Source organism: Enoplosus armatus, chromosome 20 (assembly GCF_043641665.1).
Source record: "Enoplosus armatus isolate fEnoArm2 chromosome 20, fEnoArm2.hap1, whole genome shotgun sequence".
NCBI classification, from domain to species: domain Eukaryota; kingdom Metazoa; phylum Chordata; class Actinopteri; order Centrarchiformes; family Enoplosidae; genus Enoplosus; species Enoplosus armatus.
Window position 1 is genome coordinate 7,394,188 of NC_092199.1, and position 286,001 is coordinate 7,680,188.

The window sequence follows — 286,001 nt, forward strand, 5'->3', positions numbered from 1 at the left end:
AAATGTACAATTGACCCTGCCTGCCTTTTCAAAATGGTGCAACATTATGACCTGGGGGAATGTGTTGTCATCCAAATGAGATAAGTTTATTTTCTGCGATGTAGCATTTGTTCCATCAGGCAGGGAGGCTATAAAGCTAGAAGGATCAGTGGGGAGTCGAGCTCGGCACATGTGGCGCGAACGAGGAGCCCGACGAAAAGGCTTGGCCACCGCCCAAATCTCTGCCTCTGCCTTCTGTGCGGGCCCAGCCTGGGAAAGCAGGAGGCCACAATATTGTGGAACAAATTTGCTCTAATCTGAGCGTGCTGGTCCGGGGCTCCGGTGGGAAGGCTGCTCTCCTGTGCCCTCCCCGCCTGTCCCACAGATCAGCCCAGTTTACCCTTCACAGTGCCAACACACTGCAAGACGGATGAGATGTCGGCGGGGGGGGTCAGAGCTGTCGGGATCTCGGCACTTCCGTGGACCACTCATGTGTGCTCTCAGCAGGCCAGCGCTTTGCCCTGGAGAAAGGAGCTGAGTGGAGAAGAGCTGGCACGGGATTGGTCAGCTCCCACCTGCATCCTCACAGCCAACACTGATACGACTTCCACAACTTAAAAGCATGTCACTATTAGTCTGACAGTAGTTGCTGTTGTTTTGTTGTTCAAATAAAGTCAATCATTAATTGATGTCCTGTTTTCTTCCTCTCTGGATGCTCAAATTAAACCATTTTAACCAAGATGACAGAAAATTCATGGTGTAAACAGTCCATTTCTGGATTAAAAAAACACAAGATAGAACATATATATAATACATTTCCTGCAAAGATCCCACACAGCCAGGCGAGGATCCTCCCGTTGTCAAGGACTACATTTAGATTAAATGTGGTGCCATAAGCGCCGATGGAGACAGGTCACGTGCTCTGCTGGGGACTGTATCCATCAGCTTCCAGTCATTTTACAGCAGCATGCAAGGCTCCTCGGCTCAGGATTGATCGAGACAGGAAAGGAGTGGGAGTGATGAAATGTATAGCAGATAATAATTTATGGTGGGGACGCTATGAAACTCCTCCAGCACTTTTTTCAGGAAGCTTCTCGGGGGAATAAACATTGTTTATACCAAGAGTTTGAGTGTTAAAACTTAAAATCGAGGATGAATTCCTAACGACACTTCTTTGTGACTCGTGGTTGAAGGCTTACTCTTGATTTTGGGAAGAGTAATGAAAGGATCGTCATGACATTATAACAATTAGAAAAAGTTGAAACTTGTTTAAAATGAAAGCATTCACATAAAATCTTTCCAATGGCTGAATTGGCGGGACGTTTTTGTATTTCATCCCTGTCATCCTGCTGGTATAACCTGAAAAATGTGCAATAACAAAGATATTTCTCCGCAAGAACATCCTCGTATAACTGATATAGTTTTTTGATTAGACTTCCTGCTATGTTTACAACTTCTGAGGAAAAAGTTCCTGACACCATGCAGGTGGAAGATGTCAAAATTATACGTATCCCTCCTGCAGTTACCAACAGGAGTCGGATGAACATTTTTTCCCCCAGTCAGCAGTTCATATTTACAGAACAAGAGATATGAAGGCAGCAACTGAGTACTTAGCAGTTACCTCATGATCGTTCAAATCAGCGTGATTGTCACTGACACATGATTAAGGTTCGGCTTTAATTTGTCTTGGCAATATTGGATTGTGCTAGAGTGCAGCTCCCTTCAAAATAAAAGATACCACTGACACATTAGATATGCAACATGGGGCAATGCATCCCAGTTTCACAGAACAAGGCAAAAATGTATAAGATAAAATGGATGCACACGAGATTCTAATGTAGCCTAATATTTTCAAATTCACCATATGAACTTAAAAAGGTGATGATATTGTTATTAAGATGTTGTGTTCACAACTTGTTTCCGCTGCCCCAAAGTGACCCAAAAAATTTAAGTTATTGCTGGTTTAAGATTTCAGAAGTGGTTGGCAACACAAGTGCATTTTAATGATACAGGTCCCGCAGTTCTGTTGAAAACACACCTTGAGCGACTACGCTGTAAGAAATGTAACACAAAAAGAGTACCTGTTTCATCGTGTCACACTGTTTTAACAATGTAGTCCAACACCGGTTACTGTCTTCCTCATTATGTGAAATGCACACATGTACCAGCTTTTGTCTTACGCATCTCGTCCACCTGTGAATTCCTTGTACAGGATTTGAATCCTGCACTGGGAAGGCAGACTCCAACAGTGCCAATGAACCTACTATAAAAGAAATTATTATACAAAACATATATAAATACAGGATTACAACTTTTTATATGACAACAATTAGCCTGATAGAATAGATGTTCATCACGTTAATGACCTATACAATTCATAATACCAATGAACAGTATGTGCTTGCATTACATTTCTATTGTGTTATCTAAAAATGAGGTAGACTGTGAAGCAAACAATTTCTCAGTCTCCATCTCTAGCCAGCTTACAGTAGCCCATTCTAGGAAATTTTCCAGCTGCAAAGCCGAGCTGAGCACCGTTAAGCACCCGAGTGCACCCCGAGCCATTTTCCATTTGCAATAAACCCTGTTTGAAACGGGGCAGAACAACAGAAAAGTTGACTTGTTAACACAAGGAGAAGGAGGAGGACTTGTATGGTCTCAAATGAGCAGTCTGGGGCATTTTCATGCACTCGGGGGGGTGGACGGGCCGGGAGGAGGGGGGTGGGGGTTTGATTTCCATAGCAACAGTCAAGTCCCCAGCTGTCATGTTTGGGCTGAGATAGGTGCTGTGAGCATAGGGACCACTTAACCCCAGCCACACTTCAACTTAGGAAGTTAAGATGCTGCTGAGTGTCTGTGCTGTGCCTCACTTAAAATGCAAACTCTGTACCCCTGGGAACACAAGGGAATGCCTCTGAATTAACCCGGGGATACAGGAGCTATGCAAAAAGCCTCGTCAGAAATAATTAACCATCAATGTTTTTGGATGTCATTGAATGAAATGTGAAGAAGAAGAAAAAAACAGACAGTGAGAGCATCGAGCCTCACAAACACAATGAATTCCCAGTTTATCGTCATGTGCCACTTGAAACATATTTGCCGGTCGACAATTATAGTAGCTGAGGTCTATTGTTTAGTAGATACACCGTCAGATGTTTCAGAGCTGTGGGACATCAAACATTTATTTTTTATCCCTCAAAATAAATTATTTGTCAAAAAGCTGATGGAATACGCTTTAACCTACACTCATGAATACTAATTCAAACCGTTTAATGGGAGCTTTAAGATCACGTAATAACAAATGTTTATTAAGATAGAATGTCAAAATAAAAGCCTTGGCAAATTGCTTATTGAGCTATTTATTACATGCACCATTCTCTGTAAAATAACGATACTCACATTACTTCTTATTCTCCACCATTGTCCAGATCACAGGGTTTATCTCTCCAATTACAAGCATCTGAGAACCCTTGATGCCCAAATGAGTCAAACTGAATTCATATTATGCCTGAAGCTACAAGCCTTAGCTTAGACAGGGAACATGGTATTATTACAGTGTTTAAAGTGAGGCTCTTTAGCTGCTGAAATACACTGCGGACCAATGTAAGCGCACAAGAAAGACAAGCAGTGGAAAAGAGGGTAAAGTGTAGAGAAAGTGTAGAATGAGTGATTTTTTTCAATAAACAGCAGTTGCTGACAGCACATTTACTTTGACTTTCTCAACCAATAAGTTAACTAATTTCCAATGTTTCACATTAAAATTAAATGTGTATTTTGATAAATGAGCATCAAGGGTGAATGCATGCGATCTGGCTGACATTCATATATTAGGACTGTGTTATGGATTTCAAATACATTAGGCAATTGTGCTCCTAAATGGTCCCAAAAAAGGGAAAAAGTTATTCAAAAGGATTTGGAACCCTTAAGACCCTTTAGGAGATGGACCACCTTAATCAAAACAAATGAATCATTTAGATTTTTATACCCTTATGATGAATATGGACATTCATTTTTGAAGGATTAATTGTATTGTTTGATTGCCAGACTGCTTTAAAACTATGGAAAAACAATGTTTTTAAGTTTTGAGTTGGATACTCTGCTGTGCATTGTAGCACAGGATGTTCTTTTTGAAAATGACGTCAATGACTAAAAGAGGAGTTCAATCTATCTATACATGTAATCAAATGTTAAGCAGCAGGTGGTAAAATGGTCAATGAGAAGGTTGATACCACACTCATGTTGGTATGGTAAATATGAAGCTACCGCCAGCAGCCGGCTAACTTAGCTTAGCAGAAAGACTGGAAGCAGGGGGAAACGGCTAGCCTTACTCTGTCTAAAGGTAAAAGAAACAGAGAACAGCACCTCTAAAGCTCACTCCTTCGCGGTTTTACAGGGGTTTATTTGCCAAACTATTCCTTGGCCAGGACCAGTTGCCCGGCAACCAGCGAAGACTCCAGGAAGTTACTGGTCCCAACCAAGAAATAGTCTGGTACATAACCATTAATTTACATTTTTAAATTTTTGTGTACAGATTAAACAAACGAGATATAATGTGTTCATTAGTGAGATTTAGAGGTGCTGGTAGACTGAACAGAGCCAGGCTACCTCCAGGCTTTATGCTAAGCTAGGTTAGCTGACTGCTAGAGGTAGCTTCATACTCAGCATATAAAATAAGAGTGGTGTCAATCTTCTCACATAACTCTTAGCTAGAAGGCGAATAAGTGTATTTCCCAAATATATTTTATTTATATATTAGAATTAGGATTATCCTCACCCTGACTTTTACAGATACACTGAAGAAGAGAAGTGAGTCAAGTGGATACAGATCATAACCCATTTAGTAGCAGGCGACCAGGATGTTATCTATGGCATATTTTTCACAGAATTACTACATCAATCTACTGATATCCATCAATATTTAAGATATTGAACATTATAAAACTAAACAGGGGATTATGTAAATTGGTCTCTTCCAAACCCACCAGGAAACATTGGATTTTTGTTTAAACGGAGGCGACTGCAGTTTGAACAGCCAGTCGTCTCTACATGCAGGATCACTCGGTCCCCTCTGAGCTTTTCAAACAGCCTTCCACAACATAACAGATATTGCTCGCGACAGGCCAGACAAAATGTCCCTGTTGTTTTGCAAGGGAAAATGTGGCATTGTCCCTCTTCTGCGGTCCCCTTCTGGGTGTGAATGGCCATCTAATCAAGCTCTCCCTTTCACTGCAGCTGGTTTACAGCGAGCAGCGGGGCTGACCTCTGAGGGGCCCGCCTCCCCCTCCCCGTCCTCTGGGACCCTTCAACAAGCTTTAGAGGCCAAATGAGGTGTAAGTCTATTAAAAGGGAGTTTGTGTGTAGATCACAGTCCCTCTGGGGGTGGGAGCCTTTGCCTTGTCATTCAGGTGCGGCTAATTTCCTTCTGCTCCACACGCAGACATGAGGCCTGCCCATGGTCCTCATCGCACTCAGACGAGACCTGCTGCTAGAATTTCAAATGACAGCTTCTTGCAGAGGCAGCAGGTGATTTATGAAAACAGAAGCGTGAAACAAAGAGACGTCGCATTTATGTTGTCGGTTATATTCACAGTGAATACAGTGTGGCTGTGCAATGTTCACAAACCATGATCCACCTCATTTATGAGGCTCATAACGACAGTGCAAATATCACTGAATGCAAATTAGATGGAAAAACAATGTGACATTTTTTTGCTCACACACAAGCCAAATTTGGGTGGATTTTTGTAAGGATGTGAACACAGCCGCGCTGATAAATAATTGGTCCCGTTGACTGCTGCTTATTGAACTGACGGAAGAAGAGGGAGGCTGGAGAAGCCAACAAGGGAAATAGAGGAACAAGGCCACAGGCAATGCTTGAGTGACTGTGAGTTAGAATTTGTGGCATAAATTGATTGGAAGTGAGGGTTGTCAGAATAACATGACGTTGTACCAACCAGGGTCCTATTGAGAGATCCAAACACAGAGACAATCACACAGTGTAGTCAAGTAATACCTGACAGTTACAGTGCAGTCAGGGCAGTGATATGATTTTCCTTGTGTTTGCTCTGTACTCCAGCACAGTGGATTTGAAATGAAACAATGACTGTGAGGTTAAAGTGCTGACATTTAGCTTTAATTTGAGGCTGTTTGCATCCATATCAGGTAAAAAGTGAACCTGTAGCCACTGTAGGACAAGGCAATAGGACAAAGGAGTCTTATGATCAAACAGTAAAGTGTTCTTGACTGCCCAACTCAGTCACATGACCTCAATCCAACTGATCATGTGTTTCACTTACTAAAGACCAGACTTAAGGCAAAAAAGCCCCTGAAGCAAGCGAGAAGCAAGTGTCTGCTGGTGTTTGTGGGTCGTACACCTCAGACAGCCATTGACGGCAAATTATTTGACACCAAATACTAAATAAGATGTCTTTATTTTAAGTTGTGTAAGCTATCTCATCCAATTATTTTCTATGCCCTAAAATTGGGGAACTATTGTGCGTATAAAAAGGGCTAACATTCCAATGTGGATGTAAACTCGAATTAAACATTAAGTCCATCAGCTTATAATGGTCTGTTTGTCATGATAACATTGTGCTCACCAAAATACAGCAGAGTGCTGATCTCTGGGAACATGCAAGAAAAGGTCAGATGATCAGACAGGTTGTAAACAAGCCAACAGTTATAGCCAAATTATCTAAGACACTATTTAGAGGTAAAAACCAAAAGTGAGTGCACATTAAATATCTGCTACATTTCACCTTTGTTTTCTCTTCCAATTAAGCTAAACTGGGAGGTTTATGTGATCATCTGGTTGCTTTTCTTTCATGCCCTGTCTGACTTCTTTTTAGTGCCGCATTCCAGATCTCATCAATGAGTGCAGGCTTATAGAAATGTTGGCCAAAATACTGAAAATAAGATGCGATAGAAGTTGAATTATCATTTTAAGCTGAGAGTCTGCTGTAAATTACTGTTAAATTTAGATCACACGGCACACCAGCTATCTACATGTTATTCTTTATTTATCATCTTCATCATAGCTCTCTCCAAAATACCTTTTGGTACCACCTCTAATAAGTTACCCTTTATAAAGGGCTTTTAAGTTGCAACTAGCTGATTTATTAATGGTTAATAGATAATTTTGTAATTCTTTATAAAACTGTTTTAATTCATTAATAACATTTTCATTGCCAGGTTGTGAAAAATCTCTTTCCCATTAATAAAGGGTTGAGTTTCTTACTTTCTAATAAGTCGTTAATTAAAGGTTCTTACAGTAATCTATCAAGTCTGATGCTCTGCTCTTTTTCACAAGGTCAGAGGTCAAATGGTCCATTGGGGGAGTCTTCATGACAGTAAAGAGTTAAACAGAAAAGGCAAGTGTCATGCTAGAGGAGGACAAATGCCAGACACAACCTGGCAACCCAAAAGTTGCTTTTTTTTCATAGATTATAACTTTTTTATCTTGTGGAGAAATAAAGAATCAGTTGTGCACTTAATGCACTTTATGTAGGAGATCATCTCTGTACTTGGCAATTAGCTACACTGACATATAACTGGACTTTTGGGCTCATATATGAATCCCTGAACACCCCTCAAGCAACCGGCAGACTGGACCGACCTGATATTTGGCTGAGGAAGAGCTTTTTTCCCGAATCAAGCATTGACAGTGTTTGTCAGAGGGGACCGGGGTCAGCTGAGCAGCATTAACCTCTGGGAGACCATCTCCGTGCAGTGCATTAGTCACATGGAGGAGGAGGAGGGATGTCCTGTAATAGATTATTGACCAGCGGGCAGCGGCCTGCACCACACCATGTGGTCCTAGCCAGCTACTGACCTCTTCATCACAGATGGAGGAGCCCACCTGCAGTCCAGAGCGAGGCCAGAGGACACACACACACACACACACACACACACACTCCCACAGCAGCATAACGACTAATGAGAAACACACAAGTAATATTCTCTGTTTGGTTTCAAGACAGTTAGCAGGACAAGGAACCTGAGGGGTATGAAACCATATTCATTCATAGCTATAAAATGGGAGTCCTTGGCTCATCAAATTGAAAGTGCTGGGGAAACAACAATTGCTTCCATGAACTTAGACTACCTAATTAAAGGCAGGCAATTTCTCTCTGAGAGTCACACTCAGGATCTTTAATTGAAATCAGAATGAATATCGCTGGAACACAGAGAGGTGGAGCGAGAGTGGGGGTGGGGATGGACACATCCTTTGCCATTTCGCTGGCCGCACTGTCAGCTCATATTTGATTTCTTGATTGCTGAGAAATAGATTTTTGAAATACACCTTTTTCATTTTTCTACTGTTTGGCAACTCATGATGTGCCGCGTTACAGCAGCCAAAAGCACAAAAACAAGAGAATAAAACAAATCGAGAGGACAAACTGACTTAACCCAGAAAGACAAGAGCATCTCCAAAACCATTGCCAATATCATCTGTGCTCTGTTTCCCTTTGGCTCAGCCTCGCTTCTTTTTTTTTTTTTTAATTGTTTGATAATTCATCTCCGAGCTCTAATTTACCCCCCATCGTCAGCCCTGTATGTTCGACCATTGTGTGAGACATTCAGCTGAATTTCAAATGAGCTTGTAGCATATAAAGTCTTTCTTCCAGGGAAAGCACCTATTTATGGACATGTTTGTTTGTTTTTCATCAACATTAACCCTTTGGGCGAGGAACGTCCGTATGCCGTCTTTTCAAGAACGGTCCCAGGGACGTCCTTGGGCAGGAAGTCACACTGTTTTAGTTAGTCTGGTTTCTCTGTGACTCCTGGGGTGAAAATACAAGATAATTAATTTTGTTTTCAGCATCTGAACATGTGACCTATAGGATGGTCTTGTCTTGTAGCTCTGTGTGAAAATCACCTTAAAAATTCATACTATACTATTTCTACTACTACTACTACTACTACTACTGAAATAATGATTGTAATGGGTTGTATGATGGCAATGAGTATGTGTGTATGAAGGTTGGTTTATGTGTGAAATAAATATGTAACATGTTTTTCTGTTTCTTTTATCCTTTTGTCCTTGTAAAGCACTTTGTAATCTCTGGTTTCGTTAAGTGTTATATGAGGTAACTTTTTTATGTAAGAGTAGTAACATACTAACTCAGCAGGTGATCAACAGCTTGCATAAAATGTACCAGGTTTATAGAAAAGTCACATGTCTATTTATCTTAATTTTATTTTCATTGTTTTATTTTATTTTATGTGTTTGCGTGATTATTGTTCAAGTGACATATTTACCAAACCTGATCAATTTTCCCTTCATCAGAAGTTCCTGAAGTTCCTTGGCAGGTCACCGTGAAAACGGCTGGTTAGCTTAGCTTAGCACAAAGACTGTAAACAGGGTCAAACAGCTAGCTTGGCTCTGTCCAAAGTTAACAACAAAGTTTTAACCCTTAATTGGCTCTAAAGGTGCTATAAGGCAGATTTTGTTCCTGTGGACGGAGGCAGGTTAGCTGTTCCTGCCGTTACCAGTCTTTGTGCTAAGCTAAGCTAACTGCCTGCTGGCCATAGCCTTATATTCAACAGACAGGTATGAGAGTGGTATTGATCTTCTCGTCTCACTCGCGGCAAGAAAGCAAATAAGTGTATTTCCCCAAATATTTAATTATTTCTTAAAGGGTTGGCGAGGACTGGCTAAATGCTGCAAACTGTGACAGGATGTTTTTTTAAACGTGTGTTAAATTTGTTTGAGTTTGACATGCAGATGCTCTATTTAATGGAAACATCAAACCATGGTCCTACCTGCAGCCAACAAGTTAATTAATAAATCCTCTCTAACAAGATGAAACCTTTATTGGCAAAAAAATTTTCTTAATTGTGGTTAAAGACCAAATGTGAAAAACCTTTTACCATATCTTGATATGAAAAATATATGTTCCACAAAACACCACAAACCTTTTCAGCGTGTAACACTTTGTTACAAATACACACCAACAAACACCCACACACTCAAACAGGACTGAGAATATGAGGCTATCAGAGCATTGCACATTACATTGACTGGTGGAGGTCTTCACTGTTTAAGTGGAGCTGCCTGCTGAGGTTTTCCTCCCTGGCAGCAGGCCTATAAGAGTGGTAAGTGGTGGTGATGAGACACTGTCCCCTGTGCCTCCTTCAGCTGCCATTCCCTTTAAATTGAAACAGAGTCCTGCAAATAAATGCCACATTCTGAGCAGGGAGAACGCTTGAAAGTTGAATTTCATATAAGCACCCGTTGGGGAATTGGCCCCGGCACAGTCTGCTTTATTCGCTCTGCTTTTTGTTATTTATATGATGAAGGAACAGGGCTACGTCAGGGTCATTCAGTGTTCATTTATCTTTTTATGTTGTGTTCTGTGGCAAGCTACTATAGCCAGGCTGCCTATAGCGAAGGAGTCTGCAACATGACTCCCCTCCCATGCCTCTGAATATTACAGACGATCTTATTCTGATGCTTTCGCCTCTTGGTATCAATATGCATTAGTTTTACCCCCCTGTTCATTAGCTTTAAATGCTATCTCTCTTTAAGATTAATTGAAGCTGAGATAAAAGAAGATGGCTCCCAAGAGTGGCCCACTGTTTGTTATTCATGTTGGCCTGAAAACGGCAACAGTAAATCCTCTAAGTTGTTGTTAAGCTGGCTGTATTACCATATGTGTGCCATTTCCATGGAGTGACAGACCCCCCTGGATCAAATGGGGACTATTGATCCTGCAGCACTCCATTTCAAGTTAATTGTGCTTGAAATGAGGTGCACACACTCAAGCATACCTGCATTGGGAAGGCTTTATTTATTTATATTTGTCAGGGAACCCGTGTCAGATAAACAAAAAATATTCAATTCACGTCTTATTCAATTTTGCTCAAAAAGGCAGTTGTGCTGAAGTATGCTCTGAAAGTGGTTGAACCAGATTGAATCAGACTTTGATCCTCAGTAAGGCCAGTGCTACATGAGACTACAGGCTACAAGGGAACATATATAGGCAATACAATTCAGGGGATTGAATGAAATTATACAAGTAGAGCAATGATTTAACCTCATCATTGCAAAAACCCTCATCAGACAATATTCTCACTACACCCCCCTCCTCTTTCCTCCCATGGCTTCCAAGCTCTTTCCCCCCAGCTGGAGACGTAAGTAAACCTGGCTGTAATATTTCAGGAGGGGGTCAGGTGAAATCTGGCCTCTCCCTGACCCCTATTCCCTCCGACACTAACAAAGCAGGCTCTAAGGTAACCAGGCATGAAGAGCCTGGCAGAACCGAAGAGGCTGGAAACGCCGGAGTTCCTCAGCAGACGTCCCGCTCAGCCTTCAGCGTGATCATGTGCCAGATTATGACTTCGAATACATGCCGCAGCCTACAAATCATTTATCTTCCCTGCAGCACGGTGGACTGAAAGTGGTGAATCCAAAGTGGAAAAAGAGGCACAGGAGATTAAATGTTTCAAACACGATCAAATCGGAAACAGATCAAATCTCTCCTTAAACATATTCTCATGGCGCATTATATAACCTCACTAAACGTAATGTAAAACACAGGCAATTCTATAATAAAAGAATATGCTGGTAGGAAAAACGTACTCCAAGGTGAAATGAAGTGATGGTTAAAGATGGACTTCACATTTTAAGATAGCTGTGAGTGTAACTCCATATTTTCTACAGCACAGGCAGCCCCACTCTCAGTGACTGGCAGTGAACGGCAATGAAAATCACTGCTCCCTCGGCCGGCCCTGGGGCCACTGCGCAGGGAAACAGGCCAGCACAGCCCCATTTATAGGGCAAAACCCCTCCCTCAGTTTGTTTATAAGCCTATTCTTTTATAATAGTATATATAAATAAGTGAAACTGTGTAATGGATCGCATTAAACAGGCAGGCATATTGAGGCAGGATTTAATTTGCATGCCAGATTAGCTTGCTATTGGTTGGGGCAGCGCCGTAGGGCAGCCTATTCATTAATAGGATCTAGTCTCTTCAAATCCATTAAGTCAATTGAACCCATACATAATCTGATTTCAGAGGCACCATGTAAATGTTGTACTGGTACGCCTGTTCTAGGACAGGCCTTTGCACTCCCTTAAATGCATCAGCGTGGTGGTATTTGTGGAAGTGAGGGAGTGCATACGCGCCCCCTCCAAACAAGTTAATGAACAGTCAAAGAAATGTACATATAAAAATCAGTTAACATAATTTACAACATGTGTTGTTAGGTCTACCACCATCCCTTCATCTGTAATTCTAAAATTATTTAATATTTAATAAAATTTTTAGGACTTTAACCCCCAAACAATTATTTTTATTCAAACACAACAAAACAGATGCAACAGCAGGAAAAGCACAGGTGTAGATAATAAAATGAATGATGGCTGTCTCAGGGTCCTGGTATTGTGCTGTCATGTCACTGTCACACTGTTGTGGCTTACTGGGACACTTGAATAGAACGGAACCATAGTTAATGTTATTAGTAACATCTGTGTTTTTCCTATCATGACCATTCAAAATGTCTGCTGTGAAAAAGGTTGATATCACTTGTGGTACGGCATCAACTTTGTCCATCTATCCATGTTCAAGATACAATGTGTAATTAAATTAGAATTTGTACGTGGAAAAATTAGACAAACCAAGTGAAAATGGTGTCTATGTATTGCTTTAATCCTGGGGTGGCGTGCATTTGCTGTCTGCTACAGTATAATTATTTTACTACTACTAGAAATTGTTTTCAGCAAGCAAGCTTTAATAAACCCACCGTACGTGACCTGCCCAGCACCAAACAGCAAACAGCCAAAGTTAGCGACTAGCTGGTGAACATAATGGAGCATTTAGCTGCTACAGAGCCAGATATTTCCCTCAGGAGATGGTGGAAACCAAAATAGAGTTAAAATAGAGTGAATATTGGTCTCACAAAACAACAATGAATTCTAATGTTGTTCTGTGTCTGCTGAATGTGTAAATAAGTAGCTTTTTACGAACACGTTCATAAGGACGTGATGATATGTCTTGTTGCTCTGCTCCCAAGTGACCAAAAAAAAAGATACACTTGCTGATTTAGTTATAGCAATCCACTGTACAGTGGTACTATAACAACTTTTTGGAATTTGGGGACTGCATAAAAAATGTGGGGATTAAAAGTACATAACACATTTTGTTGGCGCCATGCCAAATTTTTGGATTAGATGGTGCTACAACGAAATTGGTTAGTTCATAGACTGTACAGTAGTTAGTTGTTACTGTGCATGCTCCAAGGCTAAAACAACCACATTAAGGATCACAGTGTGCATAATACTTACTTACAGAATACTGAAAAGCATTATATTTACAGGCTCTGGTCTAGAATTAGATATGAAGCCACAAAGCAAACAGCACTGGTAAATATCTTCAACTCCAGATCCACATGTCATCAGAGGCAGTGACTCAAAGCCACGTTAACAAACTCACGGGTGATGCAGGGGGGTCAAGATGACCTAAATCCTTGTTTGTGAGGCTGGCTGGTCAGAGCTGAGGAGGGGAACACTGCTGGAGGCACTCAGAAGACACAGCCCGACATAGTCCAGGTCATGCCTGAGCGACCCGACTAGCCCCAGATTTACACACCGTACACACCCCTACACACAGCATCTGGGCCAACAGGGAGCCACACATGCACGCACACACACACACACACACACACACACACAACTAGCTCACAGATACATGCACACTGTAGATGTGAAGAGAGGACAGGGACTCACCATGGGGAAATCTATACAGTTTATAATTGGGGGAGACTACAGAAGGAAGAAGAGAACCATAACAAATCTACACAAGGGTGCATGAGGCTAAATAGACCTGAATGTCTAAAAGGAGACTCGAAAAGTGGGACGATTTCAGGAGAAGAGGTACAATAAATACATTTGGAGCAGTGCTATCCATGCAAACAGCCATGCAAAGATCCAACTTGCCGACATACTCCATTTAAATATGATGATTTTCCAGTTGTAAGTTTTATTTTGTTTGTTTGTTTTTGCATTTAATTCTCAAGTAGCTGTTTTCCCATTTTGGTAAAGATCTTAATAAGGAAGTAGTTTCTGCTTTGTTTGTTGGCATACACATAAAGACGAAATCTACAAGGCACATGTAATTGGCTGGTTATAGGTAAATACTGCAAACTCTTAAATAAAGAATCACAGTAGGAGGCAGTTAACTACACCACACCTGAGGACTCAAAGACTTCATTTACAGCCCTTAAACTGCACCACAGTGATTTCTATGTCAGAGGATTTGTCACCTCTGCTGTGAGGTCTTCCTGCTTTTCAAAACACACAATGGGGGAAAAATTAAATCCCTGGAGGAGGATTTAGACACTTATATAACTCCCCAATTATAAAGTTTTTTTTTCTTCAAGAAGCCTCAGTGCCCTCCCTTCTGTTTATATGACTCACAAATATCTAATACTGAACTGTGTATAATGCCAGTATGCCCACATGACTGCAGAAAAGGCTCTTTTGCTTTCTGCCCGAGTGAGTCAGGCATAATGGGAGGCTTGAAAAGCTGCAAGCTTAAACCAGCGCGGTCTTGACAAAGCCTTGGTGGCTTGCTGGGAGAGTGTGCATCCTAGGAAGTTGCCAAAAAACTAATTTTCAAGAGCACTCAGCATGGTCTTAAAGCTATCTAATGGAACCACACCCAGACTGGACGTTAAATACCTCACTCCTGCATGGGCAATTTGCTGACAATGACAGAGGAAATGCGTAGGCTACCATAACCACATTTAAGAGAATAATGCAAATAACTGAACATTTTAATGAATGAGAACATTCAAGATTCAACACGTAATTGCCATAAAAGGTGCATTCCAGAGATATGAAACATTCAACATCCAATAGGAGCAACTAATAATAAAAAGGCATATACCTAACATGCATTATATGATTATATGGCCAAAAGTATCTAGATACCTTAACATTACACCCTAGATTTTCAACAATCACATTATTAAAAATCTAGTTCCCAAACTACGGGCATTAATATGCTGCCATAACAGCCTCCTCTCTTCTGGGAAGGCTTTCCACAAGAGCCTCACTGAAGAGATTTTCTCCCATTCAGCCAAAAGAGCGTTAGTGAGGTCAGAAATAGATGTTTTGGTGATAGGGCCTGGTTCACACTCCAGTTCTGGAGGTGCTGGATGCAGTCTTTCACACTGTGGTTATTTTCATCATGAATTAGTCTGCCGATTAATGAAATGTGAGAAAAGAAAATATGGAAAAACATCCATCACAACTTCCCAGAGAGAAGTGACGTCCTTAAACTGTTCCAAAACAGTTCCAAAATCCATCCATCTTCAATTTGGTGACAATAACAAAGGAAATGACAACACAGACCACTATAACCAATAGCAAGAAGGAAGAAATAACACACTTGCTAGTTGGTTGTGATTATAAAAAAATTACATATCTTCAAATGATCATGAAAACACACATACCTAATATACTTACACATCCTACACAAGCTAGAAATAAATCTGATACAGGTAAGAGTAGCTTGTAAAAAGAATGCCTGGTATTTGCATTTAGCCTTCAAGCCATGTTTTATGCTAAATCATGACGCCAAGTCATCGAGAGGTCCCAGTCCCCTCTGATCCCCCCCTACCTGCCAGCCTCGAACCTCCCCCTCCCCACTACTTATATTTCAACCCACCTTGATGTACCTGTTTACTTGTCTGTGGGTGGTCTGGCTGGTACTAAAACAAGTTCCCTTCCCCCCACACTGGCAGATCCAGACATAGAGTGTACCTGTTTATCCGATTTCAGGAAACTGCTAAAGCTGCTCGCTTGTTTTGCAGTTTACGTCCTCGGTATGAAAGAGGTAGAAAAGGATCGAGGGTGGGCACATGGGAGGAGGGGATCACTCAGCAAAAAAGTCCCCTAGCCAGGCCTCAGGACCACCTAACCTGTGGCTTCTATTCCTGACCCCATAATGTGTGTGTGGGAGGGGGGATATTACCTTTTCGCCGACAGTGCTTCCCCATATTCCCTGACCCCACAGAGACATTACAGTGGGCAAATATAAAGCAGGGTTTCATGAAGCCTGAGCTTATCTGGGCTCTGAAAGTATGTGAGACATGCCTGGGAACAAAAGGCCGTCTCTCAGCCTGGGAGCAGGCCAAGGGGATCTCTTTCAGCAGCCACAGATTGCCCTGTGTTTTCTTAATTGACAGACCCCGGCCACATTTGATAGAAATGACATGCAGCTGGCAGGGCGCCCCGGCCTTCCAGGTAGACCACCTTTCAGCAGGAAAATTGTCCTCAATCTAGTTCATAAAGAAAGTTCGATGGAGGTCTCTGAGTCTGCGTCATAAACACATCGTGCGGTGGTGGGTCCAGCTCACTGTGGATTACACCTGCGTGGGAAAAGTTGGTTATTTCAGAGTGTGGGGTCCTCATCTACACCCACTAATGGGTTTGGTGGCAATTATTACACAAAAACGACTTGAAAGATATCAAAAGGAAACATCTATTAGTCTACAGAACCAAATTTTGTAGTAAATGTTCTAATTATCAAGTGAGACACCCACATTTAATGATAGTTGCTTATTACTATTCTATATTTAACTGATTGTATTTAATTCTGACCTTTTTCAACACTGTACATATTACACACCTGCATGCTGTTTATAACATTATACTTTTTATTTGTTTCTGTCCACACTGTACATATTATAGTTACATTACTGATAGCTGCATTCATTCATACTGTACATTACTGCCCCACAACTTTATTGTTCATTCTGCACATTTGTTTTTCTCTATATGTACTTTTGCTGCTGTTTTCACTCTCTGGGTAGATGTTAAACTGCATTTCGTTGTACTTACTGTGTGCAATGACAATAAAGTTGAGTCTAATCTTACTGCTGGATTATAATCGGTAGGTGAGGCTGCATAAAGCTATATGTTCCCCTTTTCCCAGTCTGAGGAAAGCATGTCCTCAGCTGGCCAGATACAGTAGTGCACCCTTTTTCTTTTTAAACAGCCCTGTCAGTCAATCTTGAAAGATGTAACCTTTATCTGTGTTTACACATTTAAGTCCAAAATTGATTCTCAAATAAAATTCAGTTGTTCTATTTGGAAAATGGAGGGTAATATGTTTTTGTCGTGCCACAGACTGAACATGCTTAAATATACAGTTACTTAAAAAAAACAAGAGCATGCAGCTTTCAAACTTCCCTGTGATCTGAAATTTCTTTTTGAGAATTTAAATCATTGCTGCAGAAACGCTCTTCTGGCTGCTGATGTTTTGGAATATTTAGACTCTTTATGGGTTGGTCTGATTATGTTATTATTTATTGTAATGGTTTATGACAGCTCTTGGGTTGTTTTAAGGTGCTATTTCAGGTGAATCTTTTATCTGATTACTTTCATTCATGATTTTATAATCACATTTCTGTCTGAATATTTTGTGTTATCTGTCTTACACTTTACTGTCTGTAAATCACTGTTATTGCTGTATGTATGTGCTGTAATGATCGTGGCAGGACTGGATTCTGGTACCAGGCACTTTCAACTGAATAAGGATCACACCAAAACTAGATTATTTCATTCCCTTTGGGAAGTTTTTGTCTTGTTTCTATTGACTGTTGGTTGTCTGACTTTGAGTTGTATAATTTATTCATTGTAGGCAGGTTGTGTGGTTGCATGGAAGGTCTGACTGTAAATGTCTTTGTTCTTAGATCTGTCTTGAAAAAAAATCTAATGGATGTATGAAACATGCACTGATAATAATAATAATACTACTCCATTTGAATCTTAATAATCCTGGTTTTATGCATTTGCTTTTACAGATACAGTCATCTCTTCAGTTCAGAAAAATGCAAATGAATCTCAGTGATGTGCCAGTAATGACAAACAACAACATAAACTGCCAAAATGCCTTTGTCACGGCACATATTGTCAAAATCTCTTGTGTGCATTTAGATGCTGGGCATCCCAAAGGGCCCAACTCCACAGAGAATAAAAAGGGGCCATATGGCATCCACGTCTAAAGCCCCCGTGATCCACCCAGGCTGATTTCCCATCCGGTGTAGAAAAAAAGGATTTCAGGGTGCCAAACGGTGTCGGTCCCCTGTGGATATTAGTGGGCCATGGAAGATAAGAAACTAGCCATCCTAGACAGCCAGTTCCATCAGCAGATAAGAGCCGAAAAGGCCCCTCAGCTACACCTTAACCTCCACTGATCCACTTCAGGCCTGATGTGCTGCAACTTTACAGCTTTTATCCAATACCAGAATTTTTGTTTTTCATTTATTTTTGCTTAATTTCCTCATGAGTACTTTTTGATAACCAATCTAATAGTAAAAGCTTATATTAGCATCTTTTTTCCTATGATTTTCACAGGGTGTTGATAACAACATTCTGATTGGTCGATTTGTTTATTTACATGTCGTGCACAGCCCACATAAACTTATAAGAAATCAAATGTACAGTTACAGATATCAAGCAAAGTGTCATCATCTGATTAATAAGAAAATATACAATGCATAAAGTTTTTTCCATTTCTGTGGAATTGAAGTTGAAGCTGTACATAACTTTGTAATTAAATACTGTTTAACTGCATTGCATTTTTTAAGACAATATGTTTGTAGTTTTACTTTGAACCATACCTCAATAAACTATCATTAAATTCTTTATACATAAGCAATAATTAAGTATCAATATCTTCATTCGTTTTTTAATATATTTTGAAATAGAAATGTTGTTCATAATTAACTGTACTGTGTCTTTCCACTGAGCTTCTGTTCAGACTTGTTTACATATTTATTTCAAAGCCATAGCATCTTACCATTTGTCTCATATTTAGAGGATCCCCTCCCTTACTCTATCCTCACTTATAACTTAAACAAGACGAGCTTTATATTCAGACTTGAATTCAAAATTGAAATACTGTCTACTGTTTCGCTGTGACACTTTAAAAGTAAAAAAATTAAAGCACTGTATGCTGTAACGCCACAGGAGTGAAGGACATTTGTTAGATTGTGTTTTGTTGTAAGAGACTTATTGCCTTGTCTATAAGGCATGTTTTTTGGTCAGTATGTGCTTTCCCTTTACTGAATGTTCAGAAATACCAGAAAAACATCCCTTGTGTCAACTAAAGCAGTGTTAGTGTGTGTACAGACAGCTACAAAAGTAGAAAACACAACATCAGCAAAAACGGAATTTCCACGTTTATTTTAGAGCAGAAAATAAGCAATAAGTCAAAACTTAATTAGTGTTCAACATACTTTCACATAGAAACTTTATTCAAACACTTTCTCCCATTAAAATGAATGGACGGAATGTTCAAAGTTACGTTACGGAATGTTCAAACTTTGAATTCCATCCATCTTTGGACAATTTCAACTTCTCTTAAACTTCTTCATTCTTTCACCTACAAACTTCATTCAAACTTTAGTTTTAGAGTCTCCACCCTTTGTAGCTCATTGTATTACTTGAGCTCTGTCATAGCTTTTATGGCATTTTTGTAATCACAGTCGAAGTTTTATGCTCTTTTTTACATTGTTGTGAGCGGGTGACATCATCACACAGCTTCATGGGAGACTCATTAACTCATTAACCTACACTTTAAAAGGCACTTCAACTGCTTTCATCACCGTCTTTTCAACTGACATTTCCACTGCCACTGCTATTTCAGTTGCTTTCAGTATTTGTATTCCGACTGCTGCTTCAATGCAACTCAGTGTTTCAGCTACTTCAAATGTTTCAACTGCACATTTTCAGGAGTGAGCATATGCACATTTTCTTTAGCCTTTTCTAGAATAATTTCAAAATGCTTTTTGGAAGCAGCAGCACACTCCTTAATCTTCTGTGATCTGAAACTCTATACTCCAAGGACTCTGACTCTAAAATACTCGAAAAGGACAGAGATATGAAAACTTAAGGTCATCTGATAACTACTGAATAAGCCATGAAACAATGGATTACACAGAGAAAATATCAGCATTGAGATTATGCAACAAATCATCAAGTTGGAACAAAAAAAAACACATTGAAAAGAGAATTCTGTTCTCATATGTCAGGCCTGAGCTGAATGAACAAACCCAACTCTCCTTGCTAGCACACTGACGTGCTCCAGATTATTTTATGGGGATTCACAACCAGATGAAATTCATCTTGTTTGAGTTGCCTGGTGGTTCTCCTGTCACTTTGTGCCATGCTGATCCTCTCCCCAGCTGCCTTCCTGCAAAGGCAACCTTTTTAGCTCAGAGGCCCAGTGAAGGCAGAGGAGGGACTTTTTAGGCAAAAGATGGGTCACAACTTCCCTCCCCTGCTCTACAGATGCTGGCGGGTTAATGAAGTAACAACAAATTGGGCCGCGGGCTAATTTGGAGTGGCGTTTCCTGGCCCCTCTTGGCCCATAGAGATGTGTTTCATTTTCTCTTATCAGTGATTCAGTCATGTGGATTTACGCATGGACGCCTCTGTCTCCCCCAATCGCTGTGCTAATGGAAACTTCGTTAATGTCATTAATCTACGGGCCCAGACATGTACTAAACACATATTTTGCAGTTTGTTCTCCATTTGTCAAATAATACTAAGAGCTTCCTTTAGTTTCTAGACAGTGAAGCAACACAGAAGAAATGAGACAGAGGAGGCGACTATTGTCAGACACTTTGGTGATATTTTGGTTTAGAATTTTTGAAAGGTTCAGGTGACATTAATCTAATAATGGCCTCAATCATGTAGACTATACAGACATTGATGGTCTATAATTTAAGTAAGGAGCGCACTGTAATGTCCTTACATAAGCCTCTAACCACTGAGCAGTGAATTCGGAGTTGTGTATCTTTGTCTTAAATCAGATCTTAATCTCACTACAAAGGAAATGATGAGAAAGCCCCTAGCATCTTTCAGCGTCCACTAAGCATAACAAGATGTGATCTGTGATTACGGCAGAACGCTGAACTCTGATCTCTGCTGGCTGGAGGACACAAGTTCAACACAGTTACTCACAATTTAGCAGCCCAGATTAGTCAGAGGGCAAAATGCTCCTGCCAGGACGGATCCTCGTCCTGCTTATTGTATACATATTCTCTATTAGGTAAATCAGTGTGTTTATATCGCAGGCAAATTGAGTGTAGCTACAAAAACTTCCAGCTGCCTCTGGGTGCTCAGAATTGGGCTGAACTCCAGCCTGGGTGACAGAAGACTTGAGGTCAGAGCTGGGGACCGGCAGGAGGAAGGTCACCTCTTCAATAGCAGGACTAACCGTGATTTGTAAAACGCATGAAGTGAATCTTCAAATTTCTGGCGGAATTAATCGATCAGGGAGTGCCAGAATGGAAACTTAAACTCCAGCTATGCTTCCCCTATTGACAATACTATACTACTATTATGGGTACATGGAAAGATAGCAGAGGAGCTCAACTAATTTATGAAAATGAAAAACAATAATTCCCAGAGCACAAGGTGATATCTTGAAATTGTTAGTTTTGTCCAATCAGCAGTCCAAAACCAAAATATATTTATATTAACAATAACTTATAACATAGAAAAGCAACAAATCTTCACATTTGAGAAGCTGGAAGTAGTGAATGTTTTGCCTGAGAAATCACTTAAATGATAAATCAATCAACAAAATTGCTGTCAATAAATTTTCTGTTGACCAACTAATCAATTAATCAACTAATTGTTTCAGCAGTATAGCATAGGGAGACTGCCACCCTACAGGTCAGGTTTAGTAAATATTGTCATTCTCATATTTTTTTGTGTAAAATCTGTACATTTTCTTTATCAAATGTTGACAGCATGAGAACAGATTTACAAAATTGCCCGAAAAATATAACTTTTTCATCCCAAATACGAACTGGGACAACACATTCTTCACTCAAGCAGTGAGTCACACTGGCCGTGATGCTCTATTCATTCAAAGCAAATGACAAAAATGTCTTAATGAAGAGATAAACTATGTGGGTAGAGGGGCCGGAGCTAGCTGACCATGTGTTTCCTGTCCAGTCTGGGGTTAGGAGCACAGTAATTAGGAAGATGCTAATGGGTCTGACAGTTCTGAGTCCTAGGAAAGCTTCAAACGTCGCTTCAATTAGACGGCACCCTGAAGACGTCTTGTGTGGCCACATCGTCATTCACAACCGTGCTTGGCCTGAATCCTCACATAATAGTCTTTTTTTTCATTAAAGCCTCACATCCATGACACACATATGAACCCTGAAAAGGTAGTTTGTTCATCAGCACCTCCCACAAGCTCATCAACACCTTCAAAACCTTTCTAAATTGAGCCCCTCACAGTTTCGTTCACCAGATTCTAAACATACATGTTTATTCATGCTGATTTTTAAAACCCAACATTATTTCTTGCTTGGTTGATCGACATTTTGATGGCCACGCTCACAAAGCCACTTTAATGTTGTCATTAGTTATGCTTCTCTGGTGGCCAAAAGATGGATCCCTAAGTCGCAGGATCCAATAAGGTTGTATATGAATGGTTGGAGGAGATAAACTACATCAAATAAATGAACGAAAGACTCATGCACTGATGGAAGACGAGAGGAAAAGTCTGTTAATTAAAAATATGAAAATGAACAAAATCTCTGACACAGTTTTGGGCCCATCTGAACAGCTACAGTAATTCTCTCATGAACTTAATTTAATTAACAGGAAGCTGAAAAGTGGCCTTAACCAATTTCTTCTTATTTTCTTGAGCAGGAAAAATAATATTTTGCATTCATATAAATAACTTTAAAAAAAGGATAATTTGATAATTCTTACTTAATTACTCAGTTGGTTAATGTTACGTGATAACTGCACCCAAGTATATTTGTTTCTCTTGGTTTTTCAAATTAAAATATGCTCTTAATTACAGGTTGCCTGAAGTAAGTCTGTGACAGTGATGCTTTGTGACAGAAGACAAATGGCAATTGACCTGTGGATATAAGGTCAACAGCTATTTCAAATTTAAAAACACTTTAGAAACATTATATTGTGAAAATGTTAATGGAGAAAAAAAATATATATTTTTACATAATTTACCAAAATTCATTTTTTTATTCATAGACAACAGTGCGTTTGGGTATGTTTAATGAGATTCTAAATGCAGTGATAGTTATATTGACAGTTATTTAGATGGTTTATCACGTTGCCCAGTTTCTTGTACAGCCAACCAGTTAAAATATTAGTGTCAGAAACTATTGCAAACAGTCTGAGAAATGAGTATGTGACACTGACACTAAAGTATAGTAAACTTGGTCAGGTGAGAGACTTTTTATTTGGTTATTATTCATTTTTACTTCTTTTACTTATCTATTTGTTTGTGACTTATATACTTATTTACTAGTGTTAGGTCAACATGGTGTATTGATGTACTTCTTTTTCTTACCTCTCCTTACAGGAAATACATATTGTTATGGACGTGCTGCTACGTGTACATGGGGGAGGAATAGGTGTGTGTATGTGGTTGCTGTCATCAGATTCTTACTCCTTAGTATTGTGTTTTTGCTTTGTTGAAGTATTTCCATACCAAGACATAGTAAATATTGAGAGAGAAAGAAACTGCAAATGGGAAAAATCCAGTAAATGTCTCCTTGCAGATGAGTTTTGAAGAGGCTCTTTGTCATTTTAATCCACCTCAAAAACAAGAGGATCGATCTGAATTGAAGTAGCAAGCACTACTAACAATTTGGAATCGTCTGTTGTAAATGTCTGGTTTTCTGTCATCCCTGAAGAAATGTGTCTCTTCTGAAATTAAACTCAAAGAAAAGGGAGCAAATATGTAAGAATGAAAGTCTTTCCTGATTATGCCAGAATAAAAGTAGAATGAACTTGTCTTCACAGCTTCCTTCTGTCCAAAAACAAACAGAGGACATTTTGACATGCCACAGTAGAAAAAGCAAAAGGTGTAAATAATAAAATGAATGATGGCTGAATTCCATTTAGCTGCTTCAGTTTCAGGGTGCTGGTATTGTGCATGAAGTCTTAGGGACTGTATGAAAATTATTAGGGGAAGAGGGAGGGTCAGAAAAGGGGGAGGGTGTTTTTAACTTTAGTTTTTTTAAATCAGGCGGAAATATTGCAGTGCTCAAGTCCATCTAGCAGGCACAACGCTGCTGCCCGGGCCTAGTTTACTCGTTTGGTGGCTGTAATAACCTGTAACAGCTGGCTTAATCAAAATAGGGACACCGCTTCAGACAGCACTGTTAGTTTAGATTCTTGTTCCCGGAAGTCGGCCCCTAGCACCTCCTCCGCAATGGCATCACGCAAGTTATGATTGGTCTGGGACCAGCATTTAGTCTCTAAATCACGGCAAGAATTTAAGACTCTGTAATTGCCTAATTTGACACAGTGACCATCTTAACAGACAGAAATATTGTGTAGTCTGAACCCGGCATTATGTGAACCAGCTGCCACAACACACATGAATGAAACTCACGAGCCTCTGAACAACTCCAGTGAATTACTCTGTCAGAGAGGACTTTGAAAGCAGCCAGAGATTAAACTTAGATTTATTCTTTGTTTTAATAAGTACAGTATATTTGAAGCTGCCAGGGGCTAAAACTGCATACTGAATAAAATGGACCACCTTCATTGTTGTGCCTAGGTATAAAATGATCAGTTGCTATTGATCAATAATTTAGACAAGTGCTAGATTATTGACAGGAAGACAAAATATGTTAGGCCGGCTATGTTTCAGAAATCCCCCCATACACTCAATCACTGGAACAGAAATTGCTCCATGGTATATAATAACGCAGCTATGTTTCTTTCCCCCCCTGCAGATCAATGCTAATTGAGGTCCTACATGATGAATGTAGTCTGAAACGTTTTTAACCCACTGACTGCTGAGCAACAACAAGGATGGGCCACTGAACACTGAAGATGTTATTTACACTAATTACTATACAAAAGTTATTTTGTGTGTCTTAAAGTAAATTGAAATTCCCTTTCCAAGCATTATGATACAAGGACAAAAGAGTGTCATCTATTTTATTCTATCTTGCTTGCTCTTGCTTAAATTTGAGAAAATTCCTGCTCAGTTGGGGTATAAATGGGCATCTACTGCATAATATGCAGCGCAAGATGCTTTATAAATTGAAATTTCAAGATTTACTTTATAACTAATGACACTGTGATGTCTCCTCGGAGGCACAGCGGTACAATATGATGATCAGCACGGCTAACAGAAGGATGCTGGTCGATCCCTGAAGCCCTCCAAACACAACTCTCTGTTGGTGCAAATTCAGCTTGTGGACAGCATGCAGCAGATGGGGTAAACCATGCCATCAAGTGGAAAATAGACCTGTTGTGTTGTCACAGAGACAAGTTACAATATAGTCTGCCAATCGGACCACCAGAGGAAACTGTAGAATGGATTTTTAACACATAGCTGTAGCAACAAGGGGAAGCATTCATTCTTATTGTGCATTCACTGCATCAAACGTTAACTAGATCAAAAAGCTGATGTTCATTTTCACAATCTGCCCAAACAGTCAAACATTAGACTTGTTCTCTGAATCTTAGAGAAAAGGATTCTTGGCCTTTGCACATACAACGGACACTGTATCCTGATATATTTAACATTGCAGACTATCACTGTGGCTGCTGAATGTACCGTAGTTTAGAAGTCATGCAGCCTCTGAAACAACAGAATTAAAACAGACACATATCCTGACTCATTGCTGCCACCTGGTGTCAGTTTGAGTCATAAAAACAAGTGCATTGAAGAGGTGAAGGCCATCTTTAACTACACCACTGCGATGCTTTGACAATACCTTCTTATGCTTGACAATCAAGGGAATTAGAAGAATTACAGGAATCCTGCTATTCACAGCAGGTTACTGATATGGGCCAAAGCATGCTTATTTTCATTATTTAAGAAGCTGAAAGAAAAAGTAGCCGTGGGTCATTATTTTGGATATTTTTATACATTAAATCTGACGAGAACAGATGGAAGAATCAACATTGCCCCTTAATTTGCCTAAAACCATGTTACTTATATTTTTTACTGTCTTTGAGCTCCATATTCAGCACTTGTTGACATCCAACTGCATTACAAGAAACCCAAATATCCAAACAGTACTAACCTTCATAAGATATTGCCCTTGACACAACCAATCCACATCAAACATCTATGTCATTATAACATTCAGTGTTTTTGCTATTAGATATTTGCCCTCATGGTGTCTAAAATTAAAACTACTTCAATAACTTCTACACAGTTAGGTAAACAAATGTTTAATTTGGAAAATAGAGCACTGGTATCAAATCAGTACTGTCAGATACCCTGAGTTGAGGAATTGAAATCGGTATTAGGTCAGACAAAATTACGGGCATGCTTACATAACAGCAGATTTAAGATTTATGCCCCTTTATGCAGTGGAGATGACAACAGTCATTTCTGACAGTATTGTATTACACAATTTAATATTTCTTATATAATTGACTGTGTTTACTGTACTACTGGGCAACAGCATTTAAACACAGGTACTACTTACAGCATTATTTTCAAGAGTTTAATGGGAAACACTCATAATAAATTCTTATACTTCCAAATACTAGGTTATACAAGTATGCATTTATTTACAATATAGATTAAAGGGTTGCTTCCTCCACGTCACAAAAAATAAATATAAACATTTTTTCCACTAATCTCTGGTAGCCATGCAGATAATACCTACTGTGAGCAACAAAGCTGGTCAACAGTTTTCATTGGGAAGCAGTTAAAAACTGTTGACAGTGAGGTCTGTGGATTATCCTGAGGAGCCAGGACTTTGTTTCTGGAAGACACACAGTCAGCACCACAAACAAAACTGCATTCACCTTCATTGTATTGAAGTGGCAGCAGAAGTCTCAGTAGTGAAGATAATAAAACCTGCACAAATAAAACCAATCGCTTGACAAAACAAGTGGTAAGTGAGAATTTTTTTTTGTGAGTCATTTGTGTGAATTGATCCTTTAAACTGGCACATACATGCAAAATTAAAATGTTTAATTAAACTCAAACATTTTTTTAATGTTTCTAAATGAAACATAAGATACATGTTTCTTAAAATGGCATATAAACAATGTGAATATGTACTCTGTTTACCAACAAAACAAAACACTGTACTTTGGTTAGAATTGCTTTTCTCTAAAGCCACATTATTACAACAATGAATGATTAACAAATAGTGCAGTGACATGTTTTGGACATGAGGCAGCAATTCTTAAAAGTACATGGCTTTCTTTTCAGTTCCATCTTAAATACGCATCTTTTGATCAAACTCCAGTGAGTTTTTTTTGTCCACATTATTTTTGCCACACAAAGTTCAGTGCAAAACATCCAGATCTTCTTGGATTGTCTTTACGTTTCTTAGAGCAACTCACGTGTCCGTGTGACGCAGCGGAGAGTGACTGCCTTGATGGAGACACCTGTAAGAAAGGAGGGCACCATTATCTACTGCAAATAGACCAGTAATAAATTCATTGTGATTGAGTTCTGGCCCTGTTTGGATATTTGACAGGTTTGAATATAAACATGTCAGAAGCTCATACAGTGGATATATTACCTACCTGTGTGTTCTTGCCGGACAGATAGATGGCATTTTGGCTATATCTGGAGATTGATAAAAGGAGCAAACCCCAGCACGTCCTGAAGAAGTACCAGAGCCCTCTGTAAGGGCGGCTCAACATCTATCACTACGTTGCGCTTCCGTAGAGGATCCAGGCTTGACTCTGTCACATTGTGACAGTGATTCACCTTCAGGGACTGCAGCTTCGGGCAGTACTCTGCAAGAGTCCTGTGAGCACAGCATGCAGAGGATCTTATGGATGGGTGCACAAGTGAGGTGGTGCATGTGCAGGTGTGGGCAAGGATGGCACAAAGTTAGTTGGATTAAACTTGAAAATAAGATATGACATACCTGATGGACTGGTTCCTGACCCGCAGGCAACCTGTCAGGTCCAGCTGCTCCAGGCCCCTGCAGTTCTTGGCCACCTCCTCCACTGACTCGTCAGTGACATTGGCATTGACTGCCAAAGATAGAGACCTCAACTTCAAACACTTCTTGGCCAGGTAGCAGATGGCGTCGTCCTTGAGCTGGCGGCAAGCGGTGAGGTCAATCGACTGCAGCCCCCCGCAGTGGTCAGCCAGGCTGCGCAGGGACAGGCTGTCCACCCACTCGCAGTGCGCCAGGCCGAGGTGCTGGAGGTGCATGCAACTCAAGGACACGGCCACCAGGGAGTGGCGGGTGAGCGAAACACACCCGCTCATGTCCACTCTCTGCAGGTGCTGGTTCTGGCCGATAACTGGCAGCAGCTCCTTGTCTGTTACCCAGTCTGAACAGTTCTGAAGTGACAGGCTATGGAGAACTTTGTTGTCATTTAACATGGAGCAAAACGCTTCCTTGGGAATGGATGGTCCAATCTGTGAATATCACAACAGAGCAGATAGCAGACTTAATCAAGAGCTTGTGCTGCAGCTAACAACACCTCTCAATATGTATTTATAGGTTATTAAACCTCTCACTCATCAGGACTTACCGGGGACAGATCAAAAGTCCTGCAGTTGGCTAGATACACCTGGATGAGGCTGTGGAACTGCTTGCTCACCCTCTGCATGCTGACCAGGTGTTGCAGTGGCAAATAGCACAAGATATGTGGAACAAGAACATCCTCCCAGGGCAAGTCCAAAAGATGACATCTGCTGAAGAAATGCAAACCTTGTTTTACAGCTGAACTTTGATTCTGCATGCAAAGCTAAAGCGGTTGAACTGAAGCAACCATAAACACAATTAAATGTTAACAAACGCCTTAAAAGGCAAGAATAATTACAGTGATATTACATTAGCATTAAAGAATGTTATATCAGCCTGGCCATAAAGCTGCCATAAATAAATGGGAGCAGCTAGGTTACATCTCTTAGTTGTTGATACTCGCAAGCTATCGCTGTTAGCTGAGAAGCTAGCCTGCCGAGGCCACCAATCTAGCTGCTTTTTAAATACAAAACTCCCTTTTTAAAAGGCACTTACGTTCGCGTCTTAACCTCCTCGTCCATCCTGAGTCAGCTATGTTATACAGAGTTTTTAAGGACCTGTTGTTCTTCACAGAGATGCCTAAATAGCGTATTTTCCTTTGGCATCTTGCAAGAATTTGAGATGTAACCCCAACCCAATGCCGCCTTCAAGAACTGTCAGAAGATTTTTATATCGGAATGGGAACATGAATCATCCAACACCGGTATCAAATATGGCGTTTATGGAAAACGAGAGCCGATTTATTGACGATAAAAGCAAAATACCCACATGTATAAACTGTTATCGCTGCCTTTTACCATGTTTTCCCGATTCCATTCTTTTACTCTCTTACTAGCTCCGTATTTAGGTGGTTTAGGTCTAATAAAATCATGGACATGGGTGTTTACGCGGAACAAGTGAACGCAGCATTTGTACTTTTCCGGGTTTACGTCAAGGATCATATTAAAGGCAATTTACATGTTGGTTTACTATAACGATTATAAAATAACTCTTTGAAATATTTTATAGAGACCTGCTATACTCTGATAATCATGTATTTGCCAACATTGGTTGGTTTTACAATCCCTTTATCGGCAAAACAAAATAAATAAACAAAATAGGCTAACTAGTTACAAAGAAACCTGTACAGACATTTTATCAAGAAGGGATGAAATCAGTGTGGGGCCCCAACATCTGCTAGTTGTTTACCTGGAACATTGCATACATGGCAACTTTGTGCTGCATATCATTTTATGAAAAGACTACTTTTATGATTAGTATCAAATAATACACATCAATGGAACAAAATAAACAGTCTATCTCATAATTATACAGCTGTCACAAACAAAAAATGGAGAAAATCAATGTAAGAATTCCTTAATTTCACTCTTAATGTTGAACTGTTTTTTTTTTCTAACTGTCACTTCTAAAGAGGAAAGGTGGCAACCAAAATGACCGTGTTCTGCAGCAGACACATATATGTTTATTTTGACTATCTAATTTCCCAATGCTGTCACCATATTAGCAGCCTCTTTTCCTCAAATACACGTGTTGAACAAATGGCCATCCTGCCAGCTCACCTCTGCCCAGGAGAACAATGAAGTCAGTCATGCTGAACAATTGCTGACCCATGAGTTATGTTTCAGTGAATGAGATGAGCCAACAGGATAGCCGGGTGAATACTCACTCTTGACTGACTAAAATCCCATATACAAGCTAAAGTACGAGCATGGCGAATAAATCAATCTATGATTTCTCTGCTGAGACCCTGGATGGACAGCAGGTTCCGCTCAGTAACTACAGGGGTAAGGTGCTTCTCATCATCAACGTTGCCACCTTCTGAGGGTCAACAATAGAGGAGGTAATATTCTGCAAGAACACTGATTGATTTCAGTCAGATCACATTATTTCATAACACATTACCTGTGCAGTCATTTTTTAAGAGAGGCATTTGATTTTGGGTCCTGTTTCCCTTCAGTACCACCGACTGAATGCACTGATGGAAATGTTTGGTGACCTCAGCTTCACTGTTTTAGGATTCTCCTGCAACCAATTTGGTCTTCAGTCACCTGGTATGTACACTGAAGCTCTTGAAATGTGACAGATATATAAATAAATAACAGATTATTAACCTGGTAGTATAATACTGTACTCTACATCAGTGGTGGAAAGTAACTGTATACATTTACTCAAGTACAGTAGTTAAGAACTATATGGAGGTACTTATATGTTACCTGAGTATTTACATTTTATGCTACTAAGAATCAACCGGTGATTTCAAAACTTTTTGACTTGTGACCCCTTACATAAAAGCAATGTCTGGTTGGGGCCCATTGTCACTTTTCAGATGTCAAAGAGTCATTTCCTCTCTAAACTTCTAGGATGGTTTCATTTAAATGACTGTGTGAGGCCAAAATGTACATGTAGTAGTTAAAACTTGCTCCACCTTGACCAGCTACAACAGTAAAATGCTCCTTATGCATTGATACATCACCAATCTATGTATTATATAAAAATTAGCTACAGGGGCATGAATTTTTACTTTTGATACTTTAAGTACATTTTGCTGCTAATACTTCTGTACTTTTTCGAAGTAGGATTTTGACTGTGGAGTATTTTTACATGAATGTATTGGCATTTGATACTTCTTCCACCACTGACCTACATACATGCTTTGTTTGTCTCATGTAGATGCTCATGCTATGTGGTAAACATTTGTTTGCTTGTTTTGAAGACATAGTTGTGAAAACACACCTTATGGTTTTCATGTGGCATATGTTTAAAACACACTGCTCATAAGTCTGTTTGCTTTTATTTTTTCAGAGGTGAATCATGAAACGCTCAATATTCTTAAGTATGTGAGACCTGGTGGGAGGTTTGTGCCAAAGTTTCCTGTTTTTGGCAAGGTTGAGGTGAATGGATTAAATGAAGAGCCTCTTTTCGCCTATCTAAAGGTAGTGTGTGTCAGATAGGATTTGAAAACATAAGATTAATGAATGTTTTTTGTCATATAGCCCTAATATATTTGTACTGTCAGTGCTGATGCTGTTTTGCCCTGAAAAACCCAGATACACTGCCATTTCTCGTTCGCCACAGGAATCTTTGCCATTTGTGAACCCTGTTATTGGAGATATAAAGAAATTCTACTGGTCCCCAATCAAAGTCAATGACATTCGGTGGAATTTTGAGAAGTTCCTAATCACTGCAGATGGCATGCCCTTCAAAAGGTAAAGTTATAGACCATAGACCTCAAGTTAGAAACCCAATCAGCCCTTAATTTGGCCAAGCACGGGTGTAATTATTAAAGTGGCTCTAATGTTTTCCCTTTACTGCAGGTATGAACTTCATTGCCCCATTGAGAAAGTGGAGAAGGACATAGCAGAACTTCTCTGATGGATTTTCTTTCAATTTGTCACCGGTGGCATAGTGACGATCCCCCAGTAAATGCACCCGTGCACCTGAGCTGGATCTGATGGGAAGAGGAACATATCTCAGGGCTTCAGTGCATTCACTCTGAGAGCAAGTTCCCTTCAGCCACTGGAGGAGTTTTCATGTAAATGTCACACTTTTGTGTCTGCTTCTCAAAAGTATATAAAAATGAATAAAAGTTAAAAAAAAAATTGTTCTTGTAGTTGTGGTTGCTTTTGTTGTTACTATATCATTGAAATGTTGAGTGGGTCACGCAGCAGTCTTCTACAATAATATATTTTATGATTAGATGTTGATTATGAATTGGAATTGTCCTTATGCCGACCCATACTTCCAATCTTGCGCATGCGTACTTCTTAGTCTGTCAGACAGCAGCAGCCAGTAAACATGGCTGGTGTTGGTTTCCGACGGTGGGCCCAAGCCCTTTCTAAAGGGAAAGGTTCTGGCATTTCAGCCCTTTTGTCGGGATGTAGAGCAGGTCAGTAGTGTAACTGCTTTTGATTATACTGTCTGATTAATTTGTCTTAAGATACGTGTCGGGGTTAAACGTTTAAAGCCTCGAATGGACGTAACCTTGACATGCTAACGTTAGCTGACGCTAGCTGAGCGGCTACCGCTGTTCTGAATGAGGGTGAAGGCGGACAGAATAACATTATTGTTCTTTCATTCTTACTTGCTTGCTAGCTTTATAACGTCGACTTGGTTTATTAACGCGCAGTTCTTGGTGTTTCAGCCTCTGGTGTGTCAAAGGATACTGTACTTGGTCCATTCCCGAAGACCCCCGAGGAGAGAGCTGCTGCTGCAAAGAAGTACAACCTGAGAGTTGAGGACTATCAACCTTATTCCGACAACGGCGAGGGGTGAGTTTTATTTTGAATAAGTCTGCCGTTCATAGCAGTTTCAACTGTTTTTGGGGTTTTTTCTCTGCAGTGTTGAGGTAGATTTTGAAACGTAATGTTCAACTAATACTTTATGTATGTTTTTGTATGATTTCCCCCCGGGGATCAATAAAGTATTTCTGATTCTGATTCTGATTATGTTTACTAGATACATCACCACTGTGTGAACCAATATCATTACATTATTACATAGATGATTAACTACAGGATATCGTTGTGTTTTTGTAGCTATGGTGATTATCCAAAGCTACCAGACAGATCTCAGCATGAGAGAGACCCCTGGTACCAGTGGGACCACCCTGACCTGAGGAGGAACTGGGGAGAGCCGGTAAGATAGTGATGACTTTATTAATGATATCAGGTGCCGTCCATTGGCCAGGGGGGTATCTGCCTTATGAGCTTATCGCAGACATATCACTATTGGTGAAATTGGAATACAGAGGTCGGTTCTGCTAACTCTTGGTACCAATTGTTCAAAAAAAAAGTGGGAGAGGGCGATTAATATATCCTGATCAATAATGCTTAATTATATACTTACATAGTATCGTATAATCTCATAAGATTGCTTGCACAATGCATAATTTTGTCCAGACTGTCTGGAAGCGCCACTGTAGCTCTAGTTTTTGACATTTCTGTAGATAAAAACATATTTCTGAAGTGCATTATATCATTCCTCTGTATAGGCACTATTGTTTTTGGATATTTAGACAGTATTCAGGTCAGCTTGGTTGTACAGAGGCACTGCTTTCTCCACCCAAGGCAGTGCCTCTGTACATTCACCAGTTCACATAGATAGACAACATAAATAGTTATTACAGTATGAGATTGCCCATGACTGTTAATTAGTGATTGTTCTCCGTCTATTTTTAGATGCACTGGAATTTTGACATGTACATCAGGAACCGTGTGGATACATCTCCCAGCCCTGTGTCCTGGTCCACGATGTGCAAACAACTGTTTGGTTTCATTGGGTTCATGCTGTTTATGTTCTACCTTGGGGAGACATTCCCATCTTACCAACCTGTTGTAAGTACAGACCAATGCTAGGATTTATTTATTTTTGTACTACATACTGTTTTCCGGGGATGTGAAATGACCTGATCAATGAATCTATATAGCCAATTCCTGTCTTTAGGTCACCACTCTGGGTCATTAAATGATTTGTTTTTTTCTTCTTTATATTATTTACCTTATATCACCCCCAATGTTTTCACCTGCGCCATCCACCAGTATCATGTTACAATATGTTCTGTGTAACATCTTAAAGTTGTCTGGCTCACTTGTACAAACAATAAACACCCAGGATAAGTGTCAAAGACAGCAAGATAACAAATTGTCCACCAAACAAATAGATCTGTAAAGCTGGTTTTCTTGTAATCTAGTGTTTATTATTTCCAACTAGTAACTCTAACTTGTTTATATGAATTTAAATTAAGGACCCTGTTTAGTTTATTTACTATTTTGTGGCGGCATCCATCCTCAATTTTGCAGTCACTCGATTTCACTCTTGAATACTTTTAATCATGTATTTGCAATGTGAGCAAAACTGTTTTGATATAAAGGAGTTATATGACACTGAAGTATATGTTACTGCTGTGCCACCTTTTTAGATGAAATGCTTTTGACTGTGTCCTTTATTTAATAACATGCACATTTTTAATAAAGCATTTGTCTTTCTTCCAGGCACCAAAACAGTATCCTTATAACAACCTGTACCTGGAGAAAGGAGGAGATCCGGAAAAACAATCAGAGGAAGTCAAACATTATGAAATCTAATAACTAAAAACTGATTCTACTTCTGTATATATATATATCTGTCAAGAATAAAGATGTTAACAGTTACATTCCTCACTGTGTCCTGTTTTCTTTATTATGTATTACTATTTTGACTTAAAAGTAACGAGAACATTTGAACATTTCTGTATCTCTCGTTATGAATGCAAAATATAGAAGATACATGTTGGGTCAACGGTGACATCGGGGTTACCTTAGGCCACTGCCAAATGAGAAATGTCCGTGTCGGCTACCGTAGCGTAGTGACAACACGGCAAAGCACTTTGGTCGGATTCTGTCTGTGGCTTAGCTGCTAGTTCGGGTGATAAGTAGCTCCCCAGTTTGTTGTGGATGCGGACAGTCAGGCTGTGATATTGACAGTTGACGTGAGTCACTTTCAAAACATATCTATTTTTTTTGCTGGGTTTAAACGCGTCTGACACAGTGCCTTGCGTTTCTGTTAAAATGTGGTAACAAGGGTGGTGGCTGTTAGCTTGCTTGCTAGCGGCTCCGGTTATGCACTGGAATGGGCACTGTCGGTAAGGTGCAACGTTAACCTCCTAAGCCAGCTCCTATGACTTAATCACGTATGTAATGGAATGCTTGACAAATGATCTGATGTCCTTAAACTATTCAAGTGATTGTAAGGTAATGGCTGCAATCAGATATTCCGTGTACAACATGTTTTTACTTAATATAACCAAAGCTAACGGTAAGTATTTGGAATGCTAACGTTAGCTAACTATCAGGCTAGCTTACGTTAAATTAATTCTTAAATGTCATGGTGAGAATTTGATGTAGATAACATGACCGGTAACTACATTCAACATACTACGATGTAGTTAACTTATAATGTTGGTATAACAGACATCTTGTGACACGGGTGAGAGCTATCTGTATTGGCGAACGGTTTGGCAAGTTAACGTTAGCCAGCAATGTCAGGAAATAGTCGGAGGCAATCTGTCAGTAAGGGCACCCTGTTGGAGCTAAGTTAGAAAGTAGGAATATCTGATCTGTACATCAGATCTGTACGTAAACGATGCATTGTAAATCCACAATAAGTGTTATGTAAATAAATGTATTATCTTTGATTTAGTGGAGTCGGTTCGTCTGTCCAGGACTTGAAACTTGTAGAGCAATATGAGGCTGAAGGAGATCCAGAGGACTGCCCACCAGGCGTGGAGTCCTGCCGGACACCATCCTATCCACCTGGCCTTAGGAACATCAGCACAACAGCTTGATGCCTCTTTCAACACCACAGCTGCCCTAGAGATATTTGAGGTGGATTTTTCTGATCCCTCTCTGGACATGCAGCTCAAAGGATCTTTACCCACCACAAACAGGTAACTTATAGAAGTGATACAAAAATCTCTTCTACTACTGTCCACATCAGCAGAGAAGCGACTTGGCTTAGTCCTTTGATGAATACTTTGCTTACTGCTTTATTTTGATGACAAATGATGGGCCATGAGTATGCCATTTATAGAAAATAACTCGATATACTTTTCATATGCCATAGGTTACACAGTATCGTATGGGTGAATTTTGGAATGGGAGCAGATGGTACTGGAGGGCGACTGGTTGGTGGCAGTGAAAATGGCACAATAACTGTATATAACCCCGAGGCCATAATGAGCTCTGGAGCAGAGACTGTAGTGGGACAGTCTGACAAACACACAGGACCCATTCGAGCACTCGATTTCAATCCTTTTCAGGTAAATGTCTGCAGTCAAAATCTTCTGTGTCCATGGAGACGGTTAATAGAAGGACTTCTCTTTCCTGGTACTGTAGTTCACATTATTAATCAATTTTCCCTCTGTCAGAGTAATCTCCTCGCATCAGGAGCAAATGATGCAGAGATATATATCTGGGATCTGAACAACTTCAGCAGTCCAATGACACCAGGGACAAAGACGCAGGTGGGTTCATGATGGAGAATGAAGTTCACACATGTCTGTCACAAGGAATGAGTTAATTTCTTATGTTGATCCTGACCCCATTTACTGTTAGAGTCAAAATAGAAACCACAGCCTTGTTTCTTTACCTTTGTAGTTTCATGCCTGTGAGTTAAGAGCGAAAGCCACAAGAAAGTTTTGTTTATGGTTTCAATTTAATGTGTTGTGTATGTAACTGCCCTTAGATAATACAGTTATTGATGCCTTGTCACATGGACATTTTCTTTATAAAATGTTGTTCCAAGAAAGCCATTCATACATTCCATTAAAACAACAATTTAACTTTTACTAAATATCTTAATTCTACTTCACTATTAGCAGATTTCTTTAAAGGGACATTTAAATAGGTATCAATAGTGTTTGCCTGGCACAGGCCTTGTAGTAATATATCATTTGAATATGAGGGATCTGTTTGTCTTAGACTCCCAGTCAGGTTTGGTTTGACATTAACAGCCTTTGTCTCTTCTTCCAGCCCACTGAAGACATCAGCGTTGTGTCCTGGAACAGGCAGGTCCAGCACATCATGGCCTCTGCCACCCCCAGTGGGAAAGCAGTTGTGTGGGACCTGAGAAAGAACGAGCCCATCATCAAGATCAGTGACCACAGCAACAGGGTTGGTGGCTTTTTTACAAAACATAGCAAGTCTAAAGCTACCTTCTGCCAAATCACTGCAAGTCTGTCTTTAAAAAAGTTTAAAAACTTAAAATGATTATCTTGCACCCTGTCGAAACCCCCGTTATCATCTGTCTCAGTCTCATCTGTTGTGTGATTTCAGATGCACTGTTCAGGAATGCTCTGGCACCCTGATGTGGCCACTCAGTTGGTGTTGGCCTCTGAAGATGACCGACTGCCAGTCATCCAGATGTGGGACCTCCGTTTTGCCACATCACCCCTTAAAGTCTTCGAGAACCACACAAGGTGAGGCTTTAATGCTTTGTGTGTCACGCTCATTTCTGTTTTTAGTCATCTTGCAGAATATACTGTATGTACCTTCTGTTGGTATTTTCTTACAGGGGAATTCTGTCCATATCTTGGAGCCAGGCTGACTCTGAGCTCCTACTGAGTAGTGCTAAAGACAACAGGATCCTCTGCTGGAACCCAAACACTGGAGAGGTATATCACATTAATTGCTGTTTCTTTGTTTTCCCTGAATTACCTTGCCTGTCATGGATTCTCACGTGTCATTTCCTTCATTTTAGGTTATTTATGAGCTTCCAACAATGAACCAGTGGTGCTTTGATGTCCAGTGGTGCCCCAGGAATCCAGCCCTGCTTTCAGCCGCCTCATTTGATGGGAAAATCACTGTCTACTCTGTGATGGGGGGCAGCTTGAAGGCTCAGCAGCAAAGCACAGCTGATAAGGTAACTGTTGTTCTTATGTGATGTATTTAAACCCAATGGCTGTGTGCAGAGCTGCATTGTTTGTCCACAGGATGGTGCTGGTGTGAAGCAATTGACTAATGAACAACAGTTTGTCATTGACATGTACAGAATATAACACAGAATCTAAAAGATAGTTAAATGCCTCTGATTTCAGAGGTAATTGCATGAAGTAGGGATACAATCAACGATTGTTTTCACCATTTATTAATCTGCTGAATTATTTTCTCAAGTTAGCAATTAATTGTTAAGAAAAGTCAGAAAAATTGTTACAAATGTCCATCACAGTCAAGTCAACATATTTGAATGTCTTGTTTTGTCTGACCAACAGTCAAAAACCCAAAGATACCAACACGTTTGCTTAATCAATTAATTGATTATCTACATATATTAAGATAGTTGCAAATTCATTTTCTGTCCATTGACTAATTGACTAATTGTTTCATCTCTACCGCAAAGAGTTGTGCTTTTAACATTTAACATTTTATTTAACAGATATCCTCCTCATTTGATACAATGGATCCCTTTGGTACAGGGCAGGTGCTGCCTCCCCTGCAAGTTCCTCAGCCCACAGTGCAGGACACCATAGTTCCCCCTCTGAAGAAGCCACCTAAGTGGGTGCGCAGGCCTGTGGGGGCTTCCTTTGCTGTAAGTGTTACATTAAAATATTTTATATGCAAGTTTATGGTGTTGTTAGGATTTGCGAAATCTTTTCATTTATAATTATTCTGTTGTTATTTGTTATTTTTTTCCTCAGTTCGGTGGAAAGCTGATAACCTTTGAGAATCCCAAGCAGCAACCAGTGCAGAGCCCCCAGCCCATCCCTAGACAAGTGTTTGTGAGCCAGGTTACCACGGAGACGGAGTTCCTCCAGCGCTCCAGGGAGCTGCAGGCGGCGCTGCAGTCGGGCTCCTTCAACAACTACTGCCAGGCCAAGATTCAGAGCGCCAAGTCAGACGCTGAGCAGGACATATGGAAGTTCCTTCTGGTGGGCCCTCACGTCCTCTTGATATTGAGACATAACATTAAGTCTGTCAGTCTGTGTGGTGGTGTTGTCTTCTGAGCTAATTCACTTTCTTTGTTTACAGGTAAACTTTGAGGATGAAGCCCGCGTTAAATTCCTCAGACTTTTGGGTTTCAGCAAAGATGAATTGGAGAAAAAGGTATTCTGCCTCTGATATATAACTGATATATTACTGATATCTGTCATATATAATAACGTCCCTGTGAATCATACCCTTTGTCTTAGCTGTAAAAAATATTGTGTTTATTCAGATTTCAAAATGCCTGGGGAAGAGTTTTCAGCACAACGGACATGGAGTGGATGCCAAAGATCTGGCAGAAAAGATGCAGCGGCTCACCACGGAGGTCAGCACACAAAATGTTTATTTTCCAGTCTCTTTGGTCATTGTTATTTGCATACCAAGTTTTGCAGCTCTTGTTTAGTGTAAAATATTCTTTGTTGTATTTCCAGAGGTCTGATGATGCAACTGCGGTAGCTGATGCTAGAACCTCAGGTTCTGTTTCACCGGCAGACTTCTTTAGTCAGACCCCAAAGGACAACTCCAACTTCCAGATCCCCGTGTCATGTGGTAAATGGTCTCATCTGCAAACACAATTAAATATGTGATTAAAACACACATTATCTCATTTTACATCTTGTCATTGTTTTTCCTGATTGCAAATATAACTGCAGTTTGTGTTGCTCGGTTGATCGCTATTGACCTTGTCATTCTTTTTGAAGATACCGATGGTTTGATAAGCCAGGCGCTGCTGGTTGGTAACTTTGAAGGAGCTGTGGATCTGTGTCTGAATGATGGACGATACGCTGAAGCCATCCTGTTGTCTATCAGTGGAGGAGAGGAGCTGCTCAAGAAAACTCAGCAAAAATACCTAAGCAAGCAAAAGAACAGCATTTCAATGGTAAGAGTATGTTTGATTTATTGTGGTGCAGTTGGTACAATAACAGAGGGAAAATATTTTAGCTGTATGTTTAAGTTCATTTAATTTGTTCCCAACTGTAGCTTATTTCATCGGTGGTGACCCAGAACTGGAGAGACATAGTGCAAAGCTGTGAGTTGGACAACTGGAAGGAGGCTCTCGCTGCTCTGCTGACCTACGCTCACCCTGAAGATTTTGCCCGTCTGTGCGGTAAGTCGCTCACAAGTGTAGCAGCACATGGATCATGCTGCGACTTGCCTTGCTTGTAGGAGATGTGTACCATTTCAGCAGTACTTGTTTTACTTGCTGAATAACTTTTCTTTGTGAAGTCACCCCCCCCCGCTGTCACTTCAGCCTCCCCTCTGTCTTTAACATTGTTTCATTCTGGTATCCTTCTTGGTAGATACCCTGGGAGGCCGGTTGGAACATGAGGGGACAGAGAAGCGCTGCCTGCAGGCCTGTCTGTGTTACATCTGCTCTGGGAACATTGAGAAGCTAGTGGAGTGCTGGGCCTTGCACAGAGACAGCTCCTCTCCTCTTGGTCTAGAGGTATAATCTTTATAAGGTTTAGTCTTGGCTTTGCATGAATTAAATACTTTTAACTACACTGTGGCACCAAACACATGCTGTGAGTGTGAGCACAAAAGCAAATGTGAAATATGTGCTGTCATATCCGAAAATGATCAACAAGTAGAGGAGAATAGTAACCTAGAAGAAACTGATTTTTTTTCATTGAAAATATTTATTTGTACTTTCCCACTCCTACGGTATAAATTAAGAATAGTTGCTTGTACTGACGCGCAAAACCGGTGTAGCAGTTTGAGAGGAACTTTAAAGATCATTTTTATGGGCTGCACATGCAACACGTTATAGCCTAAAGGTGAGAGCACTGAGGAATGTAGAAGTCATAGTGACATTTATATGTCTTTGTGTCTCTGTGTGTTTTTCAGGATCTGGTTGAAAAAGTAATGATGCTACGTAAGTCAATCGAACGCCTCCGCAACAGCGAGGTGGCAGTCCAGAGCCCCATCCTGGCCGAGAAGCTAACCTGCTATGCGGGCATACTGGCTGCAGAGGGCAGTCTGGCCACTGCCATGACCTACCTGCCTGAGAACTCAGACCAAGTGAGACGCATAGCAGTAACCTCATTTCAAAACCCCAGTTTCATAGTTTTGCTCCATTTGGATTGTGATAAATACCTTTGTGTGTTTGCACAATTTTGTCTCCCCAGTCTGGGATCAAGATGCTGAGAGACAGACTGTTCCACGCTCAGGGAGAGGCTGCCATTGGACAGCAGCCTCCAAACTCCTTCAACAGAGTCAATGTGTCCACAGCCAAGCCCAGTCCTGCTGCTCAGAGTCTTGCACCAAAAGCACAAGTTATGGTATAAGTCGAAAGCATTAAATCATTCATGTATTTTGCGAGGTTATCTTTCCTATGTAATTATGGATGTTTGAACTTTTCTTTAAAACGTAATATTATTTTTTCCCCACCTTAGAGTCAGTACCAGCCTTCTGCTCCTTCCCAGATGGCTGCCCAACAGCAGCCTCCTATGCCGTCGGTTTTTACCCCACAAGTTGCTCCAACCAACACCGGGCCTGGTCTGCCACCTTCCTCTCATGTCCTGCCACCCAGTGCGACCCGCCCTGCAATGAGGCCTTCCTACCCCCAACATCCTGCTCCAGCTCCAGGTTTGACGCTGACTATTTGTATTTTACTTTCAGGTGTTTCAGGCTGATTTTATTTGATGTAATGGTCCTTGTCCTTTCCCAGGTTTCCCTCCTCATCAGCCATTCCAGCCTCAACCTATGCCCATTGGCGGGCCCTCCGCCTTCCCTCCTCCAGGTCCTTCTATGCCAGCTGCTAATTTATCAGGACCTCCGCTACAGCCTTCGTCATCCACCCCCGGAGGCATGCCCCCCATGCCCAGCCCCGGGGTGCCTCCGTCAAGCTTCATGACTTCTACCTCTTTACCCTCAGGCCCCATGCCACCCAGCTCCCAACATGGAGCCCCAGTTCCCATGTACCCAGGAGGCCTCCACAACCAGGGGCCTGCACCCCCCATGGTTTCTGGTCCCTATGCCCCTCTCGGTTCAGGGTATCCACAGGGAGGCCCCGGTGCTCCTGCTGTAAAGCCCTTCTTGGCACCTGCTGTTGCCCCTCCTCCCACAGGTAGATGTCCTGTTGGTCACTTTGTAGTCAACAGATCACAATTACATTCATTCCATTTTCTTTTTCACATGTTTACTGAAGTATTTCTAGATAGAGACAGAGCTACACGTAATAGACGTTGGCAGGAATCTGTTGCTAATGGTTACTGAATTATTCAGCTGTCCACCTCGTTTGACTTGCAGGATACTTTCCCTGGCTGAATAACCAGTGTGACCACCCAGGTGACAGGGTTAGGGTTGGACATGGAATAAGAGTGCATTGATATATACACTTGAGTGACCAGACAAACACATAAGTAATGTAATACAATGCTATACAATATCCCAGCATTTAGTTCTATGTTTGTATTAGATTCCAGTGTGCAGGGTTTCTATATTTTTCTGGTCACTCAGTGTATTTCTTGTGGTGTTTGCTTGGGCTGCTGTATGCTTGAGGGAAATGTAGTGGTTTGTTTGTATGTATGTTTTAAAACACAGGAAACAAAAGTTTCCAGGCTTGAATGAAGATACTGTAGGTTATCATACAGTGTCAGCCCTTTTAAAGATACACTTCATACATTAATAGTGCAAATGAAGACTTTAGTAAGACATTTTACAACATTTTCAATTGACACATACATGTTTGAGATCAAAAAGGTGTGTATGAGATGCTTATAACTATTCAGCACTTGGATATTGTTACTGTTGAGTAATTACAGAGATGCTGCCTGAATATTTGGCCATGTTTGCCGTTTTGTTTCTGCATAAACTGCTGAAATCTATGGCTTATTGACATGTTTTTGCCATGTAAACTAACCATGGCTGCTTGAGCATGAAAAAAAATGCCGCTAGTCATTCAAATTCTCACTCATCTTCTGAATTAGGACCTCAAGAAGGCTGGAATGACCCACCAGCCGTACGAGGTGGACCCAGGAAGAAGAAGGTATACCTGCATTTATCGCTATCACAATAGTCTTTAAGGTCTTACAATTTTTTCCAGTCCATGCAATATTTCCTTTAAAATATGATCAAATAGAATAATATGCTTCAAGGAATGGTTTGATATTTTTCTTTTTATCTGATTTACTCCACAATCTTTCCACTTACCCCTTGTGAACTGCAGAAGTACCCTTTGGGGTACCACTGGTTGGGAATCACTGCTCTAAGATGCGTGGTATACATAGTAAAAGTCTGCTGTGTAGTAGTACTGACCAAAGTTAAATAATTTAACCCATCAAGAGCTCAGTTCAATAATTTAATCTATCATTCATTCTTAAAGCTCCAGTACTAAATATTTTATTTATAGCTATGAATTAAATGACAACATGTTATTTGAAATGGGTTGTGTGTAGTGACAAACCCACAGAGAATTATGATTCTGTTCTCATTAAACTCATTTCCAGCAGTGGGAGTCAGATGTTTTCAGCAAACAAGCTCTGCTAAACCAAAAACCAACACCAAAGAGCAGACAAGACAAAGTTAGCAGCTAGCTAACGATGAGCTAACTAAAGTTGGACATGCAGTCAGCTTGTTGTGGAGTTCCTCTGTGGCCAAAAACAAATAAATGTAGCTTTAATAGTATGTCAAATCTAAACTGCTCAGCTTCAGCCTTCCTCTCACTGGCTGGATGTATCTTCCTGTTGTGTGTACGCAGGTCCCCGATAACTACACTCCACCAGCCCCCATCACTGCACCTGTGATGGGATTCCCTGTGGAGGCCCCTCAGCCCCACGACCGTGCCCAAGTCCCCCCTGGAGCCCCCCAGGAGCCCAGCGTGCAGGTTGGCATGTGACATGGGGCCGTTATGTGAATTGTCAACAGCAACACACAACAAACATGTCAACACCTTGTGTTTGTGTCCTTGTTTTCCTCAGCTCCTCCAGCAGCTGCCAGCAGAGAGGGTGGAGCAGAAAGAAATCCCAGCTGAACACATGGTCCTCAAATCCACCTTTGACAGCCTGGTGCAGCGCTGCCAGCTAGCAGCAAGAGACCCAGTAAGTCTCACTACATGTGTGTGCGCACATGCATCCACATTTTTCTGTGTTCTTAATAAAGCTTGTATTGATTGAAGGGAAAAGTTTTGGATTTTTTGGATATAAAATGACCACAAATGTTTCCTTTTCAGCAAACAAAAAGGAAACTTGATGATGCAGCCAAACGTTTAGGATACCTGTATGACAAGCTGAGAGAGCAGTCGGTAAGAATGTATTACATGCACATCATGCTTCAAAAAAGTTAGAATGAGTAATTTATTTCAGGGTTCCCACAGCATGTTTAGTGGACATTTAGTAGTAATGTCAGAAGAAATCAAAACAGTGAAGTGATGTGTTTTTGGATGCTGGTGACATTTTATAGACCGAACATCAGGTGCCACATAGTAACGTGTAATATTGTCTCCCTGCCGACCTCTTAGCTCTCTCACAACATCCTGAACGGGCTCCACGAGATCAGCCGCTGCGTGGCCAGCCAGAACTACCAGCGGGGTCTGGAGGTCCACACCCAGGTGGTCAGCAGCAGCAACTTCAGCGAGATCTCCGCCTTCATGCCCATCCTCAAAGTGGTCATGACCATCGCTAACAAGCTGGCTGTCTAACACCTGGGGGACACCACCAACCAGACATCAGTGTTATCACATTGTTATATATGTATTTATTTCTTTTTCGACCCGACGATGTGCTTTGATTATGAGAATAATTACTGATGATATTGCAGATTGCGGTCTTCATCACTCCATACATATTCCTTCCTGGAGGGACTCTGCTGATTACGGCAGTGAGGTGGATCTTCGTAGAGATTTGTCGATGTTGCTGTGGTAATTTTACGATAAGATGAATGTATTCTGAGAGTTGTGATTCTGTGTAAATTCAAAACAGTTGATGTAATATACGAAACAAGTGGTGCAAAGTTTGACTCAAGGCGGTGTTTGTACAAGTAAATGCATTTTCATACTCCACATCATGCTCTACACGCGCATATTCTTCCTCTTACTTTGGCAGCCGTCGAAATATCTTTGATTTGAATACATGCAGTGCTCCCGCTGCAGAAACACAACATCTGGGTCGTAGGGGTGGACATCGTGAGAATAAAACTATTGCTATCTATACTGTCGGTGTAGTTTGTACGAGGGAGAAAGTGACTGATACTAAGACTGATCAAAAGCACTGTAACATAAATACTGATTGTTCTCTTCACCTGCTGTAACAGATTGTGTCCAGTTGATTGTGCCATGAAGGTTTTTTATTGGGCCAAAGCACTGCAGAAGAATGCCACACAGTGATTGTGTATTAACTGTTTAATCTTTTTTTTTTCCCTCCTCCATTTTGTGTTAACTTAGCCCTGTTAGCTTGTATGAATAACTGAATCTTTTTTTTTTCTTTTAACCCTCAGACTTGCATCAGTGTGCATGTTAACTGCTTCACATGGCAGCTCCTGAACACAAATTACATTCATTTATGTTGAGCTATGAATGATCAACATCCGTGCTGCGCCCTCCATGTTAGCAACTCCCTCTGTTACCCCGGCTACATCTTCTCCTTTTGTAACTCCTGAATTAAAAACTCATATTTGTTTTAGATTAGATCATACAATGATACCAACTTAAATTAATTTACAAATAAAGACATGATATTCTGAGGTTTGTAGCTGGACATAAAAGCTGGATAGTTTGGTGTGTCATGGCAGCAGAAGGCAGTAAAGTGCCTCTGTGCTCATTTTGGTTGCACAGATATTTATACAATCCATGTTGCTTACTTTACTCATTGCTGTATCTTTTTTCAAATAAAATTTCACTTCAATGGTTTTGAGACTAATTCATTAATTTCTTCAAACATTAATTGACTCATGGATTATTTCATAGAACTAACTTCAGGCACCAAGTTCTAACTAATGTTTGAGAAAGCATCTATTAATTCTTTATGGATGAGTTATTAGTCATGAATAAGAACTTTAGGGGTGCCAGGTTTTATAAAAAGACAAAGTGGCATTTGTTCTGTTAAGTTCATACACATACATATTTATTTGACAGCTATAGTTACCTCAGATTTTACATACAAAACACATGATGGACAAATATAATATGAAGCATTGTTCTGGATTAAACTACACAACAGTATATAAAGTAGTTAAAAATCTCAACTAGTTGTATGAAAATGCTGCCACACATGAATGCATTAAAAAGCATAATCCAATAATACAGCATTTATTATAAAACAATGTAAGGGGACATTGAGTACTTTTACTTTTGGTGCTTTATTTTACTTTAGTATCATTTTGAATGCAGGACATTTTCACATTATGGGATTGCTGCTTTTGTATGTAGGCAGTCTCCATTGTGAACAGTAGATGACTCTGTTTAACATCGGGCATCTGCTTTATCTTTGCTGTGGCGCTGTGCAACAACACAATGAGCAACTACCTGCACGGCACTGAGTTTTCTACATCTACACCCACAGGTGAGCTGTACTTAGCTGATGCTCTGTTTACCTGTTTTCACCGAGAGCACTTGAATGCACCAAAAGTCTGCATTTACGACTTTTTTTAATGGACACAGTGTACTTCGAGGGGCGTTTCATAGTCTTCATTCACTGCCAGATCCCGAGGCAGTGAAACGGCAGTTTATAAACTGGCACAGGTGGTTCCCCCCCGCCCTCCCTCCATTGGTCCAGGAGGATCACAAGTCAGCACCTCGCTCCTGATTGGCCGCTTTCAGTCAGACGCTCGCTGAGAGCTGCGTGGCGTGAATGTTTTGGGGTTTTTTTTTTTTTTTTTGAACTGCAGTAACCTCAGTCATGACAGTCTGGGGCGATGTTAATATAATGCAACCTCACTGCACATTACACCACAGCAGCGGCCTGAGTCATGCTGCACTCTGCCTTCATCATGGGACACAGTGGCTTCAGGAGTCCATGTAGTTTATAGAGCTGCCAAAAAACACTCAACTGTATCACTCAAAGTACATTTACTCAAATAGTAGCAACACAAAACATAATCCACAAATACACTCTGAAGTATTGTAATGGAGTAAGATACCCGGCAGTTTATAACTTGGTTCATATTTTACTTGTAACAAAGTATTTCTTTCGTGTGAGTATTGCAACTTTTACTTTGAGTACCACTGACGTGTGTGGTGGAAAGTACATTTACTCATGAACTGTACTAAAGTAGTAAGTAAGAGTAGAAGTATTTCCACTTCCAACAACATATAAAGTGGTTAAAATTAGCTCCATCTCAACCAGCCACATCCTTAAAATGCTGCTGACATGTCAACGCAATTATTCACAATAGAGTAAAGAATACTCTGAATTCTGCATACTGGGAGTATTTTTATTTGTCTATAATTACATTGTGTTATTACTACTTTTACTTAAGTAAAGGATCTGATCACTTCCACCACTGGACGTGAGGGCTGCAAATAACAATTATTTTCATTATCAATTAAGATGTTAAAATTAACCTGTTTCGTCTATAAAATGTCAGAAACAAGTGAAAAATGCACATCATATATTCCCAGAGCCAAAAAGGATGCCTTCAAATTGTGTTACAATTTATAAAAAAACAGGAAATCCTCACTTCTTTTCTTTATAAATGACTTAGATGATCAGCTAATCGATTAATGAACTAGCTGCTTCAGCATTGGGGAACTTTGCTCAACAAAAAGTGACATTTTGGAAGATCCACAAAGCATGTTCTCCTCAACCTGAAGCAGTCTGATGTAATATAAACTGGTCTCTGGTCAGCACACTGGTCCCACATTCCTCTCTGCCCTGTGTAAACCATTTAACACATTTTGAGAGTGCCTTCTTCATGTGCAGGCCAGAGCAAATAGAGCAGCATTAAATTGCTGGGTTATATTTGACTTGCACACTTGTGTTGATGTGTTGAGTTCTTTACCACAGAAGGGAACACCAAGCCAGGGAACAGAAAATCTCCAGACGAGATGGATTACTACCAGAAAACTGCAGATTGTCATCCCATCACAAACAAAACTGTGGTATTCAGGTCGTTCACTTGAGTACATTTAGCAGTAACGCAATGTAAAAATACTGTAATAAAATAAGATGGTGGTAATTTTGGTATCTATGTTTTGTATCTAAACATTGAATCATATTTTATCTGATATGTTTTGTAGAAAAGTAACTTGTGACTATAACTGTCAGATAAATGTCGTGGAGTAAAAATTGCAACATTTCATTCACAATTGTGAGTTATTTCTGGAAAGAAAAGTGTTTTCAAAGTGACGTAAATTGTGTGTGTGTGTCTGCTTTTATTTATGCTACTTCAGTAAAAGATCGGAGTAGTTATTCTAGTCAAATTCAGCCAGAAAAGAGCAGGCTACTTCCCCTAAACTGTGCAACGAGGAAGCCTGAATCCAGCCCTGTTCATCATTTAAAGACTAGACGCCCTGACAGACTCTGGCCTCGTTCTTGACATAATCAAGATGAAATGCTTCCTGTTTGAAGGTGTTATGCTGCTGTTAGACTGTTCTGGGCTTCCATCTGAATTATCTGTTTCCCTTTTGACTCACTTGCCAAGACAGCTCACACAGAAACACCCAAACTAAGAACTCTGAAATTACAAGTCCATGTGACAGAAATATGTTTAAATTTGTACCAGAATCCAGTAAAACCAACCGTCTTGTGGAAGTACTAACACAATTTTAACAATCTGGCATAAATGTGTTTAGCAGATTTATATGAGAGAAAGCAAAGACAAAAAAGAAGAAAGAAGAAGAGCAACAACTGTTTTGAATTACGAGTGTATTGAAAATATTGTGAATTTTATTTCAGAATAGAATACAGTTGAGATTTGACGTAATCATTCAGAGAGACAACCTTTTGATCCTCCTGGTCTTTAGGAAAATGTTGATTTTGGCGCTCTGGGCAGCAGAGTTGTTTGCATGGCTTGAGATATATCGTTGGGTTTGGGTTTGGAGTTTCCTCATGACAGCACCTTCTTGGAGGTTTTCATACGGAGATGCTGTGATGGGATGAAACTAGCTGGCACATCCATCAGGGCCCATATTTTGCAAGTTAAATCTCACGACTGAATATTCGCACCAGGCGTTAAGTTTGTGTCTGTTTGTTTGAAAATGAACCTCTATTTGATCCTCTATTTTGCATTTACAGTACCCCAATGTTGACATGCTACCATTTGCATAAATTAAATGCTCATGTGGTTTCAGAAGAAAAACAAAGTTCCACCTGGTGTTTCAGCCTGTAAACATGGACCTTGGTCAGATTTGTTTTGTGGTACTTTTGTCTTAGCTGACAGGACGTGAAGAAGATCAGGAATGGATGCAAGTCATAAGGCATTAGGTTGTATCCTGACTCTTTGGGGGGAAAAAATAAACAGGTGCTCCAATTTAATTATTTGGTTGTTTTTTTTATGAGACTGTCTGCCAAATCGTGGAATGCAGAAATTTGGTTCAGATTAGAGCATTCTTTTAGTCAATAAGAAAGAAAACAAAAGAAATAAATACATAAATAAGATAATATAAGCATTCCGCACACCAGAATTGAAGAGGAACATGAACATCGATGCACCTGACATTTTGCAAAGACAATCCGCTTTTGTAGGACATCAAAGGGAAACCAGACCCCATCTCAGAAATCACCACGGCAACAGTTCTGATGATCCAAAAGCGATGCAGCTCCACAGTAACATTACAAAAATAGACACAGTTCTGCCATTAGAGTCACCGACAAAACACCTCACTACAACACCTACTACAGTATATCATCATGCATGGGTGGCATGTTGTTTTGTAACACCAGAACTGTCACGTGACTGGCTGCCACATCGAACCAATGAGATCTCTGCTGCAGATGTTTCAGGACAAAAAGAAAGGACATGTTGGGAAAAATCTCAAGCGGGAAGCAAAAGCCACTGATGCCACAATGTTAAAAAACTTCCACGATGATGTTGAGTGAAGAAGCAATATCGACTTAGTGTGCTCTAGTGGACCATTGAGATGGTTATAAATATGTCGACAATTGGCACGCTCTTGGCACAAAGATATATTCATTAAAAACACAAAAAAGTCAATAAAACATTGCATGGTTCTACGATAAAATGACATTTATCATTTACTGTTAATATTGAACGGCAGTTTTAATTTCATGATAAATGTGTCCCTCATGTTGTCTTGAGAAAAACTCGATCCAATTATCAAACAGACTCAAAATAGTACGTGTTTCTAAAGCCTTTGACTTTTCTACATATCTGATTTGGTTTTTTGCAAACCAAGTTACACACTGCAACACACGGAGTGACTCAGTTTCTATGCTATTTTTTCGGGTTATAAGAAGACGGTCTGGGTTCCCTCGCTCCTCCATCATGTGCCATATTTCATTAAAGCCACCAACTTTTTTTTAACGAAACAAACTCTCATCCCTTTTTCTTCTGATCTTAGAGCGGTCAAAAAGTGTATTTATATCAGAACTGTAAAAACTTGCTGTAAACTGCAATAAAGGCAATCAGTATCGAACTTTATCAGCTGAAATGTTACTCCATGTTTCAGTGCTCCACTTCTTGTCTATTTTTGATTAATAATTGAGTAATACTTACATAAAAATGATCGGCTACATGACTTTGCATGAAGACTGCACACCAAAGTGGCAAAACAGCGGAGAATGAAGTTGACTTTTAAAATGCATCTACTTCAAATCTAAAACATCTTTGCAAGACCTTGGCCTGACTGAACAATAGAAACCAAGGCCAAGAGCTTAGCAAAGAGTGTTTGTTTGTTATCCATCTTGAACAATTTGTTAAGTTACAGCTACAAAAACCACAAAAACAAGCAAAATGTGGTCAAGGCCCTCATGAAGCTGACTTTTATCCTCAGAGGATGAGAAATGTATAGCTGTCAAAGGACTGTGAAGCTTCTTCTTTTTGGTCGTTTTGCCTCGAAGCTGACCACAATTCAACAATCTTAGCCACTCCGGTGGCTTCCGTCTCCAGTGCGTTGTATTCGGGCCTGAACCAGCTCGTGGGACACTCTCTTGCGGTCCTTGGCCAGGCCCAGGAAGCACATGAAGTCGATGAAACAAGTGGTAAGGTTCAACTTGCAGCCAAACTCGCTGGTTGCATAGTCATAGGGGAACGAGTGGTGATAGTTGTGAAATCCTTCACCTGTAAGGTACAAGAAACAGCGGTCAACAAATCACACTACAAACAGGAAACAATTAATAGGACATGATATGTATCAGACTGTGTAAAAGCTGGATGCTGTTTACTAGACATTTAGATTGATTAAGTGTCACATCAACAAAAGTAATCGTGTCTGAGATTTTAAGTAATGATCCTTTTCGCTCATGTTAATTGAATCCACAAAAGAGGTTGTGTTGTTCCATTAGTCAGCAGGATATCTTGCATACTACTTGACATTTGATGGAAAGTTAAGCCAGTGGCCAAGAAAGACCACCGCATCACAACTGGTCGTGTTTCGTGAGCGGGAATCTACAAACGGCGCTGATTTTGGTGTAGTGCATTTAGAATTGCAGGATCCCATACATAATCATTACAAGAGAAACGACAGAAGAAGAGGAGTCAGCTGGCTCAGCCAGAGAAGTTCTCTTAGGCCTAAAAACACAGAAGCCTTTTTGGTGTTAGCGCCTGGTGAGCAACTTTCATTGGAATGAACTAAGTGCCATCTTAGAACATCCCGCTCCATATCCAGGTCTTTTAAAATATCCATCAGGTGCTCAGCGCCCTTGCCACACTAGTGACTCCTATTGGTTGGTCCAGTTGCCTGCATAGTGGAGGGCAAGGTGGATAGAGTGAGAAACAGGCATAAATAAATAGAATAACTCCTGAGACTCTTCCATGTTTGATCATTGATTTTGATCATTTTATTGAATCTTCCGCACATTTGGTAGATGAAATGTTTGAATGAGCTTGAAAAAGTTCATTTGCTTTGTGATATTCCATACCATTCTCCTATCATTGGTAGTTAAATTAGTTTAGGCGTAGCTTATTTGACATACACTGCACTGCAACAGGAGCACATATCAACTCCAAGCGATCCTGCAAAAGTTAATGTTTTTATATAATATTTCTATTGCCATAAGTGTTTGTTTTTATTTGCCTTTAGTTTGCTTTTTTTCTCATCTCTGTAAAGCACTTAATAACTTTGTTAAGAAAATGCCATACAAATAAAGTTTTATTATCATTAGTATAAGTCATGAGTCTGAGTCTCTTCATCTTATATTTTCTTACAATGAGAGCACATTTTCATGTGTTTTTCATACCTATAGCGCTGAATGTGACAAATGAGTTCTCCCTTGGGTTGATGTTCTTGTCATAGGGCCTGTTTCCCCACATGTGCGCCGCGCTGTTGACCAGCCAGGTGGCGTTCAGCACCAAGGTGTACCTCAGCAGAGCCGGGACGAAGTACGCCACCCACAGAGACTCCCCCCACATGTACCAAGGCACGAACATGGGGACGAAGAAGCACATGAGCAGCACAGACGGCCTGTAATACCTGTTGAGTAGACAAGAGAGGGTGGAGAGCAGAAAGAATGGAGCTGTTTACTCAGTACAACATAAACATTAAACATTCAAATGCTCTGCTTGACGGACGCGTTAACACTCCACATTACACAGTTTTCACAGAAGCCAACCTTGAGTCAATCTCAACATGCATGAATGGCATGTTAGTAATTGCCACCTCGTTCAACCAGAGTGACTAATACACCCTGCACTGTAGACACAACTCTGCAGCAGTGGTGGGTAAATTGTAGTGGGTGGAGGAGTTTCTTTTTTCTTTGTTTACTCTTTCTTTGTATTTGATATATCATCAGAAAATAAAATTATGAAACACAATTCTGCTTATTTACTGTCCACACAACCTGCCAAACGAGTAAAGTGCATCCATCTTTTAAAAGATTAAATACTTCCAGGTTGATATTTAGCTGTTATATAAAGTGTAATCATTGACTGAAGCCACTTACTTCCTTTGAAACATTACAACTTTGTCGGCCAGCAGATCAGTGAGCTCCAGCTTGCGTCCTTTCTCAATAACGTCAGGGTGTTTGCGCACCAGCAGCCAGCCAATGTGAGCAAAGAAGAAGCCCCGGACGGCGTTGTGAGGGTCAGCATCTGTCTCTGAATACTTGTGGTGAACCCTGTGATCTCGAGCCCATTCAAAGATATCATTCTGTGGATTCAAGTAAAGGCAGAGATTACATGCACTGTGGACACAACATGGTACTTACACAGTAATGAAAACTGCAATTATCACAACGTTAAGCGTGTGCTTGTGTGTCATTTTTAGGTACCTGAAATGCCATGGAGTTAGCAACACCAAGAAAGATCCTTAGAGGTAATGTGGCCTTGTAGGATCTGTGACTCCACAGGCGATGAGCGCCTGCAGTAACTCCTAAAGCACTTACCAAAAAGCAAAAAACGGCTGTGGGGAGAAATGCATAAAGAAATTAGTTTGACTGCCTTCTAATGCTCTTTCTGCTGCTGTCATAAGTACTTTATCACACTAATACTGCTAATACTGAGACAGTCACATGTAACAATATATCTGTGTAACTGAAGGGGAGATCATGCCCCGAAAACAGTAAAATAATCTTTCAAAAAGAAGTTCTATAGCATTTGTTCACCAGGCTGTTTATAAGACCTTTCTTTTGTATTACAGGAAACATATTTGTGAATTTGTGCCAAAATGATCTTCACAATACAATTACATGTATCACACTAGCCTTCCTGCATAATATTTCTAGCTAAAAATCATTTACATTTGCCTTTGACTAAACTGGTTTTTACTAGCCTACTTGTTTCACAACAGATTAAATAACCACGAACGAAGCAAGGCATGTTATATGAAGCTGTGACACTCTCTGGGTAATGTAATTGTTATATCAGATGATCACTGGGCGGATAAAACCATTTGATGATTGCATGTGTGATGAGACTGGAACTATTAACATCTATTCAGAAGTGCAACGTCCATGGTTTTGATTTATTTGAAATACACATCCCAATTAATTCTAACAAAATGTTTAAAGTAAATAAGTAGCATGCAGTTTATGTAATTAACTGGCGACTCTTCCTTTGTCTGCATTCCCACTATACTGTTACTTAATCAAAAAGCCATGATAGCTGGTCTCTGTTGTTAAGGAGTAGAAGTTATTTTCCTGACAAGCATGCACTGTGCAGTTTACAGCTTTAAGATACATGCTGTGACATGAAATCCCTGATGATATATGCCTGATCTATAATCCCAGGACATGCAGTACACTGGGAGGATCATGCACAGATCCATGCATGCAGCAGTAATGAGAAAGTGGGCCAGGTTGCTGACATAACAGTTGTGATTTGGGTAAAATATTGTACTCAACTGACAGAAAAAGACACAAAATGCCACAATCAATACCCAGCCTTTGCAGAAATAACGTGATGTAACAGGTAGGATTTTAACTTACACCAAAGCAAGGTCAAAGGAGATGCTGAAGGTATGAGGAACATGGCGTACAGGGCACCTATATGCAAAACAGTCATCAAAAAGACATTTTTCCATACGATGCTCCTGGCAGGTTTGGGGCCCTCTTTCTCTTTGTATGTGTGATCAAACACGTCTTCCCTGGTGGCCTCTGGAACACCATTCCCGTTACTGGACTTGTGCTGCTTCTTCTCTAACGCCTCCGCCTCCGTCATCGTGGCAGCGGTTCGGTGATGCTCTGAGCGGCAAAAATGAGACAAATCGGTCATCTCGGCGTTTCTGTGAAGAGCTAACGTCACGGAGGCTAAAACACCTTCACACGGTGAATGTTAATTATTTTTCTGCTAGCAGGCTAAGCTAGCTGGCGCTGCTGGTTGGCGCTGGTGAGGAAAAGGATGGTCATGTAACGATGATGCTGACTTCTAGCTGACATACGACATTTGCTGCGTTGCGTAACACTGATATTACACCTGTAGAATAAATAAACGGTGGATAAATAACTCACCAAAGACGGACAGAAGAGTAGAAACGAGAGTTGGGGTGTTAAACGGAGATGAAGCTGGTCTGCTTTACACAAAACTACAGTAAAAAGGGAGAGTGATAGTCAGCTCTGCAGCGAACGAATCAATAAGAGCTGGAGCTCGAGGTGCGACTGACCAATCAGCGCTCGGATGCCGCCTCAAGCTCGGACTCTGATTGGCTGCCTGTTTATCTGCTGTTCACCTTTTATTCATTCTCCTGCCAGATGTATATTTACCTCCCCTGGAGAGCAGCCGCTGTTGTCTAGACATGTATTGAATCAACCACATTCATATTTCCATTCACGCATGGATTAAAACGAAACCGGCGCGATGCGAGCAGAGTGACGAGGTGTTATATTAAACGATGAAACTGGAACAAAACAAGTTACTGTACAGCAAACCCAGCTGCAGAGGACCCCCGCCCGCCCACACAGGGAAAATACAGGGATGCTTGTCCTGTGACGTCATCATCATCCCCCAAAAAGTTAGAAAAAAAATAAAAAAAGAAAGATAATAGGATAATAATATAAATATTAAAGAAATATTAGATCCAGTAAATAATATAACAGAAAATGAGGGTCGCTTTACTCACTGTTTAACGCCAGAAACTGAATGTTTTAGGTTTTAGGAACATCAGATTTAGAAAATACCGGGGGAAAAAAACAATTTTATGAATAAGAATAGGGATACTGTTATACCGTTATACTGTTATATAATTTATGTGCTGATTTCAAATCCAATTTACTTCAATCAAATGATGTAAAAAGACTATCAATTGTAAAATAGACATACTGATGTAATGTTGCAGTGGGTCACAGTACTTCACAGGACCCAAATTAAAGAGCGTTAACACATCCATGGGTTTTCACCTTCATGACCTACATTTGAAAACAGACGGTTTGTCTCCATCTAGAGGAGAAATGAGGCAGCACAGGGAGCCGACAGTGCGTTCATATCGTGCAAACAGGGCTAACCCATTTCTTAAACGCCAGGTCTCCAGACACCAGCAGCAAAAACGGCCAACAAACTGACAACTTCTATGTCACCAACTGACATTCATTCTGTTAGCAGCATCCGCATGACGTCATCATTAGGCGCCTTTATTTACTTCTGGTCCAGTTAGCTGCTGCCCGCTGCAATGGAAGTAAACAGGGACGAAGCGGAGCGTTGCATAGACATCGCAACTGCGGCGTTAACCAACGACCAGCCGGAGAAGGCGCAGAGGTTCCTGGAGAAGGCGCAGCGACTCTTCCCGACAGAGAAAGCGAAGGGTGAGTTAAGATGGCCGAGCCCAAGCAAGGGGCGCTTCATCTCGGGAGGTACGCAGCATCATCACCGGCAGCATCACCTGCATCCCGGATGAGCTCTGCAGCGCATGTAGCCGGGGCCTTTGATAGCAAGCTAGCTAGCTGGTTGAGATACTTTGTTCATCATACCAGCTCCTGTATGTCATACTGTTGCTATTTCAAGACAAATTGCCTCTGCTGTAACTATTTTTTGTGAAACATCCCGTACACCTGCTCAACATGAAACAGATGTGGTAAAGGTGTCAGTGATAACTTGTAATCAGTTGCCCTTCCATCAGATTGCTAGCAAAGCCCAGAAAGTCAGTTAACTGCAGGGCAAGGGTGGGAGAGGGGCATAAAGACCTCTAGATGACCAGAAAGCCAGAAAAAAAATACTGTACTATATATGAATATGTATGCCATGCCCACACATACATGTCTGTGCATACCCATATACGATCGTGTACAGCTGATGGAATAGAAATAAACTGACGATGAATATCTCCTGAAAGCAGCAATCCCTAAAATAATGTCACATCAATATGGCGGTTTACAGTGCTGTGATATATAAGTGTATGCAGGCATTGTACAGTAACTTAACTTTAAGTGGCACATGAATATATGTTGATATTTAGGCATTTGGTCTAAAATACTGTGATATTTGAGAGTTTTTTTTATGAATATCCCCAAGTCCTATGGGTTAAGTTGGAACACCTTTCCAATTTGAATTAGAATTTACTCCCATTGCTTATAAAATCCAAACTAAAAAGTACCACAGGCCAAGAAAACAGAGCCTACAATAAAACCTAGATATTCGTTTGAGATGCCTAAAGGGCACCACAGTTGCTACTCTAACAACATTGTATTAAGGCCCTTGTATAGCTGTTGTAGTCATCTAATAATCAGTCCAACAAACACTTTCTGTGATTGAGGGGTCTGTGTTACAGCCTCTGTTGATGTAAGGGTCCTTATTATGTGAACTGCTAATGCAGGGAATATTTTACAGTGTAGTGGTCCCACCTATAGTACCTGGCACCTGCTGCAGGACCTGCCAGGCAAATCTGGCCATGGTCAGAAAAAACCCCATCTGTGCCTTTTCAGCCACTCCAATGTTGAATGCTTTGTCTGAATATATTTTAACATTCACAACACTGTTACTGTATCCCTTCTAGTACTGCTGGAGCTAATAGCAAAGAATGGATTTACACCTAGACATGGCGGCCACTCAGACTTCAGTGGGGTCTCGGGGCCTCGACAGCGGCAGACCAAGACTGAGGATACCAGACCCGAAGAAAGACCTTCAGACACTACAAAATCCTACACAGCGGATCAGCTAGATGCTGTGAGGAGGTAAGGCTGATATTTGTGTAAATCTGGCATTGGTTAGAAAGAATAATTGACTCCTGTCACACCTGATGCTGAGACTCATGTGTTCTCTACACAGGATAAAACAATGTAAAGACTTCTATGAAATTCTTGGGGTCCAGGCAGACGCCTCTGAGGATGAACTCAAAAGATCATATAGAAAACTTGCCTTGAAATTCCATCCAGACAAGAATCATGCTCCAGGTGCTACAGAGGCATTTAAAGGTGACCAGCATGAACTTTCATTCATCACTGACGTTGGTGTCTTGCAGACAGCAGAAAGCCTAATTAGAGGCTATAATTATGTTTACAGAAGGTGTCTTTCTTTGTGATGCTCAAACATAAGGTCATCATTTTTTTTATTTCCAACAGCTATTGGGAATGCATATGCTGTTCTGAGTAATGCTAACAAAAGGAGACAATACGATCAATGTGGAGAAGAGAGGAGGCATCCTTCAAGGCATGGCCCAGACAATGAAAACTTTGAGCCAGATATATCACCTGAAGACCTCTTTAATATGTTCTTTGGAGGAGGTTACCCGTCAAGTTAGTGTCACTGTTCTGTGTTTTCATGCCAAGCTTGTGAGATACAGTATTTTCATTGTAATACTCGTTATGATCTGTCTATTAAGTTCTATATATGCTACATTAATCTAGGTAATGCTAATGTCTACACTAATGGGCGGATGCGTTACCAAAGGCGAGAGAGAAGGGAGCGACAGCGAGATGTAAGTTGGTTGTTATTATAAGAGCTCTTGCAAACTGCAGATATGCAAATAATGTAAAGTGATTGTTAAACAGCAGGGGGAGACATTGAGGCATCTGTAATTTTACATTTTGAGGTGCATTCAGCAATATTGTGTCTTTCAAAGATTTTTTAAAACAAAGCAAATATCGTCTGGTGAATGTGTTTGATTCAGCTGTGAGGTTCTGACACTGATGTGTTTTCTTTGCAGGGAGGCCTCGCTCTCTTCGTGCAGGTCATGCCCATCCTCATCCTGGTTATTGTGTCAGCTCTCAGTCAGATCATGGTCAATAACCCTGCCTACAGCCTCAGCTTCAGGCCGTGAGTGTGATTGAATGAACTGTTGTTCTGCAAAATTCCAACAGACTTAGACTAAAGATTATCTTCACATTACATAAACCCAAGTTCAAGACCATGTTTGAAATGTCACAGATTTATAGATTAACCAGCCCAAAAATAGATTTGCTTTCATAATCTTTGCAGTTATATTGCTTCCTGAGAAAGATCCATTGTATAGACTTTTCAGTGTCGTGTTTGATTTAGAAAGAACATCTTGATGCTGCCTCAGTTAGTTCCAAATAATCACAGACTTCTTCTGTCTTTGCAAGGACTGCTGGCTCCGTGTTGTCTGCCTTCGTGTTTCAGATGCACTTCTGTAGTTTCTGTGAGCCGTTATCAGCCATGAGTCATGTTAACAGAGACAGACGGTGCCAGAGCTGTCATCCTTGTGCTGCGTTCGGTCATATGATACTCCCCCCCCCCCCCCCCCCCACACACACACACTTTGTCATATCTTCATGCAGGTCTGCAGGTTACACGCAGAAGAGGCTGACGGAGAACCTGAAGGTGCCATATTACGTGGGGGAGCACTTTTCCAGAGAGTTCACTGGAGTGAATCTGAAGAATCTGGAGCGGACGGTGGAGGATGATTATATTTCCAACCTTCGCAACAATTGCTGGAAGGAGAAACAACAAAGTATGTTTGCCAGGAAAACTAATTGTGCTTATAAAGTTGTTTCTGCCATTATCAGTCCAGGGAAATTGATTAAAGACATAATTAGATTTTTATTTATTTGTTTCCTGCAGAGGAAGGCATGCTTTACAGAGCTCGCTATTTTGGAGACACTGATCTGTACCAAAGAGCACAGAGGGCTCGCACACCGAGCTGCGCCAAGCTGTCCGAGATCACAGCTTCATTACATGGTTGAGGCTGCTTTCATAATTACAAGCAAGTTCTCAATTTTTCTCATTTCTGAACACATTTTGCCGTGACTACCCGCATGTTTCATTTCATTTCACAAAGTAAAAATGTTTTTCTTCTTCTTGTCAGGTTTCCAGAATCAACACAAAAGATTATTGGCTGTAAATAGATGAGCTTTAACAATCTGGAGACTGAAGATGACTCAACAAGCAACACAAACAAACCAGCACCAATCTGCATCAAACTGACCCCACGGACTGGCTGCAACCATTTCTGTGGAACTTTAGTATGTGAAATTAAAACATAATGTTAGTAATAATGTTTTGAAATGGAAAAGCCACTTAAAAATAGCTTGTCCTCCTGACAAGATAGGGGTTTGGAAAACCTCCAAGCCCCAATTTTGAGCGGGAGCCATGAAGCTGGCAGAGGTCACTTCATGTTTTTTTTGGGAGAATGCAGTATGAAACCAGAGCGCAGTGAGTGTGATATAGTCGTACGGATGTTATTTATGTAGCAGCTGATTAGATACCACAGTGAATGCTTCCTCTTTCATTTTATGCAGTCAAATCGGCGGAGGAGACGGGTTTGAGGGGGATTTGCTGATTTGACTTCAAATGCACATTCTGAAACTATGCAGGAATAATGTGAAACCTCTGATGAATATACACTCATGTCTAGGGTTTGTCAGACACTTGAACACCTGAGATTTGTCTTCTTCTGCTGTGTGTGTGTGTGTGAGAGAGAGATAACAATTAGGAAATGTCCCTTTACACTTCCTCCTTTAATTGTATTAAAGATAGAACTATATTGTGTAACTTGATGGCACTTCACAATAAATGCTGAGAGAATGAGAGATGTGCCTATCCACAAAGTGGGACTTTAAAAGGTTCTTGTTTTGGAGTGTAATGTCTATGAGGAACATCATCTGTTGGAAAAAGCAATTTTTGTCACACTTTTTAAGTGTCTAGTATGCTATTTATTTTTTGTATTATTTATTTTAAAAATGGATTATCAGACTGAGAAAACACTACAGATGTTGCTCACTTTTTTCCACCTTGTTTTTACTCCCAGATGAAAATAAATATGGATGCTTAAACGTGTTGAAAGTGACTCATCTCTCCGAGCAGAATGAGCTCAGAATGTGGGGACAAAGGCTCAGTCAGCACATTCGGCTCTTAAAGCCCGTCGCCCGGCTGACTGAGACTGGGAACTGGAAAACATGGCTTTGTGCACGTTCACATTTCTGGGGGACGTGCAGCATGTGCCCGGCAGGAACTACAGCGTCACATTCTTTAACCGCAAATGTACTCGGCTGTTTTTGGCAGTCGTTGCACCTCTGCATTCTAATTTTGACTCGACAGATTTTGCATTTGCACATCACCATCAGTTTTATCAACTTGTTCATGATGTGTCTGATAATGGCTGGCAACATTACTCCTCACTTCTGCAGGTATCTTAGTATTCTGGTATAGTTTGTCAAAGAATAGTCATACAGTATGTATATGTGGTTGAATATTTAGCAGAATCAAATGCAATTTCTCATTTTTGATTCATACAGTAACTTTAAAAAGACAGATTTTGTTTCACTTTCCCAAACGAAACCTGAGCCTGGATTTTAAACTACAAATGGATGATCTAGATACAAGTTTCATGAAGTAACAGCAGAAAAAGAATTGTTAAAAAAAAGAATAATTTATTTGCAATCATGAAAAGTACAAAAACAGTGCAATGTTATGAGTATTTGAATGTCAAATAAATAAAGTTGAAAGCAGTCTACAGTCACAAAATCAAGTTACATTTGAAATCTTAGCCGTAGCTTGCACACAAACTGCACAAGGCAATCACTGGTAGGTCTTTGCACTTGAACTTAAGCAGTCATTAAAAAAAAAGGTCCCTAATGGTTTGCTTGGTCTACAATTCATCACTTGGTTTACATTATAATTAAATGCCATGTGTAAAGAAAAAAACAAGAACAATGGTTTAATGACTATAAGCATATAGCTAGCTGCCGTTGTGGGGTTTCAATAGAAACTGAGGTACGCACTTTAATACTCACAAAATGCCTATTTACCAAGTGTATCATCATGGTTACACATTGTAATTTGAAAATCTGACCGTCAGTGAGCATGTGTCAAAGCCACACCTGCTCCAGGTACCATAAACTTCAGCTCCCGTACAGTGGGAACAATAGGCTACATCATGACGTCCATCCTTACACTTCAGAAGGCATCGCATACATGTAGATATAGTAATAAGGCCCTTCTGTGAGCTTAACTGGGCGTTTTAAAAAACGCAGACAATAAAACATCGACAGTCCCTTACACTTAACATTCTTCAATGAGCAGTTCTTCAGAACAATACAGTTTCTTCTTGATCACACGGAAACCAGTGCTAAGTTTAATGGCTTGTCTCACTACTGGAGTGGAAGGAGACTTTGTGCTAAAAAGTCCTTGTATTTTCGGCCACAGCCCACCAGACTCTAGCCTCAACACCAGGGTCAGCTGAAAGGTGGGGACAAGGTAGGGGTCCACAGATAGCTGACCCATGCTCTCACAGACAGCCCCTTGCTCCACACAAAGGTCAATGAGAGCCCCTCTTAAACCGCAGGGCTCACTAGCTGCCAGGTGAAGGAGCTCCTGTCCGATGTGCTCCAGAAGTTTCTCAGGAATGAGCAGTTTGGTACATCGTAAGGCGCAGTCTGAGTCTTTGGCTTCTCGCAGGCTTCCTGCAATAAGGTCCACTACTTCTTTCAGGATGGTCTCCTCCATTGGATCATAAAACAGGTCTTCATTAGAGGGAGACAGGTCACTGTAGACATCTGACCCTGTTAAAAGAGACACGGTGGGTTAGAACTGGAACCAAGTACAAATAGGAAAAAAATCTAATTCACCTCTAATGAAGTGTTAGAAATGTTTGCAGCTGTGTTTACCCGAGTCTGAGAGATCACTCCTGCTGCCATTGTTAGACCCAGACTCAATACTGCTGCTGTGGGAAGATGTGCTGAAATCAGTCAATCTTTGCACCAGTTTGCCCCAGGACATCCTCCTGGGACTGCCGTCCACTGGAGAAGGGGGTGAGCTGCCCATATCAGTGGGTGTTGAGAGAGCTGGCATGGTTGTCTTCTTTGCAGTATTCAACAGTATCAGCTGCTTTTGTGGTCAGCTGTTTATGAGGAAACAAAGACAACAGATAAGCACTTAAACTCTAGATAAAAGACGGTACTTAACAGTTAAATTAAACTTAACATGCATTTAAAGCATAGCTTGTTGAGGAATGTATGAACAGAACAAGTTTAGAGCAAGAACATCTTTGTTTGTCGATAGCTAGCAGCTGCTTAACTGTTCAAATTAGCTACCAAGCGAGCAAAATTAACAACTGTAACACAGTACTTACAGCTTATTTGACAACGGCGACGTTCAAGTCCGTTGTCGATGTTTAAGACGGTGATTTGAATGATTATAGTCTTCAATAACAGCTATCTGTAGACTTCTGTGCCCGACGCTTCCTCTTTCTCTCACCAGCTGCCGAGCTCTGCGGTTCATCCTGCAACAATGCTTATATAGGAGCTGTTAGGCCACGCCTACCGCTCTCCAGCCAGCCAATCAAAAAGAGAGGCACGCCATCTGCGCTGTATCTTGCCTGGTAACATGCCAGCAGAGAAGAAAGACAAACAGGAGGAGGAGGTGGAGGGGTTGGGGTGATGAATAGCAGATCCCAGTGTTGTGGAAATGTACAGGGACTTGCCTGGGCTTGCAAGGACCATATTGTGTTTCTTTGTTTAATAGCCTCCATAAGCATAAATAAATGGCTCTGCTGTATGTGCATCCAGAGTATTGACAGCATTGAATAAAATCCATGCAGGCTAGGCTCAGCTCAGCTGGTTCAGTGTTGCAGTGCACATTACGTCACCTGTTTTGCTCAACCATTACATCAGAATTTTTTATCTGCCACACAGAGATGCAAACAACACACAGTCAGCTGCATATAAAAACACTGGGTACATGGTATAATGATGAAAAATATATGTTTTATATACACACAGATGTGCAACATGTACAATCTTCATCTTCTACATTTAGCCCTCAAATGGAACAACAATGAAATCATGCAGAGCAATAGGAATGCACCAGGAGGCTAGCTGACACACTACTATTTAATTATTGCTCTAGCATTTATTACTGTCACAAAATATGTTCTGGTGCTATCAAAGTACTTTAAAGCATAAAAAACACTGCAAAGGAATTAAATTGAAAGTCAGTTAAGTTGTTACAGTAAGTTATGAAATACTACCAGATGATAAATTGCATAAAAACAGAAACATTGCTGTGCTAAGCAGAAACTGCTGCTGTTTCTGTACTGTACATGACATACTCAATGTTTACCCAGAGAAAAGTTTTTGGAAGGCAGCCAGATATATGCTGTGCTGCTACACGTGAGGGGGATGGACTGTACTTTATATCAGGGAGGAACTGAAAGACATAAACACGTGTAGGCACAGTGTGTTCTGAGGGGGATGTTATGAATTAAGAGTCATCATCAGAAAGTTTTGAAATGTTTGTTCCTTTTTCATATGCAAAGAATGTGGTCTAAGGTTAAATGCCTCAGTAGCTTTTGTAAGGATAGAAAACAGTTTCAAACTTTGAGCAAACAAGTCGTAAAATGAATTCCTAGAAAGTGCGATGAATACCAAACTTTTGAACTCTAGGAGGAAATCTAAGCTCTGGCTAGAGGTGTGTCTTGTAATGTCCAGGGCCGTCCTTAGACATTTACGCCCAGAACAGTACATTCTGTACGTTCCCACCCTTCATTTGTTTGAAAACATCCATTCACTGAGCAAAACACCAAGATCTGCCCGTTTCCTTGCTGTCAACACAGCAGAGAAGTGACATGGACAGAAGTACCAGAAGAACTGTGCATATTTTCAACAACAGCTAGGTAAATTGAGACAACATAAAACAAACAGCAACACAAAGATTTAGTTGCCTATCTACAACATAATGTAAATCAACTCAGTGAGGTGGGGTAGGACAAATTCTACATGGCCAAACAAACACCAACTGACCCAAGGAATGTCCAAGTATGACTTTATTTACAAGCTCTCTTTGTTTTGCTCCAAGTGCTGTTGGAGCGAGCAGCAATGAGGACATAGAGAGAGAGGAGAGGCAGCAGGTTTTCAGATTTATGAGTTACAGTGCAGCCATGTAGAAACACAATGCCTCACTTCAAGGGATTTATTACGTTACCAAAGAGATTCTTTCCCTTAACAGTGCGGCTAAGAGCAGATTGGACTGGCAAAACAACTTTATTAGCCTGAACCAGTTGAAAAACCTATACATAATCTTTTACAAAGTTTTGAACTGTTTAGTTATTAGTATATAATAAGGAGATTATCTATTATCGACAGAGGTTTATTTTAGAATGCAGAGTAAAATATAACAAGTTGTTTTAAAAAAACAAACCATGCTCATACAATAGCAAAAGTGACAAAACAATACACACATTCAGTATCTCCAGATATTTCACACTTAAGAATAAAACCATAAAGAAGGAATATTATTTATGAACTGAAATTATCTCCTTCTGTTTGGCTGATTTATTAAGCGAAGGCATCTGGATCTCTTTATTTAAGATGGTGTAAATCCCAATAGCTGTTCAATTGGTTTGTACCGCCACTCATCTGCTTCCAGCTCCTCCACCAAGCTGGCAAGTTTCTCCATTCGAGAGACTTGTTGATCTGGAAGAATACAACATTGTTAGGGTACCAGCTTTTCATAGAGAAACCAAAACAAACATGTTTTGCATATATAGTTACTGACTTACCATGTTTAACCTGTTTAAGTGTGGAGGCAACTTGGTAGCTGAATACAGACTCACATAAAAATCTGTCAGATCCATCTACAAAAAACACACACAAAAGAAAAAGAAGTTAAATGCCAGAGAAGATTACTTTAAAATACACAACTGAAGCCTTGGTGTACACTAGGCTAATAGAAAAAGGTCAAAATGGAGCTTTCAAGCTACTCCAGAGGGAGAACTTCAGGTTAAGTATTGTGCAATTTTCAGCATTATGTAAAAAGGGCCTTCACAGTTTTGACATAAACAAAGAGGAACAGCTCGAGACCTTCAGCATCCCTTTGTTAGCCATTTTTAACCTTGCAGCACTCTGTGTGCTTTTAACACACAAGCCAAACTAACCACATTAGTGTATTTTGAGAGCCAGATGGCCTATCCTACGAGGAGAGGTAATGAAATCCCTATAGGGTAAAGCAGAAAATCAAGATACCAGACAAAGACTTTGCTGATGTTTAATTCAGACACGTCCACAACAGATATTTTGAAGTGCTACATAGGAACTCAGTTAAAAGAAAGAGGACACCAGCTTTGTAATGTGACTTTATTATAGCCTCAGGTTGTGTCGCTCATTTCATCATAGTTTTTGCATGAGACTTTTGCACTAATGTAAAACCAAGCATCTGTCTCTCTAAAGGATGAATACAAGCCAAACCTAAAAAAAAAGCATTCCGTGTGCTGTACAGTAACAAAGACTAGTTTAACTAATTTTCAAAGTTGTGACGGTGTCTTTACCAAAATAAAGATGGTAACAAACAAAGTGATATTTAGTATGATGCAAGAAAAACATTAATACATTGTTAAATATGAAAACAGAAAAGCATCACAGCAACACATATAAATGAACCTGATAACAAAGCTTTCAGAATTTGGTAATGCTTTGTACAAGAGGAGCAAGGCGATGTCACATCTGGCGGCCATCTTTGTTGGCTTGAACAACTTGGAAAAAGGGTGAAAAGGTCTTTATTGTGCAGCCCACAGATTTTACTTTTCGTGTTCCAGGTGGATGGAAGAGGCTCTGATGAATTTGGAAATGCCTTCAAAACAGCTGCAAGACTTTTTTATTTTATTTTGGCTTGTATGTATCATTCAGAAAAACAGATAATTTGCTTTGTGGCCTGAATGTAGAAAACAGTGCACAAGCCTCAAATCTCAGTAAAAACAATGATTGCATGAGAGACACACATTGCCTGACACTAACTTATTTATCCTAGTGCTTTCTCAATGTAAATGACCTAAAGGAAAAATGTACAGTGTGTTGCAAAATACTCTCATTGTATGATTCTCATATCCCCTGTCTTGTTGGAAGGGAGAGAAAGCTAAAGACAGATGCACTTAGCTGTGTGTTTTATATTACCTTCCATCATTTCACCAGCGCCTTTAGGATATGTGTACAAGACTTTCCTGGGAGGGATGAGCTCTGAAGCACTGAATCCAGAGCCGGTTACCGAGCTGCCGCTCACACCTCCCGCAGAAGAGGACGAAGAAGACGCTGCCATTGCTTTAGGAAACTTTAAAACAAATCACAAGACCTGTCACCGGTAGTACAGTGTGTAAGGCTAACGTTTTCGTAATCACGAAGGCAGTAAACTAAACCAGCATACGAAAGCTAACGTTGGTAGGTTTGCTTTCCTAGCTTTTATGGTGACTTACACTCTGATAGCAAGCTAACTTACTGCTACAACAAACGTTAAGTGGCTAGCAAGAAAGCTAACTATCCTGCTGATACCAATGTAGAAAACCACCAATCACCATTCATTTTACTAGACACAACATGGCCATAATTAACCGTTACTAACAATATAACTTACCGTCGATGTTCCAGTAAATCTATAACGACTTTAAATCCGCGTAGTTGCTTCTGTTGTTTGTTTAGAGGTCTTGCCAATAGTTTACGACAAACACAGCATTTTACGTTTGAAGCGGTAGCATTCTTACCACAGATTTTAAAGCAATGGGATGGTTCGCCTGCATCATCTGTCACTGAGTGAAAGTTAATTTCCGTTTGTAGATCTACTGAACATTAAAACAGAACCTTGTGTGTCGTGAAGCAGGGAAACCGATACGTGAACGTCAGTAACTAATCTAGTACGTTATGAACAACTAGTTAGCTAACTTAGCTAAATACGTTTTTTAAAAGCTTCATAAGCTAATTTACATATTTTTTGTGTGACTAAATTGCTTGCGAGCAATCTAGATATTTATTTTGATTGTTAGGTTAGCTTAGGTTTAGCTAACGTTTGCTAGTTTACGTTATGGATGTTTTACGTCCAACTCTCATAAACATAAATGGAAGAATATACCGAAGGAATATCATTAAGGAGGAACATTATGAGGAAGAAGAAGATTTATCTTACATGGGACCACCAGGTAAGTTGATCCCTGTCCTTGTCAGCTAACGTTAGTTTACACATGTGTATGAACTCCCAGACAACGCTGACAGGTGTAGCCACATTTTCTTAAAAGAGAAACCGATAATATATTAGTCTATTTGTGGTTTACAATGTTTAGAGAGTGACGACCTTGCAGCAGATGAAACCTGTGATACCCACTTCATTGAACAGACTGAGAAAGGATACCGCTGCGCCATTGATGTCCCAAGTGTTCTTTACAAGTGAGTTATCTACAAAATGCACGTTAGGATTATTGTGCATCTTCCCCGTCTTAAAAAGCATATAAGGGGGTTTTGCTTTGTTTGCTCGATTGTTCTACAGATACATCATTGGGAAAAAAGGGGAGACACGCAGACGTCTGGAGTTTGACACAAAAACATCTATCAGCATCCCAAAACAAGGAGTAGAGGGACAGATTGGTGAGGATTAAGAGCATCCTAAGACAGGTTAGAGAGCACTCTCTGGAACAAAAGATTATCTCTCAACTTTCCTCCTTTTGCCTGACAGTTATCACAGGTTCCCAAAAAGCTGCAGTCTCATCTGCAGTCACACGAGTTGAGGTCCTTGTTGAGAGTTTCCGGAAAAAGCAGCCTTTCACACACTTCCTATCTTTCCCACTGAATGATGCCAAAATTCAAGAAGGATTCCTGAGATTTAAAGATGAGGTGTTGCAGCAGTGTTCACAGGTACTGTCGAAGGAAATGTAAATATGAGTGGGGATGATGAGGGGCAGTGGTGGCCATGTATTAATCAAGATCAGCACATTATATGTATAATTATATCTATCTGTGATGTGATGTGCAGGATCATGGAGTCGAGGGAAGCATCTTTCAGAACCCCTCGAAGCTTCACCTGACAATCGGCACCCTGGCTCTGTTAAATGACATGGAAGTGAGGAAAGCATGTGCACACCTCCAAGAGTGTCAACGCTTCATCAGGTAGGGCCCAAACAATGTTGTTGTACCATGCTTTTAATTTTTACGTATACACTGCCTTGCTTCTGTAAATACTCAATACGGCAGAAAATAGTCCCCAACAAATACAATGTTTACTCCTGTTTGAGTCACATACTACACCATCTGTTTTAAGAAATTATGTAGCCTTTGTTTTTTAAAATGAAAATATACATTTTGTGACCTTCGGACCTCTTCGGTAATAATGAATGGACTCCGGGCTGATCGCCACAGAGGCTGGGCAAGTTGTCGTTGTACCTTTTTTAAAGGTCAGATTGGATTAGATTTGATGTCTGAAACACATTAAACATTAAGTAAAATCTAAAGGCAATCCTTAATTTTATATCTGATGTGCCAGGTGAGTCATTGCAATCTGCTTTTTACTGTCTGCCATCAGGGACATCACAGAAGGAAAACCTCTGGCATTGGAGGTGACAGGTATAGAGTACATGAATGATGACCCAGCCATGGTAGACGTCCTTTATGCCAAAGTCAATGTGAAAGACAAATCTGACAAGTAAGTGGATCAGTAACAAATCCTGTGAAAAACACAAAATTGACTCCTCACAATTTGAAAGTGTTTATTCTGCTGGAATCTCTGGAAGTTTTTCACAATGTTTCTTTAATATTGCTCCTCTTCAGGTTGCAGGTGATTGCGGACCGGCTGGTGGAGCACTTTGTCTCAGCAGGGCTGATGGTCAGAGAGTGGGACAGAGTGAAGCTGCACGGCACTGTGATGAACACTCTGTTCAGAAAGGACTCCACAGGTAAAGACATTACCTACACATGACAGGCTAACCAGCAAATGTGCCTGTAGCTTGTGGAAAAACAAAGTTATTGACCTGCTGTGATCACATTGGAAGCTCCTGAACTTGTTTGCCAATGTCCCCTCATTATCTTTTGGCTTAGACCTGAGCTGCATTGACGACAAAGCTGAAGCTTGAACAATTACAACAACAAATTCCTAAAGATAGGCATCAGGCAGCTAGTTCTCTGTTTGGCCACAGCTCTGTTTACGTGCACCAAGCAGCGTGTTTTCCAAGTACTCTGACAATGGCTTCATTCATTTTGGCCATGGATAAAGTCCAGCCCCAGTTCTCAAATTTGTACTGGACTGACCAACAACACAGCACAAGCGAGGGGCCGTGTCACTGCTGACAATGTTTGCCAGCATGTAGATGAATCCTATTAAAATTCAGTGTTTTTTCTTCCCCCTAGTCGCTGTTTCTAAACTAATCTCACAAACTAAATGACCTTGATGGCAACCTCACTGTTGCCAACTGCAGCAGCACGTAAACATGTTTATTTGATCAGGAGATGATTTATCTGTATTTTTGTGTTCTGTGTTACGTTGCTCGGCTTGTCTTTTACAACTTGTATTTTTTTCTAGTTGAAGACACGGGCGGCCCTGGAAGACAAAGTGAAAGGGAGGCTTTTGATGCCAGAAACATATTAAAGGTTAGGAAATGTACTCCTGTATGCCCTTTCAAATGCTGCTGAATTACAAACAGCCAGACTTGTGCTCGCTACTTGACTGCTGTTAATACCAGATGACAATTCCAGATGAAGATTTTGAAATAGTTTGTAGCTACAGGCCAGATTAAAAACAAAAATGTAGGCCTGCTTTAAAAACTCTGCTGTATACACTGACAATCAAACACCCTTAAACACCCTTATTTATTTTTTATTTTTCTCTTATTATTTATAAGAGAAATGAGGAATGTTTAACTAAAATATATGTATATATTTAACTAAATCTTGATTGCTCTATTTAGGCACCTGATGCAACACTGTCTGCGCATTCAACATACTGTGTATAGGTTTTTCAACTGTGGCTGACATTTCCACTGCATTTTGAGTCCCATTGGGACACGAGAGCTGTCCAATTAATAGGTCTTAAAATAGAGAGATTTAGGTCTTGGGGGGGCACCCTAGCACCACTCTAACATGCACAGAGGATAATCGGGTTAATTTGGGGGCTGACTCACTCCTATACCGACAACCGCAAAAGGTGTTATGATTTCAGGCTGCAACTAAATGATTATGTTCCCAGACCAGCTGCGGTATGTAATTCAGACGGTAACCCACCATATCTACTTAGAAGTCAGTTATGGTCGCCCCAGTTTCAAATCACAAACGAAACATCTACATCTGCCTTTTTCACAGCAGACATTTTGACTTGTTACTCTGTTCTGTTCAAGTGTCCCAGTGACTGAAAACTGAAGCAGCTAAATTGAATTCAGCCATCATTAATTGTGTTATTTACCTGTGCTTTTCCTACTGTGACATGTCAAAATGTCTTCTGTGAAAAAGGCCAGTTTTTTTTGTGTGTGACCGGCAACATTATATTACATGAAACATTGCATATAAATGTGGGAAACATGTAGGCGTCTGTCAGACATGTAGACAATTCTGGGACAGTTGTGAGACAAATGTTGTTTGCTGTAGGTTCCTAAATGGACTGATCACGAGCCAGTTAGATCCTGGTCCTTGAGGACTTATTTCCAATAACATAAAAAGACTGAATCATGAATAATTTAATTTTACTTTTAGTTTTATCAGTGCTGGCTCAAGATTTGCTAAAAAATAGGGTGCTAGAAATCAATTAGCTGGTGGAAAGATTAAGAGCACCCTGCATAAGAGTATATTGATTAAACTGGCTATTTAGGGGAACAGAAATACGCCTGGATAGCTCAAAGCGGAGAGTTTAGATTTCTGTGTTTAGAAACACAGAGGTAGACTGTAAAATCTTCCAGGTGCAGTTTTTCTTTTGTGAGTGACAACTGAAATGTGACACTGCAGATAAAAAAGCTCACCTTCCTCTCCTCTCTGGTGCAGAGAAGGTCTTTGTTTGAATAACAAAATCCTTGATTTTTCTTTTTCTATGAAAATGACACGAGGGTGCCTACCAAATGCTCAGTAGCTCGTAACCATGGTAACACCATGCTTGTGAGTGACAGCTTATCTTCTTTTCTAGTAGGGTCAACTTTTTAAACACAGTGCTGACTTTTTCTGAATAAATTAGGGGTTAGACTGCTTTGTTATTAGGAACGTGAATTGAATTTAATGCAAAATGTTTTGTATCTGTCTAATCTAATTTATTTATCTATTATGATGAAGTTTTGTAATATGGAAGTTTTTATTTCATTATTTTGCTGTTTTCATTACAGAAATTTGGTGCTCATCGTTTTGGAGAGTTTGAGTTGAACAATGCCCTGTTGTCCCAGAGATATTCGACAGACTGTACGGGTTACTACACCTCTGCAGGGACCATCAACTTCTCATGAGCTTCAACTGGGCTGAGCATATTCTGAGGTGGGAAATTAATAATGAAGAAAGTTTCTAGCTGAGCAGATCATTGAAGCAGTCTTGTGGGTCTTGTCCAGTAGGTGGCAGCATAGGGTTTTATTTTTTATTGCCAGTGACTTGCCAAATTCTTTGTTTTCTAAAACCCCTTGGGAACAGTTTATGCAGAAAAATAAAATGATCAGAGTGCAGAATGATTGAAATTTCAGACTAAAGCTCATTCAAAAGATGAAACATGCATGCAAAATCACTCTGAAATGCTCTAGGTAGTCAAATTTCTGTTTTTGTACTTTAGTCTCCAGGCAATTGGCTCTCTTCAGGGAATCTGAGTCAAACAACATCAAAGTAAATGACAGGAAATACATTTTAATGGAACAAGCAATCAAAAGAAAACATGAAAAATTTCCATCAAAAACATCACTGTTTACCCTTAAATACTTTTGTCTTGATTTTGAAAATAGAAGGGGTTTACTTTTGCACGTTTGGGGACTTGTTGTTCACAATGGAAAGATTTTATTTTGGCTGTGAGTCACAGTAGAATAATGTTACTTTGCCTGTTCTCTTTCACAAGTAGATGATTGACTTTGTGCATATAATTAGATGTTAAAGATATAAAGTCAGATAAGAGTTGGGCTTTAGACCATTCTTGGGTCAGGATTGGGTTTTAACACAGTGTCATTCTGAGATACTTGTACTTTAGTATTTCCATTTGAATTGATTTGATACTTTATACCTACACTTTACTACATTTTAGAGGCAAATATTGTACTAATATTGTATTAAGATTTTACATACAAAACATGGGATTAACTCATATTATAAGGTGTTCTGTCATAGGTTAAACTACCAGACAGTAAAATGCTGCTTACACATGAATGAAGTTAACAATAACTCAAAAATATAATACATTTAATAATACAACACTTTGCATATAATTATTACTTTTGAAACTAGGACTGTTACTGCTAATACTACTACTACTTCGGTACATGTCATATACTGTATGTTCAGCCTGGACATACTGGCAGTCAGTATTAATGCCAGTATCCTCCTGCTGATCAACATTTACTAGCAGATTGTGAGACTTAAACATTTATACATAAAGTATACAATGAAAAGTCGTAATAATAGTTTCGAAATAAGTTGTGTGCCAAACTAAAAAACTTTTCATAGCTGTCGAAACATTCCAAGTTTCACCCTGATCTGGTCTCATCCACTCACTGCTGGAAGTCAGAAACAACTATTACCCATTTCCTTTAATCTCACTGCCTCATGAATGTGTTAATGCGTCACTGACATGATTTATTACACTAGTCTGGGTTTTTTTTTCCCTCCATCTTTTTTATCAGTGCCCCTCCCACACGAACCACAACCTTGCTCCCACTCCCGTCTGTCGAGTGTGGCGGTGAATACAGACATCGGACACAGAGACCGGGCCGCTTGCTCTTGCCATCAGAGCTTTTCTCCCCTCAGCTGGCGATGCTCTCTGCTTGGCATGCAGGAGGGCAGCCAAAAGTTACACTATGGAAACTGGGGGTGCTTTTTGTTTGTCAGCTCTGCCATCCCGTGCTGTCCACCCTCCCATTTCAGTAGTGGTGTGACTTCTTTTTTTTCCTGTTCTCGTTGAGCCATGTCAACAGACGCCATTAGATAGGGACATGCAAATTTCGCCATCGGAAAACAGCCAGCCGAGCCGTCCGTGCATTGACTGTGGCACTGTCTGGGCATAAAATATATCTTTTCAGACCCAGGAAAGGGGCCTAATTAGCCACTCCCTGTCTCCTGAGAGCATGCTTGTTAGTGGGTCAGGAGTACACATCCAGCATAACGCCACTTTCAGGTAACAGTTACAGTGAGGATTCTGGGAATTGCCAATACTATTGCACATACGCACACAGTGGAGGGAGAGAGTGAAGATGATTCGCAAGTTAATGAAATTCATCGAGACTGTGCATCCTTGTTTCTTTTGGCAGGGACATGATTAAGGATGCGTCGGGCAGATGTCCACAGTAATGATGGTACTGAAAACACATGTGAAGCAACATACGTCATCCGCCCACAGAGTCACACACTGAAGACAAATTTAATGTCAGAAAATAGTGACAAATGGGTAACATGTATGCCCTCCAATTTAGCATTTATAAACTCTATACAAACATTTAATAAATGGTTTATAATAGTATCATTTAGTAGTGTTATTAGTGTACAGTATTTGGTGACAATTATAACTTCTCCTATGAGGACATATTTTATGTTATTTTATTCATTATCTGTTTATAATAAACATATATATTTAGTCTACACCTACATTATAGTGTGTTATAGCTCATTTCTTTAATGTTTATATACTGCTTAGCAATGCTAAATAGGGGCAGAGCAAAAGGGGACACCTTTGAATCACCTGTTTAGTCCGTCTAACAGACTAAAATCCAAAGATTATTGGAAGATAATGCGTACTGATTTTGACTCAACAAACTCATGCTGCTACGCATGTCTGTGTGGGTGAGCTTGCTCACGCACTGCCCGACATACATACTTTTTTCTGTCCCTGCCACATCTCTCACCCTAATTAGTCAGCTCTGCGCTTCCTGCTGCGGGAACTTCCAACGTGACCCTTGAGATTTCGAGACTAGCATGTGTCCCTTTCAGTAAGTCGGATAAATGAGACCTCAGTGTCTGGTTATGTTACCGCGGACCTGTTTCCTCTGTGGATCTGCATCCTTATTTCTGAGGATCTGAGGAGACGCAGGAGCTGGGTTTTAATTAAAATGTTAAATAGTTTAGTTGTCTTTGCGGGCATGTGTGCATGTGCTTGTTTACATGCATTGATGAGTCATAGGCTGGTTCGCTACACCCACTGAAAACTAGCCTTTGCAATGTAAAAACTTATTTTCCAATTCATTTACTTTTTTGCCCATGTAGAAAGGAAAAGCTTTGATTTTAAAAAGAAAGAAAGCAAAGCAATCACTCAGATGACTCCATAACACTCCAAAAACTTACATTGAATCTTTCAGAAATGAGAATTCATATCATGTTTGGTAAAGTCTTGTGTTATCTCAGTATTGTTTAGGCTTCTATCCAATTTGCATATTTAATTTCATGCCAGTTTTCAAAGTAGCCTTTTTTTTTATGCAAAGGCTGTTTGAAATAGGTCTTACTTGATCAATGTCAGACTTTTTTTTTTTTTTTTTAGCATTTTTTGGGTTTTGATATTCAGAGCCGCACTATGCAATTTTTCATAGTGTAATTAGAAATTAAGCTTTCTCTCGGGAGGGCTGGTGCTAACATCTGCTGAGGGGAAAAAAAGATGATGTTTGACAGACGTGACCTTTTAATGCTGTAGATATGTTTGATTTGCATGCTCGGAGTAACTACTAACACACATGAAATCGATCAAGCTCCTAATCACTTTTGAAGGTCATGCTAAGTTTTACCTGTGTGCCTTTTTTTTTTAAAGCATGGATGTTGATCAGGTTTAACACAGCGATGCATAGAATATTTTATATCCAATTAACTGAGAGGATGAACTTGACAGCAAGGTAGCACCAAGATGACATTTCAGTCGGTAGCCTCATGCTCCTGGTGTCATGTTTTCCCCTTAACAAGCTTGAATCCTAAGATTGCTTTAAGAAGGTCTTTTGATTGATCAAACACGTCTATCGACGAGAAATTACAAAGGTGCTCTATATATGATCCTGCTAGACAAAGCCGAGGAATCCTTCAAATTGGATATCGTTAGCAGTGAAATATGACAGCGCGCCTCCCTTTGATTGTTCTCTTATGTTGGATGTGACTCTCTCTTAGTGTCATCGCCGTTTGAATTTCACACTAATCACTCTGTCACTAATGGGCACAAGCGGCCTTGACGGACAGCCAAGGCTAGAGTTTTTGAAATGTCTAATCTGTGTCCCCCGTGAGAAGGCAGGTGATCCCTGCAGCAGCTCTTTATCATTCAAAGTGCTGAGTCTGGAGGCTGCCTGCAGCTGTCCACGTCTGTTTAATGCTGGAAGCATTCGTACAGGGAGGAGAGGCTCAAAGCTGAGTGTGTTTGAACAGCAGGTAGTCATTCAGAGCTGCTGTTTACTTTATGTACACCTTGCACAATAAGACCTATAAATAAATAGAGCTGCAGCACATTTTCATTATCGATTTAATCTCTGTTACTTTTTTTTTGGATAATTGTTTAATCTATAAAATGTCAGAAAATACTGAAAAATACAGTTTAGCAGAACCCAAGGTGATGTCAAGGTGATGATTTATAATTACATAAAACAGAAAAGCAAAAAATACAAACATTTGAGAAGCTGGAACTTGTGAATGTTTGGCATTTTTGCTTAATAAATTACTTAAATGTTTAACCGTTTCTTTAAACGATTTGGTGATCGAGTACATCAAATACTAACCCTTACCCAACTTATTTCAAAAAATGTAAATTCATTTTGGACATTAAAGCAGCATTAATTGATTTCTTTTTGTCTGCTTGGGCACAGAACAAGCTGTAAACACATCATTGACTAATTATCACCTTACAACAGTTGCCTGTTTCCACATACGGCAGACAAGGAGCAACATTAGTGTTCATTTGGAGTCTGTTTCTGGCCACCTGACAAGTCTAATACTCACTCTTCTTTTAGCTGTTTTTGGTCTCCTGAGGGAAATATCTGGCTCTTTAGCTGCTAAATGCTCCACTATGTTCACCAGCTAGTCGCTAACTGTGTCAGTTTATTGTTTGGTGGGTTTATTAGAACTATTTTTTGACTGCTGCAGCTTGAAATGACGCTGATGGGAGACGGTAACAAAACAGTTAAGTTGCGATCACTACAAGCAATCACTTTCTTGCCACAATAGCTATTTAATCCACAGGGGCTTCTTTTTGCTGTATTATTGGTGCAGATATTTTTGGGGCACCTTTTCACCTTTATTGTACAGAGTGAGGGTGAAGAGGCAGACAGGGAATTGGGGGAAGATAGACATGCAACAAAGGTGGAGTCGAACCGGCAACCTTGTGGTTATTTGGCATTGATTGATTATAAAAATATCGATTAGTGCAGCTTTAAAGTATAAATGATGATGGTGATGATTTATCAGATTTTTGTTGATTAATGGTCTGTTCATTGACGAATTGTTTCAGCATCGAAGGCGAAGGATGCTCACAGCGTGATCGATTCAGCTCTAATATGCAGAAGTTAACATTCACTGCTGTAAACTCTCTCTATATCGGAGGCTATAAATTATTAAAGAAATCCTCCTTCTAACTTCTATTCGAATGTTTTATCCGTCCTCTCTAAAGTGTTGCAGAGTGAAATCCCTTCATGCAGAACGTTTCTTATTGGTGGGATGTAGAGAGGGGATTTGTCATTTATAGTAGTTGGTATAAGCTTGATAACACAGGCTGAAAATAAATCATCTACTGAGACTGAAGATGTCAAGAGTTCAGCATATTAGTCAGCTTCTGTCTATTGTGTGCATTTAATTGAAAAAGGTGCTGCACTCTCTTCCAGCCCTGCTGCAGCTGCCTGCAATGCAAAACAGCAGCTACAGTGCTTTCCTGGCAAAGGCAAACTGCTGTCAGACTACTCTCAACTAACTTTGCACTTTTAATAGCTGTGTGACCCAGTTTGAATCCAATTGAATTAGATCTATACGCGTTTATAGCAGCTCCACTTACAGCTGTAAGTCACTTGAGATTACTTATTAAATGCCTCCCGATGTGGTTTATTCTCCGCTCAACTTTCAAAATAACTTCCTTTGATGGTTCTCCTGTCCAGGAACTTGCTTTCAGGCTACATCTTTTTTCATGTGCACTTTACAGTGGCAGCACCGCTCACAGGCGGTAACTGCCTCACAAACAAGCATCAGTCGTGGCTGTAGAAGAAATGCAGTAGTAGAATTTGTTTGTTTAATTGTGTTCATTTTATGCTTTAAAATCCTTTTTGCCCATTTTGTAACATTAACATTTAAAGGTAATTCATAACATAATTGCATATGCACATGTCTAAGTGCGAGGGGGAGTAGAAAATAAAACCACAATAGAGAAAGTAATACTTTCTTTAAGCTCCCTATCCTCATGGGTCCATGTCCCGTATTAGTCCCCTTCCCCATTTCTCAAGAGTTCCTATGTACAGACTTGTTCTTAAAAGTAACAACATATGAACTGAACATACACAAGTACACAGTCAATTACAAAACAGAATATAAAGGCAGTAATAATTATTATTATTATTAATCTGTATGCCTGCCTCAGAATCTGTATACTAATACATATACGCATACTGAAGGGGTAGCTGTGTATTGATGGAAATGTTATGAAGAAAGTAAACATCATTACATACTGTATGTGATGTGATGCAGCACACAAAGCTTAACACACTTAACATTATAAATAAAGTCTTGTATGAGTGTTTCTCTAGTTTGTCTTTGCCTTAATATCTTGTTTACAAAAATGAAAATGTAAAATATTTTCTAACCTGTCTAGTCATTATGTGGGCATTGTCATATAAACTGCTTGTACTGAATGTCATCTTGACTTCAGTAGTAGATTATTGGATTAGTTGACAGAACAGAAATCGATTAATCGTTTTAGCCATTTATCATGCAAAAATGTCAAACATTCACTTGTTCCAGCTTCTCAAATGTGAGGATTTGCTGCCTCTTTTTGTTTGTTGTGTCATTGTAAATTGAACATCTTTCGGATTGGGACTGTTGCAATCATGATGTCGTCACCTTGGACTTTGGGAAGTAGTGATGGACATTTTATCTTGCTAAATAAAAAATGACATCATCAACAGAGACATGGTAGAAAAATGAATGAAAATAAACATCAGTTGCAGCCCTGGAGTGCTTTAAAGGTCAAATATTGATCACTGATTATGTGTTGCAGGTCATCGATGAACATGACAGCAGGATGGAAAGTGTTCAGTGGGGCTGGCTGATGAAGAAACTCTCAGTTGACAGTAAAGCACTGCAGGGAAACGACTTTCCATCAGATGATGAACATGAAAGTACAACAAAGTGTTGTTGCATCTTTGCTGAAAAATCTTTTTTGTTTTGTTTTCCTTCTCGGTGGCAGGAGGTGCGACATTTTAATGTTCTGTTTAAATCTGGCAGGAATAAATAAATGTGTAAAGCATCCACCCTTAGCCTGTTGCAATTAATTGTTGTGCACCAGGAATTCCTGAAGCGATCCTTACGGAGTTGTTACATCATGTGAGAATATGTGCAGCCACGATAAGCAGCGAAGCACGTGTCGGGCCTTATGAGCTCTTTGTAAGACAGAGAAGGGATGTGCTGTGTTTACATTTGTAGACAGCAAATATTTACAGATAAGCAACCCTTCAAATTTAGCTGCTTGCAGTCTTGTCTGATGATATTCAAATGAAGCTTTCCTCCCCTCAACTCCTTTTGTGTAAACTGAGTATGCTTGGTGAACAGGATAGATACGTTTTATCAGCATCTGCCTGGAGAGGAACAGGGGGAACTGATGGCATCAGTTAATCTCTTTACGATTAAAGGCACTCTTCCACAGCGTGACTCTGATATGTAGAAGGAGATGTTAAACAAGTTCCATGTTTAAAATGTAAGAGGCTGCACGTCACGTCGAAGTTTTGGTCAAATCAACTCAAACATTAATCCTGAAGCAATCATTAGGGGACTGTTGTATCATGTAACAATATGTATACACTCGACAAGGACATAAAAACATGTCAGCTCAAACATTAAAGCCCACTTTGATGGAAATTCTGCTCTCTTAAAGGCTGTTAAAGCAGGAATTTGTCTCATGAATCAGGATTAGCGATTTTAGGCATTTCAATCCTGGTTCCATATTTCTCGTTTGTTAAGTGATTCAAGGTGTGGTGTAATGCCCACTGACACTGTTGACCAGTCAGAGCTTCGTTGGCAGGATTAAGAATGGGGAAGTCTTCTAGAAAGCGATGTTGTTGAGAGTGGACTTACAGAAATAACAACTCTTACATTGTGTGAGAAAAACATTAACCGTCCCGAGCTACAGTAGCTTCAACTGAAAATGATGTTACCGGGACGGATACGTCACTCGGTACTGATTCGTTAATTCAGTCTGATTATCTATTTGGCTATTCACAACCTAGCAAATATAGTTCAAGTTGAAACCTTAGTTCTGTTGTTATACGACAAATAACAGTTAAGACCAAACCTGCATCAGTTTTCTTTTTTCAACTCTCAAAACATTATGGAAGACCTCTTAACCTCCAATAAAATGATAAAGGTAGAAGAAAGTGCCACCATTGGTTTTTCATTCCCCTATTGACCTAATTTTGTGTTCTTCTGATTGGATTTTTTTTTTTCAAAGGCAGCTGAGGTTATTCACCACTGTCATCATCCCTCCATTGAGAGGCACAAGGCTGTTACCGCTGCATTTGAAGACGTGGAGGGGCCAGATCACAGCTGAAATTCTTAATCTGGTATAGAGACATTGATCTCCGACTGAGAATTCAATCTGATCAGTGAAGCACAAACAAGCTAGAAAATCACATGTACCACATGTACTGAAAGTATAAAAATTGGCTTCCTGTGATTACTAGCCCTTCGGGGCTCCTGATCGCTGTACCTAAAACTTACCATTTTGAGAGATGAACCTTTCCAAGCTTTCATCAACATGTTTTCCCATTTGCTGTTGCTGTTCTTGCACATGTTGGATTTCCCTCAGGAGACTTCCTCCGCCACAGTCCAGAGACAGGCTTCCCAATAACACCTCAGCTCTCAAACAATCTTTAAAAGCTAATGGTGCAAAGCAGAACACAGTCTTTAAATGCATCTGAGCGAACCAGTTCAGCGGCGTGACCATTAATCTGCAGCCCGTTCATCCTGATCATGACATGACTGATGGCGACCTCTTGATTAACACATCATGTCCAGCACCTCATAGTGTTTACGTGCACAGCTGGCTGACGCTGCGGGACATTTCTCCTGCTGCCCTTGCCTCCCCATTCTTGGGTCTCAGCACACTCAGGAAAGCCTGCGTTTGCCACATCAACCATTTTGATGCCAGTGTCAAGAGTTAGTTCGGCCAGCTAAGCAGCATCCCGGGAATGTGATCCTGCCCCTGGCCGCTTCGCCTCGGCCAATATTAGTAACCTTAAACTCAAATGAATCTGAGCAGAGCGCTGGATTATGTTTATCTTCATGGGGATGAAATAGAGAGGAAGGGAGCGAGGGCATGGAGAGTTTAGGGAGCAGCAGGAATAACGTGGGTGCTTAAATTGATGTGCAGGTACAGCAAAACTCTGCAGGTCACGGATTCCTGAAGGAAAAGTAGCATCACAGCAGCAGCTAGAATATATCACATATTTAACCTCTTCAGTCACACAGATCCATCCTTACATTATACTGTTACGCTGATTTACAGGGAAAGACATGCATAAGACATCTAGAGTTTTACGTTCAATGCAGCGCTTAAGTAATACAAAATGGGGTGTTATTTTTGGAGAGAAGTGAAGGATGAAATGGTTACTTTGGTTATAATTGCCTCTTTACTACAATTCAGCAGCCAATATAGATCATACAAACATTAACACAATGCAAGCGAGTTGATTTTAATATTTTTGTGTATACAGTAGCAAGTAATATTGGTGTTCCCTGAGTGAAAGACATTGACCTACACCTTCCATAAAAATCTCAAAGGATTCATCAAGATATGGCAACCACCAGTTGTATATGTATGTGTATCTGTGTATACAATATCTATGCACTGTGTTGTGTTTGTGATACAGGAAATAGTAGCCTAATGGGCATTTTTCTGTCAGTTCATAGTTCAATTAATCAAGAAAATAATCAGCAGCTTCTGCTTTTGGATTGACTGAAATAAAGTCTTTAAAAGACATTGGAACCTCAAATAAAAAGATTAAATAAAAATAGTTGTCGAGTGTTGGATTTGATCATTTCACTCTACGTCATCCCAAACTAATTCACATAATAAAAGCCGCTCATTTATCAAGTTTAGACCACAGAAGCAGTTGCAGGTACTTGTATATGAAAGACACCTTACAGACACAGAGTCGCTCTAACACACTCTCCCCCCGTGCTGTTAATGAACAAATTAAGAATGAAATGGAGCTAATTTTAGGCTAAATTTAACCTCATTTACTCCGAGGCCACTCGGGAGTCCCTAAGTGACCCTCAGCAATCCACGGAGCCCAGTTTTAGCACCACCGCCTTATGGTATTAGCTAAATCGCAGCAATTTCTCACTTTATTGTTTAACTGAGTCACTCATTTCACTGTCTTACTCTGCAGTAGAACTCATAACAGAGCCATAAATATTAGACAGACACTTGCCTTTCCCCCCAAAAAAACATTTTAATACAATAAATAAAGTCTGATTGATCATCAGTACAACAATAAACATCTGTTCCACTTTGTATGATTCATTTGGATGTGTGTGTGTGTGTGTGTGTGTGTGTAGTGTGTGTAGTGTGTGTGTGTGTGTGTGTGTGTGGGCTGCTTAGAAACACAAAAAAAGACACTGAAATAATGAAACCAAGTAAGCAGAAATAAATGATTAGTGCAGGATCTGATCTCTCCTTTAACTCTCTCCCCCCCCCCCCTCCTCTCTCTCTCCCTCTCCTCCTCCTCCTCCTCTCTCTCATTTCCATTCAGTCTGTTGAAGCAGCAGCAGCAGCAGCAGCAGCAGTCTTGTATGTGGATCCTTGGCAAGAGGACATCAGCAGCAGCAGCAGCAGCAGCAGGAGATACATCCCAGACCAAACTGCCTGAGCAACATGGTCGTTGTGAGAATCGTCGCTTGCCTGTGCCTGCTGGTGGGCTTCTCGCTCCAGGTGGACGTGAAAAGTGGGAAAGAGGCAGCAAAAGCTGGGAATTTCATGGAAGATGAGCAATGGCTGTCAACCATCTCCCAGTACAGCCGTAAGATCAAACACTGGAATCGCTTCAGAGACGTGAGTGGTGTTATTCAGTGTAATTACACAGGCGTGTTGTCGGTATCTGATCTCACGGCGCTTGAGATGCTGTCTGTGGAGGTAACGCGGGCTTGTCTTCTCAGGTGATTTTGCGCACAGTTCACTGTCGCTCTGAAGTGCAGATACGCGCAGTATTTGCAGTTTGTGCAGAAGAAATGCATGAAAGATGGATATATTACACATGACAGTGTGTTCAAAGATTGTAGGTCCAAATAACTGCGTGCCCGTGCTCGTCATGAAATGATTGATAAATTAAATCTTTTTTTATTGGCAAGGTGCCTTATTCCTTATTTTCTCATGATATTTAATTAATTGACAGCCCCTTTGGATTGCTACTGTTTTATAATGTATCTTCATGGTTGAATTAACTCTTTTATCTATGGACCTTCTTCTATCAGAGTGAATATAAATACAACTCAGAGGAAATCTATGACATTAGCCCAAGTCTCAAAAGCCATTTCCAAGCTCCTTCTGGGTTACTGTGATACTGCGAACACTGTCTGTATTTGCTGATCAATACCCATTGATCCTGCCATATTGCACATGAAATGTAGGGCGCTCAGTCAGGAGGCGTCCAGAGCTTTCAGACCGAAAAAAGCCACACAGCAAGACATCAACTGTGTATTCCCTAAATCACAAATATCAAGTGTAAGGGAACAAACATTTCTTATTCCCTTGTTGATCTGTTGTCCAGACTTCATTCTGGGCTCTAAAGGGGCCGCTTTGTTTATCCTGGTCTGCCATGCCAGGAGAGCTATTCACCAGAGATGGACAATAAATTAATTTATCAAATTACAAACAGTATGAATCTCCTATTATATTCCTCTATGAATGAATCTCCTATTATATTATTATTATATTTAGTTCACGCTTCTCAAATGGGAGCATTTGCTGCTTTTCTTTGTCATATATGATAGTAAACTGAATATCTTTGGGCATTTTTTTTACATTTCATAGATTAACCAATTAATCAAGAAGATAATCAGCAGATTTATTTGAACATGAAACTAATCAGGAAATTCAACTTGATGAATCAAGGTTATGCACAATCAATAGCTACCTCAGTGTAAACAGAATAGCAAATGCACCAATCCAGGTCTAACAACGTGAGAAATTATTTTTTCTCTCGTTCCATTAAACTGTTAAATGCCAAGGAGTCTGCTGATCATCAGTCTTCCATTTAATGTTGATGGGTGATGACGGGGATCTTGTTTTAACTGTTGAGGATTGGCTGGGATGATTATGGCTGGATGTGCACCAGGTATTATGTTATGCCGTCACTAATGTATATTGTTTTATGTGAGCTTGTGTGGAGCCTTTTGGCATATGTTTGTACATATTTTTGGATTCTGTGTTTCAACTGGCAGCAAGACAAATTTCCCCTCTGGGATGATGAAGTTAAAGTTGAGCTGAATCCAACTTTTTCCTGCCCAATTCCGACACCTCAACTCAGACTATCTGCGGATACTGAGTACTGATCTGATACCAGTGCTTTTTTCCCCCTGCATTTTAAAGTCTGTATACCTCACTGCACTCAATTCAACTATGGATACATTTTTATGTAAGGTGATATGAGACACTGAGTGGGCGTCCTGACTGAATGAATGTAACTGAACTGATTTTTATGCAACATATGACATAGAAAACGTGAGACTGTCACATCATGGCCGATACATGGCATCGATGCTGATACTATTGTATCGATGCATCTCTAATAGCCAAATCTGTACTGGTATACATAGTTCTTTCATCTCATGGTATATACCGTCATATCACACTACCCCAGTCCATTTTAAAAGTCTATTATCTTTATGTGGCCATTGCCTAATTAATCAGGGAAAACATATCAGAAGTGAGCCAACACAAGAAAGCATGTGCACTTATATGCACTCAGTTACACTCAGGGTTATAATGTTAGTGTTTAGAGAAATGTTGATTCAACTTTATGGCCATTTTGGATGCTGATATTTGTGGCGCTTTTGTATTGTATTGTGTTATACTATTTATGGCTGGTTCTAACATTTAAAAACATTAGAGCCTCTCGTTTTCTCCCGTCAGTATCCAGAAAACACGACACCAGCAGGAGATATGTGGGCGATGGGGAGACAGCGAGCATGGTAAGAGGTCAGGAGGTTGTGGCTGTGTCAGGTGTGGCTCATTGGTACAGTGGTGACAACTCCCTGGTACCAAAAGACAGAAAGCATGGCATGAATCAGGATGTGAGGGTTCTCTGAGGAGGAGTCGGTTAGCAACGGCTCAGATCCAAGCCTCTGCCTTGACGACCGGGCCAGTCGTTTGATCTCATTGCTGAAAAATATCACCTCGGACAGATAGTCTTATCGATGTCAGCCAGATACCAGCCGTATTAATTTGGGCCATGCTTGGTGGCGTCAAGGAATGTGTCCCACTGCCCTGGACCCCCGAGGGCCCAGTGAGAATTTGTAATTGAATTGCAAATTTGTGCTCTCATGCAAGTTCTAGTATTATCTTTGCTGGTTTTTTGAGTGGTTTGCCTCACCTGTCTGTTTGGATCGGTGTTTAACTGACAAAGGGGCATGAACTTGGAGGGATGGGGCCTTTCTATGGGGGGTTTATGGCAGCATGTACACCCACACATGTCCTGAGAAGATTTATATGAATTTTTTAGAAGCATCTGGATTCTGAATTTGACACATGCAAAATGTTGGAGGAAATCTTCACCTCATGTAATTCACACCACCGCAAAAAAGGTATTGCATGATATAGTGTGACACTGTAATAAACACTGATTATACAGTGCTTATTAATTAATCTAGTAATCGATTAGTTCGATTACTAGATTAATTGTTTAAAACATGAGAAGAATTGAGCTCAAGGTGACATGTTAAAATGCTTGTTTTTTCCAGTCCAAAACCAAAACATATTGAATATACAATGATATTGCATAATAATCAACTCAATAATCAATCAAGCAATGATTAATCAATTATAAGAATTCTAAATGGCTTCTTCTGGATCTACTGTGGCTTGTATATGGTTTGTACGTTGCTTTGGATAAAAGTGTCTGCCAAATGTAAAACTAAATGTGAATGTAAAAATCTGATTCCTTGATTGACAAACTGATTAATCAATTAACTAATCGAATAATCAACTCATCATTTCACCACGTGTGTCTGACTTTTTCTTGTTTTATTGTTGAACTTTGAATCCCAGTGGATTAATTAGGCGTCTCTGCAACTGATCATGAGAGAAAGTCTCTTAAATGTCAAAGCGAAAACAAATTTGTTCATCAGTTTCATTAAAGTTTGATTAATCTGCTGTGATTCCAATTTGTAAAACCATGAAAGATGAAAAAGTCACAGTTGGGGGAGTGGATACTTTTTATAGTGTATATGAGTCAAATGTGTGTAGTGGTATGTAGTCAAGACCTTGAAGGGTATTCTTTGGTATTCAGACTAAAGATTAGTTCAGTAAATACATAATTAAAGTGAAGTAACCACATCAACAAATTTATGAGTGAGGTAGCACAAATCACATTTCATAAAAAGCAAGGATACTTTTCAGCAAAAGCCTTGTTAACTATATTTTGGCAGTCATATTGGATTGTTTACAAGACCTTGTCCATTGCTGTTAGATGGAAACAGTAAGATTCAAGTTTGTCATGACCTCGTGACTTCCTGACACTTACCTCCGGTCAGCATTAAGATTGCTTTAATTTGATTAAATGCTAAAGTGCTATGGTGTTTGCAAATGTGTTTTGAGAAGATCTGCTTTGTGATTTTTTTTATTATTCTTTTTTTCAGTTTAATTTTCTGATTGGACCATTTATTTATTTCTATGTTACAGAATTAGTTCAACATTTTGTAAAATGTCTTGCCAAGAGTCAGATGAAGTAGTAAGCTAAATACGGCGCTAGAGCTAGCAGATGATTAGCTTAGCCTAAAGACTGGCTAGCTAGCTAACTTTTCTCTGTCCAAAGTGCAAAAATACACCAACCAGCATCTCTAAAGCTCACTAAGTAACATGTATCTCATTTGTTTAATCCGTACACAAACAGAAGTGTGTAAACATGAAGTTGTGAGCTACATGCTGCAACTATTTCTTGACTACCATCCTTGTGGTCACTAAGCTAACTGCCTCCTGGCTTTAGTGCTAGCTACATAGCCTACCTTGCATACAGACATGACAGTGGTGTTGATTTTGTCATCTAAGTCTCGACAAGAAAGCAAATTAACATATTTCCAAAAATGTTGAACCTTTCAGGTGTAAAATGTGATTTTGTTTTGTAGTTCTGGAGCTATTTTATTTTAGCATCTTGCTTTGGTTTGAAAGAAGAGGTGCACAACTTGATCATGAGCGGCTAGTGGTCGTGTAGATCTGGTTCATTGTCAATCAAACTGGTTTAGATAGGCTAGCAAGGGGAAGGTTTGTTATTTGTGCCCTTGCTTATTCCTGCCTGTCCATGTGAATCTCATCAAAAGAAATCAAGGCAATGTCGAACCACAGCACATGAGGAGACGTGATACTATAGAGGGCACAGGCTGCTCACATACGGCTATTATCTGCTTTACTGGGCAGGGAGATACACCATCTGAAATGTGAAAGGTTCATATTTGTTTACGAGCTGTCTTGGCAAACAGGTGGTGTGAAAACAGCAAGCAGGAATATTCATACTACATCTAAACAGGATGTAAAAAAAACCCACCATGTGGGCTTTATAAAACAGCGATGGCGCTTTGATTGATCTGGACCGATCTAGCACCATGATGAAGAAATGCTGAAAGGAAGAACAATAAGACCAACAGCTGCAGAGGCAGGAGGTGTCAGTATAATCCACAGCAGGTTACAGCGTGTTATACAAGCTCCATTATGACTGGCATCACTGTTGAAGCTGTAATCATGACACACTGCAAATGTCAAGACATCAAATCTCCCTATATAGATTCCTCCGCATTCACGTTTGCACAGAATTCACCCACGCAAAGCAGGCCAACACGTTACAAATGTCCACAAATGAAGCCTGGCTGTAATTAGCTGATTGAATCTCCTTGAATGAGCTCATCAAAACTTTGACTATGTATTTTTTTCTCCCCAATACAAGCTCCACTTTGCATTCTGGTGCGTTTGGATGGATCTGCTTAGTGGTGGCTCAAGCCACCACTCATGTGAACAATACTGTGCTGTTCATTCACGGCCAGATTCTCCCATCTCTCTGAGCGGTGCAAAGAGGGAACTCATTAAGGAGCTGTGCACTCTTTCAGCCAACCACAGAGGGCTGTGTAAGGTTTGCACCTGCTCTACTGCCAGCTACATTTTTAATGAGGGAAAATTGCTACATCTTTTCCAGGTAAATGGCTCCTCGGCTCCTTTGGTTGTTAAGATTAGCACAGAGTGAGGCAAAAATACGAGTGATCATTAGCCTTATTGGTGCTTATTACTTAATTTAATTTAGGACAGTGATAAATGCAATAATTAGATTACAATGAGTGGTTCTTTAAATTTTAACCAAGCCTCTCAGTGTGCCCAAATCTACATCTTCAATATTCATGAAAGAATATATGAAGAACAGGAGAAAGAGATAATAACTGCAATGTCTTATACACTGTACATGTATGAGCTTCTGGGCTGCAACTAATGATTATTTTTAATATTGATTGATGGATTGTTTTAATTATATAACGTATAAAAAGTCTACAGCCACACTAGTGGCTCTGTGAGGCTCTACTTTGAGAAAAATGACAATGCTAACATGTTATAATCTGTAATGTTTACCATGTTCACCATCTTAGTTTAGCGTGTTAGCATGCTAACATTTGCTAGTTAGCACTAAACACAAAGTAGTGCTGAGGCTGATGGGAATGTAATTAGTTTTGCAGGTATTTGGTCATAAACCAAATTATCTCTGTGCCAAGTTTCACGACAATCTATCCAATAGTTAAGATGTTTGTTAGCATGCTGACGTTAGCATTTAGCTCAAAGCACTACTGTGTATAAGTATAGTCTTGTTGACTGACTAATGGATCAGTCGTTTCAGCACACTTCAGCCACAGTGACGTATTCCTTTATATGGTAAACACATATATAAGGACAGCAAGAAGGTTGGATTAACTAATTGAGCTCTAATAAGCAACCGTATGCATCAACCAACTATGGATCAGAGTCGTTATTTGTCCGTGCTGCTGTGAATGAGGTGATAGCGATGGCCCGATGACTGATCCTACATCAACCTAGCTCCTCTGTGAGAGCCCCTAGATAAATGCGAGACCAGGGTTCACTCTGTTTTTCAGCTGAACATGATGTTGTTGCATCCTAAGTGACTCTGAGCTCCTTTACTTAGCTCAAAGACACGCTGCCAGCTGTGGGTTTTTCTGCTCCTGTCATCAACCTCAGCTATTTATTAGCCTCCCACAGGACTTATGCTCTAGTGCTAACAACCAGTGTAATTACGGATATGAAAAATTAGAAAAATTGGAGCAAGAGGACAGTATGCAATTGTGGAAAATGTGATAATGAGGCCTATTTCCAATTAAACGTGAATGGCAGTGCGGGGGTTGAAAATTAGGATGGAAGAAACATAACAGTTAAATTAGCTAATAGTTTATTTCTTCTGCTGTGTGAATCTGAAGATCACACTATCAAATCAACTGTCTGTGGAAATCTTCTCGTTACACACTAAAGAGATCAAAATGGCAGAAGTGGTGGAAAGAGACGCTTTCTTGTCCTCTTGTCATTACCATGCATGTCTTTTACTGGATGTGAATGTGGAGGGGGGGGGGTTTGCCGCGAGTGTTTGGACTGCTCAGATACGATTCACAGTGGAAACAGAGAAGAAAGGAGATCCTGTTGGCTTCCCAACACAAGCGTGGGTGACTCCTAATTGAGTGGAGAGGCTGTTTTGTGTTGTTGCTCCTGTGGAAAAGCTCCACTCGCCGGAAAGCAATTCACGCTTTGCAAAAAAAAAGAAAAAGAAAAGCAACACTGAAAGAAGCTCAACGGCTGTCTTGAACAGCAGGAAGGGTTTTTCATGAGCAAAGCCATGTTCCACAGCTTGTCCAAATATACAAAATCCCTTTCCTTTCTATGTGCGAGGAAGCTACTTGTAGTGATAGGACAGCACATGTAGATTAATGTGTTTCATAATGGAGCCTGGCTGCTCCTACTACATCAGTGTATTAACACACACACACACCAGCAGCAATGACGGCCTGAATTCCATCTTTTTTAGCCGTTAACTTTTCTGTGAGTCGCTGAAATGTCGGACTGAATAATTAGCTGTTCCAAGGTTCTTCTTCTGGCTCTATTGTTCATGCATTATTTATAGTGGCATCTGCCTGAGAGTTGTCTCTGTACTGGTGAAGCTCCTCTATGCCTTGCTGCAGGCACAGCGATAAATGCTGCCACTCTGCTTGTGTGTCTGTCTTCATTCATGGCTGGCATGGTGGCACACCCAGCTCTCAATGAATGATCGAGCTTATTAACAAACAAACAGAACTATATCATCGCTTACTAGGAGTCAATAATGGAAACGAGTAGAACGTTGTTTTTTTTATTGTTTACAGGATCCTGTTTTTCTTCTGTCAGTGTGGTTGATAGACATTAACAGTTGCTTGTATTTGCATAAAAGTGAAATAACTAAAAAGCAAGACTAAGAGTCGACAGCCACACTGGTGGTGCTATGCTGTACTTAGACACAGCAGTGCTTTGAGCTAAATGCTAAAAATAGCATGCTAATTGATGCTATGCTATGTTTAAAAGGTATAATGTTTACTATATTCACCATATTAGTTAAGCATGTTAGCATGTTAACATTTGCTAATTAGCACTAAACACAAAGAACAGCTGAGGCTGAATGTCATTAGTTTTGCAGGTATTTGGGCATAAATCTGTATTGGACACGTCTATAAAACAGTCAGGGGATCAACAAAGTTAGGAACTATGAATGTTTGTACAAAATTTCATGGCTATACATTTAATAGTTGTTATATATAGATGTTTCAGTCTGAACCAAAGTGCTGGACCAAACGACCGACCGGCCGGCATTACTATCCGTGGAGCCGCGCTGCTGGCATGGCTAAAAAACAAAAAGAGGAATATAAAATGCTGCAGAAATAAAAGGAAGATTGAAATTAAAATAAAAGGTTGGCCCAAAAGGATGATCACAAAGTACAAAGTTCATATTAATAAAACAAATCCTGTTTATCTTTGTAAAACACAGTATTTGATGTGAGTGGTAACAGACTCTGTAGATTCAGATAATTTTTGTTTTTTTAATTGACCCTTCTTCGGATTCCTGGTAAGATTTAGATTCACTACAACCAGCTGAGGCTCTTCCCTTAGAAATGCAGGTTGGTAAGATAAAATATAATAAATACCATTATAGACATAAGGAACTTGATGATAAGAAATCCACCTTTATTTATTGTCATTTAGAAATTCATCTGCCACTTGACAACAATGGCATCCTTATCTATTCATCTGCAATGACCTTTATTGTTATCACTCGCAGACACGAGGCAGAAACCCCAGTTTACACTTCACTGGGTAAACACAGTAGAACAGGCTTCACCTGCTGAAATCACTCTCCAGTAAGGGTGCAGTCATGGGACCTGTTATTTGAGTGGAAATTATTAAACCTGGAAAAAAAAACCCTGCAAACATAGCTGTGCATATATTAGCCAGGTGGAAATATATTTAGGCTGCAGAAAAGTGCTGTCCTGAATATATTCAGCTCTGCCTCAGGTGTTTTTATTTTTTATGTTTTTGATAGATGTGTGTTTGGGGCCTCCATTATTGTTTTGAGCTGTCTAGGACTGAGCTGCACTAAACACATGGTCTGAGCAAACACAGCCATATCGCTTATGTTCTGTTACAATAGGTGTAATAATGCAAGGTGCTCAGGTTCAACCTGGCATTGATAGATTCTTTGCTTTAGGCCACAAATCACTCACTGTTGAAACAGCAGGGCAAGTACTGTACAATTAGGCCAGACAGCTACAAAAACTTTGAGGACATGCTCTTGCCTGGGGAGAATCAGCCTCTTTTACTGTCTTCTGTATGTTTGATTTGAACGTCGGACGAGACGGGTGCCTGTTCGTCTTTGGCCCGGAGCTGCATATGGAGGAGCAGGGAGAGCCGAGCCTCCTCTCTGTAGTAACCGCCAGAGTGAGAGGGAGGTGTGAAGGACATGCTTGGAAGGGACTGTGATCCTGTCTGTATACAAGCTGTATTAGTATGTGTGGCATGTGGTGGATATATGTGTATGTTTGTGTGTGTGTGTGTGTGTGTGTGTGTGGGAGAGAGAGAGACAGAGACTGTTAATTTGTCGAGTTGGCAGGGTAATGGATACACACTACAAAGTCATATTGAAATGACCTTAATCGAGCAAGTCGTATATAAGGGATAGGGCGCAGAGCTAAAGCGCTAATAGCTTTTTTTCTCAGTTGAAAGAACCCGACAGAATCTCATTTATGCGTGATGTAGTCCTTCCTAAAGCCATAACGTGACATCTCAATGTGGCTCCCTGTTTTACTGTAATATCCCGCTGCCACTGCGGGAGATTAGCATTATCAGCAGCCACAACAGCCCAATTTGTTCTCATTGCCATGGCAGACGGGGGGAATTAAATGTAATCAGCCAGCTAGCATATTTAACTTAGCTACCCCCTGTGAGCTGTCTTATGCAGGTCCCTGCGGCATTTCAACTGGGATGGTTATCATCATTATCTTCTCTTAACCATGCTGCTGGTTTCTACACGCATGTGTCTGACAGTTGTAAAAGAGCTCTGCAGCTTCAAATGGACTTGTCATTGGAGTCTAATTAATTTAAACAGCAGGCGTAGCTGTTACATTTTTGGAAACAGCAAATACAATAATAATCACAGGCACAGATAGATGGCGGCAAAATGATATTGTAATCATAATTTTTTGGAGGTTTGCTGGACACACATGCTGTCAGTGCACTACAGCACGCTCAAATGGTTACACAGCTGCTCAGTACAACAAAAGTCTTTGCACAGGTTTTTGGCTACTGCAGACCAGCCCAGCTAAAGGAAAGGGCTGGCGTTATTTTGTGTTTTACTTATTGTCAGCAAAGCTAAGCTAAGATCAAAAGCAACAATGTGTTAGTCTGCCTCTCAATACTTCCCGACTTTCCTACCCTGTTGGTGGCACTCAGCCGCAAACCCATTGGTTTCTACTGAAGACGTAAGTCTTTAAAGACGAGTCGAGAAATAGTTTCATCTTAGTTTCTGCTTTCATCAGCAATGCACTAAAACAGCTGGGCACTGTAGTTTATAGGAAATGTTACTCAAACAGGAGTAAACACAGCATTTCTTTGGGGCCATTTTTAAATAAAGATAAATGGTGTGTTAGCCTTGCTCCAGATCTCTGATCGCATCTTTGATTTATTTGTTGATTTGAACAGTAGTTCTGCTGGTTGGAGAAACAATTCACCAATCAGAGCTTGGTAGGTGGGATTAAGAATGTGGATGTGATCATCCTGCATAGTTAGCTAGCCACCTCGCTACATCCCCGCTGCGTCCCCGCTGGAGGTTGTTGTGAGTCAATTTGCAGAACCGTTAAAGTGGCAGCGTTACTCACTCAACTCTCTCGACTATACTTAACATAACCTTGTATGAAACAGAAGCAAATATGAGTAGACAATCAGGTAAAAGTGGTTTTATACACCGTGGACTAAAGAAAGTATGTCAACCAAGCTAACAGTGACAATATCACTGAAAACATGATGAACAAAAGGATGTATTAGTTTAGATGATGGAATAGTGCGCCTCATTATTTGTACAGTTAATTGGGATCTACCACTACTACTAAGACTACAGATAAAAATGATAATGATAAGGATAATAATAAGTCAAGATACAAAAATAGCCACTAGGTAACATACAGAAAAACAAGTATATACAGTGACGAGTAAAATGAGTAAAGCAAACTGTGAAATCACTGTCATAATGCTTTACTTGTGTATGTGTTTGGACTTTTCTTTCTTGCTGTTTTTACACAGTATGAAGCAGACTTGAATGTGCTCTTAAAATGTCTGTTTAATCCCTGAGCATGTCCAAATCAATCACAACTCTGTAATGACAAATTCATGAAGATAGCTTGTATTTTTAAGTTATAAAACCTGCAAGGCTTGTTTTTTTCTCCAGGGCACTAAAGTCAGTTTGTTGGAGTCTATTGGAGTGGAATTTATTTTCTTAGCCTCCAACACATTCAGTATTGATTTAAGTTTCCTGCGTTGGGTAAGTATGCCAACACCAAACAAGATTTATGCTCATTCATATATTTATGTATGCTGATAACTTTTTGTGTTTGCAGATCAATACTGATGAGTCTAGCTACTACAAAGTGAAAATAGCACACTGGCTTCAGGTATTTTTGTTTCTGTGGAGCCACATGCTTCAGCTTGTCTCATTATGGGTTTTTTTCCCCTGCTACTATTGTATGCAGAAGCAGCGTGGCTCAGCACAGTAAAGACGGCCCCGCATAAACTGCGAGCTCCCTGGGGCATCTGTGTGGAGCTCAACCTGAAGGCTCGCCTCTTCTCTTTCTGCTTCTTTGTTTTGCAAATGTGTGTGTGTGGGGTGGTGCTGCTGCAGAGACTCCGCCGTTCCAGGGTTCTGCTTGGCTCAGCAGCAGGGTCCAAAAGAATCCATTTTTCTGCATTGGCGCCGTCCTCCTCCTCGCCAATTACTGCATCTCTCAGAGCATGCAATGCCTCGATTCAACTATGGAGTCTGCTACAGCAAAATTAGCCCGGCCATTGTTTGATGTGTCACTTCATCAGTGATTTGGAGACCACGGCCTAAAGGGCTCCTGAGAATGCAAAAGGTTCATTTCTGTGATGCAACTTCCTGAAATGTGGTCTTATTAGCCAAAGGCAACAGCTCAAAAAAAAAAAAGCAGCTCATCGTAAGAGTCTTAATGTTTTCAGACTCTTGTTTCAGGTTGAAAGGAGCCTCTTTTATGTTAACTACACATAAAGCAGCCTGTGACTTGATAGAAAGTGTCATTGCCAGTTCGTTAAATCATCTGCATTCTTAGGCAAGAGCCAAACTCCCCAGTCAGCCCGATTATTTCTGCATTTCAGCTCAGTGCAAATGTTTCAGATGGATGCACGCTTGACAGTCGGCTACTTCGTGGCTCGGGCAGAGAGACGTGCCCTTCAGTGTGCAGAGATGGCTGCAGATTGTGCTCCGTGCTGTACTGCATTGCAGGCAGGCGTCTTACCTTGTGAAACAACATGTGTCCTTCGCCTGCAGGCCCTCGAGCACTCCTGCTCAGATGATCAATTTGATCCAGCTCTGTGTTGCTGGGCTGCGACTTAATCCCATAATGCTCTGGTGTTCTGTTGCAATGGAGACACCCCCATTTTTCTCTGTGGGTTTCTCATTTTATCTATAGAGTGTGATGAAAAATCTCATGCTTCTTTCATATACACGGCATGTAATCATCCCAAACCGTCTGTAATACAATCGTTGATCATGTCGGTGTCTGTCAGAGCGAATGTGGTGGAGAAAGCTGACCGGTCACGGTTCAATGACAGTAAATCGAGGAATTGTGTCTTTGTACAGGCGTAGGAACCACATCATTTGGTATGTGGAATCAAAGGAGGTGAAAATATGTCCTGAGCTGTTTCTGTGTCATTTCTGCCTCATGTTCAAGTGAAAATGCAATGTTTTGCCACTCTAAAGCCAGTGGGTTCAGGCCGAAAGACACACGGCATCATTTTTGAACACTCTAATGCATTTCTAAGTGGTTCAATCTGTGGTGGGTCTGCGCCATTAGTGTCTCTCCCATTTCTCCGTCGTTTTCAAAGACGGCGGGGTACAAACAGAGTGAGACATTACCTCCACCACTCAGGCCCCAGCATGCTGAATCGGGGCGCCATAATGACACGGCAAAGGCGAGATGCACTCCCGCTGCTCCCTGGTAACTACAGAGACTCGGAGGGTGGAATGTAGATTCACGACAGTCTCCGCCTGCGTGCCCTTTTGCAGCGATTTAAAGCAAGCAGGGAGACGTGGCTAATTCGCCGACATTAATCAGGCAAAGCACATTGCTGTGCAAATGACGGGCGTGGGGGAATGATGAGCTGACAGTGTCCTGCCAGTCAGAGAGGCAGACACACCTCAGTGATCTGATAGGATGACACGGCCCCGGCCCAGAGCGGAGCAATCAGCTGAGGAAAGCCTCTCGCAGGTCTCCGTTCATTACAGACATGACCTGGATCGCCGGTCCATCCATCAGCCTGTGTTTATCCAGTCACCGCCAGAGTAAATGACTTGATGGAGCTGGATAAATGACAACTGGAGGAAATGCAAAATGTCCAGATCATCATTTAACCTCTAACTCATATCCTGCTGCTTAAGTGATGTCTTCACTGCAAATATCGACTTCAGAATATCAATAAGGAATATTGCGGAGGATGAAGCACGAAGTTATTGCCCTGAGAGAGAGGGCTTTCATCTGAAAAGCAGAGTGTCTGAACTAAAACTCTTGAAATGTGTGTTCAGTAATATGGGTTTTTGAAGACGGTACCAACACTTCGTTTGCTGTTGGGACTGTTTAGAAATCTGCCCAGACATCTGGACCAAAATAAATATAGTTATAGATAAACATGCTGATTGGCTGATGGAAGCCATGGTTTTTAGAGGGTACATCCTTAAATTGATCATGTTGCTGTAGTGCCACCTACATTAAAAGCCAAATGCCATCAGATTTTGCGCATGGAGTTGGTATATGCTCTTGTCATCTAAATATGGTTGCATTGGTTCAAGAGGCAGTTTATGTCAAATAGGCCATAAAAGTTTGGGGAAAAAACAGTTTTTAATGTTTGTTTGTTTTATTGGGATCATCCAAAAGTGTTATGTAAGAAGTTCGATTGGTTGAAATTTGTAGCAGGAGGAGCGAAAAACACACAAAATATAATTGCAAAAAATCCATCAAGTAGAAATCAAAGTAGTTGAATGGATTCATTTTGAAACAAAGAATTTTGTTTTTGACATAAATCACCACAAAACAATAAACACAGAACAAACACAACACCAAATTCTTATACATGTGTCTACTGTTGTATTATATATTAACGGAAGCAAAGAATTTAGGGACAAGGAATTTCGCTTCTAAACATCACGATGCAGGTGTTACTGGGTTTTGTGCGTGTAAGTGTCCTTTAGGACCCAGACTTTACCGATCCTGTCACATTACAGGGACAGATGAGCTGCAGTGATGGAGCGAGCGGGCTGCATGCACGTGATGGATCATTGCAGTAGAGCGAGGAGATGCAGATTTCCACTGTGACATTTCTTTTACTCTGTGAGCTTTTCTCCGGCAAGCTGAAGTGAGGTCGTGCTCCGGCGGCTCTCTCAGCTCGGACACTCGGAGCCCACAAGCTTCTCTTCGACATTTCCGCTTGGAGTTTTTTTCTTATTTTAAACCATCTCTTTGGAGGTGGATGCGCCCTTTATTTTTAGATTACTACTCAGATTGTATTCCACGTTGGAGGTGTCAAGGATGCAGGGCGTCGTCTGTGAATTACACTTGACCTCTAACAGTTAAGCACCGGATAAACACGTGTAAACATTACAGATGGTTCGACACCACTTTTTCAGATACCATTTATCACATTGAGTATCTGCTAATACTGATACTGATCCAGGACTCATTTGTTTCCTCTTCTACTGAGCCATAATCACCCTTTTACAGAACGTATCTAAAAATTTGATGCACATATTTTAAGATACTTAAATCCCATAAGTGAAGTTTCATAACATGACTCAAATGACTCAGAGCTCATTAGCTTGGAGTGCTACTTTTTGCAAAGAGTAAAGATGTCAGACGTTAGCTGTAAAACTCAAAGCATTTTCCAAAGGATTTTCTAAGTTGCTCAGACAGACGTGAAACTCAGTCAATTCAGAGAAGAAATGTTGGTTTGGCAGCTTGTAACAAGGGTTTGTAGCAAGATGTTTTCAGGTGTAGAGCTGTATACTTGAGGCTCAAGAGCCAAAAATGAGATCTTGCGACTCGACTTGGACTTACAAGAGATACTAGTTAAGCTTGACTTCCAGTAATACTTCATTTGTAAAGCAGTTTCAAGTCCTTCATGCACCATGCTGCCTAATCATTATAGCTTTTACTGAAAAGCTACAGTAAAGAGATAATAATTAGGCAGCATGTAGTCACATTCAGGATCAGGACTTTAATGTGACCACACAGAGATGTGTTAACAAGATCAAAACCAGGAGCAGAAACGCCACAATGTTCCACACAGAAGCTCATGGTTTTTTTTTGCACAGCTGCACCTTCGTTTTATGTGTCCTCATTGAAGTATTTGACACATACAGATGCTGGGATTCGTTTTATGTCCTGCTTCCATTAAAAAGGTATTTGGTGTGATTTTGGCCATTGTGCTCAGGACTCTCAAGTCTTGAAGATGTTGTTTTGGACTTGCATTGAGACATGATTCAGACTTGGTCCAAAAGACAGCTCAATGGTTAAAATAAATCCAGTGATTTTCTCAGCCTGTTAACTTTGCTTTGTTGCTGTTTGGAGTTTCTCACACTTCACACCTTTCAACGATCTTTGTTGATCCGGCAAAACTTTTCCTCTCTTCACTTGTTGCTTGTACAACTTTCATGAGCTTCCAACACTGATCCTGTCCATGAAAATGCTCATATTATACATATATATGTTTTCCTTCTTAGGCATAAAAAACTGATGACGGCATCCAGGTGCTCTCATTGGAGTGGCTGCTGTTGACATCATGTGACCTGTTGAAAACCCGGGACACGAGGACAGGGCTATTATGTGATACACATCTTAGAAAAAAACGTGAGGGAGTGGAGTTTCATCACAGACCTTAAATCAATATTTCTATCTTATTAACCCTCACTGCAAACTTTCCCTTACCTTAGCCATACGTTAGATGCCATACGCAGATATTATAGATGACTCAAAGTGTAATCCAATCCTCAATATTCTTGTCTGCCAATAGGGTTGCTTAGACCCCCAGGCCACCTTGACATCCCTAATGTTGGATTCTATTGTTTTTAATATTTTTCCTTGTATCCCATCTAGTGTTTTTGCTAGTATCAGACCTACACAGGGTATGTGATTGGAGCATTGCTAGCTAGCTCACGTGCAACAACAGCAGAGCAGCTTCCTCACTAGGAAGCAGGTATGCGGTGAAATGGTTTAAGAGTCAAAAGTTCAGCTTACCCCTGTGGTTGTCCCGCCGAGCTGTGTATGTGTATGAACATTTTGGCGTCAGCGCTCTCGGGATGGATGTGTGCATGCGTGTTGCAGTGGGTGACGCTGGGGTTGGGTGGTTCAGGGTTATCGGTGGTATTTATGTCACCAGCAGACGTGGCTCAGTCGAGGTGAGATAGACGTTAACTCAGAGGAGCGCAGTCAGGCTCGCGGCCAAACGCTGTCAGCCTAATACCAGCGAGCGGTCCGGGAGGAGCAGTCACAGCATCTGGATAGTCAAGCTCCATTAGCCTCCCGGCTCTGCTTTACACCAGCTGCATTAGAGCCTTGTTGACAAATGGCAGAAGAGGTGGTGTGTGTGATATGAATCACATAACTCAGGGGACCTCCACCATGAATATCACAGCCCCTTGCTCCCTGGTCTTTCCCCTCCTCCCTCCCCTCCCTCCCTCTTGTCTGGGCTTGCTGTGAACTGTAGCAGCAGCCTGGCTGGGATTCAGTGGGACGGCATTAGCTCTCAACCTTGGTGAAGGACTAAATGCAGCCTCAGCCTGGTGTCCTTGCTGTCACACTGCTGCTGGGAGCAGATAAGCACTCCAGCTTTTAGGACACGCTGTAAGGCCCCCATCGGCAGCACTGTGAGCTGGATAATTGCACAGGCGCCACGAATAATTAATTAGCAATCGTTACATCTGACGCGCGACATGCTACACATCTGAGAAGATGAGGGCAGTCGTTTTGTGGGATTTTTATGATACTCCACTTTCAATCTTCCAGTATTTGCAAAAGCAGATTCTGCTCCTAATTTAAGGGCATAGCAATTATTTTCTTTGTAGTGTGGTGTCACCCTGAAAGTTCAGTTTTACAGCTATGACCTTTAAAACGCCATGTAAAAATGCAGATCTGAAAAGAAGAAGTAATTTTATCCGGCAGCGGAGGTGTTTACGTTTCATATGACATATTGAAAGTCTTTTTTGAAGATAACAAACTGTGATATTGCCTCTCGTACATGTAGCAACTGGACATTTTCACTGCTACAGAGAAAATATTTACCTCTTAGAAACACTCTCCGAGGTGAAATCTAAAGTCCTGCTGCGGCTCAGTGATGAATTCCTGCTTTAGCCTTTTAAAGCCTTCCACTGGCTTTTTGGCTTGTCCTTGTGCGGCCTGTAAATTGTTCATAGTGATATATTAAGCAGACAGGTATGGCTGCGTGTGTATAAGAATTAGGTTTATTTACTGGGTTGAGTTGCTGAAATAAACCATGCAGTGCTATATTTCTCTCAAACACACCGGAGCACTGAATGATGAAACGCACAGGGAGAGACTGTGGTGGGTATTGATGTGTAATGCCCTTGGACCGAAGCCAAGACGGTGAAATGGAATGAAAGAAAAGCAGTCACTCCTCTGTTAACTCAAGGTTGTAGTTTACAGGAGCTATATCTGTCTGTGTTGTCAATTGTACGCTTAGCAAATGTGCTCTATGTGTCTGCCTCAACTATAAAAAAAAGCATCTAAATCACATCTGCCTGTTGACTTTGAAGATTTCCACCAATTTGCCTGTATTTTTTCCCAAGGCCGATGCGGTATGTCATGGCTTATCCACAACTTCTGAGCTGGCAGGAGGCTGGTGTTTGGCGGTTGCTTGTAAACGCAGTCACAGAACGAGCCCTTAGTAATCGGGACCCCTGCCAAGCTCATGGAAGTGGCAGCGGATCATCCTCGGTTAATAGGCGCTCATAATCCTCTGTGAATGTCTTATGTTGTCCCCCGAGAGGAGCGAGACTAAGGCATGTATTTGCAATCAGCGTGCATTAAGGGCTGACAGTTTAACTGCTGCCATAACTGTAATAAACCAACCCACTGTTTGCATGCTCAATGGAGGCAAAATGAAAACTGTAAAGTGTCCTTTTGATCTCTAACAAAGACTCTCTCTTTCTTTCTCCCCCACTGCTGCTTGTCATCGCTACAGGAAGTCGAGGTTAGTGTCTCTTTTGTAAATTTGTACAATGCACCGTCTGTCTTTCTTTTGACGTCTCTTTTAGACTGTCGCCTGCCCTGTGAGTAAGAGCTCATCTTGGTTAAAGCACAAAAAATACATGTAATACAATGTCATTGTCTGGAAATGTGTCTCTCAGAGGTGAAAAACATAAAGACAAAAGAAACAATAACATGCAAAACATAAATAACACCAAATACACATGTAAATTAGTAAATGCTTCATAGAAAATATGTAAAAGTATGACTAATAATAACAGAATTTTCTGTATGGTTCATAAATGGAAATGTTTTTAGACTCACAGCGATCAATTCATTCCAGTAAAACAAGTATAAACACAAAAACCATCCCTTTAACTCTTCACCCTGTGCACAGTATTTAAGATGCCTTCGGCTGTACTTGTTCAGCATGACTTGAGAGCTCAGTCTTTGTGTCCCCTGAGCAGAATAAGACCGAGCTAAACTGAACAGACCTGATCCTCGGGGTCCTCTCTGGGCCTCGTGCCGAGTAGTAACCGCTTTATAGTTGATCCTCTCTGTCCTGACACAGAGAGAAATGGGTCAGAATGGATACAGCAGGGGGATGCTGAAATTTTATTATTGTTCCAGCGCAACGCCGCCAGGGACACAATCTAAAAAAAGAGTTAGTTTGCAAATATTCCCTCTGCAGCTGCGCAGGAGCTCAGACAGTCCATGTCTTTTTATGAGATACATTTAAGCTCTCAGAGTCTTGCCTTGTGCTGCTGACTCAATGTTAAAGGCTACATCTACAACAACAACCACAATCATAAAAAATAATATAATAATTATGGGATTTTTAAAGCGCTTTGCAAAATGACAGCTTCAAAGTGTTTGATGCAAGAGCATTATTCTTTAGTTTCGTTGGACAGTTCATTCCTGACCCTGGAAACCGCAGTTGACAAAACAATCTCATCTCAAAGTCCACTTGTTCTGGAGCTTTAGGCCGTACACATAGTCCTCATCAGCTCGCAGAACTGTAGATGTTCAAACTCTCCGTGATTGACTGATGATGACTCTCTTTGATGATGACTCTTATGCCTGTACGCTAAATATGAAGCTACAGCACAGTCAACAAAATCTGCATACCAACACCTCTAAAGCGCACTAATTAACACTGCACATTAGTCAAAGTGTAAAAATAATTTGCCTTTGGATAGCTGTTTTGTGCTAAGACACAGCAGCCTTAAGGGAAAAAGTAGAAATACAACATAAATCAAATAAATAGATAATAAATCAACAGATAAACTGGTTTACTTGACCAAGGAAGGGCAGAATTTGACTGGACGTGTATGTTATTATCCTGACGTAAAGTTGTATCCATCCACCACTTAAAGTCATTTTAGATTTTTTTTATGGAAAGTATAATTGAATGTCATCAGCAAAAGAGCAAAGTTTTATGGTGATGAACAACATGTCAGAGTGGGAAATATAATCTCTTTTTGACATTGAGTCATTATTTTGTGGCTGTGTGTTTTTATTTTTTATTATTTATTTTAACTTAAAGCCAATAAGCCACTAATAATAATAATAAAGATAAATCAATCAATCAAACACACAGAATATGGGTCACAGACATTAACTAAATTTAATTAAACCATGGATTGAAAGAAATGCTACAGGGTTTTGCGTGTTATCATTTTCTTTTTGCTCACTTGCTACATTTTGAAACCCATCTATTCAATATAAGAGCTGCATATATTTGAATTGCTAAAATCGTACGTTTAAACTTCTTTTCGTGGCGTGTAGCAAGTTTCTGTTTCATTTTGCGTGTCTCTTATCTTCCTTCATTATTTATGCTCTTCTGAATTTTCATGAAGCATGAGTGCAAGAGCATACTTCCTCCATTGTGTCGCCTGACATGAATTATTAAATCCATTAATGCAAATATATTTTCTTCCCAGGATGACTACATCAAAAACATGGAGGAGAACACAGGTTCTGATGAAAGTAAGTAAAAAAAAAATGGTTTTATCGGATTAGAAGGATTTTTTCTGTGGACATAAGAGGACGGCTGTGTGGTTTCGTTTGAAGTGTATCTTCCACTTACAGTCAGTTTGTGCAACTGTACTATATGCAGACATATGCAAATACATTCAATATTTAAATGGATTTCTTAAATGACCAGATCTAGTATAAAGAAAAAACCCTGCTGTATTTCAGATTCAACCAGCATAATCAATGCAAAGTGCTGTTCGCCGTTATACATCTGCTCTAGACAATGAAATAGCACATTATCGAAGTGCTGGCTTCTCGTAATTGCAGCAGTTGTCTGAGGTCACCCGGGTCTGGGGTGTCAGAGCTTGTGGAGGGTGAGTACGCAGTTGTGATTCAGGAAAGAAGAGGCTGAGCCTTCAGTTGGATCCATTAGTTTGAAAAGCCTGCTATAATTGCCTTTGTTGCTGAGGGCTCAACTCAGAACTCCCACCAGGCTCCATTTACCTCCATGGGGTTTGTTTCTTGTTGGGAAAAAAAAATCTCACTTTTAGAAAATCTGCTGTGGAGGAGGAATGGAGACTATGTGAAAACGGTGAACAGCTCAAAGTTACTTCAGTCAAATGGTCTTTTTGTATTCAACAGAAATGTAAAATGATATAATAAAAAAAAAGCTCTTAGAGAGTACATACCTCTGCAAACGTTTCATAATTTTCTAAATTTTGTCATTTTAAATGGTCAGGTTAACCAATTCATACATCATAGCACTGAGCCAAGCATTTGAAACATTCAGCAGCAGGGTGTCTTTCCGGGGACAATCTGCTGGTCACTCTGGTTTTCACAGTTTTTACATCCAGTAGAAAATGTAGTAGTAGTAGTAGTTCCCAACGAAAACTGCTGATGGTCGGACACTTGACTGCCGTGTCCCTAGAAACTGAAGTTTAAAGTCCAGCTGTGGCTCAGCCTAAACACAGTCGCTGTAAAAAACGTTTGGATCATCTAACTGCCACTAGAGGTCACTGTCCCTGAGATTTAAGCTAAATATGCTGCACACATAGTTTGAGGTTTAAAGCGGCTAAAATAAACATTTTTTTGGATTAATGGATCACATGACTACGTGTATGTGGAGGGGGTCACTTCTGGTGGGGAACCCATCATCATTAAACTGATGCTGCAAGAGAATTTATTCAGCATTATGTTGTTTTATTTGAGAGTATGACTTATACAGTGATAATCAGTACGAATCATGTCACAGGTCAGGTTATAAAGTTACTATCATACATGCTGTAGCAGTTGGGCAGGCGCTTGAGGTTATCAGTGTGTTCCTGCTGTTGCGGGAGTGTGGGAGGTCGGGTGTAACGCCACACCCACACTGCCTCACTTAAAAGACATTGAGGACTTGCATCAAAGGAGAAAGATGTGAGAGGAAGCAGCTCCAGACGTTATCCCAGTCATCTGTTCTTACAACAGGCGGAATAAGTAATGTAGTCTCAAGAAAACGCCTTGCTTGCTGTAGTGTGGGGGCGATGTTCATTTGAATACCATTGATTTCTTCCCCGTCCTAGTTCCCACTGGGACTAATTCTGCAGACCTAATTGATCAGGGTCCTCTTCATTGCAAATTCAACAAGACAGCAGTAACTCCGACAAGGTGTACCTGCAAGCCCCGGACAGAACAAAAGAGCTAAAAGGAGACTTCAGACACCTCCGATGCTCTTTTAAGTGGGCTGATTGAGACAACAGCTCAGCTTTGCAGAGTCTGTTCTGTGTTTGAGGGCCATTTCAAAACAATAAGGTGCCTGCTGCTCTCGCTCAGAGAGAAGGGCAGCCATATTTGACCTTGACATCCTTTATTTTAGACATCCTTTAACTTCTTTTGTGCCTGGAGAAAAATTCTACAAATTCGATTTTTTTTATCACAGTAACTGTGATTATGCTTCCATTTGTACAATAAGTTAAATTATTCAGACGTAATGTGAAAAGAATTAGAGGTGAACTTATGCGTTGCATTGTCTCTAATTATAAGTAAATCGTTTCATAGTTCCATCGGATTTGAATAAAAGCTGCAGGCTGCTGTAACACAGCGACCAGCAGTTAAATGGAGGGGTATAAAAGAGTCTTCTAAGATGACAGTAATTGCAAATCCAGTTGAAACTAATTTACTTAAAGCTGTCAAATGGGCCCATCTCTCTGACGTTTTTAATATTTATCAGTGCTAAATCTTTTCGCTACTTCTTCTTGCCAGCCCAATAACAGGTCTTTTGCAGATTTTCATTTTTGTCCAGAACCACTAAAGTACTTTATTAAATGCATGCTCTGACAATTTGAATGTAAAGCAAATGTCTGATGAAGGCCTTTGATGGAGGATCCTGTCAAACTGCAAGGCTTCACGCTCAGTAGAGAATCCAGATGCAAGCACAGACAACAGGGAGAAAGCTGATATTGGATGAGAAAGCAGCCGTGTTCTGTTCTGTTTTTGATCGGCGCGTAATAATAATAATAATCTCTGAGAGATTGGACACACGCTCAGTGGAGTCCCATCGCCTTTGTTGACATGATTACAGGAGGATTTAAAACCCATAATGGCTCTCACACGTCTGGGACCTGCTATGAATTCTCAATGCAGCACGATATTAACATCAACCAGAAGAGCAGGCGAGGTGGAAAACACACTTGATCTTTAATGCAAATTAAATCTTGTGTTTGGATTTCATTTTCAGTATGTAGGCGTTTACCGCGTGAGGGACGTGTTTGGTTTTAAGCTGTTGCTTGGAGGCAGACTTGAAGGTGCTCATAAATACCGAACATGGGAGCAATGAGAGAGCTGTACGCCATCGTCTGAAACTATACTGAAAACACCAAGCCGTGTTTCTATGGGAACATACAGTAAAGTAACGTTGTGTGTTAGTTAGCATGGAAATATCAGATTAAGTGGAAGGTTAGATCCAAAACTAATTAACATGATCATTTAAAGTGAGTATTTTTAGATGCACATCCAACAACACTAACACGTGGCTGTTTTTTAAATTCTCCATATTTTGACTAGAAATTCCTGAACTGTGAGGCGTAGACGATCCTGCAGAACGTGATGACATTTCATTTACAGGTAGAGCTGCAGCTGTTTAAATAGTTATAACTCAGTGGTTGTGAGTCTGTCTCATTTGAAATTATTCTCAGAGAGGATATATTCTCCAATGAGCATGTTTATATATCATATTTATATTCATCCTTACACAAAGCCATGATACTCCTGGACAGGAATTCTCAGAAAAGTCATGGTCACCATCATAAAATGTCTCACTAAGAGTACATTTTATCCAGATTCAGATCCACATTTTCTATTATTAAACCAACACATAAAGAGGATTGTGGTACCAGTGTGTGCTCTCTGAGTGCTTTCTGGTTTTATTTGATTCTTCCTCATATATTCAGTCTGTGTGGTGCACGGCTCACTGCACAGTCTGTAGCTGTGGTTTCTGTGTGAGTGAACAGCAGGTACAGTGACTGCTCAGCGTCCAAAAAATAAAAAAATGGCTCAGAAGAAAGTGGGAATCGTTTAAGGTATATTACACCACTAAAAAAACCCATAGAGTTTGGTTCCCTGCCCCCCATGAAAGTTTATGGCCCATGACTGGAACCTTTGTTAACGAAATGAAATGTTAAACCTCATACTCTGATAGCAACCACCGACGAAATATCCCGTCTCTGCAAGATAAACCAGAAGAAAGCCTGAGGAAAACCTGAGTGATGATGAGTTTCACTAAAGAGAACTGATGTGACCCTTTGAGGCATGCTGAAAAAATGAGATATCTTTACTTTCTTTATTGTAAAGAAACAGTCAGAATGATATGTGTGGTGACAGTCTGGGGTGATTTTCGGGGAGGTTTTAAGTCTTAAATCTAAAGAGAAATAGCAGACAAATGTACCATCAGCCGTGCAGTCTGGATATTGTTCAGCCGCTGGGGTTGAATCATGACGGAGCAGAATACCTGTTGGAACAGATGAAGATAATAAAAGTCAAGTGGTCACAAAATCTTTTATATGGAGCGACTTTCAAGTTTCATTCAGCACTGCCAGAATCCAGCCATCTGTCTTTGGGCTTCTCTGCTGAGCCTAAATACTACGTCTTGTATTTTTATGAGTTTCTTCCCCACTGAGAAGTGGAATTTAGATTTGTAATTTACTTGCGATAATACCAGTCCTGTCTCACTTATGCTTATTTCTTTTTGACTATTTACTAGTTGTTGCCTTTGATATGGGTATAGCATTTCAGGAGCTGCTAGCTTCTTTTTATACTGATAGAGCCGAGTCAGCTTCTGTTGCTCAAAGTATTTTAATGTACGGCACAGTGTCTCTTCAATCAGTAGGTCTGTGAAGATGAACTGTGGGGTTTTCTGCTCATATTGAAACTGCTACTGCATTAAATGTTGGGAATAAATAACTCCAGTATCATGTTTCCGCCTTTTAGACAAACTATTATGCAACAAAATCTTAATGCAACTAGAGAGAATTCAAAATATATCCGCCATGGCTAAACAGTCCCCTAAATTTGTTATTTTAATAATTGAAAATGTTCAGAAATGTTTAATCAAAATGCACACAGTGGTAGTGGTAGGTATATGTTAAAAGAACACCCTGCACAGCAGTGACGTAGCGTGGTACTATTTGGTACATCAGAGCGTGACCACACCCAGCTGTGCATTTATCAGAGACTCATACCTTTTCAGGCCAGTGATGTTTTACCTCCCTCCAAAATGTAGTGTGGAATTACTTTTTAAGAAATACCAGGATCTGAACAAAAAAACGACTTGTTTTTTTCCTTGAATCATGGCCTAACTTTCAACCAAACTGAACTGAACTCGTTATTCTGAGATTCAGTCACAGACTTCTTTGCGGTTTTGAGCTATTTATTCAAGAAGCATAAGCATCCCGTCGCAAAGAGAGTAACACTGGGTTAGAGAGGACAGATTTGTCTACGTTTTGACATATATATTGTGCATGAAGTGTGGAAACTGTGGGAGTAAAAAGAATGTAATGAAGGATTCTTGCGATAATTTGAACGGCTGAAACAAACTCATATCACCATACACAAACCAATGTAAAAGCTTAAACATGGCCTTGTCTTGTGACCCATTTAAAGTTTGAATGATGTTTGTATGATAAGGTCTGACAAAGTATGATTTCAAAGAATATGTGTTTGAGCACTTTTTGTTTCCGGTTTCCCATTATTATGTATGTTCCTGACGATTGCTTTGATGGGTTTTCTTGCGTAGGTGTTGGAAACGCTGCGAAAATCCAACCATTGATTTTTCCCCTGAGGTGTGCTGAGGTCACAAATGGGGGTTTCATATCTCAGAAGCCTCTTTGAATGGGACTATGACAAACACCTCCATAATGAAAATGCACTGTGGAACAAAGGCCAGTGGAAGCTAACTTGGAAGTGGTGCAGGACTTCAGCTCTTTATGAACTCCAGTCACCAAGCACAGGCACACAGCCTCCTACCAGTATTTTTGGATCCCCTCAGAGTTGTCTTGTCATCCACTGTTCCCTCATACCTCCCTGCTGCAGCATCAGAGTATCACCTAGTCTCTGGATTTGCGGGGATCTGGCTGGCAGCCACCTCGTCTGTTGACCGTGTTGACTACAAAGCAGCTGCTCAAAGCTGACTCAGGATTTCACAGCTTAAATTTCTCTCGCCGTCCGCCACTTGCCACTCTCTCTTAAATTTATCTGAGCCTGCGAGTTTTTCCGAGGCCTCTTCGGCGAGGCGGTAAATGGACTGGGACAGTGTGACATCCAGCTTCGGATGGCATTGACCACAGGCTGAGGGAGGTGGAGGACACGGTGCTATTTCCATCTCAGTCTATCAGTGGAAAAAACGAGGTTGCCGTGGAACAGTTCAACTCTCCGAAGATAGAGAGAGATGCTGGGGGAGGGAGGCAGCAAGCGGGGAGGGAAGAAAGAAAGGGAACGTGGGAGACAAAGATGGAGAGTGTGTGTTTGTGTGAGAGGGAGAAAAGGCAAGACGGGGAGAGACAGTGATAAGTTGACACGGGGGAAGTGAGATGTGACAAGCTGAGAGAAAGAGATGCTCAATCAGTGCTGTCAGGTTTTCTGGCAATCAGAGACAGCCGTTGGAGACTGCAGGCAGTACTATTGACGATGGGCTGCCTCGCTAATGACAGCTAGGCGTCCATGTTTTCAGCAGTGCTGACTATAAAATCAATGGACTCATTTGTGCACACTGCCAGAACATTTTTCATTACATATTTCATGATTTTTATTGCACACGCCTGAGTAAAAGATAGTTTTGTGAGGATGGAAGATCATTTGAAATGGTGTAAATATACAGAACTTGATTATGCAGCAGATAAAATAGCTGCTTTCCTCTGTTTGTTTTTTGGATGGTACTTGCTATCAATCTGTTGAACACATCTTTGAAAAGACGAATGCAAAAAAAACAGCTGGAAGCTCAATTTCTTTCTCCTGAAGGTGACAAAAACAGAGAAAAACACCTCAGCTGTGATTGACACCTCTGGATTCTAAGTCTTGTTGTTTTGTGTTTGCAGCCGTGGACACCACCAAGGACCCGTGCCAGAACGTGAAGTGCAGCCGCCACAAGGTGTGCGTCGCTCAGGGCTACCAAAGGGCCATGTGTGTCAATCGCAAGAAACTGGAGCACAGGTACCTGTTTTTCTTTTGTGTGTGGGTGTGTGTTTGCAAGACATGTTGCCGCTGTTAAGAAGATTTCTGCACGGACAGGGACAGACATTGGTGTCAACAGCCGCTAGCTGTGTGTCAGTTAAAAGCCTTTCAATGTCTGGTTGGAGAGCTATTGATTAAACTCAGTAACAGGGCCAGAGAGTGTCATGAGTCAGGAGTGATGTCATTTCAGCTTTAACACTCACGCTGAGCCATGACTAATTAACGGTGTGGAGGGAAGGTGGCAAAACTGAACGCAGACAGTCATGGAAGCAAATAATGGCCATAAAAATGTGAATTTTATGAGCAAATGAATGCCGAGAGCACTGTGGCATGGGAGGTAGAGCAGGTTGGCCGTTCAATCCTGATTTCCTCGATTTGAGCAATATGAATATAGGTTTTGAATACTGGGTGCTTGAATTTTTAAGTTGTGAACCCTAAAAAGTATGTATACCTGAAATAAAGTGACTTGAAGAAGAGGGGAATTCAGACCACATAAATTCAAATAGATGGTTTTCAAAGTAAAATATGTCAGTGCTATAAATTCAGTGGTATTTCAATTTCAACATTCATGATTCAATAGTGATTAAAATTAAGTATTAGTTGCTTATAATATCCAAATCTTTATGGCATTATTTACTTCCATATTTCGTCTTTATACGTGTGTACACCTAAAATCACAAGGTATGAGACACAGACACAGAAGAAAGAGATGCCAGCTTAATGGATAACACTTAATGTCAAAGATACATACCTTATGATGAATTAATGCTTAACTAATACATGACTCATCATGATCTAATCTAATGCATGATGTATCATGAACTCCCGTGGCTCAGTTTTAATTAATAATGAAGCCACTAATACTTAGTTTTAATTACTTAAAACTACATGGATCATCAGTTTGTGAGCTCATACATTTATGTAGTTAAGCCAGACTAAAATTAACATGTCATCAAGTCAGAAGTAAACCGATAAAGGTGGACAAAGTCTTCTCAGCTCAGTGCGTTTCATAATCCTCTCTGAAAGCGAAATAGCACCAGATTCTTGTGTTTGTGCACAACACACAGTTTGAAACTGGCTGGTGAGACTTTGATCAGCTTCTTCTGCTATACTGTGTTTTGTCGTGTGCCCCAAACTTTGTGTTTGGTCTTTGTTTATGCGTTTATACATAATGTATTTACAATGGGCAGCGTTTGATCAAATCAAGGCTCACGTTGTGTTCATGTCATATCGTCTGGACTGTAAATACGAGCAGCAGAGAGGGAAAAACATTCATATCAGCCTTCAAGTTGAAATATGGGGAATTGCGGACAGCTTTGAAATCTCCTGCTTGACAAAAAAGAACAGCAAAGGTGTCAACAAACTGGTGCCAAATTGGCTGCCATTGTAGTTTAACTAAATAAAATCAGGAAAAAGGAAACAGCGTCCATTTTATTGTCACTTAGCAACAGTGTTCATATGTCTCAAACCACTTGAACGCGCAGTATACTGTATACTTGACTCCCGACGTTGAAAATAATTACTGAGTTTATTTTACTGAGCTACCCATGTTGATAATAGGGCAGCTTTAGAAAACATGGTACAGACTAGTCAGTGGAAGTGGAAGCGGAGGAGGGAGAAGACGCTAAAGCATATAGAAAATACTTTAAAGAGATAGTAATACTAGGGTTTATTGTATTTCAAATGCTCCACCCTTCACAAGGACCTCAGTGATAAACCTCAGTTATAGTATTTATCAATTCCTTCACCCATTCTTTCCACTTTGACTGGAAAACAAATGAGCAAGGTTGCAGTCTGAAAAGAATTAATTGAGTGAATTATTACTACTTGCAAAGTCTATCTGCTGCGACAGGCATTTATCTTTTTCAATAAAGTGCTTCATTTACAGAGTCACTCCAGAGATGAGAGAGACTGTGTCGAATAATGGCACGCTAAACCATCCTAGCGTCATTAAATAGTAGCCTCAGAAGTCGAACTGCCGAGCCTAATGCTTGTGCTCACTGAACATGAAGTCAATCACCGCATGAGAGGAAAGCAAGCATGGGGGATTTTATGAAGTAGTGTACCCAAATATTAACAGGCAAATCTGGGTTTTATTCACCCAGGACCTTCGATATCTGCAGATTCATTTGTCCAAAGCAACTTACAAGAAGTGCAAAGTTGACAGGAACAAGAGATAGATGTCATCAAAAATTAGAAGCAACTAAAAGCATGTTTGGTGCTGCAGTGCAAGTGCTAGTTTTTTGTTTGTTTTTAAAGAAATAAGACATAAGTGTGGTGTCGAAATGTAGCCTGAAAAAGTGAGTTTGCAGTGACTCTGCTGTCCTGGCGTAGGTGGGCAGTTCATTCGGGCAGACGGGCATTATCTGTTACTTTGGAAAACCCACAGACCTCCAAGAGTCACTATAAAACAGATCCCCAATGGATGAAGCCCACAAGACTTTTTCCTCTAGTGCCACCAGCAGGTTGACATTTCTGTTTTTAGTGAAATGTCTTGAAAAACTACTGAATGGATTCATTCATGAGTTTGGTGATCCCCGATCCCTGAAAATTTTACTTTGTCCAATATTTTAGTTGATGCCCACAAAATTAATAACATTCCCATCAGCCTGAGCTGTACTTTGTGTTGCTAATTAGCAACTGTTATCATGCTAACACACTTAATTAAGATGGTTAATGCTGATTTCTAGCAGATGTTGGCATTATCATTGTGAGCACATTAGCATGCTGATGTTAGCTTTTAGCTAAAAGCACCGCTGTGCCCAAGCACAGCCTCACAGAGCTGCCTGCGTGACTGTAGAGTCCATATTAGTATATTGGGGTGGCATCAGAGACAGATTTCCTAAACACCTAGGAAAGTAAAGCTATCTGCATGGTTAGATGCCACTAGAGGTAGAGGTAAGTTTTCTGTATGACATTTGAATTTTTCCTTTTTTTCCTTTCATGTTCAGAGTGAAACAGTCAGGGCAGCTGGAGGCCCATGAAAGCCCCTGCAAGCCTTGTCCTGTTACTGCCTCCTCACCTGTATGTGGCTCTGATGGACACAACTACGCCTCTGAGGTAAAAGAAAATGTCCTGCACCGGCACCTCTCTTTGAAAGCACTCTGCTTTTTACTTTACATAATTCTTCTTTTGCTTTATTACTGGATTCTGCCACCATAAAGACCCTGAAAAGAAATGGAAAGTGCCTGTGTCATCGTTTTGAATAATGAGAGGAGTCCAGTCAAGTGCTGTTTCCTGCTGCGCTGACATATACGTGGGCGCAGCAGGGCAGCACAGTTCATCACTGCTCGCAGGAGGACAAGTGCACCGGCTCAACGTGGCCTATGATTAATGAGTGGCGTTGTTTTGAGTGGCATCACCGTACACCGGCCGCTGCCGGGACTCTTTATTGATTTATGTATAGTTTTTAATTTTGACCTTGCATGAGAAGACAGCGGAAAATGACAGCTCATTCTTGCTGTCTTTCTCTAAGTGCAGTGTCTCATCTGAATGAGCAATCTCTTTTTCCTGCGGTCACCCCCATAAATATTTTAACTGTGTCTCTCTCTCCTCACAGTGTAAGCTGGAGCAGCAGGCCTGCCTCACAGGCAAAGACCTGAACATCATGTGCTCTGGCTTTTGCCCCTGTGCCACAGCCTCCGTTACCATGACGAATACTGACACAAAACGTGGCAAGTGCCTTTTCTTCACCGTCTTGTTTTTATGCATCTTCATTTTGAGATTCACACCTCCCTGTCTGCATCACTGTCATCCATTTCATGAGTCAGGGTTTAAAAAAAAATTGTTATGATGCACTGGTGGCCACACACATAGCATACAGTCAGTAGGATAGGATTTTCTCACAGAACCAATCAAACCAATGCTCAACGTTTGGGATCAATACTCACCAATTTCAGAGATTACTGTTATCCAAATGTCCCCCATGTGGTTAAACTGCTCTTTCAATCATGTAGTAATTAATTATTTAGAGTGTACACTATCTATCACTGCAGCCAAACAGTATTGATTGTCCAGGCTCTTGGGCACGTGAAAATGCCAATTGATCAAAAGGATGAAATGTTACTCCTGTTTTTCATCTGTAGCCTGGAAGAAGTGCTTAGCCTGAAACTGAAAGTGGATTTTTATTGGATAACAGCAATTTGCTGCTGTAGAGGTAATTGAGAAATAATGTTTTCTTTGATTAGCGGATCATACAGTTATGAATGACAGCATGGAAATCCATCAGCACACTTCAACAGCTTTACAGTGAGGGAAACCTGTGTCTTTTATTCTGTTTACTGTACATCAGTAAGAGCCATATAAAGCAGTACTGAGACCCTGTCTGCCTTTTGGGAAGGTGAGTCAGATTGTTGTTAAGTGTCTGCCAGGGTTGTGAATCCTTTTTCGCACCCTCAGAGAGCTGCACTGGCCAGGACCTGGCAGACCTGGGCGACCGCCTGAGAGACTGGTTCCAACTCCTTCATGGAAACGCGAAGCAGAATAACTCTGGAAAGCTCGCAGCTGGCACCGCTTCAGGTGAGAAACTCGCACACTGGCTTTATTCTCTGCCGCTTCCAAATATATAACTCAATTGTCTATGCAAAGGAATGTAATGTGAAAACAAAGAAACTAAGTACCATGCAAATTATTTCTGACAGCGCTGGACAAGAGCCTTGTAGCCAGCTGCAAGGACTCCATCGGCTGGATGTTCTCAAAGCTGGACACCAACAGTGACCTGTATCTGGACCAAGCTGAGCTGGCTGCTATTAACCTGGACAAGTACGAGGTCTGCATCCGACCATTCTTCAACTCCTGCGACAGCTACAAGGATGGGAAGGTCTCTACGGCGGAGTGGTGCCTCTGCTTCTGGAGGGAAAGTGAGTGAAGGGCTCTTCACTGAAGAGAGCTGAGGCTATTTCGAGTCCGATCTCTAAATGGACAAAATAATAGCCAGGTTACATCACAGGGAAATAGAGGGTATGCAATGACGTCACTTTAAAAACAGGCCTGCTATGGCTGCTACGAAAAGGTATAAACAAATCTCGAACAACTAATCACCAAATTGTCTGTAGACAGTGAAATGTGACCAGACATTTGTCCTGACAGATATTCTCTATTTGTACCTTGACGGCAGGGAAGTGCCGACACCCTCAGAGGAATAGTTTGACATTTTGTGTAATATATTATTCACTGTCTTGTTGGGAGTTGGATCAGAACATTGGTACCACTCCTCAATACCTGTTAAGTATGTAGCTATAATCAGGATGCGATTAGCTTAGCTTAGCATAAAGACGGGAAAAGCAAGGGGTAAAACAAAGGAGTTGCGTCATGTTAGTTTAGAGATGCTGCTATTTTCTTTTTGTTTTTATATCCCCTGCTTCTAGTGTTTATCTTAAGCTAATCACCTCCTGGCTGCAGCTCCATATTTATCCCACAGATATGAAAGTGATATCAATCTTTTCACCGAACTCCCCGCGAGAGCGAATAAGCACATTTCCTAAAATGTCAAACTATTCCTTTAACCAAGTCTGAAAGCCTACAGGCAGTTATTTTAAAGCAGGATTTGTCAGTCCCATCAACATCTTCAGAGCGCAATCTGTTTGTCTGTTGCTTCTCTTCTCTTTAACCTTTGGCAGTTGAGTACAAACTCATCTATTTTCCACCGCCTATCCAGGTCCAACAATATTCCCAGACATGATCAGCAGCTCTCCTCCCCTGCTGAGAGCAATCTGGGCAAGAACTTTTTTACCTGAGTCATCTGACAATTTGCCAGAATCACTATCTTTCCTTCTTGGTGGCTTCACTCAAACTCTGCCCACAACTGAGTTTTATCTCTCTACCATGCTGCAGAAAATGCAGTCCTTACCTGAGTTAGGGTTCCCATGTGCTAACCAGGCCTGAAAAGCCTTTTTTCACTCTGATTCTATGTCCTTCCCTGGGATCCAAGAAAAGTTCGAGGAGGCCTCAGCCAGACATTCCCAGTTCACCCTCAATACACGCTTACTTGGTCTGTCCGGTGGCGTCCTTCACCACCTGATTCAACTCACCACACACACAGATCTGATCAGTCCATCACTGATCTTTTACCTCAAGTGTTCTGGTACCAGGTACATTTATGAACTATGCTTGAACATGGTGTTCCCTGTGGACAGTCAATGATTAGCACAGAAGTGCAATAACAAAGCATCATTGTGTTCAGATCAGACAGACTGTTCCCTCCAATCAACCCCCTCCCGATTGCTCATCAGCTTTCACCAATTTACCAACATATTTATTGTTTTCTTACGTATGAATGCACAATGGCAGATGTTTTGTGGTGATATCAGGTGCATACCCTCTCATGAGCTTTTATGAGGTCATACAATATCCCCACATCTTAGTGCTGTAGGTGTTTTAAATGTCATTGAACATTGAAACATGGTTAAAGGACTGGTTTGATTCAATCTCGTTATTTTGACGTAGAAATGTCAATTGAGATCACAGTTCTCTATTTCAAGGAACAAAATTAAAAGCTTGTTTCATAGAAGTTGAAAGCAGATTACTAGAGTTACATGGCGACACCATGAGTTGGATTAAGAGAAATGTCAAGCAGCATGATCATAGATTTGATCTTAAAACCCCTGGTGTGCTTGAATATTCATTTTTTAAATGAAGCCTCCTTTTGAAGTCATGTTCCTGACATTTTATGTGTAATTATCATGTTGTTAAAATGTAAAATGATCAGGTGTCTCCATGGATGTTATCTCACTGAAAACCTACACCCACAGTGATATTTCAGCTGTGCACATTTGCACCATTTGACCTTTACTAAACAAATACAGGATATTCCTGGCAGTGACCTCATTTGCACGCCAATTATCCCATTGATCAGACATTTAACCTGCAAGCAATAGATTACATTGACTCCCTAATCAATTCTTCATTACTTGCTGATGATATTTATAAACTACTTCACACTAAGCCATTAAGTTATAATGGTTTTATGGTAATGCTTTGGAACATGTATAAAAGTATTTCCCTTTGTGACTGAAATCTCAGAGAACTGATAACGCTCTGTGAATTAATCTACTTTGTGCACAATACACAAAAGAAATGCTGTGAAGAAATATTTCTGTGAAAATCTACAAATACATTTTCATCGCCTTGAGGGTCAATACAAAGTCTCTTTCTCTTCTTTGTTCCTGTTTCTATCTATTCTGGAGGTCCAGCTCATGCCCTTGTCATTCTCAGACTACATCCATATGTTCTTTCACCTAAGCTCTCGACAATCGATCAGGCTCTGAGGGAATGAAATATGAGACTTCTTAAACAAATCAATATGGCAAAAAGTATAATTATGAAGAGCAATGATTGAGATAACGTTTGGAGGGGAGCAGTTTTACGTATTGTCAGTCATCACTTTTCTTCTTCTCTTGGTCCTCACAGAGCCGCCGTGCCTCGTTGAGCTGGAGAGGATCCAGGTGCAGGAGGCGGCCAAGAAGAAGCCTGGTAAATGCATTTATAATAACAGTGCCGTGAAGTTCAAGATATATTTGATTGAAGATTTTTAAACCCTTCCCTTGCATAGAAACACCTTCCAGTGACAGGAAATCACCACTGACTCACTTCAGATCCTTTCAAAGCCACATAGTTAGCCACGAACCGCACCGTCTGGCTGGCGTGTGCCCCCACACTCGCTCCAGGTCTCTGGGCGTTCTTACGTAACAAGGTGCCTGGAGCAGCAGGCGAGAAGCTGGAGGAGGCTCATTTAAGAGATCACAAGCACACAGCTAGGATTAGGCCCTAATCAGGCTTGGGGGGGGGGGGCGGATTAGGGAGCAGCGCTGACTTTGGGAAAGAGCAGGGCTAACGTGCCCGTTTGGCTCCCTCAGAAACCCCATGCTACAGTACCTACCCAGCGTGCTCAACATGCTTCACAGCTGCTGTTCAAGTCTTCAGCTTCAGCAACCCAGATATCCCATCCCCCGAAGCCCACTTGTGTCATTGCTTGTGTTTCCTTTAGTTTTCAGGATTCGGAGAACTTCCCTTTGGGTTTGATAAGAGTGTCCCGATGGAGGCTGAAACAGTGGAGCTCTGTCACAGAGACTGTCACCACATTTCTACATGCCGCTCTCACAGCATAAGGAAACACACTACGCCAACATACTGTATGAAATCACATCCGCCAGCAGCATATGCACGCTTGTATAAAACAAACAGGGAAGCTTCCTCTGTCTCCGGGGTATCCTCTGCCAAAAATCTGCCTCTCCATCCTGACTGATGGACTTATCACAGCTTCACTAAGGCGTGCTGGTGTTCTCGTTTATGCTGCGCTCATTTCAGGCATCAGCATGAGGTATCTCTGTGTGCTAAATGTATAAATATTTAACAAGTAGGTGTGTATGTGTGTCCTTGCAGGGATGTACATTCCCAGCTGCGATGAGGACGGCTACTACAGGAAAGTGCAGTGTGACCAGAGCCGAGGGGAGTGCTGGTGCGTTGACCAGCATGGTGGAGAGATGATGGGCACCAGAATCCATGGCAACCCTGACTGTGGTAAGGGGGGGGGCACACCGTACACAGCAGGAAGATCCATCTCATGAAGTGATTGTTTGTCTGTAGCTGAGTCCTTGAAGTCGCATTTTCTCAAAACATGAAGAGATTTGCCAGTGCAGTGATTATTTCAACTAGTTTCCTATGCAATTCAACTTGTTTCAAGTATTTTTAGTTTAAGTATTCTGTTGTATTTGGTAATATAAACGCTTTTAGAAACTTCTTGAAACAAGTTGATTTCTATTTAGATTTTGCAGGTTTTTTCCACTTGTTTTAAGAACATTTTAAAGGTTTTTTTGGGACTCAGATAGGAGGAGAAATAACAGCTGCACCCATTCAAAAACCCATGTTGGATCTCAGTATCATGTCATGGTTATTTTTATTGATTAATTACTCTCTCAATTATTCTTTTGATTAATCAGTTAATCGTTTAGTCCATAAAATGTGAGAAAATTGTGAAAATGCCCATCACAAGTTCTCAAAGCCCATCTTCAGATTCCTTGATTTGTCTGACCAACAGTTCAAAACCCAAAGATGTTCAATTTACAATCTTATATATCATTAAAAAACAGGAAGTCTTCACTTTTGAGAGGCTAAAACAAGCTAATGTTTGGCATTTTTGCTTGATAATTATCTGTCAGTCAACTAATCAATCAGTCATTCCTCTTGTGTTATTCCCTTTCCAGATGAAGTGGCAGGATATTCTGGAGATTTTGGGAGTGGAGTGGGATGGGAGGATGAAGAGGAGAAGGAGGCAGAGGACAACGGCGAGGAGGCAGAAGAGGAGGAAGAGGAGGAGGGCGAGGCAGACGATGGAGGATACATCTGGTAGAACTGTCGGACCCCACGCGGAGAGCCGAGTCACAGCTGCTGGCCTGAAAATCTACAAGCTTGGCTGTCTTCCTCTCAGCAAAAGATTTTGGGATCGGACTGGGGAGGCATGGAATTGTGTATCATCCTGGTGGGATATGTGGTGCTGGTCAGGTCCAGGGATGAGATGATGACCAGTTTTTGTCTTAGATATGTGTAATTGCTTCATTCTCCTCTCTGTTTTTTTGAGCAACAGAGCTTTTTGTTTTGCCGTCCTTAAAAGCAGGACCCACTGACGACAGCGCCATAGGTAGCTAAAGTCCATCAGAATTCCTATCTTGTCCAACCGCCATCTATGCATTTAGAGATTACCAGTAATTTTGTATTGTGTGAACAATTGCTTGAGTATTAGAGCCGCCGTCCCACTGGAATGACCAGAGATCAGAATTTAAAGGAATAGTTCGACATTTTGGGAAATGCTGTTGTTTGCTTTCTTGCCGAGAATCTCATGAGAAGCTCGATACCACACTCACGTTAAATGTGAAGCTAGGAGATGCTTAGCTTAGCTTAGCATAAAGACTGTAAACAGGGGGAAACAGCCAAAACCTCTAAAGCTCACTAATTAAATCTTGTTTGTTTAAACCACACAAAAACACATAAAAATGGCACATTGCGTTTTTATGAAGCGCTGGACTATTCAGGAAGTCACTGTGCCAAGGAAAGAAAAAGTAACCATAACTAATATATAATAAATGTTTTTGTAAAGATTATGCTGGTAGATAGCTTTTGATAGCTTTACACAGAGCCAGGCTAGCTGCTTCTCAGAGATTTATAGCGAGTTTCAGCTCATTGCTTAGCTGTCCGGCCCACAACTTTACTGTTCTGGTTCACTCTCACTGCTCTCATAACGGTTCACAGCTTGTTTCCGCTGCCCCCAAGTGGCCAAACAAATCAGTTATTGCAGCTTTGAGCTAAGCTAAGCTAACCGTCTCCTGGCTGTAGCTTCATATTTAGCGTACAGACAGAGCACGGTATTGATCTTCTCACCTATCTCAGATTGGTAGCTAATAAGCATATATCCCAACATGTCAAACTATTCCTTTAAAGACGTTCAGTGCAATGTGGTTGTGTATTTCCAAACTGATTCTGTATATACATCCAGTGTAAATGATCTGTGAAGCAGGGTTACTATGGTTTCAAGCTACCTTTATGCTAAAGGTGCACCACAGCTCATAGCAGTTTTTAAATCTTACATACTTTTACGAATTAAGTGGATACACACGACTATACAGGACCTACATTTCCAGTTGAATTACTTTTATTGAAAAATTGTAGAATGTACCTTAATGACCCCGAACTACACCCACAGTAGAAACCACTAGTCGCTCTCCTCTGCTAACTCATGTCAAAGAATGTGCCACGACTATGTTTTATTTTGAGTTTGCAACTTGAGAAATTGTATTTTGTGTTTATAAAAAAATGTGTGCATTACTTGAAGTTCTGTGTGTATACTTGAATTCACATTGTAATTTTTGTTTTCTATGAGAATATTGTTGCCATGTTTTCATTCATGCTATCAGTAGGCCAGACATTTGGTTGTTTTTAGTATTGCATGTTAGTAAATAAGAATGTACTTCTCGGCTGAGCACTTTACTAATAAAGGCACTGGAGCCAAACTGTAAGTCGACTTTAATCTTTTCCAACTATTTCAGGGATTCAAAAAATATCTTTCCCAGACAGAAATTAGATTGAGTTTCAAGTCACACACCATCTTATATTTAATGATGAGTAGATAAAGCTAGATAAAGAAAGGAAACTCTGTGCTGAGGTGCCTGTGGGGAAATTAAATGAATTCCTAAGTTAAAGGCAGGTTGATTGTCTTCACTGTGGGAAGGTGGTCACAGACTGCAGCGCTCAGCAGATCCATATTTTCACATTTAGCTTGTGCTCTAAAATCGAGCATAAATGGACTGACTGTTTTCAGTAACACCCCAGCCTACCTTACATGGAGTATTTTGCTCACAAAACATGAGCTGGATGTGTAAATATGAATATTTTGGAGCACAGAACGGTTTTCTTGTGACCTTTGGGTCCCCCACCTGGTGTATGAAGCACTGATTACTGAAGCTTATTACAGCCAAGGCCTGTAACGACTGCCATTACATGTGATTATATTTAACAAGGCATTAACGAAATACAATTTCATCATCATCTACAATCACGGAGTCCGCTGTGGAATGAATGAGGAAGTTGAAAGCTGCAGAGTCTCCTCTCAGATGAGTCTCTGACAAGCAGATGGGGATATTTTGGTGCTCAGCTGCCACCTCATGCTAGAAGAACAAATTACAGCAGAGTGGTAACCAAATGGCAAACCACTAAATGACCACAATGTGAAAGGCAACACTGTCAGAAGGGACATGGATGATATCATCTGCAATGAATGGATCTGAAACAGTCCACTTAAGTACACTTAGCAATCCTTCAGTCAAAAATAAAAGTTCTTAAATTAAAAGTAAACCAGTATTAACAGTAAAATGAACTCAGCTATGGTAAATTACTAATGCTTTACCATATACTTGTAATTTCTCCAAAACTGGAGATACAAAGAAAGATTTAAAGCTCTTCTAATAATAACTATTGTTTAAATTTTTAGATAAGGTCCAAAATGCATTGTGTCATTGAGCAGAAACAAGGCGACATGTTTGAGATACAAAATAACACGAATAGCAGCCATATTACATAACATAGTAACAGTAGTGGTACAAAAAAGTGCAATATTTCCCTCTGAAATGTAATGGAGGAAAACTAGAAAGTCTCCAAAAATGGAATGGAGTACCAGGACCTCAAAACTGTATTTGAGTAAATGTGTCAATACTTATTATACTAAACTTCATTTATACACCATTTTTACACGATGCTCTTGATTTTAGCATAACAAGACTAAGCGTAATAGAGCTGAATGCTAACGTGCTGATGCTAAGCCGGTATAATGTGTACCATGTTCAACATCTTAGTTTGGGTTGTTGGACACAGTTATCACACTTGAATGCGGGAACCAAATGTCATGGTAATATATGCAACAGTCACTAAAAGCCAAAAATGTCAACCTCACGGTGGCCCCGGAGGATGAAAATTGTGCCAATCCATCCAGTAGATGTTGAGATATTTTCAGCTTTCTAACACTGACAGGGTAATTGGGGTAATGCGATCACTTCTCTTGGAGTAAAGTATGAAAAGCACTCTGCAATAGGTGCAGTTGGTTGATATTACAATAATTAAGCCTGGAGATAAAAGCATCAACAACTTCTTCTACATCTGAGAATGAAAAGAAAATCTAAGTGATGTGCCAAAACAAAACATGATTGCACCACTTGAGTCACTTGAGCATCTAATGAAAGGTCTGAATCAAAAAAAGGACACCAAGATTACAGCTTTCTGGCTTCGCATCGCTTGATTAACAGGCTGCTAAGACAACACACGAGATACAGAGACTATTCCAACATTAAATCAAGTGGATATAATTTGGATGTCAAATGGAAAACCAGCCTCAAAAAACAAATTGATGTAAAACACAAAACAAATGCAAAAGTTTGAACTCCCAAAAAGTCAATATTTAGGAGGCATCTTTGGCAAATGCCAGTCTTCAGCCTTGCAATTTTCCCTCCATCCTTCATTGGACCCATTCCTTGGGACTTACTTTATTGGACTTTATTGGTCAAATAATAAACATATTATTGGATTGCAAATCCATGTTTTCATTTTTGCATTTCTACTAACTTTCAGTTTCTACTATTTTGTTTTGTGAGTGTATTTCATTTGGAGAGATTTGTTTTTAAAATGATTAAATGCATTGTGATTAAATGTTGTAGTGAGCTTCTGTAATTAATAGTGTTGATGTTGAAGAGAGACCATTAAGTGACCCAAGATAGACAACAGAGTGGGGCACTAGAGGACGAGGCTCCCCCAAACACAACAGAGAATGACTTTCCACCTCTGATGTCTGGATCTTTATCTTGACTTTGTCCTGAGACATCTCTCCTCTCTGGTGTCATTTGCATTTTTTTCCCCCGTCAGGCTTAAAGCGTGTAGCAGACGCTGAGCAAATGATGTAATGTGACAAGCCTTGAATAATGTAGCGGTGCCACTTAGGCAGTTTCTTTAAACCCCTCAAGAGAGAAAAAGCTGGTTACCTTGAACTAATGAACAGACAAAAAGACATACAAATGACATGAGGCCAGTTGAGTCAAAAAAAAAAAGAGCCAGTTTTATTACAATATTTGAACCATTCATCACATAGATCACTCTTTATGTGTGGATGTTGTCATTCAAGGTGAAACTTTTTGGACAGATAATTGCTGCAAATATTATGTCAAGTTATAGTCAGTTATAAATAACTCCAGTACTTCATAGTGTCAGCTAAATGGCAGTTACTGTACAAACATTTACATCCGTATTATACATAATTTACAGGGGTTCAGCGACTGCTACAGAACACTGTTCAAAGGAAAAGCAGCTTGTTTACATGCACACTATATCTCAGTAAACACTCAAAGGTTCCCCGTATAAAACTGTTTCATACGTATCTTTTTTTAGCTCAGTCACAAATATCCCTGCATATATTAATAAACAGAATATTGAAAACGTTATCCTGTAAACATGGGATGTAGGAAGCAGTAAATGGGGTACAATGATCACGTTTCTGTTTCCAGCTTCTCATAATGAGAATACACATTAATACAGCTCATTGTAAAAATGGAGTGCACTCTCATATCTTTTCAGATAGTCAAAAAGTACATTCAGTGTGTTGCACAGCCTACATGCTGATTACATGCCCATATATTGCTCAGCTCTAGAATAAAGGAATAAATAACGAAGTAAATAAATTATAAACAGGCTCAGATCTACATATATTCTTTCCTACTCTCAGTTACAGTGGAGTAAGATTGTCTCTGCTACAGTACAGTTGGTCATTCTACTTTATTGCTTACTGACATTTTAAGGGCGACGCATTATTACAGCCTTCGTGATATAATAGAGCAAGGGTCGTAAAAGTTCTGTATGAACGTTTTATGTTTGAGGTCTGTGCTGAACACCCCAAGTCAAAGATAATGAAGACGTATTTCAGCCCGACTAACACACTTCAAATTAGCTGCCTTCAACATGTAACATCACATACAGGAGAAGCTGCAACTGCAAATAAACAAGCCAAGCAGATCATTCACAGCACACTCATCAGTGAGGGGTTCAGTTTGACTCACTTTACTCCATCATCTTTGCCTTTATTTGCGGGACGTGCTGTCTTTTCTCCTTTTGGGGTTTCTCAGGGGATTTGACGTTATTTTGGCTCAGCACGGAAGATATCATTTGTTGAAGTCCAATCTCTCTCCCTGCTAATCCCGAAGTCATTAGCATACATATTTGGCTATATGCTTTGAAGGCGGTGGCTGCGTAGCATTAGATTAAATGAACTAAAATGAATCTTCTGTATTTAATTATTTGTCTAATTTTAAAATCTAAACTCCGCCATCTAAATCCGACATCTGACAGGCATTAAACTACCCACCACAATCACAGCAGAGTCTTTCATTTTCATCACTTGCTTCCTAATAAATTCCAACTAGAGCAGTTGGTCTGAAGCAACACTGCTGTGTACATATCTACATTCTTGCATAATGTATGACTGCTCATGTTAGAACTCACATAAATAACACACACACACACACACACACACACACACACACACACACACACACACACACGCTTACACACACATAAGACAGTTCACAATGAACCACTTTTAAAAGTTTGCATAGAAACCTTTAAATCCTGAATAAATGCTTTAAGTATTAAAAAGAATATGCTCTTAATAATACTGTTTGAAATTTGGGTTGATTGACACCAGCAAAGAGGCAAAGTCTTTGTCGTGCTTCATGAAAATGTGTCAAGAAAATCCCTTCTGGTTAAGCTTCAGTCATGCGTGTCAGTCGATGTACTGTGATAACCATCTGAAACCTTCCCCATAGCCTTGTTTTTTCAACACGCTGCACATGAAAATCTCCAGCGGTCGGGCGTTCAGCTCCTTCAAAGACACATTTCCCTGTCGATGACAATACCGGTCATCAGGCACACGTCAGGACATGTGGCCACACACACAGAGAGATCATTTTCTTTATGTGAATCAAAAAAAGGTCTACAACACGCCTACCTTTCCAGTAACTTGACCATCAAGAGCAAAAGCTCCTCTCAGCCCTCCTTCACTGATGGCCTCAGGACGGTCAATTTTATTACCCAACACCAACACTGGTACATTGACGATGGTCTCGTCTCCTAGGAGAGCCTAGAAACACAAGAGCAGCACAATTATCATCAATGGACTGTTAACAGACAACAGTTGGCGTTGTCTGTGTGTGTGTGTGTGTGTGTGTGTGTGTGTGTGTGTGTGTGGGGGGGGGGGGGGGGGGGGGGTGGCAGCTTGTAACACTAATGTTTAATCTTACATCGAGTTCAGTCTTGGATTCTGTGAGCCTGTCATGATCTGCACAGTCTACAAGAAAGACGACTCCATTCACAGCCGGCAGGTAGTTCTTCCACACTCTGCGAGCTGTGAACAAAGGAAAAAAACAGCTTGTGAATTTATCAATAAGCAATTCAATATGATAGTGAGTGTCCTTCTCAGCTTGTAGTGCAGCAGCTTTAACTGGTGAAAATTAAATTGTATCCTTTATTGTCTCTGTGTTTACAATTATAAAGTGACACAGTCTGCATTTAGTGGTATATCACATGTCCTACTGTCTAAATTAATATGTTTTACTAAATTTATTATTATTATTATTATTATTATTATTATCATTATTGCTAATTAGACCTCCAGCTGGGAAACTATAAAACTAATAACAATGATAATGGTGTAAATTGCCCCACCTTAACAGATTCAACTAAGCTAACAGGAGAGTGAGGGAGCTGTCAATCAAGGACATCTACACGCCCACAAAGCTCATGCTAACGTATTGCATGCTACATACTCAATCAGTATGTAGTGCATACTGCGCACTACACGGACGATTAAGTATGCCATTACCAGCAGACTGTTCACACAGAACTAGCTGATTTGAATTACACGTCAGCGCTGCGGGGGCTACAGAGACACCATGTGGCAGCCATGAGAACTGTGATTGGTTAACTTGCTTCTGTAATCTCCAAAATGTTTCTGATGACAGTAGAGATTAGTGACAGTGAAGGCAACATGGAGCAAGTTGACAAAAAGGCTCAGTAAGCTTATGCTTTTCAACTGACAATTTACAACAACGGTAATAAAATCTTATTTTGTGATCTAGCAAACCTATTTCCAGTGCAAACCCTCTCCTCCCTACAATATTTTCCTTTTGATTCACAAAATTTATGAAAGTATTTGAACACGACAACTTCTACTGTGGGTGAATGAGATGACCTGATGATGTACAACACATCCATGTAGAACAGAACACTTGAGCTGAGAAGTGCATCCTACTTTACAATGTGATATTTCACCAAAATCTGTCGTAGTGGCAAAAAGCAGTGACAACCATCTCTTCTCCTATAGTGTGGTGTTATTGGAGAAGGCTCTCACCTTGTACATGTCCTCCCAGATCAAATGTAGTAAATGTCATCCCACCGATGGTCAGCTCTTCAGAAGCTTTAAGAAAAAAAGTGATTATTCAAGTGATTTTTTTAGCACAGTGAGAACAACAAGGCTGGAACTCACAATACAACATGATCAAGATATTCTGGCCACATTATGATATTCGGTAATTCTGCGATCTGGCATATATTGCAAAGACAATCATCCACAATAAATAACTATGTCTATGTAACTGAGGAGGAAAAGGTGCCTCCAAATAGATTAAAAATGATTCAAAAAGAATAAATCAATCGGGTCGTATTTATTTACTGTATAATAAACTCACATGAAACAGCATGCACAAAAACATATGGCAACTTTGGCCTTCAATAACAAGCTAACCCATCTATGTTCTAACATGTCAACAAAGGATGGCACACTACTCTCCGAATGTCTCCTTACTTGGATGCAGCGTTGGCACGTGTTGGCCAAGTCGGTCATCTTTCAACATGTGTAGGAGTGTTGTTTTACCAGCATTGTCCAGGCCCAGGAAAACCAGCTTCCCACTCTTTTTGTACAGACCTGGAAGAAATATTTCACAAATTATATGGGTCAAAGTCCTACTTAATCCCAGAGGTAGAACATATCCAATATAATAACAATAACTTCAGTATTGTACTGCCAACGTGTCAATAATTAACAACAAAAAGTACCATTCTTCAAAATAAGCTTTGATTAAGTGCTGGTGTTATTGCTGCTTCTACAAAATAGAACATTTGAATACTTTTCCACCACTTTTAAATTGTTGCAAAACTGCAGACAGTACTTACCTAAGAACTGTAAAACACTACTAAACCCTCTGTAGATCCAGTCGAATAAAAATGACATCTTGACGGTATTTGACTGAAACAAGAAAGAGGTCAGATTACTACTACATAATACTGCACTGGGTGACCAGAAAAATAAAAATACCTGCCTTGACACTGTATCAGTGAGGTGTTTGTTGAGTTTGAGATGATGTATTGCATTACTTTATACTGTGAGGTGTTTGTAGTATTTTTGCTCCTACTTATCTGCAAGTGAGGTGGACAAAATACTAGAAAGAACCATCAACATAACCAACATACATCCAGTAGTCTGTTACAACATATTTGCAAAATTATAGGCCTTTAACTAAATGTGTTTCACCTGTGCTTTTCATACTATGACAAGTGAAAATGGTCTATCATTGCATCACATTACATCACTCATCTGTGATATAACACTCACACGTGTAGCAGGTGGCTAGAGGTAACGTTACCTGTAAGTAACATGTAGCTAATTCATAGAACTTAATTGATCATTTAGATCCAACTTAGCTAGCGCCTCCAAATACCTGTATTCATTATTAACGTCTTCGGCTGTGATAATGAATCCAGCTCAAAGGACGCAACAGGTCCGATGACATTATTTATTAGATTTGACAATTAGCTAGCAAGCTAACTTATATTCCTATTCAACTGCGCTCCTTTCAGCTGTTCCTTCGCTATTTGCTACAGTGTAAGATGACAATTATAAACGCCGACAGTGTAATGTTCCACCATTCAAAAGCACTGAAGCACATTTGTAGCCATGTTTTTGTTGGTATTTAGCTTGTTTCAGAGTGCTAAGTAAACAGACATAACGGAAGCGTTAAATAACGCTTTCTAGCTAGTTAGCATTAGCATGTTAGCTAATGTTAAACCTCTGGTACTTTCTAGAGTCTGATCTCATGTGCGTTAGGGCAACGTTTAACGGACTACTGACTGCGCGTAAACTAATTATTAACTGGTGTCAACAGCAGTATATGTTCTATTATGTGTTTACATCAAAATGAGTCTCCAACTTTAGCGTTAGCTGACTTACCCCTCGGCACTGACCAGCAGCCCAGCGCTAAGTAGTATCGGTGGTCTCCTTGGAAACAGTCAGAGCGACGCCTCTTCTTCTTCGTGTTTTAGAATTCAGCGTTTGGCGTCCAGTGTGTTGCAGTAGCGCCATCATATGTCAAGTCAATGATAGATAATCCTGTCCACATACAGAGGACTAATAGAGGACTAGTAACTCAGCGTCGATATATGCACAGAACATGTCAACATCTTATTTTAACTCTACTGCTAAAACTTAATTTTATTCTAAGTATTTTACATTATTTTTTGGCAAAGTCTTCATTCAAAATGAGATGCAGCAACAAGAAGCCAATTTTAAGATTTTTTTCTTAAGGATTATCTCTGTAAAAATAAATAAATCTGATGTGTATTACTTGTATTATTTGATACTAATCATAAAAGTAGTCTTTTCATAAAATGATATGTAGTACAAAGTTGCCACGTATGCAATGTTCCAGGAAAACAACTAGCAGGTGTTGGGGCTCATGAAGATAAGACTCATTATTGCTTGGATGTCTCCCTTGGAATGTGGGAGTTATGAGATAGAGGTCAAGGTAATATGAAAGGTCATTCTGAGAGGTCTCTTTTCCTTACCCTAGATGGGAAACAGAAGTGTACAGACTCGTGTGTTATAGTAGGACCCCATGTATGCCTAAATGTATAAAAGATGAGCTTGAACAGTGTTCGAGGCAGCAGTACTGATTCGGCTACGGGCGCTGTACAGGTCAAGATGCGCATGGCTGTTGATCCTGATCTTTGATGCAAATAAAGAATATTATGTGAAAAGTCAGTATCAGCGGAGTTTCCTTCCATCATCGGATCATCGCCTACATCTGGGGAATGAAGAAGAAATTAACAACAGAATGAAACATATAAACAAAAAGCCCTGAAATGCTTGAGATGTTTATCTGAATGCAGGATTTGAACTTTGTGACAGTAGGATAGTCAATATTCCTCTAGATAGTATTAGAAATACATATCCCCCACCCTCTCTCTCTCTCTCTCTCTCTCTATATATATATATATATATATATATATATATATATATATATGTGTGTGTGTGTGTGTGTGTGTGTGTGTGTGTGTGTGTGTGTGTGCTTAAAATTTTATCAAAAAACTTTATTCTAGCATTGAACTACTAAAATTACTTTTAAGCACATTTAGAACAAAAGTAAATTAAAAAGACTGTCATGCAGTCACAGGAGGTATGATTTTATCAGGAGAACAGATAATGTTTTTATCCCATAGCTGCATAAGAACAATTTTAGCTGCTGTAACCATAGTTTCTACCACACTGTAAAGTCCTACAGTGCTTATTATAGCTTATTGTTTAATTGCAGCCTACAGAAGAATCCCACTGGGCTTATCCACTTATAGCCAAAGACTTTAATAAATCATGTGTGCTGTTAAGTAGCTATTACATTTTATAAACTAACTAAATACATCATTTATTGACATTGCCCAGAAGCAGCAGGGCAATTTGTTGTATGTCTACATGAATTATTAGATGTATGTGTCTTATTTCAAAGATTAGAGGCAGATTGTGATTTCTTTCAGCCTGTCTTTTCCCATCAGACACCATTATCAATATTCTGTGGGTAAGTTCAGTTCTATGTGATAATGACAATATATAATAGCGGCAAGAAAATCAATACAATACACAATATTTTGGGATTTAGAGTGGTTTATTGTTATGTTCTGCCAAGCCTGAAATTATAGTCTACTATCCAATAAAATAAATGTTATATTGTGTCACAATCACACAACGAACAGCTTTGACAGCAACAGCATCAGACACCCAAGTGTGAACAAAGAAGTAAATGTGACATAAAATATAAATCCAATCCATCCAGTTCACGCGCTGGTTTGATGTGTTGAAATCAGATGAAGGAAGAAAGAAGTGAAGGAAGGAATGAAGGTTTCTGCTCCGGCCTTTCTTCTCACTTCTCATAGTAGAACCATTTGTCAACTGAAAAAAAAATCAAGCATATTAGATTTCCATTGAGTAACAACATAAAGTTGCTGCAATAAAACAAATACATGTAAACACTCACCTGAACTTGGAATTGGATCTTCAGCTCCAAAAGCACATGCCTGTAAGAATTAGCAAAATCATCAAATGATGCTATTGTTGCTAAACAAACGTACTTTGGAGGTTTGGATACATTTGTGTAGCTTAGATCTTTTGGACTCATGTTGGGGGTCTGTTTTCTACTTTGTGAAAGCAATGAAATGCTGTTTTTTGTTTGAACAAATAACCCATATGTTGCGAAATGAATCAGTTGGAGTGAACTGAAAGAAATCGCCTTCAGCATCTCTCTGTCGTCTGCCGCTTCACTAATGATCCTCTCCTTTTGTATTACCGGGTTATACCTCACGCTGTTATGTGTATCATCTCTAGTGTCATTAAGGAAAGGATGGTTGTAGACCTTTAAGCTGCTAACACAAATGTGAAAATAAAACTGACTTACAGACTTAACCACAGCCTCTGCGTCCCCAGCAGAGCAGCAGAACGGACTATCTGAGACACCGGTGTTCATGCTGATTCAAGGAAGAGATACAACAAAGGAAACAATTTCAGCTTTAAAATAATGTTCTTTCCCTAGAAGCACTTCTCAACCAGAAGACTGTTAAGAGACCTAGAAAGGCATATATTCACAACGTCAGTAAGAAAGTATTTAACAGTCCATTAACTGAGCAGCTGCAGTTTATGTTCTATTGTCAGTGCTCGATAATTATCTTAGGGATGTTATGGCAGGAAATAACACTAATAGCATTTGTCACATATATCATATATATGTCACATAGCCTCGTGTTTGCATAATGAAGCATAAGATTAATTCTGAATATGTTTAAACTCACCAATTTAACTCGCCGGCGTTGGTCCTCTTGGAAATCAGTGCCTTCCAAAACTCATGGGTGCTCTTGACTGTTTTAATGGCAAAGTCCTGGAAAACACAATTTTTATTCACAATAACAGACAGATTTTCCTCATCTCCTCAACTCCAAGAAAGCATCAACATACCAGGAAAAAAGTATAAAGTAGATATGCTCAACAGAAAAGATGAAGCAATCTAAAAACATTCGATATCTCACCTTCCCTCTGATAATGTTTTTTTAATTTGATATAAACTTAAGTTTTCCTTTTGCTTATTGATTTGACAGAACTGAGCAGAAACAGATACAAAAAATGTTATTTTGATAGACTAAAGTTTAAAATATTTTCTATTTTCTATTTCTACCCAAATACTGTGAATACAGGTTTAAGAGACGTACCTTGTCCTTGAACTCTCCGTTGAAAGCAAACTGGTTTTCAGGTTTCCCATCGGGAACTTTGTATCTTTTGAACCAATCAACAGTTGCCTCCAGGTATCCAGGCTTCAGTCGTCTTACATCATCAATACCTGCAACGAATAAACAACAAAGGAGAGCTCTAAAAATTCAGAACAACTTGTGTAACTGATGACATGTTTCTTCTTCTACTGCAGGTTATTTGTACTGTTAAAGTCGGCGGCTTCAGGGTCCTCAGTATTGATCACAATGACCTTCCAGTCTGTTTCTCCCTCATCGATCAAAGCCAGCGTTCCCAACACCTTCACTTTGATTATTTCTCCTCGAGAGCACACCTGAGAATCAAAGACACATTTTTGAAAAAGCTGCAATGAGTTGAATTTAAATCTGTCGGAGTTGTTCCAGTACCTTATTTCCTATGTCACATATATCAATAGGATCATTGTCTCCACAGCATCCTGTGTCGCTGTCCTTGTGGTTGGGATCTTCCCACGTCTGTGAGATGAGAAAGCACATGTTGGATGGCGCAGAGATATTGTCTGGTTTCCTGTCATTTGAATATCGTCAGAGTAGGACTTGCCTGTGGAATGGCTCCATAATTCCAGATATAGCCTTTGTGAGGAAACACATTCGCTACATAACGAAGATTCCCCTTCTTCATGTCTTGTTTCAGTGGATTGAGAGGATCTTTGGTGGCAATCTGATAAACAGGTGGCCGAAACAAAGTTACATCAACGTACTAAACAGAGAGAGGCCCTGACCCACAGTGTGGTAACTGTTTTATTAAAAATCATATTTAACTGGAAGAAAAAAGTCAAAAAAAACAAAACAAAAGACAACATATTAATCAAAACGTTATAGGCTGGCTACTTTATTTTCTTATCATTTCATTTACTCATCATTAATGTTTCAAATCCTGAGATTAAACACAGCTCTATGCCCATATGCATTATAACAAGTACAGGCAATTACAAATGGTAACATAGATCTCTGAGTAGACGTATTCTTCTTTTTGATGTACATCTTATGTACACACTTGTCTTATTTTACAAGAGCTTCAATTTATGAACTGAGGAGGTGACACGCATCAACATAATAAATGAATACATTGATATTTTGCACAACTATGTATATATACCTCCATCTTTGCATTTGTCCATCTTGGAACCTCCACAACGGCATGAAAAATATTCTGCAAGATGATCAGAAATACAGTTTTGTCACAGGAGGATGAATTCTCTGACCTGTTTTAAATACATTCCTATGAAACTTATCTTACAGTGATTGTAGACTGAAATGCAGGATAAAAACAGGCCCAAAATGGACTCTCTTGAACCTTTGATGTGAACCTTTTTTCACCATAAAGGCCCAATGTTTTACAGTGCTAATTTCTGCCTGAACTAAAGGTACAGATACTGAAGTCAGTTAAGGTAACACACTGACTGTGGCCCCCGGGTGGTACAGGGGAAAACATCTGTCCACCACTGCAGACAAATTGGCCAACTAGCGTTGACACTGAAGCCAAAACAGCAACAATAGCTAGGGGAATAATAATAATAAATGAAAACAAAGCAGCACAGATTCTGTCAATAAAGCCTAATGTGACTCATTTTGGTCACCTGGAGTACATAATCTTACTTTTGAAACTACAACTGACAGCAAGCTTTTGTTCTCCAAAATGTACAAATATTAAAACCTGCAGCCATAACTGAGCCACATGATGCTCACCTCTGCTTCATTGGCGTAGATGGGTATGTCGTGGAATGGAGAGATGTATTTGCCCCCAGAGTTTTCTTTGGAAAGGAGCGATGCATTTTTTGAGCACAGATACAAATTCAACAAGAACTATATAAGATATAAGACAGTGTGAGATCCCTTCATGAAGCTCTATGATTACTTGTCAATACAGCTATTACAGTAGTTATTTCTAGACAGCTACAAGTTAATCAAGTCACTATTACACTATGCACAATCAAGGAAGGGAGAATTCCCCACAAACACACAAACTAGTTCATTCAAAGAGCTGCTCTTACTGAAAAACACCCTGTACTCCTGGGTGTTCGGCCTGCCCCTCTCCTCGATGGTAAAGCTCATGTCTGTTGCTGGTTTCAATCTCTCCCTCTGTGGTCTGAGCACTGATTCAGGAGGACTAAGAAGATCCTGACTGACGGGCCGTCATTGAGACGGAGGGAGTAGGCATGCGCGCTGCTTAAGCCAAGGGTTAGAGACCTGACCAGTGCATGTGACAGCAGGGCTGCTGTGTGAGGAGTGTAAAGGCCAAATGACAGAGCCATGCTGGCTTCTGTATGTTCCTGTAAACACATCCAATATTTTGGCATCTGTAGCAAACAAGAATAAACAGAACAGCAATCAACAAGTAATCCTTTCTTGTTACCTCTTCAGTCTGGATGTGAAGTTTTCTGCCTTCTTGGCGTGTGAAATGACTTGTTTTCCATTTCCCTCTTGTAAGCTGCGGCTCTTGAGAGCTCTTTTCAGACAAAAACAGATGGAGCCGACTGGCGTTAGCTGTAAACCAATTAACAAGGCGGGATTAGGTGGCGTGCCCATGTTGTGACTTTTTCCGCCCCTGGAGTTCCACTGTAACTATTTGATAACATACTTATGGGCCTATTTTTAGAATCATTATGTGTAAAAAAAAATATGTGGCTTCAGGTAGCATTGTATTTTGATGGTAATGAATAGCACTTTATGGTACAAATGTTGAATAATTCTGTTTCCAAGTAGCCTACCATTTGTGTCTATATCTGTCTGTTAGCTTTCATTTTGAGCTTTTGTACAAATGTTGTTTTGTCTGAAAATGTTTATGTCAAAGTAAGGCCTGTAATTTTATTGATTGAAAGCCTTTTCATTTATGACATAGGATAGCTAATTGAGAAGCTAATTTATTTTTGCATCATTATAGATCTAGGTTAAAGAGAAAAATATACTCACACTAAATGCTCTGCCATCTTTGCTGTGGGTTCAAGCTGCGGAAAGTGTTCAGGTGTGGGAACTATATTGCTTTTAAAACATACATTACATTTACCAACGTGCAGTATAGTTTATACATATTTTGCCATCGTGTTAGTAACTAATTGACCATGCCTTTTTTTTTGCTATTGCTCCTTGTTCTAAAATTACAGCTATTGATGATATTATCAGGTCAATTTATAATTCAGTGAATTAAAATACAACAACAGCCTAAACACATGGTGCAATTATAGATAAAGACAGATGTAGTTTGTAAATGTAGTGTTACGTCAAGTACAAATGATTAACAAGGGGCTGATTTTAGACCTAATTAAGATGCCTCCCGCCAATAGAGAGGGGAATATCTATAACTGTACACTAGCAGTGACATGAAAACAAATGACAGCGGGTCAGAGAGCAGCATGATGCACAATACATGGTCACAGCCCGGGTAGCAGAGGAGTCATGTGACACTGTAAGCCTGCCGCCATTCTTCTTTGGCTGACTTGTAGGTACTTAAGAGTCTGGCATCCTACCCTGACATAACATCATTTTAAAAAGGCTCTCACACAGAAAGGGGATTTAATCATTACTGAATGCCTCACATATCATAATGCTACCTCCCTCTTCTGTGTTGATGTGCCACAGAGGCTCAAAACAGCGAGCCCAAACATCAGCTCAGGTAATCCAGACTCGGCACTGCTGCTATTTAAAGAATTCTTGAAAAGCCTGAGCAAAAATACTTTGAATCGTTCTATTGTGGAGTCTCTGTCACCTGCAGCCTCGATCACAGACGCAGGGTTTAAGGGCTTTATCAGTGTTCATGCTGCTGTCTGTACTTTCTCTCCTACCAACTTGCAACTGGTGACCATATAATTTCACATTTAGCTTGTCTCTCCGATGGATTTTCTTCTCTATTACGAGCGTGAATCCAATATAAAACTACAGGAGAACATGTACCTATTGTTAAACCATTATTTTAGGCCTATATCTACATACAGTGTAAATGTAGGGAAGGACATTTCTCTTCCTGGATCTGTATCCCAGCCCACCCTGTTATTTTCTAAATATGGTTGTGAACGTGGCCCCCAATGACTTACTAAAAAAAAGAAAAATAATTGGCTATTCGGTCACCAAGTGAAAAATAATGACACAAGACTGCAGTTTCCAGTGTATAATCTTTAATTGAAAAAACTTTTTTATACTATCAAAAGCAATAAATAAGTCAACATTCATGTCTTTTGTCTCAATTGAGACAAAAACATGTCAAATGGTGTATATGATTTCATCTCCGAACATCAATTTCAGCTCACTGTAGTTCATACAGAGAGGCTGCAGGGTGTGGTCACCAGCAGGACTGACAAACTCAATCAAGGATGACAGCCATCTTTACACACGTCTGTTTTCTTGTCTCTAGTAAACCCACTGTGATACCTTCAGTTCAATATGTTCAAGTATTGTGTTTTCTCTTCTCTCAGGCACACGGAAGAATCCAACTTAAGTAGTTAAAGGCACACACGCATGCAGTCTGTAGGCAGGTAGATGTATTTTGTAGGCGGGTAGACGTATTTTAGGACTCCATTGTTGACAAAATGTCAAAATTGTGGGGAGATTGTAGAGCAGACTGAGTGTTGGAGTCCAGAGGGTTTGACTTCACGTTTATCCACTTCAGCGCTGGCATGTCGGACAGCTTCTCCACTGGTATTTCTGTGGGACAAAATAAAAAAAAGAGAGTAAACTTTAGCTAAAACCGAGCCATGTAAAAATATACAACCCCATTGTGTTCATATATTATTCTTACCGGTGATGCTGTTTCCCTCCAGGTTAATCCTCTCCAGTGTGGCTATTTCAGTGAGCTTATCAGGGAAGATGGAGAGGCTGTTATTAGCCAGATTGATGCTGGTTAAATGCTCCATTGATCCCACGTTGTCAGGCAGTTTGGTGAGAACATTGCCTTGCAGGTCCAGTTCTGCAAGAGATTTTAAGACATGAGTAAATCGAGGGGTCGCTTATCTGTTCTTTCATCGCAGCATGAAGACATCCATGCAACAATCATGAGGCGAGCAGCACGAGAGATCAACAGCATACAACAACACAATCTTTTCCTGAAGATTGAGTCCATGAAACAAGTTGCAGAAGTGTATCATCCGCTACCTCTCAGCTGAGTGAAGGTTGAAAAGAACTTGCTGGAAATGGCCTTCATCTCATTGTCAGCCAATGTGATAATGCGGATGTTGTCTGAGACACTCCTCAGGACCTTGAACACACCGTCTGGGAAAGAAATGAGCTTGCAGTTTGACAGATCTGCAGAGAAGAAGAAGAAGAATGTTTATGAGGATTATGAAGCATTAACACAACAGGAGGGATGTTGAATATCTATAATTAACAAACACTTTGGGATTTAAAGCTATGCTTATTTGAGCAAACACATGTAAGCATACATAAGCTCTGTTGCCACCTGCTGGTGAAATCTGAAATAGCATCAACCAGAATATTCAGGGCTGCTCATACATATGCTGGGAAACTGCAGAAAGAGCGAGTGAGAGACAGAGAGAAAGATGTGTGAAGAGAGTCTTACCCAAACTATCTTTCCCCTCCTCTACAGTTGCATTAATCCTCCGGGCCACATTTGCGACTGCCTCAGCCATTTTTCTGCTGTGTCTGTACCTAAGGGAGGTCATGCAACAATACTCTTAAAAAAAGTTTTTTTACATGACAAGTATAACAGCCACATAATAAATAACAGTATATAATTACAAATGTATCCAATAAATTGACATGAATATTTCCTGGAATATGTACTGATATAATTCACTTATGTAAATAACAATACAACAATGCAAAAAAATACCAGTCTTCATTCAAAACTGTAAGGTTTTCAAAAGTACAAAAAGTACTAATTTAGAGGAATTACACCTAAAATTGGAGACAATAAATAATGAGAAGTGTCCACAAAATGTTTGGGATTTCTAAAGTTTCAGATCAGTTGAAGGATTACACAGCAGTACTCTGTAATCAGCGATGAAAAGTAACTCAGTAAGCGATTAAGTCAAGTAAATACTTTTGCTTTTGATACTGTAAGTATATTTTGATGCTAATACCTTTGTACTTTTACCTAAGTAAAATTTTGAATACAGGACTTTTACTTGTAACAGAGAATTATTACACAGTGGTATTGCTACTTTTATTCAAGTACTTCGTCCACCACTGTCTGTAATACTTAATACTTAATACAAGTTTATTCGCTGGAGTTGAATGAGTTGAATCTACCAGTCAATGCAGTCGTTCAGTCAAATGCAATGAAGGTAGAAAGTCTCCCTAACGTGAAAATACTTGTGCCAGTACCTAAAGCTTGTATTGATGTTAGTTACTTCTGGTTAACTTAAGTTTTAAACCAACGTGAGACTTGACCTAAAACAGCAATTGAGGAACACATTTCCTTCCTCTACAAGATCCAGTGTAACGTAAGGTATAACTAAGTCAATATAGAATAAGCTTTAGGTCTTCCACAGGCCGACACAACCGGATTAATACAAACCCAGCCTGGTGAACTATAGATAGCCATTATTTCAGTACTGTTTCATTAAAACCACGCAAAGAAGCCACTTACCCAAACTAGCAGCTACTGTTACAGAGTCTGGCAGCTGCCAGAGTTAGCTAACGTTAGCTACTGCCACTCAACCACAGTCAAATTTGGTGAGTGTGTATTTTTAGCCCCCGGAGAGGGCAGTTCACCTCAATGTTACGCTAACGTTATTCATTAGAAAAGTAAGACCCATTAGCAACTCCTCATATAGCAACATTAAACACACTTTGTGAAATTCGTTGTTGCTAAGCGACAGTTAGGAAGTAAGGTATAAGCTAGGCTACTAGCAAAACACTGGCTAGGCAATATTTGAACAACCAATTCATGAGTGTCAGTCCTGCGCTTTCAAATTGCAGACGATGTCGCTCAACGTAAGTAAACTAAATAAGCAGTAAAAAAGCAATAACTTAATTTATTAAGTAGTAATACTTATTATTACTAAAGTAATACGTTCAGTCGGCTAATATTGGGTGACAATTTATATCCAGGTTTTTAAAACTGGAATATTTTGCACAGAGGCTGGTCCCCTTTAAAGATATAAAGGAAACATAAGACATACCTTTTTTCCCCCTGGCAATTCTTCTCCAAATATATTTTGAATTTAGACTTTTTCCATATGAATATTTGCCTGAGACTGATATGTTGTCTTACCTCCGAGTCCTGGTCAACTGTTCCCAGTTTGACCACTGCCATGGTCTGGCAAATTCCTGGTTAGTCAGTGTATTTTCAAAGGATTTGAATACAATGAGCTCTGTGGCTTTAGAAGAATAGAACTTAGTTTACCATTGTTACAACTAACGGCCACTTTACAGTATTTGCTGGATATCCCTCTACTTTACAATGCTGTAGCCTATTATGATTGTGAGGGGGAATTTGGCTATGACTCACTGGATGACTGAAACGCTTTAAAACTAGAAATGTCCACTTGTTTTGGTGTGTCATTTCTTTTGTATAAACACACAGTAGTTCCAGGCAAATATGCCAGTCATCTGAGTGATGACATTGTGTTTTGTGGTATTTTGTGGTTTTTGCAAGTATGTTGTGTTTTATAACGGCATAAACCAAACCAGGGAGCTCTGAGAAAGCCGTGCTATTAGACTGGGTTGTGTATACCACATACCTTGCATAAAGGTATATAGATATTCATGATGTTCATTTAACTAATAAAGCAAGATTTCAAACATGAAAAGTTGTCTCAAAACCAGCAGTCAAACAAGAACTGAAATTAAATACTCTAAAATTGGCAAACTTTTAAGATTCACAAGGCAATCCATGCCAGCTTTTGGCAGGCTACTTTACAGTTTTCCATACTTGCTGTTGCAGACATATTTTGACTGCTACCAAAAAAGTAGGTTTGATACCCAGCCAAGATGTATAAAATATAGGCCAACCATTATATAACTTTCCTTTGCTCACACACCAAAAAAAGTACACAATGAGTTATAAAACATAACAAAATACATAATCCATGTCCAAAATGTACATAAATACAATTTGTTTAATATTTACAATAAATATACATTAATTGACAGTTACAAAAACAGTGCTGGAATATTCAACAACATTGCCATTTCATGTTTACATTGATGAAATTGATAAGGGGAATAAAGTCATACATTAGACTGTGACAACTGCACACAGCTGGAAGGCCGGATGCTGTTGTTGAGTTCATATTTCAGCACATCTTAAAATAACAATGTTCTCCTGCAAACCAGAGCTCACATCACAAATTAAAATCCCACCTCTGCACACAGATCAGCTACAATCTTACAGTGCACAGTGACAATATCAAAGAGCTTTTTTTTCTTCTGGCTAAGTGTTTTCTATTGTTTTTTTTTTTTTTTCAGAAATTGGTTGCTTCTGCATAGCGTTTTTTTGTGCTGTTACACTGCTGAGCAACACAGGTCATGGTAGGTGGTGGTTGGAGCTGTCACTGGCAGCCACATTCATCCACAATCATGTCTTCGTGATGTCGAAGGAGCATTTCTCCATTCTCGTAGTACAGCATGCTTAATGGGCTCATTTTGGTTGGGGCACAGCAGGGTGACGCCACTCTATCAGGGTGGTAATGTTTCAGTAAACTCTGGAAAAGGAAGAAACAAAACAGTGGAATTAGAGTGATAATTCCAGTCTCAAAATACTACATTTCAATGAAGATACTAAGACAGGCAAATACTTACTACTTTCTAATACTTTACAGTTCAATAATTCAGGTTTATGCCAGTGAGGGTTTAATGAGAGCAGCTTTCATATTTTCTCTTCATCATGTAGGGCAAGCACACATTGATGTGAGTCTAAGATAATAGATAGATAGATAGATAGATAGATAGATAGATAGATAGATAGATAGATAGATAGACTCACCTGCATGTAAGCATGATTTGTTGGATTTAAGTCTTCTCCCAGGGGACCAGGGCAGGAACCCTCACAGCGGTAGGCATTATATCTTTTAGGAAAGATGATCCAGGACCCCCAGCCAATTTGGTTGAAGTCTACATGCAGGTCGACTCTGCGACAGAGAGATTTGTCACTCCCTCTTTTGGACGCCTGCAGGCTTCTCACTGTTTGTTCCCTCTGGCCCCGTTTGCTCCTGCGCCTCTTTGGCCAGCGGTCCTTTTTGATTTCAGCAGGGGACAAGAACTTGGATTGTTCAGCTGTATGGAGTAAGCTCGCTTTGGCCTTTGAGTTTTCATCAGAGCCAGTGTGTGAGAAGACGACCAACAAGGCCTGGTCGCTCGTGTCCTGCTCTCTTCTTGGGCTCGCCACATAGACAGGCGGATCAGGAAGCGACAGGCCTCGCTTTGTCTTTACCACTTTCCTTCTTCTTGACACTCTTTTGTGTCGAATTCTCGCTGACGATTTTTGTCGGAGCCAGCTCAAGAGAGGACTTGTCATGTTGAACACTTTCCAGCTCTGTGATGAAGTGACCAGTGATGATTCAGTGAGCAGCCCCACCAGCTGCTGCTCCTGGCAGCTCTTGTGCGTATGGCACACCTGGCCGTGCTGGTGATACACCTCCACAGTGATGTTGGAATGTGTCCGAGGAAGCCTGATTCTCAGCTCTGCTGTCTGGATCTGTTTGTCTGCCAGCAGGGCATGGAGGTCAAAGGTCGCAATCCAGCGGCTCTGTCTGTATGTCAAACCTAATGTAGGGAAAAGAGAACGATTAGCATAAGTGGGGTGCACACTGTATGAGACAGCTTATCATTAGCGGACATTAGGCTGAAATCAGCATGAATACCAAACTCAAGACTAGTGTTAAATCCATATGACAACACACAAATGAATGTGCCAGTGAGCTCACAGGGGAAGGAAAATCCACCTGTTGCAGACAGAAAACGCCAGAACCAACATGTCATGTTAGGAAAATGTTACCAAAATTAATGTTTTAATGCTATATTTAAATTGAGTAATTTGTGCATTAAACTTAACAAGTAGACACATGGTGGTGGGATTGAGCGATACAATAGAAACACTACAGATGTTTCTATACTGTTAATTCTTCTTAATATCCCTGGTTATATTAGGCTGATGTGGGTAATTGTGATTTGCAGGATTTTTTGCATTAATGTCATGAACTTTCTTGATTTTTCTGTCATTTAATTCACTGCATTTGGTAAAAACAGACATTCACATGTTTTTTTTTTCTATCATCAGTTTCTCAATTAAATTAAAAATGTACTTCATCCCAATACATATCAGTACTGTCATAAAATTATACCATCTATACTATGATAAGCTTATAAAATCTAAAAAGTAATGAGTCTGCATGGTGGCATCACTGTAATATGTCTGTATTAACTGCAGTTTTGGGGGTAATTACAGTTATTTGTAGGTCCAACCACCTCTTTTGTTTAGCAAAGTGAGGTGTAGGAAGAAATACACCTATATAATTCCCTTTGATAACTTCTACCATGATCTCGTGATTAATGCTCATACTGATGGAGATTTCAGCAAATCAAAGCTGCACGTAAGGCTTTTTAAAAAATAATCCAGCCATTGTTCCAGTGTAGGATAACATGTGTCTGTAATGGGGGCTCATTGTGATTCAATGAACAGGTGTGGTTCAAATTAATCTAAAGGTTTAAAGCATGTTAAACATTTAACGTGTGTATTGTCCAATGCATTGGCCTATTTAGCTAGACTGTTGATCAAAAGTGCAAACCATCCTCGCTATTAATCCACTCAAATCAAACACGGAGCCGAAACCAATCATTTAACACATCACTGCCTCTCCCGGCTTCTGCATATCCTCCGTCAAACAAATAGGTAGTAACTCTAACACCTAGCAGCGATGTGGAATTGGATTCAGCAGCAGGGAGGGCTGTCCGCTGCTGGCTGCTTGTACCATTAAATCCCGAGCTCTAATCTAATCAAGCCAAGTGTGAAAAAAGAACTAAGGGAAGTTGTTGATTTGGCTTAACAAGAGATTTGTATAGGGGGATGTCTGGGGAGATATCTAATCAACATCACCTATTTAAGAAAAAAGAGGTTTGCTTTGAGAATTAGACAGAAAACCGGCCTTTTCACACGCTGATCCCTGCATGGTTATTCACCCCCTGAGCGGGATGTGGATTGAAGCCCTCTGAGGTCGTCTGGGACGCAGCTTTGACAGAACAACACTTGATCCAAAAAAGACCTAACATTTCAGAGGGTCTTCAAAAGGCGGAGGAGAGATCTGACTTTGACCACAGCTACAAAATCTCAATTTCTCCTTGCGGTTTATACATGTATCCACCATCTTGCATTCCCTGCTCATTTATGACCCAAATGCTTGAAACATAATCAACCAAATCTTACTTTTAGCCACCACACTCTTCACGGTGTCTGCTTGCTTTGCGGCGTCTTGCTCCATAGTATCCAAAGGCCTGGAAAAGTTTGACTTGAAATTCCTGTAGAGATGCATCATGTAGGTTGGCAGGTGGTACCCGGTTGATCGGTCCATCGCGGAAAAACGCTGCAGCGACCTCGTATAAACTCCATCTCTGGTCTTTTGGATCCCCTGAGCCAGCAGCACGAGCAGAGATGCGTGCAGCGCGACAGCCAGAGGTCCCAATGAGCGCATGTTTTGGGCCGGTTAATGACAAATTCCTCTACACGGAGATTAGGGGTGTCTTATATACTCTCACCCACCCCCTTTCGTGTTTAACAAGTAGCTGAGAACATTAAAGGAAATTGACATGCGTCCTCAAGACTTGTTACCTGACAGCTCATCATCCATTCAGTTGCTAATGAGGCGCCTGGGTGCGTGTTTACAAGGAGCGCAACTTTTTGTTTGCGCCATGTTCTTTGGGCTCCCGATTCCCCATCCTTGGATTAATTGTTTCAGCTATTTGGCTTACACTAATTGTTAGGCTTTAGTGTAATGCAGTCTACTGAATACCGTCTGCAATGGGAGGAATGGAGAACGATTGGGGCTGCTGTGCTTATAAGACTCTAAGGCTAATGAAACATTACAAACATTAACATAAAACATATCCCTTAATATTCCAAATTATCAGGATTATAAATAACATCTATAGCACTATATGACCTTGTGTGCAATATATCTTCTATTTTAAACACAAAACTATGTGCATTAAGGGCTTCACAAAAGGATATTAAGATAAAAGATGAAAATGGAGATAAAAAGAGGCGCTCTACAAAATAAGGTCAATGAAAACTAAATATTGACCTCAGATACACCATCATGGCCAGCGGGGGTAGAATTAAACAGGAAACAGCCACCTTATCTCATCATATTTTAACTTCCCGGGTTTCACTTTTAATATTCATGCACTGTTTATGTAGAGCTTATGTATAGTCAATATTTAATGTTTAGAGACCTTACTATACTTTTTATGGTGTTTTGGATTTGCATTATTCCAGTAGGGTAATACTAACAATCTTATATACGTTTTAAGTGGTGGGATATTGATAATTGTAAGGCACAAAACCATAGCAGGTCACGCCGGCTCAGCAATTAATATTTTAGTTAAGGTTTTGAATGATTCTTCTTGAGAGGCGAGCAGAGAGCGTCCTAGGATGGCAGCAGACTGCGCATGCGCTGTCGGTCTCTATCCACATAGCGAAATCCTTTTCCTCGTAAATTTACCGAGAAAGGACAAAAAAAAATCTATGGATGTGTTTTCCAGTGGTGTAAACAGAAAGCGGTGCACCTCGGCTACACCCTCCACACCGGACAAACCGAGCTGGGAAGACTCGTTTTGTTAAAGGCCGGACGCCGTTTTCACCTCCTACCGTGTGCTGAAATGGTGAGTTGCTTTAAAGTTTACGGCTCTTGTTGCACGAGCCACGGCAGCCTGGACGTTAACGTCCATGCCGCTGTGGATGCTAAGACTTTTAACGGTCTCTGAGTAACTTCATTGATTATGATGCATTATAAATATTTGCACTTTGACAAGACCTGAACAGTGAAGGATATTTTCCTGATGCGAAGTGTTTGTGTGGTTGATGGGGCATACATGTGCTTGGTAGCCCCCCCCCCCCATGCCTACTCTGTATTGTGCACTGCATCCAGCTAATGATATGGTCACACGCAGTGATGAATAATGACCTGCAGTTGGTGCTTATTGTCAGGCAAACACGACATTCAGATAAATGTCAATTTAGGTTTTTATTTTCTTTAAAAACAGTTCTCTTCCACTGTGATGCACAGGCTATTGTGAATGGGTGCCATAAACAGTTGTCAGCATGAAATGTTTGGCTTGTGTACTGCATTAGCAAAGCCACACTTGAAACACTTTTGGGTAGTTTTTTTTATCACATTTGCATCTCCTTTGTAAGCAATTTACTGGCTTCAGTGTGTGTGTTTCTTTGTTTTTGTTTTTTTTACATATTGTAAGCAATACACAGATACACAATTATTTACACTCCATTTCTTCACTGAAGAAGACTGAGAGATGCTGTTGAAAGCTCTCTTAAAGCACTTATCGTGTTACACAGATTGTTTCCAAAGATTATAAATGAACTTACATGTCCAAATATACTATGTTATAGTCATCAGCTCATAGGCAGAAAAAGTACTTTTAGTTGTTTAGGAATATTTTTGAATGCGATGCAAATCCATTTTGTGCATTTGGAATCATTAAATCATATCCTCTCAGTACAAAATCATCATGTTTCATAGTCTGAAATGCCCATAGACATGATCAGCATACATGAAGTGCACCAAGACATGTTCACTCTTCCCATTAAGTGTAATGTAAAGTATGAAAAGCCTATAGCGCAGTAAGACAAAGCACATGATGCCCTTTGATGTGTTGCAGTCCCGGCCTTTGTTTGATTTAGCCCGTGCAGCTGGGATCAGTCTCCTCTGCTCATATCACTTTACCTCACATCCTGGGGGAAGACAGAAACCGGCTCTTGACAGCTGAGAGCGCAGATCAAACTGCGGACGTCACAATTAATCAAGAGTGAGAGCATGAAACTCCTCGATGAATGGACACCTGGATCATAAATGATTGAGCTGTTTATTCTCGGTTTATCTTGATAAGAGGAATAGGACAGAAACTTAAATCCTCCCAGGCTTAACTTTAAAAGTTGCTGTTTTTCTGATGTGAAGTGTTGCCATAGCCCTTTGCTTTATTATACCCTATTTATGGGTAGCAGGGGGTAACAGGGGTCCAGTTAGGTTTGGGGTTTCTTCAGGGTAGTTTAACCCCCTAAAACCCAGGGTTGCTTCAGCAGATATGAGAAAGATTTTAAAGTTTTTTGATTGTTTTGATCCAAATTCGCAGCCTTTAAAGTATCTGTTATGTTGTGCCAAGTTTCTGTATAAACACGATATAGTTGTCATAAGATAATGAACATCTGCGTCCCAGTGACTGGAAGTCTTGTGTCCACGCCTGAGTGCAATGGATCATTTTTACCACAAGGTGTCATATTTGATCACTGGACTCAAGTGAACATTTAATATCCCCCCAAAATGTGTCTCCTTGACCTCATTGTCATTTCATCTTCCCAGGAGCATTAGTGTTTGTGGTATATTTATAACTTGACGGCGTTTTTGACTGTATTCCACACTGCGAGAAAACTTAAAAACTTAAAACTTAAATTTGAAAGTAATTTTACTCTCATGCTTACGCTGCTCGTGGGAGCTGAACTTTGGCTCAGGTGAAATATTTCCCTTTACTATCTCCTCCTTTCCTGTTGCTGTTACAAGGCTTTTAGCAAATTGGCTTTTTGGGGGTGAGACAGGCACCAGACCTGAGAAAGGATGTGAGACAAGACAGGTGTTATTAGCCTTATGCTCCTTCTTCCATTGAGGACATTAAGCAGAGAGGAAGTTTTTCTTCATCTGTCACAGAACATCCGCTACACTCCAAATGCGTTATTGCAATCTAATAAAAAAAAAAGGAAGGAAATGATGGAAACTAGATGTGCCATTTTGCAGCTTTTTTGGCGCCTCATTTTTCTGTATCTTTCAGTGACATCTACTGCTTCTTGTTTCTTGATATTTGGTTTTGAAAAATCATGTTTACGATTGCTCAGTTACTGGATTGATTCATTCATGTTCTGAGGTTTTTTTCGGGCCATGGGAGGGTTTTGTTTTACATTCATCATGTTGCAAGAACATCAGAGTCTTGGCCTGCTGTTGCTGCAGGAAGGAAGGAACAGGTGTGGCAGCAGTAGATTTTACATCTATATCTCGAAAAACCACTTGGTTTCGCTTAATTTGGACACTATCTTGTGAAAGATTGTTGATTACACATACTTTTTGTCAGAAAATATTCTCACAGGCAGTCACGCAGAAGATGAGCTTGATGTTGTTTGGTGTTTTGGAATCATAGTTGCTGCCAGGTATGTTTAGTAGAAATATTTTGTTTTGTAAGTTTGTGCCTGTACGGGTTTAATATCACTGGACACGGTCGGCTTTGTTCTTGCTTCATGCAGCACACAGGATGAAATAGAACACTCGGTGCATGATGAGTTGGTCTGACCTCAGGGTTACGACTACAAGAGGTAGAGCACACAGCCCTTTGCAGCTGAACCTCAAGCTTAAATCTAAGTATTTGCCCAGCTGTAAGCCTGTTTGCCTTCAACATGGCATGTGTTAACCGCTAATGAATGGAGTAATTAGAGCATCATAGTAAATTAGGCTTACATGATGTCATCTGTGTGCAGTTGTTACTGACTGTCAGCCTCCTGGCAGGTCTACATTACAACATGTCGGAGCGGGTTAACAGCTGATTTGTAATACGTTTAATAAGTGAGGGTTTAATTTACGTGTTTGAGACAGTTGTTAAAAGGTCTGCCATGTGTGGGAGGCATTGTGCTGCCAGGAGGCTCCGGTAGTGATTGGATAGTGAACTGGATGATGAGTAAGCCTCTCTGGGTCCGCCTCCACATCCTCTTTACACATCTCCACACACACAGTTTCACACAGTTTAACACACACACACACACACACACACACACACACACACACACACACACACACACAAATCCCAGCATGAACGGGGGATGCATACAAAAAAGTAGCAGAAAACCAGCAAGGGAGCATGCCGTCACCCACCTAAACCTCAGACGGAGAGCTGTGTACCCCCACACCCCCCACCCCTGCCTCCTCCTGCAGAGTGCCTGTCTGGGATCTGTCCTCACTGAAGGACGCGTTCATTGACTTGCTTTATGAGGACGCCTTAATGATGCAAGACCGCCGCCTGCCGTAGTGTGATGAGCGGGAGGAGACGGATTGCCTCACAGATCAGAGAGAGATGCCAGCGAGGATGTCTGACTGAGAGCAGTGCTGCTGTCATTTTGGTTTTTTTAACCCACTCTTCTCTGTCTTTTCATTGTGTTCCTCAGAGAATCAAGCACCTCTCGGATGGTGGACTGATCAGCTGAATGTCAGGTATAGTTGTGATACTTTACACTCTCTGTGTTTGTGGTTGCTGTCATCAGTATGTTTCTAACGGATACAAAAGGAAACGTACGTCGAAATATCACTTCAGTCATTTTTATCTCAGACTTGAGACTGAAATTTAAGATAAATGATCTTAATCTATCATCCTTTCCCTTTTGCACAGAGATATTATTTGGTTTAAGAAAATCTTTTATAATACCATCATGTTTGATCTTCACATAGCTACATGGATTACATTCTACTTGGCATGTGATCCCTAGTCTCTCCTCTGAAGTGTCTATCAGCTCTCATTCCTTTACCAGTGCCTGTTTGACAGGAGTCAGGCTTCCCACGCCAAGTTAGAAAATGCAGCTGCTAAGTCAGGATGTGTTTGCACACACGGACAGTTTACCGCTTCAGTCTGAGTGGCAAGCGAAGCGAAACATGTTAACAAATTGGTGTAAGGTCTGTCCGTTGGAGAGGTTTTGCCAAAGCTTTGACTAATAAAAATGCTGTCAGTTCGCCTGGTGGTGCTGACAGAATATTGTGGTCAGACGCTGACGGGTTGAGAAAAAACGAAAGCCACATTACTGCAGCCTTGAAATCATAGGGGGATAAAAATTGCCATCTTGAAATGAAATAAATTACAGGCAGGGTTTCAAAAATAGATTTGCGCACCCTTTTTAGCAGCTCAGTGTCAAGCTGTGATGAAAGCAAGAATGTAGAAGGCTAAAGGTTATTCATGAGATTTATGTCATATTCACTGCAGTAGCATGGTTTGTTTTTGTCTCGCTCATGGAGTCCCAGTAGATGCACTGCTTTAACTGGGAAAAAAGTAATTTTTTTAGTCAGTTTGTGCTCAGTCTGTTAATCTGGATTTGCAGTGCAAAAGCTATTTGGGGTTGTTTTGATTTAGATAAATTGCATCCTTGGACAATGCATCGCATGGCTTCCTCTTTGCCACAATCTCTTTCTGAGGCGATTTATTTTGGACAAAAACAAACATCAGAGCTGTAAGTTGACACAGACTCACAATGAGGTCTCTGGAACAGTCGAGGGGGAAAACAAAAAAGACTTTCTGCAGAGGAAGCGCTGAGCTCATTTCCGCGGCAGCACTGACATTTAGCTCAGGAACTAGCGATGTCCTGTGGAATCACGCCTGTATGTAACCCTTAACCCCATTGGTGAAATACGTGTACAGCTGCGGGGAGGAAGTTTCAGAGAGTACCACTAAGCATTTCCTGTCAAGGTGTGCTTACACTTCCTCTGCCTGGAGGTGTGATTTATATTGAATGGTTTGGTGGTCTAGGATCCTGGAGTGAGACACTGTGAGATATTGTGTCATTGTTATAAATAAGACTAGGATTGAAAACACCAAACCTTTAATTTCCAAAGGTGTACGATGTATCGATAGACGTGGCGCTGCAGGCTTTTATACTTAACATTGGCATCCTGAACGAGTGGCCTCCTTGGAGACCAGAAATGCCCAGGATCCTTGAATAAGATGAGCCATGTTGCCAAGTAAGCAAGTTGCATTTGGCCTTTTTTTGTGGTTCTTGCTGTCACGCATGCGGCTCTCTTCTCCATCTCGATATGGGAAGCTGTGTTGAAAGATCTCCTGAGCGTTACATAGTGATACCCATCTCTCTTCAACGCCTTGCATCTCTTGTGAATGAAGAGTGCTCTGCATCCTTCCTCGGGGGCCACCAACAGATGCATCCTGCAGCTGCATGCTCCTTCCTGTCTGCACTCAGACCCTTTTGTCTGAAGACGTTGCTACAGCAAAGTTGGGACACCGGCTGAATTTAAATGTGGCAGCACTGAATGGGGCTATGCTGGTAGGCTGGCAGGAGCTTCCAGTTTCCGTGGTCTTATTCTTACTGTGCAATCAGTGAATTTAAATATTAGTGCCTTTGACTTACAGTTCACGACCTGGCTGGCGGTGTCATAGAGACACACAAAGGTGAACTCAAGATCATCTTGTTTCTTTGTTGTTCCACATTGTCAGAGGAAATCCGAGTTTGTCTTGTCGTTTTATTGGCCTCACGAGCAGCGTGACGCTACTCTGGCTGACATGTGGGATAAACAGCCTCTCTGATGAGTTGCCTTGATTGGATCTCCAGGAGGATGTTTATGACTGAGTGCTATTTCTACTCAGGCCTCCGCCCCGGCTGCCCGCCTGCTAGACCGGGCCTGCCCTTGCTGAAATCAGTGTGGCTGACGAGCTGAGCTTGAGTGTGGCAGGCAGGAACTTCCGTATTAAAGTGTGCGTGTGCCATGGTCTCGCAGCAGAGGCTGTAAGGTAAGACAGAGGAGGGTTTTCGATGTACCAGTTTCAGTGAGCAAGCTGCTGTATGTGCTGCAGCATTAATAATGTCACGTTTCCTTTGGAGGCCTGTAAAACTGAAGCTTCTGTCAGGAAGTGTTGGTTAGCCTCATTTAACACTCAGACATTTTTTACAAATAACAACACCACATGGGATAAGATATAGGAAGTTCTTGTGTGGATGAGGATATTGGGAGGATATTGTCGGCAGAGTGTTTTATAGCTTTCGCCTGAGCCACATAGGAACATGCACATTATCATGCATGACTGTGGTGGAGGGTAAAGGAAACCTACTGATTAAATGTCCTTAAAGTGACAGAGATTGAAAAGGGTTTGCTATGTAGATGCTCTTTACTGTGAGGAATGCACAGACTGTAAGATCTGTTTTTAGTCCAAATAGGAAGTCAAGGAGACACAGAAGACATCTTACATCAGTCATGTTTCATATTATACCTAAACTTCTTTTTACTTGTGCAGAAGACGGGATGCTAGGGCTGCAACTCTTTTTGTTCTATTACTATTAATTCTTGTTTTCCACATCGTTTCATGGATGTATTAAGGAGAGCGGCTTTTGTTCGTAAGGTTTGACTGGCACTCTTTTTAATTACGTCATCTCGTTGTGCCCTCTTTTTCTGCAATGTTTTAATGACACCCGACTGCGTGGAAGCAAACATTAATCCACATTTCATTTTGCTGGATTTTCTGGAAATTTGGTTAAAAAAAGTTTGGATGGAAACTTGACTAGTAATAACAATAGTAAGATTACAACATGGAGAAACAAAGTGACAGTGATGTATTGTTAGTCTCTTAAATGTGAAGTGAAAATGAAGTCTTGAAAATGTGTTTTTTTTTTTTTTGTCCAAAATAGTCCAAAACCCAAAATATTAAATTTACCTTTTCATAAAACCCAGAAAAGCAATCTCATTTGAGAAGCTGTAACCAGCAAATGTTTGTCATTTTTGCTTTATAAATGACTGAACTTATTTATCAATCGACAGAAAATGTATGTTACTTTGTACTGCTCGCTGTACAGTACTACAGTCAACTGTGTCGTCTTTGTGCTCAGCCTGTCCCTGTGAAAGGGAGCTGAACGTTAGCCATCTGGCTGCCAGATGTATCGCTACTTCCCCTGGTTTTCTCCGTAGAGACTTGAGTCTCTCGCTTGAATCTACTCCCTGACATCAGTCAGGAGATAGGACGAGGGAGGACGCTGTGTGAAGCTCCTGAAGTTTTTGCCCAGTGCCAAGCAGCCGGGCACTTTGAGCTCCCACGAGGGGTGTTTCCCACCGACTGGGGGGTGGGCGAGGGGACCCAAAAGAGGAAGATTTTCTTTTTGGATGTGATGCCAAGTTCTCACACTCCTTTTGGACCATGGCGGAAAACAAGCAGCAAAGAAAAGGGTCTCGCAGCTCAGATCGCTCCTCATCTCACACGTAAGATGTCAAATGTTGGCGGATTGTTGCAGTTTGGAGGGTTCTTGTTGTTTTTCTTGTGGTGGTCACAAAATGATGGCAACAGAAATGCTTTTGGTATGTGGTGAGGACTCAAATAGATTTGGGCAGCTGGAGCACACTATTCTTGCAGACTTAGCTTCCTTTTATGGAACTTGGGTAGAGATTCTGCCTCTTTTTACTCCTCAGTCTTTTTACTCTGCAGCTGTTTCATAGTAGCATATTTCCTAAAATGATTTGTCAAGCTGTAAAAATATTTTCGACTTTGTATCTGTATTTTTTTAACCATGCCAGCAGACTAAGTAACAAATCAATATGTTGTTATCTTCCCCGTTGTGCTACTGAATCAAAGAGTCTCTGACTACAAGGTTGACCTGCCCACTCGGCTGCAGACGCAACAAAGAGGAGAGTAGCGGTGACTCACCCGGTACTTCTCTCTCCACAGAGCCTCTCTGCACAATGAGAGTCCACTCTATTCAGAGCCGGAGATCACACAGAGGTGCTTTCAGCTCAGGCGACAACAGTCAACCTTCAGCTGTGTCACATTTTATACATTTTGATGTCGGGGCTGATTCTGTGCTTTTGGTCTACACTTTGCAGCTCCAGTGTTACAGTATGTGTATCTGTGAGTTGTGTGTTACATACTGTGCCTTTCTGTGTGTTTAAGGTTTTATGTGGGATTTGTGTGTGTGTGTGTTTGTGTGCTCCTGACCAGCTATACATTATAAGTGATGTGGAGGAGCGGTGTTGTTTCTGACTGCTTGCTTGTTGCAGGACTCGTTTGTTTATCTGCAGAGCTCCCGGCAAAGCTCACTGTTTATTCAGAGGGGAGGAGGGATGCTTGAAACCTGTGGCTGGCTTGCGTGGGGGTCTGAGTGCTCCGGATCAAGTTGTGTGATTAAAATATAAATACTAAAGATAAAGATATGAAATTAATAATTGCGTTTTGAGCGCTGACTAAACCTAAAAGGGGGTTTTCGTGATGCACTGGCCAAACCTCTGCATGTTATGATTTATCTCTTATTTATCACATAGCCAAAACTGGCTCTTTGTCAGATATCAAACAGGTTCAATCTGTCCTGTTTTTTGTTCATGTAATAAATTATAAATAATTGCAGGAACAGTTAGACAGTGAGTGTAGAGAATAATAAGTCTTATTTACAGTTTTAGATTCAGCAGATGGATAAAATAAACACATGTGCATGAACCATAAACCTCTGCATGAATATAGCCTACATCATAAATCCAAAAATAAAAAAATATGAAGTGAGATACGCTCGTTTACTTTCTTGCCGAGGTTGATACCACTCTCATGTCTGTACGCTAAAGCTTAGCTTAGTACAGAGACTTGGACAGCGAAAAACCCAAAAAGTCAACCTCATAGTGGTGCTAGAGGAAAAGTCAGGGGATCATTAAAGTCAGAAGGGTTACTCCTCTGTGGACTGGGGAAATCCATCCAATAGTTGTTTAGATGTTTCAGTCAGACAGACCAACGTTGCCATCCCACGAGTCATGCTGCTAGCGTGGCTAAACATTTGTTTAAAATGTGAAAAATAAAATAAATCTGTATGTTACTTGAAAAATGTTCCTTTGTCATTTATATAATGTGAGTGACTAATACATTTTTCAATCGCTTCAGTGTGGAAGTGTGAGACGTTCGCCAAATAGCTTTTCACACTTTTAGATGTGTCTGTAAGTGTTGTCTCTGCCCAAATATACTGTGTGTGTGTGTGTGTGTGTGTGTGTGTGTGTGCGTTTGCTTCCTGTTTCTGAGTCCGCTGCGATGTCATTCACAGCTGCTTGTGGAGCATGGGTACAACTGCCAGTGCCGCGCCACAGCCTGTTTCCGTAGCGTCGCCGCTTGAGTGTGTCCATGGCAACGGGATGGCCGACAGCAGGCAGTCTCTTAGCATGAGCCCCTTTCAGACAGTCAACATCCACAACAACAAGGCCAAGTCCATTATCACCAACAAAGTCGCACCTGTCGTCATCACGTAAGTCCCTCCCCGAATCCGCGTTCTCACGATTGGGTGTTAATCCTCTTTGATCACTGTGGTGACATCCCCCGCCCCCAACCCCCCAAGCCGAAGTGTTTGCCCCTGTTATCATCTCATTTGTCAATCCAGGCCTGGCAAATAGTAGCTGATAATTGAATTGACCTCTGTTTACCATCCAGACCTGCTGTTGTGTTCTGTTTTTACAGGTACAATTGCCGACAGGAATTTCAGATTCACGATGACATCCTCAAGACCACTAACTACAAAGTGGGTCGGATATCGGACGCCTTGCCCGAGCACTACCTGGTGCAGGTGAGGACAACACCTCCTAGCTGAAAGAAGGCGCTGCACTGTCGTGGAATGACATGGAATTGGCTCACCTGTCTTTATGCCTGCTCTTTTCACATTCACATGTCCAAATTGCAGAGTGGCACAGGAACATTGTCATGCGCTGTTTTATGACCTGGGGCAGCCATTGAAACAGGAATATTGTCACCCTCCTATCAGGGCTTTGATCTGCTCTGTCACCTCTGCTGTGTCTGTTCAGGCATGCAGTGTTAACCCACAGCCTCTGTTTACATGTATAGATAGGTCAGTAGTTTCACTTGCAATAAGATCATGCACGATACACTTAATGTTACCTGGAGGTGAAATTGTTGTTGCACCTGCTGCAGGTCACAGAATCTGACAGGTCACAGAATATGGCTAAACAAATCTGTGTCTTACCAACCTGGAACTGGATCCAAAATGAAACCGGCTATCAGAACCCATCCCTAGTTAACAGTGATCTGTATTTATGTTAATGTAGTCAAGACAACTAAAGTAAAGTGAAGGAGTATAGGAATTCATGTTGACCTCTATGAACCACAATAACGTCATTATCTTATACTTGACACTGACTGAATGGAAACTGGAAGATATGTAAATATTTTGAGAAATTTTAACATACTCTACTGAAACACAATATAAGTGAAAATCTTGGGAGAGATGGAGGCGTGAGAGCAGAGATTTAACCTGTTGAGACAACAGAGTAACCAGACTGTGTCAGTTTTGTTATTTGCCAACAGAAAGAGGAGGAAGAAGAGATTTTAGGTGTTTTCTGTTTCACTGTAGGTGAGGAACTAAAAACTTAAAAATCCAGTGAGGATGACATGTAAACACCTTTTTCAGAGTTATCCAACCACTTTAGTGTTGACATATTTGCTCTGTAGAATTTACAAATGCTAATGACTGCTCAAGCTGGAGAAATGTTGCGTTGGGGTCATGCTCTCAGATAAAGTCAGATGAAAGTTGCATTTCTTTCCAGGGGGAGTTCTTCATGGTCCAGGACGTGTACAGCAAGGCAGATGTCCTCAATACCACGGGCAGCTATGGAGCGCCCAACTTCCGCCAAGTCAAGGGGTCCTATCCGCTGTATGGGATGGGTCAGCCGAGCCTGAATGGATTCAAACAGGTTCTTCAGAGGCTCCAGGCGCAAGGACACGAGGTCGCTGTTATTTTCTTTTACACACATTTATGCAGTCAGACGTTTAGACCAACGCACATCAGCTCACATGATTTGTCCATATGTTGACTTGTAGATTTTGTGCCCTTAATTCCCCCCGTGTTGGTGCCTGTGTAGCTCTGCCTGGCCTCTTTCTAGCCGTGTTGTCAGTAAATATTTGAGGAGTCAAGTGCTCAGTGGAGGCTGTGGCTGAATTGTAGAACTGAGCAAACAGAAAGTTGCGGTCATGTGTACCAGTGGAAAATGAATCTCTCTGCTTACAGCAGCTAGAAACTGACCGTAATTGAAATGAAATTGACAAAATTATATGTCGGGCCTCTCAAAACTCCTTACTCATGTGCTGCATGTCATATGACAACAGATTGTTTCCAGTTGCTCTTGGAAGTGGTGTAGTTGGCAGAAGGCAACGACCATTTTCTTTAAAAAGCTTTTATTTGATGCATATCTTGCTGTGCTTTTTGCAAACAGGAGGTCATATTCTTCTGTGTGAGAGAGGAGCCGGTGGTTTTCCTGCACAAGGAGGACGACTTTGTGCCGTACACCCCCAGGAGGAAGGAAAACCTCCATGAGAACCTCCATGGCCTGGAAAAGGAGGAACTGGTGGAGAGTTTGGAGCTCACTGTCAGGAAGGAGGTGACGAACACACACGTACTCAGCATCTGCATGCGACAAAGCTGAGTTTTTTTGGCACATCATAGTTTACAGCAGTATTAAAACACTCCCTTCTTCCGGCCTCCACAGCTCCACGACTTCGCCAAGCTCAATGAAAACATCTTCTACATCTACAATGACATCGAGTACTTTAAAGACGAGCCGCAGAAGATCTCGATCACGTGCGAGGAGGACATCCATGTGACTGAAGAGGTCTATAAGAGGCCCATGTTCACCATGCCGGCCTACAGGTTGTTTACATTGTTCCTTTATTAGCCTTTAGCTCCTCAGCTCACACGTTGGTTTTACGTGTGGCTGCCTGCTGTAGAATATGCAGGGCAGGTTAAAAATAGTGGTGCTTGTTTGTGCAAAGGCTGGTTGCCCTAAAAACTAAAGATCGCAGCATCCTGTCTGCAATCAGATCAGCAGTGTCGGGTTTATTGAGATGTCATGAGCTGCTCACAACATTTCCAGGGCAGAAGAACGTATTATTCCCCGAGCTGAGTGCCGAAGCCTCTTCTCTGACTCTCTTGAGGTTTTGTAGTCAAAACAAAGCAGCAGGATGTTTTATTACAGACAGTTTGAAATGGCAGGTGGTGGGTTTTTAAGGGAAGGTTAATGATCCCGTGATTTTGATCTCCCATCATACCGTGTGGATTACAAAAGGAGGCGATGTCTCTATCAAATTAGTAAACACAACATGAGTTCAGCTGTATTACTGTAGGTCACACATGTATGTGCAGTGTGTTATGACCTACATAAGGGCAATATTGACACAACACAGGCGCAAGGTTCAACTCTCGGTAACAATCTGTTGTATTGCAGGTACTACAGATTACCACTACCAATGGAGGGAGCACCATTGGAAGAAGACTTTGACGCATTTGTTAACATACTCAGGGTAAGCTCATGTAAAAAAAAAAAACGGCAATCACAGCAACAGTCCAACAATAAGACCTTTTTTGGTTGTGTTACTCTTGATGGGATCTTGTTTTGATGTGCCATTAAAGTTATTAATGGCTGGAATATTGCAGAGCATCTGGACTGTCTCACCGAGAAGGTCATTTGAATCCACACATAGCCTTTTGAATCTGTCCTGTCTGTGCTATCAATCACCTGTAAGTGTGATTTTAAAAAGAAAATGGCAGAAAACCTGCAGTCTACACTCACTTCATGTCCGCTCTCTGGTCATCCGCTCTGTCTGGTTTCCGTCCTGCCCTTCACTAACACAGGATGTTCTTTCCGTCTTGTTTTGCCCTTTTTTGGACTGACTTGCAGCAGCCGGTCCAGTTCCCTGTGGTTGGAAAGTGGCTCCCTTTTTTTTTTGTGTTTGGATCAGAGCTGCCATGCTCTTTCTTTCATTCTTTCCTTTTGTAATTCTCACTTAAGGCATTGTCCTTGTAGAGTTTTTCTTGCTGAAAGATTTCAGTCACGGCTGTCCTTCATATTTGCAAGTGCAGTTATAACTTCCAGGATCTTCCCTCACTTCCTGTTTAAACTGGCTTTAAAACCACAGTTTCTTCCTCTCAACTCCAGATATTTTCACAATGTGTGAGGCAGGTTATATGTAACCTTGCTGTCCTTAAAACTTAAAATTGTCAACCAAATTTAGGCATGTTTTAACCTGCAACTCACTGGGGAATATGTTCATCTTGTCAACATATCGTTAGCACCATAATGATATAACACCGTCCATCTCTGTTAGGTGTCTGTCATCTCTGAGATTCTCTCCTTCTTCATGTGCTCTGTTTTCCAGGAGAGCACCAGCTTGTCTCTGGGCCACAATGCGTCCCGGCGGCTGCCTGCTCTGCTCTTCAGCTGCCAGGTGGGCGTCGGCCGCACCAACCTCGCCATGATCCTGGGCACACTGGTCATGAATCGCCTGAGGGGTGACTCGCAGCCGCCACCTCAGTAAGAACTCAAATGCATCCGGAAAACCTGAGAATGACTTGACATAAAAGTTCCTCACGCGTTTAATAATGCAGTGTAGTGATGCTGCCTGGTCAGATAGGACTTCACCTTGTTTGCCTTGTTTTGCAGAGTTGAGGAGGCAGCAGCTTCAGAGCCCAAACCGCTGTTCCAGGTCATCCAGTCTCTGATCAACAAGCTGCCTAATGGACAGCAGGTCACGGAGGAGGTAAAGCAGAAAACCTACACCCTCAGGTTTAGAAATAGAAGTTTTTTTTCATGTGATCTTTAACGCTCAAAAATGTTGAAGTTGACAATGTCTTGTTTTTGTCTGATAGGTTGACCAGGCTATCACTCTGTGTTCAGAAATGCACAACATTAAAGAAGCAATATATGAGAACAAGAGTAAGCTGGAGGGGATTGGAGAAGATTATCAAATTCAGGTTAGTTATGATCCTTTTTTGAATTTCTCTTCAAAGGCAGCAGATGACGCTTGATTTCCAGTGGCTTCTGCTAAATAAAGCAAGAGTGAGACAGAAATCAAAGGATGATGCATGAAAAGTCCTTATCAATGTGGGCCCTCGAGCTGATGGAGGACTTAAGTAATGAATAACATTAGAGAGCTGAATTTTTAAAATACTTTTTCTCCTGTCAGGAAATCAGTGGGATCTTAAATGCAGTTTTAGTTCAGGTCTTTCAGTGGGGAAATAAAGCAACTTATAGAAACATGAGCTGCTACTGTGAACAGATATTGAAGCTTTTGTTTGTTTCTTAGGGGAGCAGTACCAAAGACTACTTCCTCAACAGAACCATGCAGAGCTTGGAGCGCTACTTCTACTTGATTGTATTTAATGCATACCTTCACGAACAGGTAAAGGTTTTCTCCTCCAGTGTAAATTTCTTTATTGATATACATAAAACAGGTTACAAGCCATTAAAATATTCTCTAACTATATGTTTTCATTTTGCAGTATCCTCTTGCCTTTGTGTCCAACTTCAGCCAGTGGATGTGCTGCCACGCGTGGCTATACAGGTTACTGGCCTGCATGGACCTATCAGAGCTGTCGGCCCCGGCCGAGCTCGTCACCAGAGGAGCTCGCATCCTGGTGAGGAAACCAGGCACGCACACAGAAGATTGATGCTGTGAATTTTTGATTAACTCTGTGTCTGTAATGTGGAACCAAAACCCTATCATGCAGGATAGGATGCATTCAGCATACAGATGCACTCTCAGTGATAAAGCTCGCCACATGATGTCCATCTTTTCTTTAAGATATCTAAAATCTTTGTTGTGTCTTACAATCATTGAATCATCTGTATCTTCAAATGCACTGTATATTATTGTGGTATGAGTAATGTGTAACTGCATGTGTCCGCACAGGTTGCTGATGAATGCTTGGCTCCGGACGTGCTCAGCACAGTGAAGGAGATGAAGGCGGTCAACTTCAGACGAGTGCCCAAGATGCCTGTTTATGGGATGGCTCAGCCGACATCAGAGGTGCGGAAGATTCACTCATGCTTTCATCAAATTAAAAAAGCTCTTATCTACTCTGTTACAGTACTTAATCACATAAATGCTAAACATCATCTTAAAGGATTATTTATTTTACGGACTACCACTTCCATCTAGAGAGGATTATTTGTAATTCTTCATTCATTTTTTGGGCTTCTTAGAGATTGTAGTTCACTTAAAAATCACGTGAAAGAGCAGAAGATGTAATACTTTGTAACCTTTGGTATAATCTCTAAAAGACTGACTTTTTACATCCCCATTTTCACAGAAGATTTGCACATCAATCTCACAATTTTGTTATCAATATGCATCCCTGCAGTCATGAATATTCATGATAGTACAAATAGACTCAGAGGAATGACTCATGATGATTTCGTGGAGACTTGTACGCCCACCTCAGGGTGCTCGAGCCGGACTTCCAGCTCCTTGCCGTCTAATCGTAAAACTTGCTGTGTGACAGGCTACTGGGGCAGTTTTGGCCCATTTGACGGATGAGAAGAGGAAGCACAGCCTTGTGTTGTGGGTCAACTTGCAGGAGGAGCTGGTGCTGGAAGGGAACGGTCAGATTGTTACACCAAGGGAGCCCTCGTGTCTGGACCAGCACATTTCCATCCCATCGTCTGACCCACAGCTAATAGAGGTGGAGTGAACATTATGCTTTTTATCAGATAAAAACAATCAAGAGTGCATGAGACAGTCACTGGTTTTACCATCAGAAGCTTTAGAACTAGCTCTCATGTCCCCTCCTGGTCTGCAGAAACTGGAGACGTCTCTGAAGGAGGAGATCCTGCGAGCTCAGAAGTGGCTTGAGGTGACGCTGGAGCAGGAGAAACAGATGAAGATGTTTAAAAGCTGCCTGACAGTCCAGGAGATCTTCAACCAGCACAAAAGCTCACATCAGGGCCTCGTCTACAAACGCATCCCCCTGCCGGACTGCAGCCCGCCCAGGGAGGAGGTAATGATGTGAATATAGAAATAGAAATAGCTCATAGGTTCCTTTTGGTAGCTGCTTGTAATGAAGAGAGATTGCAATGAGTAAGCCTTGTGCTCCCTCTAGTGGCTAAGACTGTTACTGAGCTTTTCACGATATAATAAGCAAATCAAATTATTTAGCACTTTTCCCACAACCACTCATATTGTATTTGATCAATATTCCTCATTATTATTCATTAATTTAGCAGATTTCTATTAGAAAGTTTGTCTAAATGTGAAGTAAAAATGTGGAATTTGAATTATTGATTGATATCCTTCCCTAAATTCAGGTTAACTTGTGATAGAGTTTGTGTGTGTGCTTTTGTACATGAACTCTGTGTGTGTGTTCTTGTTTTCAGGACCTCGATAAGCTGCTGGAGGCCATGAAGAGTGCCTTGGCGGAGGATTCTCACTCCGCCTTTGTCTTTAACTGCTCTAACGGCAAAGGCAGGACCACGACCGCCATGGTTGTTGCTGTTCTGACTCTCTGGCACTTTAATGTAAGACGCCTTCAATATTTTGATACCATTTACCTAAAAACACTCAAATGTGGCTACAATGTTTTCATCATCCAAAACAACCTGAAAACTGATGTCTTCCACCTGCAGGGTTTTCCAGAGTTTGCTGATGATGAGATCGTGAGTGTTCCTGACGCCAAGTACACAAAAGGAGAATTTGAGGTATGTACACTTTTTAAAAATCAATGTCTTCTTCCAGTGAATGTAACTGTCCTTTTTTAAATTTAATTTTAAGTATAATGAACATCATTTTAAGTAAAGTCAAAATCAGAATGAAGTGCAAACTACTGAACTTAAAATAATGAAAGATGGGTTTAGAGCTGCAATGATTAGGTGATTAGTCAGTCAACAGAAAGTTGATCCTTTTAGTAAATTTCTTAAGCAAAAATGCGTCTTAAATGTGAGGATTTGATGCTGATGGTCAGACGTTTCCATGAGATGTGGGAAAATATACAGAACTTTTCATTAGTTGCAGCCCAACAAGGGTTACTGATCTGATTTTCTTTTCAGTCCCATCTGTTCTTTCAGTTTCATGGTTAACTCCCATCACAGCGTTTAGCAACCATTTTCATATCAGTACTACTATGGAGACATGATGTGTGTTTGCTCCTCTTCAGCAGATATTTTAGAAAATAAACAGTGTGGGGGTGGTAATTTAAGTGAATTTCAATCTTCATCATGATAAGTTTTAATCTGCAGAAAAAACAAAACAAATAAATGTCTGAAAATACACATAACAAGTCTGCATCATGTCACTTGAGTCAAATGATTGCATGCTGAGAAAGAAAGTGGCATGCTGAGAAGTGGATGCTAATGAGCTCACAATGTATCACGATCAGCAGACCCTCTCTCGTTTTGAGTTATTATCGCTGTCGTGTTGTAGCGTTGCATTTTCCCAAGGCCACTCGACAATCAAAAGAGCACAGCCGGTGCTGTAACCTCATAAACTCTTTGATTCTCTGTCGGTGAAGCTTGACTTTTGGTAGGTGGCACTTATTTCTTTGTTTGTTCAACGGTAATGTGACAGAGTCTTTAGAACAGCAACAAAGATTTCATTCACTTAATGTAGTTGAGTCGATGAACACAATAGAGAGTAGCAAAACCTTTAAATCGTAAGTTTAACACAGGTGAAAGGTGCGCTAGGTTTTCTAGCCTTGTGTTTGCTTGTGGTCATAGCTCTGGCAATTATTAGCAGGGCAGCACCAGTTCCTCCAAACAAACAATGCATGCCATACAAGTGTTTATTAAAGGGGTACTGTACAGCCTATTTTAAGTAGTCTAAACTCTAACTCTGCACCTGTGATTGAAAGCCTCAGCCAAACAAAGCCAGAAGCCTTTCTCCCTTGCTCTGAATAGCGGCTGTGAATCAGAGCTGCTGGGTGGTTTTCTTGATTCAGAGTTGTGACAATGAATCAGCGGTTAGAACCTGCTGGCCGTGTCCTCGCCACTGTAAACACGGACACACAGAAAGAGGCCGCACTCTGCAGGCACACAATACCGCGTGCCAATCACAGCGGTGCGGCTGCCAGAGTTTCTGGGATACACGGAGTGGTCGCCACGGAAACCTTGTCTGCCTCCAATTCAGCCTCTGAAGGATGTGTGATGTTGCCATCCCTGTCGCCTTATCTGCCAAAAAGGTGTTTGAATGGCTGTGAGGTCTAAAGCATTATGTGATGGAGAAACTGTTAATCATCTCCTGGTATGAAAGAGTGTCAAGTAATCATCTGATAGTGAGGTGTATGAAGCATCCTGAGAAAACATGCCCTTAGTGGTTCTGTTAAGATTTCCTGAAAGCGGCTATAATCAATATTTTTCAAGTGTAATAATGTGATGAGCCATCAGAGAACTTGTATCTGCAGCTCCCCTCGGCTTTACGGAGCTTCATAGCGAGTTTCATTGTTTAGCTGTCTGACCCTCAACATTACTGTTTTGGTTCACTCTCACTGCTCTCATAACGTTGTTTTCAGCCGCACACTATCTGCTCAGCACCAAACAGCAGACACACACAGTTAGCGTCTAGCTGGAGAACATAGTGGAGCATTTAGCAGCTAAAGAGCCAGATTTTTCCATCTGGAGTTGGTAGAGACCAAAAACAGAGCTAAAAAAAGAGTGAATATTGGACTTATAGTCAGCAGAAACACGACTCCCAATGATAATGTTAATAAAACAGTACTTGTTTGCTAAAGAGGTCACCTTGTCAACTTAAAAGATGAGAACAATGTCAGTGTTGTGTTCTGCTGCCCCCAAGTGGCCAAAAAAGGAGTTCATCAACTTGAGTTTAACCCATAAATAACCTCAACTGAATTGTTTTTTTAATCCTTTTGTATATTTAAAGCTTTAAGAAATTGCTTACATGTCCTTTTATGCCCAATCAGTCATTTTAACCACATCAACTGAAGGTGCACGCAAACACATAACTGAAGAGTTATAGATGGGAAACTGGCTTTTTGTAATTTTCTTAACTAATAATACAAATTCAAAATAAAAGGCCTACCTTACCTCATTATTTAAAAATATTAGTGATGTAAACAAAATATTTAAAGGAGCAGAAAACATTAATAACTTCCCTGAGGCATGTCGTGGATAGATACTCTGTAGAATACGTAGTAGGTAAGAAAAAAATAGTACCTCAAGAGAAATTTTAAGGAGAAAATTGTAAATGTTTTATGCAACAGGACACAGAATGTGTGTGTTTCCCAAGGACAGTAGTCAGGCTGCATGCTGATGCTGCTGGTCTCACACACAAACTGAATGAGAAAATGGGGTTTTGCCTGCAGGCCTGTTCTGCTATCTGATCCTGGTCTTTGGCTTTCCTTCCTCTCTGCCTCCTGATTCTTCTTCTTCTTATTGTTATTATCTGCGTCATCATTAGTATGTGAAGTAAACCAGCTGCAGAGGGGCCACCAACAAGGTTTAGTGAACTAGCTTGCAGCCGGCTGCCGCACAGTGCACTGGTTTTACATGCTGATGGAAACATTCCCCACCTCAGCTAGGTCAACAGTGTAAACGAACGTGCTGACACGCACTCGCACCAATATTTCAATTAGGTCAGGACAGATAGGCAGTGCTCTTCTTATCAACTCAGCTGAGTGTTGCACAAAGAACAGTTATAAACAGACCTCACAGGGTTGACAGTTTGCCTAGTTGTTTCATAGTCAGTTCTCAGAGTTTGTTTGTTTGTTTGCATTATTCTACTGGTACAAAAGTATACATTTTGCCATGGCAGGATGATGCCAACACAGTCATACATAAAGGCAATTCAAAGTACTTTACATAATGCATTATAAACATACAGCATAAGACATAAAAACACAACTTCTAGGCAAGGTGATTGTATTTTCATACCACATTTCACACACCAATAAGTTACATGTATAGAAAGGACCAAAAAAAAACAAATTTAAAAGATGAAATTTGAAGTTCATTCTTGACCTTGGAAACAGTAGTTGACACCACAATCTCACCACGAGGAAGATCACGTGACATGTGACTTTGAAAGTGCCAGAACAGCTGCTATATAGACCTTGTGTTGAGATTGACAGCTGCTGTTTCCAAGGTCGAAATTTAACTTTTAATCTCAACTTTTAGGCCAACATCAATGTTAGAATTGTCAAAGTTCAGATGTACAATGTCATGACAACTGGGCAAACTCCAGCTGCCGAGGAAGACGGTGTGATACGGCTTAAAGCTCCAAAACAGCTACTAAATAGACCTTTTTTTATCTTATAAAAGTACATTTCGATCGATGCATTTTTTTATGTGCATTGCGTTGAAATGTCAGAGATGTGGAAAAAAGACAAAATGTCGCACTCAAAAACATATTTTTTGGGTAAACAATGATGTTGCTGCCCCTGCTTCTATTTCTACTGGAGGTGCAGCATGGGTCTCATTCATTAAAATGACATAAAGCCATGTTAGGTGGGAGGCAGATGTACCACAGTCATTGTTGTATGTTCAATTTTGTAGTCTTGTTACAGCTTTTGAAACATTCTGGCAAGAAACAAAATATAACATATAAGTGTTGTGTGTTGTTTCTTGTGTGCAGGTGGTGATGCAGCTGGTGCGTCTGCTCCCTGACGGCCACAGGATGAAAAGGGAGGTGGACATGGCTCTGGACTCTGTCAGCGAGACCATGACCCCCATGCACTACCATCTGAGAGAGATCATCATCTCCACGTACAGACAGGTACAGCACGCTAATTGATCTTTAAACAGGTAAAAGTTCACACTGAGAGTATTGAAAACAATAAAGGCAGGGCATAAATAGTTAGAAGACAAAACACCTGGAGATGTGTGCGTGTCTGTCTCTTGTACTTCTATATTTGTGAGGACCATTTTGAATTTAGACCTTTTGAGTGGGACATTTTGGCCAGTGCACACAGTCCTACAGGGTTGGGATTAGATTTAGCAACTCACTGTCCAGATGAATATTCTGAATTTGTGTTGCATATATTTTGCAAATTAAGTCATCACACATTCCTCTGAACTCGGATGTTCCTCTCGAGAGCGTACATCAAATCACAAAAATACTGCTTACTTATGAATCCGTCCTCTTCATGCTGAGACACAATCAGCATGTTATTAAGGATTTAGCTGCAGTTTTGCATGAGCCCCATAGATGGCGTCAAGAACTTGTTTAGAGGTCTTTTACAGCTGCATTTTGGATGCCAGAGACATGAATGAGAGAGAGATCGAGCTGCAGAGCGTGGAAAATGATTGTGGTGCAACATAACTTATCTCTAAAACTCAATGGAATTCCTTTCAGTCTAAATGGAAAAGAGTGAGAGGAGAAAAGGCAGGAAAATAAATGATTTACTTGTGGGATTTTCAGGCTTGAGCTCTTTTTAGTTTTATTTGGTGTGCTTGCTGTGCAAAACTGTTTATGGTCCAAGTTGTATTAAACAGCATATCATATCAGTATCAGCTGCTTTGTTTGCTATATGTATTGAATGTCGTTTAATGTCACAGATGAGCTGAATTCATTCCTTCATTGAATATGTTTTAAGCACAGAGGAAACGCAGGTGAGGAGAAACGGACAAGATAGAGAAATATTTTAAATATCTTTGAAACATCTCTGAGAGGAGTCCCTGGTGATTCAGACATTCTGTGTAATAAACAAGGCATAAAGAGAACAAAAACAGCTTGTAGTGGGGTTTCAAAGACCTATCTGGACAAGGTCTCTCCTGATGCTGTGGCCTCTGCAGGCTCTGTTTTAGCCATTTGTAATGCAGACTGTAATCATTGTGCCTCTGTGCACCGTCAGCCGTTCTCAGCGCGCTGGAGGCACCCGGTCCTGTCTCCACCGTATCAATGGGCCTCATTGTCCTGTGAACCTTGTCTTTCGCCTATATTCTCTCTCCGTCTGTCACTTTCTGATGCCAGGCTCCAGGAAAAGGCTTGTTATGGGCTCACTTTCAAATCAATTAGGACATTTATATGATAGTTGCGTAGGCAGCAACAAAAGTTTTATACATATATTTTACACATATTTGTATTTTAAATGTTGTGAGGTAAAAATGCACTGAGCTCGGAAAGGAAAAGATCATTTTGGTAAAAAAAAAATGTTTTTTTTCATAATTGTGGCCATCATTCCTATTATTGATAATTACATTGGACTCTGTGGAGATTTTGACCACTAGTAGGGCTATGGAGCAATGTTTTTATGTGTGGGTCCCTGTTTTGTTTGTATCATGCACACTCAAGAGGACGTCGACAACACGATACAAATTCCTTTCGCCAGTTTCACACTATTCTATTGATCGACAGTTGACATAGGAGCGGTCAAACAACCAAATCAGTTAAATACAAGATTTAAACAAACTCTCAAGTTAGCCAAACTTGGAAGAGAAAACAAAGGAAAACAATAACATTATTACCCAAACTGTCTGTTGTAAACATCCGTTATTTTTGCAGACAGTTTTTTTCCTTATTTTCCTCATCAGACTTCATTTTAGCGTGTTGCTGTGTTTCCAGATTTACTTAGTTATCGTACAGTGTTATCACAACCAATAGAAATGATGGCCGAAACTACAGAAATGGCATCCAGATTGTAATAATTAATAATAAGTAATAATTGTAAGAATGATCTTATAGCAGACCTCAGGTTGGCACTATGTTCCCCTTTCAGCCTTTCCCTTCCTGCCTGAACCAGCAGGCCAGGTGATAAACAGTGCCAGATGTTGCTAGGACCCGACAGGCAGCAGCAGATGAGAGAGGGGGGAGAAAAGGAGGGAAGAAGAGGGGAAAAATTTCACCCCCACTCTGTGTCTCTTCTCGTAGCCCTCTCCCCTCCAAAGCACCCTCCTCCCCTTTTGACAGTGGTTGGAAAATGTGTCTTTGATAGAGAAAAAATATATTTACACTGGGACTCCAACCGGCCGCCAGCTCCCAGAGGGGCCTGTGAAGGGAGGTGGAGGGTAGGTGGGGTTTTTTGGGGGGCAGGGGTGGGTTCTCCTTGAAGGGCCTGTAAATCCCTGCTGCAGACCAGGCGTGACCTCACATTGTAGATGCATCGTCCGACATCAGGGCCAGCGCAGTGGAGAAGTTACTTCCTCTCCTCCTGTCTCCTGCACAGGAATCAGCTGCAGGGGCCTTTTCTTTCCATAGTCAAAGAAAATCGCCTCAAGCAATCTGTGCACACTGGCCTATACTTTGATATTATTCTTTTTCTTTGTGGGGCTGTGTATGTTTACAGGTGTTATATTTAGTATGGCACACAGGCTGGATTTATTGGATATTAGAAATTATTTGGAGGTGAGCAGGAATGCAAAATATTGAAATATTTCTTAGCTGTTACACCAACGTCTCTTAAACCTCTGATTGTTTGTTTTGTTATAGTTTTTTTTTTTTTTCCTTTTTATCAGCTTTTTTTTCTGTAAAATTTAAAACTTTTTCACCCAGGTGGGGAGAAACTCCACAGAGCAACAGTGAATGAGCGGTAAACCATGCTCTGTGTGTGTGTGTGTGTGTGTGTGTGTGTGTGTGTGTGTGTGTGTGTGTGTGTGTGTGTGTGTGTGTGTGTGTGTGTGTGTGTGTGTGTGTGTGTGTGTGTGTGTGTGTGTGTGTGTGTGTGTGTGTGTGTGTGTGTGTGTGTGTGTGTGACACCAAAGAAAGGCCCTCATGGTTTGGACGGGGCAGTGGAAAATATTTTCAGAAAGGGGAGAATGCTGCGAGCAGGTTTCCTCAAGGAAAGGTAGTGGATATCTTTTAGGAGAGCAGAAGGGGGGAGGACCTGTGGCCAAACGCTGCATGTTTGTAGAGGTTGAGGGGACCACCGCAGCACTGACAGCCAGATTAATTTTACTAAGAAAGAAGAGCGAGGGAGAAAAAGTGGTGAGGTGGGAAAGTAGGCAGTAGACGTTGTAAGCTTAATGAACCACACTGTCCACTAGTATTTTACAGCTTTGCACTTTAATCTCTGCTATCTTTAATACCCCTTTGGCTCAAGGGTCTTTGTGTTAACACTTTCCTTCTCAATTAGGATGACCACTTGACACAAGTGGGCCAATTTAAAGGCAGAGTTGGTAACAGCCAAAGGAAATATTGGCAGGAAAATGAGCCTGAGCCAGAGACAGGTTCTTCTTCTCCTTGCCTGAAGTACGCGTTTACTCCTGGCTCCTGAAAAGAGGGTCTTATTTAGATCCAGCACGGGGTGGGAGGGAGAGTCAGAGTTTGTTGTTTTTATTCATAATTTCCAGCTTCTCGCATGCCAATGCCAATAGCAGTATTTACTGCGGCTGTCTACAAAAATGACTTATTTTGACCGAATCCCATCTGAGCAGGTGCAACCAGCTGAGCAATTTGAACACCGTCTCTCTGTCCCAGTAGTCCAGAGAGAAGGGTAGTTGTGATGCAGTCGTATGTATGTGTGTGGCAGTACACATGGAAGTAAATAAAGCATCTCTGGGGACTTTCCGGAGGGGTTTGGTGAGCCGGGGTGGGGGGTTATAAGCAGCTGTTACGAGTCAGTTGCTATTCAGCTCATTTATTTTAAGGGAGTTTCCACAGCTGTAAATGACTTCAAATGATACTCTAATACACCTAGTGAGTGTGTAATGCTCCCACTGATGTCTAATGTGACATGATCCATTAGAGGGCCTCTGAATTCACTTATGTACTGATATATATCAGTCATTAATGATTTATGTGTCTTGTTTAGAAAGAGTATATTTAGTTGTACATTTGCAGCAGATACCATAGACAAGATCCTTGTGACTGTCTTGACTGCAGTCGACTTGGTCAATATTTGAATGATCTGTTTCTAGGTTTCCTACTCTCTCTCAGTGGGCCAATCACACTACCTTTTAAATTATGGTATTTGTATCCAGATGTCCCGTGGAAGGCAGAGTGCATGCAGGCTTTTGTTCGGCCCATATGCCATATGATTTCACATATTAGCACACATTCAACCAAAGAAGAGGACCCAATCAGTGAAATTGCCTGGTGCAACTGTGTTGTCGGAAGGAAACACGCAAATGAACTCGGTTTTCGTGGTGAACGATTCCAAACCCCCAAATTACAATCATTTCGAGACTGCTATTATTCTAACTTTTGCTACCAACATGGCCGCGTTTTAAAGTTGAACTGCTTAGTCACTTTGAACTGTATAGCTAGTTATCCACTCCCAGAGCTGGCATGCTCTCCAGCAGAGGATGTGAAGTGATTTTGAAATGATGTTTTTGACAGAATAACACTCTACAATCAGAACTTGTGAACTGCGTACATTCGGTTACTGACTTTTCCATTTTGGTGATTCAGTCATAACCTGAAACCTCTTTATCAACCACAAGTAAAACGATGTTATTAGTATAGTGTATATATATATATATATATACCACCCGCCTCCAGTTTATTTGGTACATCTACCTAAAAGTTTTAATACAACGTTTAGTTGTATAGTCTACCCTCACTGGTATAAATTGTGTGGCCAAAATTTTAGGAACACATCACAGTGCCATACAGTGCAATTCAAATAAACAAAGATATTTAATATTCATGTGCAGTTTATATAACTTACCTACATGAGTCATTGCCTAGTTTCACACCCACCGTAAAGCAACATGGGCATCGCATTTGGTCCACAAATCCCTGAGAAAAATGTCTCTCTTTGTATGATCAGTTGTTTCATTGTTCTTAACAGCCGCCTGTACTTCACACCAGGTAGGTAGAGTTGTGGGAGCTTTGTGAGTCCTGGGAGCAGCCAGGTTTTATATGAACCAGCACTGTTTTTTTATTTAACAGCTAACAAATATAATCAGCTGAAAGTGGCTGAAAGCTGCAAGTAGCTGCAGGGAGTCATTTAATTCAATTAATATAGGTATCACCTCCACCTAATTAGCAATCTTGTTAGCATACTTTATAAACACGTTCAGATCAGCGTCTTAATAGCAAGATTATGTAACTTTTGAAAACAAAAATAACACTTCCCCTTACAAGTGAAAAGCAACAAAATGCGTTGTTGCTCAGTTGAATACACTTGGGCCATTTGCCGCTTTACTTGGTCTCATGTGACCAGTTGGTGGCTAATGCTAGCTCGTAGTCAGTTTGCAGGCTTGACTTCAGAAACAAATGACGACTAAATGACAACAATGCTAAACTACTGTTTGCATTTAGTCAGCGAACTGATGTTGGCTAACATTAGCTAGCGTTAGCCACTATAAGCTTCTGGTCAAACCTGACCAACTAAGGCTGTAGAGTGTATTAAACATAAACTGTATTAGTTACAGTGCGTTTTATTGCTTATGAAGACAACTTTTCATTTGTAAGAGGAAGAATTTGTTATTTCTTACTTTAAGAAATATGATGCTCTGTTTTCATTTTAAAGGTCCAGTTTGTCAACCAAATATAAAAGGTCATAAAAGCCAGTAAGAAAAAAGCAGTATTGAGGGTGCATTTTTGCATTTTTACTTCAGTAGGAGTACATATACAGTAGAAATATTATTAACAAAATGTACTCAAAAAAATCAAAAGTAAAACTAGATTTAGTGGCAAATTGTCACTGTCAGTATTATACATTATTTTATTATTTATATTTTATAACTTATTATTGATGCATTATATGTAAAATCTTAATCTGCAATGTAACAAGTAACTACATGAAGGCATAGAGGAATCACTTACTGTGTGCTTAGTTACTGTTTTTTGTACATAATGGCCTTTTCATCTTCATTGTGTTGTTCTTTCATTAGACCTAACAGACTAGTTTTTGTTATTCATTTGTGACGCTGCTGTTATCATAATGTTGCGTGTTTATTTCACACTTTCCCTGCAAGGGATCAGACTCTCTCGCTCTGCCTCAGTCTCCACAAGCTGACCACTTGAGAACTTGTTATGTTTTCCTCCTAGTATGTCCCCTTTTACCCTGAATAACTGAACTGCCCTGGCCTGCCCTTTGCCCTGACCTCCCTCATGTCCCCCACCCCCCTCTTTACCACTGGCCCCGGGACAGCGCTTCAGACCACGCTGAGCACTGCACAGAAGGGTTGCCGTTTCCTGCCCCCGCACACTAAACCTGTCATTGCCCCAGGCCCACAGACCAGGAATAACTACCTCCAAAGCCGCCATGCATGAGTATTTAAGCATGCCCCCAGTAGCTGTGGTCATGGTATCTGACAGCTCCTGCTAAGCCCCAAATCATTTCACCAGGAAAAGGTCCACCTTTTTTTGTCTCTGCTTTCACACCAGCTAGCTACTGGCACTGAACAAATACCTACGGGAATACAATACCAATGGTGAAGTCACTTAAATGCCAACCATGTGGGATATGCAGAAGTCGTGACTGCGTTGAATTGCTCCAGGAGTTGCACTTTCTCAATGCCCCAGCAGGGAAGCCATGTTTCATACGTGAGGACAGTTGAGCAACAGATGAATCCCGTGTTAACGACGCCATAACTGCTCCCAAAGTGTCAACAACTCACACAGTCAGCAAGGAACATTCAGACCTGCCTCGCCAAATGGGGGTTTTCTCCAGAGACATCCCTCAACACAACACAGTGTGGCTTCTTTCTGCATTCTCTCATTCTTGGAAGTAATCATGACACAGACTTGATACGTGCTGGTATTTAAATGCTGGCGAAAATACGTCACATACGTTGTATGTGAAATATAAAATAGAGTTCATGGCCTAAACACATTCCACAGATTGACAGGGACAGGTGCCGGAGGCTGCAGGTGGTGAAATCCACGTATTGCTGTTTCTATGACTCACCGTTTGAATGAAGTTTGATTTAAAGATAATGAGTCCATGTGGCCAGCAGCCCCAAGAGGATATAATGATCGTTACAAAGTCATTGGATGCTGAAAAATAGAGACGTCTATGCTATTTTAATATTCATATGACTAATAGAGCAAAAAATGTAAAGTTTGGTGTGTGGTTCTAGACCTTTGATTTGCCGCCCTTGTCTCTGATTTGATTCAGTGATTTAAATACATCTAATGTGTTGTTGTCATTGCCTGCTGTCTCTCTGGTCGGAAAAGCTAATAAGAACTTTGTAGACAGGATTAAGAATGGGTATGTTGTTTTCTGTGCCAGAGCTAGACAATTGGCACAAAAATGGCACCCAGCGGGGATGAGGTGTATAGATAGGTATGCTGTGGTAAGCCCACCCTACTGAACAAACATTTAATTGGTTTGATCAACGTGACAAACGTAAAATCAACTGCTTTTAGCAAGTGGTAATGCAGCTTCTCTGTCGAGTGCAAATGTGGAAAAGGATGGATATGTCACCACTGATAACATGAACACATTGTCAGACTGAATAATATGTGGCAGTTCAGTCTGATTATCAGGCTAGCACCACAGGAAAGGCCATGTTGTCTTTTAAACTGGATATAATGAATGTGGAAAAAACGTCTTAGTCCTCTTAGTGGATAATTATCACCTGAATTTGCAGTCCCCCCCCTCCCACTTAAGCAGTGAGTTTCAGCTCATTGTTTTGGTTTCCCATATCAGCTTTATAATGTGAGAATACTGCATATCAGTGTTGTGTTCAAAGCTTGTTTTCGCTGCCCCCAAGTGGCCCAATTATCAGTTATTCAAATAAAAAATGATTTATCCTTGATTTATCTTTACGGTGGCCATTCTAAGACATGTCAGACTCAGCTTGTCAAGGTAAGCTGAACTTTGCTTGGACTCAGCTGTGCTTTGAGCATAACAACATTATCTTGCCAATCTTTTAATATTAACTTGTTAACATACCTACTGTTAGGATGTTAAGATTAGATATTTAAGATATTGTTAAGTGTTTGTCAAGTGGAAATTTCAGCCTGTTCATGGCGGTAAGTGGAATCATCACAATCTTTAGGTCTTATCCACTGGGATCCATGAATGTCTGTACCAAATTTCATAGCAATGCATCCATAGTTATTTAAAAAATTCCCCCCTGGACCAAAGTGTTTGACCGCACTGTCGTGTGGCCAACAAACAACATGGTGTTTACAGCAGCTTTGTGGCTCCCTCATAAGAAAAAAAGAAAAAAGTCAACCATCAATACATTTGCTTTCTATTAACCACCAGCATCAATACAAAACATAATTTGTGGCCAAGAGTACAAATTTGATTAGAAGAACTCCAGTGGGTTTTGAAATCTTGAATGTCTGATTTGTTGTAGCTTGCAGACATGACATTTTTAATGTCCCAGTTGGGTTTGCATGCACAAGATATTTTGATAGCTCAGTAAGTGATTGATTCACAGTGGGAGTCGCCATGCGCTCTGTTGCCAGGCATGTGCACGTACAGAATGTACCATAATGCGTGTGGTTAATGTGGGCAGATATTCCAGTCTCTGTGTAGGCTAAATTGATGAGCCCTGTCTCCTCCAGTGGCTTTTGTAATCTCTGCTCTCCAGACACGTGTATTTCAGCTTGTCTTTTTGTCTGAGAAATTGGCCTCTAGTCAAACGCCTATTGACTATTGATTATATGGTACATTCTTTCTGCAGTTCCCCATGTTTTTGGTTATTTCTGAGGCTTGTTTTTTGTGTTGGACAATTTGAAGATTTGACTAGCGGTGTTCAATATTCAGTTTAGCGGAGATTAAATCTATATTCTGTTAGAGATCATAACCCACAAAAAGACTTTGCTTGTGATGTCATGAGAAAATATCTCAACTATTCACATTTGTTTTCTAGCCCTTGGCTACATAGGGAGACTGGTTGATGGCAGATCTGAGTATACAGTATGCGGGTTGACACAGCTTGCCCCTAAAATCCACCTCAACCTCGACTTCATGATTTAATCAGCGTAGTGTGGCTGAGCGACTGGAAAAAGACAGACAGAGGATTGGAATCTGTAGAACCCATTAACATAACATCTCCGTCCCCTCCTCTCACTGGCTGCTACATGGCTTCTCTGCTCCTTTTTTTTTTTTTTTTATAAAAAAGGTCTTTTGGGCACAATCTTGATCCATAAAGATCAGTTCTGCAGCTTGAAGCCAGATGATATATAACTTAGATTGCTTTGCTACTGGCCGACCTGGCAGGCGGACAATTATTTGCGATGCTGAAAATGAGTCAATTTGAAGCATGAAAGCCAAGAGCATTTTTACCATCTGTGTGCAGGCGCTAAGGTGTCTTTTGATCTACCAGAAGACTACTGGGTAATTGTTGTTACCCAGATGTAAGTTGGCTCTTCTTATTATTATGTGGCAGCTACCAGAGCGTGTGGAAGAATGAATTATTCTTTTCATGTTCAGAACAGAAATGGGAAATAATTGAATCCTCTCAGGTCAGGCTAATTTTTGCACATTTGAGAGAACAAATTAAGTAATTTCAGTGTGCAAATTGACAAGTCTTATTCAATAGGCCACAAAAAGCCTGGATGGTGGTAGGAGTAGTAAAATTGCTGTTGGGCCCTGGTTTGTAATGAACCTACCTGAAAATCAGCATGTATACTTGACTTTGAGTTGTCTGTACATTGAGTCAAGGAGCCATGTGTAGGCTGCCTGTCCACTCTAGACAGGTCGGGGTTTGGTTTAGGCTTTGGGTGGGAGGTGTTCTTGCAGGATCTGATGAATGGCTGCTTGTATAAACCTGGGTGGGAAGGGCCAATATGGATTGGCCTTTTTACCTCGGCAACCCCATCAGCTGGTAATTGGCACCATATGTCAAGCAGACGGACTCCCTCCATAATGTGCACTTCTCAGTTGAGTCCTCCTCGCCCACATGAGCTCACAGAAAGGTCGAACTTCAACGCTCATCTGCCACCATTCAGAGATTAAGCTGTGGTGCTCCTCCCAATAGCAATATGTTACCTTTCTTCATGGATGAGCCCTACTTTTTTGTAATTTTTGTAGTATAAGTATGGTATCAGTATCGTAAATTTAAGTGACTAGAACAAAAAACCTATTGTTTATGAGAGATTATGAAAGAAATAAAGTTTATATTAGAATACAGAATACCTGGATCCCCTTGAAATGATTTTCATTGACATTTTATATCCTTCTACACCCTCTTGCTGCAAACACGGCTCAGAAATCTTCCGATATTAGAAAGTGAAGTGGAACAAGTGGAGAAAACTCTAATTAAATGTCGGTAAAAACAAGAAATGAACAACGCTCATTAACATACAAATTGTATTTTTAAAATTCAGTTTCTTGAGGTGGCAGTATTTGTAATCCAGAAACAAAAAACAAGACGTCCCAACTGGGGAAACGGCAAACTCTCTTACTGTTTTCACTCCAGTTGGCATCATTATTTTCTTCATTCATGTACTAATTCACCTAACTGAACAACCAATCAGAGAGCTCTCTTTTAGTGAGTGCGTCTGCTGCTGATTCAACATGCTCAGCTGGCTGAATGGCTGCCAGTTAGAGTGGATTAGTGCCAACAGTGCCCGACGCACCACAAAAACTACGGGAAATGGGCCGTCCCAACAACAGTCCTGCAGAAGATGATGGCCAACTGGTGTGTTCAGGGTTGTAACTGGGCACTCACTGGATGATATAACAGCTGATTTAGGCTTTCCAGACAATTATCAATGAAAACAGCTGACATATCCAATAATTACAAATCATTTTCAAACTGTCTGATGTTTTTGACACTGACTTTTTAGTGTGAGAGATAAGAGGTGAAATGATAAACTGGCCTGTGAGATTTGCGCACACATGAAACACACAGCGTCTGAGAGATTCACTGTCAGAGAAGGACACACATTGCCAGTGTCCTCAAACACCCTGGTGAGAAATAATGTCAGTGATTTGATACATCAATAGCACTGACACCTCTGTCACTTACGTTTACGCCTAGTGTCCACATTACTCTGGCGTTTTTAAACCTCAGGCAACAGTCTGTGTATGTATGTGGAATGAGAGACAACATTGCTGTGATTTTCGACTGTAAATAAGCCTGTTTGTATGAATGCTGAGCACTCGCCGCTGTTGCCTGGTGTTTGAGGGTGTGCAGTTTTGACAATAAGATGAGATTTTCAGATTGACCCGTTTAACCCTTTTACATCAAGGACCACATGCTGGACTGCTCAACATGTGGAACCCTTTTATGACACGCATCCCTGTTTACACAAGACATGGGCACGGGTCAGGCAGATAAAGCATAAAGCATCGCATCAGCCTTTCATACAAGTCACAATGATGTGACTCACAAACAAATGTGCATTGTAAAATGCGGTGATTATTTTCATGAACCACTAAATCCACTTTAAGAAATTTAAGTCCCTATCACTGAATAGTTTTGAGTTGTTTTGCCAAATTTTTAAGTCTTACAGCATGTTGAATACAGGTTTGGAGCTCCTTTAGATGTGGTGATGCCTTGTGGCTGTATTTGACTCAGTTTACTGACTGTACGACCCCACGCTGTCTTATACAGTGTCTGTATTTTCTGACTAGTGCATATTAGCAACAGGAAAACCATCTCTGTATATCTCCTGCCCTCGCTTTTCTCCTTCTCTCTCTCCCTCTTTCTCTCACAACTTACTTACAAACAAGAAAAAAAAGATTTTGCTGTACGTATTAAGACAAAGTCAGTAACAAATAAAATAATAAAAGTCAATTGTCTAAATATGAAGCTAGAGCCAGAAGGCAATTAGCTTAGCTTAGCATAAAGACTGGCAACAGGGGAAAACAGTTAGCCTGGCTCTGTCTAAAGGTAACAAAATTGGTCTAGCAGTACCGTTAAAGATCACTAACACGTTACATCTCGTTTGTTTAAACCATACCAAAATAATTGTAAAAGTGAGGCAGTCACTGCTTCAGCCCAAGAAATAGTCCTGCACATACCCCCCTACCCGGAGAGGAGAAAAGAGCCAAGAGTGAGGCGGTCCGCTCACATGCCCAATGGACATTTGCAGACCGGTTAGAATGGCCTCTGAAACTTAATATATACATATGTATATATGTATTTATTTTTTTATTTGTGTATGTTGTCTTTCTGTATCTACAGTAAATGTGCAGGTTCTGACTTCACACCCTGTACAAAGCCTGTATGTGTGCTTTAGATAGCTCAAAGTTCCTTTCAAGTTCATTAGTAATTCCCTGAAAAGGTTGGTTTAATGACGAGTTGAGTAGGTTTGGCATGTGTTGTACATGTTGTATGTCCATACAAAACTAAAAAACTTCTAAACCGCCTCTAATCTGTAGTGCCTGTATTGAGGAGGAATAGATATAGTTTTTCCAGTCAAGCATTTAACAGAAAGCTGTCACTGCTCTCGTTATGCGGTAACATACTGGGCCTCCACTTCTTCTTAACCACTTTCACATTGTCCTCGCTTAAAGCCTCATTTCCACAACGAGCTCTGCTCAGCCAACCAGCATTCCTGGACTCTCTCAACAATGGTATGTGGTCTGTGTTTGGCCAGCTTCCCATCTCACTCAGGACCCCGAGCAGAGCTGAGGACATTCATCATCACACCTCAGTGGCCGGGTGAATTATGGCTTCCACCTTTTGATAGCGAGCGAGGGCTGACCAGTCACCTCCTTTTTGTTCTGAAAGGCCAGGCGAGATGAGAGGAGTTCCCACTTTCTTTCCTCTCTTGTGTTCTGTTCAGTAGAAGGTTTTCTTCATTACCTTTATAAAATATTCTGAAATTGTTCCTCTTTTTTTTTAGCTTGTCAAAACAAAATGCTGAGAAGTGGGTGTGATTATCAAAACAGGATTGTTCCAGAACTTAAAAAATGTAGTCCACACAAATCCAAAGCTTTCAAGGCTGTCTCTTTTACATGGAATGGAAGAAATGTACTCTGTTTCTTCACCACATCTTCCCCAACATTGTTTTCTGAAGGAATTTCTGAGAGGCCGCTCAACCACACATATGGCTCAGTCGATGCAGACAGATGGCAGCCGCAGGATTAGGGCTCTGCAGATTGTAGAGGTGTGAATTATGTAATCTTTGCAAACTGATCTAAGCATGTGTGTGTTACAGTATGTGTGTGTTATGACCTCGGTATTTGGCCGTGGCTCGTGCACAGAGAGCTGCCAGGCTTTTGGCACTGTGGATTTTCTAAGAGGTGAAATGCTGAAAGCCCCCCGGGGTAGCAGGGCGCTCAGGGTGATCGGGTTCACCGGTGTTCACCTGCTCTGCCACTGTGGTCAATGTTAACAGAGACAGATTAGAGAAAGTGAGGTGTGTGTGTGCTTTCTTACTTCCTCCTGTGTCCTGGGAGATTTGACAGATAGGTGTAGTTTCTCCTCCGCTCTGCTGCAGATGCTTGGAAAACTGTGATCCAACCACGGCTGTTTGGGAATGGACAGGAAGCCCCACTCATTCCCCCTCTCTCTCCCTCTGTTGCGTCATTCAGCTCTGGAATGATCGTATTATGGTGCGCTGTGCACATTTCAAATAACTTAATAATAAGAGTGCTAGCCCACCTGCTTGGTAAATTTTCTTTATTCTCTGTGCAGCCCCCACAATGTCATTGTCTGCAAAGTGTGATCAGATAAACTTTTAACTGTTTTGTTTTTTGTTTTTTTTTACCCTTCAAAAACAAAGACCACAAACAGCCGCAGTGCTCATCGCGATGCAGACAACAATCAGCTGCGACAAAGTGTCTCATGTTCATTGAGCTATACTACATCTCATCCGTGCTTGTTACTTTCTCTTAACCCCAATTGACATGCTATCCAATCCAGCACACACCTCTCACACTCCGCTACACAGCTGGATGGCAGATCTTTTCACTTGATGCCTGGAAGTGTTTAAGTTCTCTCAGCAATCAGAAAAAAATAGGGGAAAAAAGAGGGAAAACATCTTGACACAGACTCGCCACACTGGAAGCCTGACTGCATGTACCTCCAGTGCTGCTCACAGCCTGTAATTGAAGAGCAACTGAATTACCAACCTTACTTTGTCAGAAGTGGCGTGTAATAGTGCCATTATAGAGCTGCTTCATTGTTACATCTCTGACATTTCATAAGGATTCTTAACGATCTTGTGTCCAAGATTGGCTTCCTCTCCCTGCTGTAGACAGTGAATTAGTCCTGTGGGAGTCTTATTATCTTGTCTCTCGAATAACAATCAAGGGAATCATAGGTGCATCTCATATTTTGGATAATTACACTGTTCTAGTGTTTCTGATCACAGGGTGTGTGCCACGAAAATCCAGATTATTTAGTGATTATCGTAAGAATAACCATATAACTATAGTGTTTATTGATATAACAGTGGAGTTTAAGGGTATTTGGAAGCACAGGGAGTAAACAACTGTTGTGAATACTAGGATGTACTGTTGATGGCATTGTGCGGTGACAGTTTAGGTAGATGGTTTACCAACTGAACTACCTGCCAGCGGGTGTGTTCTTCAGAAAAAGAGGGAGAGGAGATGAAAGAATACGATATGAGAAGTTTTTCTGTCATGGTTGGAGGAACGAGAGCGACGTGGTTGCTAAGAATTTACTCTTTTTCTGTCTTGGTGGGTTTTTTTTTTTTTATGTATTGTAATAGATTAGTCAAACCTGTTCATGTGGGACTCACAAATATGTGTTTGCTACTGTGCCTGCACTTTGGAGGACATAGAGCCTCTATTGGTGGAGCTGGTGGCCTGAGGGAGACTAAAATAAACAATATTATGTTGGCCCTAAGCGGAAATAATGTCCATGCAGGCAAGGAGGGGGTTGAGGGGCGTATAGGAGAAACACAGTGCCGGAATGAGGATGTTATATAAGCTGAAAACACGTCTGTTCTCATTGGTCGTCTAGTCTACCACACATGTCCTCAATCATTGACTGTCACTGTTTGATTAACCTCAAAATAATAAGAAAAATTACAGTAATTCAGTATACACACTATATGACGTGTAAATATTGTGGGTGCCTTTTTATTTATTTCATAATATATAATATTTTAAGTGATTTGTTGGACCCAGAAATCACATTTTCTTTTGTGATTTCCCTGCACTTAAATTGAATTGAATACATTTGGCTCATGTCCCTCTTGATTCTCAGTCATCGTTTTTTTTAATGCTGATGGAGGTTTCAAAACATTTTCTATTATTCCAGTTAGCTTTAGATAGTTTGTGATGGTTGTGTAGGCTCTCTGAGTGCTTTCAACTTGAAATAAGTGACAAAGTAAACACAAACACATGTAATAGACATTTAAACACTGTGCCTCCATCAAGGCATGTTAAATGTCAAGAATGACCAACATTAGGCAAACAGCCTACATGCAGGAGGCAATTAGAGACACTGAACTAGCTACAGTACAAATCTAACCTACTGACGACAATTGTTGCTGTGTGGGGAAAAGATGTATTTGTTGTGCCCACTTGATGTACCAATAGAGCTTTGTTTACCTCTTTTTGTAGATCAAAAGTGGGAAGACGGAGAAGGAGTGTCAACAGCTGCTGCTGAGGAGCCTGCAGTACCTGGAGCGCTACATTTACCTCATCCTCTTCAACACATACCTGCATCTAGAGAAGAAAAACTCCTGGCAGCGCTCCTTCACTCTCTGGATGGAACAGGTACAGGCTCTTTGCCCCACGTCTACTGTTTTCTACTCTATTCTATCTCACTTTTATATTTATATGCGTGTGCATTTTATATGTATATGCATTTGAATTCCTTTTTGAGACACTGACGCAACTAAAACACAGACAGAAACGACAAAGAATATGATTGATAACGAAGCAGGAGTCCACCATAAGAGAGGATGCGTCTTCTATTAAACCACTAAATGAACTGGCTTGTGTTGCAATCAAAATTCAATCAGATGTGAATGTCAAGTTAATGCTGTAGGTAATGAGTTGCTCCTTGAATTGCCCTCGTTGGATCTGTACTGTGTTGAATATGTCAGGTGTTGCTTTCAGGCACAAGAGGAGGGCAATGAGACCTGCTGATGGCCTTGGAGACTCATTTACACTTTGTCTTTTGCTGCTCTACATGTGTAAGATGCTGGTTATTGCAGTTTCATTTAAATGTGTCAACGGAAACAGGAGATGAGGGACAGTTTTTTTTTCCACACTCGTGCTTGTGCACATTGTGAACCTCTTACCAGAGTTTCATTTGCATTTTCCTCCAGGAATTTACAAGCTGGTTCTGGTTCTATTGTGGCCTGGTTCTTCACACACTGAACTTCATAATGTCTCGGCTCTGTGTTTTTGTTGGTGCATTAATCGTTTGGCCAGCTGTGGCCCTACAGTAATGTCGACATTTATGTGCATTCCAAACAAATGAGTAGTCTGTAAGTGGCACCCAACACACGCGCGCACACACACACACACACACACACACACACACACTCAATTAAAATGTATGTTGCAATATTTTAAACTCACATGGTGGTAAAAAATAAGCAGTTTGGCAGGTTGACAAAACACATTCAGTGTGATCCGTCAAAGCTGCAGCGCACAGAGGTGATTTTAAATGTAAACCAATAATAAATCTGCATTTTGTGGTTTTATTTACATTTCTATGCATTTGGTTTTAATTAAAAGGTGTTAGCGGTCTTGCTTTTGTCCCAGCTTTAGCACTGAGGCTCAAAAAAACCTCTTAAATCAGATTCTTTTCATAGAAGTAGCATGTTTCCACCACACAGCAGACATCAGCAGAAACTTTACAATATGTTTTTACTTTAGGCTGAATTATTACATTTTTATGTTTGTGGTCTCAAAGTGTCATAATGTCTTAAAGCAAACAAACAAGCCTTGGTCATGATTTGGACTTCAGCTTGCAACTTCGCAGCCATTTTCTGTTCTTATTTGCGAGCGGACAGCCTGGAGAAACGCGGCCGAGAGCCTGGAATGTTTGAAAAATCACTGAATGAAAATCTCTTCCTTCTTTGTCTTTATTGAGGTGGAATAAACTCAAAGAAAAAACGCGGAATTCCAAAATAGACTGGAACAATAGCTGTGAAAACAATTGTCACAGAAATATACGCGGTCAATCGGGACATATTCTTCCTGTTATGAATAGCAAATATATGTGGTGCATCAGAGTGACTCTAATGGCCAAGTTATGCCATGAGAAAATACAGGCGTGCACACGGGCAACAGGAACGCTCTGCTGTAAAGCCGGCAACAGAAAACACTTGTCATCGTCGGATACTTCTGTATTTTATTATCTAGGTAGCCTTTTGTTTTTGCTGGTATGCCTTTCTCTCTTTCTTTTGTTCTTCCCTCCTTCCAACAAAAACTGCAAAAACTCTGTTAACTTTGCACAGCAGTTTGGTCTGGTCCCAGTATGGGGACAATTTTCCTCATAGCAACTGTCCAAAGTTTGAAAAAGTCAATAAAAATCAGCTATTTGTGCAAATTAAACGTGCAATAACTAATTGTGAATTGATATTTCATCACTTTTCAAGTTGATATTGTGAACAAACAGTTGCTTATTTACACCATTATCATTCATTTGGAGTGGTGTTTCTGGCCTCAAGTCCAATATTCACTCTCTTTTAGCTCCGTTTTTGGTCTCTACCAACTCCTGATGGAAATATCTGGCCCCTTAGCTGCTAAATGCTACGCTGTGTTCACCAGCTAGCCTCTTACTCTGCGACCGCTTTCACATGTCACATAATTTTCACATTGTCTTTTGATACATTGTCATTATAAAAATATAGATTTTAGCCACTTTAAATCTAAAGTTTAAAGACAGCCCAATTAGTGTGAATATAAACTGTATACAAACCATACACTTGACTTGTCTTCTCAATGGAACTTAATGACACAAACACAAATGGAGGAGGGGGGAGGTACAGGCCATCAGCAGCTCACAAAAGTCATGTTCTTGATTGGAGTTTTAGTTGAGGTTCGTGAGGTCGTGGTACAGTCAATCCACTTAGTTGTGTTCTTTATGCAGTCTCTTAAGTTGTATTGATAGCAAATTATACAATGCATTTATAAGGTAGTATATTTCTTTTATTTAGTATAAATAATATATATAATATAATCCGTCCCTCCAAACCTCAGTGGTGGCAGTGTTATGGACAGAGCAGGCCTTGTGGCACCTCACAGGTGTCTATTGAGGCACTTATCTAGCAATTGTCCTGCGTCTCCTGGAACACCTGAGGCCGTGTCTGAGGTGAATGATTAAAAAAGACCCAGCATGTCCTTTTTAGGTGTGCCGTTGCTGTCTGTTCTCACCTCCATTGCCACTGGGAAGGTCTGGAGGGAAACCAGGTAACCAGGCCGGGAAATCACAGCCATCCATCAGCTGCACAGAGAGCCTCATTCAGGTGGCACCACAATATATCAAAATAGCCGCTTTCTTCAAAGGAACTGACTGAAATCTCTGACATTTTCATGCTATTTCAGACCTGCCAGCTTTTGCCAGAGCATTAGACTACACCTGCATCAAAGCACTTTCCTTTCTGAAATGGCAAATTGTGAAAGTTGAGAGATGCTAATCTACAGTAAAGTGTGATAAAAGAGCTGGTATTGAGCTCAGGGGGTTGAAATAAACAAATAAACGTCATCAGTCAGTCACAGCACTAGACACTGTTTGAGTGACAGGAGAGTTGTGGGAAAAAAATGCAAAAGATGTTACCGAACATACCATTAAAATACACTGAATTACTTCTTAGAGGCAAGATGTCCCTAAGTTGCACTGACTCTGTGAGGTGAGACGATTTATGTGGCAACCGCTCTATTGGCATTAGGATTAGGTGTCATTTTAAAGAGTTAGTTACTCTGATTGATTTCTGGGCCCATGAGAGACTTACAGAAAGTTCAACAAAGATGTCAGCAGCTGCTGCTCTGTCCTCATGAGTTATGGGGTGTGTTCTCTCTATTGTTTCCTTCACATTCTTTGCCTTCACTGGATAATGTTGAAGGGAGAATGCAGGGATGTGACTCTCAAGCAAATCCTTCCCACTCTGGTCCCAAAATGAAACTACAGTCTGCAGATTCCGCGTCCACAGCCAACAGTCTGACAAGAAAGCTGCTGGTCTGCACCGAAATGATCAGTACAACAGAATTTAAATCAGGTCAGCTCACTGATTGTTCCTCCAAAAATAGTGATTCTCCAAAGCGTGCAACATTGCATGACATCATCTTTCCCTAGCTAGATGAAAATTAAAACCATTCAGACTTTCAAACACTCCTTCCAGGAAAGAGTATTTCTCTAAAGTAAATCTCTAAAAGAAATATTCAAACATAAATATGGTGCTGGAATCCACCATCAGCATTGTGATGTGTTTGATGGCCCAGTTGCTGCAGAATCTGGCAGCGGCCCAACCAATCTGACCCAACCAACCCGAAGGCACAATCATTAGCCTATCACCAGTGACCGTGGCGGATCATTAATGACAAACTGCGACGCCAGAGGCAGCAGTCAGGGGTCATCGGCATCACTGGTCATGCATTGGAAGCCACAGTTACACAACCAACACAGTCTGTCCTGCATCCTGCATTGGGTGTATATGCATGTGTGTGTGCATGGACTAATTTGATCTGTACAGCGGCTAAAAGCAGGGGCACAGTGTTCCCAGTCACACAGGGCAGCAGCCTGTGCCAGCTGATATGCAGCCTCTGACCCATTTGGTCTTGTTGCTTCTGTTCAGTCGGATTGTTTGAACACAGAAGCATGTGTTTTGTGTTGTTTCACTGTGCAATCAACGATGCTAATCGCCACATAACGAGAAATATATGCACACACCAGTGGTGGCTGGTGACTCAGAGGATTGGGGAGGACATCTAGGAAATCCAACCCAGTGTGACGAACTGGCAGTAAAGCGATAGATAGATTCATGGTTTTGGAGCTCTCCTTCCGCTCCTCAGCAGTGTCCCGCTGCTGCTGCGCCCCCCAGTCCAAATCCTAAGGAGGACAGCAGGAGCCCGTCCCCCTTTGTCCCCCACCCCTGTTAAAGCATTTTAATCAGAATTTCAACTGTGGATTTTTTCCAAAGAAAAGAGAAAAATTATTTTATAAATGATACTGAGATTGGGTAATGGTTTATTTCAACCAAATACTCTTTTTTTATGTTCTGATCTCCCTCTTGCCTCTCAAAGATGGAGGAGGAACAACCTCCTCTGACACACACATATATGTATGTACTTTTTATATAATTGCAAAGTGTTTGAAGTAAATGGCGCTTACTTGCACATTGTGTGCACGTTGGACAAATATCGTTCCTGGCATCATTAGCCCATGTTGCCTCGTGGCTATGTAGTGAGATCAGAGCAGAAACATCAGAGGAGTTATTGCAATTGAAATCCATGTTTGCTAATCCAAAACGTGGCCCTTTACACAATGGCAGGACTTGTGTACAGTGCATACCATGGATGCCTGCAGGAGAGGTACCCTATCAGTCACTGCAGCTGTTTTGATGTGTGGCACAGAGGCCTCCCTGTCCCCTTGCACCGGCACGGTATGTGCAGTCTTTGAGATAGCCGGCTGTGGGAAAGACCAGCGCTGCTCTGCTTCACCCCAGTCACTCCGACCGCCTAATGAGTATTGGCGTTTGTGATCTCTTCAATGCAGCATGAAAGACATCTCTCTGACAGCTCTGCTTACTGTCACCCAGGAAGCTTGTCACAACACAACAACAACTTCAAGGCCATTTTTACAGAGTGCAACAAAGGGGGAAAGATGCATCGATTTACCCCCAAAGATCAGATCTGTTTTGAATTGTTGTTTGTTTGTTTTACTGTGTGCAGATGTAATGATTTGCTGCTTTTCCACATCTCACGTAGTTGTCTTGAGCTGTTATTTCCACCACAGCACCTCCCTGGGGAGCTGTAACAAATTGCTTGGGGTGTGAAGCTAAAAGTGAAACTAAATTTAAATTGTTAATTACATTTTCAAATGGATCAAAATGAAAGAAATAAGCAACAAATATTTATATCACTCCCATTAAAAATCCTTGTTAAAATGTGCAGGTGTTGTGTCGCAGTAAACAGACTTGACGCGTGTCAGCTTGCAGCACAGTCTGACACTAAACCGAATAAAGTAAAATCAAACGGTAAAGTCAAAGTTACCTAGATTATTGTTTTTAACCATGCTGGCACACCGCTTGCCTGATCCACCACTTTAGTCCAGACTGAAATATCTTAACAACTTGTGGATGGATTGCTATGAAATGTGGTACAGACATTCATGTTCCCCTCAGGATCAATTGCAATAACTTTGATGATCCCTTGACTTTTCATCTAGCAGCACCTTTAGATTTAGATTTGCAATTTGTCCAATATTTTGGTTTATCACGAAATACCTGCAGAACAATGACATTAACCTCAGCCGCTGTACTTTGTATTTGCTAATTAGCAAATGTTACCATGCAAAACTACAATGGTGAACCTAGTAAACATTTCACTTGGCTAGCATGGCTGTAGGCTCTTAGTCTTGTTTTATGGAGAGGGGAAGCTAACTGTCCCACACTGGACTGCCTCATCTGCATAGAAAAAGCTTCAAGCGCATGTTTGGTGGTGGTTGTTGTTGTGAAAAAAAGAAATTTACTATGAAGCGATGCAAGGGTTTATGCCAAACGTTTTCCAGACAGTTCGAAACAGTCGTTGTTTTACCGGAAAATCACCGTATCTTTAAACTCTTGATCTCGCCATGAGCAGATGGGCCTCTGCTCCTCTTTAACACGACTTTTCACTGTTTCAGATTTTTCACTCCTGGCCTATTTAGACAGCTGGGCTGTGGAGTAGATGAGTCAGGTTAAGTACCCTGGTTAGCAGCACAAATCCAGAGTTTCTCATGGGAGTCCCATCCACTGACTAATGGTTTTGCTGCACCCACTCATTTGTTCCCACCAAAGAGCTCATGCAGCAGTCAGCCTGGCAGTCGTCCAGGACCACATCAGACACAAACAAAGTTGCACTGAAAGGTCCATCAGTGCATGTATTTGCTATAAAAAAGCTGAATTAAGACAGGACAATAGAAGCTGCACGATCATTTGTTCAAAGTGAGACAGCTCACAGGACTCAGGAAAGGTTTTTAAGTTTGAACTAGTGTCAACTCTACAAAGCAAAAGTTTTAGGGTTACATGATATCTATTGTAAGATTTGATTTTGCATGGTCAGCAAGTAGGTAATCTAGACCACACTTTGCGGTGCCTTGTGTTTATTTCTGCACAAAGCTGGCCAGCTAAGCTATAATCATTGTTAGCGAAAGGGATATCTTGATACTATTATTCCTGTTCATTGTTCCATTATGTCCTCCTCGGAATTTGACCTGACAGTGCATTTTTAAGAGTATCCCAAGCAGCACTTCATGCAGGATTACCTCACAGCCGGTCATATTCTTCAATTTTATGTAGTTAAAAAGCGTGCATCCACAAATGATGCCCTTATTTATCCCAATGTTTGAACACCTCTCCTCTTGCACATTCCTCTCCACTTTAAATCTGCAGACTTGATGTTACCTTCACTTCTAGGCTCTTACAAACTGGTGGTTCACCTGTGTCCTGTATCGATTCCACGCTGGGAGTGAAAACTACTCAAGATAACTTTCCTGCATGCTTGTAAATGGGTTGTGATGTGAAAATCAATACACAGATCGATAGACATACATACATTTAACAGATTCTGTTGAGTTTTTCAGTCTCTTATAAGTTCATTTATCAAATGTAGTGGCTGAACATCACAGTCCAGCACAGGTTTTTAAAGCTTCTCCTGCAGAGTAAACTGGACAAGCTGTGGCACTTCTGATGGGGTATTCACGTTTTTGCAGGGAAGTTGGTGTCTGCTGGGTTTGTTTGTATTTATTTGAATTGTTTGGCTTTATGGCCAGATGTTTCTGGTTGTCCGTGGTGCTTCCCATCAGTCCTATGGTGTTTGACAGCCACAGCAGTCCATGAGTCAACGTGATCTGCTGCTTTACACGAACACTGAAGAACACTGAACTCTCTCTCGAAGGAAATCTCACCGGGTTCCTCTCTGTCCTCATTCATTCAGCAATGACTCAGACTGAGAAAAGGGCCAAAAACATATTCTGTATCCATGGAGTTGTTCCAAGGCTGTCCCATTACTGCACTTAGTAGTGAGGTTGTGGGTTTTCAATTTTATGTTCATTTGTATTTATAGTCCACATTTCAGTGGTAAACATTTTACAACAAAATCAGAAGTGAATCATCGCACAAAAGGAGGCTCTAATACCTTCAATGTTATCGTAAATTGGATGTCAGTGGGTTGTGGACTGTTGGTTGTACAAAACAATTTCATGACGTCACCTTTTCACTGATTACTTGCGATGGGCGCTTTCTACAAATTTACAAAGAGGTGCTCCTGCAAATGATTTTTCTTTCATAAAAGAAAGAACAGTCCAAATGGCAGCAGCAGAGCCTGATATATCCTGACATTTAGTCTCAAGTGTAGGTCAAACCCCCAAACACTGGATCCTACATTTCCCGCAGTGCAACTCGAAAGCATCTTTCGTTACACTCTCTCTTCCTGGTAAATGTTCATGTCTTTCAAACTCCACACCCCCAGTTTGTAATACAAGCTTTCTGTTGTAAATTTTAAGTCTCCAAGCCTGAGCTGAGGTAACCCTGATGACATCACTATCATCATTATTTTTTGAGACTTACCTACAAAGAAGATTGGTGGAGTGCCCCTTTTACTTCTTCTACCACTTCCTGTTGTTTCCAAACCCACAGTAGATGCCTATTGTTTCAATGTAACAGCTACACATGTAGGAAACCGTCAGATAACATGCTTTAACTCTGAAAAAGTGGCGGATAAAGCGTTTGTATGGTCACGATGGACAAATGAAAAAAAAAAAAAATTCCCGGGCTGGCTGTGTTGCCTGTTCATTAACATTTCGTGTGTTTCTGTGGTAGGTGGCTGCCAGAGCCGGAGTTTATGACATCCTCAACCAGCTGGGCTTCTCCGAGTTTGAAAACACGAGGGACACGCCGCTGGCCAGGCTGCGCTGCCGCTGGCAGCAGCAAAACATTCAGTCACTTCCTTTCCGGGGGGAGTTCATCTGAGAGAGGATCACTGTGAACGCACCAAGACAGTACTGTGCTTTTCAGAATAAAAGACATTTACATTAACATTGTTATGCCTTCTATATTTACCCCTGTATTATGCATAGCTTCACTTCATCTATTGTTTATCGCTTCTTTTTTTTTAAACCCACTTGCAGGTTAACCTTTGTAGGTGTTTCAATGTTGATTCTTAGCAGAATGTTGCTCCTATATTAGAAGTTGATATTTGTGCCTTTGCCTTTTTTTTTTAATCAATGTTAGAACATAGAATTTCAATGTACTAATATTTATGTTCTTCTTTTCAAGTCAAGGTAAAAAGTAAAGGTAAAAAAGTATTTCTTTGTGTTCCCACTTTTGAAGATGAGACAGCTTTTTAAAACTTCTGTTTGAACAACAAACGAGTTGAATGTTGTTATGGAGGAAAGAAGCAAATTCCACTGTGCTGTCAGCCAACAATTTTAGTTGCAGGTCACAACTGTTTGCAGTTGTGTGACCTGATATTTTTCTTGAGCCCTGTCCTTTTCTTCTCAGCACAGCTGTCATCAGTGGCTTTGCATTTGTTCGCCTTGAGGTTTTACATTTTTGAGAAGATCCTCTGTGTACATATGAAAGCTGTTGTTATTTAAATGTTAATGTGTCCTTGAGTTTTCTAAAGCTGATCAGAGTGGATATTTTTGAGAGGAATGTTACGCAAGATGCTGTTGAGTTTCTTTTGCGTCAGTATAGCGCCAGTAATGTGTCCATCTGTTGTATCCCTTTATTTTTACATATATGTGCATGTGTCATGATACAGGTACTAACAGTACAGCATGTCAGGAATTTTTATGTTAGTTTGACTTTACTTTAAAGCTGTAAATGTGTCTTTGCTTTTGTAAACATTGGAGCAATGACGCTTAAAAATTGCAAACCTTTGAAGTCCCATGAAATGGCAACATCACGAACAAGAACAAGAGATATCAACTCTTTTATTCTACGCACTCCTCTTCCTTGTCGAAACCTGGCGCCTACATTACCCAAAATGCAACTTGACCGCCGACATCTTATAGCGGCTAATATAGCTGCTAACGAGCTGCTAGCCTCAAGCAGAGATGAGGAGCGGGCTGCAGACGTCTGGTATGCTCACTTCTTTCTAACTCCACACATCCAGATTTGTTTTCATTTTCAAACTTGTAGTCTCCAACCCCACCAGAGGCTGACTCAAGTGACATCACTTGAGGCATCAGACTTCACACAGCCACAAAGGCTTTATACATCTTTTTTTTCACATTTTCAGTTGCACTCCCCAAGACCTGTAAACAGACTTGGGTGTGTGAAGTTTCCCTTTAATCAGCTCGTCTCTCACAGACTTCACGACCCCTGCCAGTAAACAGTTACAATTTCTGTGACATCATTCGTCCATCAGCAGGAATTAAATTATACATCTGACTGTAAGATTTATGGTTGGAAACAGCCAGGCCTGCAAATACTTGGGTTGAAAAGAACACTTGGTATCAATTGATGAAGGATAAATATACCCTTTAACAGCTGCAGCTCATGTTGGTGGCATCAGTTGAAGGAGACAAAAGCTGCATGTTTCACTGTTGTGGAAAATAAGTTGTCATTGCATTGTCAGCAAAAACAGGGCAACAGTTAGACCATTGTTTTTGTTCAACATGTGCCAATTGTTTAGCGTGCCTACATTAATAACTTACTGTACAGTATTTCTTTAAACGTCTTAACACTTTTTTTGTTTGATTTTGTTATTCTTTCATTTGCTCATATGTGTTTAGTTGTAAAGTAAGCTGAAAGTGTGCTTTAAAAACCACAAATCCTGCCTTAAAACCAGAAAGATAAGCCAGAAAAAAAGAATTCAAAAATCTCTCCTCCAGATTTCTCTTATTACTAGTTTTTTCTTTTCTGTCAGTGTATCAGAACATTTGCATTGTATATAATTGAGTTAGACTAATTGAGAAAAAAGATTGTGATGATTGGTAATGAAATTGAAATAGCGTTTTTACGTTTGAGAGAAACCGTTACAAACCCATCTTCGTGTAAACACAACCGAACGCCTTAGCTATGCTCTTAATTTAATGTTTTTTGAAACAATGCATTACCCTTTATTCAGTGTATGTGCCATTTATTTTATTTTTTGGGGGCTAAAATAAATAATTCAAACAGATTTAACAGCCTGTGTCTGTTTTTGGTGTAATTTGACAAGGATTTAAAAGTGTGGGAGGATTTTCAATAAAACAAAGCTGTGCGACAGAGCCAAATAATTGTCTCTTCCCTCCTCGGCTTCCTGTCTTTTTCCTCCTTATCTCGGCATCATCTTTTGCTCCTAGATACGCACCGCTAAGAACCCACTCGTATATCCGGACGGCCTCTTTGTCTTGTGTCAGTGCCAACCTCGGAGAGCAGAGCAGGTTATGAGCATGGAGCAGCATACATTTACACAAAACAGATGATTCATTGTTGGGCTGAAATCTTAACATATTCCATATACAGTAATAAAGAGCTTAGGCAGACTAATCTGAGTTGCCTTTTGATGTGGACAGGTAAGGTCTTAATTAAAAAAAAAAAACATGGTCACTCTGAAGAATGGAGGGCTGTACAGGGATTAAAAGCCACCGGCCGGCACATCAGTGAAGCTCACTTGGCTTTGCTGGCCCGCTTTGAAAGGCTGATATCCCAGATCACTTCCCGTCTTGTAAGTGCATAGCAGGCTTATCTCTGGGAGCACGGAAGTTGTTAGGATTTTATCACACCACAGCCTATCCTGGATTATTGTAAATGGAAACCAAGTGGTCCAGATTGAAACGCTCCTTTTATAGGTTGTTACACTTGTTTCCTTTCTACATCGTCTCGGTTTATGGGCTATTTTATCCCTCTTTGTTGGGGGGGGCTGGCAGTGTCTGGAAGATGTATTAGATACATGCACAGTAACACAAACACACTCTTATAGAGTACAGTATCTGTTTTGTAGATTTCTCTTAACTCTACCAACAGAGACAAATTGGTAAAAACAACATTTGGATATGGAGAGGGGCTATTCAGTTGCAGCATGTGGCCAACTTGACTCCGGGTCAAGATAAGCCCAGGACATGAAGACCATGCTTGGATGATATAGCGGCCCCTCGCCTTTGAAATCCTTTCCAGACTCATTGAGATACTCCCCAATGTGAAACTCAAGCTAGCGGCTCTGAAGGATCCCGAGATTACGGCGGACAAAGAGTGGCTTTGAGAGGTGAGCAGCGAGAGGGGATGTAATGAACTTCATGTGAAAAGCTTCCCTCTGCAGATGAGAGAGCTGCTCAGGAGAGGAGGCAGGGTGCCGGTGCGAGGGGTGCATGGGTGCACCGCCGTCCTCTTTGATTGTTCTTGTGTGGATAAAGGCAGCATTACAAACACCTCAGAGACTCAAGTGTGCTCTCAGCTCTCTTGGGGATTTGATCAATAATAACAAGACTGAAAATCTTTGAAGGGATGTTCTTAAATTTGAGTTGGCAAATAAACGTCTAGGCCTTCATTTACTGTGAGCAATAATGCACAATCACTGATAGGCAAGGTATTACACACCCCACTGAGCAAGATAATGAAAAATCTCAGCTGGCAGGATAAAAATTACTGATTGAATTGATAAATGCTCTTTACGCCCCCTCCATTCAATCTTTTGGTTTTGTTATTTAGAGGCGCTGATTCCAAGTATAAATGGCTTGTTTTCTTATTGTGAGTTGAACAGGACTTAAGCTACATAACAAGATAAAGTCCTGAAGTGGAGCCACTTATGAGAGTATCTTAAAAGTAGAAAATTCCTCCAGTAAGGCTGCACATAAGTGTAAATGTTTAATTTCAATAATAGAACATTATGATTAGATACCTTAAATCTGCATATACACTGTGACGGACAATCATGCTGATGCTGGTTGATGGAGACCATGATCTTTAGAGAATACCTAAATCCTGTCTGGGAATATTAGGCTTTATACAAGGATGGATCACGCAAAAGTGATTGAGACCAGAGCTGCTCTGAGATTCGACTTATTTGAGAACTGACTCCCAAAAGACTCAACTTTACTTGAGACTTGAAAGCAAAAGTAATAATGTTTTGTACCTGGTTAAATGCAGCAATGTGAACAACACTGTTAATGACAATTCAATGTCATGTTGTATTCAGGCCTCAAAGACTTGCAACTTCACTTAACTTGAACTTGTCCTCAAGAACTTGGGACTTGAGACTTGACTTGTACTAGCTCCAAAAACAGCTCTGAGTCAAGTCTATCTTGAACAAAGTAATCCAGTGAGAAATATCCTCTACACCTCATGGGTCAAGATGAGGCTAAATGTAATATTTTTAAATAAATGACCACATGGTGGTGATATTGCTGTGGATCCACACCAAAACTTCATTAATTGTTCCTTGGTGTAAGCATGCTGGCATTCCAGTTAGGAGGCCCCTGGGCAAAGATTTGGTATTGGGCCGCACCTTTTGTGCATTGTGTATGTATCATGTAATTCCCAATAAGTACAGAGATGGCAGCTTCATTATACACCAAGAGACCGACCAGTACTCGACACAGCCCTCGAGTGGTAATTTGATTGAACACAATTTTATTTAGGAATATGTGCCATGTGAGCACAACATAAACTAAAATAGCAAACATTTTAAAACTAGTTAAAATCTCACCACAGAGTGCCTGGGAAAGTAAACTCCATCTGCTGAAGATAAAATGGGCCTTGTGGTGAGATTGTTGTGTAAAGTACTGTTTCCAAGGTCAAGAATTTCAAGCCTTAAAACTAGACTTTGACAAAGAGCCTATCTTCAATACAGAGCCACAAGGTAACAATGTCAGACTTATTTTATTTAAGTGTTGCAGATTCTCTAACAAATTTGAAATGACCAAAAATGACTAAACAATGCGTCAACAGCTGAGCATTCAACTTTGCAAACACTAGTGATTAGCATGACGCTAACGTAATATTAAAACTCCCATTGACACGTTTTTATGTTTGTTACAGGTTTCAGAAAAACTAATAAGCTTTAAGGTAAGTAAACAATCTAATATTACTTTGTACTCAGACATAACTATGTTCTTTAGGGACTCAAAGAGAAATTGACAAAGAAGAAAAACAACAGCTAGCTTCCTTACTTCCGGGTGCAGAGCCAAACTACGGTAGGTCAGAAAGGACAAAAGTCACACACAGTGTCTCCCTCAAAGGGGGGGGAGGAAACAGCTAGCCTGACTCTGTCCAAAGGTAAAAAACAAAAAGGCCACCTACCAGCACCTCTAAAAGTTTGGAAGGAACTGAGAAATTGTGTTGTCCTGTTGATAGTGGCGTCAGATCAGAAAACGCTTCTATGTGTCATTCTAGAGGGCATATTTTGTCATTTAATTTGGAGGACTTGTTGGACAGGATTTAACATCTAACTCTCGACAAGAAAGCAAATAAGTGTATTTCCCAAAATGTCAGACTCTTCCTTTAACTTTACACCAAACGTCACTGAAAACTGTTGAGTAGTTTTTGAGATATGATGAAACAAACAGGACACAAACCTTTGACACAAATATAGTAGCACTGTTGCAGCTTCTCGTACAGAAAAGACTCCCACACTTGTTACAGACTAATCACATTTTGTTAAAGAAGGTCAAGTGAAACTCATCGAGTCTGACCTGGGTCATAACACAGCGCTCATTCTGAACCTTTCTGTCCCAAATCCTTCTATCCACACGGGTTCAGAGGACCATAATAACAACTTCTGCAAGTCGCTGGTTTGTAACTTGGCAAATGCAGATGCTCCTCTTCCCTCAAGCTGCCGGGCAGACCAGCAGCTGCTTTGCATCTCCCTGCATCTCTGAGATGAAAAGTCACATATTTTCTCAGCACGCTGGCATGGCTAGACCACATTACAGCACACACTGAGGCATCCACAGCTCCACACACTGTTAACTTCTCCCCATTGCTTGAAACACAGTGGAAGAAGCTTGATTCTTTGCAGCTCCACCCTCACAGACTGGACTAAATACTGTTCAGCAGATTACAATGTGTCTGTCTGATCTAAAGTAAATTCAAAGTCAAAAATTGTAAGTGGGAAGTATAAGTGGGAAAAGAACGAAGACATTTATATTTTCAAGTGTTCAATAAATCCTGTTTCTGAAGAGGACTGGCTTTCTCGCATTGATATCTGCATTGTTGTTCAAACATTCAAGAGTTTGGTTCGATTTGAGATAAGAGTATATTGAAGTTTTGCTCTTACACTCCTGTTGTGAAGGACAGAGTGTTCTAATGGGAGCACTGTAGTAGAAAATTGTTCTGGTGTGTGGACTTAACCACAGGCTGTGAGTGGAGCTATTCATTTCAGAAGGGAAAAAACAAGGCTTCTAATTGAATACTATGCTATATTGTGGAATGTCATCCTGGCCTTTAGACACAAGCGAAAAAAAAAAAAAAAAAGAAAACACAAAAAAACCCACTCCAAACAGTATGGATGGAAAAAGAGCATAAAACTTCTTACAAGGCAGTTAATGGTTTCCATCTCTTAATGCTGTGGTTAGTTTCCATCGCTTATTAATGCAAAACTCTGGATCATCATCCAATCCTCTCATTGCCGCCCTGAGGGGATGACTGTGTAAAACCCACACCTGCTCTACATTGACCATCCTGGGAGCATGGAGGTAATTAGCCACAGAGTGAGGGTACTGCATGGGGGAGGTCGCCTAGACCAACAGAGCCCAGACACAGTGAGGACCTGTGGAGGGAAAATAATGTCCAGTCTAGACACCTTTTTCCTCAAAAAGTACCTGAAAGTCAAAACTAATTTCAAACCCGACCCCCGTCTCTTCCTCCGAGAAGGATTCCAGAGTTGTTGGTTCAGTCTCTGCGTGGTCGTGGCTGAATAAGTCTGGACTCCAGCAGGGTGAGCCGGGGCCAAAGAAATCCTGGTTGCTAGAGCAGTCATCCAACGTTTTTAACAGGCTGTCATTCCACTGATGAAATCTACTGTACAGCTTTCACACCTTCTGAGCCGCCATTGACGGTGCTGGATTTGTTCCCTTTCTGCAAATGGAACATATGCTCACAGTGACATCTGCAGGATTAGCCCAGATTATGAAAATTTGAGATACAAACCGCATGAGGTCATTAAATCAGATAATGCAAGGTGGGCTTTATTGACAGGGAAAATGGGTAGTTGCATTAAATCTTATTTTATGATGATAGGTGTGCTTTTTGATGGCACACAACACTTTTTTACCTTACCTTGAAATGCACTTTATTTGGCTCTATATAGATGGGTTCACATTTTTTCAGGTCTATCTTACAACAATATGTACGTTGACACAGTTTATGGTGGCTGCAAGTGTTCCTCCTGTGCATACCGGACCTGAAGAGACAGAAAGTACAATTTCAATGTAAGAGATCAGTGTTTTTAGTGTGGAATGAGTTTCTTAAGATATCCATGAACTTCTCCCTCAATCTTTTACTTTCATCCAGCATGGTAGACATGTCTGTGGCTTTGGTTTGATCTTTTGTTTCTTTTTCTACATTTGAAACCTATTTTTATATATTCTTAATATTCATTTATTTTTGTATTTTATATTTATTTTATGTTTTTGATCACAGATTGTTGTTATTTGTTGTCATGGGGGCATTTCTGTGATCTACAATGTGTCTAACGCCTGCCTGTCAACCAAAATTCAAAATTCTTAATAATAATTAGTTGAGTCCCACTTTTCTTTCAGGCATCTGCATTGGCAATCTTTGACCTCTGCCATCCCTGATTTATTGCCATGTTATCACTGGCATGTGTTTGTGGACTAATGTAAACATATATGACTTATTACCAAGCATCTGGAAGAGTTTTTCACCCTCTTTAAGTAAAAAAAAAAAGATTTTAAGGCTGAATATTAGCTGTGGAGGTGGACATTTTTTGCAGTATATGATGATATAACGTCTCCACTTTCTTTTCTTTTTTTAGGTGAAAAAAACAAAAAAAAACATCGCTTGGCTAAATATGTGGTAGTCTAGTGGAGAGAAGGCGCTCCCACTGTTGGCTTGTAGTGGCTTCAAGTTGAGCAGTTGAGAGTCCCACAGCCGAACCATTGGTGCGTAATGGTGCACGACTGGTCGGCAGATGTTTCACCACCGGGACACTCTGTCTCCGCACACTTTATCTGAACTCTTCCGACTTTTTTTTCTCAGCGGAGGCGTGCGTTAACTTGCTCTCCTGTCTTTAAAAAAAAAAAAAGTTATCTGGGGAAGGAAAGGACGAAGGAGAAGAAGAAGAAAAAAAATTGGGCTACCTCTTCAAACCGTCCCGGTTTCTACCGGGGAGTTGTCGTCATCAGCACCCCAGATATCCCCCCCTTAGCTCCCTAAATGGATGGGTCAGTCTTGGTGTATGCAGTTCAGCACAGGCCAAAAGATTGGAAACAACTTGTGAATATCCGTCAGTTTGGCGTCTAGAGGGAAACGCTCAGAAATGCCCGGCTGCTTCGCTGGAGCTCAACTCTGAGGACGTTTACTCCTGCATTTGTGCTGTTCTTTTCAGGAGGAAGGACTCTGTTCAAAGTTTACAACAGAAAGGAAAACTCAGCGCTGAAGTGGCAGCTCTCACACTCCAGCCCTCGCTATGGATTGTATGTATTTATTCATGTGCTTTTCACTCAGTCAAGTCTTTTTGGATCATATTTTCGCTGCAGAAACACAAGGTGAGTTGTTCATATATTGTGTCTTTTTTTTGCGGCTGTGCCTTTGTACTGTTTAGAGAAATGCACTCTAAAATCTAAATGTGGGAGACTAATGATAAAAAGGATGGCATATCTTTATTGATAGGTCAACATAAAAAGTCTGACAGCCTTACTGTTCTGGATGAAGACAACAGTGTGTTGATCTAGTGGATTTCTCTTTATGTCCACATGATTTTTACTTATATTACCTGCTGTTTCATTAAGATACCAACACATCATCCTGAGCTACCTTTATATGTAATAATATGTAGGAAATAAAGCTTAGCTCTGTCAATGTCTTTTTAATCATTCAGCTCACTTTGCTTTATAGTCTTTTTCCATAGGAGCTTGCCATAGGTCTGTGAATGTGATTCTCACTTGACACTATCTGTCCCATCAGAAAAAGTCTCTGGAAAGTTAAGTGAATATGGTCTTATCGTGCCATTCAGCACAGACTCCCATGGCCGGTACATTTCTCACGTGGTCTCTGCTGGAAGTGGAAGTAAAGGTGGTGGTGGTGGTGCTGCTGCTGCTGCTGATGATGCCTCCTCAGCCTTTGGCAGCAAAAGAAGGGTGGCCCGCAGTGCCCCCGAGATGCCCTCGGTCACCTCCGCCTCAGCTCAGCACTTGTTTTTCAATGTCACTGTGTTTGGGAAAGAACTGCACCTCCGTCTGAGGGCCAACAGGAGGCTGGTGGCCCCGGGGGCTTTTGTGGAATGGCAGGAGGACTTTGTGGAAAAGGCCAAGGAACGTATCCACGGTGACTGTGTTTTCACTGGAGATGTGAGCGACATGCCGGAGGCCTCTGTGGCTATCAGCAATTGTGATGGACTGGTAAGTCACTAATGCACACTTATTAAATATTAGTCAGGAAGAGAGACATGGAGCTGAAAGAAAAGATGCTTTCTCCTCTTTGGCACTGTGACAGAATGTGAAGTGTTATGGGTTGGCATACGTTTATTACTCTTCTTTTAAGTCCTCCACAATGGCCACTTCAGACATTTTTTGACCTAAGCTTGCACGTCCTTACATAAGACATACATTAAAGCAAGATTCCATCTGAAATCTGTATCTTTTAAGTATCAGACACTCAGGCCTGGGTAGGCTTGAGAGGATGCAATTATACAGCTTTCACTGCATTATTATGAGTATCAAAGCTTACATAGAGACCTTTGAAAATATTATATATAAGTTTGTCCGAATACTGCTCTTCCATTGGGTCAGTGAGTTTGTCAGGCAGCTAATGATTGGACTAGAATCGAGTGGGTCAGAGCAGGAGACAAGCCTCAAACAACTTGCACGCCTGAAAGGTTGTGCATGAGAATATAGACAGAAGCAGTAGGGATATTAAATATGAATGCTTTAATATTTCTTTCTCTTACAAATGATCTGAGGCTGTGTTCAGACATCAGCTTATGCATAACATGTAGCTAGACAAGAGCCAAGTTTCATTTTGTTACTTAAACCTGCATGAATGGATTTTTTTTTTCCCACTTGGGGGTAGCGCAACAAGCTGTCCACACAACATTGACATCACTTTATACGGTGAAAGTGCTTAGCAATATTATACCAAACCCAGAGAAGAATATTTGGCTCTTTAGGTGCTAAATGCTCCACTATGCTCAACAGCTCGTCGCTAAAATTAGCACAGTTTGGTGCCGGACAGGGAGTGTATAGTTTATCAGAGCATTTTCAATGAAAACAGCTGCAGCTACATCTAAAAATGGCGCTGATGAGAGTAATGAAAGGGAGCTAAAGCGTAAAAGTGACGTGCTATGTAAAGCTATGGTCATTTCAAATTTGATTGGAGTTCAGCAATCCAAGTATTTTTCCAAAATGGAAACCCTTTATTCAACGTGCTAGTGTTTGGAACATATGAGCATATGGATGGACATTAGAGATGTGGATAATGCTGCAGGAGTGGTTTAAGAAACTTTAAAAAACATTTTGATACGCTGGACACCATTGGAAACCTGACTTTAATCAAAGCTTAACCTAAAGTGAAAAAGCAACTACAGCCATCTTTCCAGCCTACAGGAGTTGAGTGTGTGATTCTAAAGAGACAAAATTTGGGTGGAATATCACTTTGAACAGCTGTTTTAAGCATCCTTAGTTCCGGCATAGTTTCACTATGGTATTTGAGGTATATCAAGGTAAAATCAATTCAAAATGAAAGGCCACTATCACAGCAGACCCATTCTTCTTCCAGAGCATTGGGTGTCTCTTCCATTACCACCAGTCGATTAATCATTCTGCTCTAATGCAGTCATTCAGTGTCAGAGCGATGGGAGGTGAGCTTGAGCCACTAATGGATGTTTGCAGTTGAGAAAATTAGAGTGAATTTTCAAATTTGAATTGGCAGGTTGACCAAAGCGAGGCCACTCGTTAGCTCTTCTGAACAGCTCTCTGAATTGTTCTGACAGAAATAACGGATGGAAGTGAAGATAACCTTCTGACCCAGGAGGTTTTGAAACCCTCCCAATGAGACACAAACACACTCACATCTGTGAGTCCTTTTCTAAATTAACGCGTCATGCGAGAAAACCTTAGTTTGATTCAACAGTAATACTTTTTGTGATAAGCCCATAATTTCATCTCTCTGCTTTAAGTGTTTGGACAGTTGAGCTTCAGCACAACGCGAAGAAACAATGGACGTCTTAACGTCTTAACACTTGCATTGTTTGTCATTAGCACTGCATTTTCTCATTCTCATAGTCTTTCTAATGCAACAAACCAAACCCTAACCCTTCTTTCTTAATGTAATAACAGCGAGTGCTGTGTGGACAATGCCATGTTGTAATTTCCTGAAAGGCGACAGTGTGTGCTCCTCAGTGACTCAAGAATAAAAGTGGCGCAGTGGCCCCATGTAGCACAATGCCGTATTCACCTATGAATACGATATGAAAGGTTTTCGTACATTGTCTGTTACAGACCTAAGCACACCAAAGATGACAGTCTTTATCACGGTGTTATTTGATTTTAAACAAAGCCTAATACAGAAAGCAGCAATGGTTTAGAAGTTATGAGCTGTAGAGTAGCAAAGCCAAGGAGTTATTATCAAAGTCCTACAGAAAGCAGAAGGTCAGCACTGGCCTTGTGTTAGCTTTTGTTCTGCTAGGTTTTGTGCTAGCTTCTGTTCTGTTCTGTTCTAATGGACTTTGGCTGACGTGAAGCATCTGTGATTGGTTTATGTATTATATAATATACGTATATGACATGTGTCATGTTGGATATACAGCATTGGAGTTTTCTGAGTTTCCTAGTTGTACATACGACTTGTTGTTGACGTGAATGCTGTTTACAAGTCAGAAACTGGTAATCATGGTAAACCTGATGTGACATGAGCGCAGCATTATTCATACTTCGCATGGCCGCTCATGGATACTGTAGTATTTACAACCAGCCACAGTGGAAAAACAGTTTTCTCAAAAAACAAAGCTGATATATAAAAGAACACGAGCCTCTAGCATAGTAAAACTATTCAGGACAGTGATCCAATTTGTAGTGAAAGAAAGGCTGCAAAGACAATATTGATAGAATGAGACAGTAAATCAATGACCAGTCACAACGTCTGAAAGAATGTAAATCCCAGAAAAAGCCAGAAGCCTTTTTCTTCACTGTTTATATGGCTTATTGGAGGCCTAGAACCAATGTGGCAAAAGCACTGTGATGTAGATAAGGATCTCGATAAATTTGCCCTGTCCTCTGAAGGATGTGTAATCTGACATTTCTGAGGATTTGCTTGGTCTTATGGCGCTTAGTATGGTAGAAACTTTAAGTTTGACAGGATGTTGTGACATTTATTTCTTTACAAAGGTCTGTTCAACCAGAACTTCAAATGTCAAAATTCAAAGCTTTGAGCATCGTAAACAACATTGCATCACCTCTATTTTACTGTGGTGGAGGCAGACGTCTCGGACAAGGCTAGCAAAACCAGAACTGCATGAATAGATATCACTCAACGCATGTTTTTTTTTGTGATTTGGGCAAAGTCAACAGTCAGACACTCAATATTGTCCATGCGTTTCCTTGCATCAAAGCCAACGTAAACATAGACCTGTCTGTGCATGCAGGGGTGTTCGGGGAGCATATGGAGGCGCACAGACAGCTTGCAGGCAAATTATTTAGTCTGAAGTGTCTGCTTGATGTGTCTGTGACATGGAAGAGCTCATGTCTGATGAAAGGGCAGAGTTTGAAAAGATTAAGAACCTGAATCACGCGCTGAGGTCACCGCATGTGGGCCAAATCTCTGAGAAACACTGTGCTGTATGTCTTTACTTCACTCCATCTTCAGAAGTCTGTTTGATGGGTTCCCTTATGGAGAACAGTAGAGCGGATATATATCTTAGTTGCATGTGCATTTCTTGAAGAACACACCAGCCGTCATCATAACTGAATAATTTCATGCACTTCATGGCTGAATTTTTCACGATAAGCTTTGCTATCAGTGTGTCCTCCGCAGTGAGGCTGCTCCCACAGAGATGACTCTCGCGAGGCATGACATCACGTTGATTTATGGCATTCCAAGCTCATGACAGATAAGACATGCATACAGTAAAGCTGCAAATCAATCTGATATCTTTTGGTTATATTTGGCCTCACAGCACTACCAAGACTGTCGGCTGAGGTTGCAAAGAAAGTGAATGCTAAATGACTTGATGTTCTAAAACCAGACCCGCACTTTCAGTTTCATTTTAAAATAATTTATGTTTGATTGACCAACATGTCAGCGATATCTTCCTCTCCGACTGTAACTCCTGCTAGATGGCAACAGCTGTGCGATCCAGTTGAGCATGAACTATTGTTGTGGAGCGATGAGTGATGGCTATGATTACACCGGTGCTGCTCATGTGTTGGGAATTAGCGCAGATGACGGGCTGATTGAGTTACATGTGTGATGGAAAGACGAGTGCCAGATAACCGCAGTCGGAAGAGCGCTATTCCTGTGTCCATCAGTTAAAAAGAGAGAGAGCCACCTAGCAACAGGCAGCAGGCGGTCTCCTTTTTTTGGGGTGGGAGGGGCGGCAGTTTTCATCCATTGGAGATGGAAAATGCTTGCATAAATTGTTCTATTCATGAATGTTTGCAGGAATTCTGTACAGGGCTGGTCCCAGTCCAGTATTCCAGTATCGTCCAGTGTTCCAGTACTCTGCTGGCGCGGACGTAAGGTCACTGAATTAAGAGCTCCATCAGTGGAAGCCCGACATCTCAGCCAAAAATGTGATTTATTTCCTCTCAGTCTGTATTTGCAGCAGCTACAGCCTGTCTGTCTAAACATGTGCTCATTCAAACACACACTGTGATGCAGAACACGCATACCTGAATGTCATGATAACGAGAATCACTACTACTAAGCTACTACAACTACTACTACTACTACTTTTTTCTGCTACTAATACTACTACTACTATCACTACTTCTCCTATGACTTCTATTTCTAAACATTACTTCTACTACTACTAATACTACTACTTTTTCTTATTTTTCTACTAATATGGTTACTACTGTTACTGCTACTTCTACTATGACTACCACTTATTCTACAACCATACTACGGCTACTACTACTACTATTGCTACTACAACTACTGCTAGTAATCTTACTGCTCCTACTTCTTCTTCAACACTGTCACAACTACATATACTTTGACTACTACTACAATATTAATAGGAGTATTTATCTTTTTAAACAGACTAGCTTTTGTATGAAAACCTATTAGCCGCTAATAGCAGCCTCATAATCTTCTACTCCAATTAAGTGCTCTACTTAATGGCTGAATTATTGTAATTTTTCTCCTCTTTGAATCAGTCCCACGCAGATGAATGCCGGTGATTATAAGACCAATTTTCTCTTTATAATCCTCGTCTTGATCACCAGCTATGCTTGCCCTTTATGGCCCGCACAGTGAGATATGAAAGCTGATAAAAAGGAATCAAGTAGTAATCCCCTGCTCCCACAAGCTGTCTCATACGATTATTTCAAACCCGCGACTCTGCTGAGTCCAGCACCACAATCTCCTCCCCGGCTTATTGATCTTCCCGGTTGTACCACAAAAGCTTTTATCCAACATCACCAACATGTCCGATGCTGCCAGTATCTTAGAGGTGTAATTACTCCCTCTCTGCTATAGGTCAGATTTGTTATGGATTTTGTGACTAAAAATTATCCAGTAAAACGTGTGAATATTAGGGTGCATAGCTTGATCTCAGTCGTTGACACCGATTACCTTACTACTCTCTTCCTCTCTGTCTCTTGCTGGTGGATCAACAAAGAGCGTGCCTGGAACCAAAATTACGTGTTTCTAATCAATCTGCCATAAATTACAGGTTAAGCCCCTGAAGTGATGGCTTGATTTTCTTGCACGTCACAGCTCAAGCATCCTTTTGTTCGATTGTGTTTGTCATCATATTATCTCAGTAGATGATGTAAAAAGACCACCATATTTGATGTCACATCAGTTTAATACCAGTGGTATATACTTATTGTTATACTTATTGCTGGAGCCTTAAATGAATACCTGCAGACACTACTCAGGGCTGAATAAAGGTTTTGCATAATACATTTACAGTTCATATTGTTCTAAAAAAAACACTACAACTGAACACCAGTCAAAAATGAGACAGTAAAGCAAAGTTCTCTTTGTAGTAAAGATCAGAAAGTATCAGATATCTATAAAAGAAACTAACAATGATTAAGTATGGTTATAATAAGCATTTCTAGTTTTATTCATACTACTGTTATTATGGAAAACTCAATAACCAATTATAGTGTAATTTGTTATTTGCTTAATTAAGTGTTTTTTTGTTTTTTGACTTCACTGAGCCCTCTTCTGAAACCAAAGCTACACTTACACACTACACTTACGGTATGAGTGTGTCTGGGCTCAATTAATTTAAGTTGTTTATGTTATAAATGTTTTTTTTTTTTCGTTTTTGTTGTTTTTACTACTTTACATTGCGTCCTCCCCTCTTCTGAAACCAAACCCTGTAAACATATTAACACACAACACTTTAAAATAGCCGTATTTCCAGCCGTGAAGTGATTTCAGCAGCTGTCACCTCATATGTTCCTTGCCTCGGTGTGTGCGCTGCACTGAGCAGGTGACAGACTCCAACTGCTAGTTTGCAGAACAGAAAGAAGTCTCTCTGAAATTACATACAGTAAATATCCACCTTCAAAGTTGTTGTTACTGAAGTGTGGAATTTAGTGCACTGGTGAGCTTAAGGGTAAGTTATATTTGCCTTTTTTTTGTGCGGTGTCAGTGACACTGCCGGATGCCTCTGCTTCAGAGCGTTTTTCACTGCAGAGGCAGGAGAAGCTGGCAGAGCCTCACGGTGATATAAGTTGTTCCCTCCACTGAGCACTGCAGTTCCCATAATGATCCCAGCTCTATGAACACTCACAACACAGGGAGCAACACATCACTTTGAATTAACTGGTGATGAAAATGTGTTGTTTGCAATCCGCAACTTTCAGTTCAGTGTGATGAGAAAATCCCCAAACTAAAGTGAGATTGTGTTTGCCAGACTCAAGGGTGTAATTTCCTCGCTACAGTTGACATTGAAGTGACCTGCCAAAATATCTGTAAACAGAGTCCTCCTACTGACCAGCTGTCAATATCCAAATGAAGGAGCTCTCCGTCAATAACATCAGTCTACAGCCATGCTAGCGGCTCTGCAAGGTACTTTGAGCTAAATGCTAACATCAGCATGCTAACATGCTCACAGTGACAATTGTAACATGATGTGAAGCAGGTATAATGTTTACCATGTTCACCATTTTATTTTAGCGCGTTAGCATGCCAACATTTGCTTATTAGAACTAAACACAAAGTACAGCTGAGGCTGATGGGAATGCCAGGAATTTGGGCATTAACTGAACAGACAAATTCAAATTTTCACCTGATGATGGCGCTGTAAAAAATTAATACAATTCAGGGGGACATGAATGTCTGAAGCATGACAATCCATCCAGTAGTTGATATTTCAGTCTGGACTTAAGTGGTGTCGGCCGACATTACCATTCATAGAGCCACTTCGCTAGCATGGCCAGAAATACAGACATGCTCATGTGTATTGCTTTCAATTGTTCGGGGGGCTTTTGCTGCCCTAGGTAATGCCTCTCAGGCTACAAACATTTGTTTGGACCTTGTTATTTGATTGGTGGAGCTTTGCAGACACTACTCTAGGCTGAAAATAGCTGTTGATATAATTTTCTCCTAAAAAGATGATTTTTTGATTAATCAATTAAGTGTTAAATCAGTTAAAACAGCCAGTTTCTGGTGTTCCTGGAGCTCAAGGTAACGATGATAAAATGCTTATTCTGTCAGACCAACAGTCCAAAACCCAAAAATATTCAATTTACAGTGAAATAAACCGAGAAAAGCAGCATATCGTCAAATTTGAGAGGCTGGAGCTAGAAAATATTTGTAAATGTTCCAAGATAAGCTAAACTTTAGGTTATAGATACAAATTAATTTTCAGGTCTTTATTAATTAATGGAAATGTAAATGTCAGTGGTGTGGTGCCATTAATAATACAGAAATGAACGCAGAACTTTTGAAAATCCACTAGCTGTGCGCTCCCTCCTCATTTCTGACAGCAAACCTTGCAGTGTACATATGTTTACATTTGGTTCCTCTGTAGGCCCTTCCAGATGCTGCTGCTCTCTCCCCTCACAGACCTGGCTTCACTTTCCACCCACTGCTGAAATAAGAGACCACAGAGGAAGTATTCGAGCATGTCTTACTTGGCATTTCCTGGTCAGGGGCTGGACAGATTCTTTCACTCCTCTTTGCCCTTACTGTCACATGTCCACCGTTCAGTTCATGGCGTTTGTGTTGACGGTCCCGAGCACCAGCATACCGAGGATTTTGAGATGAGGTTTTTTTTAGGCGCAATGTTCCCTTTGCTGCACTGTATTTAGATTTCTTTTTGCAGCTGTAAATACACACATTCTTGCCAAAATCTTGTTGGTGTGCCTTCTTCATGAGTATAATGATAGGCTGGATAGATTTCTTTTTTCTTCGTGAGGAGGAGGAATATGAGAAATGTCATTTGCACTGTGTTGTGTGTTCAGTGCTTTCTGAATCAGAGTTTGTTCTTATTAAGATTAATAAAAATAAGATGTTTCATTAGTAGAGGATGCAACATTGCTTTTACTTCATTCAGGTCACACTGGGTCATGTGTTCCTACCTAATTAACACTTAGTTACTAATTACAAGCTAATTAATTACAACCTCTGGATCCACCCTTGATGACTGGAAATTTGTAATTTCTTCTTCTTTTTTTTTGTTGCCTTTATTGGACACAGCTCATGGTAGATTGTGACAGGAAACGTGAGGAGACAATGTTCCCTGGATGGATTTGAACAAATTTTGTTGCAGTGTCACACCACTTGTCCACCACTTGCCCCATAACTGCAACAAAAATACCCTAAACAGGAGAAGCATGTTAAAAACAAAGGGCCTTTCTTTGTGTCTGTGTTGGTTTCCTTCCTTGCATGTCTTTGGACAGTCCAAAGACATGCAGGTTAGGTTAAGTAGTGACTCTAAATTACTCGTAGGTGTGATTGTGAAATGTCTAAGTGTCAGCACTGAGCTGAGATAGTCTCTATCCTTGCAACAAAGGATAAATGGTGATACAAAAGAGAGGATCCCTTTGTTTACTCACAGCTTGGTGGCATGTGTGATTTTTCATCGACACAGCAGCCAAAGCAGAGAGATATATATCCAGTGAACAATAGATTGTGTTGGACATTACCATCCAGCACTCTCACTTACATAAGCAGTTATGTAAGATGGAGGGAAAGGTTTTACGCACAAGAATGTATACTTACAACTTTTTTTGGCCACTTGGGGGCAGCAGAAACAAGTTGTGAACACATCCAGTAGTTACGGAGCAACATTATCTTCCATTTGGAGTCGTATTTCTGGCCAATATTCACTGTCTTTAAGCTGTTTTTGGTCATCATCAATGCCGACCAAAAACAGCTACCAATATCTGGCTCTTACCTTTTCTGGGTCTGTTTGCTGCTGGTGCTGAGCAGGAGCAATGCAACGACATCTCTTCGGTTATCTGTTGTCTGTTGGAAATTAAGCTCCTTTATTCCTCTGTCACAGTCGCATGTTATTTGAAGTGTCCAACCAACCGCTATTATGCCATCAAAATGGGGAAAAAACATTTTAATTGCAGTGTTTACGTTTTCGTGAATTGTGGTGTACTTTCATATTGATGGTGAAACACAATTTCACAGTAATTTCCAGTGTAGCTACAGCAGAATTATTGTAGTTATGCAAATCAACAGTAAATGTCAGCTTATGATCCCTGTCCCTCTAAATGAAAGACCAAGGTCTTCTTTCGCCGGCATCAGTCAGGGGGCAGAATGGTCAACACGCACATCCCCTTGTGCACAACCTCGTAAAAAGCCTAACGCAGATGGAAACATGCGACTGAATTGAGACATTGCTATTCATCGTCTTGGTCAGTGTAAAATCATGGTGCCGCTCGATAAATCTTGGTGAAGGGCTTGAAGGGCCCCAAGTTGTGTCTACCTGCGTCATTCCCCATATCCAGCCCCTCTCCAAACCTTCCAATTGATCAGACACACTATAATTACTGGCTCCAGTGGAATTACTGTCCTTCGAAGGAGGAGAGATGCACTAATTTGAAGCCGTCTTTTTCCAGGCAGGTCTGATCCGGACTGATAATGGGGAGTTTTTCATCGAGCCCCTCGAGAAGGGCCAACAGGACGTGGAAGTAAAGGGGCGTGTCCATGTGGTCTACCGCAGGTCAGCCATCAAACGGGAGACGGGCCAGCGGAGGGAGGACCTCCACAATGAAGGTAGGCGAGGAGAAGAAGCGTGACGTCAGTGGAAACAAAAAGCACCGTGTGTTTTGACTGTGTGTGAGTATGTGTGTGTGTGCACATAAAGCAAGGACTGTATGACAGACACAAAGCCAATAACAAATAGAACAGAGAATAATTGTGGTTTTGCATGTTTTATCCCATTTATTTGTATTTGTATTTTTCCTGCTATTTCAGCCATTGGTTTCCATTGGTTTCCATTCATTTCCGTATGATATGAAAATTTATTAGCAGACTCCTAAAACAACCATAGTGAACATCAAGTCTCTGATAATTCTTTATCAAACATTACAGGCATGAGGTGCAACTACATTTTTGTTTTTCTAATGCTTGATTTTTGCATACTTAACTTTGTGGAATATGAAATAAATGATAATGTTGCTTCCTGTGTGTTAGTTGTGTAAATAGACAAGTGTTTGCTAACACGTAACAGCCCTATATAATTAATCCTGTAATGCTAGATAATGTAGCATTGACAAGAATGAATGCATACTTGATATTCACTTAGATGGCTTGAGGAACCTGCTGGTTGATTTACACACTGAACTGAAATGAATGGAAACCATTGTGAAAAATACATCCTAAAACTGTACTTAAATCAAAAACATTAGTATACATTATTTGTAGTTAAGGAGCTAAAACTTGCAAACACATCAGTATGGTAATTTCACCCTGCAGCTTTTGGCGTGGTCCTTAAACTCTGCAGCTTTTAAACTCCTACTACTCTATATTTATTAGGGTTACCAGCAGAGGCGGTGCTCCCTAGATCAGCTGGTAAAGTCAGGAATGCTGGGCTCCAGTGGTTGTACTGGGGACAGGGGAGGGTGTGGAAGCCGGTGAGGAGGAGAGGGGAGAGAGAGGGGGGGGTGACCTTTCCTTCGCAGTCAAATGACCCAACTCCTTCATGAATTCCTTTTCTATTCCTTCCTTGCTACAACAATAGCTTGAGCATCTGGTGGAAGACTCACTGTGATCACTAATTCACTCCATTTCCAAGTGTCTGTAGCTGTAAAACTGATGTATGGGTCTTTTTATTTTATCAAGTCACTCATTCACATTTTCCAACCCTCTTTTTTTGCTTTTACTGCCCTTGTGAAATGCATTGCGTTCATTTTTATTGGCTGTCTGTTGTTGGATTTGCATCCAGCCTTTGCATTGAATATTATTGCCATTTTTTAAGTTTTCCATTACTGTTTCTGTACCTACACAACCTTCCAGTCATCAACTTGCTCTAGCAAGATGTTATTCACCTCTGAAAGCATTAGTGACCTGCATATGTGGCCGTGTTCAAACTAATCTAAACTTGACTGTTGTGAAAGCTTGTGTTACTTGGGTTACTGGTTTTTTTGCCAGATTTTTTGTCCTTCACAGCACTGTCACGACCCTCTGGGAGAGCCAACGTCCCAATTAAGGCTTTAAACAGGTGATGCTGCTTTTTCCACAACAGCAAACAGACCCTAGAATAATCTAACCAGCGCAGTCAAAAGTTTACTTGAACTGAAATTATATTTTACGCTCCGTCGCTCTCATTTAATGTCTCTATCTGTGCTTTTATCTGTGTTGTGTAAAAATATGAAGTATTAATTACAAGGAGCTTTGCAAACAGTTATTTTGTTTACGGCTTATTAAAGATATATTCCAGTGTTTGCAATTGTTCAACACGGTTATCATAATTTAATCTACCGCAACTACCGAATAAATTGTCGTCTGTTGTGCATTTATCTGTTTATCTGTTATTTATATTTGTTTAGAATAAATTGCTTCTCTGGAGATTTGCCTGGAGCTAGTTGAACACGGTGTTTATCCTTCATTTCTATTTTCCTGCATTGTACTTCTGAAAATACCTTGTCCAATGGATTTTTTTGTATGCATAAGATAATATGTCATGGCTCCATTTCTATCTGGCAGGCTTGAATCAATACTATCTGAAATGAGTCTTTTTACAAAAGATTGCAATAATTCACAGCTTAGCATAGCCTTTGAATGTTTGAGCAAGGCCATTCTTCCAGACGCGTTCTTAGTGTCACTTTCTGTAATTGCATTTGAGTGTTATGACTTCCATCAAGGAGATTATGTATCAGTTTGTTTATTTTTCTGCTTGTTTAGATAGCAGAACATCAGAAACTTTGGTGACAAGATGAGGCATGCTATTTTAAATGAACTGCTGCTAAAATTAATTGGTGCATGTATCTCCTAATGGTCTGTTCTATGTGTGTTCTCATGCAGATCCACATCCAGATTAAAAATGAATGTTTTCTAGTATTGTGCAATCTTGGCAATCTTGGGTGTGTTTTCTATTTATTGCCGCTGTGGTGTTTGTCTCACATGATAGCAATTCAATTTTAAGTTAATCGTGTTCCAAACGTGTGGATCACAGCGTGTCACTTTTTTTTTTTCATTTGACATTACATCCCATCTCGAGAGCTCTGTTTGTGCTGTGGCCTGAATCTGTAAAATTCACACAATTCATACAGTATCTCTCAATGAGTGTCTGACAAAAACGGCCATAGATAGCTGACATACTGTACATGTGTGTCTCTGCCAACCAATCAAGTTGCAGCTTACATCCATGTCTGTCCAGACTCATATAATACATGTAGTGAATAAAAGGTATAAAGTGTATTTTTTTGGCTAAATGGAAGTTATCACCAGACTGATGATACATATATGTGATTCCAGTGAATATTTACCACCAAATTCGAATCACTTCATCCTTGAGTCCAAGTGGACGTTTGTGCCAAATTTGAGGAAATTCCCTCAAGGGGTTCCTGAGATATCACAAGAAAAACAAAATGCCTCCGGCCGAGGCATAAAAACAGCTGAAGTGCTTTATGACATAAATGAATGTTTGGAATGGGTATGATTTAGCTGGGATTCGTGCTCTGAATGCACATAGTATAGTTAGGCTGAACGTGGGGCAGAGAGGAAATGCATTTCTGACTCGAGAGGTAACTTATAATTGAGTCTAAGGGAGTATTTTGACTAGAAATCGAGAGAAAGTCCACCGGCCTGTCAATAATCCAGAAGGATTTCTCCTTTGAGATATGTTTATGTCGGGTTTGACACGGACATAAATCACTTCACAGAATCTGAAATAAGAGAATAAATAGCTTACATGCGTCAGATTCCCACACACAAACATTGACTTGTTTATGTGCTGGTCATATTTTTGCAGTGGCAGACTTCGGCATCGCAAACCTCCCAGCAGCTCTTGACCTCGTCGAACATAAACTGTCCGAGTCTGAGCGCAAGAGGAGGCACGCGAAGAAAGACGACTACAACATCGAGGTGCTGCTGGCTGTGGACGACTCGGTGGTGCGCTTCCATGGCAAGGAGCATGTGCAGAACTATGTTCTCACGCTCATGAACATAGTAAGTCTACTCTGGTTTTTGAATAAAATGCTCATTAAATTCTGAAACTAACCATTATTTTCATTTTTGATTAATGAGATGATTATTTTCCCAATTTATTGATTCATCATTTGGCCAATAGAATCATGAAAAATGATAAATAGTGAAAAATACCCACCACAGTTTCCTAAAGTCAAAAGTGAGGTCTTGAAATTTAAGCTTGTTTCTGACCAACAGTCCAAAAGCCAAAGATATTTAGATTATATAGTACACTATTATATAAGACAAAGAAAAGCAGCAAACATTTACAATGAGAAGCTTGAAGTAGTGAATTTCTGGCATTTTTGCTTGAAAATGAATGTGTTATTAAAATAGTTGAATAGACTAATCGTCACAGCTCTAGAAATATCCTTTGTTGACATGAAAATGCTGCTAAGTTTGGTGATCTTTTTCTGATATCAGACCTCGCCACACTTCTCCACAGACTCCCCCCTTTCTCTAGCTGTTTATGGATTACCAATGAGGGGGTGGGGGGGGGGGGGGGCTCTCAGCTCATTCATTACGGGTTCCACCAGCTCCTACCACCATAATCTACTTACTGGGCCCAAATCCCCCAAGTCAGATTTTCACAGGGTGCTGGTTTCACTCTGTAACAGTTACCATTTGGACCCTGCATGGTGGTCTGATTAGCTGCACTAGACCAATTAGAAAGTTGAGTGGGAGCTGTGCGGGGCCGTCATGGAAACCAGCGCCAGAAGTCCGCTCGCACTGCCAAGCTCTGCTTACATGGAATGATGTGTTTATTTAATTAGGATATAATATTCACATTCTGTCCCTGAATGTCTTCGGCGGGGAGAAATGTCTTATTTTTAATGGCCATGGCTGATTGTACTGTGAAGTAGCTGCGAGAGCGCACTCTGTAGTTGTCGGTGCTCTTTGATAAGCACTTACGAGTATTTCAGATCACTGGCAGGAGAAGTGAATTTGAGGAAGTCCTTAGGGATGAAATTGACAGTGCTATAAAGTGAAATCAAGTGAAGTTCATCAAAGCAATATCAGTGTATTCCCCGTCACGTTAAAAAATGTAAAAACAAAAGAGAGAAACGTGCAGAAAGAAGGCGCAGTTTAAACAAATGAGGGTCTAAAGTCTTTAGTTCCACTCGTAAGCCACAGGCTTGCTGTGTCTGAAAGAGCTCTGCCCACTCAAATCCCTCTGAATCCCTGCTCTGTGGCTGCAGAATGTGTAGTACCACCTGGAGAAACTCTCCCTGAGGGATTGATTACTGAACATCCTGTCTGCGCGAAGCCAAGGTGACTGCTGAGGTGCCTGCCGCACAATGGTTGTGTTGTTTGAGCGCGGACCAGGTTTTGTCCACGTCGATGTGATGGTGTACACAAGCCAGGGACACCTAGCGCCTGTAGCCCACAGCTGCTTCTCTCATTTTCAGCCACAACAGTCCGATTCCAGCCCCTCCTCCTGGCTTTGTAATTATCCCAGTATACGTGGGGTTGGCCCATCCCTCAGCAGGACTCACCAAAAGCTTTTTAAAGGTGGAATGCATAGACCTGAGTCCTGTCAGGAAAAATATGCAACTTCAGTGTTTACAAAAGTCGTCATGGAACTTTTATGATGCTATTTTTTGATGCTGTCCTCATTTTTCTATAGCTCCTCCGCTTCGGGTCCAACATAAACACACGTATATAGGTCAGTATAGACCAGTCTAGGAATTTGAGCTTGTAACAAATCTGGGAGAACTTGGGGTCACTTGAGCGTTCTTTACAGCATTTATTGACCTGAATAGGCTTCTGTGAATGGAATATTTGCTTAAATGCCTTGGGTGTAACCCTGCGTCCCAGAGCAAATTTGGACTTAAGCCAAGATAGGCTTTCCTCAGTGACAGAGCTTTTGTTCGGCACAGTCATAATTTTTACCCATAGAAAGTTAAATGACACACACTTGTTGGTGTTTTAGCACATTTCTTTTCTCTGTCTTTTATGAGCTTGCACAGGGAGAGATACTGAAAGAGCCTGAAAAATGACACATGATGCCTCTGGTTTTGGTATTGGACAACATCACTTTATAAAAAACCCAATTCTAAAACTGAATTTAGATGCTTGAACTTTAGCTCTCACATCCCCCAAAATAAAAAGAAAAAGAAACATGAGTTGCTGCTTTGACAATGACAACGGCCTTTGTGAGGTCTGCGTGAGTGCGTTCTAGTTATTTGTTTGTTTATACGTCATCTTGGTTATATGGGTGACTGGTTGTCCTTATAATTCTGCACACATTTATGCTCTAATGCTGTCTCTTTCTCAGGATTGTTACTTTCATGCAAAGTAATGCTTTGCATATGCTTTCATCATCAACTGGAGAGATGAAAGCTTATGGACAGAAATAACATCACAGCTGTTGCAATATCTCCACTGCAGTGTTAATGAAAACATCAGACTTCTCCTCAGGGCTCTTGTGAATTACACAGGGTGTCCAGCGACGCCAATTATTCGATGACCTTTGGTAGATCAATGCTGCATATTATTGACAGGCTGAGAGGTGGTCAACAGAAAAGTGATCCTAACAAAACCATCATCAGTTAGATTTTTCACCAGCATTGAAAAGCATCGAAAATACATTTTTGTAGCTGTTTGCAGCTTGTAATGTGAGGAAGTAAATAGCCTTTATTTCCACAATTCCTTTTAAAGTACACATACAACTTACGGAAGTTGTTCATAGTGTTGTAGCTTCTTTGTTTTGATCCTGACGCAATTACATTTTCATATGTTTTCTCTCCAGATCTGAATATTGTTGGTGCAGAATTTGTGGTTAAAAGATAAGAGGTGTAATAAAAAGCACCTCAAATGTATTCTAACTGGGAGGCAGCGTAAAGCAGGCAGGACTATAGAGGGAAAGATGTAGTCTGTGTTTAGTGTTGGTCAGAAAGCCCGGCAATAAGGACAGATCAATTGAAAGTGCGTAACAATATTTATGAGGTTAACAGCAATTAGACTCCATCAATATGAAGCATCTTCATTAATCGTGGGCTCATACGGAGAAAGGAGATAGAACAAGATCCTCCAGAGTCTGAAACTGGTGGTGGTGAATTTGTAGAAACCTGGATTGGGACAAGACTCTTAGAGGAATTGTGAAATACACTTATTTGCTTGCTTGTCGAGAGTTAGATGAGAAGATCAATACCACTCGCATGTCTGTATGCTAAATATTAAGCTACAGCCAGTAGGTGGTTAGCTTGGGTTAGCATGAAGACTAGGAGAAGTTAGGGGAAACAGCTGGCCTGGGTCCAGGGCAGTCACTGGCCTGGTCAGGAAGTTTCAGCACGTAAAACCACAAATTGTTGTTTTATATTTAGTTTTTTTTGGGTGCTTTAAACAAATGAGATACAACGTTAATTAGTGAGCTTCAGAGGGACTGGTTGCAGGATTTCTTTTAGCTTTGGACAGAGCCAGGTTTCCAGTCTTTGTGCTAAGCTAAGCTAACCATCTTCTGGCTCTAGCTTCATATTGTATGGACACGAGAGTGGTATTGATCTTCTTATCTAACCCTTGACAAGAAAGCGAATAAGCGCATTTCCCATAAAGTCAAACTATTCCGTGAATGTGCTGATTGGCGTTTATTCACATAGACCAAAAACAACTTGTTTGCCTGAGACAAGAGATAATACTGGACCATTTGCCAGAGCCTTTGTCAGTATTCAACTTCAACATACAGCCATCCAGTCTTTAATAGCAGAAATGCTGTGGTACATGGTTATTGTTAAAACATTTAGGTTTAAATGAAACATAGAGCTGGGTATCATCAGCATAAAAGTGATGACACAGGGGGGGCATATACTGAATGGAATTGGACAAAGTATCTAGCCTTGTCGCCCCCCTACACAAAATGAGCAAAGAAACAGAATTACCAGCGGCCATTTTAACCGCTCTTGAATAAAACGAAAGAGAAAAAATTTAAAGTATTTCCATTTATGCCCACCTAGTGCCCAACTCTCTCAAGTAAAATGGCATCATCAAAGGCTGCACTTAAACCCTGTGATATTACACTGGTGTGACAACCACTGTTTGCCCTCATACGGATCATTAATGACTGGCAGTTGAGCATTTTCAGCATGGCATTGTTGGCGAAAGCCAGATGGAAATTCGTTAAAGATATTTTTCCCTTCCCTTGCTTAGCAACTGCCTTTTTGACAATTTTTGAAACTAAGGGTAATTTGGAGATAGAGTGGTAGTCAAGGGAAAGTGTGGGTTTCTAAAGTAGAGGCTGGATAGAGGCCAGTTACAGACCAAACCAAGAGACAGTCTCATTAGTAACACCGACAGGAAGCCCTATTGGCAATGACTAAACGTTTTAAAGAATTTGGATGGTAAAAACTTAAGATTAGAGGCGTACAGATGGATGGGACACAAGATCGAATAACGCATTGAGGGAAACTGGGGTTTGATGCTTTTTACCTTTTTATCATTCTCAGAGTCTCAGAGGACTCTCAAATTTGTTTGTTTGTGATATTAAAAATAATATTATGCTCATATTGCGCTTTTAACAGCAACTAACTTTAAACATCAATACTTTGAAGGAAAAAGTTTACTCCATATATATATATATATATAAACACATGCATATACATTGTTATTGTATATATTTTTTACTTTATTTTCACTTAAATACTGTAAATTTGTATATTTTTATTTTTATTTTTTATTTTCTATTTCTTATTTTTATATTTTGTACATACTTTAGCTCTAAATTTATGCTACTTTCTAATCTTGAATGGGAGCACCGGTACTGTACAATTTCCCTCCGGGGATCAATAAAGTATTTCTGATTCTGATACTTACAAATAAACTGCATCCCTTCAACTAGAGATGAACCGAAGGACCTCTGCTATTGTTTTGTAATCGTCAGGTGAAAAGCCTGCCCACTTTAGCTTTAGCTTTTTGACTTGAGCTGAAGCTCTGTATTTTTCTTCCCACAGACTCTGACTGCAATGTGTTTGTGTTAATGCGCTGCCTTATGGACAGCCGTGTGCTTGATTGTGTTATTGGCCTGTTTGTGTTCTGCAGGCTCAATATTGTGAGACGTTCTCAATCACCTTCATCAAGTGCATTGCATTTCTTTCATCCTTCAGATTAGTGACAGATGCTTTTCATTTCCTTCCAGGTTGATGAAATCTATCACGATGAATCTTTGGGAACCAACATCAACATTGTCCTCGTCCGCATGATAATGGTCGGGTATCGACAGGTGAGCTTTGTCACAGACTGTTGTTGAAGTGTTGTTATGTGGAAATGCTGCTGGTGTCAAAACACAATATTTGCATTTTTACTGTATGTGTGGATGAATTTGATTTTCTATTCACTTCCACCTTTTACACATTTGGTTGTTAGCAGGCTACATAATATGTAGTAATGAGGTATACTACACATTATATGCATGGTGACAAACGCCAGTGAGTCATTTGCTTCTCCTCACATGTCACATCTGTCCTTGAGCGCCTTTTAATGTGCATAACTGACTGATTGGCCTGGAGACTGGGCATTTTGCCTCTCCTGTCTGGTTGCCAAAGCAGATAAATGTTGTTTACACAGCACCAATTAGATGAGCTCAACGTGTTGAATTTGTTAGCACACAGTCGGAGAAGAAAGACAATGTTTTGTCAGTTGCCTGGCCTCACACACTGAGCACACTATCAGCAGCGCTGTTGTCAATCGCCGCACGATTTCATCCTCAGCTAAGTTTTGTTGTTGAATTGGATGGATTTTTATAACACGGAAGACAAAAAGATTTTTCACTTTCACATTTCCACTTAGTATTTGTTATGCTTGAAATAGCATAACAAATATTCCACTTGGAAATCATAGTTCAACTGTGACACTGCATATTCACAAAGCAAATCTGCTCCTGTTGGAGACACATTGAGCAGAGGGGGAAAAATAATTCAATATATGTACATACATATTTTCATGAAGTGCCTATTAGCAGCATCACAACATCCCTCGGGCACCTCAGCTTTCAAAGAAAGAGGAATTTAAACATTGTGTGAATTACAAACCGTTGATTATTTTATGACAGAGTAAAATAGATGTGCTGTTAACAAACAGTACAATGACTGTTAATTACTGGCCATTATAGACATCTTTCATTTTCTCCCCGGGGATCAATAAAGTATTTCTGATTCTGATTCTGATTCTGATTTTTTTTAAACAGTAATTGTAAGATTTAATTGAGCTATGTATACGTAACGTATAAAGGGACCGAAGTTGTGTTCCAAACATATAAACGCTTTCACACTCTGTAGTCTACGTTACAAATTTCATATTTATTAACTACATTTCTAAGCTTTCAGTAAAACTAATATCTAATATGTCACCTACAGTCTGTGGACTCTTTTATTCTCAGTCTGATCTTTCATCACAGTCACGAGTAGCCGAGCAGGACTAGACTTTCCCAGAGAAATTAATCTAAAAGTTACCTCGTTTCATGATTCTCAGAGTGAAAGTACATGCACACCTGAAGTGAAGGTGTAATGAGTCTTTTTCTTTCACCTTAGCAATAGCGGTGGCCCTTTTGAGGGAATTGATAAGGTGAGTAATTCCATTTCTATGCACCGTTTGAGTGGTAAAACTTTCTTCCTGGTCCTTGTATTGTATTTGCAGTCTATCAGCCTGATCGAGCGTGGCAACCCGTCCCGCAGCCTGGAGCAGGTGTGCCGATGGGCCAACACGCAGCAGCGCCGCGACCCCGACCACGCCGAGTACCACGACCACGCCATCTTCCTCACAAGGCAAGATTTTGGTCCCGCAGGTATGCAAGGTACTGTATTTTTCTCGATCGAGGCCTGTGCAGACTGAGTGCTGATATCTGCTTCCATTCACAAAGGGGTTGGCTTCAAGTCTTGCCCAGGTAAGGTCAATGGAAACTTAAAAGTGGAGGCTGCAGCTGAGGTCACAAACCCAATTCTGCCAGCGACGACCTCCCAGGAAAATAATTATCCCGTGGCTTTCCAAAACCTTACTGACTTGACATTGATGCCACCCTGGATATGAAAAATTGAGATTGATATTGTTGAAGAAGGTTTTTGGCATGTAGTGAAAAATCAGAAATGTTTGTTTGTTTGTCATTTCTGTAAACTAACTGTAGGTTTTTAGTCTTTAATCCGTTGTAACGTTCAGTATGAACTTTTCTTCACTCATAAATAATGAACAGATAATTCTCAATCCTAATAATACATGTATGCATTCATTTGGAGGAGTTTTGAACCATACATGTTATTTTGTCAGTTTGTCTCACGCTAAATTTCTTCTTTTCAGCCCTTCAAAACATAATTTGAAGTGAGCAGCCCAACCAGCCACAGAAAATGTGAACAAACATCCTCTGTGCTCAAGTTCAATATCTTGCATTGACCTGTGTATATTTTTAACTTTTAAAGCACAAGTGTCATGTTTAGAGGACGGCCCGAGGCTACCTGGTTTGCTTGTCACACCTCCGGATGTTGCCATGGCTGCCGTTGTGTTGTGTTCATAACAAGCCCGGTTTCTATGGCACCTTGCGCTGTGTTGGGCTGGACCCGTCGCTGTGTCTCGGGGTCACAAGCAGACATCACACTCCCCCGTCAAAGAATAGCTGTGAGATGGTAGATTCTGTATCCAAATACAGACATCGGGCTGTGGGATAAATAGAAGAAAATCCATTCAGTTTGTGGAGGAGCTGCAAAGCAAATGGAGATTCACACATGAGTCTGCGAACTGATAATGAGTTTGACACATTTACACTGCACTGTAATCAAGTCCTGTAAATTGTGTTTTTGCCACTGAATTTTGTCCCATACAGTATGTGCTGTGTTTGAGATTATTAACCAGGTGACAGAGACCACCCCTCTCCTTACTCATGACATCAGCAGTGGAGAAACACTAGCTGCTGCTGCTGCTGCTGCTGCTGTAACTTCTCGCTTCATATGTGCAAAGCTCCCGATGGCCTCATCATGGGAATCTAATCTGCATTCTCCTGAATTCCTTTTTATCTGCCTTTCAGATAAAGGGTCATGCACCACAACTGCTTTCATGTTTCCCTATTTCACCCGCAGAACTTAATGTGTCCATTTTGTTGTCATTTTATGAATAGAACCATCAAACATCTGGATCAAAACACTGGCCTTCATAAAGTCATGGTCACACTGTGGCTAAAAAAACAAACGCTGCTATGACTGAAATACCTGCAGATGTTTCTATTTTTCATCACCACCAAAATAACCCAACATACATGCTTTCAAAGAGTCTTAATCACCGGCTGTCTGTCTGCTGCATTTTCTGCTTTTTACCTGCATGCCAAAAACGTCTTCTGATGGTCAGAAAGCATGAAAATGATCTGAGAGCCGCCAAAAGGAGGCTGGGATGAGCGTGCTTCTGAACCAAAACCAAAGGCGCTAAGCTGAATCGCTGCACACCTCTTGATCGAGTTATGTTTAATGTTTGTTTGCTTTGCTTAAAGAGTTTGGTGAACTGTGTGCAACGTTGTGATGCCGGGCGGAAGTCTGCTGGGTAATGATGACAGGCTTCTGAGCTTGCTGTTCATTTTAGGTAGTTTCGTTATGTATAGTGAGGAGTTCAAGCTGTCACAGGGGAGCTTCAGGCTCCTCCACACCCACTCCACTTGCCAAAACTAACACCAAGAAAAGACTGAGACCTTCACAATGACTGCAGTCACATCATATATAGCTCTCAAATTTCAATAATGTCACATCAAGAGATCATTTTCCACCTCAGTCATCAGCACTGCATGTGAATGTCCTGACCTTCATCCTGGTACTTGATTATTAGGGCTGTGTGGTCTTTTCTGTTGCCCAGGTTACGCTCCAGTTACAGGGATGTGCCACCCACTGAGGAGCTGCACTCTGAACCACGAGGACGGCTTCTCCTCCGCCTTTGTGGTTGCTCATGAAACCGGCCATGTGTGAGTAATGGCATGACGATGAAAGCACCAGAGGAGTCTCACAGGATCTTACTGCATCCAATTAAGGCGATAGTTTTGCATGGTAACTGTAGTCTGTAATCAAAGGCCTTTAACGGGGCTCTGTTGTCTTAACAAAACAAAGCATCTGGTTGCCTCAGCATGTGGAGCATGCAGGTGCTCAGCTGGTCAAGATGGGCTTACTCAGCTCTGTTGTTGGAAAAACAACTGACTAAATAGATATGATGAAGATACCACATGAGCATGTATTAGAATATAACGTTGTGTATACGTATATACACTGTCCACTTTATTAGGTACACCATGCCACTATTCAGCCATAAAGTCTTATGTTTTTGTTAAAACTGCCACAGAGGTGTTGGTTAAATTATATAGCAAATGTAGTAGTTGGGAAATCAAACCTCAATACATTTTCAGTATCCACTGGAATGTGTCTGTAGCATTGAGTATAATACTATTGAGCGCTGAAAGTTGGCCTGGAATGATTGCTCATATTCTTAGTCTTGTTTACTTATTTCTACAACATCTCATCTCTTCTCTTTGCTGATTTTAGACAGTATTTAATTTGAGTAAAGTTGTAACTCACAAAATGCACACACAAAGTACCACTGCCTCAAATCTGTACGCAAGAAAGTGAATAGTGTCAAACTATTTCTTTTAAGTAAAATACATGAGTAAACATGTTTAGTTACTGTCCAGCTCTATAGCTCATTCTATAGATCTTCAGTCTGACTCATCATCAGCTTCTGGCTGAGGTCATAAACTCGAGGTATTGTGTATAACTACTGGTCCATTTCACACTTCAGACTTCCTCTTCTCTAATCAGGCTGTAAAGTCTTATAGAGACACCTCTGGTGAACCCCCCCCCCACCCCCCCACCCCCGCCTGCTGCGTCACGAACATCAAAAACATGTCCAGACAGACATGATTGACTGTCACATCTCACAAAAGACCAGAAGAACAGGTCAGTAACCCCCTCATCCGCTGACAGTAGAAAGGGGGCAGACTCCATGCTATGCCTGGCGCTGCTTCCAGACCTGGTCAACAAGCATGATTAACTCATTCATTGAATGCATCACATTCACTAAACTGGACGACATCCACGTTGTAATGGTGTTTGTGGTTCAATGGTTTTAGAGTGCCTGTGTCTGGTGCAGCCGAATATTTCCCTCCGGCTGACTGACTGAGACACACACTTGAAACGCAAATGTGAATCTCTGTCAAAACGAGCCTTAAAATCGCCTGAAACCTCTCCACCATATGATGAAATTGAAGTTTAGGAATCCAAGAAGAAGACAAAAAACAAAACATGAAAATCTGATAAAAATGCAGAAGTCAGAGTGAAGCTTTGATTTTAAAAATGCAATCAGCAGCTAATCATCATAATGTTTTGCAGCTTCTTCCCCCTTTTCCTTCACTTTCTATTGTAATCTACTTTGGTAAACAGTGTCCTCTTGCAGTCAGAAGCAGAACCATTTTTAAAATGCACATGAACAAAAATCAGGGTATCTGATCATCTGTTTGAAGTGAGGATAGTGGAAACTAACGTCCATTATGCTCATCACCGTCCTTTTCATTAAAGCCGACCTTACCAGAACATCAAAACAGACTGAAAATAAGGAACAAGAGGTAACAGATTAGAACCTATGAATCAAGGGCAACAAAATCCTCTATTAAACATACTAAACAGGAGATGTATTGATATGATGAGGATATTGTCACATTGCTTAATAAAGCCTTATTCTTCAGTAAGTGAAATGTGTGCACACCCAGTAATTTTTGAGAAGAAAATGTTTGTGTATTCATCTAGAAATTTTAAATCTCACCCGGGAGGTAATTTAAGAAAAGATGTTTAACTGCCCTGTTGTGCTGATAAAGAACTTTAATTAACCTCTAAATGCTGAATTATTCTTAGTAGACAAAGGAAGTAGTGAAAGACTGAAATGCTCTGAGATTGAGTTAGATGTGTGCGTCATACTTACAGACATATTATATACAAATGCACCTTGCTGTCTTTCATTGCACCAGTCACATGCTGGTAGTGTTTTTAGCACATAAAAAAAGAAGAAGAAAAAAAACAACGCTACCACCTGTGGAATCTGAATATTGTTTGATTTTTTGATTGCCTCTAGAAGCAGCCAGATCTGAGCAGCTGTTCGTCTGAATTATCCAATTATGAATAAATAATCTTTTTCTGCCTGATGAGGCATGAATTCAATTCATCACACAAACTGTAAGCCTTTACAGTTATGTCAGGTGTAAATCAATTTGCATTTCTTAACTTGTTTAATCAGACCATATTTTTTAAATCATAAAATAAGTTTTGTTACATTTACTTTAAAGCAGCACAGTGTTTCGGTAGTTTGAACAGCTGTCTCCTCTCAGCAGTCATCTTGGGTTAAAACCAGTCTTGACCATCTGGGTCCTGTCTGTCTCCTCATGTTTGCGTGGGTTTCCTCTGCGGGCTCTGGCTTCGTCAGTCCAAACACATGCAGGTTACGTGAAATGAAAACTATAAATTCCCAGTTGGTGTGAAAATGTTCCTCCCCGGGTTCTTGGCTCTTTGATGGACTTTCAACCTCTCCATGGTATTCTCTGCCTCTTTAGCTCAAGATTTCCATTACCCTAAACAGGAAAGGGCAGAATAGAAGTTTGATGAATAGATTGGATTGACACATTTCACCCTAATAATTATTTTATAATAACTATCACTGAATATCTGCTCGTATTGCTCATTAGATGGAACTTTGAGAATTTGTGAGTTGTCCCACTGGGATGAGGCATGACAGATTACTGGATGTTAACGGATTTCCTGACCCCCTGTAGACAACATTTCAGTTCAGTGTCGGTACAAAGAAAAGGCGGATGCCAGCAGCACCATAGAGAGCCGCAGTCCTCACCACTTTATATTTTGCTATGAAAATCATCATCACATACAGACTAAAGGTCTTTTCTTGTTTTTTTTTATAATAATAAAGCATCTGGTGTAGTTTGGATTATTTTAACTGTTAGATATTTGGGCACTTTTCACCTCTGATTTTTCGTTTAGCAAAATTTACCAAACTCAAGCCACTTAAGGATTGTATCTAAATATAATAAATCTATGGTTTTAGATAAGGAAATATCTGATCAAAGAATAAGTTCACTACACAAAACATCTGACCAACTGTCAGTACTTTGATCTATGGACACAATTTGATCACTACTCTCTTATAGTATTTCTCCTATACTTGTGCTGTCTCTTCTTTTTTGAAGAAGTAAGATTGGTTTGACCTGTGACTTCGCTTGCATTTTGTGCACCTCCCGTTCAATAAACCCTTTTTTCCCATCAGGCTAGGCATGGAGCATGACGGCCAGGGAAATCGTTGCGCTGATGAGACCAGTATGGGCAGCATCATGGCACCACTTGTCCAAGCAGCTTTCCACCGCTATCACTGGTCACGTTGCAGCAAGCAGGAGCTCAATCGATACATCCAGTATGTTCTATTTCGCTCAGTCCATGACTTCTCATTTTCTCTTGGCCAAACATTGGTTTAATGCTGCACAGCTTATGTGAGAAGCAGCTCAATATGTTAATGATTTTTGTTTTTTGTTTTAGAACTTTTTCCTTGTCTGGTCTGTTCTCCTGTTCTTCTCATGTATGACTCTATTGTTCCTCTTTTCTACAGCTCCTATGACTGCCTGCTGGATGATCCCTTTGAACACAAGTGGCCCAAGCTTCCTGAGCTCCCTGGAATAAATTATTCAATGGACGAGCAGTGCCGTTTTGATTTTGGTGTTGGTTACAAAATGTGCACTGCTGTAAGTCCTTCACACCAGTGCATTTGATTTTAGTTATTTATTTATCCCCTTGAATCAGCAGAAAGCTGGAGGTCCCTTCATATAGACACTTATTACATTACATTACATTATTACATTTATTAATACAGTAATACAGTAAATACAGAATATATAAACACATAAAAGATAACTGGTTATGTTTTTAAATGTGCCATTGCCTGGAAATAATACATCAAGCCTCATTACCTTATGACGAGTTTGTCTACTCATCTACATTTCTGAAAAGATGACTGATGCTAAAAAGATAACTGATGCTCAAAATTGCTGTTCCCTTGTTCAGTTTCGAACCTACGACCCTTGCAAGCAGCTGTGGTGCAGTCATCCCGACAACCAGTACTTTTGTAAAACCAAAAAAGGTCCTCCGGTGGATGGGACAGAGTGTGCCCCCGGGAAGGTGGGAAATGAATCATCTTTGAATTCTAATTTTCCTTTGTGCAATAATTGAAAAGTGGAGCTCTCTATAGAAAGAGAGAAAATGAGAAATGAAATGGTTTCAAATGTCACTGTTATTAGTCTGGACTTTTTGACCTTTCTTTCTTTCTGTCTTTCTGTCTTTTCTCCTGTCGTCTTATTTTTAGTGGTGCTTCAAGGGCCATTGCATCTGGAGGTCCAGCCAGCAGCCTCAGGGCCACGATGGGAGTTGGGGCTCCTGGTCAAAGTTCGGCTCTTGCTCCAGAACGTGTGGAGGTGGAGTTCGCTCCCGCAACAGACAGTGCAACAACCCTCCGTGAGTCCTGTGGCAGCGGGGGGAAACTGAGAGAACACACTGAAACAAAATCAGCTACTTTTTTGGTGGCCAAATAGTTTATACGATCGATGTGTTCATCCAACACACGATGACAAACTGTAAACGTGTGCCTGCAGACCAGGACAGCAGGGACAGGTTTTGATCCAGTACTGGCTTTGATTAAGTTTGCTTCAACAAAAACTGAACTTGAAAATGTTCTGTGAGTGTGTGAGCTACTATATGTATCATTTTGTCACTGTTTATATACTTTTTAAGTTATCTTCATTTTAGATGCTTCAGAATTTTGATTTATGGTGGCTTGTAAGTACACAGGCACAAAATTATAACGGTAAGTGGTGCGTTTTGTACTATTAATGAGAATAAAAGTATTCAGTGTGAGTTTCTCAATCCACCGTGATCTGCAGGCACCAGGTTTGTTTAGTAGGCCTTCTTCACAGTGGATACTTTGACTTGTTTTAAGGTACGGTCACATTAAGCATGTGCATAACACATCTTTTTTTCTGGGAAGTTTTGTTAAACAGAAGGCTAATGTGACCGTACCTTTAGGAGGAACGCTGCAGGTGTGTTTTACACCAACACCAATGATGGCTGCATTCCAATTAGGTTTTCCAGTTCCAGGGCCCTGCATGGTGTCCTTGTTCCATACTACATACTAATTATAAACAGGTTTTCAGTTTGTAGTGTAAAAAAACAAAGTAAACTCAAGTAAGTCAGTAAGCAGACGAAAACTGAGAATAGTAGCTTTGTCCCAAATTCATACTAGACACTAAATCCATACATACATTATAAATCCATTATAAACTAATGATCACACATGACATACTTCATAGGATCATCATAGGATACTGTTTTAGCAGTTAGTATACAAAATGATACAATATGTGTGACATTGGCTGTCAATGACAATGTTTTTCCTAAGATTTAATGCAAATTTATTTTTATTTTGGAATATTTTTTGGAGCCATTTCAGGACCACCCACAATTTATATAAATGTTTCCAGCTGTGAGGGAATAGCGTGCATCAACAACATGCTCAAACACTGACAGTATTTAGTTTGCATACTGTCTGTTTTGAATATACTAAATTCTGTCTCTTTTCCATTGTGAACTCACTACTCAGTAAGAACCTGCTTAGAATCAGTATGTATTATATACGGTGTGGTATGGTGTATAACTTTCTCCCACAATGCAAATGCTCAATTTGCTCACAGCTGGAAGAAAATAAAGAGAACAGCTCAGGGAACAAAAATGTTTTGAAAATTTTTTGAAAAATATTTTGCTTTCTTTTTGTTTTTCCAAAACTGCAGTATGCTTGACATCCGACAGCACGTATATTCTATCATTTCCTGTTAGTGTAAAGTATATAGTATATGTTGATTTCTTGTACTAAAGAACAGCGTACTATAAGGATTATTAGTATGTAGTCCATTGTTACAGGACTCCACCTCTTAATAAATTGGGAGCTTTAGTCCACATAGTATTTGTTCCATCTCATAAAGTTCTGACATTTTGAATCCTTATTTTGTCTTAGAGAGGATCAAGTTTCTTCACCTAATTTCTATACACGAAATGGCGGCCACCAGTAGGATTAGTTAAAAATGTATCCTTCAAAACCTCCTGGTATTATACCTAAGAGGACAACCTTTGGATCTTTGGGAATATCATGATGGAAAACATCTTTAAGGGCACCATTTTGTTTTTGTCATTGATCAGGCCGGCCTATGGTGGGCGAGATTGCCCTGGCTCTGCTTTTGACTACCAGATGTGCAACACAGAGGAGTGTGCTGGCCCTTACGAGGACTTCCGTGCTCAGCAGTGTATCCAGAGGAGCAACAAATACCACAAAAACATCAAGCACACCTGGCTACCGTACGAGCACCCAGATGGTAAGTCTGTAAAGAGCGAAGCAAGGTTGGCGCTCTCTCATTTCTTGCAAAGCAACAAATGGAGAGATGATATTTGCAGGAGGCTGATGTCTTTATCAGACTCTGAGGATACTTGAATGAACCATGGTGTGTGTGTGTGTGTGTGTGTGTGTGTGTGTGTTTTCAGAGGCCCGTAAGTGTGAGCTGAGCTGTAAGTCAAAGGAAACAGGGGAGGTGGTGTTCATGAACCAGGTGATGCATGATGGGACCCGCTGCAGCTACTCAGACCCCTTCAGCGTGTGCGCTCGAGGAGAATGTCTGGTATGTCTCAACTAAAACTGTGTGCACTCGCAAACAGAAACCTCGACATGTTTTAAGACATATACAAAATATTCTGCTTTAAAAAATATTTAAATTACACCTACTTCTACCTCATTGAAAAATCTATTTTCATTTCAAAAGTTGAACTACTACTTACCTAAAAAGTCTGTCCTCTCCACATCACACTTGTGTAAGTGTTTTAAACTTTCTGCACATACATCATTCTGCACAGTGACCCTCAAGTGAAGCAGCAATAAGCAAAACACATTACTGAGTGGACGGGGACTCTAAATATCACATATCTCTCTGCAGGTTTTCCATCACTTTCTGTCAAGTGACATAATCTTAACCATCTCAGAGTAGATTGGCATTTTGTAAATGGCATCAACACAAAAACATGTGAAAATGTTATTTGAACGTTGAATACACAATATTTCAGTAATAAAAATGAATACAATTTATTTTTTTTATACAATATAATTTTTGTATATATACATTTTGACATTATGTGCCTTTTGCAGTCGTTTTGTGCCACAGATCATCAGCCAGGAGGGAAAATCTAATAATAAGTTTCACCTGACAAGGAGCTGAGTTTGGAAATGCCATTTCCCCACAGCACCTTGACCTTTACTAGAATGTATTTTGATGATGAAAATAGAAACTTAAGTACTGCACTCTACTCTCAAACAAACACACAAAGACATTATTTTGTCTCAGTGTTCACCTTGGACATAAAGTTGAGGCTTTTCTTGTTGTAGGCCGGCTGCTCAGTGTTTTGGCTACATTCATGTTATGTCTGGGTGTGTTTCCAATATGCATCATCATCATCATCAGGCTCCAAACCAGATTTGTGCAGTTTTTCCCCATGGCATCATTTTCCCAGTGGAGTAATCTCAGTCTGTGTAAAAGTCAGGCGCAGCGTCGCACTGATTTGATTGACTGTCTTTGATCTTTCCCTTCACAGCATGTAGGCTGCGACAAGGAGGTCGGCTCTTACAAACAAGAGGACAAATGTGGAGTGTGTGAGGGGGACAACTCCCACTGTCGCACCGTGAAGCTGACGCTCACCAAGACGCCCAAAAAGAACGGTAGTTATCAACTATGTGGACACGCAAGTGCTGAAATCAGCAACCCTGTGGCAGATGAGTCATTATTTAATATTATTTAAGCTCAAAATCATTCACCCTTAAACACATCTTCCCAATGTTCTGTGTTTGACAACGGCCCGTATCCCACACTGTCATCAAACAAAAGACCAAACCTTCTGTCTCGATTCAGAAATAATTGGCTGCTATTACTGGCCAGAATACGTGCCTGCTGTTTAAGGCTCCCAGCTGAACCGTCCCGTGTCTCTTTGTCTTGTTAGGAATGCTGAAAATGTTTGACATCCCAATAGGAGCCCGCCACATTGTTATCGAAGAGAATGAGACTTCCCCTCATATAATTGGTGAGTGTGTCTCACGTCCTTTTTCCAACGGTGGAAACACATGATACTATTGATGCTACAGGATTGGTTTGTGAATGTAATTGTCTGTGTGTGCAAGTAAGTACATAAGTAGTAGCTGGGTCACAAAGTGCTTCACAATGATTGTTAAATTGTTAAAAATGAGACCATAAAAACAGTAAAAAGAAACAAACAATTAAACAAAAGCATCAACAGACCTTCAGTTCAGTTTGAATAAATGAGTCTTCTGCTTCTTTTTAAAGGCGTCAACAGATATCGTATATACATATCGTGTGTGTGTGTGTGTGTGTGTGTGTGTGTGTGTGTGTGTGTGTGTGTGTGTGTGTGTGTGACCATGTCACATGACTGTAGTTGCTGGGTTATTTACCTTGCAAGACTCGCTATATAATTTCATTGACTGGTACAGTCTGGTCTGTTCTTTACTCAATAAAGAATGACATGAAAGGGTCAGTACAACCAAAACACACACACACAAAGATGTGAACAGCTTTCATTTGTCCAGGTTTTGAGATATCTGTGAGATTTCTGTCGCGTCTCTAATATAATGGAGGTGAAAGGAACTCCATTTCCGCTCACAGGATTCAAAAATGATATTTGAAAAGAAAAAAAAAACAGCAAACAAGCTTTTCCAAAAACTCTGAGCCTCATGCAAGAACCACTAATATGAACAAGTGGCATGAACGACTGAATTAAGAGAACAGTTTTTTATGTACATTGACTCTGTGTCAGAGTTGAAAAACATTGTAACAGCTGTAGATCCACTCTGGCTACACAAGCTACACACTTTTCAGAGCCAGCTTTCGAGCTTAAAGAACACATAGTGATAGTACAAAGATAGATTTCCTTTAACAGATCAAACAGAATGCCAGGATACTGCTATACATAATTAACATACAGTAGGTAGGAGGGATGGCTCCTGTGGCTTGTGATGTTACTCAGCTTTTTGTGTTTTACACAGAAATGTTAAAATATTCTATCCAGATCAGTGCAGGGAAAACCTTCTGTTGACAAAAAGTCGGCTAAAGTCAGTCACCGCCTGGGTTTTCTCGTCCGAATTTGACGCTACTCAGTCTGTAGTTGTAAAGCAAAGAATTCACAATTCCTTGTCCCTGAAGAGGAAGCCAGTTAGCATGGTGCTGTGTCTTGTATTCTATCTGCTTAACCATCAAACAAACATCCACCATGTGTTTTCTTTAACAGGGAGCACTAGAAAGACAAAAATAATCCCTTATTTCCCAGAGAAGCTGAAGTCTGTTTTATTTCCCAATGCAATTAACGCTGCAGAGTCACATCACAGGTACTGTTGCTTTTGTGGCGATGTGAAAAGACAAATATTTTCCGATTCAAGCTTCTAATTGCTTTCAAGTTGAGCTGAATGTAGCTGAGTGGGTGGAACACGTTGATGAAGGCTTTATCTGTAAATGCAGAGCAGAAGCTTGTCAGACGTAAAGACACCGGAGCTCTAAAATGTCTGCAGGTGTGAGGAGTGACAGACTCAAATCTTTCTGCTTACAGTAGCTCTCTGTGCAACTGCTCTGAGTAAAAGAATCAACGTGGCACTCAGCCAAACCCTCCCTCTCCTCGTCTCTCTTTTCCTCTCTGGCTTTTTTTTTTTGACTCATGGGAAGAAGAGATGACACACAACATGGAGGAATGACTGTTGGCTAACCACGACGCCAAACATCTGAAAATACGTATGGACACGTTCCCCACTTAAAGGAAAATCTCACAGTTGTTTTGGCGGGGGAGTGTTGATCCCAAATTTCTGTTCAACTTTTGAGATTTTTAATGAATGAAACTAAGAACTACATGATGTGCACACATTCTTTCCCACCACACATGCATTAAAAAAACTTTTTTTTCCTCATTATGGACAGCTGTGAAGAATCAAGTTACTGGAAACTTCATACTGAATTCAAAAAGTGAAGACGCTGAATCAAAGACCTTCATCGAAAATGGTTTACAGTGGGAGTATACCGTGGAGGGTGAGAAGGAGACTCTGAAAACAACTGGTCCTCTGCATGAAGGCATTATAGTGCTGGTGAGTGGGACCCGATCACCACTTTTTACTTCGCTTTTTTCATTGTATTTCTAATAAACTTTCTTCACCTCGCTGCAGGTCATCCCCCAGGAAGAAGATGCAAAGATTAGCTTGACATATAAGTACATCATACATGAGGACCTGTTGCCGCTTATTACCAACAACAATGTTCTTCTGGCTGAACTTGACACCTATGAGTGGGCACTGAAGAGCTGGTCTCAGTGCTCCAAACCTTGTGGGGGAGGTCAGTGAGAGTATAAACAAGCAATTAAAGCTGCAAATCGTTGCACAGTGTGTGGAAAAAGTCACTGACTGACTGCTTGAGATGATTGTTCAATTAATCTATTAGTTTAATTCACAGAAAATTAGTTAACAGTCTTGATTATCATTAAATCATTTATCCAATCATTTTACAATTTTCTGACACTGAATCACTGAATTTAATAATAAAGAGATTAATCAACATCATCAACAATCATTAGTTTTAGCCCTAGATGAAATTAGATGACATTGCCAATGCCATGGAGAGAGTATGGAGATGATATATATATGTGTATATAAAATATATATGTTTATATATAATATAAATATTAAGATTTGTGTATTTAACTACGCATGACCTTGCTAGGAGAATAATGATGTACACTTTTCCATCCTTCAGGCATACAGTACACAAAATATGGATGCAGGAGGAAGAGTGACAGCCGCTTGGTTCATCGTAACTTTTGTGAAACCAGCAAAAAGCCCAAACCCATCCGCAAACGCTGCAATGTCCAAGAGTGCAGCCAGCCCACGTAAGTGGCCTTTACAGATGGTGCTTTTATATTTCCATAGCTAATGTAGCGACAAAAGTGGTAAGAATGGATTCACCTCCTTATATCGACAGTGGCATGATTTATGCTAATTTAGAGGGAATATATGTGATTGCCATGTGACATGGAAACAAAGAGCCTGCTGTGCTGACAGGTGGGTGGTGGAGGAGTGGAGTCCCTGCAGCAAGACCTGCGGGAAGCTCGGTTACCACAGCAGGGTGGTGCAGTGCATGCAGGCGCTCCACAACGGTACCAACAGGCCCGTCCACAGCAAACACTGCACTGAGGATCGTCCCGAGACCAGGAGAGCCTGCAACCACACCACATGCCCCGCCCAGTGGAGGACAGGGGCCTGGTCTCAGGTGAGGGAGGAGGACAGCCAGCTGCACCTTAAGTTCAAACTTAGTCTAGATGTAACTTAAGTGTTGACTTTTAAGCATCTCTGAATTAAACCACACAAAGTAATTCTCACATAGCCATAGCCATAGCTTAGTTGTTACTAAATATATACACCTACTGGTGTAATGTAATAGTGGTAAAGTAACACCAAATTTCCAACATGTCGAAACACAAAAAATAAATTAGGGAATTTTAAAAACAGAACATCAGAAACAAAAACATGTAATACAAACATTTGAGGTAAACTACTTTTTGCAACATATCCACTTTGTATTTTTTCCATTTCCCATTTTTAACAATAATAATCATCAGCAGCTTATTTGAGTTTCTGTAAGCGAAACATTTTCTGAGCTCTGAGCTGTTAAACCACGTGGGCCGTTGTCATACATAAAGTGAGAGTGAATATCAATTTAAATTGATCTGTTTTATATTTAAAAAAAAAAAAAGTGAAACTCAAATCAAAAGATGACCTTAGTATAGTATGTAGAAGGGTGGTTACACTGATATTATATTCTGGCATAACATGAAAACTGACATAAATATGAATTGAACAAAAGGACTGTTGTCGTTGTAATAATGTTGTTGTCGTTGTAGTTGTCGTAAACATGTCATGGCAATCTTAATGCTCAAATGCAAATGGATGCATGTGTCAAGATTAAATTGTATGTGGTCGAACCTAACCATGGTTGTCAAGAGCTGTGACTTAATAATTATATAACGTATGTTTGTTTGGCAGTGTTCGGTGACCTGTGGCGAAGGGATTCAGCAAAGGCAGGTGGTTTGCAAGGCCAGCGACAACACCATCGGAGAATGTGAGGGCGAGAAGCCAGAAACAGTGCTGATTTGCAAACTCAGTCCTTGTCCAGGTGAGCGCCACATACATGTAATTAAGGAGCTATATTCACCAATTCACAAATAAATACCAGCATGCTGCCTGTCTCATACACACTGTTAGAGAAACTGCCTCTGTATGATCAAGTCATCTCATTTTCGTAATGGATGCTGAAAGACTGACTGTAGAGAAGTGGTGTGAAGATTTGAATGTTTCTTTTGAAGAACTTGTGGGTGGTTAATGTCTGTTGCATCAGGCACATTTATTTACAATCCTCTGGCTGTAGATTTAAGCAAGGCCAAATAAGGATACTTCACATAGTAAATTATGGTTTTCTGACTCAGTAGTTGTCTCATAGCCAGATCAACTCAACACATGGTTTGGTCTTTTTACACGACAATTACCTCATGAAATTGAGCAGAATTGAGCCAGTGCCAACAGTTGGAATCGCAAATTTAAGTCCACAGTGAAACAATCAACTTACTTACCTCAGGTATGTCAAAACTTGGCGCAACAGGCCCAAATTGTAGGCTAAAACCTTTTTTATCCTCCCGGGATTCCATTTACATAAACATTATGTGATTGAATACATGTTTCTGTTTGAACAATGAATCACCAGCTGACTTCACTTTAATGTACTCCAAGGCCAAAGAAGCATCTGAACACCTAAAGGAAACTGTCTAAGCTGAAAGATGTTTTAGCGTCTGTGTCAAAACATTTTTTCCCTGATGCCCTCCTGCAGCTTGTTCTCATGTTGCTTTCTCTTTAAAGAGGTCGGGACCATCCATTTCTTCTGTTTCCCTGCACAGGCTAAGGCTATGAATAAGAAGAAGCCCAGGTTGTGCCCTGCGTTCTGTAAATAACACCAAGCTTTATTATAGGTTTCAAACAACACAGCCCTGTTTTCTTACAGTAGCAAGAGGCCGTCAAGAGCTTTTCTTGGGCCTCATGGCTGCTGTTTAACGTCTTATTTGGGAATATTTTTTAGCCTCATTTTGTCCTCCACTCCAGGACAGGCAGTGGCGTCTCTCACCATTGAAACAATGGAAAACTCCACAATAAAAGACGAAGCCGTACATCAAAGGGCTCCTGAAAACCCTGTCCACAAAATCTCTTCAAGTAAGTCAATATGTAATTTGTTTCAGAAATCAATCACTTTAATTTAAACATCTACAGTTTTCAGAACTGATGTCCTCTTTATTATTCTATTTCTAGATGAGCCATGTCTGGGAGATAAATCGATTTTCTGCCAAATGGAGGTTCTTGCCCGTTATTGTTCCATCCCTGGATATAATAAGCTTTGTTGTGAGTCTTGCAACAAGAAAGAAAGCCTCTCCACTCATGATCCTGACCTCCAAAACACCCCAGTGACCTCATTGGAACCTGAGACCTCTGCTCCTTCTCACCCTGCATCACCCAAGGCTCCTCTACCCGCTACGACCCGGAGCCCGCCGCAAACCACTAAAGCCATCAGCAGACGGCTTCGCTCCACTGCCCCGGTGCCAACCACCGCTGCCGCTGCTGAAGCCTCGCCATCCACGGGTGCTGCTCTGCCCCAGGGTCCCACCAGCGACTCCTTCCTCACAGCTGGGAAGGGAGACTCAGACCCGGGGCCTCTTCTACCTCCAGGGCCGCCACGGCCCACAGCAGACTCCAGTGGAGGTGCCTCTAAAGAGCACAGTCCAAACAGCACTTTAGGCCCAGTCGCTGCCAGGTCAAGAAGGGACGATTTAGGATCCGAGAGGGACTCGAGTCACAGAACCCTGTCAGCTCAGAAATGAACAGTGAGCGATGTTGTGAACGTGCTGCTCAGTGAGACGGTCTCATACATCAGCTCACCCTTTGCAGCATCTGATAGACTCGCAGTCTTGCTGCAGATATGTTCTTTCTTTTTTTACAAAGATTTGTTTTTTTTTCCATGCCAGTGAACTTAGACCAGACCAGAGATGGTTACCTCATCAAAAATCCAGAGTGATCTGTGTGCAGCGTCGCTCTGCCCTCTGTGCATTAAATATGAAACGGAAGAAAAAAAAAAGTTGTCAGGTGCTGTAAACTAAAACGACTACAAGACGTGTTCAAAATGTGATGACTGCATTGCTACATTCATGTTTTTATCTGTGTACAGTTGTGCAAGCCTGTTTTTTCAAGTGCATTAGAACTACTATTGAACTTGTATTGTGAACATGTGAGGAGAGGTCAAAGGCCATGGTTTTGGAGGTGCGCGTGTCATCTATGGAGACTAGAGTGTGCCAACAGAATAATTATAGACCCTGCCAGTGTTCACTCATAAACAATTAATATATTGCTAAGTTAAAAAATATATATATGAAATTTTAATGATGCCTTGCATAACGCAAAGTAAATTTGCAGATTAATAACTTTAATTTCTTATTCTGTTTTAAGAATTAATAGTATTTTAAAATATAAAATTGCAAAAATAGTTGTTAAAAAGATTTTTTTTTTTTTTGTCATTCCATTTACTAATGTCTCACACAATTCATTGTCTGCGTCAGTTTCCATTTCGTGACTCCAGACAGGGCTCGTGCTCAGCAGAGGGTGGCAGTACCACCATTCATTACATAACAGCTGGCTAATCAGCGCTCCTGTTGCTCGAGTAATCTTTGAAGGCTCTTTTAAAGGAATAGTTAAAAAATACACTCAGCGAGGAAGCAAACTTGCTGAGAGTTGGATGAGAAGATCGATGCCACTCTCATATTTGTTTATTAACTATGGAGCTAGAGCCAGGAGGCTGTTAGCTTTGCATAAAGACTGGAAACAGGGAGGAACAGTTCAAAAATGCACCTACCAGCGCCTCTAAAGTTCATTAATTATAGCATGTTGTATTTTTTTTGCTTAGTCTATATACAAACAGAAATATAAAAACGTTTTTTGGTTTTAGGGAGTTACGTGCGATGACTACCAAAATGTTTAGTTTTTATTTTTGTTCACAATTTTTAGAGGCGTAGACTTTACTTCTTCAATTTGGACAGAGCCAGCTAGCTGTCAATGTCAATTGTCTTTTTATTATATATACATACATATATATATAATTTTATTATAATTTTACCTTTTACTTTAAATGCAAATGTTATTAATCGATTCATAATGGCTTTTAAAATGTATTTAATTGATTATAATAAAACACAAACAATTATAAGTCTATAATTATTCCAGTGGCACACCCCAGACTCCATAGCCATCACTCCTGGCAGGGAGCCTCACGGCTTCTCTGTCCCCGGTGCTCTTTTTTGTTCTTTGTTCCCAAATCCAACGTACTGGTGATCATCCTCACTGGTAAAAAATCATGACTGTTTGTAAGCCAACCCCACTGTAGCATGCCCTCTGTCTGCCTTTGTGGAAGTCAGTCACTTACGCTTTAAAAACAAAAAGATTTAAGAAAAAAACGTATGTTATTTTTTTGTAACTGATATGTTTTTCAGATAATAATGTATATAGTGTAAATTTCAAGTGATGAAACGAAATCAACAACCAGGATTAGAACGGAAAGTATGCTTGAAATTGGAAAACACAGGCAATGCTGTAAGTCTACAGACTGCGGTTGGTCATACTGTTACACCATTCCTGCATTGCAGTTCATAACATCATTATGTTTATTGTATAGTTCTTGTATATACGTACGTGAATGAAAGCTTTAAATGTTAATATTTATTGAATTTTTAAGTGGTATGGAGAACAAAGTAAAACACGTTTGAAAGAACTGAGATTCTTGTTATTTCACATTCCTCTATTTAGCCTCCATTTACTATTATGTCTCGCTTTGAGCTGTGTCTTTCTTGGCTTCCTTTTAGAGGAGGACATGTACGACTGTGTGAGGAAACATTTGTAATAGTTACTGCAATTAAGTGTCCTTTCTACAAAACCATCTATTTACAGATTCAGCCTGAACTGCGTCATCTAGATTTACTGTATTTGAGCTGAGAGGCACCTATTATGCAGTGTTGATGTTAATGTGGTATTCAAAATATTTTTACAAGGAGGAAAATGGGCAACAAGAGGCAGAATAGACACCTTCAAGCACTTAATTAATTTTGTCCAGTCTGCAGGGACTCCTGCAGTTAGTCATATGTCAACAGACAAGCAATGACTCCTAATCAGGAAATCTTAATGAGGTCTGAGTGGCACGCCATGACATTAATTCCTATTATAAACCAGCTTCCTTCTGCTGCCAGGCTGGCACTGGGCTGCTGATGCCGGTCTCTGACAGCTCTTCTCTGCAGAGCGTCTCCTCCAGACAGCATTTCTGCTCTCGCTGAAAGGGCAGCGTTCTGTCGAGCAGCCGGGCTGTCACCGTGCCTCGATCTCTCGATTTTCCCCTGTGAGTGATGACAGGGTGTTTCTGAGGTGTGGATGTCTCACAGTCAGCCCCGGGTGGCGCTCGCTGTGAGGCGTCTGCGGAGGTGTCTGCTGAAATCCAGCTGCGCTCGGGGCAAAGCCTGATTGACAATGGACTTTGGCAGCCATCCCTGAGAACAACATAATCTTTGTTAAACCCCTGAATTGTATTTTGGTATCAGCTAGTTAGCCTGGTGCTATACAATAAATATGTACTGTTCATATGCATATGGTTCCCCTAGAAAACATGATTTGAATCTTCAGAAATACTGACGAAACAGAGTGAAAATGAAATGAAAAATAATGAAAGTAAGAAAAATAGTTTCACAAAATAATATTAATTTAAGCTCCGCTTATTACATTTTCCCAATCGTTCAGCCACATCTAATGGTCTTCATCAGCGAATGGAGTTTGCTTACTCATCACTCCTTGTTGTTAGTTTGTCAACTGAGCAAAGCTGAGGAGGACTGTGAGCTGCAGTTGACAGAGCCAGAAAAAGCTAAGTAAGTGGACTTACTAAAGGGTTAACGTTGGGGGACTCAAAGAGATAGAGTGCCGGATTTTAAAAACACTGGATCCTACATTTCCCACAATGCAACGTGACAGTGTCTTTCATTAGAACCTCCCTGCCTACTAAGTGCCCATTTCTTTCAAACTCCACACCTCCAGTTTGTAATGCAGGTTGTCTGTTAAATGTGTTTGTTTTTTTTCAAACTTTAGAGAGCTCCCTCTAGCGCCACAGAAGACATTATAGAAGTGTTTTCAGGCTGATGAGTAAACCGGCCTTAATGTGTAAGATTGTGGATTTTGTCAAACTACTACCTTGAAGGTCAAGAATAGTAGTAGTAGTGGGGAAAAAAAGCATAAAAATAAAAATGCTGTACTCCACTTAGCATGCTATATTTATACATACATATTTACCCATGTACTGTACACATGTACTGCTGTTAAACCCTAGAAAATATGATATGCTCTACGTTTAGCATGTTAAAGAGTAGATCCTGACCAGAAATACAAACAGCAATCTAAGAAGCTCACTGCTCAGCAGATAAAAGCCTGGCGGAAGTGCTGGAGCTTGGAAGTAATAGAAACCGCAAATGCTTTTCATATTCACAAAATGGAAAATACAGTACATATGAATTTACCTTTACATCCATATTTAGAAGCCACGTGAAGTGGCTTTTTCTTGTATCCTCATCGAGAGCCTGAATGATTATGCAGGTTGGTCCATCCTCGGCTCTTTAAACATCCAAACAAACTCATGAACTCATTAGTTTTCAGCCAAGCCATTATTTATATTTTTATTTACAAACTAGAACATCCACAGAACAAATTAAAATGAATTCTTTTTACTGTTAAATATTTTTTTCCATTTCGTTCTGACATCTTACTATCTGGATGACTGAGATTACTCATTGCTGTACATGCACTGCACATTATGGGAGAAAGTTTAATGAAGCTGTTGAATATGTTTTAACACAGAATGATTAATGCCAAGTTGGTCTGCATTTGATCCTACCTCACAAAACCTGCCTGAGGTGGGAAGGACTCCAGCTGAATCGCTGCTCCTCCAAGATAAACGCTGGACTTTTGTCTGCAACTGTGTCTGACACTCAGGAAATCCCTTTGGCCAATCAGATTCCCCGCTGTCTCGGCTGAAACCTCGTGAGTGACAATCGTTTCAGGTCCTACATGCTTCAGAACCTGCAACTCAAAAGACGCAAATATCAAATGTATGTAAGGAGTTCTAGCAATGTGAGAATACATTTCTTGCTGAAAATAAATAGCAAGACTTCAATGAATTATAGCTATAAACAGAAATATGCGGACAACTAGACCTTCGTAAAGTAAAAAAAGAAGTCTTAACAGAAAGACTCCTGTAAACTCAGGCTGTTTAAATAATATTTCAGTATGATACTGTCTAACTTAAGGTTATAGTTTCACAGTTGATGAAATATCCAATTATCATGTGAGTTGTTGAAAGGTCAGCCGCGCACAGTGATATGCCGTATGCTCGGGTTCCAGTGGTGCATCTCCTCCACTCTGACGAACAGGAGGTCGTAGAGCTCGTCCACGCTGGCCTCCAGGACCGCCTCCAGCCTGAAGACCTTCCTGGCCCCTGGCATCATTTTGCTACAGATCACATCCCCGTTGCTCTGAGAAGGAGCGAGAAGGAAGCAGATGTATACAATCACAATAAACACAATGGTTGCTTAGGCTCAGCTTATTTCAGAGTGTGGAAATTGGAGGCAAATTAACTTTGGAGAAGATACAAGGCACTTTAATCAATCGAGTCAGGATGGCACTTAAATCAATCACAAGTTACCTCTGTGATCTCGACCTTCCATCCTTGTTTGTCTTCCAACATACTAAGAGCCTTCCTCATTGCTTCTTGGCCTTGTTGTACATAGAACAGCTGGTCTTCTTTCAAAGGCACAGGATTTACATCTTCAGGTTTGGTCTCTGCAAATGATTCTTCTTAGTAATCTTTCGATAACCACACTCTTAAAAAATGTTATCAAACCACCAGATTTATGTATTTTACCTGTATACATGAATCCAGCATGTGTTCTCATGTGATGTTGGATCTGTACCCATCTCTGCAGGTGTGTGAGCTCCTGGCCTATCACTGCCACAGCTGTGCGTTGAAGTCCTGCATGATTGAACAGTTAAGAGATGCAAAAGAAAAAGAGCAAAGCTCAGTACTCTTACCCAGAATGCAGCATTTGCATGAAAAAGTAATAAACATGAAATTCTTTGCGCAGATTATTCAGTGTTTACCTGCCATACTCCTCAGATGTGGGTAGGAGATTCCACAGCAGAGCTTTACAACAGCAGGCAGCATATTGTCTGTCTTCGGCAGTGACAGCAAAGTAACAGACAGTGTCTCTGGTCTTTATACAGCTTGTGAAGGACACTCCACTGAGATAAGGGCCGGAGAAGAAGATAGGGCCTGCTCTGAGTTCTGTTCTGAAGGCCACACTTGACAAGTTTTATTAACTAAAATACAGAATTGGATGCAAGGCAGAGAGGAAAATCTAACAGTGAGAGCTATGCTTATTTAGTGCGTTTGTTTGAATTTTAAATCACAATTTTACTAAAACAAAAAACTATGTGGGAGACTAGAATATCCTAAGAGACTCTCAGATACTGTGGCAGCTCAAATCAAAGCAATCCTACTTCATACCACACACCACCAGCTGAAACAGTTAAATCATTTTAAATCTAATGAGTAATAATTATCTAGTCTCTGAATAGCTCTGAAATAAACCTGACTATATGAAGTAGTCAATGATAGGCTACCTGTATGTAATGTAGTATGTAATGATCAGTTCCTGTGAATGTGCACAGTGACACTTACTTACTTTTCGCCTCAAGCTAAGTGATGCGTGATGCTTTGTAACTTAGTTTTATGTCTTTCATACAAATATGTTTACATGTCAGATATTAGGAAAATTTGTCAAAATTTGGTGGAATGATGAAAAGTACCTTACGTGCATATCTTATAGATGAATAAACAAGCACTGCAGTGGCATTTCACTTATAAAGCTGCACAATAAAACTGTGATGTTTGAAAATATGTTACTTTTTAACCCAAAAAATAACCCTGTTGAACCTGTTACATGTTGAAAATACAGGTTGTAGTCTAAAACACTACAGGTGATTCAGTTACATTGATTAGATCTACTCAGGTTGGAGGTCAACATGTACTTATAAGAGTGATCAAGTTGTTATGTAACAGGAGGTCCCCTGAAGTGCTGAAAAAAAACACTCTGAAAGGGGTAATTTTGCATAGTGAGTACTTTTACTTTTGATACTTTAAGTACTTTTTGCTGGTAATACTCATGTACATTTACTTTTACTTCATTCGAGTAGTTTTACACTGTGGTATTGTCACTTTGTTTTGTATTGTTGCTGCATTTTATTGTACTGATACTTACTGTGTGCAGTGATGTTGATTCTAATCTAATTTGATGTCTCAGTCCAACTTCAGAATAAAACTGTATTATATCCAAGTGATCCATGATGAGAGTGTGAAGGGTGCATGCAAGACTAAGGGCACAAAGGTGATAACTGCTGAGCACAAATGATTAATTAGAGAGCATGAATTACTTAATCATGTGCACAGATTAGTATTTTTCCCCTCAATGACACCTCCTCAACAAGAACACAGTCAGGCCAAAAATAACCTCCTCAGCAGATGAAATCATCATTATTATATACACACTCAACACATGAAATGCCAAAAATATACAGGTTGTATTCAGTTGGCTTATTCAGTTGAGGTGACACTTTTTACTTCAAGCTCTTTGCACTAATTGGCAGGAACCACAGGACGCTTGAGAGGTTGTAGGTCTCAAGGGACGAGAGGGAATCTGAAGAAATAGAGATGGTAAAAAAAGAGACAGCCCTGAACTGTGACCCTGAAAGACAACAAAGATTAGAGCCGCTTTGTAAGGGCGAGCGTCGCACTGATAAACCAGCTGTGGATAATGTGAAAAGATGCAAATGTACTAATATTTGCACCAACAGATTGAAGTATTATGCACTGTACTATGGTGACACATGAAGCCTTCTAAGTTATCATTATGGGGTTTATATGACAGGGAAATGCTGTAGCTGACGGGCTCTGCTCACCTCATGAGCAAAGGACATTTCTGCACAACAAGTAGTCCGAATGGTAATCAGCTGTCAGGAAAGGTTGTAGACTGAGATCATAAATGTCATACAGGCTGCACCACTTGCACACGTGTGTCTACATACATTGGACTTAGAGGAAATAAGAAGGTGGTCAGGAGAAGGAGTGAAGTGGAGTGAATTCCCAGGATTCGATATCCTTATCCTCTGTCCCCCGGAGCCAACCAGGAATGTTAGGCCAGCATGATATGCACGAGTGGCTACGAGAGAGTAAATATTTTGGCTAGTTACCACGTCTGTGTGAATAATAATGGCCCTGGACACAAAGGGTTTATCATTTAATTTTGTTCAATCAACTCATGTTTGGAGTTTGTTTGTTTTGTTCATTCATCCATCACTGAACAAACTCCTTTTCAGAACAAAGGCTAGTCACAATGTCTATGTAACGTTTGATCCAGAAGCACATTATTTAAATTTACTCATTCATGTATTCATCTGAACTGACTCCTTTTCATGGTGGTGGCTAGTCACCGTGTTTCTGTGACTTTGGGTTCTTGACACAATCATTTTCGTTCATTCATGCATTCCTCTGCACTTTCATGTAGCTACTTACCACATCTATGTGAATTATGACGCCTAGACACAATACAGGCTTATGACTCAATTCTTTCATTCATTTTTATGTATTGATTTTCAGTGGCTATATACTGGTTATGATTCCAGTTACTATGTCTCATTTCATTTCAACAATTCATTCATTCACCCACCTCTGAACAGACCTCCTTTTCAGGGTAAACTAAGAATCTTCTATCCACCTGACTTGTATATCTACTTTGAACTCCACCCTCTCACTTTGGAGGGCCTCCATCTCTCTCTCCTCTTATGATATGAGGTATTAGTGATGCCTCAGTGTTTGTGTGTGTGTGTGTGTATTTGGGGCGGGCATATCTGTGAACTATTTGGTAGAGGGCCCAGTGCCGCCCTCTCTTCTCAATGCTGCGTTGCAGAAGTGCTGCTGATAGAGCACCAGGAAACAGCTGCCTCTTATCGCCCGGAGCCAACAGGTGTCCTTGTGAGAAGGATTCATGACGTGAATGCTGAACTTCGCCTGCTGACCAGGCCAGCTGACCTCAAACTGCGGTCACGCCACCAGGGAAGAGGCTTAGCAAGGAGGTGCCAATGGCCTCTGAAGCCAATAAGCTCAGCATGAACATACTCCTCATTCCCCAAATGGGCCGTCATTACAATTTGTGTGGTGAAGTGTATTTTGAGCACAAAATTCTGGCTCTGTGTCAGAACGCCAAAGTGGCACCAAAGTGTGTTTCCTCCATGCAGGTCAAGTGTCATTAATATGCATTTTGTCCATGAAGTGCTGGTCAAGTGTTGTACAGCTTCAAGGACCCACCAAGTGTCACAGTTCTAGAAATTCAGTTTTATTCATTGTATAATGAATAATGCATTCTGTGGCATGAAAGGCAACACTTAGCAATAACAATAATATATAACAATAATATATAACATAACATAATATTTTTTGTCATAAACAGAGTAGTTCAAAGTGGTAATTACATGCCAGACTAAAATAAAGCAAAGGAAAAGTCAAGAAAATAAAAGGGCACATCTTCTGGACATTTGTTGCAGATCTGTGCAGCGTGGTACCCAAACACACCTTCTCTCCATGTTTCAAATGAATTCTGGGAGCAATCAACAGGCCAGCGCTGACCTCAGAGAGACCTTTGAGGTGGCATCCCTATACATGATGGTGTGGAGCTAAAAATAACTGTGTTAAATAACAGCAGAGAAATTTAGAAGTTTAACACATAAAACATAAATACACAGAAAATTCTTTAGAGGAGAGCAATAACCAAGTTACCAGTAAGATAGTGTTGTACTTACATAAACTAAATGGTTAAGTATTGAGTATCAGATGTGCTAAATTTTTGTCCTTGTCAGGGATGGAGCTGCAGCTTTCTGAGAGCCTTATTAGAGATCTGAGAAAAGCCCATTACCAAACTCCAAGTATAAGTAAAGGCGTGCATTCATCTTTATAAATCTTGTTTGTACATAAATTATCTATGGTAATGGCTGACTTTGTGTTTGTCTTGATGTAGCTGTAGTTCTGAATGCTTGACAACACCAAGATTTCTGATTTGTAATTAAGTTTTAAGCAGAAGAGATGCAACTTTTAATCTTTCTTTTTTGGCAACAAATACAATTATTTCAGTTTCGGGTTGTCCTTATTTAACTGCAGGAAAATGCAGTCTCTCTCTCTCTCTCATGCATTCTTGTGTTTTACTTCAGCAACAAAATGTTTTGCTAAAGAATAACATAAGAATAAATAGTACTAAACATATGCTTAATACATTTGTTAAATACTTATAATATTAGTAATAAATAATAAGGACAGTTATAGCAGTAATAATAATAATAGAAATAAAAGCACAATGAAAAATGAGTACAGAATAACACCACTAACATCAATTATAAATACTAAAAGTACAGCCAGGTTTTGAGCAGCTGTAGCTGGGCACACTCCCTCTCCAGTCTTCCTCTCAAGTAATAATCTGGAGAAAACCTTTCAGATTTGTGATGACATTTAAAATGTGGAAAATGTGCAAAATGTGGAAATTCATGCATCTGTATCCCCAGATTGAACACAGCATGTCCTCTCTGGACTGCAGGCCTGTCTGTGTTCACTCAGTTATAATTTTGTCAAGGTTTTTCTCTCTGTGGGCTCTGTCACAATGGGCAGCTAACAACTGTGTAACATCTGTGAAAAGCCCTATAGGTTTCAAAGTTATTCATGGGTTGAATCACGACTCTCCACTAAGTTTGACAAGCCTCATTGTGTTCGGTAACAATAGTTTGGTCTAAAGATTGGATCCATCTCCCTGCTCACTGTTGAATGTTGAATGTTTATTACAAGAGGTGTTTTTGGCTGATATCGTCAATGATTACCACAAATCAATTTTGGTTTGCCTTTTTTTTAATAGTGAAAAATACACCACCTATTGTGTAGGCCAACTACAAGAGTCTGCAGCCGTGCTGGAGGCTCTGTGAGGCTATATTTACACACAGTGGTGCTTTGAGCTGAATGCTTATTTTTTTAGAAGGTAATGTTCAACATGTTTACTTTAGCTAAAGAGCTCAATCTTTTGTAAGACGTTCAGGGTTTACCTGTGAGCCACCTTTAAAGGTTGGCCAGACCATCTGTAAAGAGGTGGAATTTTATCTTCATGTTTACGAGTTTAGGACCCAAGTTTGTGTGTTTACTATACTGAATAATGAGTGGCTGAGACAAATACCCTGCTACGCTCCATATCCTTGAAGTGTACATATCTCATTTCTTGTCCACTTTTCAATGCACATTCATTATAAGTTTTACCAACAAAATGTAACTTTTTGTTCATTTATATATATATATACTGTATATATATAACAGTCAAAGGCTTTGGGGAAATCGACAAAGCAGGAGTAGATTCTGTATCTTTTTGTTAACATGAATGTTATTTAAAGCAGTGTCAAAGTGTCAATGCAGTCCGTGCTAGGGCTATAAATCCAGTTTAAATTTGGTGTCGTACATTGTTCTTCTAGGAAATGTTATTATTATTATTATTATTAAATGTATTATTCAAGAGTTCGTTCATGGTTATTTTTTTCTTATCGAAACCGTGAGTCTAAAGGCAGAGGGTGTACAGGTTGTAAAGTCCTCTGAGACAGATGTGTAATTCTATCCAGTATAACATCACCTTCCTAAAATAATGGCCTAAGTCATTTTTTGACAAGAATGATTTTTTTGCCTAAATCATCTCCTCATGACCTCGGGTAAAATCGCCAGCATCCTCAGTTGAACAGATCATGCAAGTCTACCCCTGTAGTATAATGACCTGAGTGTCAAGAGTGTGACTTAGGCCGTTTTATTTTGCCTAAGTCAAAAGATAATGTGACTTAGGCAATTTTACAAGCTTTTCAAGATGGCGGCTGCTTCAAGAAGAACAAAAATCTACCTAGCCACTGAAGTTATTATGTTGACAGAGTTGAAGGTTTAAAATTGCTTAAGTCACAAAGGCATGTTCAAAAATTTGCCTAAGTCATTTACTCCTCTTATGTTACATAATTGACAGACATTGTTATTAGTATGTCAATAGTCATCTATTGTCATAACCTTTTTGAGTGAAATTATTAATAAATATCATATATTCAATATTTGGTTCAGTTTTTTGTGTTTTCTGAAAAACCTGAAAAAATGACTTGGGCCATTATTTTAAGAGGGTGTCGATAAATGAAACTGACTTATATGAGTTGATTAAGCTGCTATAGAGGGTGCCGTATTAATGTCAGGGAAACAGCCTGCATTGAGGATCAGGTTGAGCCATTTTTAAATGGCTCACTGACATTTCTTTCAGCTGTGCTTAAACATTTTTTTCTTAACATGCTGTGAGAACTACAAGGACCTCAAGTTTTGCTTTTAGCTCTAACTATGCAATGGAAAAGTCGAGTGGGTTGGGATTATCTTTGGCTATTTCTACAAGCTCATGTTGTTTGTGCTGGGTTCTTAGGTATTGCTGTTATTTGTTTATAGGTGGCTCAAAGTGCTTTGTGATGAAGTGATGAATTTATATCTCTCCATTTTGCACCCACGGCTGCTCTGAAGATGTTTTTCATATTGACTTTGAATGATCACAGAAGGGGTTGGAGCGAATGGAGTCCTCCATCAAACGCTGTTTACAGATATGGAGTCGTTTCTTGTATTTGATTGCAATCTTATAGTGTTTGCAAGTGTCTGATATTATTCAAAGCATATTAACTCATCTGCTGGGTGTCTGTTTTTCTTATTTGTGTTGAGGGTTTTTGAAAGTCTGTACCGACTTGGAGCTATGGCTTTGAGATAATGTATGCATATCTCTGTCTTGGTGTGTGCACAGTTTTAGTTGTGAATCTACACAGAGTCCAGGCCCCTGCTGTAGTAAATACTCCTTAACACACCAAATGCATATTTGTAGCAGAAATAGTTTGTGTGAGTAATGTTTGCTAAAAACTAGTGTCCATCTGTTACTCATCTGAAATGAAGCTTTCTTAATCTACATCATCAGCCACACCAGCAACATTTTAGTGCCATTTTAAAGAAGAAGACCTCATCTCTGTGTTGAACTTAGAACTGGAGCATCTGAATACTGAGTGGTCTCTGGATTGAGCAGAACGTGATCCTTGCCAGAGACCCAAAACACGTGGATCAGCAATGCCACTGATGTGCTAATCAGTTTTGCAGAGCACACTAACAATTAGCCTTTGGCCTTCTGATGTGGCCTTTGTTTGGCTGTGATGAGAATTTTCATCAGACTACATAATTTAAACATTGCACATACTGCAGTTCTTTGGTGACATTTACCCGCTCTGTAATCTCACACATGTTAGCTTTTTGTGTGGCTTTAATCGCACTGCTGCAGCTGTCCAGCTCCTGCAGAAGAGGCCTTTTTCATCCACCACAGCTGTGATGAAGCTTCAGAATGCTTGTTTTGTTTTTTTTATACAGTATGTCTGGTACATACCTACACCATCACTTCAAATACGTGCGTCAATTTCATCAAGATGTGATAGTCTCACTAGAGTATTCAAGTGTATCTTGTCTAAAGTGATTTTAAATGACTGGACCTTCAAGATAAAGCTTAAAGTGTTTTTTGTTTTGGGAGGCTGCATGCTTTCCTTGGCAGGTTTAGTTTTAAAATGTCTCTTCAGAAGCCTTTAGGTGATGTTACAGATGCCACATCTGTCTCTTTTACAGCTTCAGTTACATTTAAAAAGGTACATGGTATCATTATGTAACCAAAGCAAGCGTGGAAATCTTAAAGTATCATCATCTACGTCTTTTCATTTACAATATTACGGATATTACAAAGTATGTAGTTTAACAAGATGAAGACGAACGACAGTATCGCTCATTTCAGCAAGTGTCCTAAAACGACACATATTTACGGTCAAGTGACAGCGCCCCAGTTTTGGAGGGTGCAGACAAATGACATCGTATGTGCCAATCTAGAGGGCATGGACAAATTACATATTGTGTTCTGATTTAGAGGATGTGTTAGAGTTAATAATACGAAATAATTCCAATCAGACTGAACTATTTGCACAGAGATAGGTCTATTTATGTGTTTCATTCCACGCATACCTCTCCATACAGACGCCACTGTTGAGCGTCATTATCTTTGATTTGAATTGATTTCATCATCTCTCTCGCACAGAGAGGATCACCCACTGGCAGCTGTGTGAAACTGAAGTTTGGTTACTTTGACATCCTCTATCCATCTCATCTCTCCATTACCTACTCATATTGATAGGTGGAAATGTTTTTTTTCACACTGCGGGCCCAGGGTTTTCTATACAAAACATTCCTTATGGCATTTTCAGTGAGCCCTATTCAGTAAGACTTCAGTCATGCCAGGAATGTCTTGACTTTTGTTTTGCATTCTACGTTTGTCTTCGCAAAGCTTGGTTACCATGGCCAACCGGTCTGGTTGCTATGGCTGACCCTTTATTAGCACCTGAAAAGGAAACTTATCTGTTGCCACAAGACTGTTCGGTGAAACAACCCCTGTTGCTATTAGGGGTTATACAATATTATGTAATCCTTTAGGATTTAATGTGATCGCAGAAATAAAGTTACTGCATTAAACGTTTATAACTTCATTAAGAAAGTTATAACAGATTGTCTGCCCCATCCACAATGAAACTCCTGTGTAAACAATATCCACCTGCATCAACAGCGAGGAGAGCAACAGTAGTACTGAGTTTGATGCGAGACGCGACCACCTGCTGTTTGTCTGTGATTAGCTACATTATTCATAAGGGAAGGGAACGCTCTACTGTATTCTCTAACTTATTCAGACACCACACCAAATGGCTTCTTAAGTAATGTCATAAACAAAACTTTTTAATATCCCACAGGAAGAGAAAAGCTGACACTCCCCAAAATCAATGTAAAAAACTTTTTTTTTAATTTTTATTATTATTTTTTGAAACCAACTTTAACTAATCAAGCAAAACAAACAACAAAAATATCATGTTGGAATTCGAAGAAGATTGTTTTTTCATAATAAAAGAATATTTTGCATAAAAGTTTTGCAGTTGCCTCTGGCCAGTTGCTGTTTTCCTTTCTTTTTACAGTAATACAGGTTTTTAATATAGGCCTTTGGCGTGCTGTCTTCATTTGAATGAGACATCAGATTATTTTAGTACACTTTGCTGCGGAGCAACATGTCCTGTTGAGAACATTTTATGCACTATATTGTGAAGGTTTGTCTCCCCAGTTTTATCAGGTATTTAAATATTACTTTGCAGCACAGTAACTAAAAAATAAGTACATTTACTCAAGTACTTGTATTTTCATTCTGTAATACTGTAAAACACTATACTTTTTACTCCACTACATTTATTTGACAGCTATAGTTACTTTGCAGAGTACATACAAAACATATGAGCATATAAAATATGATGTATTGCTAACAGTATGTAAAGTAGTTAAAATGATCTCCACCTCAGCCAACTGCAATAGTAAAAAGCTGCTTATGAATGAATGCATCAGTAATAATAATCCAGTTACATAGTATATAACAATATAACATCGACAAGAGCTCCTCTCCTACATAATGAATGCTTTTACTTTTGATACTTTAAGTACATTTTGCTGATAATACTTTTATCTGTCTTCTCAAGTCAGTCACATCACAACATCCACTATTTTCTACTGTCACTGAAGATAACCTGTTTCATATTATGGGAATTTGGACTGTCAGACATTTCGTTATGTCGGCTACTGCACGATTAGGTCAGCCTGATGTTCACCATATTTTGCCAAATCCAACTCAAGGTCTGTGAACTTTTATCCCCAATATAAGGGATAGAGAGAGAATAAGAAATATGATCTCCTTCATGATGCTAATATGGGGCATGCATTATTTATGAATTCAAGCACAAATCATTTCTCAGGCCTTCCGTGTCTTTAAAGTCATAAGTATGACCTTGGGCACCAGTGTCACCAAGTCTTTTCAAAGGAAAGCAGCTAATCTGTTCTGCTGGTCATTTATATGCAGTTAGCAAGGGCGGTTCGCTACACTGCCAGTAGCACCAGTTGGTATCAGAAGAGCCACTTTGTTGCTAAATATATTGCTAACTAAATACAGTCAACTCGCCTCATGTATTTTATTGTCTTATTTGAGAAATAAAAAGTATTTATATGTAGAAACAAAGTCATTATGCATTGTGTCAAAACAAGACTCTGGAGTTGTACTTAGGCACAGCTGTGCTTAAGCTAAAAGCTAATGCCAGAAAGCTAACAATAACAATGCTAACATTTTAAGTAGGTACAATGTTTATAACTCTAAAGCTGAGGCTCTACAATCCTAACATCCTAAATTATTTTTGGCACACATCAGCAGTCTCTTGAATCGTGTTGGTGTGCAGTTAACCACATGCTCATATCAACGTGTAAGCTTTATTTCCCAGCAGGCAACAGGTCACACCTGTTAAACTAGTCTCTCTCCTTCAGACAAGTGATATACAATTATGTAACATCATCCACATGATTGTATATTGTATTATTGAAGTGCAAATTCAATCTTGAGTCCTCTCAAGTCCTCTCATTAAATTGGTTTGTGTTTCTAAGAAACATCTACAAAGCAAATATGCCAAAGAAAACCTTTGATATCATATATCAAGGGCCCAATAGACAAGGGAGCCAATCAATTCTCATAATAATGAACCATGATACAGTTATCACCATGATGAAAATGAGGGAAGTCTATACACTCTCTGTGTGCTCATTTGGATGATCTTGAGGTTGATTCTGAGCTCCTGGATGCACTTCAAGAACCTCTGCATCTCCAATCCTCTCTGCAAAACAACACTTAAGTCAGACTCATTCAAAGCCAGTAATTTCACTGTATGTCTGCCTCGGTTCCATCTGTTCTATTCAGAAAGAAAATGAACAAATCTGTTACATAACACTCTGATTGTTCTGTGCTTATTTCCACATCAGTTAACATTTTATCTATATAAAAAAGGTCCACTTACCCAAGATTTACAATACAGAAAACTACCATAAAGTATTGAGAGATTGTGTAAAATCACTGCTTTGATTGCAGCATCATTATTGCAAAAATCAGAAGAAACAGCACTGAATTCATGTGCCAATACTAGATTATAAAAAACGACCATGAGTTTTTTAATAACTGTTTTTTTAGAATCCTTTTTCATCTCCAGAGTATCTGCTTTAAACTAAATGGTTAAATTAAAGGTCTACAAACCTTCGTGAGAAAGAATAATAGACAAACTGGAGATTGGAAATTCACTGGAGGAAAATAAAAGAGGAGATGGGGTTTTAATGACTTCCAGGACCTCCTCCTGTTCCATCAAAATGACTGCTACGAAATGAAAAGAGTCTTGGTTGATATATACTGTATCCTACGAGGGAAAGGGCTGTCATTTCTAGGACACACATAATCTCTCCTGGTGGTTTAGATCAAGTGAAGTGTGAAGACTAAGGGAGGCCACCTGCATCAAAAATACTCCAGCAGGAAGGAGAAAAAGGAGCAAAAAAATGTTAGGATACAATAACAATCACACCAAAACAAAATGAGCCGTTTAGTTACCTGGTTTGTCTTCCTTGAAAGTTTGGTTCACTCTGTATGAGCTGTGGAGGTAAATAAACAATGTTAGACACATTGAGCTGGAAATGTTTTTTGAACAGAAGAACAAGATATAAATTCGAGAGATCCTTCCGACCTCGTTCTCTGTGGTTTTCTCCAGAACTGGTCGAATGATGGACCATATGCCGGCGGAGAAGCGCCGGGACGAAAAGCCTGGAGCTGCTGGAAGTTCTGCTGATGATGGCCTGAGAGGTCGACACCATCCAGAGCTTGTTTGATCATCCCCATCACCAGGTCCTTCTCTGAGAGTACACCACATTACATAATACCAGGAAAATGAGTTCAGTGATTCTTTTGATCAGCAGTGCAGAAAATAAAAAAACAATTTATAAAGTAATTAAACCAATCAAAGAATGGAAATTGTTAACGCTAAAGCAGCAGACAAATGGCTTGTGTGATGAAATATGATAGGAAGACTCAACAGCAAAATTAAAACTATTAATTAAAAGTATTTAGCAAACAAATTCAAAGGTCAAGGTTAATTCATTCATCATTTAAAAAGTGAAAAATTAAATAGAATTAATAATTGGGATAGATAAAGATAATTTTTTACTAGCTTTTCAACAGCAGGACTTAAATGTAAATTTAATCAACTATTTTATACATTGTTCTTCGTGACATCACTTCCAGTAATTAACTGATTGTAATTAACCCATAATTACTCCATGAACTAATTTCTTCCAGGGGCATGTTCCAGACTACACACAGATCCAAAGTAGAAAACACTGAAGGGAATCTTTTTTTCAACTGCACAATCTTGCAAGTTGGTGATTTTAATAACAAAAAATGTTTAGACAAATACATGTGCCACATTTTTTCATTTTAGTTCAATATTTTCATTAGAGCAGAACTGTGAGGCAAGCAAAGGAACCTCACTATCTATGTGTAGTGAAAACACATTTTACCTCTTTGGCCTGCAAGCAGAAGCCACTGCTGGACGGTGGACAGGGAGTCTGTCTGCAGGATCTGACAAAGTAGCTCCAACACCTGACAAGAGAGCAGTAGGAACATCAAACCTTTAGTTTTCAAACCACATACATCTATATCACAGTGCCTGGTGACACTGCTGTGCTGGGTGCTATTTTCCAATAAGAATACAAATGTAACATTGGGCAGAAGCTGTGTGCTCTGGAGAATTTCTATGATGCTGGAAAGCTCCTTTTGATGTGCCACTAATCCTTCGTTTCTGGAATTAAGTATTACATGCCCCAAACTACCCCAGATGATACTTTTTCTGACTGTGGAAGAGCTAAGTATCGGTGGGGGAGTATTTCACCATGAGCTCTTGATCATGGAAGGGCTGAGGATACGCCAGGCGCTGGGAATGGGATCTGCGTTGGTAAGAATTGGTGGCTGGAGGGATGATCCTCCCAGTTTCAGCTGAATATTGGGTCTTTCGGCGGACAAATTCTTCCTCAGGTTGGTCCTGGAATACATTGACAAAATCATGCTCTTCAGTACAGAAACTTCACTTGAAAATATGTCCCAGTGTAATCCTTTCTTTTGTTAGTTGGGGTCAGGAACCAGAAGCAATAATGAACAAGACTAAGAGTGTACAGCCATGCTAGTAGCACTGGGAGGCTGTATTTAAGCACAGTGGTGCTCTGAGCTAAAGGCTCATCAACATGCTAACATGCTGATAATGATAATGCTAACATGCTGGTTTTTAGCAGGTATAATGTTTAACATGTCAACAATCATAGTTTTAGCAGGCTAACATTTGATAATTAGTTGTGAAGATAAGGCACAGCCTTCGTCAACATAGATGATGTAGATGCATCTCCACAAAAATGATTAACATAAACTGGCAGCACTTGCAATTATATTGTGATGAAGCTATTGAATGGAGCCCGTTTCCTGGGCTCCATCATCAACCAGGACCTCCGGTGGGAGCTGAACATCAGCTCCCTCATCAAGAAAGCCCAACAGATGATGTACTTCCTGAGGCAGCTGAGGAAGTTTAACCTGCCACAAACAATGCTGGTTCACTTCTACACTGCCATCATAGAGTCCATCCTCACCTCCTCCATCACCGTCTGGTACGCTGCTGCCTCCACCAAGGACAGACGCAGACTGCAGCGTATCATCCGCTCTGCAGAGAGGGTGATTGGCTGCAACCTCCCATCTCTTCAGGACCTGTACTCCTCCTCCAGGACCCTGAGGCGAGCAGGGAAGATCGCTGCTGACCCCTCCCACCCCCTCCACTATCTGTTTGACCCCCTCAAACTGCGGTCCATCAGTACCAAAACCTCCCACCACAAAAACAGTTTCTTCCCCTCTGCAGTCAACCTGATGAACACGACCAAAGTCTTGCACTGACCCCCCCCCCCAACACAAACACAAGTTATACGTTATAACGCACACACCCCCTACTGGACACTTTATCTGGACACTTTATTTTGGTCACTGCACTGTTTGCTATTTATCTTATCTTATTCTTTTACCTTCATATTTTTACATGCTTGTTGTCTGTCAGATTATATGTTATATGTTAAAAATAAATGTAGCACCTTCAGACCACGGCAAATTCCTTGTAATGTATGTTACTTAAAAACAGTTTCTGATTCTGATTCTGATTCTGAATGCAACTTCTGCCTTGAGGCACAAAGTGGTTATTCTTTGTTAGTTCTTCAAGTTCATGCCTCAGCAACTATCTTGAAGAGGTGTCTGAAATGTTTCCCCAAGGAAGTGCCTCCCAGGCTTATCTTCACCTTGACACAACCTGGGAAGAAGTGCTACCTCTAAGACTCAATCCAGGGCAAAAGAAAAGTCTCTTTCCCCTTGAAACAGCAAATAAATCATCTTTTACCTGAAGACAATGAATGCATGCAGTGTGTAACATAAATAATAAGGTTTATTATTGTTTTTAACCAAGATTTGCATACCACATGGCCAACATGTGGTATTTCAATTTGTCATTGTCAGGCGCTGGATAGCCATAATCCAACAAGCTACTGGTCACAATACTTCTGTATGTCACACCAACAGCAAAGGCTGTTTATCCCAAAAGTTGCCATATATTTTTTTGAAAATTCAGTTTCGGGCTATCGCTGCTAAACATCTGCTGATAAAAGGCTTGGCATAATGAAAACAGTAGCCAGGGGCGAATTGTACAGTGCCATTATTACAGCAATACACTTACCTCTTTTTTGTCCTTTTGTGCTTGAGAAGACACACTGACTTTTGTTGCGAGTTCTTTAAGTTCATCCCTCCAGGCTTCTGAAAATAGTGCTGTGGAATAAAGAGGAATAATGACTCCTGTTATTCTAAAGCTTGATGGGATTCTTTGAAGGCTGAGATTTAGAAAAAATAATGAGAAAATGTAGGTGTCGTGTATACCTGATTTGTTTTTGTTACCACCGACTCCATAAAGATTTCGAGCAATAGGAAAAGCCAAAGATGGGTCAGTTGCTTTCCTGAGGACATGGCTCTTGAGAAGCGGATGAGGAAATAATGATGAGGTGACAAACCAATCATCTCTCACCATGCAAACGGGCCTACCATTGAGTCCTGTGGGAAGGAGAAAGGCACAATATTCACAGTTCACACACACACACACACACACACACACACAAGGTAAAGTGCTTCAGAAGTGCGGGACAATCAAAGGAATACCCTGAAGAAATAAAGCCAGTAAAATTCCTGCTGAGACTAAAGGTGACAACTTCATGAGAACCTCAGAGATAAAACCTACTTCACTGCCAAACAGGCAGTCATCTCTTTCATGTACCATATTGCTATTCCATGTGCCCATAGAGCTACTTATAAAATATTTCACAGTGTCGGTGAATTATGAATTATAACTCATCTCAGGTAGGGAAGCTTCCCTAGCAACTTCAGAATAAAGACCTCGGTAATGAATTTATTTTTAAAGCAAAGTTTATCAGCTAAATGAATGCATTAGATGGAATTATGTGTGATAAGTAATGAATGGATTCAGAGTTAAGAAGTAATGGAAGTGGATGCATTATCACCACAATATATTAACACACACCTGGTTTAACAAAGGTTAATGCTGATGTGTTATTGTTGATTGTTAGCTAACAGTTACTTATTTATACATTCAGCAGACACAGAAACATGCATTTTAGCGCTGCTTTGGTCTCCACCAACATCTACGTAATAGATCGGCACAACATTTGGTACAGCCATTCATGGTTCCCACATGACATATCCTGACAACTTTGGTGATCCCCTGACTTTCCCTCTGGCGTCACCAGCAGGTTGAAATTTATGGTTGTTATTGAAAACTATTGGATGAATTGCTGTGAAATTTGTGATGATGGTATAATTTGATAAATGCTAATTGCTCCATCAAATAGTGCAAGGATATCAAACTTTAAGAACCTAGACTTTGTTTCTTCAGGGACCTCCTTATTTACAGGAGCCAAATACTCAGGGAAATCACAAATAAAAGTTCAAAACATTTCTGTCTGTACGGCATAGATTAAGGAGAAAACACATTCATTTAATGTAATTTAGTGAAGCATATGGCAAGGCTTCCTCAAACTTTCAAATCAAAAGTTCTTCTGCTGCCAGGAGGCTATGTCTGCTTGCTCACCTTGAATATGTCGCACCCTGTGTGGATGAGGGTTGTGGCGGGAGAAGAATGAGTGATGACTCAAGGCACCAAAGCGGGGACTGCTTGTCGTCAGCATCTTGGAAAATTCAGTGGTGAACGGCACCTGATTAGTTAGACCGCGGCTCCTCTCTCCGGTCGTCCCCCGGGAGCCTGGACTCTGTGCTATCGACATATCTCGGAATGACAGCAGGAGGTTTTGTTTAAATCTGAAGGGATAAAAGAAAAACTCTAAAGTTAAGTCCCTTTATGGAGTGATGTGATAGAAATACCAACATACCAAATGTTAATATTCAAAAGGCACTTGTAATTTCAAAGTTGTGACCACACATGCTAAAAACACTTGAAAACCTAACAAGGATCAAGACGGAGACAACTCAAACTTGATTTAGAGTCCAATAAATATATATTTACTGTTCGACCTGGAAAATTTAGATAAAAGTAACTAACCACTGTACCTCTGAAAACAGCCTCCAGCTCAAAACCTTTGGTACTTAATGCTCTGTGTTGCCTGTGTTGCTAAGCAACTTGGACTGAACAAGACACAATGGCATCTGTGCACAATGAGTGACCGGCATTCTCAACCAGTTCATTCGGACAGGATGTTCATATGCAAAGCAAAGAAATTTAAAGTGACATAACAACAGTACGTCACTGTGAATGATCAGCGGTCAGATGCGGTATGCAGATGCATTCTCCAATAATTGATGTGGGAGATATGATAAAACAACACCCATAACTTCATCTGACAGTGCAAACTTTATTTAGATAAGCTCCACTGAACAAAATATATTTTTTTTTTACAAACATGACTTGTGACACACACACACAACACATAGACCACATTTTTAATAGTATTTAACAGTATTTCAGTAATATCAACAGATTATTTCTCTTAAGCTCTTTCGTTTCGGGAGTGGGGCCAACTTCAGGAACAAGGTAAGGCAAGCGTTGCCATTTCTTTACAGTGGCCTCTGCAATGTACCCTGCTTTCACTTTCAGGAGTGAGTGGGTTGAAATGAAAAAAAAATAAAGCCAGCATGTGGTTTCAGCCACTGTGAGGCAGGTGTGAATCTTGATTAAGTGTCATTAACTCATTATTTACAATGGGAGGCTTACTAATGCATGCTGCTTCCATAACCATGTCTCTACCTTTATGCAGGATGCATAGTAAGTATATGTATGATATATACGTACATTACAATCATTGCAATTGTATATTCAGTACATATTAGAGTTAACAATAGTCTTTTGTCACTGTTTTTTTTAAATTCTATTTCTATTTTTATTTTTTATTTAGTCCAATTTAATTATTGCATATAATTTGGCCTTCTAATTGGACTTGATTCTCACCTGCCTATCTATCTATATCTGCCTAAATACAGTGATGAAAGGCTCAACTAAAAAGGCCAATAATGATATGGATGCTTAAACCAGATGCTGGACTGACGGTTAACAAGAATTATAAGAGACAATGACTATTTACCAATGCTGCTGGTGAGAGCAGATCCATCTGCCTTAATATCACTTAAAATGTCACTTATACCCTGTGGTTGAGCATACACGAGGAAAACAACCAGTCTACGGGTGGAACATTGCTGTTAACTCCCAGGTTAATTTTATGAAAATAATATCAATGAATCAGCAAGAATTAACAAACACAATGCAGTTTGCTTAATCCATGCACAAACTCAAATGTAAAAACCACAATTTGTGGAATTATTGGCTGTAACTTTTTCTTGGCAACAGCTGAGAGGTGTGGCTTTCTGGAGTCTTGTCGGCACAGCGAGGTTGCCAGGCAACCAGCAGAGTAGTGCAGGGTGGATGGATGAATTGTTGTTTGTCAAGAAATCGTTCCCTTATCATTCACAACTTCCCGTAACACCACAAGAAGACGGCACCTCTTAGAGCCTTGTTTACCTTCTTTTTTTTATCATGTTCAAACATGTTGGATGACAAATCAAGGCATAACCTGAGACACTCTGAGTGTGAGCCGCTTCCCACACTACCCTGCCTTACCTCCCGTGCAACAGTGCTAACCACTGCGCCACCATGTCGCCCTCTACTAGATGGATTGGCAACAAAATTGCCAGATGATGTTTTCTAATGACTTTGGTGATCCCCTGATGCAGCGCCAAGTGCTGCGACGTTTACATAAGTGGAGTGAAATGTCTCAACAACTTGCCATAAAATTTGGTACAGACATTCATTTACTCCTCAGGATATCAATTTGGTGATCCCTTAACTTTTCATCTTGCACCATCTTCAGGTAAATCATTTGGTTTATAACTAAACACTTGCAAAACTAAAAACCACTAGCCATGGTTGTACTTGAATTAGTGCTAATTATCTAGTGTTACATTAAGATGGAGGACATAGTAAACATTATACTGTACTTGCTAACTTAAGTTAGCATTGCCATTGTGAGCATGTTAGTATCCTGAAATCTGATCAGTTAAAATGGGTTCCAACTGTTTTTCCAATTAAGAAATGTACAAAGCCATCAAAAATTAGCATAAAAATATGAGAGACATGTGCGTAAGAAGGTAAGAAGACACAGACATTAAGCTGATTGGTAGCTTTTGACAATGTAGCCTAAATTTCCCTAAATAATGTCTCTGGCTACACATTTCCCATTACACTAAAGCATTCAAAACCCACATAATACTGTGACACAGTAGAGTGTAGGACTTATTACCACAATTTTAAAACCATAAATGACTAAATGTATTTAAGAGTGTGTTCTTTTACAGTAATAAACTTGGCCATTAGTCACAAACGTAAGGCTGAATGGACTCATCAGTTTGTTATTGTAGCGAGTGAATAGTTTTGATATTTCTGTAGTTCTGTTGGTATAAAACATGAATAAAGGAAGTGGGTCATGTCTTCACAATGCGTTCTCCAGTCATTATCAAAATGACACAGTGGGTAGACGAGTCCTCCTTGCACCTGTGTGCAGTGTTTTTTGCTTGATGTGTTTTTGTTTGGTCCCCTGAAATACCTCTTACAGCGACACATTAGGTTGTTATAATGTATGCCCCTGCAAGGTGGTAAACCAGTGACCTCAAACTTTGAACACTCACCATGAGTGTAAATATAAAGGTCCACATGAAATATCGTCTCCATTGGGGGCACCATAATAGAAATTTTAGATATTGGTGGTGCAGGTAGCTTGGAAAATAGTGACATGGGGCACTGAATTTGATGAATTTACTGTTTATCAAGCCACAAATGATACAAGAATTAGCTAGCTAGTGTGCTATTTCCTAACTGTATGTTCAGTGGGCGTCTGGTGTTGAGTAATGGGAAACATTAATTCTGAAGGACTATGAGTTAACAGTTTGAGTCAAATATAGCGGCTGTAATATGTGTGCTTTGTAAAACAAACAGCCAGCTGTGGTGCTGATGCAGCGGAGTATTAACTGTAGTATCCACGGTAAACATACAAGTGAAGTGATGGTGAAATTTTTTTTCTCATAAATTTGTGACTTTAATCTTGGAGAACAGAGAATTTCTGACTTTATAATCTCAGAGAAAATTCTCATAAATTTCTCATAAATTTGTGAGTTTTTTTCTTGTTTTTCGCAGAATATTGATAATGATGATTGATAATTCCCAATTTCCACACAGAATGACCTACAGATATCCATGGTCCCCAGAGGATGTAGCCTATTGACTCCACTGCTACCGTCTTGCAATTTTGACTTCTGTGAGGAAAGATTAAACTATGCTGATGGTCAGCAGTTATTAGATGTTTTTGTAACTTAAAATGCTAAGCACATCAAATGTATCAGATTAAGTTTCCTCCAACGTTAATATCCAATTCATCAACTGCTGCTGTGCAATTTAAGAGGAAGTTGGTCCAGAGCCTAAAGCAACCGAAAACTTAGGAAAATCTCTCTTTCAAGTCCTCAGCAGTTTATTTAATGACCTGGTTACCAGAATTTCATATTCTTAATCTTTAACTGAAGACGACTCTAACATCCATTCATCCATCATTCATTTCTAAAATGCAGTTAGTAATTACTGCAGATCAATTCAAACAGCCAAACAGCACGATCAAGGTTTTTGTGTTTTGTTAAATACAAATATATTGTAGTGGTGTGTGTAATAGTTTTCTGGCCCTCACTATACATTATATTTAGTTATAATGACTGGTCTATCATAGTGGAAAAAAACAATAGATACTTTAGGTTATGTAAATATACAAAACCTGAAAATAAAAATGTTTTCTGCCTTGACATTTGACATATCACTGGTCTGGTGTTTGTACTCCAAGGCAGTGGCATAAAAGGCTTCTCTAGTGTCTGACAAATGTGTACTTTGAAATGTATTAATGAATTTATAGATTTGCAAAGTTTCCTTTAATTGAACTTCTCAGCCCGTCAAAATGACTGAGCTCACACAAGAGTCCTTAAAAAGCTGAAAAATACAGCAAATAATTGTGTCACAGTGGAAATCCAACAGGAAAGTGGGCTGTAATGATAATGCTCCTGTGTGGCATTCATGGATTGATGCAAATTACAGTTTACATCTGAAATTACAATTCTGCTGCCAGCATTTATTCCTGCGCTTCTTTGATTGGGGCATTGTTAAAAAGATTCATGTATCTCTAAACTGTAATGTGTTTTTTTTTTCAATTTCCACTTCTTCTTCACTTCTCTGACATCAATTTGTCATATTTTAACTTTGAGAGATTACCAGTAATTGAAAAAAGAAACATACTTCTGCTACACAAAATACTACTTATTTTTTCTGACTTTTTCCCCCCCTAATCTTTGCTTTATGACAACATTTGACAATGCAATGGGTCCAATGGGTCCATACCTGGACCCTACAGAGGTTGCACAGGCAGTCCAACTCCTACAGGATGGCACATCAATACGTGCCATTGCCAGAAGGTTTGCTGTGTCTCCCGGCACAGTCCCAAGAGCATGGAGGAGATTCAAGGAGACAGGCAGTTACTCTAGGAGAGCTGGACAGGGCCATAGAAGGTCCTTAACCCATCAGCAGGACCGGTATCTGCTCCTTTGTGCAAGGAGGAACAGGATGAGCACTGCCAGAGCCCTACAAAATGACCTCCAGCAGGCCACTGGTGTGAATATCTCTGACCAAACAATCAGAAACAGACTTCATGAGGGTGGCCTGAGGGCCTGTCGTCCTCTAGTGGGCCCTGTGCTCACTGCCCGGCACCGTGGAGCTCAATTGGCATTTGCCATAGAACACCAGAATTGGCAGGTCCGCCACTGGCGCCCTGTGCTTTTCACAGATGAGAGCAGGTTCACCCTGAGCACATGTGACAGGCGTGAAAGGGTCTGGAGAAGCCGTGGAGAACGTTATGCTGCCTGTAACATCGTTCAGCATGACCGGTTTGGTGGTGGCTCAGTGATGGTCTGGGGAGGCATATCCATGGAGGGACGCACAGACCTCTACAGGCTAGACAACGGCACCCTGACTGCCATTAGGTATCGGGATGAAATCCTTGGACCCATTGTCAGACCCTACGCTGGTGCAGTGGGTCCTGGGTTCCTCCTGGTGCACGACAATGCCCGGCCTCAGAACATCTCTGTGACATTATGTTGCGGTCCATCCGACGCCACCAGGTTGCACCTCAGACTGCCCTGGTCCAGATCTGGGAGGAAATACCCCAGGACACCATCCGTTGTCTCATTAGGAGCATGCCCCGACGTTGTCAGGCATGCTTACAAGCACGTGGGGGCAATACACAGTACTGAGTACCATTTTGAGTTGCTGCAATGGAATTTCAGCAAAATGGACAAGCCTGCCGCATCATTTTTTCACTTTGATTTTTGGGGTCTTTGAATTCAGCCCTCTGTAGGTTGATAATTTTCATTTCCATCAAACGATGTGGCATCCTTTCGTTCCTAACACATTACACAGTCCATATCAGTATAGATATCCAGCATGATTTTTTTCCCATTGACATTGATGTGTTTTCAAAGTGTTCCTTTAATTTTTTTGAGCAGTGTATTTTAGCTGCTGCGTGTTTCTATAATAAACAACACAAACTTCCTAACTTTGAAGGGTCCAACCGAACCCATCTACCAAACTGAATAATGACAACATGTGGCAGTTTTAAGCTTTATTTTATGCATCTAACTACCAACTGCATTTAAAACTCTACAGATTAGTTGTGGAATATATGCAGCAACCGCACCTTGTAATTTCCAGATGTTATTTCATTGGATTGCTCTTGTTTTAAGCATTGGCAATGTTATCTAGATGATTCAAGTAACTTTCCCAATTATCTAGTTAAGTAACATTAGCCACCAAGCTACTGGTCATACCAGGCTGTAGCAGCAAAACCAGTTTTATTGCTAATGAATACAACTTTTCATTTGTAAGAGGAATAATGTGTTATTTCTTCTTTATAGAAAGTTGCATAGTCTCTTTAAAGGGTCACACGAGCCACTGACTATATGTCGTCAATTTGATTTCATACATTTGTTCTGCTATAAAAGCGTTAGTAAGACATAAACATAATTGTAATGATCTGCATAATGTGTGTTTTGTTGTTTTATATCCTGTGTGTCCACTATAAATAGATTAAAAGCGTCTTTCTCATGTCAGTTCTGACCACACAGGATAAAATATTCATACAGACTGATGTCGCCTATATGGTACAGCTTCATCAGCAGTCCATTGGTTTGTCACCCTATCCTCTATAGAGTCAGCTGAGTGTATAAACACACACACACGCACACAGAGCAACAGTTGCAGCAGCGTCAGCAGCATGCTCTGCAGGGTGAAGGAGGCTGCGCAACATCCGGACGCACTTGCGGGTTAAAGAAGGTTTCAGCTCTGAACCTTCACTGATTTGGTTTTTCTGCTTCTTCTGCCTGCAAGCAAGTTCCCCTCAGGGCGGAAGACCTGCATCGGAATGGCAGCAGCCTCGACAGATTCGGGTCAGGGGTCCTCCAAGATAACCCCCGAAGTGCTGCGGGAGATGCTCCAGTTCTACAACCTGAGCCGCCAGGAGTTTATCAACACTTACAACATCCAGCCGCTCGTCTACATCCCCGAGTTGCCGTACAGCGCCAAGACCACCTTCGTGATCATGTACATGGTTATTTTCGTCATGGCTCTGGCTGGAAATAGTTTGGTCATCTACATAGTTGTGAAGAAGCGGGCGATACAGACGGCGACAGATATTTTTATTTGCTCTCTGGCGGTCAGCGACCTGCTCATCACTTTCTTCTGCATCCCTTTCACTTTGCTGCAGAACATCTCCTCTGAGTGGTTCGGGGGTGAGTTTCAAACCTCTAAACTTATATTTCATAGATATTTCATACTTTTTAAGACCACGTCACGAGTAAGAATAATGATCTCGATAAGAAAATTATACAATTATTATATAAGGAAATACATGAATATTGGAAGTCCGACTTCTGCTTCATTAAGCTATGGAGCATATTACCTGAAGTAAGCAGCTGATCCGTGCCATGCCAAACAAACAGGAGTAAACCGAGCCCATAATGTAAGCAAACAAAACATCAATCCCTTCAAGGAGTGATCTTTTAAAGAGAACCAAAAAGCTGCAGGTAATGCCTCTAAATGACAGACTGAGCCCTCCTGTCTCCTCAAGGGTTCAATATATTTGATGAGGTGATGTGGAAAATAACAAAAACATTTGAAATGTAACTCTTTAGCGTTGGAATATTACAGGCTGTTGTGTGTGTGTGTGTGTGTGTTTGTGTGTGTGTGTGTAAGATCAACTTTCTAGCTTTTGCCTTAGCAGACAGAAGCTTTACAACAAATAATGAAGGCGAGTTGTTGCTGAGTTTGTTTATGTCAAACTTTGCAGAGAGTGGACACAATATAATGAGCCCTCGTGTAATTATAGCCTAATGCAATGCTTTGCAATACTCCTGCAAAAAGAAGGTGCTTTGAGGTGCTGTCACCTTACAGTATAATACATTATTACTGTTGTAATAATAATAATGTACTGCACTACACATTGAAGGCTTGACAATATACAACAACTCTTCTACAACCTTTAAAAAGAACCAAAGAGCCGAATCGCCACATCTTTGACTGGGTTTCATTATATTTAACAATGTCACAACGTTGTGACCATGTCTGATACTAAAGAGGACATTTCAAAGAAATGCCACCAACAGCTGACATTCAGTGTGTCATAGCAATAGAAGGCAAGCTCGAAGCATGTGCTCCCATTAAAATACGCTCACAATTAGTTCAGGATTAATCAGGGTAAGCTTAGCATGTGGGTCTTGCCTACAGTGCACACATTTTCACCTGGGTTTCAGCTCTGTGCTTCATTAGCTGTTAAATGTGTGTGAGCGCTGTGTTCAAGTGTAATCAGAGACGGTCGTTTTGTCATTTCAATGAAACCTCACAGGAAGAACGGCTGAAGAGGAAGAGCTCGCCTCAGTTTTCAGTCTGTTTTCAGTCAAACAAAGGGAGTGATGTGAACTTTAATAGAAATGCATGTTTTGTGCTGTTTCTCAGTATCTCTTTGTTTCATCCTTCTGTTTTTCCTGCAGGAGTTCTGGTTTGCAAGACAGTTCCCTTTGTTCAGACTACAGCCATAGTGACAGGCATCCTCACAATGACCTGCATTGCCATTGAGAGATATCAGGGCATTGTCTTCCCGCTGAAAATGAGGAGGCAGTACTCGTCCAAAAGAGCATACAAGATGCTAGGTATTCCATGTTTGCAAGATCAGCTTATTATGCTAAGAGTGGATGTGTTTATGTGTTCAAGGAACCTCTTTTATGTGGCTGTCCCACGTATCCTGCTTTCCTTCAGAGTATCATGAAAGCCAAATTAAGGCTATGCCTCTGTGAGATCCAATTAAGGATAAGAATTATACTATAACTAGACAAAGAAGGGTGCTATGGGTAACAGTAGGGACTGGCTGGCTGGTTGATATGACTTCCTGTGAGGCATTAAGACTATACCCAAAAGCAGCACAGGTGTAAGGAAAAACAGCAAAGCAAACAAGCCCGAACATCACCTGTGCACATTCGCTTTCGCAGCTATCTCTGCTGTGATTTTAGCATAAAGCATGTAGTAACCTCCTCAAGTCTCGACATATTTTGTTCTGTTTATGTTGTGCAAAAGTGGAAAGTCTCAAGGAAGATGTTCCTGTGTTTACCCAGTGATGATTTGATTTGATTCTGCCCTGCGGCCTGTTCTTCAAATGTGGCTTAACTAATTCTGGCTAACATGCTGTCATCAGGCTAAAATAGTCCTCTTTATTCTGATCCAGCTAATTTGGCTCTTTGAAAGCAGTTTGTTTTAAGCAGGATTGATTTGTTAATGTATTTATTTTATTTATTTATTTTTAGTGACAGTGTGCACTTATTTTGAAAAAAGGCAAAGTGAGTAGAGAGTTGAAACCATGATCAGCATTCATATGATTGGTTGAGTGCTGATCATGTGATTGCACTTACATGTGGTAGGTGTGTTGGGAATCCTCCCAGCATGCACTGGGGCAAGAAATCCATTCATGAGCCTCATTTTATGTGTTCCTTCTTTTTGTTTTACATTGTCAATGTGGTCAGACAACAAGTAATGTTGGTGCATGATTGGTAGGGTTCTCCCCGATGGACGTGCAGAGACTTTTAAGTGATAATCATAAGCCTGCTGTGAAAATGAAACTTTACTAAAATCTCTTTAAAAAGCAGCTTTAATTGCAGTTCTAAGCAGTTATGCTCGTACAAAGAACGGGGGCCCTGATCTGCAGCCTAGTTGTTATACTTTTTATTCTGTGTATGTTGGCAGATATGCGGTGAGAGAAATGGCAACACATAAATATTATATAGGATGCATTTTATATAGTTTTCACTCTTTGTTTCTAGAATTCAAGTTTATTCTCATATAGTATTTATTATTACTATCATCATACAAAGTAAAGTTTACTGTTTAATTGTAAAAACAACAGTGCTTATATTTGCCACAACTCTTTAAAAATGAAATGAAATGTTTATTTTAAGCTTTTGTTTTTATAACAATCAGATCAATATTGGTCTTATTCAAGTGAACACTGTAGGTGGTAGCATGCCGTGGTGAGTATGATTTGATTTGTATGACATAGAAATGCGGAGGAACCTCGCAGAGACTCGTCATGATTGTCAGCTTTTTAATTACATGAAACCAAATACAATTGCACAGCTTCTGTGAGTAGCTTGACAGTAGTCACACACAGGTTTATCTGCTTGAATTTCCCTGGCAGCTATTGCATGTTAAACTGTATGTCCTGTACATTATTTGAAACAAGTTTTTTTCTGCAGATTGTACCTACCTGTTCTGTAAATGTTTTACCCGCGTGCGTCCTGCAGGGCTAGTGTGGATCGCATCCCTGATAGTGGGTTCACCAATGTTGTTTGTGCAGCAGCTAGAGGTAAGTGGTGCACTCCAAAGAAATCCATCACAAAATGTCTTTCATTAACATCCTTCACCTGCGACTGAAAGCAAAATCACACTTTTGTTGTCCAGCTGAATATCAGAACACAGATTCAGCACAGAAGAGCATAGAATATAATATAAATATAAGACAGGTAACCATAAATGACTGTATCTTACTGTGCTTAAAAAATATATATACATCATCTTGTTAACTTTCAGTCCTCCAAACCTGTCCTAAAATGCAATATATTTTATTCAAAAATAAAAAGATTTAATATCATGCATCTGCATGTTGACCTGTGCCCCTCTATTCTGGTGGCATTGTTGTCTGCCTGTTACCCCTTGGCCTTAATTTTGCTTTGATGTTTTTTGGATTTTGCTGATAATTTAGAGTGAAAAGAGTTTTTAAAAATACTTCATTTTATAAGGAATTTAGTGTCAGTTTGACGTAGATCTGCGTCCCATTTTGAATTAGCGCTGGCTGGAGATAGTTGCTACAGTCTACAAGGACTAAGCTACTGCAAAAATGGAAAGATAAAATCTGGTCGTGTGTGTTGTGTATGAAACAGGATGGACAAACACAATTGCACTTTTTTTTTGGTTTCTCTGTTTGTGAGAGTGATGCGAGATGTGTGGCTGCTAACCTTAGTGTGAAGGATAAGATGCTGATTTTATTCATAGTGTATTGTTGCCAGCAAGGCTTGATGTTGTTGCTAGTTTTACATAGTGAAATCGTGTTTATTGAAAAGTCAGATCCATGGCGTGTGCTCTCCTTGATACTATAATAATGTTGATGTTTGGCAGACTACTTTACAGATTATTGCTTTGCATGGCCTCTTGTTTTTCATGGGAAACTCAAGGCCAGTAACACTGTTTCAATGAATATTCTGCCTTATCTGTTCAGCTTTGGCTGTTCAGAGTTTCCCTGACTCTGAACAGGAGGCACAGACTAACAGTCACTATAATATAAAAAGAAAAATGTCATAAACTCACTGATGAGTTGCTACAAAAGAACGTATGTCATTATATGGTATGATAGATTAATACTATGACAATAACGGGTATGTGCTGAGTCGAGAGCAAAATCATATATGAATATTTCAAAGAGATATTAGAAATGACATGTGGTATTTTAAGTATTAAGAGTATTTTAAGCTCATTGTAATTTACTAAACTGTCCCAACAGAGCTATGATAGGAGTATTATAGTATTAGTACACAGGGCTTAAAAAGATTAACTGTGAAGGATTCAGTAGACATACTTTTGACAACTTCTACACTGTGTTTATGAATAATATTACTCATTATGTTATTCAGTGACTGGGGAAGAGAGCACTCAAGCAAAGCTCTTAGTGAAGCTCATTAAAGTGGCTGGATCATCATGCAGTCCATAAGAGATTGGGAACTCAGAAGATTGTGAGAAAATGGGGGACAAAACTGTAAAAATGAATAATAATTTTAATAACTATTATTTTAAAAGAGCAATCTCTCAGAAAGAGTTTGTGTGCCATGATTTATTCCTCAGTATCTGTAACTACAGCATACTACAAAGCCTCACGTAAATACCACCCTGCCACTCAGAACTACAGAGCTTTTCTCCCTCCCTCTCAAAAGGTGAAGTACGACTTCTTGTACGATCACTACCACGTGTGCTGTCAGGAGAGTTGGCGCTCTCTGACTCACAGGCAGGCGTACACCACCTTCATCATGGTGGCTCTTTTCATCCTCCCTTTGGCAGCCATGCTGTTCCTCTACACACGCATCGGCATTGAGTTGTGGATCCGCAAGAGGGTGGGCGACTCCTCCGTCCTCAACACCATGAACCACAGGGAGATCAGTAAGATCTCAAGGTAGGCTGCATAGCAGAGGGGTCTCATATTTGTGGATTTTCACCATATAAAAATGTTTATTCCAAGTCTCCGGGATGAAACTCCTCACTGTGGCTTTTTTTTTTGCATTCCAATGGACACTTGGCAGTGGTTATGGGTGGGAAGCTGGTCCTCGTACTTGTACTTGTACTTGTACTTGTGTCAGCGACTCCTACTGGTTGGTCAGGGCACCTACATGAAGAACCTGCATTTGCTTTTTAGTTGCCTAAACCTTTCCACTTTAGGCAACTTAATGACTTAATATTTCTGTTGCTGCCTACTGATGCTTACATTCTGTACTAAAGCAAGAAGAAGCAAAAAGTTCTGTGGTAATGGATGCAGAGCGCCATTTGCATTTTGGTGTCTACCAACAGTTAATGTTGGTCCCTTCATCTCGTTTCTCATCACATTTGCTACCCAGTTCAGTACCTTTACTACTTCTATTTGTACAGCACATTCAGGTGTCAATTGAGGCCATCAAATGATACCACTCTCCGGTAGAAAATGTCATTTTTAATATTGCAAAAGATATCTGATATCAGAATCTGTTGAAATAGTTTCTTTCTGCTTTTAACACAGTTTGGTTTCTTTGTCAGAAACGATAAGCCGAGTGGGCATGAGATTCGGATTTGATCAACAATAACCAACCGTTGTCACTTGTCAGGAAAACATAAACATTAAGCTGTTTCTACAATAAAACCAATGTGTTTTCTTCTGGCTTGCATCAGAGGACACACATGGCTGTCCTCACCCTCCCCAGAGCAACAGTGGGAGTTAGGACTACAGTTCAGGGGTAGTGGCCTTTCCAACTTGGGGAGAACAGAGGCAAAAATGGCTGCAGTCCATTCAGGTGTGTGACTGCCAGGGTCCTGATATTTTCCATGCTGACTCACTGCGGTAGCTCACTGGCACACTTTAATGCTGTCATTAGTGTTATTAGCTGCACCTGCTGTAACAAATGTCTGCTGTGATCTGTTACATCAGTCATCAGGCTTCCTGTAATTTTTGTTTTAACCTTCTACAGGAAAAAGAAAAGAGCCGTTAAAATGATGGTCACCATCGTTCTGCTGTTCACCATCTGCTGGGCACCGTTCCACACAGTCCACATGCTGTTTGAGTACTGTAAGCATTGCTGGAGTCTATATGAACTTAAATGTGAACTGGAAATAGGAACTATTTCCTGACGTAGCGTAAGTGCACATTGCCTTTTGTTTAAAGCCTCTGTGTAGTTCATCAGTTTGAGTTGTGACCTCCATCTGTGTGTAATTGTCCAGACGACCTGGAGAAGAAATATGACGGAGTCACGCTCAACATGATAATCGCCATTGTTCAGGCCATCGGGTTCTTCAACAGCTTCAACAATCCCATTGTGTATGCCTTCATGAACGAGAACTTCAAGAAGAGCTGCGTCTCCACCCTCTCCCACTGCCTCCGCAAACCTAACCAGCCAGGCGGCGCTGTGGTGGGGCCCAGACTGAGCGTGCAGTTCATCAAACCCCAAAGTAGAGAGGCCTTCCTGGAGTCAGATGAAGGGAACAGCTCCAAGCAGAACTCAGCAGAGAAAGGACCTTCAAGCTCCTCGCATGGAGAGAGCTCGCTGGAAATTATAGGAGAAAAAATCTCAACCATCCAAACAGAGCTCCCTGCAAACACCTCTTCTCAAGTCAAATGAGAAGGAAAGCGGCTCAAAGTTCAGGTGTTCAGCTGTTGAACTCGACCCTCCTGTTTGCTGTCAATCATCGGCGCCTGACAGTATCAGCTGCAGGTGCCCCCGCCCCCCAGCAGTCGGACACATGAAAGACCAGTTTGTTATGTGAATCGAGAAATCACTTCTGTTGAGATGTCTCTCAAATCTGCAGGACAGGTGCTCAACCCCATCCCAAATGAGTACAAACTGTTAGCCACTGCTATGGTGTTATAGTACACTGAGAACTGAGAAGACACTGAATTCACAGAGCCATGCTTATAGCAGCAAAAGATGATGCCTTGGCCATTGCGTTAATTCAAGTCAGCTATTCATGAAACTCACTTCAGTTCAGATTAATTCAACTACAAACCTTTATATTAATAAAGGTGACAAACTCGGTTGCTGTTTAGCCTCTTAGACTTGAGTGATCACCTCTTCATAAAACTCAAATCTGATGATGAAAGGCACCTTATTGTCAGAAGAGCAAATACTGCTTCTCTCTTTTCTTTTTCTTATGATTGTATTATTTCATGTAATGAAAGCCTTTTTACTTTTACTTTTTACTGCTACACCGAGCAGTTGGGATCACAGGCGGCCCTGCAAATACATCCCTTGCAGCTTTTAAAAAGGTAATAGAGTTGAATGTACTCACCGTACAGGACTTATACTCAGTCTGTTTTTAGATCAAACCAAAACACGTCATTCACTCTTGATTTTATTGTTAACAATTAAAACAAATATGTGATTCATTCCCATGTGCATCAAACTAGTGGAGCTAGTTGATGTTCAAAATGGCCCTGGTTCATTTAATCATGACAAGATGAATGAGGGCATCTTTATTATTTCACTGTAGTAAAATAATACAACCATTACACTGAAGGGCATTGTGGCGTTTTGCGTCACACACACACTCAAACGCAAGGGACAAAATTGGTTTCAGTATTAATGTGTTTGCTTAATGGTGCTGTGGATTATTTCTGTAAAGTTGATGTCTAAATGCAACTTAAGTGAACGTTATCATTTTGGTGTATATTTAAAGTTGGTTACACGTTCTGTAATATGTTTGGTAATGACGGCTTGGCTTTTACTCACAGTTCCGTGCAGATCGTTGATTTTATATATGTTAATTTGAAGATCAAATCATCATTCTTTTAACATACATTTCTTTCTCCGTTTTATCTTCTTCTTAAAAAGAAATGCAGATCAGAATGTCAGTAGGCTCTATTCTCGGCTTGTGTCACACAAGTATTGTCCTTGGATGACTTTTGCAGCAAATGAGGTCATAATCCTGTTGGTACATTATATTTTACATTGAATAAAATTATCTATTACAACTTGTTTCTTTGTTTTGAGCATACATTGGGTTAAATTCAAATGGGGCAAATTCAGGGACTGAACACAAATGATTGGAGTGGGGACGGGGACTGAACCTTGTTTCACTTTTTAATCAAATCTGACTACCTCTCCACTCCCTCAATTCTGATCCCCCCCTTCCTCTTAATAATTTTCACACAATCCAAAATTACACTCATTCACTCAAAAAAAATCCAGCCTCATAAGTCAACTTTTAGTTTTGAGTTATGTAAGAACTTTGGAAGGGTTATGGTTTGTTTTTTCATTTAATCTGTGTGTTTATTAATTAACGGCGGGCTTTTCTTGGAAACATTTTTTGATCAAGTGGCAATTTGTCACTGAGAAGGAACCAAAAACTGGTACATAAAGTTCAAATACTGCACTGGACAGATGCCGTGTTAGTATCAGTGAGGTTAATTAATGAAAAAACAGATGTATTACAGTAGTATGAGATTTTTATACTCACCCCCTGTGGGCCTGAAAGGTGGCCCTGAAAAGTCTTCTGTGGCTTCGTTGAAGACAGAGGATTCCAGTGGTGGCCCAGAGTTGTGGCAATAAAACCCCCCAAACTTCTCAAACCACTACTATAATTGGCCATAAGAGATGCTACAACATGTTTACATTTCAGCCTGAAACCATCTGGGACCATGTGAAGTTCATAGCTGGACTTCCAAATGTTCAGGGAAATGATCTGACCCACACAGCCCGTCACAGACCAAAAAAAAGTCTCAATGTTCAAATTTAGGATGCTGTCTTTGGCAAAGGTTGTGATGGTTTCTGAGGTCAGGTGGAAAAATAAAAAACAAGGTGGAAAAATAAAAAACAAGACTAACGCTGTGTGAATCAGAATGTAGTGTGTTCACACCAAGAAAGTATACTCAAAGAGCACAGTTACATACTTAATAAAGTCAATTCTTTGAGTGTGCTGTTAGTGGATACTATTATCCCACAGTGCAATGCACAACGGGAATGGAGGAGCTTCTAACAGCTTGAAAAAATTAAAACTTTTCTTTTTCTGGGTCATTTATTGTTATTACATTATATACATTATTACATTATTATATGAACAGGCTTTATCAAGATGAAATTTCTGCTGATCTGAATCTTGTATCAAAACAAACACTCTTCAGAAAAGACAAACTGAACTGGGTTTAGAAGTGCGAGTGAGGAAAAGTCTTTCCTGGCAAAGCAAAGCTGCAATGCTAAAGAGCAAGCGGTTCATACTGTAACGCAAAACTAAGTGCCGACCCAGAAGAGATAAAGTCTGCTTCATGATTAAGAGGTAATCTTTCTCAAGTCTGCTGCACGCATCTTTATATAACTGGGTTGTTTTATACATACAAAACACTGCCAAAAACTTCACACAGTGTTCAGTGCCATTACATCGAGGGAACGTAATATTATGAGACATCTCAATAACAGAGCAAACACACTGTTATACAAACAAGTAGAAAGTTTTCTGTATGCTCCTCACAGTTTACCAAATTTAAACTGAAATAATAAGCAACTCTACTATCTCTCATATGCTCACAAACTTGCTTTAAAAATGAAATGCAGCATTCTCACAGTCCGTGGCAACAGCAACAATGTCACAGCAAAAAAAAAGAAGACACAATCCTATTTTCTGTTAGATCCCCAAAAAGGAAATAATCTGACATTTGGCAGGCACTTCTGTATTTGCTGAAGATAATCTTAAAATGTCTGTAGACAGCAGGCTGTGAAAAAAAACAAAAAACTTCAAACACCCCCTCTGTTTCTTTCCACGATGCTATGTGGTGAGAGGTATATGGAAGTCTGCACTGTCAAAGAGGAGAGGCCTTTTGACTGGAGAGGGATCCTTGTCAGCCTTGTGTAGGAGTTTAAACAGTCCTGTTCCGATATTCATTGGAATCCCCATAATGATGCACTCAGACACACCTGAAACAGGAATACAGGAAATGTTAAGACCCAGTTAAGTCTCAAAGAGTGAAGTTAAATGTCATTACAGAGAAGAAGCATCAGTTTACCACAAACAGAGTCCTTCTGTCCAAAGTAGGCGGCGTCGAAGAGATGATCAGCTGTTTTCTCGAAGGAGGCCAGCATGAGGACGCTCTCCTTCATTTTGGCTAAACCGAACCTTGTGATTCCCAGTATCTCCCCCTTTATGGACAGAAGACAGTATGCACACAGGTGAAATCACGTCCAACTACACAAACACTATGAAGACATGAATCAAGATTTATACTCATCGTACCTTGTAGGACATGAGATCTGCTAGAAGCATGACATGACGCCGGTCAATGCTCATTCCATGGTTCACCATGGTGTACTGAATCTCATTGATGATGGTGGATCTAGCAGCCTCAATACCTAAGGTCTTCTCAACCTAGAAAACACACAAAAGCTTGTAAAAGAAGTAAAAAAACAAACATTTTCTGCTGTCTCTAAGTCTCTCTGAGGTAGTTTATTTCTTTAAATATAGCCACTTACACAGAGCGTGTCATGGACAAATCTTTCTGTTGTCAGACGACAGCACGAGTATAAAACACACATACAGTCAGAGACTCTGCAGAGAATAAGTGGAGGTTTATCAAGTTTATCAAGACTGTTTCCTCATTTCTTACCACATGATGACAGCTAGGCACGAGTTTGGTGTTTGAAAACCAAAAGAGGAGGCAGGTTGTTTCCATGTGAACTTTCAGAAAACTGTATACATGTGAACTTCACTGACATGTAAACAGACAGGACCCAGGGACATTACTGTTGGGCGTGGTTAAAGGCGCATTTTGGACCAAACCCAAACCACAACCATCAGCGAAGCCGAGTGTGGTCAGAGGCGAAACAGACTTGAAACCTTTAACCGGTTGAGGCAGCAAAATACTGCTTTTCAGCCTGGTGTTGTTAAGGTGTGGCAGGTTGTATTCCCACATCAGTTATTTCCCAAAAAGCTCTAAGAAAAGAGGACATGTGACTTAGCAAACCGCTAACTCTTCCAAACGCCGGTTCAGTGAAAGGAACAACCGGAAGTTTCGACAATAAAGTTGAATCAACGCCCTTTCTAAAACAGTTTCAACAAACATTATAATGTATTATAATGTATTAGACTGTTACAGCTAAGTGTACCTAATAAACTGTAGATACAAGCACGATACAACTGCATGACTAGCAACTACATGTGTACATATTCTTTTATTATTCATCAAATCAGCCAACACAATAAAAAGTAGGCCACTGCTTGAACTGAATCTCACTCAAATTGCCTTGCTTTACATTTCATTTATTGGTTTAGGTGTCAGTGCGATCAATGCAGAACACAATCTGTCATGGGTAGCTGTTCGGTCTAGTGACAGATGTACGGCAGATGGACCCATGCTGGGCTCTAATCCAAGCTACAGCACCACTGGCTTTTAAATCTCCCTTGATCAATACCTCATATGTATTGTTTGATGTTGTCCTGCTTCCATTCACTCCGTGCGTTGCCATGACAGCTCTCAGGTTGTCCCCCTCCACCAGGAGTTTGTACTTGCTCTTGGTGCTCTGTTCGTCAATGTGAATGACAGCTCGGGCAACCTCAGGTATACCTTGGACCACCACCTTCCAAGTGAGAAATGAGAACAATGTCAAGTGATACTGATCAATGCTTTAGAAAGACATTTTTTTTCGGCTTACTCTAATCATCAACTGAATCTATTGACTATTTTTTCCTTAAAGTTGCACTAATAAACATTTGTATATGAACAGATATTAACATTAACAGACCGCTCTCATCAACTCTAACAGACAAAGTTAGTGACCAGCTGGTGAACTTGAAGAGCCACATATTTTCCTCAGGAGTTGGTGGAAATCAAAAGCGAGCTGAAAGGATGAGTGAATATTGGAATTGGCCAAAAACACTCTGCTTCGGCTGGATATGTAAATACCTGATTGTTTACCAGCATATTCACCACTGCTAGCAAACAACTCTAAAAGGTGATAATATGTCAATGTTGTGTTTACAGCTTCTTTCGCTTCCACCAAGGGGCCAAAAACATCAATTTATGTGTCAAATGTTAACCAAGTCCAACAGTACATTTATAATGATAAAAACTGGGAAAATCATATCAAAAACTTATTTCAGCACTACACTTGTTTATGAATTATGTACTGTTTTTGTTTTCTTATAGGCATTCAGGACAGGTGCAGAGAGACCTCTGTACTCTCGTCTTTATGTTTCTTATTTCCTTCCTTTGTTGCCTTATATTTTCTTTCCTGGATCAGTATAGAGCCATGATGCAGCATCACTTTGTAAAATGTTTATCTATATTCTCTCATGCCACTGCACTGTTGAAATATGAATGAGGTGTAAAATAAACAATGTCAGAGTGGAAATAAAAAAAAAAAAAAGGGTGGGTGTTTTCCAGAATCGCCACACATAAAAGCCAATATCATAATTCTTATCAATCTGTTAAAGTGTGTGTTTGAAATGTACAACTTCTTATTTTTTAATTTTTTAATACAGTCACACATCAGATTCTCACCTTGGGCAGTTCTTCTTTTAAAGACTGCAGCACGTAGTACATAGAGCTTTTGCTGTTCTCTCGTGGAGACACACACACCACCGCCTCGCCGTGCACAGCGATATCTCCTGGTTTCACTCGTAGTTTCGACATGCAAATGGAGTAACGCACCGTTTCTGCATTTACCTGAAAGGCAAAAAAGAAGAAAATCAGAGGCAAAGCTATCATTGTTATTCTTACCACATAATGCAATGGCACTCTACACATCTATAATGTAGCACTTCAAAACCTACAGGAATAAAATTGAGAAATCTGAGGTTGGAGAATAACCTTCACATGTTGCATGAGAGAACAAAGATTTCATCTGGCCCAAATGCTTTGAATATTCATTTGTAACCATGGCAACCTGATCAAAAGATCTGTGTTATTTAATGTTTCCATCTAGCTCCTAACGGGACATTTCTTTTTAATCCTTCAGTAAAACGAGACAATAGTTTTGCAGAACAGGTGGCCTCCTTTAGAGGTGCTGCTAGGTCGGACAGAACCAGGCTAGCTGTTTCAACCTGTTTCCAGTCTTTGTGCTAAGCTAAGCTAACGAGCTGCTGGTGGTTGCATCATATTTACCGTAGAGGTATGAGAGTGGGATCACAAGCAGGAACATGTCTCCTGGTAGGGTTCAGTGTGTACGTCTTGTTTTACTTTTTAAATCTTTTAGTTAAAATGTAATTTCACAGTAGCACAAGTCATAAAGTCACAACATAAAGTCAGAAAACTAACTCAGTAATGTGTTAAGTTTGTTAACATCAGCTTTCATTAACCACCATTAGCTACGGGTCAAATCAGACCATCACTTTGGTAAATACCACATTATCAGAACTGACAGAAATGATGGCCAAAGTTGTAACAAACCAGGATGAAGCTTTAAATCAATGAAGACATGAGGGGGGGGTACATTTGAAATATTCACACACTGTCAGTAAAAATAAGAAAGCAGTGGTACCTCCAGTCGCAGCAGCCTTATTCTCTCCAGTGACAATTTCACCAGGATGAAACAGTCATCTGGTAGGAAAACCTCTTCTATGTACTCAGAAATCTGTAGAGGACAGCAAGAGACCGTGGCTTTATTGCAGCTCAGTACTTCAACTTGTTCATGTCTCCCACAACGCCTCTCTTAGAACTACTGGCGCCCTTCAGTCAATTCCTTCTATTTAATGGCACCGATTTATTGATAAAAGGAAAAAAGTGCATAAAATGTGGTGTAAGTCGGAATACCTCTCCTAGAAGAGTTTTCTCAATCCTCCCCTTCACCAGCCTGGCAAAGTCAGCGTCGTCTTCCACATCCAAATGAGCAGTGATTATAGGGGTGCTGAGTGGTGGGCAGAGGACTTTCAATAGATTATTCAAAACAAATTAGGCACGTATTAATAACTGTGACACAAAGAGACCATTTCTGCTAAACACACTAATTCAGTGTCGAAGCTGTGGACTCGGGCATGATCAACATTATGCCCTTTTGCATAACTCTCTGGAAGCAAAGGTCAAACAGGAAAACGTCTTCCATTCAGTGGTCATGAATGAGTTTTTGTTCATCTGACAGCAATAATTTCCAATGAATTCCTGGAGACAAAGCCTGTCGCCACCTCTGAAGGAGGAAAAAAACTTTGAACATCTACCTGATGTTCTTGGAGGCATTGATGATCTCTTTGATGCGAGGCACCCCCAGAGTGATGTTCATGGACGCTACGCCAGCAAAGTGGAAGGTTTTCAGGGTCATCTGAGTACCAGGCTCTCCGATGCTCTGGGCACACAGGGCCCCTACTGCTGAGCCGGGCTCCATCTGAGCTCTGTGAGAGTAGACACATGATTAACTTTTATCATAATTTCAACAGCGTGCATGTGGAAATAAAACGAGCCAATCACTACATAAAAACTGATGACTACTCCGACAACACAAACTGCAAGAAGGATAACCAAAGCATAAAATGAGGGCTTGTTATCTTTGTTTTTTTTTTGTTAAAAAAGCAAGCAGTTGGCAGCTGCTGCTCCTGGCTACCTTCGATCCTTCCGGCCTGTACAGGCTGCTGCTATCCACTATGCTAAACTCGCTTGCAGCAAAAAACACAACTTTTGGCTGCAGGGGGGAAATAAAATCTGAAATTTGATTTAAATCAATCTATTCCTTTTAAGAACTATTGTTTTGTTGAAAATGGGTAACAAACAAAAACAATGAGTCTAAAATAAAAAGTCTTGTACCTCATGTACTTGTCTCTGCAGGTTTCAAGGAACTTCTCCAGCTGGGTGGGCGTTATGCGGTCCAGCTGATAGAGAACTTTTGGCTACAACACAAAGTAGAGAGAGAAGCAGTTAAGTTTCAGATACAGCTGAGCTTAAGGATATTGCTGCATTCAGCACATTAATCCACCGTGTGTGGTGCCTACCTCGCTGGTGCCATTGTCATTGATGCCGTACTTGTCTCTGGTCTTCTTGATTCTTTCCGAGATGCTCTTAATAAATTTCTTTATCTCCTACAGTTGAGGGAAGACAATTCAACAATTGCAGAGGTCAAAAGGCTCATTCATATCTTTCAGAACAAACTGTATGCTGTTTGACCCATGACACACCGTCATGCAGTTGTTAGACATTACAGTAAAACAGTTAAGGAATGGACAATGCAACCTCCCAGTAAATCACATTGAGCAGTCTCAACATCAGCAGTGCTTCAGAGACAACAGTCAGATGTGGAAGCGAGAAATTAAGCAAAATGACGAGGGCTGTTGAATTTTAAAAAAGCAACATTGGGGTTATTAAATTAATTATTAATCTGTTCCAACTCTCGCTGACACACCATTCTCGATTCAGTTCAACCACAATCCAGCATGCTCTGTCACTGTACCTCCAGGTACTTCTCTGAGCCTGTGTCAGTTAACTCCTTCACAAAGGGGGGGGGAAAGGTTCACATGTATTACTGCCAGCACACTGATTAACTGCATGTAAGTGGCTTTGAGTTCCTATAATGACAGTGTTTCCCTAATAACTATGTCCAACAACCGTTTTTCGAAAGGAAGCCCAATTACCTTTCATATTCATTTCCATGTTATTGCCCATTATAGCACACTGTCAAAAATCAATAAAGACGCACTGAGTCACAGGATGCACTTTAAATTATGTTTCCTTGTGTACTTGTACCACCACAGGAAGCATAATGATTTCCTCTCTGCACCATTAACCAGACTGTTATTGCATCATTAGTCAACAAATTAACTAAAAAGTACAACAACAAAAAACTAGCACGAGTCGACAGTTGCATCACTATTAAAGATGCACCTAACTTTCCAAATCTTAAAAGAAGATTTATTCTGAAATACAGGTGGATATGTGGGTGTTTTGCCACAACGAAGGTTTTTCAGATCAACTTCTTTATGGTGTATCCATCTGTTGTCTTTCCTAAAATGGTTGTTGTGTTTCCTCAAGTTTACATAAGTTTAAAATCATTGGAATGGTTAAGAGAGAATCAGCCATCCTCTTTTAGGTTGAAAAATATATTGAATTATACACTAATGTTTCTGATTAATGTCAAACACGTTCTGCATTTTAAAAGGATAAGGCTGCCAATATTCACCCTACTAACAAGTATTGTCTGTGAAGCCAAAGCCTGTTATAGCTTATTCCTCTGTGCCCAAAAATGACATATAGCACTATATTTCACTGGGTGTCCTCAACAAGGGTACTGTAGTTTACTTTGACCAATCAATCTCCACATAAACACTCACTAGTATTCTAGTACTCACTGGTACTCCAAATGTGTATTCATCTGTGGCAGAAAATAGTCCTATTTATTCCTGTTTGCCCAGCTGTAGAAAGTAGAGCTAGGAAAGTTTGTTTTTTAAACTATATATTGTGAACAGTTCACTCAGGCCTTAATGGAGTGGGTAAGGAAGTTGGAAAGACAAACAAACACATTGGTTTTGGTCTTTTCATGGGATTTGTTGCGAATACAAATAAAGAATAATGTCAGCCATATCCTTTAATCTTTCCACGCTGAATACTCAAGACATTACATCTCTTTTACTTGATATGTTACTCTTAGGTCTCCTTTGTAAGTTTTCTGTTTGTAAGTGAGACTTCTCTCAAACTCACTGAGATTAGGTGTAAAATGAAGAAGTGGGTTAAAGAAAGACCAAGACTGTTTTTGTTAACTTTGCAAGACATTTTCAAAGAGCTACACATTTTCTCATTAACTACTTGGCTCACTTGAAGTGATCACTGAAAGAAACATTTGCTTTTCTTAATAAAACACACACAGATAACTTTGATAACAGCACTGTACTGTGATGAGGTTACCTCCAAGAAGCTGTCTCTGCAGCACAAGAAGTCAGCTCTCTTCATGATAGCATCTGCAGTGAGGACCAGCTCGTTTTGACTGAGTGCAGGCTCGTCTGGACATGTGTAGACCGCCTGAGAGGAGAGGGGGGGTTGGACAGAGAGGATCAAACCGAGATAATTGAGAGCCAACACGGCAGAGACACTCACTCTCAGGTCAACAGCGCGAGGGTTAACCACTCCTGAGAGCTGATTCTCATTACATCTGTAACGACTCCAACCTGAACACAACAAGAAAATGATCTATTGACTGGAACAGAAACATTTATCTCATTATATTCATTCTGATCTCCATTTACTGGCCAGAGCTTTTGTAAACATATAAATCACTACATTTGCTTGCATCATTACTTCTAATCAGAGGACAGGCAGAAACAAACACATAATAATAATAATAATAATAATAATAATAATAATAACTGTTGCTGTTTTACTATGATCAATATCACCTTTTATTCTGTAAAACACCTTTGAATTGCCATTGTGTATGAAATATGCCATATAAATATATGCCTTGGTTTTCTTGCATAGCACACCATCTCTGGGATGAATATCCTCTTGCCACACTCACTGCGGTAAAGACAGGTGGCATTTTACACTGATGGCAGGCTGATAATCATAGTGTAATAACAGGACACACGGAAACGCCTGGGGAGTCCAGTCAATCTAGTCTTGATTAGTTATAAAAAGGTCAAATTCTTACTGATGCGGCCATATAAATTTGTACTCGATTCATAACTGTTCTTGTTTTCTGTGCTTGACAGTCCATAATTTAAAACACAGGTTGTTTTACTGTCTAGTTCACACATAATACTGATGTAAACAACCTTGAACAGCACCAGATGCAACAACAAAGTCAATGATGTCAACGATGCCCCACAGATTGAGACAAATCTCAGCCATTCAAATAACCTTTATGAACACTGTTGACCAGAAAATCAATTCTAAACTACTGATGACAAATTACGCAGCCAGTTAGAACACTTTATTGCAGAGAAAATCAATTTAAACTTCCTGCAATTTTATCCAATTACCTGGCATTTCAAATGCTTTCAGCTCCCGTGTGTTTTCACATGAGGAGCTTCTCTGCTAATGAGCCATCTCCCTGGCTGACAGTAGGCTTCTCACAGTGGGAGAATATTCACACTGGTGTTTGTTCTCCCAAAGCACTGGCATATGTTTTTGTGTTACACACATTTATAAGGCTTCCCTTAGGCTACACTGAGCCAATCTTATGACACAGAGAAGCTCAGCTTTTTCAATGAATGTCCATTTTATTGTACTGATGCTGCATCGGTCCTTTGTATCTGTGAGGTTGAACTTCCTGGACATAATTAGATGTAAAGATAGCGTAAATGCCAATATTTTAATTGTTTATGTAAACGCATTTAACTCACCCGGATGTTGTCTAAGACTCTCTTAAACTCCAGTGGCTCATCCTTTCCCTCCATGTCAGCGGGGTCCAGACCGTCGCCGCCATAAATGAACTGGATGATGTCGCCGGTAGAGCTCCGTACTGTCAGGTCGTACTGTGAGCACAAATCCTCCAGGGACTTAACCAGACGCCTCTGTCCAAACACAGGCAGGAACACAAAACATGTCATAGTGACATACTGTATGTGACAGACACATTGAAAAAGCAGTCCAGGTATATTTCTGAAAATACATCCGAGATGCAACCCTGATTTACTCCTATAAAAGTGTTCAGATTTGTATATATTTAATTTGCACACGTCATGTAGTGCTAAAATCATTGAATGACTGAATGAAAAATGATTAAATTCTGATAATCTATTCATCATTTAAGTAATTTATAATGCAAAAATACCAAACATTCATTCACCAGTTTCAGCTACTCAGATGTGAAGATTTGCTGCTTGTCATTGTTTTATCTAATTTGAATTTAATGTCTTTGGGTTTTGGACTGCTGGTTGGACAATATTAGCAATTTAAGGACGTCCTCTTGGGCTCTGGGAATTTGTGATGGCATTTTTCAGAAAAAACAATTAATGGATTATTCAAAGTTGATATGGTGAACTTGTTAGAAAACAGTTGCTTATTTACACATCCAGCACACCATTCATTTGGAGTCTTTATTTCTGGCCACCTGATGAGTGTAAGTCCAATATTCGCTCTATTTTTAGCTCTGTTGTTGGGCTCTATCTGGCTCTTTAGCAGCTAAATGCTCCACTATGTTACATAATGTATCTGTAACAATTATGAGTGTCTATTTGAAGAAGTCTCTGACACAACCCCCTACCCTTTAACTACCCCCATACAGTAGCCTGTGTCCGGCGTTTTTGAGCCATTTCTTGTTCCAAAATGTCTCGTTTGAGCTAGACAGGGACTTTTTAAAACAGAGAAATATCAATAGTTGGTATAATATAATATGATAAAGGAATATACACAGGTACACACAGTATTATCAGTTTGTGTGCCAGAATAGTTACTACTTACTACAAATTTTCTACTGTCTACTGGCCTAACAACAAAGCCATTAAAGGATACTGTAGATAGGCATGCACTTTCATTCAGTGATGTGACATCAGTATGGCAACAGGAGTGAACTGTGGGGGGAAATATCCTCAGGCATTACCTGCATGTATCCAGTCTCTGCAGTTTTCACAGCAGTGTCCACCAGACCCTCCCTGCCAGCCATGGTGTGGAAGAAGAACTCTGTGGGCGTCAGGCCGGAATAGAAGCTGTCGGCCACAAAGCCTTTAGCAGCAGGCAGCTGTGGAAGAATCGTCGTTAAGCAGACTTTAGTTTCATTTGTCATTCTTCTATATATGATACTTGAGAAACAGAGACATAAATAGAGACATAACTAACAGAATGCATTGACGCTTTTTGATTTAGCAGCTATTGAAAATAATAAATGTCAATGCTGATAAGTCAGTGTGAGGCCAGGATGTGACACATCATGGTTACAATCACACATCTAAATTCAATTAATTCAATGCAAACAGGAGACATTGGCCTCATAGTATGTCACTGCCATTTGCAAGAGCTCAAAAAAACAGTTACTACTTAAAGCATTAACCACTGTATATCCCAACAAACGCATTCAGAATACAATATGTGTGATGCATTTGAGGAATATATAGCAATATAATTAAAATAAATAAATTGGATCTTACTTTTGAGTGCTTTTCAAAGTGAGGCAGGGAGCGATTTTCAAAACCATCAGGCACTCGAGAGCCACTTATGGCCTGCTGGCCCACACAGGCTATCATCTGAGAGATATTAATGAAGGATCCTGTATGTATACAGAGGAGACGGATGAAAAGGTGAGACAGAGTTCACAAACAAAATATGAATAATGATGAAAATACAACAAAAAGAACACCCACAAGAATTTATAATATAATTTATAATCCAATTGAACCGAAGAGCCGAGTTGGTTTCATTTGTTGTTTTAGATGCAGAATAGTTTCATAATTTAAATGCTACGTTTATTTAAAAGAAATCAACACACTTGTTATCTGGCAAAAAAAAGGGACAATGCTAATGATGAGATGAGAATGAATGAGATGCTCTACGTAAACAAATAAACAATTAAACTGCAGAGTGGTTGTGCTGCAAATTATCAGATTTCTGTTTTTCTTCTGACGAAAATCAATTATTCAGATGAATTCAGATTGTCTTGGTGCTGAAATGATTAGTTGATTAATCGATAATAGATAATTGGCTAATCAACAACAGTTTTGTGTCCTCACAAGTGATTTGCTGTTCTCTTTCAGACATTTATTTCAGTGTCTCACTTTAGGGAACACTGTTCTCAGAGAACAGGGGTTACATGATAAGTAACCTGAAGTTGTTTGCTCTTTGATTTCTTCTCTTTGTTTCGGGGGTCTCACTTTGGGGATCGCTCATGTTATCAGAGAACATACAGGATAAGCAACCTCACGTTTTGTTGCCTGAATGGAAAAAGTCAGAATTAAGAGTTATTTATAATTCTGCCCTTTACCTTCTGCTTGCTCAGCCACACCGATACTGATCTCTCTTAGATTTTGCCTATCCAAAGTTTTCTCTATTTTGTAACTTAAGTTTGGCCTTTAGTTTTTTAATTGTCTACGGCTGGCAGTGTTTATAAGTCTGACAAAATTTGACTGTCCTGGTATTATCTTTGTTCTCTTTCTGTTTCGCACATTTTCTTCTAAATAAAGCCCTTCATTAGTTTGCCCATCATTGTTTTTTATCACAAGATTAGAAAATCAAGGTACTTCCTTGTGAAATATTGCATGTGAATATTGGTTGACTACAACAGGATCCACACTGTCTGGTCTACAAGAGAAAGCTGTTTTCTCTCCTGCAGAACATAACAGTATTTGCCGCCAGCAGCATGTAGAGAGCTACATCTTTCATTGCAAGTCAGTACTTTGTATTGTACATAGAGGTGGGTGAGGTCTGTTCCAGAGTTTTTACAGGATAAGAGGATAATCCTAAAATGACAACCTTTGGAGCTCCTGCTGTGTTCTCAGCATTCACAAAAAGATGTCATACTCAAAACTATATGGAGCCAAATTAAGATTTCATTATTAGTCAAGTTTCCTTTACCTTTAGAGCCGCAAAGAGCCATGATCAGAGGGCTGTTGCTTTTGTCGAGCTCCCTGAGGCAGGCACTGCCAGCTCGGTCTCTGATGACGGACAGCTCTCTCAAGATAAGAGCCTATTGACAAACACACACACAAAATAAAACAACCTTGGCAGACCACATATATGAAGAAAACTGTGTTCTTAAGCATGTGTGGAGGTACATGTTAATACATGACCCCTTAAGCAACTTGTCAATATGCAAAGACTTTTTTCATTCTCCTATGCATGGGC

At 40.4% G+C, this 286,001-nt stretch overlaps 20 protein-coding genes across 21 annotated transcripts in view; 9 read left to right on the plus strand and 11 right to left on the minus strand.

The window, feature by feature from the left end:
- Positions 1-27,157: 27,157 nt before the first annotated feature.
- On the minus strand, positions 27,158-28,991 carry fbxl15 (F-box and leucine-rich repeat protein 15). 2 transcript variants are annotated; one of them, XM_070927643.1, is made up of 5 exons: positions 28,966-28,991; positions 28,478-28,637; positions 27,859-28,361; positions 27,509-27,735; positions 27,158-27,367 (listed from the first exon to the last, which is right to left on the minus strand). In XM_070927643.1, the coding sequence occupies exons 1-4, from the start codon at positions 28,989-28,991 to the stop codon at positions 27,546-27,548; spliced, it is 879 nt and encodes a 292-aa protein (XP_070783744.1). In that variant the 3' UTR covers positions 27,158-27,367; positions 27,509-27,545. The 2 variants fall into 2 exon arrangements, with proteins under 2 accessions (XP_070783744.1, XP_070783743.1); XM_070927642.1 differs by lacking the exon at positions 28,966-28,991 and having other exon boundaries at positions 28,478-28,687.
- Positions 28,992-30,178: 1,187 nt separating this feature from the next.
- On the plus strand, positions 30,179-31,842 carry gpx9 (glutathione peroxidase 9). Its single transcript, XM_070926787.1, has 5 exons — positions 30,179-30,310; positions 30,428-30,521; positions 31,273-31,403; positions 31,546-31,676; positions 31,785-31,842. The coding sequence occupies exons 1-5, from the start codon at positions 30,179-30,181 to the stop codon at positions 31,840-31,842; spliced, it is 546 nt and encodes a 181-aa protein (XP_070782888.1).
- A 381-nt stretch (positions 31,843-32,223) lies between these two features.
- ndufb8 (NADH:ubiquinone oxidoreductase subunit B8) lies at positions 32,224-34,624 on the plus strand. The gene is given in 5 exon segments (XM_070927058.1): positions 32,224-32,356; positions 32,612-32,738; positions 33,006-33,105; positions 33,648-33,803; positions 34,461-34,624. Coding segments are annotated over 5 exon segments (609 nt in total). The 3' UTR covers positions 34,554-34,624.
- A 242-nt stretch (positions 34,625-34,866) lies between these two features.
- Positions 34,867-45,774, plus strand: sec31b (SEC31 homolog B, COPII coat complex component). Its single transcript, XM_070927709.1, has 26 exons — positions 34,867-34,936; positions 35,647-35,893; positions 36,070-36,265; positions 36,374-36,469; positions 36,978-37,118; positions 37,281-37,423; positions 37,519-37,618; positions 37,705-37,866; positions 38,380-38,532; positions 38,642-38,872; positions 38,973-39,047; positions 39,160-39,252; positions 39,359-39,476; positions 39,629-39,807; positions 39,909-40,035; positions 40,229-40,374; positions 40,776-40,949; positions 41,057-41,209; positions 41,324-41,516; positions 41,599-41,997; positions 42,180-42,218; positions 42,860-42,918; positions 43,630-43,755; positions 43,850-43,969; positions 44,101-44,172; positions 44,389-45,774. The coding sequence occupies exons 2-26, from the start codon at positions 35,691-35,693 to the stop codon at positions 44,566-44,568; spliced, it is 3,678 nt and encodes a 1,225-aa protein (XP_070783810.1). The 5' UTR covers positions 34,867-34,936; positions 35,647-35,690; the 3' UTR covers positions 44,569-45,774.
- A 5,042-nt stretch (positions 45,775-50,816) lies between these two features.
- scd (stearoyl-CoA desaturase (delta-9-desaturase)) lies at positions 50,817-55,024 on the minus strand. Its single transcript, XM_070926860.1, has 6 exons — positions 54,929-55,024; positions 54,407-54,661; positions 53,252-53,382; positions 52,925-53,130; positions 52,223-52,455; positions 50,817-51,104 (listed from the first exon to the last, which is right to left on the minus strand). The coding sequence occupies exons 2-6, from the start codon at positions 54,636-54,638 to the stop codon at positions 50,905-50,907; spliced, it is 1,002 nt and encodes a 333-aa protein (XP_070782961.1). The 5' UTR covers positions 54,639-54,661; positions 54,929-55,024; the 3' UTR covers positions 50,817-50,904.
- Positions 55,025-56,082: 1,058 nt separating this feature from the next.
- On the plus strand, positions 56,083-59,714 carry dnajb12b (DnaJ heat shock protein family (Hsp40) member B12b). Its single transcript, XM_070927101.1, has 9 exons — positions 56,083-56,215; positions 57,403-57,580; positions 57,675-57,820; positions 57,968-58,141; positions 58,253-58,323; positions 58,552-58,661; positions 59,144-59,316; positions 59,427-59,543; positions 59,671-59,714. The coding sequence occupies exons 1-9, from the start codon at positions 56,083-56,085 to the stop codon at positions 59,712-59,714; spliced, it is 1,146 nt and encodes a 381-aa protein (XP_070783202.1).
- A 1,500-nt stretch (positions 59,715-61,214) lies between these two features.
- ddit4 (DNA-damage-inducible transcript 4) lies at positions 61,215-63,062 on the minus strand. Its single transcript, XM_070927206.1, has 3 exons — positions 62,935-63,062; positions 62,471-62,703; positions 61,215-62,365 (listed from the first exon to the last, which is right to left on the minus strand). The coding sequence occupies exons 2-3, from the start codon at positions 62,652-62,654 to the stop codon at positions 61,866-61,868; spliced, it is 684 nt and encodes a 227-aa protein (XP_070783307.1). The 5' UTR covers positions 62,655-62,703; positions 62,935-63,062; the 3' UTR covers positions 61,215-61,865.
- Positions 63,063-64,608: 1,546 nt separating this feature from the next.
- Positions 64,609-67,346, minus strand: anapc16 (anaphase promoting complex subunit 16). The gene is made up of 4 exons (XM_070926698.1): positions 67,203-67,346; positions 66,749-66,902; positions 65,362-65,436; positions 64,609-65,275 (listed from the first exon to the last, which is right to left on the minus strand). Exons 2-4 carry the CDS (start codon positions 66,888-66,890, stop codon positions 65,166-65,168), a joined length of 327 nt encoding a protein of 108 aa, XP_070782799.1. The 5' UTR covers positions 66,891-66,902; positions 67,203-67,346; the 3' UTR covers positions 64,609-65,165.
- Positions 67,347-67,534: 188 nt separating this feature from the next.
- On the plus strand, positions 67,535-79,165 carry ascc1 (activating signal cointegrator 1 complex subunit 1). The gene is made up of 10 exons (XM_070926697.1): positions 67,535-67,761; positions 67,903-68,005; positions 68,106-68,203; positions 68,292-68,470; positions 68,589-68,722; positions 69,135-69,254; positions 69,380-69,504; positions 70,128-70,195; positions 71,908-72,052; positions 78,924-79,165. Exons 1-9 carry the CDS (start codon positions 67,647-67,649, stop codon positions 72,022-72,024), a joined length of 1,059 nt encoding a protein of 352 aa, XP_070782798.1. The 5' UTR covers positions 67,535-67,646; the 3' UTR covers positions 72,025-72,052; positions 78,924-79,165.
- A 3,631-nt stretch (positions 79,166-82,796) lies between these two features.
- Positions 82,797-119,201, plus strand: LOC139303469 (testican-2-like). The gene is made up of 11 exons (XM_070927302.1): positions 82,797-82,973; positions 101,172-101,180; positions 103,120-103,165; positions 109,720-109,834; positions 112,807-112,915; positions 113,415-113,529; positions 114,254-114,373; positions 114,496-114,714; positions 117,263-117,325; positions 118,235-118,372; positions 119,056-119,201. The coding sequence occupies exons 1-11, from the start codon at positions 82,797-82,799 to the stop codon at positions 119,199-119,201; spliced, it is 1,257 nt and encodes a 418-aa protein (XP_070783403.1).
- A 5,958-nt stretch (positions 119,202-125,159) lies between these two features.
- On the minus strand, positions 125,160-128,675 carry sar1aa (secretion associated, Ras related GTPase 1Aa). The gene is made up of 7 exons (XM_070927306.1): positions 128,661-128,675; positions 127,607-127,679; positions 127,239-127,358; positions 126,786-126,851; positions 125,677-125,780; positions 125,385-125,516; positions 125,160-125,276 (listed from the first exon to the last, which is right to left on the minus strand). Exons 2-7 carry the CDS (start codon positions 127,662-127,664, stop codon positions 125,160-125,162), a joined length of 597 nt encoding a protein of 198 aa, XP_070783407.1. The 5' UTR covers positions 127,665-127,679; positions 128,661-128,675.
- Positions 128,676-130,620: 1,945 nt separating this feature from the next.
- On the minus strand, positions 130,621-134,065 carry ppa1a (inorganic pyrophosphatase 1a). The gene is made up of 11 exons (XM_070926973.1): positions 134,005-134,065; positions 133,700-133,764; positions 133,110-133,163; positions 132,552-132,671; positions 132,380-132,466; positions 132,180-132,306; positions 131,957-132,084; positions 131,543-131,628; positions 131,152-131,221; positions 130,735-130,774; positions 130,621-130,649 (listed from the first exon to the last, which is right to left on the minus strand). Exons 1-11 carry the CDS (start codon positions 134,063-134,065, stop codon positions 130,621-130,623), a joined length of 867 nt encoding a protein of 288 aa, XP_070783074.1.
- A 2,107-nt stretch (positions 134,066-136,172) lies between these two features.
- lrrc20 (leucine rich repeat containing 20) lies at positions 136,173-138,615 on the minus strand. The gene is made up of 5 exons (XM_070927459.1): positions 138,552-138,615; positions 137,520-137,608; positions 137,096-137,245; positions 136,743-136,910; positions 136,173-136,648 (listed from the first exon to the last, which is right to left on the minus strand). The coding sequence occupies exons 2-5, from the start codon at positions 137,587-137,589 to the stop codon at positions 136,512-136,514; spliced, it is 525 nt and encodes a 174-aa protein (XP_070783560.1). The 5' UTR covers positions 137,590-137,608; positions 138,552-138,615; the 3' UTR covers positions 136,173-136,511.
- A 1,842-nt stretch (positions 138,616-140,457) lies between these two features.
- Positions 140,458-143,592, minus strand: ndr2 (nodal-related 2). Its single transcript, XM_070927536.1, has 3 exons — positions 143,328-143,592; positions 140,892-141,670; positions 140,458-140,610 (listed from the first exon to the last, which is right to left on the minus strand). The coding sequence occupies exons 1-3, from the start codon at positions 143,590-143,592 to the stop codon at positions 140,458-140,460; spliced, it is 1,197 nt and encodes a 398-aa protein (XP_070783637.1).
- A 4,770-nt stretch (positions 143,593-148,362) lies between these two features.
- On the plus strand, positions 148,363-189,547 carry pald1a (phosphatase domain containing paladin 1a). The gene is made up of 20 exons (XM_070927318.1): positions 148,363-148,380; positions 153,945-154,142; positions 154,352-154,457; positions 155,452-155,631; positions 156,118-156,282; positions 156,391-156,551; positions 157,126-157,201; positions 158,057-158,211; positions 158,341-158,437; positions 158,547-158,651; positions 158,984-159,079; positions 159,180-159,314; positions 159,590-159,706; positions 160,182-160,361; positions 160,479-160,676; positions 161,053-161,193; positions 161,302-161,373; positions 165,257-165,397; positions 180,960-181,115; positions 189,374-189,547. Exons 2-20 carry the CDS (start codon positions 153,958-153,960, stop codon positions 189,521-189,523), a joined length of 2,616 nt encoding a protein of 871 aa, XP_070783419.1. The 5' UTR covers positions 148,363-148,380; positions 153,945-153,957; the 3' UTR covers positions 189,524-189,547.
- An 8,578-nt stretch (positions 189,548-198,125) lies between these two features.
- Positions 198,126-235,524, plus strand: LOC139303038 (A disintegrin and metalloproteinase with thrombospondin motifs 3). The gene is made up of 22 exons (XM_070926731.1): positions 198,126-198,207; positions 198,626-199,059; positions 208,912-209,068; positions 212,268-212,464; positions 217,614-217,697; positions 219,110-219,266; positions 221,297-221,402; positions 224,753-224,896; positions 225,089-225,221; positions 225,541-225,654; positions 225,839-225,987; positions 227,722-227,894; positions 228,061-228,194; positions 229,159-229,282; positions 229,561-229,641; positions 231,537-231,700; positions 231,779-231,944; positions 232,362-232,494; positions 232,667-232,874; positions 233,648-233,777; positions 234,755-234,862; positions 234,959-235,524. Exons 1-22 carry the CDS (start codon positions 198,129-198,131, stop codon positions 235,522-235,524), a joined length of 3,741 nt encoding a protein of 1,246 aa, XP_070782832.1. The 5' UTR covers positions 198,126-198,128.
- Positions 235,525-238,122: 2,598 nt separating this feature from the next.
- Positions 238,123-240,941, minus strand: star2 (steroidogenic acute regulatory protein 2). Its single transcript, XM_070927160.1, has 7 exons — positions 240,878-240,941; positions 240,642-240,749; positions 240,423-240,559; positions 240,094-240,252; positions 239,616-239,800; positions 239,242-239,335; positions 238,123-238,227 (listed from the first exon to the last, which is right to left on the minus strand). Exons 1-7 carry the CDS (start codon positions 240,939-240,941, stop codon positions 238,123-238,125), a joined length of 852 nt encoding a protein of 283 aa, XP_070783261.1.
- A 10,590-nt stretch (positions 240,942-251,531) lies between these two features.
- Positions 251,532-257,192, minus strand: tbata (thymus, brain and testes associated). The gene is made up of 8 exons (XM_070927689.1): positions 257,000-257,192; positions 255,778-255,948; positions 255,581-255,669; positions 253,715-253,864; positions 253,344-253,425; positions 252,515-252,680; positions 252,382-252,422; positions 251,532-251,623 (listed from the first exon to the last, which is right to left on the minus strand). The coding sequence occupies exons 1-8, from the start codon at positions 257,190-257,192 to the stop codon at positions 251,532-251,534; spliced, it is 984 nt and encodes a 327-aa protein (XP_070783790.1).
- A 6,726-nt stretch (positions 257,193-263,918) lies between these two features.
- On the plus strand, positions 263,919-270,948 carry qrfprb (pyroglutamylated RFamide peptide receptor b). The gene is made up of 6 exons (XM_070927665.1): positions 263,919-264,285; positions 265,543-265,701; positions 267,343-267,404; positions 269,023-269,258; positions 270,301-270,398; positions 270,551-270,948. The coding sequence occupies exons 1-6, from the start codon at positions 263,919-263,921 to the stop codon at positions 270,946-270,948; spliced, it is 1,320 nt and encodes a 439-aa protein (XP_070783766.1).
- A 2,393-nt stretch (positions 270,949-273,341) lies between these two features.
- Positions 273,342-286,001, minus strand: part of polr3a (polymerase (RNA) III (DNA directed) polypeptide A) — a 21,228-nt gene continuing 8,568 nt past the window's right edge. Inside the window, exons 17-31 of the mRNA XM_070927095.1 lie at positions 285,732-285,843; positions 284,312-284,430; positions 283,768-283,905; positions 282,569-282,739; positions 281,133-281,246; positions 279,230-279,316; positions 279,045-279,127; positions 278,465-278,635; positions 278,064-278,157; positions 277,792-277,884; positions 276,813-276,977; positions 275,725-275,889; positions 274,550-274,681; positions 274,323-274,455; positions 273,342-274,233 (exon numbers count right to left, since the gene is read on the minus strand). Coding sequence (XP_070783196.1) covers positions 274,085-274,233; positions 274,323-274,455; positions 274,550-274,681; positions 275,725-275,889; positions 276,813-276,977; positions 277,792-277,884; positions 278,064-278,157; positions 278,465-278,635; positions 279,045-279,127; positions 279,230-279,316; positions 281,133-281,246; positions 282,569-282,739; positions 283,768-283,905; positions 284,312-284,430; positions 285,732-285,843 — 1,926 coding nt within the window. The 3' untranslated portion in view covers positions 273,342-274,084. The remainder of the gene's footprint in view (positions 274,234-274,322; positions 274,456-274,549; positions 274,682-275,724; positions 275,890-276,812; positions 276,978-277,791; positions 277,885-278,063; positions 278,158-278,464; positions 278,636-279,044; positions 279,128-279,229; positions 279,317-281,132; positions 281,247-282,568; positions 282,740-283,767; positions 283,906-284,311; positions 284,431-285,731; positions 285,844-286,001) is intronic.

Coding starts and splice junctions, on each gene's coding strand:
- lrrc20 (XM_070927459.1), bottom strand. CDS start 137,589: ATGGCTGAGGCAGTCGCAAATGTGGCCCGGAGGATTAATGCAACTGTA. Junction 136,911..137,095: donor AACCTTCACTCAGCTGAGAG/GTAGCGGATGAT, acceptor AATCTCTTGCAG/AACTGGACCTGCAAGGCAAT. Junction 136,649..136,742: donor GGAGGGAAACAGCATCACCG/GTAAGAATAATA, acceptor TTTGTCCCACAG/AAATACCAGTGGAGAAGCTG.
- ascc1 (XM_070926697.1), top strand. CDS start 67,647: ATGGATGTTTTACGTCCAACTCTCATAAACATAAATGGAAGAATATAC. Junction 69,255..69,379: donor GTGAAAGACAAATCTGACAA/GTAAGTGGATCA, acceptor GCTCCTCTTCAG/GTTGCAGGTGATTGCGGACC. Junction 70,196..71,907: donor ATGCCAGAAACATATTAAAG/GTTAGGAAATGT, acceptor TTTTCATTACAG/AAATTTGGTGCTCATCGTTT.
- anapc16 (XM_070926698.1), bottom strand. CDS start 66,890: ATGGCAGCGTCTTCTTCGTCCTCTTCTGCGGGAGGTGTGAGCGGCAGC. Junction 65,437..66,748: donor CGCTGGTGAAATGATGGAAG/GTAATATAAAAC, acceptor TGTTTTTTGTAG/ATGGATCTGACAGATTTTTA. Junction 65,276..65,361: donor ACTTAAACAGGTTAAACATG/GTAAGTCAGTAA, acceptor GTATTCTTCCAG/ATCAACAAGTCTCTCGAATG.
- pald1a (XM_070927318.1), top strand. CDS start 153,958: ATGGGTACAACTGCCAGTGCCGCGCCACAGCCTGTTTCCGTAGCGTCG. Junction 155,632..156,117: donor TCCAGGCGCAAGGACACGAG/GTCGCTGTTATT, acceptor TTTTGCAAACAG/GAGGTCATATTCTTCTGTGT. Junction 157,202..158,056: donor CATTTGTTAACATACTCAGG/GTAAGCTCATGT, acceptor TCTGTTTTCCAG/GAGAGCACCAGCTTGTCTCT.
- ndr2 (XM_070927536.1), bottom strand. CDS start 143,592: ATGCGCTCATTGGGACCTCTGGCTGTCGCGCTGCACGCATCTCTGCTC. Junction 141,671..143,327: donor GAAGAGTGTGGTGGCTAAAA/GTAAGATTTGGT, acceptor TCCCTACATTAG/GTTTGACATACAGACAGAGC. Junction 140,611..140,891: donor CAAATCATGCTTACATGCAG/GTGAGTCTATCT, acceptor TTCCTTTTCCAG/AGTTTACTGAAACATTACCA.
- qrfprb (XM_070927665.1), top strand. CDS start 263,919: ATGGCAGCAGCCTCGACAGATTCGGGTCAGGGGTCCTCCAAGATAACC. Junction 264,286..265,542: donor CTCCTCTGAGTGGTTCGGGG/GTGAGTTTCAAA, acceptor TTTTTCCTGCAG/GAGTTCTGGTTTGCAAGACA. Junction 265,702..267,342: donor AAGAGCATACAAGATGCTAG/GTATTCCATGTT, acceptor TGCGTCCTGCAG/GGCTAGTGTGGATCGCATCC.
- ddit4 (XM_070927206.1), bottom strand. CDS start 62,654: ATGCCAGCTCTCTCAACACCCACTGATATGGGCAGCTCACCCCCTTCT. Junction 62,366..62,470: donor GAGTGATCTCTCAGACTCGG/GTAAACACAGCT, acceptor CTCTTTTAACAG/GGTCAGATGTCTACAGTGAC.
- dnajb12b (XM_070927101.1), top strand. CDS start 56,083: ATGGAAGTAAACAGGGACGAAGCGGAGCGTTGCATAGACATCGCAACT. Junction 56,216..57,402: donor CCCGACAGAGAAAGCGAAGG/GTGAGTTAAGAT, acceptor TATCCCTTCTAG/TACTGCTGGAGCTAATAGCA. Junction 58,324..58,551: donor GAAGGGAGCGACAGCGAGAT/GTAAGTTGGTTG, acceptor TTTTCTTTGCAG/GGAGGCCTCGCTCTCTTCGT.
- sec31b (XM_070927709.1), top strand. CDS start 35,691: ATGAGGCTGAAGGAGATCCAGAGGACTGCCCACCAGGCGTGGAGTCCT. Junction 42,219..42,859: donor TAACCAGTGTGACCACCCAG/GTGACAGGGTTA, acceptor CTTCTGAATTAG/GACCTCAAGAAGGCTGGAAT. Junction 43,970..44,100: donor AGCTAGCAGCAAGAGACCCA/GTAAGTCTCACT, acceptor TTTCCTTTTCAG/CAAACAAAAAGGAAACTTGA.
- sar1aa (XM_070927306.1), bottom strand. CDS start 127,664: ATGTCATTTTTATTCGACTGGATCTACAGAGGGTTTAGTAGTGTTTTA. Junction 126,852..127,238: donor CGTGCCAACGCTGCATCCAA/GTAAGGAGACAT, acceptor TTTTTCTTAAAG/CTTCTGAAGAGCTGACCATC. Junction 125,277..125,384: donor ATGGTCAAGTTACTGGAAAG/GTAGGCGTGTTG, acceptor TGTCATCGACAG/GGAAATGTGTCTTTGAAGGA.
- fbxl15 (XM_070927642.1), bottom strand. CDS start 28,687: ATGCAGAATCAAAGTTCAGCTGTAAAACAAGGTTTGCATTTCTTCAGC. Junction 28,362..28,477: donor GGACTTTTGATCTGTCCCCG/GTAAGTCCTGAT, acceptor TGATATTCACAG/ATTGGACCATCCATTCCCAA. Junction 27,736..27,858: donor GTCAGGAACCAGTCCATCAG/GTATGTCATATC, acceptor CTGTGCTCACAG/GACTCTTGCAGAGTACTGCC.
- LOC139303469 (XM_070927302.1), top strand. CDS start 82,797: ATGGTCGTTGTGAGAATCGTCGCTTGCCTGTGCCTGCTGGTGGGCTTC. Junction 109,835..112,806: donor CGCAAGAAACTGGAGCACAG/GTACCTGTTTTT, acceptor TTTCATGTTCAG/AGTGAAACAGTCAGGGCAGC. Junction 114,374..114,495: donor CGCAGCTGGCACCGCTTCAG/GTGAGAAACTCG, acceptor TATTTCTGACAG/CGCTGGACAAGAGCCTTGTA.
- star2 (XM_070927160.1), bottom strand. CDS start 240,941: ATGCTGCCTGCTGTTGTAAAGCTCTGCTGTGGAATCTCCTACCCACAT. Junction 240,253..240,422: donor GGAAGGTCGAGATCACAGAG/GTAACTTGTGAT, acceptor GCTCCTTCTCAG/AGCAACGGGGATGTGATCTG. Junction 239,336..239,615: donor CCTCAGGCAGGTTTTGTGAG/GTAGGATCAAAT, acceptor GGATGTTTAAAG/AGCCGAGGATGGACCAACCT.
- ppa1a (XM_070926973.1), bottom strand. CDS start 134,065: ATGAGCTTTACCATCGAGGAGAGGGGCAGGCCGAACACCCAGGAGTAC. Junction 133,164..133,699: donor TCTACGCCAATGAAGCAGAG/GTGAGCATCATG, acceptor ATCATCTTGCAG/AATATTTTTCATGCCGTTGT. Junction 131,629..131,956: donor ACGGAGAGTTCAAGGACAAG/GTACGTCTCTTA, acceptor TGTGTTTTCCAG/GACTTTGCCATTAAAACAGT.
- scd (XM_070926860.1), bottom strand. CDS start 54,638: ATGACGGAGGCGGAGGCGTTAGAGAAGAAGCAGCACAAGTCCAGTAAC. Junction 53,383..54,406: donor TCCTTTGACCTTGCTTTGGT/GTAAGTTAAAAT, acceptor TTCTCCCCACAG/CCGTTTTTTGCTTTTTGGTA. Junction 51,105..52,222: donor TGTCACATTCAGCGCTATAG/GTATGAAAAACA, acceptor TGTACCTTACAG/GTGAAGGATTTCACAACTAT.
- tbata (XM_070927689.1), bottom strand. CDS start 257,192: ATGTCGATAGCACAGAGTCCAGGCTCCCGGGGGACGACCGGAGAGAGG. Junction 255,949..256,999: donor CAGGGTGCGACATATTCAAG/GTGAGCAAGCAG, acceptor TCCTTCCCACAG/GACTCAATGGTAGGCCCGTT. Junction 251,624..252,381: donor TTTCAAGGAAGACAAACCAG/GTAACTAAACGG, acceptor GTTGTTTTGCAG/AGAGGATTGGAGATGCAGAG.
- LOC139303038 (XM_070926731.1), top strand. CDS start 198,129: ATGGATTGTATGTATTTATTCATGTGCTTTTCACTCAGTCAAGTCTTT. Junction 229,283..229,560: donor CAAGACGCCCAAAAAGAACG/GTAGTTATCAAC, acceptor TTGTCTTGTTAG/GAATGCTGAAAATGTTTGAC. Junction 234,863..234,958: donor TGTCCACAAAATCTCTTCAA/GTAAGTCAATAT, acceptor TTCTATTTCTAG/ATGAGCCATGTCTGGGAGAT.